Raw genomic sequence first — 217,071 nt, forward strand, 5'->3', positions numbered from 1 at the left:
ATTCAAATCTTTGATTAACAAAAAGTTTTTGAATGCTCTGTACCTTTTTTTCCCCATATCTACGTATTTAATTATTTTTTATAATCTTTTAAAACTCTTTTACGTTACCTTTGGTTGCTTTTGTTCTAATACCTTTGAATAGAATAATTAGGTTATCCAGTTGATCACCGGGAAACTAATTAAGTATTCCATTAATACATAATTGTATAACTTTCCTATTTCTTTGTGTTATATTTTTTTACCAAGTCTGCCCCAATACTCAGTTTTATTATTATAACATTTGTAATAAGTCTACAAGATACGTGGATATATATAAGTAGTTACCGCATTTAACAAAAATAAAGGGTAATAATAAATGAATAAAATTACGCAACAGGTCTTTTTTTAAGGGAGTGGTTTTTTTTATCACGCCGCACGCCGTTTTCCCGTAGGGGTAGGCAAAGAGTATAAAAAACCACACCACTCTGTCATTCCATACAGACCTTGCTTCCTACACATTCATACATATTTTTGTCAACGCATGCCGATTATTCAGGCTTTTGACACGCTATTTCATGTTTTTCTCGGTCTTCCTCGTTTTTTTTTTACAATCCAATGCAGCACACCTTTATTGTTTTGTAGACCCTTGCATAATGCACAGGTTTCGACATTTGTGCATCTACCCTAGATAGTTCCACCGCACATTCGCCAAGGAGATCGCATTTCGACAGCATTCAACCAACTTCATTCTTGTTTTTCCAATTCCACCCTTCACTTCGATGCATAAGGGTCGGCACAAAGACTCCATTGTAAACCGCTAATTTTGCCTCCTGCGCAAATATTTATTTTACGCACGCAGTGGTACATATGACACTGCATTAGCACTTCAATTAGGTCATACTTGAAACATTATTGTTACATGGGGGTTAACCTCTTGACGCGTACCGCCCGTACGTAAAAGTAAAGGAAAATGTCACAAAAATGTATGTGATTTAAAATGCTTGTATTTCTTTTCATAAAAAAAAAAATTTTGCTCCGGCTACTTTCATGTTCAATTTATTATCTTCAAATTATTCTAAAAAAATTTAGTTCAATACTTAGTCTTTATTGAGATTCCAGATACCTAAGTTTAGTCTAGATTTGAAATGGCGTAATCTGCCGCTCTAAAAGTAATTATATTTTAGTTACATAAAACTTTTAAGTATATTTTTTAACAGAAATACCTTTAAACATTATTATTTTTATCTAATTTATGTATTTTTATTATTGCGCGATTTAAAAAAAACATTCGTTTTAAAATGGCAAAATCGTATGATTTCCTCATTTTGCGTGCATTTTATCAGACTACAGCCTTTGTATGAGTGTATTTTTCAAAAAACCTACATTTTGAATAATATGTCCTAATCAATTACGTTTGCCTACCTTTTTTGCCTACCTTTTGCCTACGTTTGCCTACCTCAGGTTTGGTTCGCGCCATGGTTGACATGAAATATTGATTTAAAAAGGCGTTTTTATACAGGAATGTTTTACAGTCTTTGGACTGGCACCTAAAGCAAAATATTATCATATAACATACCTTCAAGTAACAAAAATGATTCAGATACGCTGGGGTTGGTGTAGGTACTGATGGTTTAATTTAAGCTGGCGCGTTCAGAAAACTCACACTAACCCAATTAAAATCTATAGGATGTTGATTTTAAAAACTGTTGTTTTAAATTTTAACCAAATGTGCTATTTTTTTTTTTAAATTCGGTGTTGGATTAGAGGAATATTAAATTGTAATATTGATTTACTAAAATACTTTGTTTCGTTATTTTATATTTTTCAATTTTTTTTTTAAATGTTGCATTTTACTCATTATAGACCTTCCAAGAACAAGGGGCAATTTTAATTTGAAAAAAAAATATTTTTTTTACAGTCAATTACTCTAGATTTAGAATGCGAAATTGTGTAGATTGTTTTAAGTATATAAATAACAAGATTTATTGTTTATTAATAAGTGTGTACACATATGATTTTTCCGATATCATTTGTACTATGCATTTTAATTACACTCTATTAATTATTATTATGATGAACACAAAATATTAAATAAAAAACATGCTTGTTTAAAAATAAACACTCGTAGAAATATAACATTTTTTTAAGTAATTGTTTTTTTTTCGCTCTAATCCAAAAGAGATTTTTTATAACATTAAGATTTTAAAAATCAGTATTCTGTGCATTAAAATAGTTTTTGTGTAAGTTTTGCGAAAGCACAATCACTACATAATCGACCTATTCATGATTTGATTAAAAGAAAATACCTACATATTTATAAACCAGTGTTTTTAACCCATAACTAAATACTCGTACGTCGTTATATTTAAAAAAAAAGATAAAAAAAAGCATCATGTGTATATTGTATTACCATATCATTACCAACTTATAAAGCAATAGTTATCTATGTCGCGCTCATAAGCGCGTCTGAGCGCGAGAGAGACAGAGACTATTTTCATAATGCGTATGCCGTGCGATGTCATACCATGGGCTTATTCACGGATACTACACAATGCGTATGTGTAAGTATAGCGCACGCGCCAGCTTATAAAAATCCACCAGTACCAATGCAGACTCCTATGCAGTATAAGGTACGAAAGGGGAACGATGATGACGATGATAGATTTCACTTCGGTTAATTTTAAGGTTACGTAATATTTTTTGGCTTTTAGCTATCCCAAAAAAAACCGTGATCAACAACAAATTTAAGAATGTGCTTATAATTCGAGAAACATACAAAATTATTTGAAACGCATAAATAATACCTATAAGCACATTTTTTTTTATTTACTGTCAATATTACATTCGTAAATTAACTATCTATTATTATTCTTATTCTTAGAGGTGGGGGTCATTGCTATTCAAGCTCCTGACGTCACTGCGACCTGTGAAGATCTATTGTGACGGGTCCCGTGAATAGTTCTCGCCCTCCAACCCCAGGTCTATACAGGTCTGTCTGGAAGGCGAGAGTTTACATTTTGCTAAATCTCCCCCTCCAAGCCCAGATCCGTAAAGTTTCGGACTATTAGGTCGGGGGCGAGCTCTTTAATATCCTCGGGTTTAACCAGTGGTCTCCCGAAAATGAGGATCCTTTTATGATTTCATGTTTCCTCATCTGCACTGCAGAACCTACACCTAGAAGTTTCGGAAAGGTCAATTCTAGCAAGGTGTTTGTTCAATCTGCAGTGCCTTGTAATCGATCTAGTGATAAAACCCTCACTTGATTTTGGCTGAGCTTTATTAGGTCGAAGGCGTTTGCCTTCGACCTTTGCGAGTACCCTTTTATCGTTCCTTCTTATTAACTATATATTTACACATATTTTCATACAGTAGGTATTATGCAAGTTCAAAATTTTTGACAGGTAGTTTTTTTTCCTTCGATTACCTTGAGCTGCCCCAAGGTATAATATCATTGCCTTTCAAATTCCAAAAACGTGAGATTAAAATGTCAGAATGTTTTTTTTTAAATGTAAATCATGCGGATTATCCTTCTTGTAATGTGAAGCGTGTAATGATAAAAAAGTACAACATCACACTTTGTTACAGAACATAGAACAGAACAGAACATGTAGCGTGGTTGCGTGATCACGAGTGAATTAACTGCTTGTTGCACCAAGATAATTCAGTTCAAAATAGGGGTTTAAGTGTTGTTTAATGTTAAGCCAGCCAATGACAGGTCATAAGCCCTGTAGATGCCTAGACTTCTCTACTCTAAAGTGTTCTTAATCTCTGTTGTGATATGTTGGTATTATTCAATTTGTTTTTCTTTTTATAACGTTTTAATATTGTAATAACACGAGTATTTTATTAAATAAATACTATAAATGTTATTTTAACAATGGTTTCAGCTTAGCCTTGCCTTGAATTCTTAGGTCAGCAAACAAATATCCCAGTCTTGCTTTCTTTGATAACAAGTTATCTTCTTTCATGCGATCACTGCATTAAATTCAACTGTTACCATCATACCTCTTCCAATTGTGAACAAAGCATTAGCTTTGTCTTTATTCTACTTATTGTCTTTGTAAATGTTCACTGGGCGTATATATAAATAAATCTCATATAACGTGATGGTAAATAATAGACAGGTACACACTGACAGCACATTGAACTGTCGATGTCGATAAATCAAAATATTTCAGTATTTTTTATCGGCAAACGAATGATGTAAGATTCAAATGAGTATTAGCCTAAACTAAGCCGATTTATTTAAATGAAGACGTATTGTATTTGACATAAAAAACGCCGTCTAAGAAAATTAAAGCAGGTCGCACGCTTGTAACGAAATCCACTAGTGATGCAACATATTGCGCAAACCTTAGAAAAGTTGTGTGAAAACTTAAATTTTCTGTCTTCCAACTAACCGATAGAATATTTAAATGATGTAACAATAGTAATGTAATATTTTACTCGCTAAAATATCGGTTTGCGCAATATGAAACTTGTATGTTGTACTGTGGGGCTTTTGAAATCGTATTTTTTTAATAAAAAATGTCTTGCTAATGTAAAGACGTAACCACACCAAATGTCCCGTACGTGTCCTAAGAAAAGTTTAGTTTCTTATTTTTATGTAAATTGCTGTGATAATGTTAGTTCTTTTCCTTAAAAATAGCATACGATTCTGATTTTGTAATAGTTATTTTAAACGGTGTACCTATACTAATCGAATTCATTCGCACCTGAGCAATAAAAATGGCACAAGTTCACAATTGTCGTTATTACCAGTTATAACGTTCAGTAGGTATACGGATTTCCGTAGCAAAGAACATTAATTTGTTCTTAAATTGATTTTTTATCAATACTTAACGGCTTAATTCTTACAAATATTAACCCTTTCCTGCCTGACCGTATTTGTAAGTCAGGTTAAGTTTATTAGCCTATATCTAAATACATGTAATTATTTCTTATCATTTTCTGCCAGGTGGGACTTTTTAATACCTAAGTGCTTATTGCTCATTTTTCAAAATGGCAGCATTTTATAACTTCTAAGAATACCAGTGACATTTCGAAACGTTTGGTTTTTTACTCAACAATTTTACGTTTTTTTAATACTAGGTACACTTACTTTTTTTTTCAAATATAACACAAAAATAAAATCAAACAGTCCGAATAATAAATAAGTTTTTCATATTCTATTATTTACTATAGCCTACATCGCCTGTAAACAGCCGTTTTGTGCAGGTTTACATACATAATATCGAATTGCACTAGAATCATAAATGATCTTGGAATAGATGCAAGATGCAAGATGCAAGCAATCCTTGGCCTCGAATAATAATAGCATAAACATAAACACAAAGTGCAATATTTTTGCGATTGCATACGCGATGCAAATTTATCTCAACCTGAGGTATAATGTTTCGCGAAAGAATTAAAAGTTAGCAAAACATACGTATTGGTATTATATATGTTCAAAGCATTAACTTTGTGGCCAAACATTTTAATTAATGTTAGTAAATATTAGTATTTAACCACTCACCGACTTTTTTTGTCTACCGAAGAGACGGGTAGGTACGTCTCGAAAAAACCGGAAACATAAAAAGCCGGTAAGTAGTTAAATACTAATATTTACTAGCATTAACATTTGTGTCTAAGTAATAATATAATTTATTTTTACACTTTATATACACTTACAGTTTACATACATGTGCATAAGGGCGGGCATATTGCTTAAGGCAATTTCTTCCCACCTATACTTTATAAATCTCACCCACATGATAAAGGATTCAGCTCTTTTTCATCACAAAAGTCAACAGTGAATGTTACACAGTAAGTAAAGTGGCCACTTAAACCAGCCAATGACTGGCCACAAGCCCTGTTAATGCCTAGACTTCTAAATTCCCCTCTCAAAAATGTTTTCCCTCTCTGTTGCAACCAATTTACATTTGATATTTTGCTAATAAGAATACGTAGTAAGTCTATTTTGTATCGATTTAAGTACGTTATTGAATAACCAAGTATGTTTTATGTAAAACATTAACGACATTGACCTTAAAACCGACAAATACGTAAGCTTATTTGTTTAGAATTTGTTCACAGTGTGATAATGCCAAAAGTCTAACAACAGACATTTTACAAGTCGCCATGACATCAGCACCCTGCCGTTAAAATCTAAGAGTAAAAAACTAATATAGTCGCCCATACGGAGAAAAATCACGGAACCACGAAGTTAGCTACATATTACAGCAATACAACGGGCCGTAAGTACTTGAATTGAGAATTGCAAGCGCAAACCAAAAACCGTCCATTACACGTTTGTTGTTAAACAAAAAACCAAATCAAAAATTTGGAACATTTTTGTCCTATATAATAGAGCTAAATGGCTTCTCTAGTTAATTATTATTTTGAGGGCCCGGCTATGTGCTATATGAGTATAATCTCTGGGCCCAGCCAACTGTAGTGCCTCAGCTTTACGTATGACAGTTGGCCTTTTACTTAAATGAAATTCGAAACAATAAAATTATTAATTACAATTATAACGATTTTACGACGTAGACAGCAATGCATTTATTAAAAAAAATGTATTTCGAGAAGAAATGCATAATACCCGTGGCGTGGGGTGTTTTTACTATAGGGCCATATACTGCAGATGTATCTGAGAGTTTTAACCACACTCGCTTATTTACAAGACATCCGGTTTTTTACGTCCTGGACGTCCGCTGCTGACTGCTGACTGTTGTCGGCACTTTATGTCAGAACCGTGTCAGTCCCGTAGGACGCGAACCCAACTTGGGAGGACGCACAAGAGCTGGCAGCCGACAAAGATGCGTGGAGGCTCTTTGTGAAAGATGATGATGTTGATGATGAAATAAATCAAAAGGTACTTATATTATAGTAAAGTGTGTCCTCGACACAGGACATCTCAATGAAGATTGAGGACACATCCATAATGCTTATGGCATTATGTTTATCAGCATTTTTTAAAAATGACATGAAATTTATTTATTTATATATACGCCCAATGGGCATATTTAAGGACATATTTCTACATTGAAAATTATTATAAAGAAAAGCAAAAAGACACAATGGTATATAGTAAACTTTGTGGGAGTGGAAGGGGAAGAGATGTGTTTACAATGAGGAAGTTCAGTGGTTTTTTTTGAATTTTTTATTTGTTAATAGACTGTTAAACTAAGTCAATTTTTTTTTTTTTAATTTTTATATATCGTATTATCGGCGCTACGATTTTTCAAAGTTTTGTATTTCTGAAATAACTCCGCGTGTAACGTCAGAGGTTCATTTCCGCTTATTCTAATTCAGTTCTTCCTATTGGTCCAGAAGCGACAAGCAGACCGGAAATCTTCCATAGCTCTCAGATCATAGGTTGATTCACATGAACCAGTGACGTCATTTAAAGTAGTGCGTTTTTATCAAAATATTTTTTATTATTTTTTCTGTACATTTTCAAGAAACTTTGCCGTACAATTTAATGCTCTAATTTTTACCCCGCGTAAGAAAACATTTTTTGTATCCAATTTCCCGTAGGGCTGAAGTTCCTCATTGAATATATATAAGTGATCGTTTGAAAAAAGACAATTTGTTAACAAAAAAATCAAGACTGGTATGTTTGTTGGCAGACTTAAGAATTCTGGACATAGGGGAATGAAATCATAGTTAGTTATATGGTTATCGGTATGAAAGAGTAAGTTTTGTCTGAGGTTTCTAGTTGGGATATTTAATTTTATTGAGCTCAGTAGTTCAGGCGCATCAAAGAGTGAGTTGAAAATTTCAAATAGGACTAGAAGGTCGGATTTATTTCGACGGTCTTGAAGAGAAGATATATTTAAGCTAGTTTCTAACTCATTATACGTATATTGGTCTCTGGATAAGCCCAACCTCCAGACTATCTTTCTCAAAAATCGACGATGAACTGATTCAATGTGAGCATCATAATACAGAGACCAGATAACAGAGGAGTACTCTAGGTGCAGGCGAACTAGGGAACTGAAGAGAGTTTTAAGGGTATTGATATTTTTGAAGCCAGTTGTGTTTCTGTTAAAAAATCCAAAGAGTTTTAAATAAGTAAAAATGACTAATTATTATTAACTGCATGATCATAACGCAAATTAGGAACCACTTTATTAACTACATTCAAACTAGTCACTAAAATTTCTTGGTGAAGGTTCATTGTGATGAATGAATAATAGGTCCACTTAGTTTGATGGATCAGTAACCGGCTTCATCGCTTTCACGACATCGACAGACTGGTACGGTTTTTAAAAAGTTTACACTATAATATACGCGGTTTTCAGGGCCATATCGCGAAACTTTAAAGGAATTTTTTTTTGATGTGCCATACTAAAACAATATCTTAATATTTTTTTCGGAAAATGAGTTCAGTGGATTTTTTTTATTTGTTAATGGACTATTAAACTAAGCCAAGATTTTTTTTTTCATTTCTTGTATATCGTATAATCAGCGCTACGATTTTTTAAAGTTTTGTATTTCTGAAATAACTCCGCGTGTGACGTCAGAAGTTCTCTTCCCCTTATTCTCGATCAATTCTGCCCATTGGTCCATTGACGGCAAGCAAACCGGAAATCTTCTATAACTCTCTTATCATTGGTTGATTCATATAAGCAAGTGACGTCGTTCAAAGTAGTTTTTTTTTTTTTTTTTTTTCATATATTTTCAGGAAACTTTGTCTTATAATTTAATGCTCCAATGTTTACCGTGCGCAAGAAAACATTTATTGTATTCAATTTTCCGTAGGGCTGAAATTCCTCATTGCAATTTTTTTTCAATTGAGATTAAAATCGTATTTTACAACGAAGCGATACGAACCGGGCGCGGACTAGAGAAGCGGCTGGGTAGGGGAGGGGTAGGGATTGTGAAAGGGACGCTAGTCCGAGACATTAAGGATTGACTCCATTTTCAAATTATAATCATCAATGTTTTTTATTGTCAAAAATTTATTTTTGAAAAAAATTACTAGGATTTAAAAAAAAAGTTTACCACGAGGAATGTTCTGTCTAGCCCTGAAACACCCTGTATGGGCGATGAATTTTTATTTAATTTATCTTTTTAATTGAAAGAGCCATCGTAGTTACCCAAAGAACATGTCTCTCAGCAGAGATGAAGAAGTGACATTGCATCCGCGATACTGTGAGATGATAACCGACCGAAGTTTTGGTTTCGGTCGAAAATTGGCAAAAACTTTGGCTCTACCGAAACCTGGGGCCTTGTGCTTGACTCATTCATCTTTAAAATCGTATGCGACTTCCGTAATTCGACGAGTGGCAGCATTCTTGAACCACCCATACGAATGCAGTCGATTGAAAACCAATCGACTTTATCTCGAGTGCCCAAAAGCACTCGACATTGACAATCGAATGCGACATCGTAACTTCAGCTGTCAAACTTCCTTCTTGTGAAATGCTCGGCATTCATGTTTGAATGACGATTAGGTATTTTTGTTGTATTTTAACTTAAAATTCATTTAATGTTATGATGATGGCGTATCAACAAATGTGCAACAAATATAACTGTACTTTTTCTTAATCCATTATCAAATGAAGTTTCACTAGAAACATTATTTCAACATTATATTTTATCACTCGTCGATGTCAAAATACGTATTTGAAATATGTTATAGACAATATGTTTTTAAAATCCATTAAATGAATATGAAGTATTTTTAATAACATGTAGATGTGTGTGATGTCAAAGGCAAATTATAATTATCAATGTTGGAGTGTCTCGGTAAAACATTTTCTTTTATGTTTTTCATCATATTCCATACACAAAATATTTAACGGAGAAGTTTGACAACAAACAATAAAGGTTTACGTGTGGCATGAGACCAGGAGAGCCATAGATAAATACGGATTTGTTAGTGTTGCCACTTTCTCATTCGTCTTTGTAATTAAATTGTGGGAGGGTTTTCAAGAATAGCATTATGACAAAGCAATCGAGATGCCCAATCGCCTATTGTCGAGTGGGTGACGTCACATCTTTCCAGCATAAGGCTCCTGGACGTCGGACGACGGACAGGCGTTTTTGATTCCCCCCTCCACCAATTTTCAATATTTTTTTACAAACAAGTTAAAAGTTTTTTTTTTTGCAACGACCCCGAATAAACATTACTATTCATATTTTTAAAAACAGCACAATTTAGACATTGGATTTTGTTCCATTCAAATAATTATAAATCTTAAAATATAGCATGATTAGAATGACAATTGTCAGAAAAAGTGACGACATAACTTTGTAGTAACGTCTAAGGAGTGATTTATATTGACACACGAAAAATCATTCGTATTTGGTATGTTAATTTTTTTTTTATACAATTCTTGACATATAAATCAACATAAATATATAAAATCAGCTTTAAAACTAAAAAAACCTAATTTTTAACGACATTCTTACAAGGTTACGTCATTTTGCAAAAATGTTAGAAATGTACAAATTGATCAACGTAAAGGATTTGTAGACGGTACCACCTGTTTCATGTACCAATAAATAAAACATCGTACCTATGTTAAAAATGCTGTTTTTCGTAAGACGTTTTCAGTGTACAATACAAAATTTAAAGATATAGATTACACAAACATCACTATGTCGGATTTAAAATTTACACTAAAAATGCATTATGTAACTTAGTAGACATTATAATAATAAATATGTACATCTCCCTTCCCCTCATTATCCTCTCTTCAAGCATCCTTGTTCTAATCCCGTATAATTTACAATAACTTATAACTTAATTCTTATTTATTTTTTTTTAACATTTAATGTTTATATCTTTTTAATTTATAAAAACTTAATTGGTCTTTTTATGTTAAAAAACTGTTGTTTTTAATACTTATTTTGTATGACTGTATGTTTTCTGAATAAAATAAATAAAAAAAAATAAACTTAGTGTTATTTAAAAAAATAAAATCTTTGATCATTGAAAAACATTTACGAGTACCTACATGAAAATAACATTTTTATATTTTTAAACTTATATGTATTTATTTAATAAGTAATATATTTTCTTTACTAACTTTGTATACTTTGTGGAAATCTGTTATTAGTTCTGAGTTTATACACTATATCTGTTTATTAACTATAAATATGTATGTAGAACTGTTGATTTCCCAAATAAAATAAAATTAAAATAAATCGATCGAATAAAAAATAATTCATTTGTTTATATTCACGAAAAAAAGTATTTAATGTCTTATTTTTTAGTAAATAATTGTCTTAAACACACTATAATAGATTAAACTTCTTAGATCTTTACGGCCGTTAAGATGCACAATAAGTTTTTCTGGGTTATTATGCCGTGTGTCGTTCGCCGTGTGTCGTTCGCCGTGTGTCGTTCGCCGTGTGTCGTTCGATAATCTTAGGGAGGCCAAAGAACCACCAAACTCGACTTGTAAAATAAGCAATTGAGATTTACAAACATCCCGACAACATAAACAGAGATGATGGGATGCGATTAAAAACATCCTGGTACCCAGTCATAAAGAAATCGCATAAATACTGCGATGTAACACAGATTTGTGATACGATATAGATCCTAAGTACATAATGGTAAACATTAATCTAAACGACTACGACACGGTACAAATCCGAAATACATAACGTCACACATAAACGACTACGACACGGTACAAATTCTAAGTACCTAACATAACACATATTTATACATAAATAACATCAACCCTGATGATGGACGCTGCAACGCGATCCGAAACGTCGGTAAAGAGTACGAACGACACACGGCATAATAACCCAGAAAAACTTATTGTGCACACTATAATAGGCTTGTTTTTGTGTTTTTTATAATATCAATTTTCGAAAACGAAGTCCCATGTTTGCACGAAAAAACTGATAAAATCGATTTCATCGGTACATGATCAGTGATCAATAATTTCCCATCACTAGTGACATTAGTTTGACAGCTGTCAACTTAATCAAGCTATACTTTAAGGACTATAGGTAGATTAAAAGTGGCAACCTGTCGTCTTAATATTTACAATATTTTTTTGTTGCTGCTATAATATTAAAATTAATGTACGTAAATAATCAACTTACAATATAAGTAATTAATTCACCTTTAACATTTGACTCGTCCTTTCTTGTGATAAACGTACATTTCTTCATTTAAAAATCAAGGTTTATGTTGAAGATTAGATACATTAATGTTAATATCGTCATTTAAAAAATAAAATAAAACAGGCAAACCTTGAGCGGAAGACGTTTTATTGAGTAGAACTCTAAAAAACGAAGAAAATTATTATTTTTTATATTATGATACATGCATGTATATTACGTAAGTCATAAGTTTCCTATCGTTTTCTTAATAGCTATTTTTCATCGTCTTCTCGGCATGAACATAAATCAATTTTATGTTTACTGTGATGAATGAATGAAACTGGGCTTCGGTATATTCGGCGTCGATTGCGAGACGGCCGATTTATAAATAAAACCTATATAAATATCATAATGTAATAATATTTAGTTTTCAATCATGTATGTCTTTTAAATCCAAGTTTTATATTTATTTATTTATTTTATATGCATACACCAAAATACCTTATAATTAATAATATATTATTTACCACGACTCGGCACCGGGATTTACCTAGATTTACCCAAAGTCGCTGGAATTACAACCGCAGCGTATCGTTGCCATCTGACTACCGAAATATTAACATGTTTTGTGTCACCTGGATTGGGAACTTGGAGGCTATATACCTGTTTGCCCGATCATAATAATAAAATAAAATGGACTTTGTCAGTTAATCTGTTAAAATAAATAATTGTGAATGTGCAAATCCCTGGGCTGGCCATCTGAAGCGTAAGATTATTCATCTTGCCTTCATATTAGTAAATTTAAAATAACCGCCCATACGCTAGATTAAAGTACTAAAACAGTACCATATCGACGCAGGAAAGGAAAAGTTATCGAACGACATGGAGCAACATTACAGAAGAGACAATGAAAGTTTTTTTTGTTTTTTTTATCAATAAAAAAATCTCGAACACACATATCATCTTGACGTGATTCCTGCATAATTTAAATATAAATTTTAAATACGGGATTTTATTAATTAAAAAAAAACTTTAATTAACTTTTCTGTAAAATTGTTACATATGTCGCTTGGTAACTTTTTCCTTTCCAGCGTTGATATGTACTATCGTTTGCGAATACGGTTATTATGATAATAATATAAAGTTTACTACAAATTGATTGCCAAAATATCTAGTGATATAGTAAACAAAATATTCACAAATCATTCACGTAATAAAATTTTTAAAAAAACAAATGTTATTTTTTTATTTTTTTATGGCATAATCAATCGAATTTGAAAAATAATTCACTCGACTACGTAACACGTCGAATATATTATTGTGCCACTCAAATAAAAACAATAGCAGTCACAACAAACATATATATATATATATTTAAATTCAAGGTAGAATACGTAAATTTAACATACCTCGAATTTTAGTTTCAGTGGTTCCATTTCCATTGGGATATTTAGGATCGATATCTACAATATAAGAATCTGCAGCATTATTTTTTATTTTGTTTTTATTTATTTCTACAATAAAGTCTCTGGCAATTTCACTCGCTCTTTCAGCGTGCTTTTTTTCATCTGGCTTCATTGCGTCTTTGTGATTTACTGAAGTATAGTTCAACTATTTTTTTAAAAAAGAACACCGACTTATCAAACGTTACACTTTCCAACTGTCAGAAGATTTTGGTTATCACCTCAAAATCTAGCAATCTCAAATTATTATAAACAAAATATATATATATATCTACACGAAATTTGTTCATTAATTATTTTAGCAAAAGATTTTTTACGTTCATGCAAAAGAAAAATTTTCATTCCCGCGCTTTGAAAAAACATATGAAACTCGCGCCTGCGTTGCTGTCGTGTTTGCGTTTAGAACACTCGTATCAAACTGGTACGGTTGTTGGAGGTCTTTGCTAAGGTAACTTGAGGAATATAGTATGCGCAAGTTCTTTTACGGTCGCTGACCGTTGTGCAAGAAATTTTCTGTAGACAATTTCTTCCAGTAGACTGTCTACAATTCTATAACACGCGGAAGTTGCGTCGGCTCCTTCCGATAGTATTTCTCTCTTCTATCGTCTCACGTAAGTAGGTACCTACTCCAATACGTAGGTACATTTACATAATCATAACAGAATTTCCCGTGTCTGGGCGGAACGAATAATACAATTATGTGTGAAATAGAACCAGAACCAGAACCCTGGATGAACTATTAAGACTCGGTGGCCACTCTCAGTTTAAAAACCTGGAAAAAGAATCTGAGTGAATAGTCCACCTCGTGTTGATTTGCGCGTTAACTACAATGCCAGTAGCTCAATCACAAATAACTATCGACGTGCTAATAAGCGACGTGATAACAATTTCTCACCATGGTTGTTTATCGTATTTGCGATCATGGAATGGAACATCCGTGAACACTAAATATTAAATGTCAAAATATTTACTTTTCACGACGTATAATCTTGCTGTGCAATCACATATTTGAATTTCACCGGTGTAAATATGGACAATATTCCAAAACTGCTATTTTTAATTATTTATTTATCATGCTATTCATTGCATGTAGCCGGCGGTTGGCAAGCCAAATGTCAAGAAAAGCAGTCGCCATAGTAATTGTAATTTAATTTTCACTTTTTTGCAATAGATACTCCTTACTGTTTTGCAAATGCAATAAATTGTATTATTTTTTATTGTAAATGCCGGTTTTCGCCAATGAACTGTATTCATTTACGAGGAAAAAAAAACCGACACGAGCGTTGACTTAGAGATTACACACTCCTTGACTTATGACTGCGATAACTTAAGCATGTTCATTATTGTTCATTGTGATAGCTCAAATGCTTAGCATGTTTTTAAGCACGTCGATAGTTATTTGTAATTGAGCTACTGATCTCTTTGGTTCGATTCCCGGCTAGGTCGATGTGAAATCCCTTTCAATCAAAACCCTTGATGAATGTAAGGCTGATATAAATATCGTAAATAAAATCAAGAAAGATGTGCTGCGATAGTTTGGATAAATTGAACGAATGACTGACAAAAACATGCAAGCAAACGCACCAACCACTATACAGCGGGGAACTTTCTCCACATGATTTCCCTTTCGGGATTTTTATATGATTTTTTACATGAGAGCAGACATAGAATCGAAAACACTTGTTCAAATTTCTAGTTCTATTTCACACACATAACCATATTTTTCATCCGCTTGGACGCAGAAAAACAAAATTTTTACTTAATTTAAAAAATACCTTTAATTATAATAATAAAAATACTTTATAGTTTTATTCCACTTTTATTTATAATTATTTTGTAAATTTTTTACCAGTGACCGGGTTTCGTCGTGACCGACATCGCCAGACTGGTGGGAGACTAAACAAATTTCTATGTTATATACAAGTGCAAGCAGGGGTTGTAAATCATGATTTTATATCATTATGTAAATTAAAGAATTTAAATTAAAATCATTTAAGTATACGGTAATAACAATTATAAGAATATAAGTTTTGTTTGAATGTATATAATAAAAACTGGTGTAAAATAAATAATTTTATAAAGTTTTATAATGAAAATGTATTTGAATTACATGTATTTAAATTTAATTAAAACTATAACAGGGGCCGCTGGTTGGTAGTTCCATCGAAAGCTATGTCTCCGGGCCCGAAGGGTAATTAAGTGATTCTCTGAAAGCAAAAATTCCCGGCAGTTAATTCTTATCGATTAGTTTCATTGTTTGTATTTTAATGGATACAATAATGGAGAATGCACGTGTGTTACTTGATCGTTTAATATTATTTTATCAGGGCAATTTTTTAAGAGGTTTATTTCTAAAATTACAAGTTTATCTAATTTTTGGCCTTTGCTGCATGTGTGAAGGAATTGAACATTTGTATTTTTATCAAAAACATGATTTGACTCAATAAGGTGGTTCGCAAATGTGGAGTTTTCCTTGTTATTTCTCCAACTTTGGAAGTGTTCGTTAATCCTAGTTTTGAACGACCTTCCCGTTTGGCCCACGTACTCGGCTTCGCATGAACCGCAGCGTAATAAATATGAGCCTGAGTTAGTATCCCTTTCCCTATGATCTTTATTATTAATTAACATTTTCCCCATATTTGAATTGTTATAGAATGCAATAGAACATTCATCTCTGTTAGCTATTTTACTAATTAAATTATTACAATCTCCGAGATATGATAGCGTTGCCCATTTTTTACGGGTTTTTGAATCTTTTATAATAAGTCCTTGACTGAGTTGTGATGCAACTAGTTTTTTTCTGTTTTTTTCTTATTAATCGATCAATAAGATCACATTCATATCCATTATTGCGTGCTAATGATTTTATTGTATTTAATTCAATGTTAAAGTTACCATTATTTAAGGGTACGTGTAAAAGTCTATGTATAAAACCATGAAATACAGCGAGTTTATGAGAGATGTGATGTTGAGATGTATTATGAATGAGGTTATCACTGTTTGTGGGTTTTCTATAAATTGCAAATTCTAATTTATTATTTTCGATGCTAATTTTTAAGTCAAGAAAATTAATTACTTTACCTCCCAGTTACACGGTGAATTGAATTGAATGATGTATTTTATTTATTTCTGTTGGGAAGTTATCTAATATAAAACTACATACGTATTTTTATTATTTCAACGGATTCTTTCAACTTTCTTTCGAAGTATTAATATTGTGTTATCTGTACCTATGTATAGGGACGTATTTCAAATGTTTAGTAGGTATCTATATTATTTATTATGTTGCAATGCAAATTTCAGTTGCAAATTTCTTGAAGTCGTAAAAAGTTTAATAAGTCAGTTACAAACGAACATTACAAAATGTTGTGACGAGTTTTACAACCTAGCACTATCATTTTGTTTTCTGCCAGTTAGTATGTTTGCATATTATACTTTTTTGATAATGTAGTAGGTACCTATAAAAACGTTATTTTTTGCTAACCACAGCTGTGAAGTGGGAAGCTTTTTAAATTTTTCTATACCGCTAGATAGGTGTAGGTATTGCTTTGGAAGTTCTCAGCAGGCCGCGAAATTTTAGGCAAATAAAAAAAAAGATAAAACATTAAATAACTGTTTTAAAAATACATAAGTCAAAAAAGAATGATAAAAACTTACCAAATAAATACTTACACCTTACACCGCTTTCACAATGTGTCATTTAAAAGTCTGGTAAAACGCACGCAAAATAAGAAAATCATACGATTTTGCCAATTTAAAACGAATGTTTTTTTCAATCGCACAATAATAAAAAAAAAAACATAAATTAGAAAAAACAATAATTTTTAAAGGTATTTCTGGTAAAAAATATACTTAAAAGTTTCATGTAACTAAAATATAATTACTTTTAGACCGGCAGATTACGCTATTTCAAATTTAGACTAAACTAAGGTATCTGGGATCTCAATAAAGACTAAGTAGGTATTGAACTAAAATTTGTTGTGATAATTTGAAAATAATAAATTGAACATGAAAGTGGCCGAAGCAAAAACTATTTTTGTTTTGTTTTTGAAAAGAAATACAAGCATTTTAAATCACATACATTTTTGTGACAGTTTCCTTTATTTCTACGTACAATTATCCCTTCGGTAAAACTGAAAAAAAAAACATTTATTGAAATATTTTAGTTGAGTATTCTCTTTTTTTTAAAAGAAGATAATTCTGGTTGTAATATTCAATCATTCAAATTCTAACAATATCTTATTTACGTTTGTAATACCTTCATACCTGCCTTTACCGGTACCGATAGCTTTTTCTCCACCTCACTATGTCTTCAACACCACATTCGGACCTTATCGTCTCATTTTTTATTCGACCTCTAAGAATTCTGCCTGCGATGGAGCGTAGAGGGTTCTCATTTCCGCTTAGAGAAGCGGAGAAGATTTTTTTGTCCTGCGGGTCATGATGGGTCGGGCGCATGTCTTGTATATCCTGACCTTTCTTTCGGTTAGAATATGTTTGCTTCTCCAAATCGTCGTTGCGCCTGCAAAATCCGTCAAACGTTTTTTTTGCAAATTTCGGTTTTTTCCGCCTTGCCATGTAACGAGAAGAGACGGAAAACCCTTTTTTTATTTTAAAGCTAGTTTAGAAAAATGCAAAATAAGCTATGTATTTTCACTTGAAAAATGGCTTTCAAAATACCCTATGAAGACTCCGTTCACATATCACATTTTTAACTAAAGGAGAAAACTTACTATTGCGCCCGTTAATGACACATAACGGAGTTTGCACCTACTCTTCCCTCAGAACCCTCTTTTTGCCAGTCTTATTGTGACTCGCAGCACATACAATAAAACATATTTAAGCTATTTTTTTTAATATTTTTTTTTATATGGGAGTTGCTTTATTATTTACCTTGCTTATAATATACAAGGTTTATATTTCAAAAAGTGGATTTTTCTGCTATTAAATATCTTAAAATTTATTGGGATCAGGAGGGATATATTAATGTGGGCTAATCAGGAACTTCTCAGCATTTGCTCACGTGGAGAGGAAACCACTTAAAACTCTTCAGGAGAAGCCGGCCTGTTGGCAGTAGTCAACAGGCCTTCCGTTCCACTAGAGGAGTGTTCGGCATTTTGTTCCCTACTTTGGTTTATTTTACCAATTTCCTGCGCTATATTTATCATGTATGATACTACCTCTCGTGTGAGTTCTTTATTACCTATCACCGATGGGATGTCGCATAGATCTTCACCCAGGCCTCTGCATCGCGCCTCCAGCTGTTGTCTTTGAAATATTTAAGCTATTAAGAATAGTGTAATTAATTCATTTTTATTTTAACAGCCCAGTAAGTAATGTGACAGTTTTTTTTTCGTTCAACTATCTCATATTAAAGACATTACAATAACCTTTTAGAACTTAAAAATGTCTTTTAGAATGTTTACCTTAGTATATACTTGTGTTGTTATAGTATGTGCATTTATACATGAATAAATAACTTTTGCAGACAATAATAACTTTAACTTTTGGCTTAAACGTACATTGGTGTTGATTAAACTATGGATAGGTGCATATAAAATTGTGTACTTTATTTTTTATCATATAATTAGAAAGTAATAAAAGGCTATTATGTACAATATTTACCTTAAAAAACTGTGGAAGTTTCGTTTATTGTTTGTAAATTTTGTTAAGCTATCGAATACAATTTTTCGTCTAGTTCAAACATTTTTTAAACATCAACTGAAATATTATGTATGCAATCATTAAATGTTTTTTAATAGTGTTCTTAATTATTTTACATTTTTCCTTGATTTCGTTTTAAATGATGTGCCTGATCATAAACTTCAAAGTATTTTAATACTTTTTTGCATTTGGGGCATTTATAATTGACAATTATGTATCTATTAGTTTGAAGCTTACAAATGAACTAATTAGTTTGTTGTTTTGGTTACAACAGGTAACATACCTGTCTGCACCTAAAATTAGATCCTCTAGAGCTCAGCGATTAGTGAACATGGTTCTGAACGATCGACATCATGCTGAACTCTAAGAAAATCAAGCAAACAGAATTAGTCACACCACAACTGTTGGAACAAAACAATCACTTATTGATATACCAATCCCCCTTAGCATTAATACTACCTACCGATTTTACTGATCTCCATGATGTCGAAAATATGAATCCGAACGTGTCGCATAATTAACACAATAATGAAATAGTTTTGAAGAAAGACATGGAGAATTCATCTCCAATTGTACTCTCGTCTATAAATAATGATGTCGATGGTACAAAACTTATTCTCAGCTCAATTTTTTTTTTATATATCGTATTATCGGCGCTATGATTTTTCAAAGTTTTGTATTTCTGAAATAACTCCGCGTGTAACGTCAGAGGTTCATTTCCGCTTATTCTCATTCAGTTCTTCCCATTGGTCCAGAAGCGACAAGCAGACCGGAAATCTTCCATAGCTCTCAGATCATAGGTTGATTCACATGAACCAGTGACGTCATTTGAAGTAGTGCGTTTTTATCAAAATATTTTTTATTATTTTTTCCGTACATTTTCAAGAAACTTTGCCGTACAATTTAATGCTCTAATTTTTACCCCGCGAAAGAAAACATTTTTTGTATCCAATTTCCCGTAGGGCTGAAGTTCCTCATTACTTCCCCCCCCCCTTCACCTCTGCCGTTCGCAGTTTGCTTCAGTCGCTCCACCTTGCCATGGTTCTTCACCCTCAATCACTTAAGCGTTACCTCCGTCCGGTTGTGATCGGGAGGTTTTAATAGGAGTGTATTGGTACACACTATGGCAGGTAGTGGTCTCAAGGAGGTATTGTGCACGATTTTTGCTGACAAAATGTTACTGAACATGCATTTAGCATAATTGTACAAGGACACTTGATTGTTCAGACTGTTTTAGCCCAAATTATTCTAAACAGTTTCGATGTCTCGAATAAACTCAAGGCTGAATTAAAATAAATATTAAGTAACATAAAATATAAGACATCAACCCGATACATGCTCAAAGAGAGTGCCCAACTTGCTTTACTTCAAGAAAAAACTAAAAATGAGCTGAGCTCTTTAAAAAACAATGGACCCACTGCCACCCTATGGGTGCAATACTTTCACATGGTTTCTATAATGGAACATTTTATTGCAGCAGAACGCTCAGGCGATTGGGATTCCCACCTTAGGTGTGCTCAGCAAATGATTCCTTATTTTCATGCCAGTGGGAACTTATGGTGGGTCAAGTGCGTCCATTTATATCTGCAAGATATGATGGCTCTTCATAGTAGCTATCCCTTTGAGTTTGAAACTTTTACCCTGTAGAGATACTTCACAATATCTAGATCAGAAATCACTGGGTCTATGCAATTACTATAAAAAGTGACAAAGACTTGCGGGATCTGTTGAAGTACGAATTGGCGCCTTTCCCGTTGGCACTTTTCAATTAAAATATAATGAGAATAACTAAGAATTCTGCCTTGTACGAAGTTTTTCCAGTTAAAGAAACCACATTGGATCGCAAGGTTATTGTTAATGTGATTGACGATGGCTTTCTTCTGCATCACATGAAGTGGAGTGTTAGCTCTATAAGACACATACTGATTGCATTTATAGGAAAATATCAATTTTGTATCAAAATATCAAACGTCAAAAACCACGACAGTAATAACTGCACTGTTGTTTTTTTATGGTTATAACGACACCACCAATAGCACTAAACGAGCTGAACAAATGTGAAGAAAAAGCACAAAAATATCAGGTAACATTAGTTTTGACGAAATCGTGGGGGTGACAGTTCAGCAAGAACAACTTCTTACAAACGAGAATAACAAAATAAAGTTTATCTGTATGCTGTGTAAAAAAATGGCAACCGTAGGCATTAAAACAGAAATAGCTGATGGAGATGCCGACATTGCCGACACCATCAACCAACTACTAATACTGCAGTTGTAGGAGATATAATTATTTACTTGTCTTGCTGATTGCTTTAGATCCACAATAAAAAAAAGGGTCAAACTAGTGAGGGGGAATATTGACACAAATATACTTATCCTTGGAGTTACAAAAACCTGAAAATACTTCACAAAATACTCATTTTATATAAACTTTTAGTGGGTGCGACACCACCTCATCTTTATACTGAAAAGGTAAAGCACAAATTGTTAAACTTTTGAGAAAAATAAACGTCTTAGAGCCATTGTCGATGTATTTTACAATGCTTCATCAACGCCAGAAGAGCTATCGCAAGCCGTTGAGCAAATGTTTTTGGCATGTTTTCAAGCAGATGAAGATGATTTACACAGTCATAGATACTCCGCTTTCTTGAAGCCTGTTAACAAGATTAAACCTGATCTTTCGTCACTGACACCTACAAAAAATCTGCCCAGCAGCATGCTTTTAGAGTATTTTTACAAGTGCAGCAGTGGTTGAATAACCGACTGGCACCTGAAAAGTGGGGGTCAATACCAGGTAACGATGGAGCACTGGAGCCCCTATCAATAAAGGACTATGCCCCACCTGACTATCTCGAACACCATTTTTTGTACATGTGCGTCCGGTTGTGAAGGACGAAGTGGATGTCAAGAGGCCGGGATAAAATGTATTTTAGCCTGCTGCAACTTACTGTCAGGGAACTTGTACAAACGGAATTCCACCAGAAGACGAGGAACTCGATGAGGATTTTTTACCAGCAGAAGATAAATTTTGAGCTTAAAATTATTTAGATTTTATGAAAAGGTGCTATCATTTTTATGATATTTATATCAACCTACTATTTAATGTTCAAAGTATGTTTAGTCGTGTACTAGGACGAAAAATCTCCAACATTTGATTTTTCATTAAATTTTTGTATTTTGTCTCCCTTGTATCTCCAAAAATATTACTTTTATAAAAAAATACATGTGAATTATTTTTACTGATTATTTCAATTATTTAAATTTATTAGTACAGCATTTATCGCTAGGACTGATAGTTTTGGAGATATTTGTGAACAACCGTGAAAAGGAACCTTTAAGCCCCCTCCGCCCTTAGTGTACCCCCCACCCTCAGGGAGTTTTGGTATATTATGCAGTAGATATCAACAAACAATCTTGCTAAGTTTCAAAACTCTGGGCTTTTTTCCCACAAAAAGTCTAATCTGCCTGGGCTATGTCCGCTACCTTTATTAATGTTTCTGCATATTGATTATTGTTTTTTATATATTTTTTTAATGTCTAAGAACGGGGTAAATAACCTTAGTTTATATAGTCAAAGCAACTTTGTATAAATTAAAATTTTATGTTTTTAATATGATAATAAATAAATAAAAATAAAATAAAAATTTATTACATAAAAGTAAGGTTATTAATCTTACGCTTCAGCTGCCAATCCAGGAGTTGAGAAAAATACTACCTTTTAAACATATGTATTTTTTATCTGGCTGCCATATTCTTAATATAATACCTCCAGGGCACTTTACAAAGCGATTTTATGAATGTTGATTTTAAGACAACATAAGATAATTTAAGTAATTCTTTTCAGTAAAACAATTTATTTTGTAATCACATATGTTACAGATTTATCAAAATGATTTAAAGAGCAGGTGAGTTTCAAGTTTTTCCGTAAAATTACTTCACTCTCACAAATTTGTATTTCTGCTGGGACCGCAAATGCGAGTTCACCGAATATAGTATGGTGGTTGTGAACAGGCATAATATTTTTTACCATCTCCGTAGATGTAGCTGATCTAAGCATAAGACATCTGTCAGTTAGTTCATCTAGAATGCACAGTTCTTTTACATATTCCGGAGCAAAATTGTGCAGTGGCTGACACATAACATCATCATTATCATCATCAGCATTCCCTTTCCGAACATAATGGTGCATGGGGCACTGGATTGGTACACCAATCGCAGCATATCTCGATCAATTTTGTAACATGAAGGTAAGGTGATCAGTTTTACGCTTCAGGTACCAGTCCAGGGACTATGAAATATTCTAGTGTGAAAATACTCTTTTAAATAAATATTTCATATCAACTATGCCGGGAATCGAACCCGAGACCTTTTGCATGGTAGGCAAACGCGCTGACCATTACGCCACAAGGCAGACTAAAAACAATACACATAACAGACAGTTTGAATTCCACCTTTCCGGAAAACGTAGCCAGTGTAACGTCCGAAGTAGTGGAGTGGTATGACTGAACATAGAGATTACAAAAATAAGTCTCGCTGCGGCGTTAAATACAAACTGTAGTAGTCATTTTGTTCACCTGTAGACGTGCATATATACCATAACAATCATTACAATAATAAACTCTAGAGCACTCTATGTACCATTTTACTATAATGGTACATAGAGTGCTCAAATCATAGAGTATTAATAAACTGTTGTATACATTTTTATTGTGTGTTGGCACCGTCTAGGAGAGGATAAAATAGGGGAATGGCGGTCAGAAGACAATTCCGGTCACTGTCAAATACTGTACGTTCCGGAACTCTTTAATAAAATGCAAGTGCTTCTCTCTAATACACATATGAGTAACTTATTTACGAGGCGCCACCATTTTATGTCACCTGCAGAGTGCGTGCATTTTTGGAAACTTATTTAGGTTTTAAGCAACGACCAAAGAAAACATTTTAATAGTTCTGGGATTCTTTCTGGCTGGCCAGTCTTTCTTAGCGAGTAGTAACCGACCGGCATTACCCGCATGAAAATACAGGTCGATTTTAAGTTTAGAACATTATTTTGTTGAAATAGAGGCTCATGATTGTCTTATTATTCTATGTTTCCACATAAAACCTTTTCTACGTATCTACAGAATCTGCCGCGGAACAGGCCTAGAACAACAGCAAAGGCAAAATGGAGTAAAGAGGACTTGGTGAACATCACATAAGGTGTACGTGGTAGAGATTCTATTCAAAAAGTTTCCAAGAACTTCACCATACCCTTCAGCACTGTACAAGAACGAAACGAGTATATTCCTATAACCGGATCTTCTCTAGGAAGATATTCCACTTTCTCACCAGAAGAAAAAAAAGAAATAGCCGAGCATATAAAACTTTTAGAAAAATTATTTTATGATCAGAGTCCACTGGAAGTTCGCTGTGCTTACGCGTCTCGATTTGAACTTTTTTATGTTGGGGTAATTTATTTCATTTTGTTTAGATAAACATTGGATTACTATCAAAATATTATTTGAATGATTTGTATCGTTGATTAGTTTATTTTTAAAGTAAAGCTTGTATTGTTTTCGACTGACTATTATTACCCCCATTGGTGACCGCCATTGCCCGCAAGGTGCGGATAAAGTGAACTAAATTAACTGAATGTTCAGTTACTCTTATGTAAGCCCTTTAGGTAAAGAGTTATTTCGATTCCTTCTTACGTTACCGATATTACCCCATCTTACTCTACGTCCTCAGATGTGATGTGCGGTATGTGGTGGGCAAGCAGTATACATTAAACATGAAGGTTAGATCATCAATCTTATGCATCAGGCGCAGGTCCAAGGGCTGAAATATTGGACTAAAAAAACACCTTATAAATAAATATACCACGTCGATCTTGCTAGGAATCGAACCTGGGATCTCAGGCACGAGCTAGTATAATCTCCACTCGACTTCCTGTAGAACTGTATTTGTGTAGATAGATAATTATCGACAGAAAATATTGCAACAGGGATAAAGAACTTTTGTAAGAAAGGAATATGAAAATCTAAGCATTTTAAAAGCCCATTAACTGTGATTGGCTGGTTTATGTGGCCATTTTACACACCATAATATTCACCATTTTGCTGATATTCGGACATACATTTTTCTAAAAATTTTGCACCCATGAAATGTTTGTGAACTAAAAGGGCTGAAACCTTTGAATATGGGTGAGATTCTGTAGAATTATTTCATCCGCTACACTTTAGTCAGCCACCTGTAGGTCTAAATTTTTGAATTCCCTTCTCAAAAAGTTCTCCAGTTCAAATTTTTAATTAATTACCTTGAAAAACTCTCTAGGGGACGAAACACAGTACGTGTCTTCAAATATTCAGACATATTCAAAATATTATTTGGGTCTAATATAAAAATTTATAAATGACCGATTAGTTTTCAGACATTGCTAGTATATTTTATTGGTAAATCGCATTTTAGTTTGTTTCAGTACTATTCTTTCCTTTGTCTTACAAGTATTTCATTTTCATTTTAATCCTTAATCTTAACACCTGATTGATTGCGGTTACTTACGGATATTTCTACAATTGCATTTCAATCAATAAAAACATTGCATATTTTTCAATCATACCACTTTGGCAATAAAAGGTTTTATCACAACTAAAATCATCATCATTCCCTTCCCAACCTAATGGTGCATAGGGCACTGAATTGGTACACCAATCGCAGCGTATCTTGATATATTTTTGTTAGTCTTACGCTTCAGGTGCCAGTCCAGGGACTATGAAATATTCTAGTGTAAAAACACCCTTTTAAATAGATATTTCATGTCAACCACATCGAGAATCAAACCCGTTACAATAGTAAATATATAATAATAATAATTGAAACTTTTGAATAGTAAATTTTAAAAAGTGATCAAAACACAAGTACCGTCGATTGATGCCCAATTGCGTTTAAATGATTGTTTTACCATTTTTTAACAGCACTCCAATTTATAAAGATAAATATCACGACAGGGCAGGGAATTGAACCTCAGAATTCTTACACAATCCAGACTCGTTAATGCCATTTTTTCTCCCGAATAAGTTTTTTAGAATAAAATAAACAATACTAAACAAAATCTGATTTTTTGTCTAATTGTAGGAAATATATATATAAGTTGGCGCAAAAGTTGTCATCAAATGTTCGTTGACTGTAATTTTTTTTACAAATGAAAAATGTTGGTTCTGCTTTTGGATTATTTTATTTAATGTTTTAATTTTTTTTCCATTAACCCGAAAAAATTATAACGGCGAAGTGACCAACCGCCAGAGTTGATGACCATACGGGCCCAATTTATAGCATTTTCTCTCACTCTTTCCAGAACTTCTGGCGATAGGTACTCGCATTCTTGACGGAATTTCTCTTTGAGGGTTACAAAAGTTTGAAACTTGTTGACACAGACTCGTGACTTTAAGAAACCCCACAAAAAAGTCTATAACGGTTAAATCGGGCAATCTTGCCGGCCAGTGCAAATCACCAAATGCAGCCCTCAGAATATCGGTTGTTGCGCCTATGCTCCATCCTGTTGGAATCACATGTTTTTCAATCCTAATTCATCCAATTGAGGAAGGACAAAGTCATTGAGCATGGCTCTGTAGCGCTCGCCATCCACAGTAGTGGTTTAGCCCACGGCATTTTTTTTTTAAATAAGGCGCGGTGACCCCTCCAGCGTCAACACCACCCCATGCAGTAACTTTGAGCGGGTGTAATGGCTCTTCCTGGATTACATGCGGATTTTCAGTGCCCCATAAGTGATAATTCTGCTTATTCGAGATGGAAATGGGCCTCGTCACTCATAATTTTTGATAAAAAGTTGTCTTCCTCGTGGTCAAGATTCAGAATGGCTTGAGCGTTGGTTACACGCGCTTGGCGATCAATGGCTAGCAGCTGATGCACTATCTGCACTTTGGAAGGGAACATCTTCGAGTGTTTTACCAAAATTCTCTGTAAAAACCGCCGATTTATGCCCAATTGCGTGGCATGTCGTCTGGTCCAGGGTCCTCTGCGACATCTTCAGCCACAGTCACGATTTTCTTAGCAGAACGGCTGCTGCGGGGCCGGCCAGACCTGGTAGCATTTCGCGTTGTCCCATACTGTACTAGGCAAACGGCTAAACGCTTAAGTGTTTGCTCAGTTGGTGTCAGACGACCGGAAAATCTGCACCTAAATTCACGCTGCGCCGACGAATTATTCCGCAAAAAAATTTCAACAATTTTTTCGCATTCTCGAGAAGTATAGCGATTCATGTCTTGTTGAGGTGTATTTTGTATCTGTTTACTTCACAAATGTCACAGCAGAACTGACATTTGGCGACATTCGCAGAAATTATAGCATCTTCCGATAGAGTGATGACTTTTGCGCCACCTTGTAAATATAAGCATATTATAAATAAATTTCAAGAAATTTTTTGGACCCGAGTAAAAACAGCATTCTACTTCAATTAGTATTACTGTATTATTATTTTCAGTTGTTCTTTTTATTTTGCACATTTCTTATTTTATTGACTCCCCAAGCACAAGATCTAGTCTCTTTTTTGAAAGGGATCGTAGATCGTAATAGAAAAAACACACAAAAAAACAACTATATTGATTAATAAAAAAAATATGAGGTCACCAAAAAAACAGTAAAAAAAATACTATTTCTGCAACATCATCGTTTTGGTATGTTCAGAAAGATAAATTTAAAGTAGACGTTTTTGTTCCTTTTTTCTGTGGTTGTGTATAAAAATATATTTTACATTAGTTAAAAGCATATTTTATCGAATATGAACAGAGTTGTCGGGCTCGTGGCATAATGGTCAGCGCGTTTGCCTACCATGCAAGAGGTCTCGAGTTCGATTCGTGACATGAAATATTATTTAAAAAAGGATGTTTTTACACTAGAATATTTCAGTCTATAGACTGGTACCTGAAGCGTAAGACTGATTACTTTACCTTCATGTAACAAAAACGATCAAGATACGCTGCGATTGGTGTACCAATGCACCATTAGGTGCGGAAAGGGAATGATGATGATGAACAGACTGTCGCACAAATATTTCTCCTGTAAATTTGGTTATCTGTTAATGAGCCTGCTTTCGCCATGTACCCGTCATGTTTGTTATAATAAGCGATCGGTACAAGATAGTCAAATTGCGTTCTCTTTGAAAAGATATTGGGGTAAAAATAATTTTTTAATTAGAAGAAGAGTCAATGATATAATAAGATATATTTTACATAATTACGGACATCCCCATTCATTACAAACACCAAATGGAATCCAAAAATACATTGATATACATGTTAGTAAAAGCACATCACCCTTACCACCACTATCAAAACATTTTCAACAGAAAATTGAGTCAAATAAAAAAATCTATTTTATGGATTAGAAAAATGTTCGAAGACTTCTATAATATGATATAGTCGAGAAGTCAACTTAATATTATGAACATAAATTAATTCACTTTTAGTTGCCAAACCTAATACTCGAGACAAAATTAGGTCTTACAATGGTTAATCTCAAGAAAATAAAATGGAAGCAGTATCTTAACATTCTCAGCAAATAGAGTTCAGGAAATATAGTATCAAAAATATCGGTTGGCACTAAAAGGGTGAAATGATGGGGAGTTTATACAATGAGCTTATATTAAACCAAAAGGGGATTAGTGAAGATTGCATATCATTCTATACAACGTTCACTAATAGCCTTCGATTGAAACAATGAAATGTTCGTCTTGCCTTTAAAAAACGAGTATAATATTATAATCACTATATATAAAGATATAATTTTTTGGTTTACTTATTTTCTGCATAGTATATTAATACAAAACACTGTAAAACATGGTTTCACTTAAATGATAAACTTTATAAAATGATAATTATTTCAATAGATTGTTTATTTCTCCCACACGCTATGTCTAGCCAGGTAAAGAAATCACAATGGACCGGACTGAACAAAACAGCGCAAGCGAGAAGTAAGTTTAGTACTAGCAAGCTGGTGAAATACAGAACTAGGATCGATGACAGAAATATGAAAGGTTTCTTATTGTTACCGTCTGACTGAAGTAAAGTTGTTAAGTGTTAAAGTAATACTACAGGTCACCATGGATAATATTGTAATAGTCACCAGTAAAGTTGGAAAAACAAGCCTCATCACGTATGATTCATACACTCGGGGAAAGTAAACCGCAGTCATCGCAATATTCTGGCGAGTGCTCAATCTCGCGGGCAATCTTATCTGCTATCCCGTACCGGCCAGATCACGCAGAGGCAGTTATCTAGCCGCGCTTCTCTTCATAATCGCGGGACAGAAAGTGTCGCTTTACGGCTAATCGAGAATGGCGCACATCGGAACTGATAATGGGGTCGGATAAATCTAATAACATAGCATGCGCACTATTTAATTCTAGTATCCTCCGTATTAATATTTCACGCGTATAACATATTAATTAATCAATAGACATATTTGATATTTTAATAAGAATGCCACAAATGCTGCATCAGTTTTATTTATGCATCATAACAGGCACTTAATAGAATTTAATATAAATACGGATTCACAATAGTGGAATCCGGTAATAGGAAAACAAGCCTTCCCGGTTACAATTTGTGCTCTGCGCGAGAGTTTTAACACTAGAAAAGTTAGAAACAGAAAGTAAGACACGGGTGAGGAGTGCCTCCGCCGGGCGGGTCCCGCCGCTTACAGCAGGCAACACCGGGTCTTCTTCTTCTTCTTCACTTGCAGCGCGGCGCGCGTGGCGGTCTCGAACACTTCGCGCACGCCCTCCTTGCTCTTGGCCGAGCACTCGAGGTAGGCGAAGGCGTTGATCTTCTCGGCCATTGCGCGGCCCTCCTGCGGCTTGACGGGCTCCTGCTTGATCTTGCGCAGCTCGCTGATGGTGGCGGGGTCGTTGCGCAAGTCCTTCTTGTTGCCCACCAGGATGATGGGCACGCTGGGACAGAAGTGCTTCACCTCGGGCGTCCACTTCTCGGGGATGTTCTCCAGCGAGTCGGGCGAGTCCACGGAGAAGCACATGAGGATGACGTCGGTGTCGGGGTAGGACAGCGGCCGCAGCCGGTCGTAGTCCTCCTGGCCCGCCGTGTCCCACAGCGCGAGCTCCACTTGCTTGCCGTCCACCTCGATGTCGGCGACGTAGTTCTCGAACACCGTCGGCACGTACACTTCCGGGAACTGGTCCTTGCTGAACACTATCAGCAGGCACGTCTTCCCGCACGCGCCGTCACCGACGATCACTAGTTTCTTTCGTATGGCGGCCATCGGTTCTGCGAAATAAAACAAAACGCAAAATGTAATATCGAGCGTCAACGCCTTTCGACACTTTAAAAATGGCCGCCGCCCGAGATAGTGGGTCGAGAATTGATCGTTAGACAAGCCCTGAAACGTAAATAAGCACCTGAACTAGCTGAAGAAGAAGAGCACCACCACATAGTATCGTCTCATGCGATCGCAATAACTAATTTATTGTAGATACCTGAAAATTCTGGCTAAATTCCGTTGGAAACACTTCAATCGACACTACTCTCGGGCACTGTTTTCGCCCATCATACGAGATAAATTTTTTGTTCAAACGCAACATAAATGATACCAGTATAATAAAAATTTGACTGATATTCAACCCGGTTTATTTCGTTCGCTTAGTAATATAATAAGCTAAAAGTACTATTTTCTCGTAGATTTAATTCTTTTAAATATATTGTGATTATACATCTGTGAAAAATTATTTTAGTAATCGCAAAAAAAAATAAAGAAACTCGGTGTCTACCTACAATTTCCCGAAACCGGAAAAACTGGGTAAAAATTAGACCTCGCTTCGCCAATCACCGATCACGCTTTCTTGTCAATTGTCAACGCTCGAAACTCGACGAAACCTCAAATTTCATACCAAAATGTGATAAATTAAAATGACTGTCACTCACAATTTTATAAAGAGCTTAGTTTAGGTTATTTACAGCACAATGATATCTACCGTATGAGATTTTTATGTTAGTAAAAATTGTTAATGAATCTCTGTAAACGATATAAACATGACATCATGATTACGTCAACTGGACGCCGTGGATGACGAATCTGAGAAAATAATAATATTAACGAATCTACACAATTCATCCGGTGATTGGTTCTTTATCGTACTTACTAGAATTCTAAGAATTTGTGTTTTATCTTGTTCCGAATTCAACTTGTATAAGCAGCAGATGCGACTGTCAAATTTACCTAGACACAACTGCACAAACTGCTGACGCATTTGTCTTTAGTGCCAAAATCAAAACGAGAGCGATTTTGTAAAATCAAATAAAGAACTATGACAAAAATCGAAGCCTAAAAATATGTTTCATTTACAGTAGGTAGTTACAATAACAGTTTGTATATTTTTAACAATTATATGAAGCGATGACATTGAGCGCGAAGAAAATGGCATTTCAATTTGTGGGTAATTACCTCCATTTTCTAACGAACTTTAATAGTGATGCTGCGCAAAAATATGCGGTCATGTGTGAAAAAAAAATTAATTGCATCTCAATTACAAAAAAAACAACAGATAATAATGTATCCCTTCATTTGTAAATATAATCAAATTTATAGAATAAGTAGTTATTTTTTAAGCACATTTTTCAAAATTTTGACAGCTGTTAACTAGTGTCATTTCTGTGGTAACAAGTTACACAGAAATAAATTATATGGACTAAGAAAAAATGTATATAAAAAATGTAATGTTTGCATTCTTTTGGTTTGCCCAAATATTTAATATAGAGCACAGACAAACAAAATATAAACTTATTCGGATACACATTTTGATTCATATACATACACACATATTTACACATGTACATACACACACACGTACATACACCCATATATTATTCCTTATTTTTCATATTTTATTTTCGACATCCAGTAAGAATCTCCAATCCGTGGCATGCATCAACTTTTCTGACTCCCTACGACCAATGTCATATAATACATATTTAATCAACTGCTCCACAAATGTAGAGCTTATGTTATGTTTTTGTTCTTTCACTGTGCATTTTGTAATATAAATAATATAGGTGTACATAAATTAATTATAAACATAAATACGTAGTGTTTAAAACTGTCTAAACATTTTGTTAATTATCTCTGTTTATTAAGTCTTTTTGGTTTATTCTCAAATGTAAAAATATATTTTTTAAAGTATATTGTTAAGTGTCCTCAACACAGGTAACCCCAGTAAGGTCACATTATTTTTATTATTAATCATAGTTTATAATGGAAAAAAATATGAATAAATAAATAACTAAAGCCTAAATCTATTGAACTTGGTTGTGGTCTCATAATAATGTCGTGGACTCACAGGTCTGAGATTCAAGCTACAACCCCCCCCCCCCGCTCAATTTAACAGCTCCAAAATTAAAATACTAAGGAAAATCAAGAATTACATCAAAATTATAAGTATACACAAAATAATTACATTTACACTCCAGAATGTGCCGAAGTGCCAATGGAGTGGCACAGTAAAAAGTAATAACAAAAATGTATTAATGTTTATTTTGTACCTATGTATTTTTCGTTGTTGGATTAGTAAAATGAATTCTGTACCTTCGAGGGTAAAACACCGAAGTCTGCTTTTTGCCGTTTCGAAGTTAAAAATCCAGAAATTATCGCAATGAGCCATTTTATATGTGAATAAAACACTGAAGTCCACTTTCGTCATAAAGAAGTCCACTTTGTTTTAATGCGAAAAACAGCAGTAGTCCCAGATATGCTATTATACTAGTATTATCAAAATAATTATTATTTTACAGTGAAAGTTCTTTGTAGATTGAAAATATCTCATTTGGTTCAAAAGGTTATGATGTTTTGGCAATCTTGTTTCCTAAACAATTCGTTCAATGTGACCCCCATGGTTTATACTTTAAGGTACATAATTTATCTCTTAAATTAGTAAAAAATATTGATATCAATAAAATAAATAGTGGAAACAGTTTGATTCATAAAGTGTAATCTTAATTGAGAGGAAGAAGTTTAGTGTTCTCTAGTAAAAAATTGTTTTTGTCAGTCACAATGTTTTGGCCATGACGGCTCAATTTGCTTTCTTAAGAAATTGGTAAACTAAATAATACCGATAAATGAGAATGCTTAGAACTTTGAATGAAGACAGTTATTTTTGTCGTTTGATTTTTGCCAGTTTAATCGGAAAAAATGTACGATTTTTTGACATTCACACACTAATGATGTATAAACGCAAAACTATCAGACTAGAGTCGAATCCCGTTCTCTATAGTAGTGATGGGAACATCTTCAATGCTTTTAAGCCATTGACATATGCAAGTCCTGTAAATGCCTAGACCTCCATATCCCTTCTCAGAAATCTTCTCCAGCATTTTTGTAATCACTGAGGTATAATTAAATAGAGATGATGCTTTATAGAATGATTGTTTGGAATTATGTTCTGAAAAATTAGCATTGTCGCGTTGACATTGCTGTGCATAACGGGTAGCAGAGTAAAAAAGACTAACTGTCTGTGCCACTTTACTGTGAATTCAAAGCTGTATGTCTAGGTGAATGGAACACAAGGCGGTTGCTTAGTGCTGCATCTAGAGTATACATATATGTATATCAATGGTTAAGTATAATATGTTAATCTTGATAGATCCCTAAGGTCCTTGTCTGCAAACTGGGGGATAAACTCAAAATATTGTTAACTTATCTGAATAGTTCGCTGGTCACACTCCAGCTGTTCTAATTTTCTGGTTAAATATTTAGTGATAATCATAATAGAAAATTTGAAAATATTGATTATTTGTCCATGAGTCCGTTTTTGCCGTTTGTCCTCCATATGTATATAATATTTATTTTCCATTTGATGTTTTTACTCATCGTTACTTTTCCTTTGGTCTATTAAGCATTTCTTGTATGGTTAGTTTACATTCAAATACATAAATAATGAACTACAAATTCATATGAAACATTTATTAGAATGTTAATAGTTGAACCAAAGATGAACTAAAAGAAATGAGGACTTATTATGTATTCAGCATTTTCGGTTCAAATTTTTATATAAGACAAAATAGTATTTTTATACCTAAAAATACATAAGCTTTCAAAAATGTGTATCCTTCAAATCGATTTGAGGTAATGGCTGATCTGTGAAAGGATTAAGTGTCGTATATTGTGCTGCAATATACTCAATATTTGAATTTCGATATTTTGGCATTGGTAATGTTGTTGATTTTTCTTGCATGGCTAATTCACTTTTAAAGGAATAATTCATACCTGCATAATTTCTATGAATTATCCCTATCCCATCTGAACGAATGGAAAAGCCTCCAACCATATGAATGTTACCTGATCTTCGTTTCTTGTGCACAAAACAACCAATAACTACCAATACAAATATACAGAGTATTATTCCCGAAGGAGCATAATATAGTTGAAATTTGCTATCATATACAACCCTTCTTGAAATGTCCGGAATCGTCTCATATTTTCTTTTTTTGGGCGAAGAATCTTTTTTACTCAGCTGAATTTGTGAGCATATTTTGATCAGCTCAATTTTGGTTATTGAAAAATCTGGTTCCATTACATTGATTAATTTTAAAGATGGGGTGTCGTCTAAAATCAGTATATCCTCCAGTTTTTTTATCTCTTCAGGACACCGATCGACTGTTAAACTCGTGTTGAACCTAAAGATGTGAGAAAACTAACATTAAATTATTGATGATGATTTTACATATTTCTTAATTTAACTCCATAATTATAAGCTATTCAGGTAACACCTCACTTTTCAAAATGTCTACCTAAATAAATTACTGTTTTGGAAACTGATTCTGATAATATTGCTAACAATTATATCCATATTATAAAAAGTGAATTAAGTAAAATGTATGTAAACTGCACATTAATTTCAAGATTAGATAAACATTAAAGTTTAAGATTTTTGAGCATTAAACAATGGTTAGAGATTTTCCAATATTATAATCTGGTAACATAAATATGTTGTTTTCTATGCATATTATTTATTCAATAAATCATTTAGATGAAAATATATGTAAACAAACCATGTAATTGTAGTTGGGTTGCAAGTAATATTTTTTATTAGAATCGAAGAAGTATCCGCATCCTCAAACAGTTTTTTCAACTTTTCCATGAATACAAATTTAGATAGAAAACATGAAGATTCGAAGGTCATTTTAACTTTCAATTCAAAATCATTTGGTGCAGGAAAAACCTCTACCATAAATTCCCTCAGAATTTTATTATTGGATATCTAGAAAATAAACTAAAATTATTTACAAACACAAAAAATATTTTATATATTTGCTTTATTTGAAACCACATTCTAGAATAAATATATAGTCATATAAATAATACAGTAAGAAAGAGTATAAATTTGTACATTTCGTCCTACAAAAAAACTTTTATTTCATGAATCTGTAATTAATTGCAAATTTAAACTATTCAAATCATCCACTAAAATGAATTTCGTAAATTCGAGAATGTATTAGCATATTTTTTAACTCATTCACTGCAGTGCTCTCATATGTCTGTGAGCGCCCATGAAATGCTCACAGCATATGTGAGTAATTTATTATTAAAAAGGTTCGTAGCTTAAGTATTCATCAAATACAGAGTCTAAAATAGGTCAACTAACAAAATAAGAAGTGTAAATAAAATATGTGTTGAAATTAAGAAATAAAATACGTCAATTTTCAAAGCGGGAAAAAGGTTAATTAATTATCAAATAAGTACATATTTATGTAACTTATTCATATTTTTTTAATCCATAAACAAAATATTTTTTTGAATATTGGGTTTTATGGTGTCATAATATTCAATGCATACTTACCAACTTGTAATCTTTTATTCCTATATCCTCTTCTGTTGGAATTCCATATATTTCCAAATTGGGTTTAAATTGAAGCCAGTTTTTATGTATGTTATCGCTTTTCAAATATATTGAGCTATTGAGTAATTGTTTTACTCCTTTACCATAGATATCCTAGTTTGTAAATAAATGCATTTAATTTGTGAATCATTTTATTTATATTTTAACATAGAATTAAGGACTATTCTTAAATCTATGTATTTTAACTATATAAAATAGACAACGTTCTAACTCCATAGGGCTCCATCTTGCATTAAGTTGTAATTTGATTAGTATTCTTCATCTTCGTGTAATTCTTATTGGCTTTAGAATTTACACCATAAACATCAAAGATATGGATATTTATTTTTTATATAATGCCAAAATGTTTTCTTTTAATTAGAGGTCCACAATAACAGTGACTTTAGTTTAAAATACTCAAAGTTGTAATAGTTTAGTAGGGTAGATAACTCAAAAAGCATTGCATACCTCTAGAGCTTTGATGATGAAAAGTTTTCCAACTGTAGCAGCAAAATGTTCTACTGGCTCTGTTGAAGACGAATCAAGGGCACATATTCCCATACTCAGCCAGGATACAGTGACTATCTTTATTTCAGGAGACATAATCAAAGATAAAGCAGAAGACGGGTCTCCATTTATATTGGATTGAGTTACCTGCATAAAAATGATTTATTTTAGTCAATGTAAGCAGCCATCAAATTTTATTAAAAATGATTCCTGTATATTTTTTTTTCTAAAAACTTATTTCTTGTTGAAGCTCGGTTTTGATTATGTTCGAATTTAAAGCTATGCATAATATTAATTAACATAAAACAGCGAGCTTTCTTGCTCCTTAGTATGAAGCAAACTGTAAACGTATTTTCATATTTGTTATGATAAAATAGGTTGTTTAGTTTTACTACTTTTAATTTGAGATTTTTCTAACAATGTTGGTCGTGACAAAACTTAGTCGCTGGTGAAACATCCCAAATTAAAAGAAGTAAAACTAAAGGAAACATTTAAAAATAATTCCAATGCAGTTCCACTTTCAGTTAAATCTGAAAGTGGAACTGCACCAAATTTGAATTTTGAATTTGTAGGCTTACCTTAATTAATTTCGCAATTTCACTTTTGGAACAGCTATCATTAGGCAGAGTATCATTTGACCACATGAATTTGATCAGGTCAAGTTCTGTCTCAATTGCTCGGACGGTAATGTGATCAATATTTTTATCTTGAAAGAGCTTCATGAGACCTTCGAGAATCCTGAATTTCCAGCCCACAAGAGTCGAAAATTGTTTTTCCAGTTTAAATTTCAAAAAGAATTCGTGATTTTCTGTCTCTTTCTCCTTGTTCATGTGTACCTCTATGGTAAAACTGTAACTCACATTGCTTATTTTTCTGTCTGTTGGTTCAATAAAGTATCTCCATATTGAAATATGTTCATCAAGTGCCCTTTAAAATATTGTTTTACTAATTTAATTAAACGCATTATTCTTCCATATTTCATTATCGCCACCTACATATAAAATAGGAACTACTTCATAGTGCGGAAGGAATGCAATAATGTATTTTGACGCTGGCCGTTGAGATAAAAATTGGCTGGTCAAGCCAATTTTTATCTATACTCAACCGGGCAGCTTCAAAACACATTACTCCATTCGATCTATGTGTCTTGAATGTAGACCCATCAATAGGTGTATACGGAACTACACTTGAAATAACTGTTGTTCTGTTGGCGACCACTTCAAACTTCAATTGTTAATCAAATTGAAGCAATAAATCTATGAGCACATTAAAAATACTTATTGGCTTGTTTTTTGTGAAGTGTGGAAGGGAGAAAAAGGAGAGGAAGAGAACCAACACCCTGAAAAAATCAGATTAGGATTGTGACAGAACGCTTTTTAGTAACTTAATTCATTTGCGTAACCCAGACAGGGAACAACTAGAGAATAAAACAAATATTTTATGTCAATATTGCCACTCCTAGCACCTCAAACCTGGGACTTCAAAAATGGTAGGCGAAATCTTCAATCACTGTGTGACGTCGAAAACATTAGTCTAGTATTGTGGTGCTATTTTACAAACAACTGTATTTTCATCCGACCCAGACACTAATACAATTCATTTCAACAGAAGCGTCGCAAAAGGGTACAGACCCTCTACTATAATAATTCCTTTTTTTAATTATATGCACTATGTTGGTATATCTGATCTTGAACATCTAAAGCTTCAATAAATGTGCTATAGTACTGCACTGAGACAAGAGATTCAAACAAAGTGGTTTATCACAAAACAGGTTTTGTAAAAAACCAAAATTAATTTAAAGCACTGGGAATCAAACCCACGCCTAAGTGATGGCCATGAAGACCATGAATGTATATGATCTAAAAAACGATTTAATGTTGATTTCTTTACTATTTCTTTTTTTAGCTCAACAGTTTGTGACCAACAACAAAATATAGGGAAAAAATATTTGTTATAATTTACATAAGTGTGAAACTTACAATCCATAAATCAAGTATCTGTTTTTATCCAATTGAATCCAGGATGATGCCTCAATGGCTATATGTTTGAAATCATACATCTCTATCTGAAGGTAAGTACCATCTTCAGCATCAATGTAAATCTCTGCAGGGATTGAGTATCTGAAAAGAAAAAAAATCCAAAATAGAACATAAAATTTAATTGAAAAATAATAAACTAGACATTCTTATCATTGCTCGCGGGACTATTGAAAATAAATATAAGCAGATGAAAATAAAATACATATAAATGTGTACAAACTGTTATACAAAATTATTATTTTTACCTGAAATATTTACCAGAAGTTACAATAATGTATTCATCTAAATACGAGTAATTTTGAATGGGGAATAAAGTATTCAAAGTGTCTCCAATATTTCCTGATTTATTATTATTAATCATTTCTGTAGTTTCACTTTCAACAAACGGTGTAATAGAGAAAGGCTGTATTGCCATTTCATCACCAGAGTTCGCGAACTAAAATATTTAATATACAATTATGAGAATTGTTCGACAAAGGTGCTGAAATTCATAAAAAAAGTATAAGTTATAGAAAGGACACTCAAATTAGCGAAGTATGGATTTTTTGTTTTATTAATCTATTCATTTAAAACATCCAATTTTTGTTATGATTTTATTCCCCTAGTTGTGTATTATAATTAAATGAAAATATAATTATTGTATTTACTTCATCATCAGCAAAAGATTCACTTGATTTGTTATACATGTTTCTCTGATCCCTGATAATAAAACCCCGCCTGGGTGTAAAAATGTTCCAAGTTTTGACTGGAAGTTGAACTATATTGGAAATAGTGCCATCCACAAATTGTTCTCTGGTGAGTTGAACAAATATTTCATATTTTGTCCAAAGTGTTTTGTTGCATCCGATCTGTATAAAGTATAAAATAACCAAGAATTATGTGGTTTTTTTCAATCAGTCAAAACTCGTATTAAGTAAAAATTGCCGCAAGGGCAGAATTTTGACTAAACCTAATCAAATAAATTTTTCTCCAAATCTTTCTATATTTATATTTTGTGTTTATGAATCTAAAGTACTTTATAGTGTAATTCACAATAAATATTTTATCTTTAATACATTCTGAAATAATGAATTTTAATAATATAGAATTATGATAGTCCAGAAACCGCATACGCGCATCAAACTGAAGCTGATTAAACTACTCATAAATGAGTAGTTTTAAGTTTTGGCCATTAGTTACTCTGTAGACGTCGCTTTGTATGCAACTGCCGATTTGAATTCAATGATGTCATCTTGTGTCATTTGTAAGTGTCAAAATACTGCTGATATTAAAAGGAACAAGGGTGGGATCACATTTCATGTCTTTAAGTAAGTAGGGAATTCACCATTGATTTATTATAATAAATCAATGGAATTCACAAAAAATATTATTTAAGAATTCGATTATTTTACTACCTGTCAGATTGTGAAATAAAACAAGATGGACATTTTGTTAGTATTGCCAGGGTGGTCGATTTTTTTTACCCGGCTTTCTATTAATAAGCCTCAGTATAATATTTAACGGTATTAATTAACTCAACTACTAAATTATTATTTTTGAAAAAATATATTCAATTGCCTGGTAAAAGTACCTGTTTTTAAATTTTTTAAATCCAGTCAGTAAAATATTTTTGTGGTAAAACATAACATAAAAAAACTCAAAATTATCTTATATTTGTGTTATGATAATATATTGTTCGCGGTCTGGCAACATTACGCGGCCACTTCACGCATGCGCGCAGGCGGGATGTCGAGCAGGGGGGGGGGGGGGTATTTGGCAGACATTTGGATACAGTACGATGTATGCAAACTTGATAGTACGCGCCTTCTGGTATTTTATAATTCTGTGTTAAAAAATATTTTTTCCTACAAAAATTAAAGATAAAATAATGCGTTGATAAATTTATAAAATAAGAAAACAATATGTTAATGACCCCAAAAGAATTCAATAGAAATAGTGATCAATGATAAATTCTATATTGGAATATAATTACAATAAAACAAATACGTAGTACCAATAACAATATTTTTTAATGTTATGCAGTTTGTTTTTAAAAAACATGGAGAATTTTAAATTTTGCATGATTTATGAAATGTCAAACAAAGGTGTGAGAAGTTCTAACTTACTGTTAACATAATATCTGATACTCTTGTACTTTCCGTTATTTCGTATTGCTTCTTACTCAGGTCGATATATTCGAAGTCCCCGTGAGACTGCATTGTGAACATGTTCTGAAATGTAATATTTCAAAAGAATATGATCAGTTGCTGATTCAATAAGCCCAGTGCTACAGCTCTTATCATCTCCAAATCTGTTCATATCCGATTTAGGGCCAGTAGCACTAAAAAAATCGAGTTAAAAAAGTTTAAATTTAAATACTGTTTTGTTTAAACTTTTGTTAATTCAACTTTTTATGGTGCAACATGGTCTTGTCCCTAGGCTTTCATTTAATCTTGCCATATGTTCAACTAATCTTCTATCACCCATTCGTTCCACAAGACCGAGCAAAGTTAACTTTAATCTTTTAAATTATACCAATCCTGTTGCATTCACTTTGAAGTTTATAATTCGTAATTCTATATCGTCACAGACAAATTTCAAAATTTATTATTTGTCATACAAAATATCACAATTTTGGGCCACGACTCAATAAGGAAGTTCAGTGTGGTTTCCGTTTTTTTAATTTCAAACTCAAATCAAAACTAGACAAAATATTTAAAAAAATAAAAAATATATTTTTCGTATTATTATCGTATTATTATTACAATAGATCTTCGCAGGTCGCAGTGACGTCAGGAGCTTGCATAGCACTGACCCCCCCCCCCCCTCTAAGAATGTTTTTTTAAAGTTCATTAATTTTGAAATTACTCCACCCGTGATGTCACAAGTTGTCATCGGAGATTTTTCCTTACATTTAAAAAGAGAATCCTATGGGATTCAGATATGTCTGTCAAAATAAGCTAAAAGTTGAAAAAAATGACTACCCAGAAACCAGTAATCTATCACAACTGTAACTGTAATTGATTGTTTAGTGTTGCCCCTAACCTGTGACATTTTAAAGTAGTTAATTTTGATTAAAACCATATTTATAAATTTTTTCATACATTGTGGAGAAACTTCACTGCCCAAATAGATGCTGTAATTTTTACCTCACGTAAAAAAACTTTTTTGTATTCAATTTCCCGTAGCACTGAACTTCTTCATTGTTTTTTGTTATCAGGCAAACTTTCTGAATGAACATAGTTTGAAAAAATAATTTACAATTGAATCAATTTAAAAATTTCGATCACATTTTTCACAATCAATAGATTTATCAAAATAATAAATAAAACACAAAAAACATTGTAAAATGTATGGATCTAACCTCATCCAAGTCAAAAAAGTTTGCAATGTATTTTACTGCTTTAAGTCGATTATCGGCACTAATTTCGTAAAAGGGTTTATCAATGATAATTAACAGTTTAGTCTCATCTTCGCCAATGTGACATTGATATTTTCCAAAATATTGTGTGGGATATTCATTCATATCTTTCACCTATAAAAATATAATAAAAAATGAAAAATTCATAGGATTTACTTTTAGTAATAAAATAACAAATAATTCAATCTTGCGATTTATTTTAATCTAAATAAATATTTTTTATTTATTTATTCACATCTTTTATCAAAAATACAATTTTACCTTCACTTTGCCCAACAAGGGTACATACCCCGTTCCAAGCTATGATAATAGTTAACAAATTAATTAATATAGAGCACAGACTAATAAAATATTAACTTAATATGGAAATTTTGTTTAATTAACAAAACATACTGGCTGATTTGGCAAGTGCCTATGAGGTGATTTTTCTTGAAGACAGCGCTATAGATATTACTCATATTAAATATAATGTTAATCATCCAAAATTATTATTTAAATATACCCATGGGTAGGTACTAATCATACATACATTTTTTAATGGAAATTTAGCAGTTTTCACTTGTCAAAAAATTGTATTTATAAACTGATTATGTATTTGAAAATGAGATGATGCGTAAATTATTTTTTAATGAAAACTTTGGATTGAGATTTTAAACATGCTCTCACTTCAATATTAAAGGTAGCAGTAGCAAGCTGGCAGTGGTTTGATATTCTATTTGCTGGTATTGCCGTCACCAACATTTGATGCTCTCCTTGATCATCGGAACCGGGAATTCCTCTTATTATACCTTGACGGGCCTCTATCCACAACCAAGAAGGCAGCTTATCATCTGAACCAGTGACCTATTAATTATATATAAGAGATGCCGTAAAAAACTGTTCTTAACTCGGTGCTGTTTTGTAGGTACAGATTGTTTGGCAAATATAACTTACGTTGTAACTTGAAATAGCTCCAGTAAATGTGTTTTTTGGTATGTGAAAATTAAATATGTGACCGACATACGCAGACATATCTGGAATTCCCCAAAAACTCTCCACTTCACAGTGGCTAGACTCTTTTAAAGACTTATTTTGATTAATCTGTAAATAATATTAAAAATATTAAACTTACCACTTATCACAGAACAGAGAATACCCATGGGTACAATAATACATGTATTATTGCTTCAAAAAAAATTGTTTTCCTTATTGTTAATGATTCTCCCAAACCCAAAAGTATATAATAAAACCTTTCAAGGTTTTTTTACTAAACTTGTGTTTAAAAAGGTATTTGTTTTCTTGTATAATATTAATTATTCTCATAATAAATTTTGCAGTGTTTTTTTTTTACTTTCGAATAGTTTTGTCCCAGCTTTCAATAGAAAGCGAAATAGAGAAATATCTCTAAATATTTTTTCCAATCATTAATAATAATTCTTCTTGTTCACGTGTCATGTCGGAAATTGGGAAAAAGTTCTCCATATATATCCTGGGGAATTATTGACCGAAGTGGTTTCCCGGTGCCTTCTTCGGTGGAATTTTAATAGTTAAAATAATAAAATTAGAGTTCATAAATTCTTTAATTTTACTATAAGAAATGTTAGCCAGCTATATGTAGCGATATGTCGCTGGTAATACACTGCAATACCGCCATAACCTGTACTGCAATAAATTTGTTATAGGGACTTAAGAGCCATTAGTTTGAAATTATTACTATTTCTACTCTAAATGATGATAGTTTTTCTGGTATTCCAGAAGTATTTTTGGTTGATTAAAATCGTAAGTTATCTATATATATGTTACTATTAACAGAATACGAAAAATACAATTAATAGTTACGCGGTATAGTATCACCGACATTATGTATTTATCTCCAACAGATAATATGAGTTTATTTCACTCTGAAATCCCCTACAATACTATGAAAATCATGTTCACAATAATTACCATTGACGTATTTACTACAGTAGATTCTTCATTTTGATACATTTCATTTGAGACAGTTAGGGAAATAGCAGTAAAAAGTAAAACTATTGATTTTAACACCTTCACCATCATTATTTTAAAGTATTAAATGAGATGACCCCACAGTCACAAAACTATTTTATCTTTACAATGCACAGTAATTTATTTTTTAAATGTATATAATAAACGAGAAAATTGACTGATTAACATACAACAATATGCCAGGAAATATTATTTTAATTACTGACACCTTGATTTAAACCTCTGTACTGAATACTATTTTGTGTTGAACATGATTGAAAATATTAAAATCACTAAGCTTTCAAGAGTGTTGAATAAACAATTGTAATAATGTTGATATTAATGATATAAAATATTTATGGATCTCAAAATATAACAAAAATCCGTCAATATTTTGATTGGTATAAAGTTTTGCCATTATTTTGTAAATTAAAATAAATATTTAAGTTATTTTCAGTAAACAATTATTGTGAGATATTTTATCATTATTAGTTATTAACTATCGAGTGTGAATTCAATTGATTGAGAATTTCTTGAGAAACACAATCTCACATTAATATACATGCTTCAAATAGTTGAAAGCTTTATTTTCGCATTTAAAAGTTAATATAAAAAAAAATGATTTGCCTTATTCATAAAACATTTACATCCAAGTGTGGTGGACCAAATCAGAATGTACATTTTTGAAGGAGGTCCTTTTACTTTTAAAAGGTGGTCTGACTTTTCTTCATACAAACGTATTCTCGTATTTTCTCCCTGGATTTTGGCACTAGAGCAGTGATTTTTTTGCACACTATAGATATTTACCACATTGGTATGTCTCTATTGCTTTGGTGACTTGTTTTTTATGGAAGCTATGATCATCTAAAAACCCAAAAAAGTGCCCAGTTTTTTCTACCATCTTCGGACGTACGGTATACATATATGATAAATAATTTTGAAAAATGGAAAAGGTACCGACATAGAAAACTTTATGCTGATACTCTTTCGTAAACAACCAAAGTGATTCAGTTTTGTGGTTCGGAAAATGGGAGAGCGAAACGTCGATTTTAGCTAGGAAAAAATCTCTCCAACGTGCTGCCGTTGTCTATTTTGCACATTATCGGGGAGGCGTTTGCGAGAGTGATAGAAAAAAGATGTTTAAATACATACCTACTCATCAAAATTCCCAGGCACCACCCATAAGATACCATGGCAATTAGAATTTAAAATCATAAAATTTATGAATATTATTATAATAGATAACAAATATACCATACCTACCAAATTAGGAATTGATATTTCAACAAACATTTAAATCAATTGGATAATAAATATTATTGAATTAAACAGGGTATTTTTTGTCCCCGGTTCTCTTCAGGGTAAATGTAAAAAAACAAATGGAAAAAAAACAAATATTCACTTCCAATTATTTATTGACTACAAACCTGATACATTTATACAATGGTACATACATATTCAGTTCAGGTGAAGTACTGAAAGAAATTCGTAGAAAACATTAAATGATACGAATATTTATTGGTATAAAACATTAAAAAAATGTTTTCACTATCAGAAAATAATCTACCATATATAAATCTGTATTTCTGTGAAATTACATTAAAAATATTATATTATAAAGACAAATTAAATTAAATACAGCAAAACTTCGGTATTATATAAGAGTTAAAAACTTACAGTATAAATTCCTTGGTTACGTTTATATTCTACAACTCCAATACCCAATAAGTTTAATTTTTTACATATTAAATTTAAAAAACTAATATTGATGGTTATATTTAGTAAATTTTTTCGTTTATACAATTATTTTAATACCTACTTTAAATCAATCAAGACCACTGTAACGAACGAGTATACTCTAAGTAGGCCCTAATATAAATACAATCCTAAATAACGTCACAGACAGCCAGATACACAGTTCTATGTGGATTTGAAGTGAGTAAAGGCACCTGACCTTCATATTCCATTCATTTCAAGTAGATAATACTCGTACAATTCCAGGCTAATTCCAACACTCAAAATCTGTTAAGATTACACTTCTACTCTATGCTCTATAAACGCTTGCAATGCCGTAGCATTCTCGAAGAAATACACTATTGCGTAACATATTAGAAGTTCACAGTGATTTGATCCATGGTTGTTCGTTCATAAAAATAAGCTTGTGACGCGAGATATGTGTTTTTAGTGGTCATCGATAATAACATATATACTGGTTGTACTATATAGATAAACATTTTGGGTACTCTGATTAAAACTCGGTACTTATAAGTACTGATCCGCCAATGGCTTGTAAATAATATGTTTTACAATCATTATTCAATTCTATAAAACCTAGGAATTGATGGATCGTAATTTTGCGTTAAGTTAATGGCAGTTTTGCAGTATTAGATCGACCTTATTGACTAATATTACAAATGATACCTAAGACATTGGTTTAAAGTACACCTTAAACGTTACATTCGTAAAGCATTGTATAAAAACGATTCAATGTAATGTTTTTTAGAAACAGTACATTGCATATTATTCCTTCATTTTGTACAGGATTACTTTTAAGTCTTGTATATTAAGTTAAAATGATATTCATATCTGATTATATAAATTAGTAATTCTAATTATTAACAATTTAACCGGTTACAGAAAATACAAAAACAGAAAATGATAACATTACAAGGCTACTACAGGTAAACCTTCAATACCAGCGATGTGCATATAGCAGATTTCGTACACGTTTCTAATAATATGCTTATTATACCGCACTGTCTTTTATAGAGAGGAAGACATATGTAATTTATTTCAGAAATCTCAACTTAGTTTGAGAACTAAAATCTGGTATAATTCAATTAGAAATCTCTAATTCAATCCAATATGTATTAGATGAATGTTTTATATAATAACTTGGTTGAAACAAAGTGAATTTAAATGTCAATATAACAACAAGAAAAAAGGGGGAAATCTGTACTTCTTTGTGATATTAGTTGAGTTTTCAATGCACAAACTAAGCTAAGAGGAGTACAAATGCCTATTCATACATAAAATAAAAACATAAATAAAGTGTACTTTTCCACAATAAGGAATGAGTCAAATGTAAAACTGTAAATATAAAGCAGTTGTTATGGACCAGTGAGTACGTAAATGCTGTGGACCAGTCAATATATTCTCAAAAAAAAATTAAAAATACATTTGGTAGTATGTAACTGCGAGTTAACTGTTATTGTATTAGGGCGGAACGTACGGGGGTGGCTTCCTGTAGGTTGGCGTAGGCTTAGGTCGGTTGTTTCTAGCATTATCTCTAGAAGCTGTGAAGGGAGGAGGAGGGTGGTACGGCGTGTGACTCGGGGTTGGAGAGCCGCTGTCCAAACCTTTGTATTCCGGGGGAGGCAACAATGGCGGCTTCTCTTCTTTCATAATAACGGGACTCTTATTTGAAGGGTCCGGTTTCTCATCTAATTCGTCTTGGAATATCACCGGAATCCCCTTTGACCTGAAGGCCTGCCTCTCTTCGTCATCGCCGATACTCATTTTACCAGTCCTTCTGCGCTTGTATAACACGCAAGCGATTAATGCAGCGATGAAAATCATGCAAACAATAACAATTATGGGCACGATGAACGTTATCAGATAATTGTCGTACTCCGCCGTTTTGGAGGCATCCTCATTAGGTCGCCTATTGACGGGAGTGAAGTCAGGTGTTTTTATGAATGTAGTTTCGGGAGAACATGCACCGAGTGGTTGCATCGTAACAGAAATAACTGGAAACTCTTGACCCATAATTTCGTCAGCTCTTTGAGTCAAGATTGCGTCATCTCCAACAAGGAATCTTCTAAGTTTGTTGATATCCCCCTGAGAACATCTGTCAGTAGGCAAAGAAGTGTTATACCTGAAATAACAAAAAAACAACTTAATTATTAAAGAAAAGCCTACGGCAATAATATGAAGAAATTAATTAATAAAATGAATGCGACTGTTTAAATTAAATGCTTACCAACTAACAACAACAGGGTTATTTGTAACCCCCTTAATTAAAATAGATGATGTATCAGAGTCTCCAAACAGCACTTGTAGACTCTCTACAAACGACCTCATGATGAGGGGAGACTTCAAGAAGTGTTGGTTGGGAGGATCTAGGGTCATCTGGAACTCCACTGTGGGCTTGATAGGAGGAGAGGGGTGTACTTCTAGTATAAGCCCATCATTTGCTGTTAATCCATTGCTGTCTTCAGCAATCTGGAAACAAAAATCAAATCATAAACACATATGTTTAACAAATAAAGATAATTTTGATAGAAATAATGTTTCATGTCAAAACGCGATCTCTCATGCGAATGTGTGGTAAAACAATGCATCATGCCGATATGTCGATATGCGTGCATTATGTAAGGCTGAGACTAGCATTATCAACGAAATCAAGAACGGAGTGTTGCGTTGGTTTGGACATGTAGAGCAAGTGGACAGCAAAAGAACGGTTAAAATGATTTACGATTAAAATGTTGATGGATGCAGAAAACGAGGAAGACATGACATGATCAAAGTCAACAAATACTTGAAGATGGGCACCTCAAAAGTCGGTATAATTGGTGTGGGTGCATGAGAAGATGTGTGAATGTAATTCCTAATGATGCATAGGGCACTGCATTGGTACTCCAATGAGAAACTTCAGCCCTACAGGAAATTAGATACAATAAATGTTTTCATGCGCACGGTAGTGTGCAAATTTAAAATTGAAGCATTAAATTGTAAGACAAAGTTTTTTGAAAATTTATGAAAAAAATATTTCAATAAAAATTAACTACTTTGAACGACGTTACTAGTTCATATAAATCATCCAATGATAAGAGAGTTATGGGAGATTTCCGGTTTGCTTGCTGTCCATGGACCAATGAGCGGAACTGATTGAGAATAAGCGGAAGAGAACTTCTGACATCACACGTGGAGTTATTCAGAAATACAAAACTTTAAAAAAATCATAGTGCTGATAATACAATATGTTAAAATTGAAAATTTTTTTTGACTTAGTTTAATAGTCTCCTAACAGATAAAAAAAACACTGAACTTCCTCATTGCAACGTATCTGCATCAATTTTATTAGTCAGTCCAGGGACAATGAAATATTGCAGTGAAGTACAATCTTTAAAACCAATATTTCACATCCCCATTGCCGGGAATTGAACCCAGGACCTCAAGCGTGGTAGGCGAACGTGCCAAACACTAAACTACGAGGCGGACTTATCTACGCACAATTAATTTTTTTAGGATTTTTACATGAGAGCAGTCATCAAATCAAAAATACTTCGCCAAGGATCTGTTTTATTTCACGACAGTATTTAATATATTTAAAAAATTAAGCCAATTTATAATTGTACAACTATTCAAATAAATATGTGTGTACTTACAAGTTGGTATTCCCTTCGCCCAATATCTTTCTCGGTTGGCACTCCAAAGAATTCTTGGTTCTTGGAATCAAACTGCAGCCAGAAAAAGTTGGGGACATTGGAGCGGTCTCCCCTGATGAGAGACATTTTAAGATTACGGGCACTTCCATCCTCAGGATCGTAGAAGGTGTCCTAAAATATTAATATCATTATTAGGTATATAATACTGCACATATTTATATGTATTTTGTTTGATTTTCCCATCTAAACATAATATTAATTTATCATAATATTAGAACAGGCTAAGCCAAGTCAGATGGAGACTATCCTAACCAGAGGACACTCCGTATTAATTTTCTAAATAACTAACAAGTACGTCATACTTATTATGGGAATAAATTTATAAAATAATAAAATAATATCCAGGTTCGTACCATCAGCGTAGTGTGGTGTTTGTTACTCCTGTAGTGAGGTGTTACTCAGTAAAATATGATAGTGGGCCTTACTTATATAAACCTGGTATAAAATTACACCTAGGCATAGTGATAGAATGGATGGTATAGTAAAAATTCTTACTAATAAACATCGCACAAAGTTATAACCGGTATAGAGATAGCAACCATAGAAACTTATTCCATGTTTATCCCTGCGTCCAACATGGTATAACACTGGAATAAATATACACACGCAGCTTGTTCATAAATGTATGCAGAAATGTGGCATGGTCAAAAAATAAACAATGGAATAAGCTTAATATAGTTATACTAGATCGTAAATATTGTTATAAGAAACCATTTTCTTTTCTTCTTCTTCTTCACATATCATGTCGGGTCCCCCCGACGTTGACATCCACTGGGAGAAAGCTTCCATAGGATAGCCTGAGCAGTGCGAAACAGCTCCTCCACAGTTCTAATCATGGTCCATGCACGGATGTTTCAAAGCCAGGAAAGCTGTGTTCTTCCGACCCCTCTACGTCCCTCGATCTTCCCTTTCATGACAAGCTGAAGTATGGCATATTTATCACCTCTCAATACATGGCCAAAATATGAAATCTTACGGAGCTTAACAGGGAAGAATAGTTATCTATTAGTATAAGCTCTATGTAATACCTCATTGTTGGTTATCATATCGGTCCAAGATATTCTTAACATTCTACGGTGGATCCACATTTTAAATGCTTCAAGGCGGTTTATAATATTAACTTTAAGAGTTCATGCCTCTACACCGTACAGTAAGACAGACCATATATAATATTTGACCATTCGTTGTCTCAGCTTAAGGTTTATATTATCGTCACAAAGAAGATTTTTCATTTTGTTAAATCCTTATCAGGCTGCTTCTACAACTTACAACTTCTTTTGTAGTTTATGAATGAGATACTTATTTTGGGGGTTTTGTGGGGTTGGGGGGTTAACGCTTTTCCGTTTTTTTTTTAATGTTATAAGTTCAGTGCATAATAAAAATTACGAGTAGGTGATGTCAGATAAGTTAAAAACTACTAACAAGATGAATTATTGTATCTCAATTCATGAAAAAAAGGGCAATTATTTTTGAGATAGAATGTGGCGCGAAAATCTTGAGGTGTGCTAAAAATCTTCTTATCCACATTGTAAATATAAAAATTTAGAAAGTAGTATGTTTGTAAGCATTTATTATAATTTTCCTAAATAGTTTTATTTTTTTAATTATCTGTATGAACTATACGTATATTTTTTAAAATTATTTTGTAACAATATGCAATGGCGATTGGATTGAAAAAAACCTTTCTCTGGTATAACAAGTAATGCTTATAACGAGCAGATTCAGTCAGTCCCATCTTCCTTGTAATAAGCAAATTGACTGTGTATTAAATCTCTACATTAAATACACTATTGTCACTTACCTCTGGAACCTTGAAGACGAGTAACTTCCCAGCAGTTGCGTTGATGTGGTCAATCTGATTCCTCGGCATGGGGCCAAAGTTGTCGGGGTGTTGGGGCGGGTTGACTGTGGGAGGGGAGGTACATGCGCCTGTCCCTTTCCAACCGACGCTCTTCACTCGCAGTTCGGGAGCCATGGCTTTAGTCAAGGCTACACTAGGCGAGCCATCGCTATAACTGCCCGTTACCAGAATCTGGAAGTAAATAGATAGTGTAAATATGGCAAACATTAACTTGTGTGGCTATGATGTCACCATAAGTCCATATAGAGTACAAGATTTAGACTTAATGGCCGATAAAACTACCCAGCAAGTTAATACGCAAGTATTCATTGCTTGGAAAATTTTATGCAACTCATTACTAGAAGCCCGTCATGAACTCAGGAAGGCTGGCTAAATGCATGACTTGTTCCAAAGTATGCACGGAAGTGGCTGCTTGCAGTTTAGGCAAACCTCCATGGGATAACCCTTTTGGCTGAAAATCATCTCCCAGTACCGAGACTGTTTCAAAGTGAATGGAAGCGGTCTGAGAGCTGCGGAGATGAGGTTCAGGCTTGAAAGCAACTATCTTGTACCATGACTGTTCCAAATAAGGAAGCGGTATGGGAGCTGAGATAAATAACTGTCTTCCGAGGCTGCTGCACGACCTTTTATATGTTAATATTGTAATGGCGATGATTTCTTTCCGGCCTTCGAGGGGGATGAGACACGTAAAGGTAGTCGATCATCTGCGATGTTAGAAGAGTAACGTGGAACAAGGGATACACAGGGTACATCGATTATTTTTACAAATAATAGAAAATAGTTATGTTAAACATTTGTTTTCAAATATTTGAATTATGAAATATGTTGTCTTTCGGTTAATGTAATATGATGTTACAGCACCGTCTCCAAAGAGATTGTTTATCACAGTCTTTTAAGAGTTAAAGGGAAATTCCTACGAGTGACTGCAGAGGGAAATGATTTACTCCTGCCTTAATAAGGAAACAGCGGTGTATAACTTACATCCATCAAACGCATGATATCCGCCCTCGGGCAGAACTGTTTGGGTAGAGTATCGTTGGTCCACATAAACTCCACGAGGTCAGACTCCAGGTTGACTCCCCGGACGGTGATTTGATCCATGTCTGTGTCCCTGAAGAGGTCCACCAGGCCCTTGAGAGCGCGGATCTGCCAGTCCACGACGGCAGGGTACTTCTTCTCCACCCTCAGCTTCATGGCGAACTCGTGGTTGACTGCCCTCCTGCCCTTGTGCTGCTGAACCGTGATGTCCAGGGTGTCAGTTACACTGGCGCCCTTACTGTCCGTCGCTTCCATTATATACTCCCATTTTGAGACATGCTCCTCCAGTGGCCTTGAATAGAAATTTATATTTATACTATGTTTGCAAATAAACAACAACTCATCATCATAATTTCCTTATCCATGCATATTATTTATATCGTCGGTAATACTGCAATATCACATAACCTCAATTTAAAAATAAAAAAAATTACTGGATAAATTGGTTTTAAGAACTGATAGTTTTTGATTGACAATAATTTTGCTCAAAACAATGTTCAGAGAAAGTTCAGTGGTTTTTATTTATTTTTGTATTTGTTAGTAGACTATTAAACTAGGCCGAAATAATTTTTTTTTGTATCGTATTATCATCACTATGATTCTTTGAAGTTTAATTTTTTTTTTAATTACTCCACGCGTGTTGTCACTAGTCATTTGGTGAGTAGTCCTCTTTGGTGAACTGTCCTGATTGGTGAGTTGGCTTTCCAGATACTGGAAATCTATAACAACACTCTATCATTGGTTGTCTTAGAAGAACTTGGGACGTCATTTAAAGTAGCTCATTTTTATGAAAATTAATAAAATTAATAAAATTAATTTTTCATACATTTTAGAGAACTTACTTTATGGCGTCTAAGAAATCATTTTGTGTATCCAATTTCCCATAGCACTGAACATTCTCATTGTTCTAATACTCCTACGGTATTTTTTGTTGGTAAATATAGTAAGTAATATATTAGCAGAGCAGTTTTTAGGGTACTTTGTAATAAAAAAATATTGATGGTTACGTGGTATTGCAGTATAACTGACCATTCAGAGCACTGTATCAGAATTCCAATTGCAGCGTGTCAGTGATAATTTGTAATCTAAAGGTAAGATGATTACTCATACGCTATAGGCTCCAGTTCAGAGATTACAGAAATATCACAGTAAAAAGCCACCTATTAAATAAATATTTTACATGGACTTTGCCAGGAATAGAATCCAGCGCCGCGCTTACGAATGCTGTCTTCATGTACATGTTGAGACGGTATGAACTAACATCAATATTTATGTACGAAAATGTGTATATTTGTATAAAAATTCAAAGTATATTCGTCGGTAACCTGTAGTTGAACAAGTTTAGAAAAAAAATGTAAACATATTCTATTTTTCATACAGAAAAGTTAATTTTACTTTGTAGATAAAATTGAAGATAAATTTTAACTTCCCCTACGGACCCTAGACTACAGTCATGATAAGCAAAAGCACTAATCAGTACAAACAAGGTAGACTAATCTCCACTCAGATTCAAAAACATTAGTTTCTGGAGCTATTTTAAATAAAATATATATTTCAATTACAGAATCGTATTCTTCATCTTATCCGGACACCAATAAAATAAAAACTACAACCATTATACATTTGAATATTTATTGCCAATCAAAACAAATGTTATTTGAATTCCAATAATACATTAATAAGCTGTTACCTTTTAATAAACTGTGCTACCGAGAACAATGACCAGAAAATAAAGCATAATATTATTGCAAGTAATAAAAATGCCTGCTATATAAAAAGTGATGGAGATTACTGCTATTTTTATTTTATTTCATTAGAATGTAAAATGCTAATAAATTAAAATAAATAATTAACTTACAGTCCATAGACTTCTCTGGTCCTCGGATCAAACTGTACCCAGGAGGAGGGCTTCAGAGGAACATGCTCAATGTCGTACATGACAAGCTGTAGATTAGTGCCATCTTCCGCATCTGTGAAGAGATCTTCAGGGATGATATAGCTGAAATAATAACATATTATTTTAATAAATCTGATACATTGCATATTTTGAGACAAATTTAATGAAAAATGATATCATGATCAACTATGAGTCACAATAAAATTAAAAGTCACATCTTGGTGAATAAATGAAAACTGTGCCTATATTATTTTATTTAATAATATTTCAAACAAAAAATACTCAAAAGCTGTTATTTCAGCTCATAAAATTATTACGCAGCCATCAATAATTGTGCTGTTCCCTTTTCCTATATCTAAATCATGTCTCAAACACATTCCTTTCATGTTATCTCATGTACAAAAAAGTTATCAATAATTATAAATGTGAAATATTTGTGGTTTTATTATTTATTTTCGGAAATTGACAACTTTTATGTATCTTAATTAGACACAATAAATTTGTTTTGAAAAGTAAAATTTGACAAACCTGAAGTACTTTCCGGAGGTAACGGCCACTTTCTTTGTCCTGTGCTGCTTCTCAGGCGGTGAATTGGTCGGAAAATTGAATTCAACTGTTTCCGTAGTCCTACCAAATATGGTGCTAGATCTTTCCGATGTTGAATCGACTGGAGTAGTTGCCTTTGCCATGGTAGAGTTAAAGACGTCGATTGGAGTGATCCAGGAAACATCAGTCTCAGGGGTGCTGGGTTCCGATGCTTCTGGAGAAGAGGGAGACGGTACGTTTCTTGACTCTTGAGTTGAAGAATATACTGGGATGATAGGGACTGAGGTCACTTCTTCAGTTGACTTCTATAAATAAAAACGTTATATTAATAAACATCTGCGAGAGATTCGTTAAAGTTAAGCATAACCTGCTTTACATCCAACTCCAGGAAGGACTTCTAGATCGATCGAGTCGTGAACTGTTGGAGCAGTCGTCATGAGGAAGTAATTAGTGGAATTTTGGTTAATATGTTTAAAAATTTATTAGATGACCATAAGAAATCTTTTTTAAAAATCAAGTTGAGCATTAGATAAACACGCATCAGCTTCAAGCTGCTAGCGTATTATTTATTAATAATAATGAGAAAGTTTTTTTTTATTGATTATTGACAGACAAAAATATATTTTTTGCTGTATTTTATTTAAGAACTTTTCCTATGCGCTTTATACTTACACTTATTCTTTTCACAAAAATGTTACCCAATCGCTGATGACTCAAGAGAGAAAACAATTAGAAGACCGACTACGCAACATTATGAGGTGACCTTTGAAATGATAACTACATTTTAATATTTAATATTATTGTTTGTATTTTGTGTTTGTCTGTACATTTAAAATGGTATTTTAAATGGAATTCATATTACAAAAAATAGTTAAGGAACCATTGCTAGATATCTCGGAACAGGTAATATCTAAGGCTAGCAATCGTACTTATAATTTATAAAATGTACCTTATTATTTGTATTACCTATTGTAAGAATAAAGGTGTACTCAATTCAAATAAACATGGACTTTTTCATAATCAAATTGTTATCTTCTCCCAAATCATTCTTAAAATACAATTTCGGGTAACAAAACTTTCTCATTACCAAAATTTTACATTAATGGAGTTAGTAAATTAGTCTTACACTTATTTCTTCGGTGGAAGAAATTACACCAGGGATTATCACGGGTTGATTGTTACTCAGTTTGACCGATTTAGTTGAGCTTTCCTCTTCAATGTTAAGGTCATTTTCTGTTTTGTTAGTTCCCTGTGGCACAATCTGAACATCTTTATCTGTGGTCTATAGAAAAACAAATTGATTAGAAAAATAGTTCAAATGAAAAAATATACATAAACATAAGTTAAAAGGTTATTTGATGATAATATGCAAGAAAATAATACAAAGTAAAACATACACAATTAATTGACATAGATAATAAAAGACATGTTATTTAATGTGTCTCCCGTATTACATGAATAAAATAAAATTGTTTCAGTTTATTTAAAATATTATATGTATACTCTGAAAATAACATTTTACATAAAATTAAAAATTAATTTAATTAGAATTCTATTATTAGTAGGGAAAATACGACTATGGCTTAAGTGAAACTGAAGAAATTATATGGTGTGACTATAAAAAACAGTATGTTAGTAAAAAAAAATTTACTTGAAACCATCAAATATGGTCCAATCAGAAGTGAAATATTACAAATAAGAATGTTATGATAAGTGTCCATATGAGTGGTGGATCCTATGAGAAAAAAGAGACCACGAACGATCGTGGTCTCTTTTTCTCATAGGATACTCATAGGAACACGAGTTGAAGATGATCCCAATAAATTTTCAATAAGTAGGGGAAAAATACAGTTCAGACCGAAATGATTGAAAATTGCCATATATTTATATTCACTACATAATTTATGGAATGTATATTAGATACTAAGATCTTGACTTGAGAAGATATTGACTGTCCAAAATGGCAATAAGGAACATACAAAATATTTCAATCTAACAGTTTAATTTAGTAGTCTACATAAACGCTACAGGAGCAAGCATAGTAAAGAAAAAAGAGATGCAAACAATATTTCTTGAAACCCAAATTAAATTACATTTTACTTGCAAAGGAGGGATTTTTATCACAAATTACTAACACATTTTATATGAGCTAACCACAAAATTAAAAACTTACCAATGCCAGATGCAACATAACTAATTATAGATATGATAAATACAATCATTATAGAATTCCACAGAAAACAAACAAGAGTCTAAATGATAAATAAATTTTGTTTTCACACTGACCCTCCCTTTCCGGTGATGTGTAGCTAGTACACATTGCATCTGATAGTTTTAATATCTCTAAAAATATAATGAATACTGGATTAAAATATTAAGTATTCCTCTAATATATTTTTATTTACATATAAGTTGAAATAATTTATTATAAATTAATAAATACTAATTGGGCAAAAAAAAGTTACCAATACATTCAAAAGTTTACCCATGTGTCGCGTGTCGCGGCGCATGAAGCAAAATAGTACTGAATATGCGATTGTCTCACACACTCCACATCTCACTCTTGATACTACAAGTGTATTTGCGAGCGAGAGACACAATTTCACGCATCACGCGGGCCAATAGCCAGTAGCTCACCGAGCTTAGTAAGGGGTAGTCCCTTTGCTCATGCTGCAAGCGTTAGCCAATGTTTAGATTAAAAATATTATCACCTTTGACTTCACTATAAGTAATTGAACCGATTGCCTATGAATATTCCATTTTTCCGTTGGTAAATCTCTCATTTTTGCATATATATTGACTACACGGCACCGGAACGCGAGGATGTTTTTGGCACAGTAAGGGAAAGGTTAACCTATGTTTGAAATAGATTTTTAATTATTTTAAAGGAAGTAAATGTTTCTGTGATATTCTATCGATGGAAAATAAATCAATAGTTCTACATAGGTAGGTGCATTGACCAAAACATGTTAATTCCAGATTATTTAAGAAAATTGTTCACCGATTAAAGATGATCTTTTGAAGTATTTTGTCAACAAATTCAATGCACTTGTAACAATGAAAAGAAAAACTATGAACAAAAAAATGTTTTCCTACTGGCTACAAATAAGTGCTAATTAGAAAAGTTATATGGATAAATATTGGAAAATATTATAACACACATTATTTTATTTTAGAATATAAAATAATATTATCTATTACTGGCATTGTTTTAAAAATTCGATTTCTTTGAAAAATTGCATACATAATATGTATTATTAATTTATTTACCTAGGTATTTAAATTTTAAACATTTCCAACGCTGATAATGTACATTCGTGTTATTGTTATAAAAAATATACCATTATGTATAGATAGAATGTCAGGTGAAATCTCAGAAAAATGACTAAATAATCATTATTATTTCTCATTTTTATAGATTTTTATTAAATAAGTGTAAAGTGCAGTGTTTATTTCAATATAATAAGATGATATTCTCAGATGAAAATCGACACCGATTTCCAGATTACTTACTGATCTATTCAGGTTTGGCCGAAGATAAATATCTATACTAAGAATGTGTAGTTTAAATAAGAGTTTAGAAGATTGCTCTCCTGAAAATATCAATAAACTAGATAAAATAACCTGGAAATCATCTAGACACATGAAAAATCTGGACTTAAGCATGTTCGTGCAGAACCATAAAATCGCCCTAAGTCTTTTTCGACCCCTAGCGCGTAAAACTGCGACACATTAATTAACAATATATTAACTTTAATCAGGGCTTAATAATAAGTTAAAGTTAATTTTTAAGCCTTGACAAAGGAACAGTCATGTTTTGAAACCTGTCGGCATATTAAATGAGTAAATAAATTCAAAGCAAATTTAAAGAAATTTTTTGAACCAGAGTAAAAACAGCTTTCTATTTTAATTAGTGTTACTGTATTATTATTTTGTTTTCCTTTTTATTGAGTATAATTCTAATTTTTTTCTCGTGTATATTCTTAATTTTATAACTTCAAATAACTAAATAAATATAACAGTGTAAGTTACTCTCCAAGGACAAGAGCTAGTCTCTTTTTTGGAAAGTAACAGACATAAAATTAAAAATCTATAAAAGTAGACAGTACAGAAAAAAAAAAGTATCAATTGTGTAATTATATTGATCGATAAAATAAAAAAAACAATTATTTTAGTGATTTTACACAAAGTAAACACATAGTTATGCATATTATTTAATAAATTCATCATAAAAAATTGAGAGAAAACCTGCTTGGGCAATTTTACAGATGCTTAAAGGCCTGGCGTATATTATTCTTATAGATTTCGTATGAAATTGATGGAACAAAATAATTTGAATACACAAATATACATAAAATGCGGTTAGACATGCGACATGCATCTGTAGAGCGGCACAAACACACAGAAGCTCGGGTAGGAACACTGGACGACACGAGTAACAGACAACATCCATGCAAGATAAGACGTACAACGGACGAACCTGCTCGGTAATGGCATATGTGGTATATATTGAGGTGTCTTCGCTTGGCTGGGTGGTGAGGGTGGTTGGCGACGAGGGGAGGGGGGGGCTTGGGACGTCAGCTTCCCGCGTGGTAACCTCGGCGGGGGCTGCCTCACTAGCCGGGGACGGGTCTACCGGGGGGAAAGTGGACGGAGGGGGGGGCTCGGTACTCGAGGGAGGGAGGGTCAGGATCACTATCTCTTCTTCCGTCTCTTCAGTGAACGCCCGCTGCGTGGTGGGGGCGGTCGTCTCCTGTACTGCCGTGGTTTCCTTAAGGACAGTGTGGATTGATTCACCGTGATGGTGTCTGTGGTGGTGTGAGGGGAGCGTGTTGAGCGGAGGGGGGCTGGTGGGGGCGGGGGGCTCGGGGGTAGCTGAGGCGACCTACCATCACGCATGCCATTAGATTAGTACGGTGCTTGTTCTAACTTCGCTGTTCTCATTCCGACCATTCGTGCCAGAGCTCGGAGAGGGTGAATTAAGGTTACGCAAATTAGTACACGAATGTTGTCAAACGTTAGGTGAGGTAATCAATAACGAACAAAGATGCCGATGCAAGATAGCTATGTATATATGTACACCCGTAAGGCAACAGTAGTGTACTGAAGTTGTCGGAAGCTCTGGCAAGAATAGGGACCTTCATAGTAAAATACTTTTTCTACCTAAGAGATATCCAAATAAAAGGAGATATTAAATATACTTGATATAATTCTGTTTTATTATGTAGGTACTAGAAGGGACAATATTCAAAGGTAATTACGGATATGACATAATGGATTACTCAATATATTACCAACTGCAGAAACTGAATAAATTTATTTGAATAATATTTAATAATTCTTGTTATTTTTTTATTTGCCGTATACATGAAGACATTGAACACACTTAGTATGTATGGCTGATGATATAATAGCACATGTAGACAAAAACATTATTAAAATTTATTTATGAGTTTGACCACAATAGCAAATCAAAATTATACATCTGGAATACGCAGTCCTCGATAAATATTTTTTAATAATAATATTAGCCAGCACTCGGAACACTATTAAACAATTTTTTTCACACGCACACAACAGAAATGTATTGTATGTAAAGGAGAAACGAAATAAATTTCACATGAATGAAAGAATCTTAAATGCGATATATTTTCCGTAAAGTTAGAATATTACCGCATCATTCCACTGAAGGGGTGATAGAAGTGACAATTTTATTTGAATAATAAAAACCATGATGCAAGAATGTAATATAGTAATCGATGCTTTTCGCAAAAACATCTGAAAACCATTATTTTCAAAATAGTATGATTAATACCTAATTGCATTCATTTAAAAGAAGCAAAATGAGTTTCACAGGGTAATCCCCATATTGTAAATAAAAGATCATGCCGTAGGAAGTATTTATAATAAAAATATAAATTAAAATAATGTTTTTATGGTTTACGTAATTGAAAAAAGTGTTTGAAAGAATTGTACATGTTTTTTTTTATTTAGTGAAAGGCACAAGAAAGAAAGCGACAGAAACAAAAGTGTATCAATTCTTACCTCTTCATCTATAGTATCGCCATTTTCGTAATCCATGTCGTAACCGCTATTGTAATCTTCTTCCACATCCTCATCATCATAAGTTGATCCTTCTAGAGCCTGTCTGCGATTCCTCTGCGACTGAAGTTGCTTGTACCGGATCACTTTCCAGGACTTTGCTGGAAGATGGACGATATCAGAGATGGTTCCCTCGGCAATCTGCTGCTTGATTTGATGAACTAGAATACTGTGCTTCGTCCACAGCACGCCACTACAACCCACCTAAAAATTGTAAAAATGATATTTATAATTAGGATAAAAATCAACCCAAATTGATTGTTTACCGTTAATAATAAAAATCTATATGAAAAAATCAATGTGAATAGCATAATATACCGCCTTTGATCAAAAAGTTTGATTTCGCATTCAAATGAAAACTCACGCATATTTATTAAATTGTCGGTTAATTTGTAGAATTCTATATAAATTTGAAATAAAAACAGGTTTTTTTAGGAAGTGAAAACAACATTGGATATTAACATATTAATTTTCTAATCCACTAGTTTTATATAGATTCCCTGGTATTAAATATGTTTACTTATTTATTCAATAAATTTATAAAACCAATATGTAAAATAGGACCAAAAAACACATGTTATTTATTTCATAATTAGGTTGCCTACATCCTATAAGACGCGAGATTAATATTTTGAATGTCGAATAAACAAAATGCAATTCATAAAATAAAATAAATAAAACAACTTTCTTTTTAAACACTTTTTTTTTTTCTACCGACCGGTTTCAAAGCTATACAAGCTTCTTTATCAAGGTATACTGAACTAATGAATTCTATCATATTTGATTCTTTTAGTCTTTTAAGGAGGGGAAGAGTAATTTGAGATGGATACGCTCAAAACTAGACAGTAGTGGACTAAAGGAAATATTGTTCATTGGGTTATTTATTTATTTTTTCTTATTATGAATGCCTAATTCCAAATCCAATTCATTTACAGGATACCATATGAACCAAAAAAGTTATCGGAGATGAAAAATAAAAAAGTAAAAACTTACAGTGAGAACGATTTCCGTGTAATCTTTGGTTCGCTTCTTCTTGGCGCTACCCGCTCCGGACATCAAAATCGAATCCTTATCTTCTTCCTCGTAAACTTCATGCGGCTGAATTACAAATGCATTCTAGAAATAAACAAAAAAAATGTAAGCAATGACGCAACTGAAGAACCGAATTCAATCCAATCAAGATGAGATTATATAGCTTTAGTTATTACGAGAAATCACATTTAATAAATGCTATGTTGATCGCTTTTTATTAACCCGTTAATTGAGTACGATGAAATATTCCATCATTCAAAAAAGCGTCTATAGCGGGTATAATGAAATATATGTCAAAATTCTTCGGTTAGGGGGTTAATATCAGAAAACGAAATAAAACATTTGAGTTGTGGCATAAAAATTAAAGCAAATATTTGCTTACATAACTGAGTCCCATGAAGTCTGCTAGTTTCATGATAGCATTAAGGCGCTGCTTGGGTGTGATCTGATGATAGGGTTTACCAATGACGATAATCAGTTGGGTTTCATCCTCACCCATGTGGCATTGGTGCTCCGCGTGAGAGGTTATTATGGGAGATTCTTTTTTATCTTTCACCTGTAAAAGAGAATAACTGACATCTTTAGACATTAAAATTAGTTTTCACATAAAAATAGTCTCCTAGTTTTAACCTTTATACATCCCTAACTATAACATAATTTGACGCAAGTACGCACAGGTATACATAGTCGTATTTTGACAGAATATACACTTTATCTGGAGTAAAAGGTATAATTTATGCTCAGTCTTGTGTACAACATGTTTTTAAAGTCAAATCTCAAAACACTAATTTTTTGCCTTGGTATTTTTGTTTTGTATGTTACGTTTCAATTTGTATACATTTTATGTTTTGTAAGGTATTTTGGAAAAATACAATAATTTTTTTGGGAGAATAATAGACATTTAGGCATTTACAAGACTCATCATTGGCTAGTTTAGGCGATCGCATTGGGCACTGTAAAATATTCATATTAACTTAGTTTTTTTAAATATCCGTATGGATATATTGATTGGTAAGAAAATATTCAGTTGAAAGATTCAAGCGCCATTCGTTTTTTGTAAAATTTATTTGTGTCAAAAATTAAGTATTTATCATCATAAACATATTTACTGAAATATTGTTGAAAATTAATATTTTAGGGGCAAATAAAGCTTGTCTACGGTCAGAAATGATAATGGATTAAAAGTATGTACCTCAATGGTGAAGACATCAGTTGCTGGGGGGCAGTTGTGAGATTTCTGATCCTCGGGTATAGCCGTGACCAGCACTCGGTGCTCTCCTCTCTCCTGCAGTCCTGGTACTCCACGGATCATCCCCTTGTGGCCGTCCACCCATAGCCAGGAAGGAAGGGGACCCTCCACACCGGTCGCCTAGTTACAAAACATAGATTGAATAAACATATTCATCGCCTTGTTGATCCAGAATATAAAAAGAGTTTCCCACACTCAAAACAATACATGAAAAACTGCGGGTTCCCTGGTCGTTTTCTGTTTTCGTTTTTGCTGCACAATGGCTAAGATGCTTGCATTACACATGGGAGTTACAGCAAATTTGATTTGCCATTGCAATGAAAATGTCCATTTTCTTAAACCTCGGTATCCTATGCATTTCATGATTTATCTGAATAAAGGAGCATTATGTTAAATTTTTATCAGAGAGAAAAGTACCTTACCTAGATTCAATTATTGTTTCAAGTTGACTGGTACTAATCAAAGATAAGAAAAGGATTGTAGCAGTGTAGGACAAATAATAGCTGTTTATATTATTAATATTGTCTAAGTTAGAAAGTGAATTCTAAGAAATTCTCGTTTAAACAGTAGACATGTTTAAAATTCAAGGGTTAGTTTTTAACTGATCTGACATCACCCACTTGTAATGTTTATTATGCGTTGACCATAGAACCCTGGAAACAAGGGTGTCATTCCGAGCCTGTACTTGCTCCTTCACAAAGCTTGCATTTTTTACATGCAATTTCAACCATATGTTTGATACTTTTTTAATGTGTTTTGTTGTTGGCGAAAACACCAATAAGGTATTTGTAAAATACAGTGTCAGAAACGTAATCCGATCCCAATGACCAGTGACATCAGTCCTAAGTTAGCCGCCCATTTAGATTTTATTACTTGGGTTCTTATTTCGAGAATCATGTTTTTAAATGATTTAAAAGTTTTTTTTGATTGTTGACAATTTTTTTGTTCAGTATGTCTATTAAGTATATATATATATATATATATATATATATATATATAGTATTAAGTGGATAAACATATGAAGCTAACGGTGAACTAAACCGTCACTGAATGTTTCCTAACAATTATTACTTTTTTTAAATTTATTTATTTTATACACAATTTATTTATGTAACATTTATTGAGACACAAATACCAACTCCTTGGAACCAACACAGGAAAGTCCTGTGTTGAGTTTGAACATCACATCCGAGATCTCGCTATTTCTGTGATCGTTATAACCAAGTTCGACTGTATTTGCATTTGATTTACATTATAAAAATGATAGAAAGAGAAATAACGTACCTTATAACCGATAACTTTTCCTGAAAAAGCCTCTTTGGGAATGCGTAGGTGGAACATATGACCTATGTAAGCAGGCATATCCGGAACTCCCCAAAGCCTTCGTACAAGGCATTCATTACTTGCTTCCAGTTTGTTTTTCGAGTCGACCTGAAAATAATGTAATCCGAAGATGAATTATTTATTTGACCTTGTAATAATTATGAACATCGAACAAGATATTATTTTAAATGACAGATTCAATGGTAAAATAGTGAAGTTTTATTAGAATCATATTTATATTTTTTCTTAATGCAATTTAAATACAGATTCTAAAAAGGAAATATGTATTGGTTTGTCAGAGATAAGAGTAAGTAGTCACATAAATTAGTAACATTGGGATAGGTTGCATTGGTTGTGGTTTTGTTTATGTCCGGATGTAATTCAGAGAACTGTAACAGACTACACAGAAGTGTGTGAAATAGAAGCAGGACCCTAGACGACTGTTTTCGGCTCCATGATTATTCTCAGGTAAAAGTCTTGAAAAAAAAATGATTAGGGATAAGTCCGCTTCGTAGTGTGGTAGTTGGCATATTTGCCTACCATGTTTGAGGTCCCGGGTTTGATTGAAGGATTCAAGTTTGCTATGAAATATTCTTTTTAATGTGTGGTTTTATCTGCAATAGTTCATGGTACCTGGATCGGAGATAAGGCCCGAGAAACTGATCGTCTTGCTTCCATGTATCAAATGAGCCCATTGCGGGTGAAGCGAACTAACTGATATTTTGTCACAATCGTAGAACAAGAACGCATGTGATTTTCTTCAACTTTTCATGAGAGTGGTTTGACGTATTTTTTGACACTTGTCTAGTTATGTATATTTAATTTTTTCAAACCTGGAATATAAAGCCTTTATATAATCTTTCCAATATCAAATATAAAAGAAAGTCAATGTACCATTTTCTCAGTTTTTCTTCTGTGATCACCACGATTTTATAGGTGAAATAAACTCATTGCTTATATTACATTTCTGTTATCAGTAAAATACAAAAACCCTTTTTTTGTGATTATTTATACAATAAAACATTCACATTAATAAAACATATCAAAACAGTTTATTTTAAAAAAATAAACAAAAGGCTCAGAGCTGAAACTTTGAATAAAAAGGTTTGACCATTTTGTCAATTAGTTCAATTCATCTGCAATGGGCCCAAATGGGATATGCTGCAATTGAAGTACCGACGCAGTGTCATATGAACCACAGGTGCATATAAGAATGAGGAAGTTCGGTGCTACAGGAAATTGGATATGAAAAATGTTTTCTCATTTGCAGTTAAAATTACAGCATTTAATAAGGACATACCACATACTAAGAATACCGGTAAAAATATGTGAAATGGATTTAGATATTTTTTTTTTTTTTCATGAAAATGTTTTAATAAACCATTTTAAAAATAAAATTATTAAAAAATACGCCTCTACAAAACCGCGACAAGATTGTCGTCGACAATTGTGACTTTAAGATTCGTGAAATATACGACTGTCTATTTAAACGGTCACAAACGACGGTAAATTTTTTACCCAACTGTGACGTATTAGGGGCGTGGCCAATGTAAAGAAGCGTTTTCGTGGGAATTAAAAAAAAAATACAGTATTTCATAGACCCTTATTAATTCATGATTGTAAAAAAGTAATATTTCCCTATTGTACGGCGAAGTTTCTCGAAAATGCAAGAAAAATTAATAAAAATGAGCAACTTTGAACATAATTTGACATGTTTGAGTATGTCCAAATCCCGGCTAGTCTGCAAGCATTTGGACATACTCAAACATTGTTTGTTGAAGAAGTATAATAATTGGAAAATTGATTTTCAAAGGTTTCAGCTCCTTTACTTCACAAAAGTCAACAGATGGAAGAGTTGAGGAAATGTGGATGTTCAAACATGGGCAGAATGGTGAATGTTACACAGTGTGTAAAGTGGGCACTTAAACCAGCCAATGACAGGTCATAAGCCCTGTAAATGCCTAGACTTCCATATTCCTTTCTCAAAAATGTTTTCCCTCTCTGTTGAAATAAATTGAAATAATTTGACATATTCACGGGAACACGTGTTAACAATAAATAACCAATTAAAGCGTTGTGATAGATTTTCGATGTCCGGGTAGCGATGTTTTTCGTGTTTTGACGAGTACGGGGTACTACTTTTAGATGCCAGGAAAACTCACCGACTTGAACTCGTAATTTCAAAATTACATAACTTTAAAAAATCATAGCGATGATAATACATACGATACGTGAAAAAGGAATATTTTTTGACTTAGTTTGATAGCCTAAAAAACCATCGAACATTCTCATTAGGTTTGGGTAGGTACGGTTATGTCGATGTTTAAAAAGATTACCTGTAAAGCATCTATATCGATGGCATCAAACGCGAAGTCTCCTTCCTGGCTAGGCGTGTGCGGGGTGGTGGGCGGCGCCGCGGCGAGCAGCAGTGCCAGCAGTACTAGGGGGCGGGTGGAGGCCATGGCGGCCGTGGGGCGGGGCGGCGGAGCAGCACTGATCACCGTCGCCTGTGTCCGGACGACGTGGGGCCGCTCTCATAAATACATGCTTGGAATCTGAAAAAACAACATTTTTATTCATTTAACTCTAGACACCATGCTAAAAAAATCACTTGCAAACGGTGCTGTAACGTCATGTTACAGTAAACAAAAGACGAGATGTATTGAAATACAGATATTTAAAAACAAGAAAAAACACAAAGATAATAATTATATAATCGATAGAGGCGAGGTTGTCAATCTTTTTTAAGTTCTAGACTATTGAAAATTTACTAATTTGCTTTCCATCCATACTTTTATTTGCTAATTATATATCTCGATATTTTGATGTTTTTAAAAAAATATATATTTGTATTATTTAATTTTGTACTCGCAGTTATTTGGAAAATTATTTATTACTTTATTTTTTTACTTAACAAACCATATCTCAATTATCATTTCATATATTTAATTATGTATGTAACTAAATATGTTTAATTTACATTTATATATTTTTATCTGATTATTTTTAATGGAATATTATGATTTACAGTTTTATTCTTCATTATTTTTACTTTATTTTTCTGGAATGCGTGGAATGCTCTCCCAGCAGAGGTCCGAAACTGTGAGAGTGAAGTGATGTTGCGGAAGAAACTTAAAACCCACTTGTCCTCTAAATCATTTGAATAAATTCTTAGCATGTGGTGACAAAGTACATTATTCTTCTTAAATTAAAAAGTTACAAATTAAATTTATATCTTTATATAATCTCTTTTTAAAGCGCCCGTGAGGTATTATATTACGAAAATGGCGCTATATAAGTTATCCATAATAATAATAATAATAATAATAATAACAAATCTCCTCCTATAGGTTCTCAAAGTAGGGGGCGAGCGCTCTCACATCCCCAGATTTAACCAAAGGTTCCCTGAAGATGCGGCGGCTTCTTTTGTGATATAAAGCATTACATTTACATAAAATGTGTATAGGTGTTATCCATAATTATTATTATTAACAAATATGATCACGATACGTTGCTATTTCTATACTAATTCAGTGCTTTATGCACCATCAGGTGCGGAAAGGGAATGATGATGATGATGTCAATTTAATTTTAAGAGTGAACATGAATGTTTAACAAAAAAAAAATAGTGTCGTGTAGTTATTTTAGTTCATAAAAAAAGTAATCAAATTCAGCGGAACATCTCGCGGAAATCCGTGTAAGTTTTGACAGGAATTCGAGGGATTTAATTTTTTTAGCGAAAATGTAAATGACAAGGTGGCAACACTGTCCATCAGTCTTCTCTCTTCTCCGGCCATCCGGAGAGTGAGGACAGGCGTTTCTGCGGAAGTTGTTTTGGGACCTTGTACAAAAGTTAAAATGCAGCGCTCGGTAGAGCAAAGGATAGCGATAAAGCTTTCGATTCAAATGATCAAGACAGCCTTTAAAGAAGATGCTCTGTCGGGTCGGCAAAAGGTCGGCGTCCTTTCGCTCTAAGCAGGCCAGGATAATCAGATCTAAAATCAAGACGATGCTCATTGCGTTTATTCCCGGATATTTAATGTAGTCAACTGTTTTTTAAATTTGGCACGAACAATTAATATCAAAGGACTGGCCTATCACGAGTTTGTACGACCTGGTACAACTGTGAAAGGTAAATTTTACGCCGAAGTGCTAAAAATACTGAAACACACGCACAACGCGTCCGGCCGGACATCGAAGACTACTGGAAGTTGCATCACGACAACGCGCCGGCCCACAGCGCCTTCCTCGTCACCAACTACCTGCCCAAAGCAGGGGTTCCAATGATTCCCCAGCCCCTCTACAGTCCGGACCTGACTCCCCCCAACTTCTTCTTGTTTCAACGTCTGAAAGGACCCATGAAAAGAAAGCACTTCGAGACTATCGAGGGGATCCAAGCAGCTTGTACCGCGGCCTTAAGGAGCATTCCGGAGGTGGCCTACCGTGGCGCATTTGATGCCTGGAAAAATCGCCGGAGCCGATGCATCAACGCTAGAGGAGCCTATTTTATAGAATGTTGATGTGTTGTAACTAAAAGTTCGATAACTTATTTGTAATCAACTCACTGACATTGCTTTCCGGACCCACCATGTACATCAGAAAAAAATAAACGAAATAAAAAGAAAAAAAAAAAAAAAGTATTACTAATTAAAATAGAATGCTGTTTTTACTCAGGTTTGAAAAATATTTAAATTTACGTGGAATTTATTTAGCGATATATTAATTTTCTAATACATAAAATGTGTTTTTTTTTCAAGCCTAGATGGTTTTAAAAAAATAATTTTGAAACCAACACAGTCATAGTTATAAACAATACATACAGAATAACAAGACCATTTACGGGTTTCATATAGAAACAAAAATTATAAAAAAACGAAACGTGCAGTTCGCTAGGGGTGAAAGGAAGTGGGATGGGAAAAAAGGGAAGGAAGAGAAGAAGGAAAAAAAAGAGCGAGTAAATATAAAACAATGCAAAAAGAAATTTAAATAATTTTAAATGTATGGATACAACATAATAATAAGTAATTTATTATTTATCACATAAATTACACGGCTAAGGGTCAAAACATTTTTATTAATGTGTGATTGACTAACTCTTTAATAAATCGGTCGCAAAAAACATGTAGTCATAATATAATTTAGAAGATATTTTACTTTTGAAAATTATATTAAACTGAAAGATACTGAAAATCATCATCAACATCATTTCCTTTCCGCACCTAATGGTGCATAGGGCACTGCATCGGTACAACAATCGCAGCGTATCTTGATATTTTTTGTTACATAAAGATAAGGTGATCAGTCTTACGCTTCAGGTAATGAAATATTCTAGTGTAGAAACACCCTTTTGAATAATATTTCATATCAACCATGTCGGAAATCGAACCCGGGACCTCTTGCATGGTAAGCAAACGCGCTGACCATTACACCGCGAGGACATACTGAAAAGGGGCACTAAAAAATAACGGAAGGCGACAAAATAATTTTTTTTCAGGTAACGAAGAAAATAAAGAAGCGAAAGATGCGGATTACGGTCCCCTAATGAGGTCGTTATAAAAAGATCTTCAATAAATTGATTGGTGCTCACTGAATCGGGTCAGTCGCGCGTGCATACTTCGAAGGCGGGAGGACTGAGGATGTTAGTACACGGGACCCCAATACAAAAAGTTCAGCGAAGGTTTTTCATTCATAGCATTGAATAAAAACATACACCAAAGGAACTGGTCGAAAAAATACTCTTGTTATTAAGATAACTTCAAAAAACATTTTGTTTTTCAAACCGATATCAAGAATGAAACCGAAACTTCTGTTCAATGTACTTCATAGTCCTAACGCTCCTATATACCTGCGTAAAAAATTCCAACGCTTATCAGTTCATGGTTTACTTCTTCGTTCTAATTCTCAAGGCACTCTCTTAATACCCATCCACAATTAATCTTTCTTCTCTAACTCATATAGTGTCCATGCGGCTCAACTGTGGAATCATCTCCCATCCACCATCAAATACGTTACTACATTATCTCTGTTTAAATCACGTCCGAAGAAATTTCTCCTTTCTCTTCCTTAATCTTTTCTCCATTCCTTTTTCCTCTTTTTTCCTTTTTCCCATAGGGTAATTGTTTTTTATTTAAGGTAATTTTTAAACAAATACGTTTATTTCCATTTTTATACATCTTTAGCTTTTTAATCTTTATTTTCTATTGAATATGTTCTGTAACTTGAATTATAAAATTAAAACTATTTTTTTATTGGTTGGTTGGAAGAAATTGCCATTGCCAATGTACAAATAACATTACGTACAAAAAATTGAATAAATTAATAAATAAGAATGAGCAGAAAGAATGGAGATTGTTTAGATTTGAGAAATGTAAACAGGATGGGTTTTTATACAAATAGAATAATTTTATTATAATCACTGACATTTTAAAAATGATAAATAAAAAATGTGTACTGTTTTTTTAAATACTATTTTCTATTATTTGTTAACGTAATCGGGTTGTGGTCCCGTGGCTAGTGTTGCGGACTCACAGGCCAGAGGTCCGAGGTTCAAACCCCACTATATCCCAACTTGATATCCATTTTCTAATAGTGAGTTTTTTACAACTCGTTGAAAATGGCCACCAAAATTGAAATATTTGAGTAAATTATAAGAACGCTAATATTTATTTTTTACTTAAAAATAAATATATTTAAAAAAAAACAATTGGGTATATGACTTTATCAACCACAACTAAAAATAGGCCAGTCACGACCAGAAGTTGATATAAAAAATATATATATTAAAAGTAATATTAGCGTTCTTATAATTTACAACGAATTTTCAAAGAGGCATTTTCAACGAATTGTAAATAACGCCTTATTAGAAAATGAAAATCAAGATGGGGTAGAGTAGGGTTCGAACCTCGGACCCCTGATCCGTGAGTCCGCAACCTAGCCACGGGACTACAGCCCGATTAGAATATAGATACCACCTTGAAAAATAATTATGTGATCAATTAGAAATGACTGCAAAATAAACTCGTACTCTCAAACAACTGAAATAAAATACAACTCACGAACAAAGCAAAATTAGTGTATTTTTTAAAAAGAATAACAAAGAAAAAACAAATTGTTTAAAAAATTTTTTTGGTAATTTTATATGCCATAATATATTGTAAATATAAAAATTTATAAATTCATTTCCATAAAATTCAACTAAAATACACTTTTGATACCTTTAGTCAACTTATAACGTTGATATTTACGAAATACACAATGACAAATAATACAAGTGTATTTAACGTGTTTTTATTCAATGATTCCCAGTGATGGCCCCCTAAAATCGCAATGAAATCATTAAGTGTTCCGTGGCGGGGCTTATTTGCTAAGGGTAATGAAAAGCAACACAATAAAAATCATAATTATTACATCGTTAACAAAAGGAGTGTGGCGGAAGGAAAAATGTTTTAAGGGCAGTACAATATAATGTTTTATTACTATTGAATTATAATTGACACGAAACTTTTCAAAAAACATGTTTGATTTTAATTTCATTATGTAATTTATCATTATAGTATATGATATTTTTACATTATATTTGAAGTCGGCAAAATAATATTTTTCTTAATTAATACAAAACCAAGTGCCGCGCCGCGCGCCGGTTGTTTTGTTCAAAAATTACATTTTTTTAAAAATGCGTTCTTATGATTTACCCAAATATTTTGGCATTTTGAAGGGCTTTTTCAACAAGTTAAATAACTTAAATGAAAAAAATGGGAATCAAGCTGTGGTAGAGTGGGATTCAAACCTCGAACCATTGATTCGTGAATCCGCGTCACTAACTACGGGACTACAACTCTGTTCAAAATATAATATGTTTTGTATGAAAAAAGAAACACAATTTTAATTAATGATTATGATAAAATTATAAATAAACTTTTCAATAAAACTTCTTGGTTTAGTTTTACTTTTTATTATTCTAAAATATTTATATCCAAAATGTGTTAATAATAGTATAAAGGTGTAAACGTTGTAAACAATTAAACATTCTTGAAGATGCCTACTTAGGCGAAAGCGCTCGTTGGTCAAAATAATAAAAAGTAAAACTAAACCAAGAAGTTTCATTGATAAGTTTATTTGTTATTTTATCATAGTCATTAACTATGGAGTTTTATCAAGAAATATCAACGAAAAACATCAATATTACAATTTTAATTAACCTACCCCAGGGATTATGATCTCTTAAAACAGACCACGATTCAAAATATTTTTTCAGAATTAAAACATTTCACAAGAATTGATAGCCGATTTAATCACCAAAATAAAATATTGTTTTATCAACTGGAGGGTCGTGGTTTTTAAAAACCTAACTAGCAGAATGCATTTATTTGGTGTTATCCTTCAAGACGTAGAGAGTTTTCTTTTATTTTGAGATTCCCCTCGCTGTCGTCGGTAAGGAAGATGTTTTTTAAATCCGTAATTTCATTTTAAGTTCAACAGTGTTTCGTTTTGTACAGAACATAATACGTGACCTACTAATTTTATGGCTTTTCAGTTTATTAATAACTGGGCGAAACAATAAAACGCGTAACTGGCGTCTATGTAGAAGTTACTAAAATGTTTCATACGCATTATGAACCGTGTAGTACACTCCACGTATCAGTGATTGATGAGATCAGGGGAAGGAAAAAACGAAAAAAAGAGATACTAAAATTTAATTGGTAGAAGACGGGGACATATAAAAGTTGAGAAGGGTGCAGATGCGGAAAATAGTGAAAAAATATAGCCCATAACAAATTTAAATTTCGTTCAATAAGTACATGTAGAACGAATGCAAATCGAAAGTTGATGGGTGCAGAAAACGAGAAAGACCGAGAATAACATGACATGACCGAATTCAACAAATATTTGAAAGTGGACATGTCAAAAGTCGGAATAATTGAGGTAGGTTTTTTTTAAAAAGAAAAGCAATATTACACTTACAGCCAATCTGCTAAACAAAATGGATTTTTTACCCTTGAAAATAGACGCACTATATCTGAAGAATGCTATTTATATAAATCTTTAAATAATAAAGGAGACTCTTTTAACCTACTCTCCAAAATTAATCTTAATGTCCCCTTTCGCGAGACAGGAAATAAGTTTTTATTCCATCTGCCAGTTTGTAGCACTAACTATGCACAACACTCTTTCCTCTACCGTTCTTGCTCTAACTAAAATTGCTTTTTTTTTCATCTATTGATATATTTAACACGCCCTTTAATTTAATTAAAAATAAATTAAGACTCATTGTTTCTGGCTGCGATACGATTCCACTTGCTATTTAATGATGCTCACACTTACACACACATGAACACTTACTCCCACACAAATACACACAAACACATATCTACACTTATACCCGTATGCAGAGACAAACCTTAAGGTGAGGAAAGTACATTCAAAAGTACAGTCTTCATCTTCGGGTTATTCTCTGCATTTGAAATTAGAATGTACTTTCCTCACCTTAAGTTTTGTCTCTGCATACGGGTATTACTCTCATACAAATACACAAAAACACACCCTTTGGCTGTACCACAATTTAATATGTGTGATTTTTATTTAGAAACTTCGCTGGGCTGTCTTTAAGCCGTATATTTCTTATGTTATTATATCATTGTCGACTGTTTGTCGACACGGGACCACAACACAGATGAATGAAATAGAGGTCTATGCATATATGGAGTTCTATGATGTTCTATCTTCTCAGTCTGACCTCTTTGATAAAGCGGCGTGATGGCTTGTTGTTGTTAAAGTATATATACGTTTTTATGATAAACTATAATAAGGAAAACCGCAAAATGTTTTATTGTAAACGTTCATTGTGAAAATAGTTTTCTATGAGAAATCGAAATAAGACCTGGAAAAAATCTATCAATAAGTACAAAAGGATCTGGCGACCATTGACTAATTGGATACGTTAGGAAATGAAATAGTGTAGGTAAATCAAAGACAAGTTAACATTACTAACAAGGACTTATCTTTCGTGAGTCAACAAGTTACAATAAAACAATATTATAAGTGAATAACATTGGCAGATAAAATTTTCCTTTAACAAATTTTCTCAATCGAGATTTTCCATTTCACATTTGAGCAGGATATTTATTTACGACACGACAGAACAGACACCTGACACTTACGATTTGGATGCTTGGAATTATTTAAGTACCTATTCCATGTTTCCGTGAAACTCGAGAAAATATTTCAGTATTCAATATTTCGGTCTGGAATTTTCAGTAGTTAAGGTTCCATCCATTTTCAGTTATATAATACGCTTGTTAAAAAGCGTTTACTGTCTGAGTTAGTTATCTAGTTGTTAACCCTTTACTTCGCGTAACTACTACCTACATATCGTGCTGAGATAACAATTTTCAGCGCTTTAAATTAACCCTATAAAATAGAAAATAAATAAACAAAAAAGAAACGCGGGTAAGTGTGTTATTTGTCATTTTATGCACACTTTAAAAATTCACAGTGAATATGGAATAATCAGAATAACGTGATTAAAATATAAAATTTTAAATATGAATAATTTTACGATAGTTCCATTGAGATGATTTCCGCAGCAAAATTCTATTGATTCTTTAAACATTGAAAAATATCTACATATTTTTTTAAACTTTTTCTATCAAGAATATAACTAAATTAAAGGGTAATTAAAATATATTTGATTCTTTGCTGGTGTCATTTTTAATACATGATAATTATCCAAGTGGTTGTTTAATTGATTGGCCCCAAAGATGTGGACCTGCGTTTGGAAAATTTGAAGCCACTTTGCTGGGGTGGAAATTTTTTGTGGGGTTGAGATAGACACGATATAGTTTCCAGTGATGGCCCACGCAAATAAAGCAAAAATTTAACCAATTTTAATGTAGGCACGTGATTCCTTAGTCACAAATTTGGATGATTTCAAAAAGTTTATCGATAAAGTCAACTAAACGTTTCTACTAGAATTTGTATAACATTTCTATGGGCGGAGGGAACAACCACATAAGTCAAAATGCCTTACTTTTCAGAAGACAGCTTTTTGTGTCTCAGGACATTGCAGGAATCAAATCTTACATTGAAAGAATATCATTTTTTCTCCATACTTATAGGAATTGGATTATTGCTAATAATCAGGAATATATAGTCATGTGATAACTCTTCAATGTAACGTCGTTTAAGGCATACAGTTAGAAAAGGATCTTCTCCGAGAAAACTTCTTTATTAGTCGATAACAACTAATAAATTTATTTTGTGTGATAAATTACATTGATAATACTATCTCCTTAATAACGTTATTTGACTTCCGTGTTTTGGAACACCTGTGAACATGTGTACATACTGTGTACATACTGCAAGATGAGCAAATTTTTTTTTTTGAAAAGTTGACTTATGTGGTTGTTCCCCCCGCCAATAGATTTAATAGGCAATATATTACTAACGAAAGACTAATTTATAAATATATTGAAATTTGTACCGGAAATACGAGTTATGTATAAGCAAATAGATTTAACTAATAAAATTTATATAAATGAACTAACTTAGTGCCAGCAGCACAAAAAAGTTGAGAACAAAGTTTTAAATGAAAAAAAAGGAAGGTAGAGCAACTCATTTTGACAAAAACGCCAACATTATTTGCTCAACTTTTTTAGGTGCAACTGGCTCTCAGTAATCAGTAATTTCCAATTAGATTTAAGAGAGTTTGATAATCGCGGATACAGGGGTACAATATAACATTGGCACATATTACTATACTCATGCGTTAAGGGGTTAGCAATCAAATTAAAACTTTGTTGTCAGGTAAGAAACGTTATAACATAAGTCGAGTAATGAGTTACGGTACCATGAAAATTAAGTTACACGAAATTGAATAATCTTTGGAAAAGTGGGTAGACACGCTTTAAATAAACTGTACAGGGCGGTAATGTAATTTTAGTCATCATTATATAAACCAAACTCCAGTAAACAAACACTTCCAATTGTTTATCTGACTGATATAGCGCTTTCATAATCAATTACAACGAGCTAAAAATAAAATTGTTACATCTAAACGATCTGGGGTTATTTAAAGATTTAACTTTCAACGCCATTTATATTAAAGAAAAAAAAAACGAGCAACGCCAGCGTATAAATATATTTTGTGTACTAAAATCTTATTGTACCGTACTTCGTTATAACTTATTTATCATCTTGCCTTTGAAACGACTGACTGAGATACGGTTAGTTTTTTTTCTTGAATTATGCGGTGAAGCAATGCACGGTATTTGCGGATGATTTTACTATCCTTATACTACATACAGCTGCCCTAGTTCTTGTATGTTCAATATACAGTTATGCGAATTTTACAAGAGACATTTTTTTAGTTTTTAAAGTCAAATAAGTAAAATAGTAAGTGGAGATTGGCACTAAAAATGCTGAAAATACTATTTAATAACGGAAAAAAATCTTTGGCTACATGGACGCGTAATAAGATAATGAACGTGTTGTCATTCTTAACTCAATTTTGCTAAAAATGGTATATTGAACATACAAGAACTAGAGCGGCGATACATAGTATACATATCTACACCCACAAAACGCGATTTTGCAGAAGGATTTAAAAATGTTTTTCGCCCACGTGAATCTAAATATTGATTGATTTTTGTAAAGATTGGTATGCAGATTCATTTTTTTATTATTTTTCATACAACCTTACAAAAAAACGTAAAATCTTTTTGTTACTGCACATACGATATTACACTTCGTAAAATACGTGAAGTAAAATATAGTACGAAAGACATACATTTGACATCGGGGTTAATTTTAAAAAAAATGTGTGTGTAAAATACGATAATTATTTGATGCTTACAAACGACGTTTTTAATCGTAAGAAGCACTTATGATAATTTACATTGTTATTCTGTACACTATAGAAATTAATAAGTGTTAGCTATTATACGATGAATCTGTTGTTTGAGTTTCTATTGCACGTAGTGGAGATTTAGTTTCTAAGGCAAAATCACATTGTTTGTGCTCTAATTTGCTTAGTTCTTTTATTTTACGCACAAGCGGGATTCATTTTGGAAAAAATATATAAAAACGATATTAAAAAAAATATATATTAACGTGGCGGACGTCCGTCTAGTCCGGAGAACACAATCGTAACTGATACTTACGCCGCTTCCGGTCATCTCTTTCGTCCCGCAAAAATTATTACAAGGGTTCATACAAAAGCATACATTAAAAAAATATATGAGATACGACGACAACATGCATAAAAAAAAGTAACTAATTGCAAAATATTTATTTATCTTCATTGGAACTAAATACATCTTCATCATCATCATTCACTTTCCGCACCTAATGGTGCATAGGACACTGCGTTGTTATACCAATCTTAGCGTATCTTGATCATTTTTGCTACACGAAAGTAGTATCTTGTATCTTGATCATTTTTGCTACAGTCCAGGGACTATGAAATATTCTAATGTAAAAACACTCTTTTAAATAAATATTTCATATCAACCATGTCGGGAATCGAACCCGAGACCTCTTGCGTGGTAGGCAAACGCGATGACCATTACCACTGGGCCGACGAAAGATATAAAAAAACTGACCATTTGTGGGTTACGATATTATACGTAGGAGGGGTCGATATACAGAAACCACGACATTGATTTTAACATATTTGAGCTGTTAAAATATGATTTTTTAGGACGAGTAGAAATATTAAAAATGAACGGTTGCATAATTTATTTAAAGTTATCGGATTCTCCGCCGTATGGAGACTGTCATACAGCAGCTGGTCACAGTTGAATGTACTGAACACTAAACCTAATGAACCCATCGATTCGTCGCCCTTAAATGTTTGCACGGCTGGCGAGTCTACTGTGGCCAAACGGGGTGCGGTGCGGCGGCGGCTGTGCGGCGTTTCGCGTCTGGTGCCGAGATTTTAAAAGGACGAACAGGATAAAAATATCCACCCTTGTGAAGCCGCGTCAACGCCCAATTTTTAGGATTAAAAAATAAAATATATTAAGCGGGCGTTCGTTGCGACACGATGCGACGCGCACAGTAAAAGAGCGTAATATGTCATGAATTCCGAGAAAATTAAAGTCTACGTTCAAGGCACACTTAAGGAATCCGGTAGTGTATTGTGACGTCATCCGGTTAAGTTTTGATAAAAATTAGCTGGTCGATATTTACTAATATATTGTTGTATTCTTGAATACTGAGGCGCCAATTTTTATCGAAACTCGACCGGGCAGCGTTAAAACACTTTGTGCCTTGAACGTAGACCCCGTATATGCCAAATGTTTAGTTGCGGATTATGTCTGATGACAATAATTATAAAATAATTACGGGTTTTGGTACCATTACACTTATGATTATTTCAGGGCGTAAAGGGCACAACGCACTTAGTCGTATTTCGATTATTAAAGGTATTCGGAACGGACACAGCAGCCTCCTATAACGTTCTCGATTGGCCCACATTAGTATATCCTTCCTGATCCTAACAGTTAAGATAAATTTAAAGAAATTTGATTGCAGAAAAATCCACCTTTTGAAATATAAACCTTGTATATAATAAGCGAGGTAAATAAAGCAACCCTATTTAAAAAATAAAATTTGAAAAAAAAGCCTCCTATAACGAGCGTTTTGTGGGTGCGGCGGCGGACCTGGCTTGAACACGTGCGGCGGATGCATCAGGAAAGTCTTAACCCAAGTTGCCTCTTCTTCACACCTGCGAGCTCCCACCAAATTTGAAGGTGGACGATGACTATCTGTCGGCTTTATTCGGCGGAACTAAGGGACGCGGGATGTAAGTGGGAGGAGGCGAGAGTGCTGGCTAACGATAGTCTTCTGGAGGCGTCCGGCTATGTCCACACGCTCCACTCAGGAGCGGATGTAGAAAAAGAAGAAAAGAAAAGAAACGTACCCAAAACCAATTTTTCTTTTGCTTTAATGTATGTTTTAGAATAACCCAGAAAAAGTTTATATTTTTTTGGATAATAAATAGTTGAAGCAGGTAGTCGTTAGTTCTATAATATTTTTATTAGAAATCAGAAATTTGACCCGAAGTCGTAAGCTTTTTACAATAAAGACATTTTTTAAATAGTGACCAACGTAAAAACAACGGAGTTAAGGCTGTAGTCTGGGAAAACGAACGCAAAATTAGGAAATCATACGATTTTGCCATTTTAAAACGAATGCTTTTTTTAAATCGCGCAATAGTAAAAAAATAAAACATAAATTAGATAAAAACAATATATAAGGTATTTCTGTTAAAAAATATACTTAAAAGTTTTATGTAACTAAAATATAATTACTTTTAGACCGGCAGATTACGCCATTTCAAATGTTCCTAATTTTGCGTTCGTTTTACCCGACTACAGCCTTAATCATAACTATGAAAAGTAATACTATATCGTGTTGAATAATGCTTCATATGCTTGGAAACGTTATCACGGGGATTACAAGACCTTCGACGTTAAATAGATTCAATAGTTAGAAGCGTGGACAATGTTATTTAAGCGGGGCTTATCCCACAAACATGTACGTGGTGTGTGCGAGCGTCTCTTCGTAATCCACTTTAAACTTTCTTTATGCTCGACACCTGCGGAGTACGAGAAACACCGTACCTACGTTACCCTTAACCTAACCTAACACAGAACGACGACTAGAGCTTAGCCCGCTTACCGAGGAGTTAGGAGTTAAGGCGGATAGGATGGAAATTAATTCCTACTTTTAATTTACCCATAACAAGGCAACGTCGTGTTTCGCGCCATACTTATCAACATGTAATTAGTTGAAAATGTAATCATTTAGTGAATTATTGAAAGGAAAAAAACGGATTTTGTTTATTACAGTAATTGAGGACTGTTTTTTCAAAACACGACATTCGTTTGAAACGTAGTTTTTCAAGAGGGCGTTTTTTTGTGATTCGCGTCAAAACGCACGAACAATCTTAAAAAAAAAAAAAATTACACCTTACAACTAAACTTGAAGGTAATCTAATTATGAGTTAGTAATTTCCTTTCATATTTCATTAGCACCCAATATAAATTATTGAAATTAGGGAGACATGCATTATCTACAGAATCGAGAAAGGGGTGCTGCGCTGGTTTGGACATGTAGAGTGGATGGACAGCGAAAGAACGGCTAAAATGATCTACGATGCGAATGTTGATGGATGCAGAAAACGAGGAAGACTGAGAAAGACATGGCACGATCAAGTCCATCAAATATTTGAAGAAAGACATGTCAAGAGTATGAATGTAGAGGAAGCGAGGTCTGTATGCAAAGACAAAGAAAGAGTGGTATGGCGTTCTATCATCTCTGCCTACCCCTACGGGGAAACGGCGTGATGATTTGTTTGTTTTGTGTACACGAAAAAATATCTTTTTTCCAAAACAAGATATTTTATCGTGTAAAACTTTGATATTTTTTCAAGCCGATTTTAAGCGTGTTTTGGTGTTTTTTTTAAGGTAATCGATGCGGCTTTAAATTTAAAAAAAAACAAAACGCCATTTGGGGCGAATACCATGTTTTGAAAAAACGATCCTCAATTTCAAAAGGATAGGTACATATTTTTTTACGATAATATGTATTATCCAGTGCATAAAATATTAGAATTGCGCAGCAATTTTCCTAAAGATTTTTTCATATGTTAGTTTGGTAGGAAAAAAGGTTATAATTAGAATAAAGGTTGAATTTTATTATAAAAAAGGAACATTTTTTCTAGGAAAAACAACATAAATTATATAAAAAAATAAGTATAAAAAATAGTACAAATATTATCGTTAAAGTTTTTCAGAAATATAATAGAGAACCATATTACGCAATAAGGAGAAAATTTTAAATAATACAAACAAAAGAAAAGCACTGTAAGAAGGTTGAGGATGAAGAAATAATGTATAGGAGAGGAAAGGGGACTTTTATAATTGACCAATTCAGAATTCCCTTATGATAAATAACAGATACAGATACAAGTAGTTGAATGAATTATACACAGATAAACATTTCACTTTAAAGTGTTCCAAAAAGTTATTTTTTTGAAGTCATAAAATTTCGTGATGTACAAATATGTAAATGGGAACAGAGTAAATCATATTTGCAGAAGTTATTCGGTAAACATTAGGCAAATTAATCTTACCGTTTGGCGAACACAAGGATCATAAAGCGCCAGTGACTTATTATCGATAGCATAAGACGAAGGAATCAGAAAACCGTGAAGCAGAATGATTTAACAGAGGAAATAATTGAATTCAGTATAACGTGTGCATTGAATTTACTCGCTGAATATTCGCTACACAAACACTGACTTGAAACGCTTTATAATTGAATTTTCAATTGAGCAACTCACTATCACAATAATATAACAATTTTACACTTGTATGGATAATCTCTAGGGGTAGATATATAAGTACATTTATTTATTTGTTTTATTCATTCAAATATAACTGATTTACTTACATTAATTGAGACACAAGTCCCTATTCCGGAGACTAAAGTTCTGTGCTGAGTTGGAACAAAAATTATGCTACAATAATATTAAAGTATAAGGAAAACATGAAACAGCCAACTAAAATAATCAGGGAGGAAAATCCAGCGCTGAACCCCTCGCTTGAAATTTGATTTAGTCGCTGAGAGTTTAATGCGTTTTTACAAAATATTTAACACTCGATGCGATAAAGGGATAGGCGATTATTTAAAAAAAAAAAAAATATTAAACTTTTTGTACATAATGTTATTTGTACATTGGCGGGCTTATTGCCAAATTGCAATTTCTTCCAACCAACCAATAAAATAAAAGTTTTATTTTTATAATTCAAGTTACAGAACATATTCTATAGAAAAAAAAAGATTAAAAAGTTAAAAATATATAAAAATAGAAATAAACGTATTTGTTTATAAATTACCTTAAATCAAAACTATTACTCAATGGGAAAAAGGAAAAAAGCGGAAAGAGGAAAAAGGTAAGAAGCAATATTTTACCAGCAACCGAGAGTTCGGATACAGGAATAAACTTTAGGTATAGTAACGTTGCCAGCCTCGTGGTGTAGGGGTCAGCGCCTTGGCCTGCCATCCGAGAGGTCTCGGGTTCGATTCCCGTCATGGTTGACATGACATATTTAGGAAGAGCTACCGCTATGCTGAACAACATCGCTCTGGATATTGATCTGTTCCATGTATCCGAAGAGGTTTTCCGGAGCAGGATTTTCCTACTACTTTGACATGAATCTCTTTCATGTATATTTTTATTTTTTATAATATATACGTATTAAATGTATGTTTGTAATGTATATATTATATTTAAATAAATGAATTGAATTGAATTGAACATTTATTGAAAAGGGTGTTTCCACAGTAGAATATTTCATAGTCCCTGGACTGGTACTTGAAGCGTATAACTGATCATCTTACCTTCATGTAACAAAAATAATCAAGATACGTTGAGATTAGTGTACCAATGCAATGCCCTATGCACCATTAGGTGCGGAAAGGGAATGAAGAATACTAACGTAAGCCACTATACTTACACTTGTACAATACGGAGGAAAACTGCGAAATTGCCATGTTCTAGGCGAGCAGGTAGTACCATAAATAAAACCTTCACAAGCAAGTATACTTGTAAATAAAATTAAAAGAGATCGATTCACTTTTCTTTGATTTTCCTTTTTTCGTTTGCTTTCAATCTCACCTTTTGCAGAAAGATCCAACAATGAGGGGTTATTTCTAAAGGTCGCGCGCGCCATGTCCTGCGCGCCCCTCGTGTGCGTTCTGCGCGAACTTCGCTTGCGTCAGCTCAGTAAGCAAATCCAATATGAAACGTGAGCGGTGGGCAGTAAGGAAGCCGTCGGGGTGAGCGTCTAATCCGTCGGAAAAGTCACTAACGGGGGCGAAGGGGTGCGGAAAATTCATCAGGCAAATAGGTAAGAGAACCAGACTATGTATTTTCATTACCATTTGTTGTAAAGGGTTATAGGCGACCTTTTCGGGGCTGTACGTTGTGAATCGTGAATCATGGAGTACTTTTATAAATGCGATAACACCAACGATAAACGGTGAGCCATACAATAGTGGTAAAAAACAAAGGTACGGCAAAAGCAATGTTTACAAAGTAATCAATATTATCGTAAACAATTCTCTTTTGTTGTTTAATAATTAAAACCAAATGATAAAAACTGTTTTATTATAAGTCAGACTTACTGGCTCGTCAGTGCATAAATACAAATTGATTCGACATATTGTCACTGAAAAATATTAAATAAATAATCATTTTTTTAACAAATAACAACAGGGATGGAGAATACCTTAAATACGCGAATATGGAAGTCTAGGCATGTACAGGGCTTATGACCTGTCATTGGCTGGTTTAAGTGGCCACTTTACACACTGTGTAACATTCACCATTTCGCCTATGTTTGAACATCCATATTTCTTCAATTCTTCCATTAACCAACAAGGTCATAAGCCCTGTACATGCCTAGACTTCCATATTCCCTTATTTAAGGTATTCTCCATCCCTGTTGTTATTTGTTAATCTTAATGACTCCCGAGGGGGTGAAATCCAGTCTTTTGTCTACGAACATTTGGACAAACTCAAATATTGTAATAATTTTTTTATTCAGATCGATGGCTATGAGGTTAACCATTTGCTATAAATATTGCAAAAAGGGAGGTCACATTTCAGTTCCATCTTCTGAATGTTCGGTAGCAATAAATACTTCGGATGGAATCTAGCCCAATAAGCGTTGGGACAGTAGAAGCAATAAGTGCTGATTAGTACGTAGCATGTATTACCAATACTGTCCTTCCAAGCAAGAAGGCAGTAACAAACATTATCGAAGTTTTAAGGAAAGTGAGGTTTTATTGATCTAGTTTTTTTTCCGTATATTTCTATGTCAAATCTAAAATATGTTATATGCAACATCTATGGGGAACAGGAAACCAAAATGACATAAACAGACTAGAACGACAGCAAAATTGAATATTGAAACTAGTGTATGACAGTGGCGAATGGTGATTTTATTTACAGGTAAGCTATAAAAAAATATCATATATTTGTACCTACATAGAGGGTTCATAATATAATATAAGTAATATATATACTATAAATTGATATTTTTCTGTGATTCTGTGTGATACAACAACTCTCATCCATGAAATCAACTCAAACGACGTAACTTGGTGATCTATTATATCATGTAGATTTATTATCCATTACTTTAATACATAACTCATTAAAAAATATATAAAAATAGTACTACGAATTCAGTCGATATTAAATATTAAATTGAAATGTCAACTGGCCGAATTGTTCTAGAAGTTAATAGTGCTAAAAACGGCCGCGTCGAGCGCCATATGTCCTGCAATATGACGCATGAAAGTAATTATGGTCTTATGTCAAAAGTACTATCTCAAAGAAAAATAGTCCTTAAGAAACAATGTTTGAAACACTGTTTACCAAATCAAGAATCTTTAAATAATTTGTGTAATCTGCAAGTTTAATCAAGGAGAAAAAACCCACACTGGGGAAAAACCCACAACCCACCTTCAAAATATAGTATACTTATTTGTATGAAAAAATAAGCTGGAATAATCGGCTAGTTTCTTGGCTCACCGCAGGCGCTGGGCGCGCTTTATTAATATTCATATTTATATAAGGATAAAAATACAAACGGTGGAAATGATTTAAAATAAATAGTTATTATTTATTTGTTTTTCTGTAAATAAAATTACAATAAAACATTATGGTTAGTCAAATATAATGGTAAGCTGTGCATAATCGCTTATATACACAGTTCGCCGCTGGTATATGACCTCCCTTATCTAACACCAACTAAAGAACTCTTTAAAAAAAAAACGAAACAATTAAATGTTAATGAACTTTTTCAAATAAAATCGTTCAAATTTATTTATAAGTTAGCCACTGATATCATTGTAGACAAATAACTAAAACTTGAAAAAAATTGCAATAAACATGGACATAATACAAGAATATCAGAACAGTATCACATACATCATTCCAAAACAAGACAAGGACAATCGAGACTAATAAATCAGGGACTGAAATTATACAATAAACTTACAGACAAAACCAAACAAAAGACTCACACAAACTTTTCAAAAGGCGTAAAAAATATGATTATCAACAACAGAGTATAAATAAGAAAATGATATATTATTTTTGTCAAATGAATGTAATAATCCGTAAGGGTTAATAAATAAATTTGCGTTGTGTTTTGAAATTTGAGATGTATTTATTAGAGTAAGCTGTTCATAAAGATAGCAAAATTATTTATCAGATGGCATTAAATAGCGATTTTTTTTGCTAGATACCGCCCTTTTGCTTGGAAATGCAATATTTGTGTGAAACATTTATCTATATGTTATTTTACGTTACGCTAAATTGCAATGGATTTTTATACCAAATGAAAATGATACGCCATTCAATTATGCACAAAACGCTGTTTAAAATGTCTTACTACACGAATCTCCGAAGACTATTTTCCTTTGACGGTTTTTGTACGCTACGCAGTAATATAAACAGAATTTAAAATATCGAGTAGTATTTTTCCGTAAAAAGTTGACAGTTGAAAAATGGTTTGATCGTAGAAGCAGTAAACGCTTTGTGTCGTAAAACAGTAGATAAACTGTAAACAAATTCGGCAGTAGCAAGTGTCTGAAAACTGAAAGGTATTATGATCGCGTTGTATAGGACAGCGGTGGCCAACCCGTCGATCGATCGTGACAAGTCAGAGTAAAAAAATTAGGTTGCAAAAAGACAAAGATTTTTTTAGCTATCTAGTCATAATTGTAGTGAAAGTCATAGTGCAACCGAGATCTGAGAATCAGCACAAGATAGAGAGCAATAAAAGCTTATGCATTACCAGTGTAGCTCTATGGAGTGGAGGGTTGGACTCTTAAAGTTTCAACGATGAACAAAATTGAGGCCTTCGAACTTTGGTTTTGCAGAAGAATGCTTCGAATCTCATGAACTGATCGCGTCTCGAATGAAGCTGTTTAAATCATATTTTTTAAATATATATTTAATTTGTTTATTTTTCAAAAATACACTTTAGAAAAATACATCTTAAAATTAAGCTACTCGTATAACGTGAATTGAAAAAAATGCCCACAAAGACTACAGCGTCTGAGCGTGGGCCATTCCTTGTTTAATTATTAAAAAGTTTATGGCACATATATATGGTATGATATGACCATGAAAAGAAAGAAAAGAAAAATAAAAGAAAAACCAAATAAACATATGCTGATATAACGAATTTATGATTTATTTGCAGTATGCATTTATGATTATTTTTATTTTTTTAAAGAATGTGTATATCTGCTCCTGAACCAGGGGAGAAGTTACTGACCACTGTCAAAAGAAGAAAAGCTTCAAACTTTGGTCACATATTCCGCATTAAGAAGTATGCCCTTGAACTTATTATGGAAGGAAAGAAAGAGGGCAGGGGGGGTATGGGACGGAAAAGAGCATCATGGCTTAGAAGCCTCAGACAGAGGTTCGGCGTGCCGGATGCAGCAGCGCTGATTAGGCTGGCCCAGGATCGTAATGAATTAAGAATGATGGTCGCCAACCAGCGGCAGAAGGGGCAAAAAAGAAGAAGAAGAAGTCATAATTGCATGCGTAACACAATTGTTTTTTAATTAAATGTATGATAAAGCAGAAATATACAGTATTGAGAGTGAAATACAACCACAACCTTAGACGAGAATTCTCGATTCCATGAGGTTCAAGGTTCGAATCCTGACAGGGACGACGTGAAATATTTTTTATACGCTTCAACACTTTATAGTTTCTGGACTGGATCCTGAAGATCCTGACTGATTACTGATCACATTAATTTCACGTAACATATGATCGATATGTGTTGCATTTGGTGCTACAATGCAGTGCTCTGTGCGCCATTGAGCGCGAGTAGAGGTATGATTGGTAGATCGCATGGACACTGGACAGTAACATGTAGACCTCGGTTGTCTAGTTGGCCACCCCTGACACAAAGTCTCTCCATAAACATCGTATAGCCGCAGGAAAATATTCATGATACAGCAAAATTTACCACTCTTGAAAATAACCAAAAATGTTCGCAGAACATTCTTCAATGTCACACAGAAAATGAAAATTCGTCGAAAAATAAAATAACACTTATACAGTAACGTTGGAAGCGACCAGGATGAAACATGTTCACACTTTACCTACATACAACCCTCGTCTGCGTAAGGGGTATTTCGAGAAAATGTTTATTACAAGTCCATATAATATATTTTATTTTGATACCCAATTTTGCGACCGATATGTGTGTATTTTTTAATATTTATTTTTTCCTTATTCGGATAACCAACAGCTACATTTATCATGTATAAAAAACGAAACAAATAAGCCAATTACAGGTTTCATATGTAGCATCACACTAAGTTAAAATATATAGGTATGTATTCGCAAAAATAAAATAAACAGTAAACTAAATTTAAAAGAGAGGGGAAAAAAACGCTACAAATTATTTCGAAAGCAAACGCTGCACTTCATTATGTTTAATGATTTTGTTATTACATTTAAATTATTGAAAGTTCGCCATAAATACGACTTTTCACTATAATTATATGGAACAAGAGGAGTATCTTTTTCATTTTGATTCTCCGATAAAACGACGCGTTGTCTTCGATATAAAATTTCTGAATAAAATATTTAACTATAAAGTAGATACTAACCTCCTAAATAAAATACAAATAAATGTGGGATTGAGATCACTCAGACGTCGGGAAATATTAAAACTGCCTTTGTTTTCAAGTAATGCTACATACCACACACCTATGGCCAGCATGTGTCAGGAATATAATACATACTGCCGAAATAATAAAATTGTCATTTTTCATGTTCATTTTGCGAATAATCTCTTAGGAATAAATCTTATTTAATAAGTACACGCGTAAAACTTATTTTTTATTGCATTGTATCCGGTATATATAAATCTATTTAGTGTAATTCAATAATTGAAGATATATGCATGTAAAATTGTGTCGACGAATGCTTTCAAATTGTATGTTTTCTAGTATGTATCTTTGTTGAATTACCTAATAAAATAAAGAAGAAGGTTATTCCTACGAACTTTTGAAGGAACATTAATAAAGTTTGAATAGTAACTCAGGACAGTCAATTGAACCAGAGGTAATTTTCAATAGATAAATTATATCAGCTATTTCGCGACGTTTTAGCAGAGGTGATTTTTTTTATACATATTTTAATATATTGATCGGATAGTCAAGTTTCAACCGGATACACGAGTACGTGACAAATTTCTTTTGTATATTTTCAATGCGTGATATCTGCACATTGTACATAGGATTCCATATTTGCGATGCATATTCCAAGTTGCTTCGCACAAATGTACAGCTAAGGGTTTTGAGTGTCTTTGCTATGATGAACGACATAGAGCTACGCATCACAAAGCCTAGCGCACGCGTATTACAATACTTTGTCGATAAGAGTAGTGTTTTTTAACCTACTCTTACCAATAAAAGGGAGACTCCCGTGTTTTGTCCTCTGGTACAGCTAGTTGCATGAAAGTATTTTACAACACGGCCCTGCGGAGAAACTGTAGATCAAATGAGTATTTTGAGTTTGTTCAAATACTTGTGTACATCAACTAAATTTACTCCTTTAAGTAGTTTTTCAAGATTGATTGATATTGATGGATTGGGAAGTATGAAAATCCCGGAATTTAAAAGGCTAATTAGCTGTCATTAGCTGATAGCATAATTATAATTTTATAACTTAATTCTTCGAAACTTAATAGTGATTTTTCTAGTCTTACACTACTCGTATTTAAACACTTAGTATAAGTAAAACAATTCAGAGAAAATAAAAAAGATAAAATGAATATTAATTTATCGTAATATTCAATTAATTTGTCAAAGCAACGATGTAAGGAAGTCGCTACTCGCATTAATCAGAGGCCTGGAAATTGTTCCCATTTTCCAATAAAGTGATTTACAACCAATTTATAAATCTTACGTACGTAAATAAATCATCAACATTTTAAATAGTACGTATTTAAAACAAAAAGTATACTGTCCGCTTACAGTAGGCTGTTTTTAGCAAGTTATTCTACCGTGCATTCATCATCGTTCCCTATCCGCATGTAATGGTGCATCGGGCACTGTGGACACCAATCGCAGGGTATCTTGTTTTTTTTTTTTTAACATGAAGGTAAGATGATCAGTGTTACACTACGGGTGCCTATCCCGGGACTATGCAATATTCTAGTCGAAAAACACATGTTTAAATAAATATTTCATATCAACAATGTCGGGAATCGAGAAAGATATCTCTTACATGGTAGGCAAACGAGCTGACAATTATACTACGAGGCGGACAAGAGTTGTATTTTTTTCTAAAATAAAAATCCCAAACTGTTTTTTAAAAATTAATGAACTCTGATAGTGAACAATGTTTTGAATACGTCCAAATGTTTAGATAAGTTATTTATATCTAAGTTTGTTGCAACAGAGAGGGAAACCATTTTTCAGAAGGGTATATGGAAGTCTAGGCATTTACGTTTTCTCTTATCTGTTGCAACAAATTAAGAACTCTGATAAATTTGCTTTCACGAACTGCGTACTTTAATAACAATTATTATTTATTTATTTATTTATCAATCTAAAACGAAGCTTCGCGCACTAAAATACGTGGAAACAAATATACGTGTCGCGTGAATTTTATAACGCAATTCTTAACTTTAAAAACAAAGTAATTTGGGTTCTGATTTCGTGAATTTTTGGTCTGTGATTCGCCCCTTTTTAGGAAGTGTCGTAAGTGCACAATTGAGTAATAAAACAAAAGTTGTTATTACGGCAAAGGCTTTCTTCGCTTACATAAACAAAGTAACCTGGCTATTAGTTTTGGGGAGCTTAAATCGAAACATGCGACGCTTTTCTAAGAAACCGCCTATCTTAGTTATAATTTTGTCTTGGTTTTTAACGAGTCGTTGACTTGTATATTTTTATTTATTTTACAAAAATATCACCCCTAGAATCAAAAATATATCTATATCGAATATACAGTCCTATTTTTTTTTTAACTTTGGATAGAAAAAAACGAGTTGCTTATGCTGTTAAGAGAAAACGCGATCTGAATTTTTTTCATACAAACATATTCCCGTATTTTCCCCCTGGATTATGGCACCAGAGAATTTTTTTTACACACTATTGGCGTGCCGCATATAAATATATTTGTTTTTTGATGAATTTTTTATAATGGTAACTAGGACCATCCAAAAACCCTTAAAAGCGCACAGTTTTACCTGCAGTCTTCGGTCGCACGGTTTTCATTTATGATTATTGCGAATTTCACTGCGATACTTTTTCTTTTAAAAAAAATCAGAATCTGTTTAGTTTTGGGGTGCGGAAAACAAGACTAGTAAGGCAAAATCAGTCCGACGCGACGTGCAGCTGTTTTTTTCGCACAGTATCAGAGAGGCATTTGCGAGAGAGTGAAAGAAAAACAATGTGAAGTTTTAATTTTTTTTATTTAAATTGATTTATGGACGAAGTCTATTTTAAACATATATTATAACAAAACATAAAACTAAAACCACAACAATAAACAAAAAAACAGACAAATAACAAATAAGTATATTGAAGAAACATTATGGGATCTAGGTTGATTATGATATAAAGAATTTATTGAGTATTATTAATATTTTTTTAGTTTATTAGTTAATAAAATTGTTTCATTAAAAATCAAAATAATTCGGATCCTGATTTTCGTTAACAAATTTGATCATTCTGGATAGAGGTGCTTGGAATTTATAGTAATTAGTCTCATGATGACCGAGGAACAGAATTTCATTATTTCTGAATCTACGTATTTGTTGTAGAATAGTTGGTACATCATATAAACCATCGAGTATTTTAAAGATGCAAATTAAATATGCATTAAATCAAAGTTTTGAAAGACTCGATAGATTTAGAAAAAGTTCCATGTCAGTATAGGTATAGTCGTCTTTTGTGATTCCTAGTTTGCAAGCGAATTTTCTTATAAATTTAAGGTGAACTGAGTCGACACGATTTATAAGAGCAGCATATGAAAGAGGCCATAAACAAGAGCGTATTCAGGAATTAAAATACGAATCCACTAAGTCAGCCACCGCGTTTTTTCTCATGCGCGCACGCCGAATATTCCGACTTTTGACACGTCCATCTTCAAGTATTTGTTGAATTTAGTCATGTCATGTCTTTCTCGGTCTTCCTCGATTTCTGCATCCATCAACATTCGCACCGTAAATCCCTTTAGCCGTTCTTTCGCTGTCCATTCGCTCTACATGTTCAAACCAGCGCAGCACTCCTTTCTTAATTTTGTCGATAATGCTTGCCTCGGGGCCTTACATAATGCACGTATCTCGACATACATAGTTGAAAATATACAAATATGAAAAGCATAGATGCACTTATTCAAAGGCTTTAACCGAGAATATTATAGTTTTAACATAATCCAAAACGAACGATTTTATTGATACGTTTTCTGTTTAGTAAACAAACTAGGTATTAATTATTTATTTAAACATAAGACGAATTAAGTTGTTGAAATTATATTCTTTAGTCATGCGAACGTAATATATTATCTTCCGTCTGGCGGATCGATTAAGATCCAATATACGTATAATTAATTAATAACTGCTAGTCTCATTGGTGACAGAATAGTACTATGGTGTTTAAAACTAAATTTTAATTAAAACATCCATTTGAAATACCTTAATGAAAAATTCAATCTAAATTATGGAAAAAGCTAAAACAATTACTCCACATAAACCCAAAATCGATATTAATCGTGATAGTATGTAAGTATTTTTTTCATTATAAAATTGCCCGATTAATGAAATAATTTGCTTGAAAATAAAATTCAAGGCCATTTTTTTTTATTTCTCTATTATCCAAGTATGGTATTATGGAAATAAAAACAACGTTTATGTATCATATTTTTTTTTAATGCTTATGAACAGACAAAGTCCAACAATATTACTTCTCGGCGGCCTCCGTGGTGTAATGACTAAGGCGTTCGACTCACACACGGAAGGTTCCTGGTTCGATTCCTGGTGAGAGAACAAAAATTGAAATGTGATTTTTCTTAAGCCTTGGTGTTCTGTGCTGTAATTCTTTACAGTACTTGGGTCTTTTATGTATATATATATATGTATATAATGTTAATATTCTAAAATATATATAAGCTTTTATATTATGTCAATAAACAAACTAAATATATTTAAACATAAGCTTCCACTTTAAATGGGTCAATTTTTTTCAATCGTCTGGGAGGGAAAAATGCGCTTTTGTTCTCTTCACTGCAAAATATATTTTACTCAAATATGTAAAGGGGGTTTATTTTTTTTCTTCTTATTTTTTAAAAATATTTTAGTTTTGTTTTATTTTTGCTTTAAGTTAAAACATTCAATTTTGGGTGATTCCACTTTTGGGTGACTTTACTTATCATTTGATAGATATCATGCTATTGCATCTACTGACAAAATTAGTAAATTTTAAAAATAATATTTTAAGCCAATCGACCGGGTCAAGAAAGCCCCAATAGATTAGCATTAATGATATATAATACAAGTTTTGCTTTAACGTAGGTAATTTAAATCCAATTAAATATTATATAAAACTAAATAACTTTCGTAGAGCACCCTACAAAACTACCTACCTGCTCGTTCTACAAAAATGGCGCTATGAAGTTATAGATAAACACATTTCTAAAGAAAAATAAGCATGTTCATTAGTAACTGATGAAAGGCTTATGAATTGCAAAAAAGAAAATTTCCCCCATCCCTTTCGCTCCGTTTTTTTACCCTTCACTCTACAAGAGAAATAAAAGTGCAAGTGATAAAACGGTCCATAGAGTGGAGCCAGACAGCAGACAGTCAAACACAGACACCTCCTCTAGAGGTCCTTGTACGGCGCGGGCTGCGGAAGTTGTAGACTGTAGGCAGCGTAGTGTAGGGGAAGGAGTACGTGGCACGTAGCACTAGGGAGAAGGAACAAAGGATATTGGGCAGGGGTGCATAAGGCTTACAGGGCTGAATATTTCCAAAAAACAACAGAATTTAAAATACCAAATATTATTCATTTTCAAAGCTGGTCCTGGGATGGTATTTTAAACGCGTATTTACGTACTAAATACACGCTAACAGAGCGATCCCTTCGCGCGCAATTACGTTCAGAATACCAGCCCTGATTTTGGAATTATATACATATATCAGCGTCCCTATTATCTATCAGATGATGGTTTTCATAGTAAAAAAAAGCTTTTTTGTATATAAAAAGAAAGATGAGCGTTTGTATAAATTACCCAAATATTTCAATTTCGGTGACCATTTTTAACAAGTTAAAAATAACGGACTATTAGAAAATGGAAATCAAGTTGGGATAGAGTGGGGTTCGAACCTCGGACCTCTGATCCGTGAGTTCGCAACACTAGCCACGGGACCACAACCCGATTCCAATTTAAATTCATCTGAACAGGCCATCAGCCCCAGCAGCGAACATGAATAGAAATAAAAAAAGGAATCAATTCATTAGTTACGTGAACCTTGAAGAAGAAGCTTGTTTGCTTTGAAACCGGTCGGTGAAAAATAAAAATTAGTGGTTAAAAACAAAGTTGTCTTATTTATTTTATTATAATGAATAAACACAAAGTTAGTGCTTTAAATATAAATTTTATAAATAAGTGGAAGTTTACCAAGTATTTTAAAATTAATAACTTATATCTAAATATAAGTTATTACATCATTAAAATACATTATTTTACAATGATTCTGCAAACAAATAACCGAAGCAAAAGGCTGATTCATATACGAGTAGATAGACTGATAAACTTTATATAATTTACGATAAAAATAATTTATCGTTAACGCAGTTTATATATCATTGCACTTTGCTTTTTTTTTATAAGGCAGGGGATAAAAAAATTGTGTTTTTTGAAAGTCGTAAAAAACTATTCATAAATATTTATACTAAACCAAATACCAAGAATGCAAGAATAAACGAGTGAGTATTTTCGTGATGAAATAATCTATACCTAAGTAAATAACTGAATCATCAAAAATGTAAATACACTTTGTACAAGAAAATACCCGTGACGCAGACTAGAAGAACATAAAATTCTCACCGAGATAACAACCGCAAAATGATAAATAAAAATATATTAATAGCAACCGATAAACAAACGAAAGTTTATCATAAAGTTCGAAAGATATTCGATAATTCGGACATTCCGTATTTGCTTTCGAATATTACTATTTCTGTACACAAAAACAGTTTCGTTTAACCTTACCGCCCGAATCACGTAAAACTTGTTATTATTAAAATAACAATGAGAGGGGTTTATTTGGGGTAATATATTCAAGGACCAGCCCCTTTATATCGCGGTGGCAATGGCTCGATTCTTTGGTCCCGGGAAAAAACAAAAAGGGAGTACATTATCAGAACGCCAGGACGACTGTGTGTACCCTTTCACGAGCATGTCTGCACCATTTACCATTCAATTTACCGCACACCCGAGAATAGTTCCGTGACATTTCTGCACAGTAATAAATACTAAGGGTCCAATAATTATAAATGGATTTCTGATAATTAAAATAAAAACATAAATTAATTTGTTTTGGATCGTGTTAGAACAACGATTTAGAATAATATATATTTTTTTTAAAATGTGAATAAATGTGTTTCCATTACTGAATAAATGATTATGCATTATTGACAGAATCAAGAAAGGGGTGCTGCGTTGGTTTGGACATGTAGAGCGAATGGACAGCGAAAGAACGGCTAAAAGGATCTACGATGCAAATGTTGATGGATGCAGAAAACGAGGAAGACCGAGAAAGACATGGCACGATCAAGTCCATCAAATACTTGAAGATGGACATGTCAAAAGTAGGAATAATCGGCGTGCGTGCATGAGAAGATGTATGAATGTAGAGGAAGCGAGGTCTGTATGCCAAGATAGAGTATTATGGCGTTCTATCCTCTCTGCCTATCCCTACGGGAAAAAGGCGTGATGGTTTGTTGTTGTTGTTGTTGTTATTTTTTACAATTATATCAAATTGCATTGCAGTATTGGCAAATACGCATTTCATAGATACATATTTTTATTTCTTATTTTTTCGTGATAATAATATATGCTTCCTTGTTTATTAATTTAACTTAAAAATGTCTTTCTTGCTTACCGTAACACTTTATTTATTGTTTGCTTTACATAATTTATTTCATAAGCTTATATCTTTGCATTTTTTGTTTATATGCTTACTGTTTTATCTTGCATACCTTTGTTATTATTGTTTTTTTTTACTTTGTAAAACTTTTTATTATATCCTTTTTTACATTTTTTTTTGTAAATGCCTTTTGGGCGTTAATGAACAAAATAAATAAATAAATGTATGCCGGTTTCGGTTTAATACATCGTCGGGACTTTAAGAACAAATGCTAAATGTCACCTTTGGCACCCGGCGGTAGATAGGGCAATGCATTGGTAAGCCAAATGCAGAGAAGTTTGATTATCTTTTACGTAAAGGTCAGGTGATCAGTTTTACGCTTCAGGTTCCAGTCAAAGAATAATAAAACAATGCATTTGAAAAAAACCTTTAAATCAATAGTTAATGTTCACCACAGGCGCGTGCTGTGAATATTATCAGAAGGGTAGGGATGCTGACAAAAAATCACTTTGAGCAGACATAATAGTACAAATAGATAAATATCTAATTAAAATCAATCACTTTTCTAAAGTGCGCTTGCGTATACATACATAATACGAAAATGATGCTTTATAACATCATTTTCGTATTATGGTACCTCAAACTCGAGATGTTTTTGAATTTTAGCCAAATTTCAATAATATGCTATTTATGCTATATCTTATAAGAGTATTTTTTTCTTCGCATTACGTTGGATGCTATTATCTCCGTGAGTCTTGTAGAACAATATGACAACGCAATGAATCTTAATGCGCGTGCGCGGAAATTCGATCACTAGTAATAGGACTGGACTCAAAATGAAGATTAGTATCCAAATTTCGGCGTGTCTAACGAATACTATCAACTATCAAGGCCAAGGTACCTTGATATTCTGTAACTCGACTGGAAATATGGAATAAGGTAATTTGAGGAATATTTTAAGATTTTCTTTTCATATTTTTTATAATAAACTAGTCAAATAGTCAAGGGATGCGCTGCATCCACAGTATGTATGGGCGGAACGCACCTGGTCCACCATGCCAAGAATCTAATCCAGGAGTTCAAGAATGGTAGGTAAACGCGTCAACTACTAGAAAACGTGAATTTATCTACACCCAATTTCATTATCCAGAACATTTACTCGAGAGCAGCTACCATAGCGAAATGTGGGAGATATGATTTAATATAGTTAAGTAACCTTCACAATCTAATATAGCTAGCCCTAAAATAACAATTATTTCATGTTTTTTAAAAAGATAATAATTTTCTTATATATAAAAAAAACCAAAGCATTTTTAAAGGAAATACATGGAAAGTCGTAGATCTTCACTTTGAAATATGTAATAATTTTTAATGTATTAAACAATGTTTTCAGTATGTCCAAATGTTTGTAGACATGCTGGATTTCCTCCCTAGGGAGTTATTTAGATCAAAATTAGTTGCAACAGACAGGGAAACATATTTGAGAAGGGAATATGGAAGCCTAGGCATGTACAAGGCTTATGACCGGTCATTGGCTGGTTTATGTGGCCACTTTACTCTTAAATCAAGATATTAATTGGAAAAAAGGAGTCTAAAGGTTATGATTTTAGCGGTACGTTCTCGTTTATTTTCCATACAATTAAGAATTTAAATTCTTGAACACGGTAAAAATAATAATATCCGTTATGAGAGTTTAAAAAGGGATATAAATAAATGATATTTCAAACGAAAACACAAGGAAAATTACAAAACTTCGCCAATTTTACTGGGAGGTAAAAAAAAAGCTTTTTGGAGGTAATTTAATTTGAACGAATAATTAATACGTTGCCACAGCGGAATGTTACAGGGCGAAAAAAGTCATTTAGAAAAAGGTTGGCAAATAAATTAATTTTAAAGCAAGCGTAATTATTAAACACGAATTTCGCCACTTTTGGTCGTTATTTATTTAGCTTTCGCAGTTCCGAAATAAGATCAGCATTATAACGCTATTTTAAATAACCGTTCGCAACCCCATTTTGCCCTTTATTTAGTTTGGTGGATCATGGGACCTTTGAGTTTTCTACCCCTGTCTAGACGTTACGACAGTTTGCCCTTTCATACATTAGGTATATAGACAAAGTATTTTACAAATAAGTAACAGACAGGAAGGTCGCAAATATTGCTATACACAAATTAAAAGGTAAGGGACCCTTTAGATAGAAAACGGATTCCATCAAAAATTACATTAACCATGTTTAGTACGACTACCATTAGCCGTAATATTTCATCAGAAGGATTCCTCTTCAATTAAATTATGCTGAATAAAACAATAATTTATCGCTTCATGGCAGTTCACAATAGTTTAACTATTGTCTAAGTATTAGTACACTTACAAATTGATGTGTCAATTTTTATATATTGAGTGAAAAACATTGCTTTTGTGAAAAAAACAATATTTTAATATAAATGATAAATTAAAATACAATTTTTGACATTCAATTCAAAAGAAAGCGGTCAGGTCGTTAGTGAATCGAGTATTCTTAAGGAAGACATTTTTTTCTTTGTTATTAAATTGAACAGACTAGTGATAAAAATTATAAATCTACTGCAAAAAGTTTCTGATTTTTTTTTTTTAATTCTGAAACTTCTTGAAAATAATAAAACTATGAGTAAACTGTGTTTTTAGTACTCGCGAGCTCTCGATTCAAGATTCAGTTGAATAAATAAATAAATAATAAAACGCCGGAAATATGACAGTTACAAGCCAGAATGACAGTGATGCGACATCTCTAGAGAGACCATGAGAACATATACGTTGGATGACTTCCAGATTGCCCTATCTAACTTTTTGTAAACTGTTCGCAAGAGACATTTGAAAGTAGACATGAGATTTTATTTGTCGACGACCAACAACATACGTAATTCAATTTCTAGTTATAAATTGTAATACAACGACAGAGATTTAAGAAATAAAGTATGATATTAGAGTAATCCTCAAAAGCTGTGCTGAAAAATTCCTCTCCAAACGGTAACGTTGTGTTACATCAAGTAATAAAATCATACGATTTAGTGATATTAAAATAGTTTTTTTTCAAAACGGCGCAATTAAAAAATATACTTAAAAGCTTTCTTTTACAAAAAGTTTTATATAATTAACTTTCGACTGGCTAATTCTGCCTTCTTAAATAAGGAACCAGCATTGGTACATTGAGAGCCTTACTCATAAACTGGGCGAAAAGTTACGCCTAAGTATAGTGGTATCATTCGCATGGGAATACCATCCTTATTCTACCACTATAATAAGGATGGTATTCCCATCCTAATTATACCACTATACTTAATTGTAACTTTAAGCCAAGTTTATGAGTAAGGCCCTGATTCTCATATAAAGACTAAATATAAAAGTAAAATTTGTTTAAATGATTTAAAGATAATAACTCGATAAAAGGACTGAGGTGGCAAAATCTTATTTTATTGTTTTTAAAAAGAAATACAAGCATTTTAAAATGTTTTTATCTAAAACATGATAATTTTTTTTTGATTGCGCGATTTCGAAAAAAACCAGCGATTTAAAATTGCTAAATCATATGATTTCCTTTCTTTTTATGAGACTGCAACCTTAAACAAAAGACGAGATATTTTGTAATAGAGGTATTTTAAAACAAAAAATTATCATGTATATACGGTTTATTGATAAATTTTACATAATCGACAAAAACAATCACAAAATTTAGGCCCGTTATACCAAAATAATACTTTATTATTCTTTAAAAAAGAGACATATCGAGTCTTTTATTCTATGTAGACTCATGTGACTTTTTTTTTCTTTTCTTCTTCTTGAGGTGCCTTGTCAGGTCCCTCCGACGTTGGCGATCACTACAGCGAGAGCATCTCGGTCCTGCGCTACTCCGCAGCTAGGACAACTGCTTATTGGATGTATTCGCCATAGTGATTTCTGGGAAAAGATGACCAGGGTGGTTTCCCGTTGCCTTCTCTGGTGGATTTTTCTGTCGGGGTTACCTTCCCCTAGCTGGTTGGTTCTGGTTTGGAGGCGCCAGATCGATTGTGATCCCATTGCCCGGGGTTCGTGACGTGGACGCTAACGAGTAGGACTAGTCAGTAGTGTTGCCGGTGGAATACAACTGGGCGTTCGCAGCATTTTATAAAATCACACCCTCCAGCAAGATGTGACTCACTGTGATCTTACTGACAAATTGAACCTTTTCTTTTATAATGAACAACATTTACATTTGATTGATTATATAAAGAGTGACACTAAACAAATTGTCATTTTTCGGAATGACAAAATAAAGAGAAGATTCCTTAAAAACAATACTACTCATGATAAACTAATCACTTTTTAAAAATAAGTATGTTTGTTTATGCATAAAATATAATAAAAGTGACACTTCAATAAATGGACAAATTCGATATAATTGTCACATTTCTTAAAAAGGCGCAATATGTACAAGGTGCGTTCAGAAAATAACGGGATTTTTTTTAATCTCGCAGGTTTGGAGAGTCCGATAGTCAATTTGTTTTATTATGTTGGTATACATGCCGCTTAGTATGCTAAAATTTTCAGCTGTATTCATTGTTTACTTTGTCTGTGGCAGCCGCTAAGGTAAGGCGATTTTCGTTTGTTAAAAAAAAATAATCGAAGAATTTGTATCAAATTTTGTGTAAAAAAGTAGATAAAGCGTAGCAAAGTGTGTGAAATGTTAACAAAGACCTATAATGAGTCTGCTATGAGTAAAACAAGATTTTACTAATGATATAACCGTTTTTAAGATGGCCGTGAAGACGTTGAAGATGTCGAACAGCCGGGACGCCCCAGCACATCATCAACCGATGAAAACGTGGAAAAAGTTAATGAAACGGTTATGAATGACCGCCAAATCACAATCAGAGAAGTCGCTGATGACGTTGGCATATCGATTGGTTCATGCCAATAATTTTTTTAGAATGTCTTGGGTACGAAACGCGTGGTAGCAAAATTTGTTCCAAAACAGCGGCGAATTGCGAAGTTGCTAAGGTGTCACTAAATGAAGCCAACGACAATGCAGAATTACTGAAACGTATTATAACAGGTGACGAAACATGGGTTTACGGATATGATGTCGAAACTAAGGTCCGATTGTCAAAAATAATTGACAATCAGACTCTCCAAACCCGCGAAATTAAAAAATTCCCATTATTTTCTGAACACAACTCGTACAAAATATCAAAATTATAATACTGTTTTCTTCTAGTGTTTGAGTTACAATATTATTATAGCGAATTAAAAAAAATATTTGTGCACCATATTTACATTTAACTGATTGTATTTTTTATTCTCCTCCGTGTCGGCAACACAACTAACAATATTCGACCAGTGACGGGCAACTTGCACCTGGTGCTTGCTGCCCATCATAATCTGGTGCAGAGTGCAGTTTGCCGGGCACGAGGAGCAATATAGAATAAGAAGTGTTATATTAAAGTGTATTTTTAATATAATTTGGTTGTATCATTGAAAAAAAAGTTATTCGAAACACAGCCAGTGATAACATGTATCAAATTAGTTCTCAAAACACCTGTCAAATAACATCAGAAGAACATATTACAAAGTTAGAGTGTTGGTGTAACAATTCACAATGGACCGGAAACATACCACCATAAAGACGCAGGCGTGCACTACCCCTGTCAGCTTGATTACCAGACAACAATAGGCGCCGATAACAATCGTATGCAAATAGTCCAAATATCAGAGAACCATTCGAGACGACAAATTCTACACGGATTACAGTGTAAACAATTGAAACAAGGCGGAGCAGAGAAAAGGACGACCCGAGCATTTGCATTGCAATTGCGTATTAAAAAATCACGCAAAAATAAAAAAGATTTATTTTTGCTTATTTGCGCAGGACACTAAATCGGCACACAAATTATAAACCAGAGAAATTCGATCATTTGTTAGAGAAGGTAAGATGTCTTACGCTGCACATCTGGGTAATCTATGATATATTTCAATATTTAAGTTTGTCCAAATGTTTGTAGACAAAGACCGGATTTCACCCCCTCGGAAGTCGTTAAGATTAACAAATTGCAACAGGGATGGAGAATACTTTAATGAAGGGGATATGGAAGTCTAGGCATTTACAGGGCTTATGACCTGTAAATGGCTGGTTTAAGTGGCCACTTTAAACACGGTGTAACATTCACCATTTTGCCTATGTTTTAACATCCATATTTCTTCAACCTTCATTAAGGTATTCTCCATCCCTGATGTAATTTGTTAATCTTAATGACTCCCGAGGGAGTAAATCCAGTATTTTGTCTACAAACATTTGGACAAACTCGAATATTGAAATAAAACCAACTGGTCCAAGAAGAAATTAAAATATGTTTTGTTTAATTTAAAAATGCTTTCAGGCGTTGCCTTGTATGTGAAATAATTCTGTCAAATGAATCTCTTCACAACAATAAATGTTTCAGCTCTTTAACTTCACTAAAATCAACAAATGGAAGAATAGAAGAAATATGGATGCTCAAACATAGGCAAAATGGTGAATGTTACACAGTGGGTAAAGTGGTCACTTAAACCAGCCATTGTCAGGTCATAAGCCCTAGACTTCCATATTCCCTTCATAGTGGTATTCTCCATCCCTGTTGTAATTTGTTTTGATATATTTATTTTTGAATAAAATATTCTTGATCCAGGATTCGAATAATCAGTATTTATCGACATAAAAAAAACAAGAACTTTTCATATACTAAAAACACTCATTAGTAGGAACAAAAAGTATACAAATGTCTTGTATGTTCAACTGTTTGATGTACAGAAACAAAGTAAAATATATTCACATGTACAAGAAACATCAAGTATCTAGTATCTACAATGTCTACATAGAAGAAATAGATATAAGTAAAAACAAATAATACTGGCAGAGGTTGAGGATGAAGGGAATAGATGCGATTAGGATAGTGATAGGAAGATAGAGAGATCTGTTTGGCTAAAAAGGGTTTTTAGGCATGAATTGGTTCCATGAAAAATCGCCATAACTGGAAGTGTGAAGGAAAGATTAGACAGGAATTAGCTAAGTGATACGGATAGCAATCTTGTTCATTCAAACAGGAATATGTGCGTGAGCGTATGAGAGGTTTAAATATGCACGCGTGATTCAATTTGAGATTATAGTAGAACTCCGTTTATCCGAATTCCAGTCCTCCAGATTGACAAATATCCGGATCATTTTCAGGAAACAAAAAATATAGGAGATGTTTTAATGCTAAATCAAAAAGGCTCGCTGCTCGTATACGAGTTTCTTCGTCAAAGCAATCAACTTTGCTGGAAATCTTTAGATAAGTTTTTAATGTGATTCGAATTGGCTGTATTATTTCAAATCAATAAAAAAGTGATCTTAAAGTAACCTTTGCATTAATTTAATGGCTAAAACAATAGGTAAATATCACTTTCTTAACATTTTACAGTAATAAAGGTCTATGAAATACTGCCCAGTAAAAAAAATACTTTTCAATTTGTAATTTTGAATTCCTGCAAAAACGGTGGTACACCCCTAATACGTCACGATTCATGTTTATTTTTTCCTGCAGTTGAAATTTGTGTAAAACAATTTCATGAATCTTGACGTCACAACAACCAAGGCCAAACACGTCGCGTTTTTCTACTAGCATATTTTTGATGAATTTCTTTTTAAGATTTATGTATAAAAATATTTCTCTACAATATCCATATTGATTTTGAAAATACAATTAATTATCCTAAATCCATGTAATATATTTTTATTGGTAATCGTAGTATGTGATATTTCCCTATTATTCGGATTATTAATCCGTATAACGTCTGGCACTCATCAATTCGGATAATTTGAGTTTAACTGCATTATATTCGAAATTACGTAGGTAAGATTTTTGTTATTAAGGAATGCCCTTTTTCTTATGTTCCTCTTACTGTTGACTTTTTGTGCCGAGCATACCTACTTAAAATCATCAAACTTATTACCTTGCTAAATTTCATCCGTCCATGCGCTCTCCAATATTTTGATGAAAAAATAAAATGCACACACCATCCAAGTATCTAATAACATTGATTATTTAAATCGATATTTAACAAAATATTATATCGAAATGAAAACGGAATTTGAAACACGTTAATATTCTTACGATAAATTTAGAAAACATGAGTTTTGTTGATAAACATATATTATTACCACGGTGGGACAACCTAAACAAAACGTTCAATTGAAAATATGGTCTGAAATACTTGGATTAGTACACCATATAAAATATTTGGGAATAATAATTGATAAATATTTTAAATAGACAGAACACATAAAATACATAACACAAAAAATTAGAAAACTTTCCCATATCTTCAAAGTCGATACGTAACATATTATCCCTAATTAAACTCAAACAACTATATTTTATTATTTGTAACTCAATTATAACTTATAACATAATAGGATGGGGAGGCACTAGAAATCAATATTGAAACCTCTCGAATCCGCTCAAAAATCAATAATTAAAATAATTTTTAAAAAGCACTTCAGGTACCCCAGCCTCAAGTTATTTGAGGAATTTGAGATCTTAGATATAAGGCAATTATACATTTTTAGAATAATAATGTCTGTGAAAGCAAATTATTCTACCAAATCCCAAAAGGAACGCTCCCACGCTACCAGAAGTCAAACTAGAATATGGGTCATGGGGTCTATCTCTGTATTCGGGTAAAGAAATTTCAGGTTTCTGGGCCCCAAAATATTCAATGTTACCCAAACATTGCAAAACTATGACCCGGATTCAATTTAATACGAGTACATTTGAAAAAAATGGTAACTGGGTTTAGGTCAAGAAAAATCGGAAAATTTACTCAAAATACATTATTTAATTATAAATTAATATTGTATAACTGTATAGTAAATTAACTAGTAGGTTATGTTAACGTTTATTTTTGCATATAAATGTCTGCCTTAAAACAGGTTGTACCTAGCTAGGAAGATTAGATATGATACAGATAAATCTATAACCTAAGTGTATATATAGTAACAAACAAACAAACCATCACGCCGTTTCCCCGTAGGGGTAGGCAGAGGATAAAACTCCATAACACTCTATCTTGGCATACAGACCTCGCTTCCTCTACATTCATACATCTTCTCATGCTGGCACGCCGATTATTCCCACTTTTGACATGTCCATCTTCAAGTATTTGATGGACTTTATCGTGCCATTTCTTTCTCGGTCTTCCTCGTTTTCTGCATCCATCAACATTTGCATCGTGGATCCTTTCAGCCGTTCTTTCGCTGTCCATTCGCTCTGCATGTCCAAACCTACGCAGCACCCCCTTCTTGGTATATATAGTAGATAGAGTAATTGTTATTTTTGTTAATAAAATATTATTATTATTACCGAGTAAAAATGTTTCATGAAAAATAAAATATATACAAACGAAACGTTGTTGGGAAAATGATTCGTTAGACTGCTGATTACTGTTAACGACAATAATTGACCAGAAACCAATTATTTTTGAAAAGCAGTGTCTTTTGTAAATGAAACGATATTTATTGTTAGGGTAGTTTTGTAATATTGTCATTCAGAGTCAAACAGAAAGGTCTCATTGTACTTTTGTATGTGTTTTCGTACAAAAGATACACATGGGAGCGGCGTTAATTACTCGCCAGAGTAATTAGCAATAGTCGTTTGCATTGAAACATACTCTGCATTGTAAATAAATCATATTTGACGAGAGACTGAACTGTCAATATAATCTGCTCTGAACGAAACACATTAAAATGAAACGCAAATTTGGAAACACAAAAAACGATATTCAATGAGTGACCAATTTGATAGCAAATGGCTTCAGTGTTTGAGCAGAAGAAAACACAGTTTATCAAGAGATAGAACTGTGATTTTATTCGTAATGTCTTAATTGATATTAAGAGATGTTAAACAAAAGACATCAGTTGATAAAGGTGTTGTGTGACGAAAACAAAAAGCAGAAATATCCGGGGTTATGAACACCAATACAATTCTAAATTTGTTGCAACAGAGAGGAAAATCATTTTTTGAAAATGCAATATGGATGCCTCAGCGTTTACAAGACTTACGACCTGTCATTGGCTGATTTAAGGGGCCACTTTACACACTGGTAGCATTCATAATTTCGCCTATGTTTAAACATCCATATGTAACCAATTCTTCCATCTGTAAATTTTACTGAAGTTTAAGAGCCAAAACCTCGTGTTGTTGTTGCCCGGTATTATATTTGTGTGTGTCAGCATTTAAAATAAATATTGTATGTTTACTATGCCAGGAATCGAACCCGAGACAGCTAGCATGGTAGGCAGACGCGCTGATTATTAGACTACAAGGCGGACAATTTTATGAATGTTTACTGTTTGTGTGTCAATTTATGTAAGAGGCGAGAGTCCTTGAAGGTAAGTGAAAATAAATAAAAATTGAACTAAACAAATATCTAAAAAAAGTGATAGATAAGTTTTAAAATAAGAAATATGAAAGTCTGGACATTTACACGACTGTGATTGGCTAGTATAATCACTTCATTGATCACGTGTGTAAAAGTTACAATGATAATCAAACTCAGATTTGATTTATATTATTGAAACTTCACTGGTCCATTAGAGTTGAAGCTTACCGTGTAAAATATAAAACTATGTAACTGTACTGTATGTTTCTTGAATAAAAGAAAATTAAAAAATTAAAATTTTTATTTAGTAAACAGATAGAAAAATTGAGTAAAAAATTGGGATTAACTTGAGAGTAATAATTCTCTAGAAAAGCCCTAATGCTCTATTGCAAAGAACAAAAGCGTTCCAAATTTATGGTTTGGTTTAATTTAGATTTTAGTTTAACAACAAACGTGTAATGGATGGTTTCGATTAGCGCTTGCAATTCTTAACACAAGTACCTACGGCCCGTTGTATTACTGTAGTATGTAGCTAACTTCGTGGTCAACAATCATACAATATTTTTTCTCCGTACGGGTGACTGTATTAGGTTTACTGTATTACTTAAGGGATTAACGATAATACAAATAAAAACAACTTGTTGCGTTGATTAACGAAACTTGTTAAGGCGCGATTGAAATCTGAAACCGAAGGAAAAGAACTAGACATTCGATACTTCAATACCTATATAAATACACACAGGTATCCTTTAACTTCACCTGTTCACGCTTTGACGATCACTACCAGTTTTATTGATTGATTTTTTTGCACCACAACAGGCCAGGAGGCCCAATCACACTAATTACAGCGCAGAAAACCCAGGCTTGAGAAAAATCACATTTAATTTTTTGTGTTCTTACCGGGAATAAACCCGGAATCGAGTCAAGCGTCTTAACCACTGCGCTACAGAGCCCGCTGATGATTTGTAAAATTTTATATAACAACATTTTAATAACCATCATCATTATTTTCATATCCCTATTGGTACATAGGGCACAGCAATTGCACTCCAATTTCAGTGTATCTAGATCATTTTCGTAACATGGAAGGTAAAGTGATTAGTTTTGCGCTTCAGCTGCCAGTTCAGAATCATTGAAATATTGCAGTCAGAACCACATTTAAAACAAATATTGCATGTTCACCCTGAAACGAATCGAACTCACAATTTTCAAGAATAGTAGGCGAATGCGCCAACCACTACACAACGAGGTGGAGTTCAGTTTCTTTTTTTATCTGAGAGTAGACATCGATTCAAAAACGCTCGTCCAGGGTCCTTTTTTTCACTCACAACTGAACTATTTATCAGTGAGGACACATTTTAATAATTATAAACATCGTCGGCGGAAATTTTAATTGCATAAAAATTGGTTATTACATTTGGATTTTCACTAGAGACGAAACATATATCCGGTAAGTATCCAATCCGGCCTCATTTTATTATCCGGCCGGATACCGGAAATATGCTCAATATCCGGCCGAATACCGGATAGTAGCTTCCGGCGGATACCTAATATTCATTAAACTGCGAAAATTTTACGAAATCAACACCGATAAATTGATTTATTGATATCGAACGTATTTGGGAAAGAGAAGTAATCCTCATTATTTGAAAAAAACACACACTTTTTTGCATAAAAACAGACATCAGCGTTCAGTATACACGTTAGAAAAATAATTTAACGAGGAAATAAATAAATATTTATCAAAAAAGATTTTTATAATTAAAAATATACTTGCGTGAAAACAGGAGACAATGGGCCAGTAATCCGGCTATCCGGATTAGGTTTTTGGCGAATATCCGGTATCCGGGCAAACAACAATCCGTTTCATTAATAATTTTCGTACCTAGGCAAGTTGTGTATGATCAACTAAAACGGCAAATGACAGATCATAAGCCATGTTCATGCATAGACTTGAATTTTCCCTTTTTAAAAATTATCTATCTTCGCTAAAATATCTATAAAATACAATAATTTAACGAAATATATGTCGGGAAATGATTCGACTGAAAGAGCCGCAGAAGTCTCTCGTGGAACATTAGCACATCTTCCAAAACATGTTGCGGTATGATTTGAATATGGAATGCCGCTGTATGGTACGTGTCCAGCAAAATAGATGCATTTGGATTGTTGGAAGCAAAATCACGTCACGCCGGGCCGAGTGAACGTCCACCCGGCTTTCTCAAGTCGTAGCTAAAAATACCATTAGTGGAGAATTTACATTCATTGCGGTGTTTTACACACCCCGAAAATTGTAGAGAAATACCTTTCTTCGGAAAAATTGGCCATTGAATTTGAGTATTAAGGCTGTGTCTTGTGAATTTTTTGGTGTGGATAAGGAAATGACGATGATACTCTAAATTAATGTACCTAAGTAAATGTCAAACAAAGACAGAATGGTGAAAGTTGTTAGGTGTATCAAGTGATCAAATGTCGGCCTTTGTGGTGTAATGGTTAAGACGCTTGATTCCCATATGGAAGGTTCCAGGTTCAATTCTCGATGAGAACGCAAAACAAAGTTATTTTTCTATGGGCAAGGTGTTCTGTACTGTAATTCATCACTGTTGAGCCACCCGGGGTGAATTTCCGAACGCTCTCGCGAGCGTAGAAAAAGCTTTTAAGTCGCGTATTTACATGCAAAATACGCGAGATAAAAGCGTTTTCTACGGCCGCGAGATCAGTTCAGAATAGCACCGCAGGGATGGCAATTACAATCAGAAGTTAACAAAGTTGTCTTTGATTGTCAATAAAGTAAAATCGTTATTTATGTACGAAAATGTGTATATTTGTATGAAAATTTAAAATGTCTACGTAGGTAACCAGTAATTTTTTAACACGTTTAGAAAAAAACAACATATTCTATTTTTTATAAAGAAAACATAATTTTATTTTGCTGATAAAATTGAAGACAAATGTTAACTTTCTATTTTAAAACAAAAATACATATTTTCGTAAATAAATAACGATTTTAATTTATACCGTCTCGATATGTACCGATGGAGATAGCGTTCGTAATCACGGCCTTGGCTTGTTGTGGTGCTAAAAAAAATAATAAAACTGGCCAAATGATAAGTCAAATGAAGGTTTAGAAAAAAAATGAATAAACATATTCTCCAGTCGTATGTTTGATTTTTTGGGTTTTGAGTTTTGACAGTACAACGCAACGCGTAGAGTGGGGCAGAAGACCATAGAAAAAACGCCGAAATGTGATTTATTCCATAGAAAAAAGATTTTTTAGTGTTGAAACGCGTGTAACCATAGTAGATTTTAACTTGAGTATAAACCGATGTCAAAAAACCCGATTTGCAGTTATTTATATTTTAACTTTTACCTATGGTTATTTTCAACTAAAGTAAAACGTAACTTATACTTCTGATAAAACAACCGTAGCTTATATGAATATGCAACTTTGGTTTGGGAAGAGATTTTTATTTTTATTTATTTTATTTTATTTAGAAAACATACAGTCATACAAAATCAGTATTAAAAACAACAATTTTTTAACATAAAAAGACCAATTAAGTTTTCATAAATTAAAAAGATATAAACATTAAATGTGACAAAAAATAAAAAATAAATAAGAATTTTAAGTGAAAAAAAGATAATTGTTGACATTTGCGTTTTCCATGGAGGTAATAAATTAAAATAAATAAAAATACCGAATGTACACTCCGAGCCATCCACGCACACACATGAACGCACATATAAAACATATACAAACATATACATTACATGCGGCACATATGCATAGCATAAACCACTCAAGATGTACATTCAGCAACTATCCCAAATAATCGACCCCATGAAGAAATTTTCTGTACAAATGCAACGTGCAGTTAAAAATGTCTACATCAATACTGAGTTCGTTATAATTTCTACAGGTGCGTCTAATGAATGAATTCGAGGTATAATTGTTTTTACAAGTTGGTACATAAAAAAGGGAATTTAATCTAGTATAGCGAAGAGGACAACGGAAACCAATATTTTGTAAAAGATACGGCGAATCGACTATGTTATTGAGAATTTTGAAAAGAAAAATTAAATCATATCTAAGGCGCCTTTTTTGTAGTGATTCTATATTAAAATTGATCAAAGATGCGCTGTAATCATTTTCAATGTTACCAAAACGATATTCCAGGCTCCTTATAAATTTCTTTTGAATGTTTTCAATTTGATTAATATATACATTATATTGAGGGGACCATACTAATGAAGCGAATTCGAGTTGACTTCGCACATAAGTATAGTAAAGAAGTTTTAATGTATTTGGTGATGAGAATGGCTTGGAGATTCGTAAGATAAACCCTAGAAGTCTGTACGCCTTATCTACTATTGTATTTATGTGATCTCTAAATAAAAGCTTATCATCCATCAGTACACCCAAATCTCTCGCTTTCATTGAACGATTGACAATTTTCCCAGATAGTTTGTAGTCAAATAGTATACTTTTTTTCTTTCGAGTAAATGACATGACAAGACATTTATCAGAATTCAATAATAACTGATTGTCCTTGCAATAGCAACAGATTCTATCTAAGTCAGCTTGAAGAACTTTGCAATCATTTATTGAAGACACAATTTTAAATACTTTATTGTCATCAGCGTATAGCAAAAAATTTGAGTTTTGAATGCATAAACTTATATCATTGATATAAATAATAAAAAATAAGGGTCCAAGATGCGAACCTTGAGGGACACCTGATGGGATTGAGATGAAAAATTGGTCTTTTAATGATTGCATATGGTACGACATGCTTATTGAACACATTTGGCGTTAAAATGTCAAACATAAATGTTTTTATGCTCAGCTCATTTGTCTTCTAGTCCATCGAAATAAAAATTGGAATAATTAGCGCGCGTGCTTAAGATGTATTAATGTAGAGGAAGCGACTTCTGTATGCAAAAATAGACTTAAGTGAATATCTATCCCCTCTGTCTATAACTGAAACGGCGCGAGGGTTTGTTTGTGTAAATGAGGTAAAATAAAACCATTTTTCCCTTTACAACACACATCACATTTTGATCGGGTTGTGGTCCCGTGGCTAGTGTCTCGGACTCAAGGCTCAAAGGTCCGTGGTTCGAATCCCACTCTACCCGACTTGATCCCATTTTCTAAAAGTAAGTTATTTACAACGGGAGTTTTATATCACCCGTCGATGGGAGGAGTGCTCTTCCGAAACTGTAGCATTTTTCTTGTAAAATAATAAAATTGTGTAACACTAATAACAAAGTTTTATTTTCATAATAATTTATTTACAACTCGTTAAAAATGGCAATCAAAATTCAATATTTGGGTAAATCATAAGCACGGAAATATTTATTTTTCCTTAAAAAACAAAAATCAAGGTACCACCAGATAAGCTCTTAAAATACTGTGGTAAATAATTATTTTGCGCGCGGTGATGTAACATCGTGTTACCACAAGCAAAAGTAAAGGTCAGACATTAAAAAAAACATGGAGACATACTGTTAAATAATTCCTTTTCCATAGTTTATAAAAAAATATATATTATTTTGGATTGTTGTGGCAAAATAAATTTTAAGTCATATATACACCGGTCCTCTTACGTGCGTGCGTGCATCCCCCATCACTGTCAATAACCGACTGAATCTCTTCTTACAAACACCGGCCACATAAAAGCGTCTCTTTTTTTATTATGAGCTCTATCTTCGTGCTCCTCTCATATACATATTTATTGCTGTATTAGCGTCACATTCATTCTTCGCGTAGCAAGGATAAATATTTTTAAAAATTGAAATCCAGCAGAGATATACAAATTTTACTTTCCAAATCGGTGTGAAAATGTTTATTCGAATATTGCAAAAAATAAAACTTCATTATTTAAAAAAATAAGACAGATATATCAAGTTTTGTATCGTATGTAGACTAGTGTGATATTACAGCCACACTAGAGTTAGTAATACGAAACATCCAGATATATTGTAACATTTCCGTTCGAAAAATCCTGAAATGTAATTCCCAAGACTGAAGGGAATAGAAAACGTGGACAGAGTACTAGCATTGATCACAAAAACTTTCTGTTCTAGAGATAGGCGAGAAAGAAAATTGATATAACGCATACACACGTAACGAGTGTTAGACGGCCGCGGTTGCTTTCGATAGATCCTTGAACATTATTTCTCGTACATCCTTCCGCAGTATTCGACGGTTTGTGGCGTTGTAAATTAAATCAAGCGTGATGTAGAGAATAAACAAAACGCTCAAGATTTTCGCGAAATTCAAATCAACGTCAAACGCTTTTCACAAATTAATCAATCATAATTTTATTTAAAAATAAACAGACGAATTTATTTTAATGTGAAACGGATAAAAAATAAATCTTTATATATTTAATTATTCTGTACGTGTGATGTCACTGAATCGGCTTAACCGATTTACGTGCGGTTTTAAGCAAATCTGTGAAAAAAAAAGTTAGAAGCATAATTCTTTTTTTCATCACCTACCAGGGTTGCATTCGACAGAATACATATACAAAAAAATGGAAGGATGTTGTTTTTTGTATTTAAAAAAGTTTGTTTTTTATTTGTTACAAACAGCATTCGCTATTTATGGATCCCGATCAGATTATTTCCTTAAATTTCTTATAATTTTTTCCCATTTATTTATTTTAACTGGATTTTTGGTAATTCTAAAATGATATTAACTGACATTCAATACATTTTTGAGAGTCGCATTCATGAATAAAGTACACCCCTGTTGGTGAGAAGAGCAAAGTTTGACATTTACAAAAAGAATTCTATATTTGAATATTAATTATTTTAGGTTTTATAATTCAAACATAAACAAGTACCTAGGTATCTACTTAATTCAATATTTGAATATTGATAATTTTTAGTTTTGGTATTCAATGATAAACTAGTACCTAGGCAAGCCAACGTTCAGGCAGGACAACGTCTGTCGGGTCCGCTAGTTAAATATATAATTTTGCGAGAGGTAAACTGTAGTTTCAGTAAATAGCAGGTTTAAAAAAGAACTGAGAGTGCGGCTAGGAATAGCAGGCGCCACATTCAACAGTAAGAAGGCTGTCTGGAGACCGGATATTTACTTAGTGAAAACCAAATGCCGCCTGCATAACACCTATTCTCCTCTACGGATGCGAATCGAGGCACCTCACTACGGCTCAAAATAGCAAAATTCTAAATTTTAGAATGGGTGTCTCGGAAGAATTTTGGGTGTGCGATGGTTTGAATTTGTACGGAATGAAGTAATAATAGAACAGACGCAGCAAACCCCGGTGACAACTGTCATCAAGCGGGGGCGATACGTTTGGCTTAGCCATGAGCTGCGGATGCCTCCTGAGAGCCTTAAACACGCTTCCCTACTTTAAAAGGCATCAGGTTCTCGACGTCCTGGACGTCCACTGCTGACTGTTCGTCGGCAGTTTGTGTCAGAACTACGGGACGCAAACCTGATTTGGGAGGAAGCACAGGAGCTGGCAGCCGACAAGCTTGGAGGATCTTCGTGTACACCATATGCTCGCACGTAACGTATATTTGTAAACAATAACTTTTTTTTATGTGTTTTTAACGCTGTAATATTTTCTTCATAGTTTTTAGATTATTTAATGCTCAAAATGAAATAAACAAATTTACTGAAAAGCTTTATGGTACAACATCAAAATTTGATTTTATGTTTTATGTTAGATGGGAAAACAACAGTAAATCTAAAGGATTTTTCTCCGCTATAGAAAAAAACACTATTTTGTAATTAGTAAAAAATAAGTGTTATTTATTAATCATACAAATATTTTTTGTAACGATAATACAGGTTGATGTACTTTAAATAGGATGTGGTTCCGTGGCTAGTGTTGCGGACTCACGGATCAAAGCTCCGCGGTTCGAAGTCCACTTTACTCCAAGATGATTTCCATTTTCTAATACTGAGTTATTTACAATTCATTGAAAGTGGGCACGTAAATTGAAATATTTGGGTAAATTATAAGAACGCTAGTATTTTTTTTTACTAAAAAAAAAATGTTAAAAGGGTGCCTATACATCAAAAACAGGTTTTGATTTTCATGAGTTAATTGTCATACGCATTTTTTCAAACCAATAGAAAAGTTTTTTTCAAGAAATAAAAAATTATATTTTATGACGTGTAGTAAAATATATTAATGTATTTTTAATTATTTTTTTTTCTGTTAAAACAAATTATTTTTCAACAATGTTTGAGTATGTCCAAATGCTTGCAGACTGGCTGGATTTCCTCCCTAGGGAGTTATTAATATTTACATGTATTTCAACTAAATTTGAATATGAATAACTTCCTAGGGAGGAAATTCAGCCAGTCTGCAAGCATTTGGACATACCCAAACATTGTTGAATTAACTACCTGGTAAAAGAAAAGTATAAAAATTGGAAAATTGTTTTCAAGCGTTGCCTAGTAGGTGATTTGGTTCAGCCGGATGAATCTCACCCACGTGATAAAGGTTTCAGCTCTTTTACTTTCAAAATTGTTGTTGAAATAAATTCAAATTATTTTTTTCAATTTAGTTGAACATTTGTACAATGGATTTACTTCTTACCTCAAATGTGGTGTAGAGTTACAATAAAAATTATCTCGTGTTATCAAATAAATTAGGAATTACTGCTGTAACTGCCTCGTGATAGATGACGAAAAATATGGTTTCAACATACGTAGTAATAACTCAATTTCATCATATTTGGAGATAGGTCTAGTAGTTTACCTCTCGCATACAGATATAGAATTTAATTGGGTTTTAAAGAGCACACTAAAAAGAAGAGACATTTAAAAAAAGTTTTCTTTGACTCTTAAAAGACTGTGGTAAATAATCCGTTTGCGCGCGGTGATGTAACATCGTGTTACCACTAGCAAAAGACGGAATATTTTGAAGTACAGACATTTGAAAAAAAAAACATGGAGTCATATTGTTTAATAATTATTTTTTCATAATTTATGCGAATAAACATAAAATGTTGCCCTGTTATAGCAAAATAAATTAAAAATCACAAATACGCCGCCCATGTTACGCGCGAGCATCCCTCATCACTGTCATCAACCGATTGAAGACTGAATCTGTTTTAGACAACACCCGCCGCAGAACAGCGTCTCTGTCTTCCTTGTTATGACTTCTATCTTCGCGCTCTTTCTTGTATAAGGTATCTGTATATATGTGTTGCTGAATTAGTGGACATTCATTCTTCTCGTAGCAAGGATAAATATTTTTTGTATGAACATTCGGCATAGTTATAGAAATTTTGCTTTCTTTTTTGAAAATGTCCATTTGAAGATTCCAAAAAATACGAATTTATCATAAAAAAATAAGAGAGATATATCAAGTCTAGTGTCCTATGTCGACTAGTGTGACATCACAGCTACACAAGAGTTAAAACTGTACAAAAATATGGCTATTTTTATAAATTTAGTAAAAAATCAAATTCATTAGTATTTATAAAATAAATTATTTGAATCAAACCTAAAACTAGGCTAGCTCCTTTCCAAGACCTATACATGAAGTGTCTTATTGTACGGCTGCGAGAAATTGTACAGATCCAAAGGGGACTAAAAGAGACTAGAGGCTTTCGAGATGTGGTCCTAGAGAATAATTTTAGAAATATTATGTGAGGAACCGCATCATGAATGACGATGATCTTAGTAGAATGGAGGAAGCTACATGCTTAAGACCATCTCCGAAGACGTGCTAGATGGATTGGACACATAGTGCGTCACGAGGGTATCCCCACATGAGATAATAGGGGGAGAAACTACAGGGGGAGCCCTCATCTATGGGAGAATGTGACCTGCAGGTCATAATATGAAAAGCTAAAAATTGGCGCACAGGACAGACCGGAGTAGCCGAGCAGATGCAGAGCTTTGCTGCAAAACAGCCCCTTTTAGAGGATTGAAACCGGCGAACATTGCTTATCGCGGAATACGTATTATAAGCTTCCGTACACATTTTTTTGTTTTTTAAAAATGTATGTTCATGTGGTAATTTAAATTTAGATAAAATTGATTTTAGAATTTCAGATGAAAAGTTATTTCATTAAATTAATATTGTTTTCGATATAATTAACAATCTAAAAATAATAAGCAGGTAATTTTGGGTTGGCTATTTTTTCATTGTTGGGTGATTATACGTTTCAGAAATATAGTACCTACCCTTATTTAAAGTGACATGGGTAAACCAATACAATACATACATATCGGTGTATGTAAGATTTAACGACTGGTAAGTCAAGAGTTAAACGTTATTCGCGCACAGCACGTTATAGACATATATTACATTATATTATTCTAGTCTCGTGACAGACATTAACGTGGCGGGTCAGTTGTCTCCGGCATCTCATTTCTCATTACGATGAGGAAAGGCCGGAAATTAAAGTAGAAAAGTCGTACGAGATATCCGATGGAGGTTATCCAGGTACCTAATCGAATATCCATCGCTCACAAATCGCATTTGATCTAAGCTAGAACGAACGGCTATAAACTTTATTTATTTTATTCATTTTTAAATTTTACAAAACATAAAAAATAATGGGTCCTCACGGGGATAACACGTGCAGAGAAAGAGGTACTACTTAATAGAAAACAGTTTATACAGATTTAAATACGCGGTAAAGAGCGAGATCTATGGTCACCAGGTTGCCAAACAGAAATGGAGCTGGGTTGGTCATATAGCCAGAACCTAGATAGACTCAATAAGTCCTGAAATGGAGACCCAGAACAGACAGAAGAAGTGTCGGCAGGCCTCAGGCAAGGCGGTCTGATGATGTAAGACGGGTTGCAGGTTGGATGCTGTTCGCTTAGGATAGGGAGACGTTGAGGCCTACGTGGGATGCCATTGTTCACCATTGTTCACCATTGGACATGATAGGATTGATGATGATATATGGACAGAAAATTTACATCAAAACAATATAACCCACTGTTTAAAAATATTATAAATTATCTTTAATTTTTCTTTGTGATTTAATGTAACTCTCTAATGACTTAATTTATAAAACATAAAAAAATAAACTAATTTATTATAATGGAGAAGATATTTCATAATTAGTTTAGCCAAATTCTTTTATTGAGTTATTTACACGTTGAAAATGGCATATTTAAATATGCCATTTTCAACGTGTAAATATATATTATATATTAATACATATATTAATACATACATATATTAATACACCAAAATTTAAATATTTGGGTTAATTATAAGAACGCTAATATTATTTTTTTCTATAAAAATAATTATTTTTTTAAATGACACAAAACATCTTACACTATCCATTTTCTCGTTATTTATTGTATTGATGGACAGTGGAAGTAGGTTATAGATTTCTCCGAGTCTCTTTGTCCGAAAGCGATATATGTTTGTATTCGTTTGAGTTGCCTTTGTGACGAGGATCTTGTGATCATAGTTAGACGTGTTGAGTAAGAGTATTTTGTATAAGCAAATCAATTTAACTTAAAAATAATAAAATACGAAAATTCAATTATGGGCAGAATAGTAAATGTTAAACTTTCTCCAAGGCTAAGGTGATGATTATATGAAGGAGTCAACGCCCAAAAGGTCAACGCCCGCGAAATTCGCAGTCGCTTTGTAAGATGCATATACATATATTGACCTTTTCCGTTATGTGCACTGATTTAACGGTCACATAAAAGATTTTAAAAAAATTGGAGCCGTAAATTTAGTGTCCCCATATTACGTATTGATTTCTAAATCTGGTGGATTTCACAGGAGATAATAACAAAACGTTCAATACCCTAAAAATTAGTCAGGATTTAATAATCCCTTTAATTTAACACTGCGGCAGTCAAAGTTAAATAATTTAATGATAATTTCGTTTACCGATTTCAAAGAACAAAAAAGGGCTATTAGGTGAAACCTCAGAGTAATAATACGTAACCTAGAGAGAAGCCCTATCGCTATGTTTCATAGAACGCAAGCGATGTTCGTTTGTTGGTAAGCAACCCATTGGTGGCCATTTTGTTTTATTTGACAGCATAAACATAACGGTTTGATCGGATGCTTTTGTAGCTGTGCTTGGCTTTGTTTGAAAATAACTTGGATATTTACGTTATAATAAATAAAAATCGACTATGGTGAATAGCAGTATGTTTGGCTGCAGCAGTAGGAGCGTTAAAGGTGTTAAATGAGTCAGTTTTCCCAGGTAATTGATTCCGAATATTTTCCCATGATTTACATTGATTTTTTGGCATTTATGGTCCCGACACGTGTATTATGTTGCTAAAAACTTTCCTTATATCAACATATTTACTTCAAATACTATTTTTACTTAATTTGGGGGATAAATTTGTGAATTAAAGTACGTTTACTGTTGATAATGACAGTTGACTATGGGCAATGTGTCGAGGCCGCACTAAGCATCCATATAAAGTTTGAGTTTTTATCGAGTATAGGTCGATTAAAATTTTACTCGAAAATAGCAACGTTAACCTTGAAATCGCATCTAAAATGGCGTGTCCAAATTTCAGGCCGCTACGACTAGCCATTTCGGAGATGTGACGGACAAACAAACAAACCCAACACAAGACTTTTGTTCAATGGAGTTGCGATTTATGTAAAATTAAAAAATAAATAAATAAATAAACACACACATGTATCTTTAGTTTTATAAAATAAATATAGGCGAATTATAGAAAAATAGATTAGAATAACCCTGCAGTGATAAATATACAGGTACATATTTAAAAGTAATTACAATGAAAATCAATATCCATTTGGCAATTCTCGACCTGATTACGGCCCATTGTTTTGCTGCGAACTGTAACTAACTTAATAGTCAATAGTCATAAAATGGCTTTCCTACGTTTGGGCTCCTCTCTAGGTTACGCATTATTACTCTTAGGGTGAAATGCTGAATTAAGACGTTGAACATTGTAAATTGCTTTAAAGTAACTCGGAGAACACTAAGGAATAATACAATACGAAGTTAATACGAAAATGTTGTCATCACATTGTTTTAATCCAACTCAGATGAGAAAAAAAAAACTATTGTGTGGTGGCGCGCACACGCCAAGGTATTTTCCATTTGTCTTATCTGTTTTCGGTAAAGGCAAATGGCGACCTAAATGTAATCTAGGGCAGAGAAATAAGGGCGCAAGTGTGAAAAAAATAAATCCACAATTAAATAAGGAAAATATAAAAGTTCCATATTTTTTTTTATTTTTATTTAAATCTTAAAATAGGGCACACATATCATACATATTGTTATGTGTGTTCTAATAATAACATTGCAAATATATTTAATTTATAAATTGTTTATCACATATGTCTTGACCATTATTTTAAATTTTGATATGTTTTTTTCTTCATAAATATTTTTTTTCCATTTCGTAATACTTTTTAATTGCTTTAAATAAAATTGAATTTTGTGACTTTGCCTTTTTTCTAAATGGAAGTCTAATTTTGTTCTTTTCTCTAGTATTGTGATTGTGTTCATGCTGGTTCCGATCAATTTTTTTCCAAAATTCTGAATGATTCTTTCAAAGTTAACCGTCATTTCTCTCAGCAACGCTGGGGTAAATACAAAAAAACATTATTATTATTATATTAAAAAACAAATACTTAACTTCATAAATATTAAAATCATACCCAAGCATTTTTATTGCTCTTTAAATTATTATATGGGTAGGTACCCAGTATGGCACTAGGTTCATCATCATCCCATGTCCGCTCCCTAGTTGGAGCATATGGTATCCACAAAGAGTCGAAGAACTCACACGAGAGGTAGTATCATACATGGTCAATATAGTGCAGGCAATTGGTAAAATGAACCAAAGTAGGGAACAAAATGCCAAACACTCCTCTAGTGGAACGAAAGGTCTGTTGACTACTGCCAACAGGCCGACTTCTCCCGAAGAGTTTTAAGTGGTTTCCTCTCCACATGAGCAAATTTTGAGAAGTTCCCGGTAGGCCCACATTAGTATATCCTTCCTGATCCCAACAGTTTAAATAAATTTAAAAAAAAATAATTGCAGAAAAATCCACTTTTGAAATATAAGCCTTGTACGCAAAATATCAAAGCAACTCCCATATAAAAAAATAAAAACCACAAAGAGCCTCCATGCATCTCTATCGGCTGCCAACTCCTTTGCGTGCCACCAAATCAGGTTCTCGTCCCGAAGTTCTGACATATACTGCCGACGTCCAGGACGTCGAGAACCCGATGCCTTAAGTGCATCAGGCTCTCAGGAGGCAACCGCAGTATATGGCCTAGCCAACCGTATCGCCTCCGCTTGACGACAGTTGTCACCGGAGTTTGCTGCATCCGTTCTCTTATTACTTAATTCCTCACAAAGTCAAACTTAGGTACAACTGTATAACATAAATAATATATACATAAACAATTCTTTTTTAAAAATAAATAGTCAACTAATTAGTTAGAATGAAACATTACGAAAAACACTAACTTTATAATTTACAATAAAAAATACATTTAACAATCTTAAATTTTCTTCTTCATGGCTTCGTTGAATGCCACTAATATTATACTATTTGATTATCAGGATTTACTCGTCTGGACGTAATGGTGTAAAGGGCACTCTATTGCACACCGATAGTAGCGTATGTAGACAATTTATTACAAGATCGCACTAAAACCGTTGTTTGTTTTTGCTGAATAGTTTTATATGATTTTTGTTCAGTTTCTTGTACATATGTTTCTTCATATAACTATTGTAATTGGCTAAGGCCGTACAAATAACAAATAAATAAATAATCAGTCTATTTCAGACGCTAGATCCAGGTACTGTGAAATATTGCAGTAAAAAAACAACCTTTGAAATAAATATTTGTCGGGAGTCAAATCCGAGACACAAGGCAGGAAAACGCGCTAACAACTAGAAAATGAGGCAGGTATATTCGATATAGCACAAAAATCTATTCAACAATATTTTAAGTATGTCCAAATATTTGTAGACAAGGCTGGATTTTACTCCCTAAGGAGTTATGAGGATCGAAATTTATTGCAAAAGATAGGGAAAACCAGCAAATGACAGGTCATAAGTTCTGTAAATGCCTAGACTTCCATATTCCCTTCTCAAAAATGTTTTTTCTCTCTGCTGCAATAAATTTCAACAAAAATATATTATTAACGTATCGCTGTTTTTTCTCAAATTTGTTGAATATTTTTCCCATCCCTTATCTATGGCCTAGGGTATAGGTACGTAGGGAAACTCAGCGTCCTTAGCGATAGTCACGTACAAAGGCCGGTCTTATCCAAGTACTTCAATCGTTTTCGTATGGATTAACGAATTAATATCAGATTGAATATCATGTTTCAGCACTAAGGCACCTTCGGGATATTTTTACATAGCTGCTTGGTGCTTTCACTTGTGGTGAATCGTATTTGTAGGTACTAGTATATTAAATTGATTGTAAGACGCACGAAACTGAATTTAAGCTGTAACAGCGCATCTGGGATTTGAAGGCGGAGTTTTTTCAAACCCATAGTATCAACAGGGGATACAAAAAAAGCTCGGAAAAGTAGCAAAGTTACGTCTGCTTAAGTTACTTTTCCGGGGGCGGCAAGGAATAATCTGTAAACATATTACAATCGGAAGTTAACAGAGTTATCTTTGACTGTCTATAAAATAAAATCGATATTTTCACGAAAATGTAAGTATCTTCTTCGGTAACCCGTAATCGAATACGTTTAGAAAAAAAATGTATGCCTCTTCTATTTTTCATACAGAAAACTTAATTTGTAGACAAAATTGAAGATAGATGTTAACTTTCCATTGGAATACGGGCCCAGAGGTATGCTTTTGTAATCATTATCACAATTTCCCTTATCGCACCTAGTGGTGCATAGGGCACTGCACTGGAAAACCAAATGCGCAGTGTTTGATGACAAGGTAAGGTGATCCGTTTTACGCTTCATGTGTCAGTCCAGAAACAATAAAATATTTAACTTCAAACATCCTTTATAATTAATGTTCTACGTCCTCCCTGCAAAGAATCGAGCCCGGGAATGAATGGTAGGCGATCGTGCCAAACACTTCACGACGAGGCGGACTCATCTTTACTCTATTTCCATACTCAGGATTTTTACCCGAGAGCAGCCGCCGAGTCGTCTCCACGGTTCTGATTCTATTTCACACACAGAACTGTATTCTTCATACGCCCAAACAAAAAAATACTTGCTCAAGATAAACATGAAATATTTTTTTTAAAGAAAAATATACATTTGCGTTCTTATAATTTACCCAAATATTTCAATTTTGGGGCCATTTTCAAATAGTTGTAAATAACTTGCGTAGAGTGGGGTTCGAACTTTGGAACTCTGATCCGTGAGTCCGCAACACTAGTCACGGGACCACAGCCAGATTATAGCTACTTTATAGAGAAAATCTAACTAATGAGTACATAAAACATTGTCAAAAACGGCTAGTACTCGTACTACTTTCTGACGAATTGATTCGAAGTTGTAAAGTTTGATATTAATTTGAAGTTTATTACATTAAATATTTTATTTGAACGAAATATTCCCTATCAGCAAAAGTGCTGGTATGAGGGGATATTATAAATAATAACACAATAGTTTAAATAAAAAGTCGATAAAATAACAACACAATCACTCGTCACATGGGCTGAAAGAACTGTTTTATTTATGAGTTTTTTTAGGTACGTATATGTTTTGTATATTTTTAGGTCATTAGAAAGAGAATTGTAAAAATATATTGCTGGACAAAAAAAACTGTTTCTTTTTCTGTTGGTCCTAGGTTGTTCGCAAGTTAAATTGTTTGATGCTCTTGTATTTATTTTATGTATGTTGTAGTTAAATATTTGTCTTTATTTTATTCTTCATCTTAAATATCATTTATATTTTTTCTGTGTAGGTTAATTCCTCTAGATTGAGCATTTTTGTTATTCTGTATAAATCTGTGATTCTAGTATATTTATCAAAATTAAATGTTACTTTAAGTGCTTTATTCATTGTTTTTTGTATTGATTCTTGCATTTGTTTACTACATTGCGACCATATTATCAATCCATATACAAAATGTGGAAATATAAAAGCATGTTGTATATCATTAATAAAGACTTCTGTTCTTCTTATTTTTCCAATAATTGGATCTAGTTTTTTTTTAACTGCTTTGATATGTTTTGTCCACGCTAATTTTTCATCCATTTCCAAACCCAAGTACTTTACATTTTTTGTTTGTTTAATTTGCTCATCTTTAATTAATAGGTTAAGTTTTATGGGGCGTTTCTTTTATAAAATAGAACAATACAATTCGCAATGAAACATAATAAATACTGAATGACGATGTAAATAGAGCCCTGAAAAGTTCATGAAAAGTTCATGAAAAGTTGTGGAGTGGTAATAAGGCGGAGAATTCTATGAGACGTCACTTGATTTTCTTATTAAAACACATCGTTTCCCCGAAACGTGATTCACAGATTTTTACTCCGGAAACGCGGTTCCAGAATCATCTAAGTGTAAACAGCGATGTCAGAATTTAAACGAAATTAAGTTTTAACGGCGTCTAGGTAAGCACAGGTAAAACGTTCGGGACAAGATGGCAGTATATAGTTATAAGGTGAGACCTTCCTTACGGTGATTTGCAAAATGGTAAGACTTTAAGCTCGTCAAGAAAAGACAGAAAGATAATACGATCAAACTTTTTACCAAAAACTCATAAAATATTTGGGTATTTAGAATACTCGAGATAAGGCCTAAGAGGGCATAAAAAAGGCATAGGGGATGGGAAGGAGTTGAGACTACAGACTTTCGTATCGATCAAAAAAGCCTCAAACGAGTGAAGGGTTACAAAATTAGAATCAGCTTTAAAACATGGTTAAAGAAAATATATTTTATAGTGAATTAACATTCACTAAAACCTTGTAAACTTTAGATACACGTTTTTTCCCCCATTCTGCGTAATATGGAATTCGAGATATGAAATAAAACATGTTAACTTACTTTTATTGCAAAAAAAAAGGATTTGAATTACTAATATTAGGGGACAGATATTTATAACACAAGCGATTAATAAATACCGATTGAGTAAATTAACATATGATTTTCCCATTTTTTTAAATAATGCATGATTTCATTTAGATTGAAAAATTAAGATTTTACTAAAGGTTAGAACATTTTTAATAAGTTTAAGTACTTTTTGCCGGATGGTTGTTTCATAAATCAGCAATGTAAGAATTCATCTATTCAACCAATTTATTATATTACGAAGGATTTTTTTTTTGGAATACAACGAATATGAGAAAAATAACAGTACGATTGGCTGAAATGAATGCCACAAGAAAACGTATTTGAAGAACAGCATATTTTCGAGGAAAAAATCTCTCTCGGGTAATATCAATCATCAGTAGTAATGTGCGCAAAACAAAAAAAAACTATTTTGGTATTCGACGTTGTAATTACGAAGCAAATTAATGGTGAAATAATGACTAAAATCGTATAAAAAACGAAAATGCAGCAATTAAAAATATTACTAAAATCTTTTTGGTAGTGATAGTTATTAATGTAATTTCTATAAATAGTATATACAACTGTGTTTTATGTTCCAAATATGTTTTCTTACTTTATTAGATTGTATTGACTGATATTGTGTATAGTTGCAAAAATGATTTATTTTTATACACCGTTCAGATGAGTTTTTTTTATAACTACTGAGAGTATAGCATGGTATTAATGTATTATAATACGTTTCATTGATAGTAAAACCTATTATTAAATCATTATTTGTGATTAAGTGATCAAGTGATCAGTCTTACGATTCAGGTGCCGGTGCAGGAGCAATAAAATATGTCAGTGTAGAACCACCTTTAAAACCAATATTTCACGACAATCCTGTCAGGAATCGAACCTAGGACCTCGAGCATAGTAGGCGAATGAGCCAACCATTATACTACGAGGCGGACTTACGGAGGCGGATTTCCTTTTTCACGATTTATATCCGATAGTAGCCATCGATTTGAAAACACCCTTGCGGAGTTCTGGTTCTATTTTACAGACAAAACTGTATTTTTCATCCGACCGGACACAATCAACATGTAAATGAAAGGTCAAATGCATAATATACGTACACTCTAAAATTCCGTAAGTGGAACAGATCAAATAAATTTATTTATGGTGAACACAAGCTTTCGAAAAAATATTGTAAAAAGGGTTTAGAAAATACGCGAAATATTATCTATTTCACTATATTCAGCTATATATATATATACAAGTCACTATTATTGAGAAAGTGAGTGAAGTCTCCAGTTCCACTCCAAAAGTTCTAAAGAAGGTTGAGGAAGAGATAAAAATTAAGAAAAATGAATTTATTTTAATATTTTAATAATAAAATTGGTTAACGTAGTATTTATTTTATTGATTTATTTATTCATATTTTTTGCTTACAAACTATAATTAATAATAAAAATAATGTGACCTCACTGGGGTTTCCCGTGCCGAGAACACTTAACAATATATTTTTAAAAAAATACATTTTAGAATAAACAAAGAAGACTAACCTAAAAAAACGAAGATAATTAACAAATATTTAGACAGTTTTAAAAACAAGGTATTTATGTACATCTATATTATTTATATTACACAAAACACAATAAAAATAACAAAAACCTAACATAAGCTGTACACTTGTGGAGCAGTTGATTCAATATTGGTATAGGCGAATGAGACAATCCATTTTACTTCTACCTAGCTCCACTATCCATTTTTTTAAAGCCGATTTAATAATTCGAAGATATAAAGAACATGTAACTTGTATTAAAATGCCTTTGATAGTATAGAAAAACCAAATGTGAGAAGAAATACAATATGACTTGAACCGCTCTACGTATTTCAGTCTTAGGTTTACGCATTTAAAGTTAATTCTAAGATAATACCCTAATTTGCATGTAAAAGAAAAAAACCAATAAAAAACATTAAATGGTTCCCCTGCACAGTTAGCTAATAGTGACATGTGGCACTTTACCTAAACGCCCCAGATTTTTCATCTTAGTACTGAATTTTAGGTCATTAATTATTTATTTAATAACTAGGTTATTATTCGTATTTTAAATTGGAATTATCTCTAAATCTGTCTTCATTGGAAAAACGTAGATCGGAGATGTACCTTACATGCATTTTCACAATACTTAATGCTATAAGTGTGTCTTATCTCCGTTGCAATCAATTTCTTCCCAACCGTGTCACCAGAAGTCAAAATCTGCCATTAATCAAATCTTCTAAGAGCAATTTTTGTTTTTATACCCCAAAGTCCAGGATGTATAGATTAGTCACTTCGTCACACCACTTGGAATTCTTCGGGGTAGATCTTCCGGCTTTTCGGAGATCTCTTTGCTACTAGAAAAGTATGGGATGAATATGGATTGGCGTGGGTTATCTCGAAGTCTTATATGTTGATCGTGTTTCTGAATATATTTATGTAATACTTCACAAGAATACGCATGGCGGCCTCCGTGGTGTAGTAATTAAGACACTTGACTCGCACACGGAAGGTTCCGGGTTCGATTCCCGGAGAGAACACAAAAATTAATGCGATTTGTCACAAGCCTGAGTGTACTATGGTATAATTCACCACTATAATTGAGCTCCCCAGCCTGTTGTGGTGATTTTTTAAAAAAAATATATTTATATATATATATAATATATGTACATAAAAACAACAATTATATAATTGAATTAACGATGTATTCGTCAGTGGTAAAACAAGTGCCGAGGAAGACATTTTACAATTTTAGTTTGGATAAATTGTTTTTTAATAGACTTGTTATACATAATTTTATATAATTATTAATTGAATCGGCATTCACTTCGTAAAACTTAATTAATAAAATTGTGCAACAGGACTTTATGATATATTTTTATAATATAATTGTATCTTATAAATTTATAAATATCTGTTGACTTTCCAATGAAATAAAATAAAATAATTATATACCATTATTTTATTGTCCTCGTTTGTCTTTGCTATGTAGTGCTACTTGTACATAGTACGTTTCTTCACATTACTGTTATAATTGGCTTAAGTAGTATATAGGAATAAGATAAAAAATAAATATACATAATAAATAAATGTAGAAAGTCTTTTAAAAATGGACAATCTTCAGAATAATAATAAAACGACAAATTAATAAAACGTGTATTTTCCGCCTAGCCATGGCGATCTTTCAGCGGTTTGTTATTTTCGTCCGCAGATGTGGTTACCGGAGGGGAAGAGAGGGGAGAGAAGGGGGCGCAGGATGTACACTGGGAAAAATGTGGTTGAAACAAACATTTGGCAATTTATAGAGAAGCGAAACACACGGCGAGTCAGGCACGAAATAAATTAAAGGTGGAAGCCATTTTATCGCGAAAAGCAAAACTATTTATCATAGAAGAGAGGGAAGAAACTATTGCCGGGAAATTATTATCAGGGTTGTAAATTTGAATCAGAATTACACTTCAGATCCCGAACTTAATAAAAAAACTAACATTTTTATCCTTAGTATTATTATTCCGTGTCCGCTCCCTAGTTCGAGCATATGGTGTCCACAAAGATCCTCCAAGCATCTCTGTCGGCTGCCAGCTCCTGGGCATCCTCACAAGTCAGGTTCGCGTCCCGTAGTTCTGACACGAACTGCCGACGAACAGTCAGCAGTGGACGTCCAGGAAGTCAAGAACCTGATACCTTGTAAAGTAGGCAAGCGTGGTTAAGGCTCTCAGGAGGCATCCGCAGCACATGCCCAAGCCAACCGTATCGCCTCAGCTTGATGATAGTTGTCACCGAAGTTTGCTGCGTCCGTTTTCTTATTACTTTAATCCTCAAATCAAACCACCGCACACCCAATATTCTTCCAAGACACGTTTTCTCAAAATTAAGAATTTTGCTGCTTTGGGCCCTAGTGAGTTTTAACAAAATATTTTCACTTTTAAAATTCACATTCTAATGTTAATAATAATATTTTTAACACCTTTTGTAAAGGTTGTCTGAGTCTTTTGTTTAGTTTTGTCTGGTAGTTTATTGTATAATTTCAGTCCATGGTTTATTAGTCTCGATTGTCCTTTTCTCGTTTTAAAATATTGTTTATGATATTTTTCTGATATTCTCGTATTGTGTTCAGGTTGACTACAGTTTTTTTCAAGTTTTAATTCTTCGTCTACAATTACATCAGTGGCTAATTTATGAATAAATTTTAAGAATTTTTCATAGTCCCTGGACTGGTACCTGAAGCGTAAGACCGATCATCTTACCTTCATGTAACAATAATGATTAAGATACGCTGCGATTGGTGTACCAATGCAGTGCCGTATGCACCGTTAGGTGCGGGAAGGAATGATGATGATGATGTAAATAACTCACAATTATGAAATGGGAAACAAGTTGGGGTAGGGCGGGGCGCGAACCTAAGTTTTTTTTTAATCTGAGTCCGTGACATTTGCCACGGGACCATAACACAGTTGTTTTGCTGAAAAGTTTTACACACATTTTAAGTAAAATTAAATTTAGTACAGCATTGAATCACTTTTGTAAAGCGCTTTTAAGGTTTTATCTTACGAAAATTGCGCTATGTAAGTTATCCATAATAATAATAAATAAAAAAAACAGTAATGAATCGGGTTGTGGTCCCGTGGCTAGTATCTCGGACTCACGGCTCAAAGGTCCGTGGTTCGTATCCCACTCTGCCCCAACCTGATTCCCATTTCCTAATAATGAGTTATTTACACCACGTTGAAAATGTCCCTAAAAATGAAATATTTGGGTAAATCATAAGAACGCAAATAGTTATTTTCACTTAAAATAAAAAAAATGGGGCTTTGATCTTAAACCAAAAGGATACATATCAAAAATCAAGATAAAAAAGTGGAAAATATTTCCACCTACATAGGCCTACCCGGAATAACAGCTACACGGTTTCTGTAGACAGGAATACCTCGAAGCTAAGCGCTAACAGCTACTAGTTGCGGAAGGTGCCGGTGCCGGTAAACCGGAAAAATCTTAAGATTTACGACCCGTTTCTGGGGCAAGGAAATTGTTTGTTGCATGCGTGGGCAATTCCGATACACGCTCCATCCGACTTAATGATGGCGCCGGGAAAGTTCGCGTGGGTCACGTGACATGAGGAAAATCGATACAATATTAGCGAATGATCTATACCCATTCCATACACTTCCCGGTAACAATAAACGAACTAGCGTTAAAGTTGATTCTTAATTCCGAACATTAATTCAGCGGGCGAACCGATAGAAAGAGCCATCAAGATTCCTGGCACGGATTCTACATTAGTACTCCTAATGGCCAGAAGCATTACGTTACCCTCAGTATATGCTGAAAGAAACAAGAATGTATTTGTTATGACGTCATATAATTTAAGTATTAACAAAACTGGGGACAGAAAAGTGTTCATTATCGCACAAAAAGCTATTTTAAGACAAAAAAATATTATTTTATTTATCTAGCTGGCTGTATTTTTCTAACAAATTTGTCTTTCAAATCACCCCAAAATTACCGAGCTAAGTGTTATCAAAACTGAAAAATCACTCAATTTCTATTTTGGGTTCCTCGCGTTTTTTCCCTCGTTTTTCACCAACTCGGCTTAAAAAACCCAGGATTTAAGGAATTATTCAGTACCTACTTATCTTCGGCGTGAAATCACGGGAAGTAAACAAAATATGAGAATTCAGAGAAAAAAATAAATGTAAAAAAACTCACTGTAGCGTGCTATTTACAAGATTAAAAAAACTATAAATTGTTTACCTGTTTAAAGTAAATAAGACTAATTTTTAGTTCCAAATTAAAAACGGAAGACAACAAAACAAATTAGTACACTTCCGAAACCCTTTGCAAATTAGTATTCCTGGGATTAACAGAAAGTATTTATTCTCACGATGGCTCGTGGACGACGTATGTTATGTATGTACGGAATGGTAGAGTACATTAGTCTGGTCGGTAGAGGAGTTGCCGGTAATTAGTTTTGTGCCTAGTTAACATTGGAAAGTTTTTCTCACATCTTCGTGCAGGGTCAAGAGATTCGTTGGGTAGTTTCACCCTTAAATCTTACATAAAATGGGAAGGGAATATGGACGTAACTTACTAGGAGTAGTAAATTTCCACTGGGAATATCGGTTCGCTTCAACTTCTATAACACTCTAAAAGAAGTTATAAAAAGTTATGTAGGTAAATTCTTTACAGCAAGTTTGGGATTAACATGATACTAATTTAATGAAGCTTTATGAAAATATGTTACCATATGTACATATTTCGTCTATGTACAAACGAGAAAAATAGAAGTATTATAAGCGTAAAAATATGCCAATTTGGTTTGTTGCTCCAGTATTGCATATTAGGCCCGGTAGACGCTAAATGCCTACCATATGCATGAGGTCCGGATTTAATTTCTGGAAAAATCAACCCTTGTGTATGAAATTTGAAAATGGTGATAAAAGTAGGCTGAATGTTATCGAAATGCGATCTTCCAGGCGAATATGTGGTAAAACTATTTACGAAAGATGCACAAATACTCAAGGCTGAGACAAGCATTATCGACAAAATAAAGAGAGAAGTGCGGCGTCGGTTGGACATGTAGAGCGAATGGACGGTACAAGAACGGCTAAAAATATTTACTATGCGTATGTTGATGGATCCAAAAAACAAAGAAAATGTTAGAAGAACATGGCATTACTAATGCAACGAATACTTGAAGATGTATGTTCGTGTAAGAGAAGATATATGAATCTAAAAAATATATAAAATAATTCAGAGTATACACAAACAAACAAAACATCACGCCGTTTCCCGTAAGGGTAGGCACAGAGGATAGATCGCCATATCACTCTGTATTTGCACACAGATTTCGCTTCCTCTACATTCATACGTCTTCTAAAGCGCGCGGGCCGATTATTCCGGCATCTGACATGTCCATCTTGAAATATTTGCTGGATTTGGTATTGCCATGTCTTTCTCGGTCTTCCCCTATTTCTAAATCTATCAACATTCGCATCGTACATCTTTTTGGCCGTCCTTTTGCCGACCATTCGTTTTACATGTCTAAATCAACGCAGAGCTCCTTTCTTGATTTTGTCCATAGTGTTTTATCTCAGCTTTACATAATATACGGATCTCGACATTTGTGCATTTATCGAACATAGTTTTACCACACATTCGCCAGAGAAATCGCATTTCGACAACATTCAGTCTACTTTCATCCCTGTTTTTCGTGGTCCATACTTCGCTCTCATACATCAGGGTCGGCACAAGTAAGTTTGCTTCTAGGGACAAACATTTATTTGCCAAGGAGTACATATTTTTTTACCTTGCAAGCTACCTTTGGAAAACTTTATGGTACCCCGCCACTTGAAACCATCAAGAATAGAGCCTCTTATAAAACAAAGCCAAGAGTTCATATTTTACCGCATACAATAGATATTTGTGGCGATGTGGCTTTCGGGGTGTTATATATTACAGGAAATATGTTTTTATTAATAAAGGAAGGAAATTCAAGTCACTAAAAATAATTTTATGAGACGTCAAGTTGATAATTGGTCGCGGTCATGGTGTAGTGGTCAGCGCTTTACCTAGCATGCAAGAGGTCTCGGGTTCGATTCCCGGCATGATTGACATGAACTAATCATTTAAAATGTGGTTTTACACTAGAATATTTCGTAGTCCATAGACTGGCACCTAAGACTGATTATCTAACCGTCATGCAATAAAAATGGTCCAGATGAGCTGCGATTGGTGTACCAATGCACTACCAGGGCGAATCGTCAAAATAACCGATTATGCACATCTTACTATTATATTCGACTTTCGATAATAATACTTCATGGTAAATATGTTTATGAGAATATAAATAAAATAATTGTTATCTATTATAAATCACCACCACCGTTTATATCTTCCTACAAAAAAGTATACGTATAGAAAATGGCCCTCAAAATAAAATATTTGGGTAAATCATAAGAACGCAAAAATTTCATTAAAAAAAAATTTCAAAAATAAAAATGTTCAATAGGGAAAAATCACGTTTTCTCTTTTACATATTTAAATTAAAAAGAGTCTACGCAAAACTGTCAATTTTTTTTTTTTTTTTAAAACTGCTTTTATTTAAAAAAAATGTAGTCCTCCATTCGTTTGTGAGCGATTTTGGCTCTTAAAAACAAGAAAAAAAATTAAAGATTGTTTAAGAATAAATGAAAAAGTTCAAGAATAAAAAAAAGTTTCAGTGAAACGACAAAAAAAACCTACCCGGAAAAAATATACAATGAGATGTTTAGAATCAGTATTAAATAGCTTTGTGACAATAAAATATTATTACTGTCTAAATAAAACGTAAACATCACATGAAATTGTGGGCCAAAAGTAAAGAGGGACATTCAATTAGTCTTATTATAAAATTTGGCAAAAAAAATAAAATAAATTCAAATATTTTTATTATTTGCCTATAAAAATTTAGTCACAAGTAAACAAGTATCCAAATCATTCTGGGCGAGTAAAAATTTTACGTTAAGAGGGAACGTATTGTATTCTTCACAAATATTTTGATTCGCTTCTGTCGTACAGGGAACAGTCAAAGAACTGATGATCTAATGTCTCATCGTGATTTTCACAAAGACATATTGCCGAAGTTAAGACATTTATTTACTGGATATTAAAGAGATTTGATTGCTTTTCGATTAAAAAAAATAGTCTAATGGGGATGGAGCATTGGATATTTCTGTAAAACAACCCAGTTGAAGAATTCTGCCAGAACATTGTCCACACAGATCTGATTTTAGTAATTATGGTTGGTAAAAAAATAAAAAACTACTTTATTAGTAGCACAAAAAAATATGTTGCATTGCCGCGCCCCTTATACGTCACGATTCGGTTTTTGGACTTTGTGGCCGTTTAAATTTAAATAAAACATCGTCACGAATTTTGAAGTCTTATTTGTCAAGGACAAACATGTCTCGTTTTTGCAGATACATATTTAAAAATGATTTTATTTTAAAAATTATGCACGAAAACATTTCTCCACAAATTCCATATTGATTGAATTCATTTCACATATTTTTATCGGTATTCGTAGTAAGTGATATTTTCCTATTATGACGGTAGTACCGTGACAGAATAATCCGTCGTTTTTATTTGACTTCAAAGAAACTAAACCTTGTACGATACCTACATATTATCACAAGTGTGTCGATGGAAAACACACATTTTGACAACTTGCGTAAACTAGTCAAAATAAACTACAAGAGAAATAAGCGACGCGGTTATGAGTACAAAAACGCTACGAATTTGTGTGTCATATCGGAATCTCGAAGAGAAATCAGTACGCCATATTTCTAATGTTGTTACAATCGCCCACGATCTTCATAAAATAAAATTGAATTTGACAGTACACGAAATTGAATTATGTTTGGGCGGGTAAACAAACAATGTAGTAAAAGCAAAATCACTTTAAGTATAAATGTCTAATTGAATTATCACACGTTTAAATAATTTTGAGGTTATAAAAAAGATACACGTTTTCAAGACGAATATAAAAGTTCATTCCTAAAATCCCACATTTTTATCAATCTAACATTTCTTTTATATTATTTTTTTTTATTAAAATTTTTCATAAATAAACCCTTACATACATTTAACAAAATATTTTAAACATCTTTTGTAAAGGTTGTCTGAGTCTTTTGTTTAGTTTTGTCTGGTGGTAGTTTATTGTATAATTTCAGTCCATGGTTTATTAGTCTCGATTGTCCTTTTCTCGTTTTAAAATGTTGTATATGATATTTTTCTGATATTCTCGTATTGTGTTCATGTTTACTACAGTTTTTTTTAAGTTTTAATTCTTCGTCTACAATTACATAAGTGGCTAATTTATGAATAAATTTTAAGGATCCTAGTTTAAATTAAATATCTATTATAGAATTAGTATCTTTTACAGAATATCTTATTTTTTCTTTCTCATGTTACACAAAAAAATTAAAACTGTCCATTATTTATTATAGGAGCAAAAATTCATTGAAAATTTCTTGTGCACCCACGAACACGTCATGCCTTTGTGAGATTTTTTGTTTACTATTTTTACTATTAATTTGTATTTCATTGCTATGTAATTATGCTTTATTTTTTTAATACTCTATTTTATCACTTATGTTTATTGTAAAAAACAAAAAAAAAAAAAGAGTTCAGTTACATTTACTTGTTTATATTTACATGCGGAATTATTTGTAGATATATATTTTAACTTTATTATTATGTTTTTAAAATTACATATTCTACCATATATGTTGATATGTTACTATTATTACTTTATTGTATTGTTTTTATTTATTTTTAATAACATTTAATTACCGAATTGAATTATAAAATTACTATAAATTATTCATAACATATTTCCATTTATTACTTTTCTGCATTCCATTTTTCGACATGTATAAATTTTTACTATTTATATTTTTCTATTATTATTTTGTATATTGTTTTGATTATTTTGTATATTGTTTAATATGTAAATAAGTGTTTTTGTTTTATATATAGAAGAGTCCCGACTTAACACAGATTTTTTTATGAAGTCGGGACATAAAAATAATAATAATTGTGCTCTATGATAAAATTGCGTAAAAATACTACTGTAAAAAATTAGTTGCTTATTTATCTTGTTATTCGCGTTAATAAAGAATAATGCATTTTCATTGATTTGATGCACATTCCGGATTCAGGTGTTCTCGGTAACACATTCAATAATAATGATTTCGATAAGAATACCATAAAATTATTTTTGTTTTATTTGACCAACAAGATCTTTCGCAGTAGGTATTTTCAAGGACTAGTAGATCGTTAAAAATATTTTTAACGTAAATACTATTTTTTACGAGGTTTTGAGAGATAAGAACATAAAAATGGAAAACTAGTTGTAATTATATGTTGTATGCACTTAAATAAAATACTTACCTGATGCTCGATCGCAGATGTTTATCACGTCGATTGAAAGTCCTTAACCAACACGTATCCATAAAAAATATATATCGCGTATGTAATTACCGAGAAGTGCGCCCATTGTGATTGAGCTGCTGGTGTACTTATCTCCTAAACCCTTGTTAAACATAGAAAAAATAGAACAAAAAATGAGCCCGATGGTCAAACAAAACTAAACCAAGAAATTGTATTTGTATTTTTATCAAAATCATTAACTACGTAGTTTTATTTAGAAATATCAACAAAAATACATAGATATGTTCAAAATAATTCATCGAAACATGTATTTGTACGAAACAAAATAGGAAATTTGAAATATATACATTGATACAAAGGTCCTGTAATATGATTATGTATTATATTATTACTATCATACACCGTAGGGGGAATGTGAATAAACCTGTTGGAATTCTAATAAAATGTCGAAAAGAGAAACGTGACATTTGTTATAATGAGTTTTCCCCGAACAAGCGAGTGTAGGGGGTGATAATTACATATTTACGGTAGAAAGTAGAAATTACAAAGCGTATTAAATCGAAGAAATAATAATATCTCAACCGTAGTTAATTCGAAGAACTAAAAGAAATTTCGAGAGCACCAATAAATGTACACAAATGTAAAGATTCATTTACAGTTCAGTATTACTAATTATATGTTATATTATTAGTTATCAAGAACACGTAGCATTGTGATTTTATTAATCACATTTATTGTTCGTTTTGTTATAATAACCACTAAAATAATAAAGCGAGGGTTTAAAATTGACAATGAAGTTTAGTGTGTTAATGAAAATAAAAAAATACATTTATGTATATACAGGTGTTCATTAAACCCTGTCACATCCGAAACCACGATGATAAGTATGAGCAAGAAGACATATTTGCAAATTAAAATATTTTTTTAGAACAAATAAAATGTAAAAAAATAAAATATAAAAAAAAACAAACGTTTGCTTACTTTTGCAGGAGAGAAACGAGGAGGAGGAGGGGGGAACACGTCTTGTTGCGTTGTTCATCACTCAGCGCATGGACGGTTGGAATTCTCGACGGTTGGCGGCCTCCGTGGTGTAGTGGTCAAGACGCTTGACTCACGCACGGAAGGTTCCGGGTTCGATTCCCGGTGAGAACACACACAATTAAAATGTGATTTTTCTCAAGCCTGGGTGCTCTGTGATGTAATTCACCACTGTAATTAGGCCTCCTGGCCTGTTGTGGTGCAAAAAAAAAAAGAACGTAAAAAAAAAATCTAGACACCATTCACAAAATATAGGTATTTTATAATTGATAACATTTACATATGGACGTTAGATTATTAATCGTCGTGCGGCTACAAAGCGCATGGACGAGTGGAATTCTAGCAAACTATTATTGTTCGATGTTATATATAAAATGCAAAACAATGTATGTATAGATATTATGAAATAATGTACGTACCCCTTTCTACATCGACGCTTTGAATTGAAAAATTTAATTTGAAAACGAGTGGTTTGTAACAAAGACGAGTAGATACTTACTTGCATCTCGAGAATGTTAGCTCTGCAGTTTTGAGAAGACGTACTAACTACCGACCCTCACTGCTTGTGGGGAATCTCCCCCGCGCCTGCGGAATTATGGGTTGACCGAGCGTAAAAAATACGAACTAGGCCCGAAAATAAAGGTGAGTGGTAAATCTAATAACACGAGTGCGTCCTTTTAGGGTATATGCGGTAAAGGTACATTGATCTATTTGCGAGCATCGCTATTGGGAAATAGATTTCGGATATAAAATCTATGTTTAAGATTATTCAACATGAGTAAATTTTTTTGACTAATTATTTTTTTAAATTAATGTAAACTCTCAATTTCTTAAATGATAGAACGTCCAGAATCCGACCAGCAGGACTTTGCGATTTACCGGTGAGCCCCGAATTTTTGGTTACATGAGGATTTCTAGACAGAACGCAGTTTTTTTATACTATCGTGTATAGAGGTCATAGTTCATTGATCGATGACACACATACGTGCAATGATTTCACTCGGAATATAGAGCAACGACTACAAGAAGAAATTCAGCGTTTTCCATTGGATACAATACATTTTATTATTTGAGACTAACAGTATTGGACATAAAGCCTCCATCTACATAAGACCGACGTCCTGCAATACATTAATTTCATTACACACTTCATTCCTGCCACGGAGACATGAAGAACAAAGGTCTATAAAGAGACCACAGGTCGTGGTAATGCCCAGTAGGTCCATCAAGTTAGCCCAAAAAGTCAGCACAATCAAGTCAGCTCAACGCAGTCACTCAGTTGCAGGATGTAGTCCATGTGTAGCAAGTTCAACTCATCATCTCCGTTACTCTCGTGCTTCACAACAAAGTACAGTGTATTAATTCACCATGTAATAAATATGCATCAAACATCGGTCTCGCTTCTTTCGTCAATCTCATACTGGGGTAGGAGTTCAAACCCCCAAAAACCTAAATCCTATACATGTTTCTGCGATCAGTCAAGCCGTAATGGCTAGCTAAATCTAAATCTTCAGGAAGGACACAGGTTTAGGCGTCCTGTCATAGAAATCATCATTAATACTGTCAATCGACATATTTTATTTTAATATATGTACCAACAGAAAAATAAATTTTTGTTCTATAAAATAATTGATATCAAAGTAAATAATTTATTGTATTAAATGACTATTTATTTTATTCATTTATTTTTTGAAGAAAAATATTTAATATTGGTACAAATCATCGTGATCGCAGAACAGCGACGGATGAGCGAAAAATGCGACTATGACTTTAATTTATATTTGATCTTGAAAAGGTTACATGAAGGCGTTATATTACAGTTTTAAAATACAAATATATATATTTATATATATATATATTAAATATATAGATTATAATATATATATATATATATATACCAACAAAAGTCTCAAATTTCATACTTTTGCACTTATTAAGTGGTGGCATAAAGTATCTACCAACAATTTAAACCGCTCTCGTGTAAAGTTTAAGAAAATCACACGCGTCGTTGTTCTACGATCATGACGAAATAATAATTTAACAACGTATTTTGTGTAAAATTACTAAAATAAACAAGTCTCAGAAGTAGATTTATTGTATGAAAGCAAAAAATATATCATTGGTTATTTGTGCCGATTGATGCTAGTGCAAGAGACGAGATATAAATTATGGCGGACAAGAGATAAGTTTGATTTGCAATTTTCCTTTGGGAATGCTCAAGACCCTAAGTTATAACTGAACCTAAATGGGGCTAGGAGGGTTTAGGACTATCTCGACAGGATTCTACCAAAGTGGTTCATCTCTATTACTAAACGCGAAACCCGAATAAATCCAAGAAACCGTCGTTAATCCGATCAATTCATTCCGAAATGTTTAACATTTCTGAGTCCTACTGAAATCAATACACCGATACTACTGTAGGTATATTATAGGCTAGAGTAAAAATAACAGTAAGTATAATGAATGTTTGTCATAAATAATAAAACCCTTTCGTATTCACAAATCTTGATTGATATCTAATATGATATCAAAATCAGAATATTTATGCGAATATTTATTTCAAAACCCTAAAGCCAACGACAGCTTTGAACGAAACATAATAGTAGAATCGTGTGAGAATATATTGTAAGCTAAGGAATTTATGGAAGAATAAAAAAATACTTGACGAGCGACAATCGAGTTGAAAACCATAGTGATTTGAAGGAAAAAAAAAATCACATTCATCTACATAGAATACAATACTTGATAAACCTACATCTCTTTCTTGATAATAAAGTCGTATTTAGGTATAACAGACCTGAATTATATGGTCATTTTTAAAATTATTGAAAATAGATTATTAAAAAGTATAATTACATGTAATATAATATATATGAACGTAGTTGTGCAGAAAGCAGCCACCCATAGAAAAGCGAAACGGAGATAATAGCACCTTTGCGAAAAGAGTGAATAATCAAATTTACACAAAAGTTAGAATGTTTTTTACTTTGACAAATGATAAATAATGCATAGATTCGTTTTTTTATAATACAAAAAAAAAACAGTTATGTACTTGACCAGTTTTTATGGTTTTTAAAGTCTGGCTTACCACACAACCTAAGATGTGCATTTTGCAGAAAATCGCCAGCCCTAGTAAAACTCTTGATATATGTAACTTGTATTGTAACTGAAAATTATTGTAAATTCAAAGACACGGAATAAGACATATTTATAACTGAAGCAAAAGGGTATAATATGTAACAACGATTTTCCAAATGCTTGAGTTAACTGTTTAATGTTTATTTTAAAAATATTTTTAATAATTATTTTTTATGTTTCTAATCCTATATTTGTGGTAATATACTCATGTGTCTGTGTCATATAATTGCTCGTCCCATCTCAACACATGACTTATAGTCCCATGGAGTTGGGAATTATTGTCTCAAATAATGTACAATAAACTTACGAATGTAAATAAATAAATAAAATAAGCTTTAGCTTAGTATAAAATTGTTAAGCGCCCTTGAAGTGATTTTTCACAAAAATGGCGCTATATAAATCAACCGAATATTATTATTATAATATTATTCAGATAAGGACTAAATATATTTGTCAAAAATCTACAAATAATAGATAAAAACACAATTTCAATCGAATCCGAGAAAAATCCATGTTAGCCATAAACTTAATTTTAAGGGAAGATAAAAGCTGGTTCTGAACTTAATAAAAACAACTACATACATTAAGAGATACTAGTTAAAGATGACTGGCAATAGAATAATAATTGAAGTTAGGTAAAATAAAAAGGGGAACAGTAATAACCTTTAGGGACAGAAATGTCGAGTATGATTGTCATATCACTCTGTGAGTAATTTAGTAGGTACGGCAAAATTAAAAATACATATCATAATATGACTACACGACGAGGGGAAATATTCGGTACGAGTGCAGAAACCTCTAAACTCTTCACTTCACTATTTGGGCACGAGTCCTGTAGGTCATATCCGTAGCATCGTTATTATGGTGAGCGAAGGGGCCATTGATTGGTGGCAATAGTTCACGCCAGGGAGTAACAAAAGAGAATGATATATTACAGGAAACAATTAAGATATTTGCATATTCAAAGGACAATAATTTACGTGCTGTGAATTTACGTGATTAGTGATAGAGAATATAAATTATAATTATAAACGCAAGAAAATATGGAGAGACTATATGAATTTCAATTTATCAATAAAGGGGGACATATGCGATTTTTTTAAACCGCTTAAGAACTACGCCAGCGGCTATTATGTGCGAAAATTCCCACACCCGAGATAACTCGGGCAAACTTTAGCTGCAGAAAAAACCACTCCCGAATATGCTAGGACGAAAATAAAGAATGCTACTAGCCACGAGGTTTTTTTCTAGTTCTGTAAAACATGTATTTTTAATGTACATCTAATAATGGTGCATAGGGAACTATATTAATGTATCGACAGCAGCGATTCTTTTTGTTGTAGATGAAAAGCCGATCAGTTTAACGCTTAAGGTGTCAGTCTTGGGATCATAAAATACGCGATAAACCTTCATTTCGGTGGAACAATACAAAACATACAAACTATCACGCGGTTTCCCCGTAGAGGTAAGTAGATAGAATAGAACGCCATATCACTCAGTCTTTGCATACAGACCTCGCTTTCTCTACGTTCATACATCATCTAATGCACGCGTGCCGATTATTGCGACTTTTGACATGTCCATCTTCAAGTAATTGTTGGATTTGGGGATGTGATTTCTTCCTAGGTCTTACTAATTTTCTGCATCCATCGACATTTGCATCGTAAATCTTTTAATCCGTTATTTCGCCGTCTATTTGCTCTACATGTCCGATCCAATGCAAAAATCCTTTCTTGATTTTGCAGATAATGTTTATCTAAGTCTTACATAATTGCACGGATCTCGACATTTGAGAACCTATAGTACAAAATTGTTTTAATACATTTTCTGAGATATCGCGTTTCGACAGTATTCAGCCTACTTTCATCCATATTTTTCAAACTCTATCAATTCCATACATAAGGGTATTCGTTATACATATAAATTATATAGTTGGTATTGTAATACAAAGTTTAAAATTTATAATTAAGTAAAAATTACCGTTTTATTATGTTATGAAAAAACATAATATGAAAAATTTTAGGCACGAGCTTTTGTTAAATTTAAAAAAAATTGCCAACTGCTTAATTAAGGTATTTTTTTTTTATTGCGTTGTTTTGGAATGGAGGGGGTTTGATAAAATATGAAATTGCGGTAGGTATATTTACACCCAGTACTAAGAATACCGAACGAGCGATTAACGGCTAAGGAAATATGGAAAGTGTAAGGATATTAATGCGTCGGCGCCGGTGGCCCCAGGTTGAGCTTGCCCTCCCGATCCGAAGATTGTCACGGGCCATTAATTGAAAGTCCAATATAATTTATGGCCCAATATTACAATCGGTGGGTGTGGCGCTCAAATCAATGGTTTAATTTAAGGACGGACGTGTGGCGATTACCAAACAATATTCTCACTGCGTACTACACGAAACTATTTGTATAAGGTGCATAGCTCTGGGGATACCTACACACTGACCGGTGGAGCGGTGAAAATGGCATACGGCGATTATTAACTAAGTTGGCATTTATCCTCTACAGTTCTTGGCGAAATTTGTACAGTCCATTAAAATCTTTAATAATCTCTGCTTTATGTGTGCCTAAGTTTTCATACAGCCCGCATGTGTCGGGAATATAATATATACTGCCGAAACAATAAAATTGTCATTTTTCATGATACTCTCCCAACTTTTGCGAATAATCTCTTGGGAATAAATCATATTTTTTATTGCATTGTATCCTGTATTAAAAAAAATATTAAAAAATATGTAGTACAACTTAATGTGTAAATCTATTTTGTGTAATGCTATAATTGAAGATATATATGCATGTAAAATTGTATCGACGAAAGCTTTTAAATTGTATGTTTTCTAGTATGTATCTTTGTTGAACTACCTAATAAAATAAAATGAATAAATATTTATAATGTGCCTACTAACACAAATAACATTAGTATATTAACTTGACAAAAAAACGGTGGTTAATATATTATAAAAGTCGTTATTAATCCAAAAGAACGACAAACCACATTAAAAATACATAAAATTTGAGTTACTAATAGGTACATAGGAATTACTTACATAAAAAATCCCTTTTAAAATCTTGCGTTTCTAGAATAGTTCAATATATCTATAAATCAACTTCCTCTGCGTCCATGAGGATGAAGAATGCTGAAATGAAAATGAAATACAACCAGAACCTTGGACGCGTGTTTTTAACTTGATGGTAACTCTCAAATAAAAATCATGCAAATAATAATTGAGTGAAGATAAGTCCGCCTCGTAATGTAATGGATTCACGTTGGCCTTCCATGCTTTAGGTCCTGGGTTCGATTCTTGGCAGAGTGGACGTGAAATAGTTATACACTGCAATATTTCACTGTTTCTGGACTGGCACCTGATGCGTAATTGGAGCGCTAATTCATGTCCTATGCACTACTAGGTATGTTATACGAAAACTGCGATGAGCTTTGATTAAATGAAGTTTTTTTAGCAAGTTTATAAATACCTACTTATTTCACGAAAAAAAATTTCGCTACCAAATTCGATATAAATGTTGCAAATGAGCACACTTCTGCAAAGGAACTCTGCGCGCTCGAGTTTACAAATTATATCAATTTTCGTATGTAACCACAGGGCGTGGAACTAAGGAATGTTCGTGGGCCGTGCATAAAAGCTTTAATGGAAGCTTAAACAAACGTATTCTTAGAACACAGTAAATATACCCAATATCAATGAAAATTTACGTTAAAAGAGATATTATTGTTTATTCTCTTTGTTCCCTTTGAAACAAAACATAGTTTGTTGTTTTGGGTATCGTAATGAGATCGTTTTCAATAGTTTTGTACTCATTTAGAAAATAGAGTTGGTATTGTAGGATTTTCAACAGAACGAACAATGGAATTAAAAATAAGGGTATCCGTTTAGTGCCTACATTATGGCTACTTTGCATATACACAATGGCGTAAGACAGTATAAAAAGAAACTTATAAACGATTAAAAATAAATATTATATCTATGGGCGGAAGGAACAATCACAAAAGTAAACTTTTTCAATTTTTTTAAATATGCTCATCTTGTAGAATGTACCTATGTTCACAGGTGTTCCAAAACACTTAAGTCAAATAACATTATTTGTGATAATATTATCAATGTACCTACTTTGTCACCAAAAACTAATTTATTAGTTATCGGCTACAAAAAAAGTTTTCTCGAAGAAGAACCTTTTTAAACTTTATGCCTTAAACAAAGTTATATTGAAGAGTTATCACCTGACTATTCCTAAATATTGACAATAACCCAATTCATATAAGTATGGATTAAAATTAAAATTATATTATTCCATTATAAAATTAAATATATAATTATTATATTATAAATAAAAAATGTGTTGCTTACCGTTTCTAAGGGTTTAGCTGAGTATCCAAAGAAGTCTGAAACAAATAAAATAAATAATGATCTTATTAAAGGGCGTATTTGCTATATTTTGTATGTTCAAATAACATAAAACCTGTTCATGTATACCTATAAATCGTTAGCGTACAAAGAAAACTAGCACAGTCAATTTTTTGCAATTTTGGGATTGTTTCACTAAATTTTAGTGTTGGATGATGTGAAAAAAAAACCAAGTCCACTATAGCGCCATTTTTGTAATATAAAACCTGAAAGGGCGATTAAGCATTCGAAGGTTTATAACTCCGAAGTCTTTCCTTTTATAAGACGAAGAGGTTAAACCTTACCACAGGCAACTATTCAGTACGGGGTTGAAGGATTCAAAATTTTCGAGCTTCAAGATGTCTGGTTATAGAAAAGCTCGAAAGAGATACAAATTAGAAGCTTTAGATCGTGTTGCACTTGTCGGTGAATGCAGACTAATGCGAAATGGGATCACCACCTAACGAGTCTCATAGATACAAGAGGTGCTGAACAAGTAGAAAAGACTCACTGAATGACATGTTAAGGTGCCGTATTCGAAATTTATGAAAACTTAAGTCGTGTATTATGCTTTTGAAAGCTCGTACTTAAAAAATAAACAATAAACGTAGATAGTTGTGAAATTACTAATTACTACGTATGAAATATGTAAAGAAATGGTGAGAATCAAAAAGAATATCGCCTTATCTTTATGACACGGTTTATCCCTTAAATATTAAAATACTCACTGCCACGCAGATGATACTCAGATTTATTTTTATTGCAAACCAGGCGAGAGAAGTGTGCTTGTCAATTTAATTGATGGATGCATCGAGAAAATAGGAAACTGGATGGCTGAAAACAGACTAACATTAAACCCATCAAAAAACTGAACAACTATGGGTCGCTTCAGCCAGACGACAGAATTTGATCCAGGATACGGCCCTACCCAATGTAGGGAGTACCGCTTTACCCACCGTTAAACTACTGGGAGTTTTACTCAATTCTGACCTTTCTCTTGACGCTAAAATTAGTAGAACGATAAGTTCATGCTTCTACCAGCTGAGACAAATTAAATGCATACGCAAAAATTTGCCGGTTGATGCCGCCCGTCAATTAATAAATGCGTTTGTAGTGTCTAGAGTCGATTATTGTAATGGTATCTATGCAGGTCTACCAATGAACAAAATGACTCGCCTACAATCTGTATTGAATGCCGCAGCGAGACTTATTTTCGGAATCTCCAAGTTCAGTCATATCACTCCACTACTTCGGGAACTACACTGGCTACGTTTTCCACAGAGGGTCGAATACAAACTCTGTTGACTTATGTATAAGTCACTGCACAACTCTGCTCTTGAGTATCTAAGGGAACTATGCATTCCAGATGAACTAGCTGACAGGCGTCTCACGCTTAGATCAGCTACGGCGAGAGGAAAAGTTATTTTACCTCTACGCAAACAGCGCACTAAATTTAGTGAACGCGCATTTGCGGTCGCAGGCCCTATGGCATGGAATGCTCTCCCAGCAGAGGTGCGAGGCTGTGAAAGTTAAGTGACGTTTCGGAAAAATCTTAAAACCCACTTGTTCTCTAAATCATTTGAATAAATCCGTAGCATGTGACAACAAAATAAATTATTTTAATTAAATTACAAATTTAAAAGAATCACTATGTAAAGCGCCCTTGAACTATTTTGTTACGAAAATGGCGCTATGTAAGTTATCCATAATAATAATAATAACTGTATTAAAAAATCCCTTTGAAGACGGCGCTGTAACATCGTGTTCCATCAAGCAAAAGACGAGATATTTTGAAAAACAGGCATTTAAAGACAAACGGTTAGTTAACCTATTTTCCATAATTAAATTCCAATAATAAAAATACGTATTTAGTTTTATTCCACTTTTATTTATAAATCTTTACCAGTGACCGGGTTTCGTCGTGACTGACATCGTCAGACTGGTGGGAGACTAAACAAATTTATATGTTATATACAAGTGCAAACAGGGGTTGTAAATCATGATTTCATATAATTATTTGAAATAAAAGGGTTTAAATTCAAATAATTTAAGTTTTGTTTGAATGCATATAATAAAAACCGGTGAAAATTATATAATTTTATGAAGGTTATGAAACTATATACGTATTTTTATTATTCTGATAAAAATACAGTTCGGCCAAGAAATGATAGTAGAAAAACGGAATATTTTCTATAATTCATATATTTTTTAATTATTTTAAAATACGATAGATATATGAAGTTTTGTTTTATATGTAAACTTATGACCCACCACGATACAATGTATTTTTAACATTATTTGTAGAGTTAAGAAGTGTACAAATATGTAACTAAACGAATATAAAGAGATTTTTTATACCCACGATTTACACAGTATCCACTTACAGGGATTCGCTGTTTTAAAATTTGATCAAAAAAATAAGCCAACACTTGCTTATGAATCGTAACCCGCCTAAAACACGGTCTTCATCAACACTATTAATATTTTGCGAAAACCTTTCTATAACGCGTCTTCTCACAACACGGTTGAAACAAAGTTGTAGAGAAAACTTATTCCACTTGATGTAAAAATATAAATTTTAGATCGTATTGTGAAAAAAAGTGACATTCATAGTAAAACTCTTAACCGAAACAAACGCATCAAACCATCAAGTTAAATAAAAAGAAAATTAAAAGTGCTGTAAGTGTAGAATTTTCTACATCTCCAAAATATGCATCTCGTTCCCGTGTACCGATAATTGAGAAAATGGAAAAGGCACTTAGTATTTGGATAGACAATTGCTGTGAAAAAAGAAGCCATTGGATAGGAACATTACAAAGCAGAAAGCTTTGAAAATTTACAAACACATTTGAAAAAAAGGAGAATCTTTTGTAAGCCCAAATTGGCAAGCAAAGGATGGTTTGAAAAATTCAAAAAACGTTTTGCGATCAAAGGTACAAGGCGAATCTGCATCAACTGAGCTGGCCTGTCCCGAAAAAAATATTGAAGAACACAAATATTTGCATACACTGATACCAAGTTTCTAATAGGGACGAAACTATTATTGGTGGAAAATAATGCCTACCATATGATAAAAATGTCTAATAAACCCCCCTCATTGTATTGGGTATGAGTCTCATAAAACACGGTTTCACATATCACGGCATTTTATAGGAACCTGTCTACCGTGCTGTAGGAAGGCTATCGGTGTATCAGACAAAAAGTATAAAGGAAAAATACAGGATATTAATGCAAGGAAAACAGGTTCGACAAAGGTAAACAGTTCTACAACTTCACCATACGGTCTCAAGTTTAAAAGCTTCATCTGAATAACAAATACGCAAAAAAGTGAAGAGAAAAAACGAGAAGAGAACTTTGAAGCAGGGTGAGTATCTCACATTAAGACTTCACAACGCCTACAGCACAAGAATCGTAAAAATAATGTCAGTCTTCTTCAAGACTTGGGCTGTGTTTTCGGTTGCTAGAACAGGTGTCAAAGGGCGTCGTAACTTTAGGTCGCGGGTGGAATTAAATAAAGACGGTAGCCCCATAGTCGCCGAGAGTAGGGGTGGGAGTTACGTGGGTGACGATACCTCGGGCGGGATGATGGTCTCGAACTTTGGTCGATGTTAGAAGCAGTTTGAGCACGCTTTAAGTAAGTAATATTAAGTTTACATTCGACCGCTTTCGTAAGGGGAAAGATGTATCAAGAATGTACCCTTTATTTTTATAAGAAAATAAAGAGCGTGAATGAAGAAGGGTAAAGGGCGTTTGCAGCATTAATACATGCAAATTGAAAAGTCATATTACTTTTCAACTTCAGAGATCTAACATGACATTGTGTATAATCTAGTGTGAACGAGTAAATTTTGAAAGTAGAATAAAGCCATGATTTTTAACTAGTTTTGAACCAAATATTTTTTTTTTTAATTTTGGAAGAACTCAAACTATTGTTTATTAAACCGAATACGATTGATGAAAAAAGAAGAAGTATGAAAATCGACGTTGAAAATTATGTTTAAAACTGTGTTGAAAAATGTAGATTATTAAAATTATTTTCAGGCGTTCTGTTATGGAGGTGAAATAATTAAATCAAATGAATCTCAGCCGCACCAATAAAGGTTTTAGCTCTAAAGCAGCAAAAAAATCAACAGAAGAAAAATTTGAAGAAATATGGATGCAAATAGGCAGATAATGGTGAATGTTACACAGAGTGTAAAAAGTCAGTTTAACCCAATGACAGGTTATAAGCCCTGTACATACCTAGACTTCCATATTTCCTTCTATGAAATATTCTTTATCTGTGCTACACGTTAATAAATTAATAAGATAGGTGCGCAAAGTACATTACAGATATATTTTGCCTTACGTATAAACCTGGTATAAAGTTACTCCTGGGCATACTGGTAAAATAAGGATAGGAATACCATCCTTATTCTACCACTGTAATGAGGATAGTATTACCATCCGTATTCTACCAGTATGCCTAGAGGTAACTTTATGCCAAGTTTGTGAATAAGGCAACAGTTACAAGATTTTCTAAGCCAATTTATAAGACTTGCCTGCTGAGATCTTTTCCAAAAAACACATATTTACACGATTAATCTAATACTAAACCAAGGCAAAAGCTAGGAATGTATGTATAATGAATAACTGTATTAAGTAGATTCACTGTCTGGGTAAAAATAGCTTAAAATTATATACATTGATATAGATTGCTTATTTAATGTGATAAAAATATTGATTGAACTACCTAATTGATTTACGAATATTTGGTTAACGAGTTGCAGGAATATTAAATAATAAGGTGGCTAGCAAAGTCAAACTCACGATTCTTAGTTTTGTTAACTTGGAGGTTAGTTAGACTTTGAAAAGAAAGGAGTTTCTAAACCAAATAAAATAAGAGTGCAGCAAAGGTAGAAATATAGATGAGGTTTACTTTGATGTGACTTCCGAGTTCGTTCTAAAGTTTTCGCTGGAGGTAATGGCTTTGTTTTTATCAGTGTGATGTGCCAGTTTGCAGACAGCGAATGCGGCTAATGAAACTAACTTGATAATAGTGCACTGAAGTTTAACAGACACGGTGGAAAATATGGAGGAAATATGATAGGAAAGTTGATACGACACCACGAATTAGAAAAGAAGTATACCAAAAATCTTTTTAGAACACATATTTTGTGTTGATTTACGACTTATAAACCTAAATATATATATTTTTTGTAAAGATATAAATCAACTGCATTTGGAAAAGCTGTGTGGAAGACTGATCTACAAGTGTACGTTATTACATAGGAAGTAAGTACTACTGACTTTGCAACAATAACCGATGAACCGGAGATTCAGTCTGTATAATGTACTCATATAAATGTCAATTTATTTTTATTTTTGCTGAATTTGTGTGCCTAATAATGTGTGCCTATGTAAGATTTACAAACCTAAAATGCATCTCTTTTTTACTACTTTTCTTCTATACTTCACTCTTTTACTATAAATCTTTTATTTTATTTTTTACTATACATTACTTGTTCGGAGTTTAACTATAACTATTAACTATGTTTTCTTTATATTATAAAACTTTGTATTTAACTTTAATTTTGTACAAATTGGCTACGGCCGTTAGTTATAATAATAAATAAATTACGAAACTCTTGTGACATAAGACTTATTAATAAAACATACTAGAAAATAAATACCTCAATCCTGGTGGTATATTCATGTACCACTTTGTTCTAGGTGTCCTATAAAGGGTAAATGAAAAAAGACATAGAAAAGCCAAGAGAATTCAAGGATGATTTAATGCAAAAGATTTTTATTTAAAAATTCTCGGTCTTTTAACAGTATTTGATAAAATAGTTATAACATCAAATTCATTTAAAAATATCAAACTTTTAAATTAGCCAATGTTGTTAACTCGAAGGTGTTAAACACTTTTAAAAAGATAGAATCGTCTTATTATCGCCTATCGTTTATTAGCCCTACTCACACACACGTTGAGCCCATTGCAGATGAAGTGAACTAACTGACATTTTAAAGGTTAAGTAAACACATTGCTTATTTTACATTTATGTTATAAGAAATTGGCTCAGTTAAAATACAATTTTGCACTATCAGCACAAATTGCCGTGCTATAAAAAAATAAAAACGTACCGATGAGGAAAAAACGATCACAGTCGGCGAATACTAAGCATGGTTTGTAATGCATTTTCAATACGAGATCAAACATCATCATCATCAACAGTAGCGCTACAACCCGCTGTTGGCCCTGGCCTCCTTCAGAGTCTGTCTCTACTCCTCCCTGCACCCTGCGGCTCTTTTCCTGTTCGCCAGGCCAATTGCTCCAATGTCACTTTCCACAATATCCAGCCATCTTAATTTTGGCCTGCCTCTGCTCTATGGTACGGTTATCATTAATTCTGTGCACACGGACCAACCATTGTAATCTTCTTCTTTTTACGAATTGTGCAATCTTGGGTTCGCCATACAGGGCCTCTAATTCATGATTAAACCGTCTTCTCCACACTCCGTTTTGGTTGACAGTACCAAATATCTTGCTTAATATTTTTCTTTCTAATACCATGTTTTCATCTCTTTTGGTCATAAACCAGCATTCGGCACCATATGCAATGACCGGTATGAGAAGAGTTTTGTAAATAATGGTCTTAGATTTTCTAGTGAGCAATTTGGATCCCAGCGAGATCAAACAGCGCACATAAATAATAATATTGTACAATAAAAAAAGACCGCTTAAAAGCGATTATTCTAAGCTCATTATAATGATTGCGGTTTTTAAATTCTACAATAAAAATGGAAGTGAGGGAAGATATGCTTATATAATTAAGTGTAGTTACTAATTGTCTATAATTCCAGACATTAAAGAGATATCGCAGTGCCGATGATACGTCTCGATTGAACCAATAAATCTTTTTACAATTTCCTGTACTATCTACACCCTTCTTCCTACTTCCTATTCCTATATCATCACCTTTATATTCTATCCACACTCGCGTCTCTCTGAGTCGGTCCCTCTCACCCGCACGAGTCACCGGAATCTCCATTTCTTGCATCCATATAAGAAGGATTTTATTAGGTAAGATATAAAACCCGAAAAATATCTCATATCAGATTTTATTATCATCCACAAAAAAGAATCAACGCTACAAGAAAGTTTGTGAAGATACTCGGTACGTTTTTATTGAATTTATTAGAGAAAGGGATTACAAAAATGTGAGTAAAATTTGTAACGAACGTCTAATACTTCACATTTTTGGTACGTCAAATATATTTTTATACATGTTATATCAGTGAAAGTAATTTGTGATTGCCAACACTAGGTGCAAATTAACTATGTTTAAGAACCCAAAAAATAACACGTATTTTATTTGGGTTTCCGGATTACAAATACTATTTGTTTTAATTATTTTTTATTATTTAAGTACTAGGCAACACAGATCATTGGTTATTCCACGCAGGACAAATTTACCGTTGATGATGCCTGTGGGGAGAATGATTGGTCTGTTGAACAGCCTACAAAAAAAAGGTGATCTTTTCCATGCTAAGATTACCAGTTTTAGACTCTTCCTCTCTAACTATGTATCATAATGTGTATTACTGACTTATTTGTCTTTGTTTACTATTGTTTTTATGGACTATATGTTAGACCTGAATAATATAGTTTATGAACATTGTAATTGGCAGTAGTGCTGTATTGTACATTTAAATAAATAAATAATTAATCCAAATCCGTAAGAAATACACTGTAAAGTGTCCTCGGTGGGGTTTCTCCAGTGAGCACTCATGATTTTTTATGTTATATATATTACAAAAATAAATAAAAAAATACATTTAACTCATTAAAAGAACTCGAAAAGAAAAATATTTAAAAATCAACGTCTACTGGTAACCGACCGAAGTTTCGGTTTCAGCCAATAAAACGAATTTCGCAGGCGGTTTCAGTTTCAGACAAAAATGGACCGAAACTTCGGCTCAGCCGGAACCTGCGGTCGGGATGAGTCGGATTCCGTTTGGTTGTACTCTGGTGGATCTTATGGCGCATGACTCGTCCGCGTGACCCGTAACCGGATTGTTTCAGCTTTTTACTTTTTACGGAAGTATCCCAAATATACATTAAAATAAGAAATAGCACAATTAGGGGTATTAAATTGATGCCAATTCAAATAATTAGTTATTGTGATTTTTTACTATGGTTAGTAGTTCTAAGATCTTTCATATTTATATTATTTTAATTGCATTAAAGTTCTTAAGTAAAAGTTCATATAGCGTACATTTAAGAACTGTTAGATATAAGTTATATGTATAACATAACAACGAACCAAAAACACACGTATTAATTAAATTTATGCCTCTTATTTCATTGTGTATTTTATTTAACGCTTATTTTTTATCAACTCGCAGGTTTGACAATAAAAACGCCTAATTTTGGGCGACTTTAGGAGACTTTTAACTTTTAAAATCTTGTTAAAAATCTACATTGCGCCACTTTCTTTTTCTTGCTGGTTTTGGTATGTTGTATGAAAAAAGGTCAAACAAATATTAGAGTTTATCGAGAAATCAAAGTTAGAAAGATTTAAAACATTTAAGTTTGTAAGTGAAAATTCTTGATGGAAGTTCATTGTAATTTATTATACAAATAAAACACGAGTGATACTTTAATCCACAAATTTGGAATATCCAGTGACCGGTTTCATCGCTTTCGCGACATCTTCGAGACTGGTATCTTTATTAAAAAGTTAAATGTATTTATACAGAACAGAGGTGAGGATATTCCAAATTTGTGGATTAAAGTATCACTCGTGTTTTATTTATATAATAAATTAGAAAGATTTACCTAGTTTTTCGTACATATTGAGGCATAGGCAAATGGGCCTGGCATGACTAGATCAATTCTTAGTGTAAATAATAATGTCAGATGATAAAATATATCTGGTACAGACAAAATAAGCGGCATTTTACTAATTTAGAAGTAAATGATAATAGATGCCGATACATACGCGGTAGGTCGACGAGGTTAATACGACAAAAAGCAAAAAATGTACTCACCATCTAAATTTAAAAATAATATAAGTAGTAAGTATTACGAGTTTCACAAAGCGTATATCTACGAGAAGCTATTGTATTTAATTTTTTTCATAGCGCATATATTACTTTTATCAATTTGTATTCGCCCATAAAAAGTACGCGGTGGGCTTACCTTCATAAATATATTAACGCCGATGCACAATAGTTCCATAAAACGATCAATGCTTCTATTATGACACTATAACGGAAACCATTAACTGTACAGTTAGTAGGATTATATCGATATAAACCTACATAAGTTGAATCGTCAATATTTTTAGTGAGAACCGCATTATAAAATGATAATCAAGGAGGAAATTTATTTAAAAAAAAGATACATCAATAATAAGCACATCTGTAATTTGGAGGGGTACAGTAAACATATTTTGACTTGAAATAAGTTGAGAACGGTAGGCAAATACATATTTTTGTTTTTTAGAACACTAACAAATTACTAGACACTCTCACAGACGCGTACAAAACATGCGAGTTACACGAATGAAAAAAAAAGCAAAACATTCAATAAAACACAAATATTGAGAAAGAAACTTTAAAACACGAACAAAAGGTAATGCCACTGCCATGACATAACCAATACTATTTTAAATATCATAAACTTTTCTGCTCACTCAAATTTAAAATACACATTTGGTCATAATATTCATAATTACAATACGCGTTATTCAGGGAATCTTCACGTGTCTAATTTTCGCTCAACAAAGTTTAGTAGTAGGTCCTTGGAGAATATTGGCCATTCCGAATACAATAAACTGCCCGATGAGCTAAGACACGAAAAATTTAATAAAAAATCAAGAAGTGTCGCAATTAAAAAACATTTCTTAAATCTTTTTGATATTGATAATTATTGATGTAGTTTATATAAGACGGTGTTACATGTTTCTTATACCATAATGTTTTCTTTTTATTTCGGATGTATTAATTTGTATGATATTATGTATTGTCAAAAAAATGTTTTTTCTATGTACGGTCCCAAATGAGTTTCTTAAATAACTCCTGGGAGTATAATATGTACTTTTTGTATTATATATTTTCATTAATAATAAAAATATAAAAAAAGCAAAAGATACATATTACATAAAAAATATGATATAGGGTAAAAATAATGGCAAAACCCTCTACTTAAAGACGCTTAACGAGTCTCTAAAGAATGTAATCATATAAATCAATAACCACAAAAGCTAAAGATGTAAATGAATTTGTTGCCTTTCAAAACCTTTTTTTATTTATTTGTGAAGAAAACATATAGGTACATCATTTTGTTGAATACTCCCAAGGAGTTTTGAATGATTTACAACTCTACGCAGCAAGTAGTAAATACAAAGTACCCGTGGTGCTTGTGGCGCTAAGGTTGATGACACGACGCGTAATTGGAGGCAATAAACAATTATTACTAAATGACTCCGATACAGTAATAGGCCAGTCACTGTTGTCTATTGTTGGCGCACGCCTCCAGTCTACCGCTTCCGAATCCGAACGTGTCTTTATTTTCTTTCATATTTTTGAAAACGTGACGAAAACCAAAAGAAGAATAATCTCCAAGTATGAGAGGGATTTCAGCAATTTAATGACAATTTATTTCGGTGAACCGACAAAATAGGTGGAATGGTATCCGATGATTGTAGATTGCAGAGAGTGTGAATCGGAGGGGTAAGGTATAAACCTTTTGTAGAATATCCTTTCTTTACTAAATATTAAGTAAGTAACAAAGCTATATCTCACATTTTTCAGGTGAAATTTTCAATTCATGGGAGAAATAAATCGTTTGCGTAGAAGTAAAATTATGTTTCGTTATTGAATTTGTCAAAAGTTGCAACTGAAGTAGGTTTTAGAATGTTTGAAAGGAAAGTTTTCAGTTTCTAGTAATATGCCATGTCAGAAAGCGGGGGAAACTAAGGGAGCACTCGTGTTTTCCCAGTCGCCCCGCAGACAGCTGCTAAAGTCTAGCAAAGCACTACCAACTCATCTGAAGTGCTAGCGCATTCAATCTGCACACGCTATTTACACAAAGGACTATAGAAAAGCCGGAGTGCCTATTGAAAATAAAACAGGTAATAAACGCGAGAAAATCAACGTAATGCGAAATAATTAAGTAAAAATGAACGTATTATATATATCGTAATTTTAAACAAGTATAATAATCTCAATGGAAACATTAATTTTGTTGTTGAATACTAAATTAGAATTTGACAGAAAATAAATGCCTCGGGTTGTCTTAGTAATTAACTAATCAAATATTGGCAGATCTAGGCACGAGTTCAAAGCATTCCTCAAATAACGGAGATGTTATCGATATAATATTGTCGCTAGGGGAATGGGGCACGCGGTTTGCCGGCATTAATATTACTGCGGATTATAGATTTCGCCGCCTTTTGTTTCCTGGATGAAGACGAGCTACACAAAGGGAAGCTTGCCACCTAATGAGAAAGTCGACGAATGCGGGTGCGGGTGTATAGAAACGAACGAACAGCTGCTATTTAAATAATGCACCGAGGTGGCAACACAGAAGGAAACCGGAGGTACGTTAGTTAATAGATACATTTATTCTTATCCAGCAAAGTAGGCATACTAAGATAGCAAGAAAGATAATGTAATAAAGATGCCATGATTAGAAATGCTCCTTGTGGTTCAAATTATTTTACAATCTGTTAATTTCTTGTTAATTTAAATGTTATTTATTATGGACGAAAGCAAGAGTCCAAATTATTTTCAGTTCCAATTCAATATTTTTTTAGTAAAAAATAAATATTGAAAAAGAACAGCATGTCACAGAAATGCACCGAATGGGTATATTTATTTATTTAATATGAAATACAGGGATCGGCAGTTTAACACGATAATACAATTTTATTTGAATTTTAAATCGATCAGTTTAAAAATAAAACAATATGTGAACAATAAATTCGCATGTATGTAAATATGAATTGAGATTGCGAGGTGAACCTTCTACAAAATGCAAAAACTCCTATGCAACCGAGAGCTGAGGTTGAACACGAGATGTAGAGATATAAAAGCATACATTTTATCTATGCAGTTGTATGGAGTGGAAGGACAGGCTCTCGATATTTAAATAATAAATAAAATTGTGGCATTTGAAATGTGGTTGTTTATGAGAATGCTGCGTATATCATGGGGTGATCGAATGCCCAACAAAAGGATACAAAATTGAATGAAAACGAAAGGAAAGGTTAAAAGACGAAAGGCTCCATACTTTGGCCGCATATTCCGTAGAGAAAAATATGCCCTTCTACAGCTCATAGAGGAAGGGAAGAAAGAATTTATGGGGTATGGGACGTAAAAGAACAGCATGGCTCAGGAATCTCCGGCAGAGGTTTGGAATACCAGATGCCGCAATTCTTATCAGAACGGCCTAGGATCGAGAGGACGTTCGAGGCCAACCTCCGATAGGAGCGGCACGAGAAGAAGAAGAAGAAAATAATCAGTCGTAGTAAAAATAATAGTGTAAATTTATGGATAATGGTTGAACCTTTTGATTTTATTTGTTTGGTTGAATTAATGCACGCGCATACGGAAATATAGGTATAAGAGGATTTTGATTTTGGTGATTTAATTCAAAACAAAAGCGTATGAAGTATCGTAAAAAGGGCATAATCACAATAAAAATTGACAAAGTGAATAAAAAAATAATTAAATAAATAAAAAGATTTGATGCCGGTGACATGTATGGTGATCAGAGTGGTTTAAGAGTACTTTATGAAATGGCGGAGCCAAAGGGGTGCGCCATAATGCCAGAGCAATTTGGTACAAACAACAATAGCAATAGAGGGTCACTTTGGCAGGGTGTCAGTGGATCTTGATTGGTTGATTTACTCCGCTATTCAGAGTTGACCGACTTCCAGTATATTGGCAGCGAATTATAGTCAGAATGACGTGAGAAGACAGCAGTTCTTAAAAATATAATGTATATTTGTGAATGAATACACAATTGTACAAAATATAAAAAAGGGTACAATTAATTTAGCCATGTTTAATTAGAGCGTCATTAAATGACTTGATATAATGATGTCGTATTTTGTTATAACAGGCCCAAATTATTCCAATTATTTACACAAATTGTGGAAAACGTTATTAAACTGGTGTTATTAAACTGGTAAATTTTGCATAAGGTGGCACGACGTTACAGCACCGTTTCAATAGGGATTTTTAAGCACAATTTTAAAGATTGAAGTCAAATTTATTCCTTTAACGTTTAAAGAACTAACTTTGTAAAAGACAACGTTATTTTAATTTTAATAAATTGATAACTGATTTCCGTTTTTAGAAGTTATTTCTTTAGAAGTTAGACCCTATACTCCTTTAATACTTCGAAAAAATATATAGCAAAAAAGATGAAGAAAATCAAGATACAGGTACAATTATCGTGTAAGAAAGAGATATATTCATTTTTTTAGTTCATATCGTCCTTATCGTAGAACAACCACACTTTTATATTTGACCTTGTAAAGGTTATATAAAGGCTTTATATGCCAAGTTTGGAAACATATATACATACAACTAACTCAAGTATCAATTAATATTTATTTTGGTACTTTAAAAAAAAAATGATGTTTGATATGTTTGATATTTGATCATGACGATTATTATTTTAGTATAACACGTGAATTTATTTTTAAAATAACTTATATTATACACTTATTCTATCTATAAATCGAGTTGTATTTTCGAATGAAACAATATATTTTAATCTGTCTTTCCTCTTCAAAATTTTAAACAATTTTATCGATAGTTCATATCTCTTGGAGCGTATTTCAATCAATTGTCCCGGAAAGTTAACACGACAAGTTCATTTTTTTATAATTTATTGCCCAAAAAAAAATATGTTCAAAACTCGTTTATTTATCGTAGCTGCTCCAACCTTAATTTACTTTGTCCCCATTTAGATATTTTCTTGACTTCAAAAAAAACTTTTTGAAACACGGTAAAATGAAACATTTTTCAGTGTGTAATAAGTTTATGTTCCTTTAATTATGTTTATTTTATTGTAATATCGAAAATTTTGAATTGGTCAACTATATTATGACAATCCCCCTCCTCCACTCCTCCACTCTATTTCCTCATCCCTTAACCTTCTTACGAGCTCTTTTTTTTCTCATGTCTTATATAATATATTATTTTTCTCTTTACTGTGTAACATGTTCTCTCATTATATTTGTGAAAAACTGTATCTGGATGTATGTACTTTTTTTTATATTTTGTATTTTTATATAACAACTGTTGTTTTTCCTTAATAAATAAAAATAAAAAAAATGTTTTATTTGTCACAGTTGCACTGCATTTTTTCATCACACTCGTCTGGATATTTCTGCGTAGCATTCACGTTTGATAATTATGAAAGTTCGTTAAAGAATGAACGCACGAAGACTATTTATTACCCACGAATTGAAATGCCATTTTCTTGGTGCTGAAAACCAGTCTTTTCAATTATAAGTCATCGTTGATTGCCCAATTTATTGTGGCTGGTATTTTGACGCGGTCAGGGGATGACTGATAGCGTTAAGATTGAGATTATGAATACAGAGGGTGATGGCCAAATGGCGCCGAACTCCCGCATCCGTCTGCTAGTGATGCGATCCAATCAAATAACCGCTGACGTATTTGTGGACGCACTATTGGGAATTCACATAAGGGGGCACAAACTGTGACAGGAGGACTTAGATGAATCAGAACGAGTGTATTTTTAGACGCGCAAGTATCAATCTAGGCAAAAGGGGACCTCATATATAACGAGATAAATAGTAAATAGTGCGAGAATAATCAAAATATTTTTCAACTATTCGGGCGGGAGCAAATGTAAAATTAGGTAACATATAACGTTTTCATAGAAAATTTATTTCAACAGAGAGGGAAAACATTTTTGAGAAGGAAATATGGAAGTCTAGGCATTTACAGGGCTTATGACCTGTCATTGGCTGGTTTAAGTGGCCACTTTACACACTGTGTAACATTCACCATTCTGCCCATGTTTGAACATCCACATTTCCTCAACTCTTCCATCTGTTGACTTTTGTGAAGTAAAAGAGCTGAAACCTTTATCACGCGGGTGAGATTCATCCGGCTGAACCAAATAACGCCTGAAAACAATTTTCCAATTTTTATACTTCTTCATTTACCAGGTAGTAATTCAACAATGTTTGATTATGTCCAAATGCTTCCAGACTGGCTGGATTTCCTCCCTAGGGAGTTGTTTTACCTCTCTGTTGAAATAAATTTAAATATGAACAACTCCCTAGGGAGGAAATCCAGCCAGTCTGCAAGCATTTGGACATAATCGAACATTGTTTTCATAGAAGTTCTTCTCTTTATAAAGAAACGTTCGATGGATATTTTTTATTCGTTTACAAAATAAAATCAACGTCAACTGCATTTACATGAACAATGCGTACAGGTTATGGAGAAAGAAGCATTTAAAAAAGAAGCTCGAGGAGCAGGTAATATAAAAAATACATTAAAATTTAAAATACCAGGTAATCGTCCACTTATTTTTTGGTTTAAAATAAGATAAGCTAAATATTTATATCCGATTGAAAAAAATGAGTAACAATTTCTACCCGTACAAACCGTGATTCCCATTATTTTTTTAAATTTTATTATTGTTTTTTTTTTTTAGTTTATACATAAGAGGTAAAACAGAGTATCAAAAGAAAAGGATTAATAAGTATTCGTATATTGTATTTGCTTTGGAGTGTAGACGTCTTTACATAGGCTTTACGTACTTATTTTAAAGATGTGATGTGTAAACAAACTCCTTGGTTTGGTTTAACATCATATGTGTAGTTATCAAAGAGCGTTTTCGTCAAAGTGAGTATTGTCAAGACATGTATTTTTTTTCTACATTTTTGGCTTAAACACGTTTTACAAGTTTAAGAAGATAATTTAAAATTAAAACATAATTAATGATTTAAAGTTTGCATCAAAATTATAGTAAACTATGAAGTTTTATCAAGAAATGTCCTTGAAATATTTAAACAAACTTTGGATACTACCTATAAATTATATTATTTTTTCAGTCTATAATTTTTAAACGTTCAGCGATAGAATAAATTATATTATTTAATGAAGCCTTAATGAGCAGTCATAATTTTGAATACTACAGATTGGTATAATTTTCTTTTAAAAAATAGATGTAATGAGTAGTTTCGTATTTGTTTGAAATAACGAAACGCTAAACAATTGAAAAACCGCAAAAACATGTTTGTGATCCATGAAGATCTCGATCATTTACTATCCCAGATGCACTGATGCGAATATCAAATGAACAAATCAATATTATCCTATTAATTTAAAATATGTTTGTATTTTATTTGTTTATGTATTTTGAATATCTCATATATTTTTTTCTCTTTTTTACAGCTTCTTTTCTTATTTTTCAACAATTTTTAGATACCTACTATAATTTTAAATCCTGTTCTATCGTTTTTTTTCTTGCAATTGTATTTTTTAAGTTTATATTGTTTAAATACTCATCTTCTTTTTTTATGCCAACTTTACTTCTAAACACTGTTCTATCTTTTATTGCTTTATATTATATTTTGTAAATTTTATGTTTATTACATACTTATGTTTTATATAACTTCCATGCATGTAAAAGCCTTAAGGGCGTGAAAAATTAATAAAACAAAAAAAATATTTACATAGAATTTATCTAGTAAAAAGACATTTTTTACTAGAGTACATTATGTACAAAGTTAGATTGTTAATAAAAAGAAAGTGCCTTTGGTTCATGGAACTTTCTAATTGAAGAATTAGTATTAATTAAATGTCACAATAAATTAGTGAGACTAATTTACCCAGGACCCCGGTTATAATGGAAAGTTTACAGTCTTCGATTGACAATTTTCAATTATTTTTAATTTTTTTATTTATGACAAAATACATCGTTTTACTTTTACATATCACATTAAATTACATGTTTTATTTGTACAAAACTCAATCAGCAAAAGTGATCGTATGAGGGGTATTGTATATATTATGACACTATTTGAAGTCGATAAAATAACATTACATATCACATGGGGTGTAAGAACAGTTTTTTAAGGTGTTTAAATAAAATACTATAAATTGAAATCGTATTTTCTATACGAAAATGTAAACATTTTTTAATTTAAAACATGTTCAATGAGGTAGTTTAGTGGTACGAGAAATTTCATTTAAAAAATGTTTTCTTACACGCGGTAAAAATTACAGCATTTAATTTTATGACAAAGTTTCTCGAAAATGCATGAAAAATAGAATAAAAATGAACCGCATGATCAACCAATGATAGTGTCGTGATAGATTTCCGGTTTCTGGGAACCCAATTCACCATTCAGTAGAACTCACAGACTAGAACTAGTGACGTCACTAGCGGAGTAATTTCAAAACAATAAAACTTTAGCATTATCGACAAAATTAAGAAAGGTCTTTTGCGATGGTTCGGTCATGTGGAGCGAATGAATGATGAAAGAACGGCTAAAAAGATTTATGATGCGAATGTGTCTGGTTGTAGAAGTCGAGGAAGGCCGAGAAAGACATGGCATGATCAATTACAACAAATCCTTGAAAGTGGTCACGTGAAAAGTCGGAATAATCGACGTGCGTGCATGAGAAGATGTATGAATGTGAAGGAAGCAAAGGAAGTGTGCCAGGACAGAGTGGTGTGGCGTTCTATCCTCTCTGCCTACCCCTCCGGGGAAATGGCGTGATGGTTAGTTAGTTAGTTATAAAACTTTAAAAAATCATAGCGCTGACAATACGAAACCTTTTATTTTTATTGGCTTGGTGATATATGTTAACAAAAAAAACCACCGAACCTCATGACACGGTATTGTCGAAGATACTTCAATTTTTAATATAAAGAAAACCGATTTTATTTTATAGACAGTCGAAGATAAGTGATAAGTAAATGTCGATTCAATTAATAAAATTTCTAAAAAGCACATTAATTTATGCAATGTTTCGTATATAAAAAGGAACACCCCGTGTTCCTTATCTTATAGTACCTATAACATGTTATTGTGTCGATTACTTTCAATAATATTCGGTGGTCGGGTGGTCCCTCAAACGCCTATTAGTAAAAGAATCACATTCAGCCCACAAGATAAAGGTGCCCGATGAAGTTAAAAACAACGCACGAAAGGGTAAGAAACACTTAACGTTCGAGATTACAGAACGAGATTAGGATTTGTTTCTTTCTACAAGAGGTGGGATGGGGTTATTGCGACGTGTGGTTAGTAAGAAAACATAGGTGGAGTCGTGTAAGTACTTTATCTGAAGAAGAGCAGAGGGAATAGTGATTGGAACAAATGAGGTTCTTACTCCCGGGCCGTCATAAACAGAACTGGGATGATGACTAAATTAATTCATTAGCATTGATACGCTCTGTTTGCGGAGAGTTTAATTATGTTATTTTGAGGTGTGCTACAATGAACTCTGATTCGATCAGAATGAAAAAGATACGATCAATATCGACAATAGTTGAAATATTACACAACATTATGCATATTTTAATTCCACACGATTAAACGGTCGAAACTAAGAATTATATCCACGCATTTGCTTTATATTTTACGGAAGATTTTGATCAAGAGATTACTTTAAATGTCTAAATAAGTTGCATGGGTACTCATTACTAATTTAAAATGAGTAAAATAAGCAAGAAGTTATTAATTTAAATCTTCAATTACAAAAATGTATGCTCTTTGGTGGACTTACTGCTAAAACAAATATCTTCCAGCCAACTAAAAAAACAGACGGGTGAAAATAAGTTTAGGATTAATAGTCCATTGATCGATGGCACACAAACGTGCAATAATTTCACCTGAAATATAAATAATAATAATAATAGTTTTTAGCTCAGTTTCTGTGAATAGTCTATATATTGTGTTTTAGGTTTAAATGTTTTTCTTTTCTTTTTTTAATATTAAGTTCACAGAATGTTTAAATGTTTTTATTTTCTTTTTTAATATTAATTTCACAGAATGTTTAATGTTTTTCTTTTCTTTTTTAATATTAAGTTCACAGATTGTTTGAATGTTTTTATTTTCTTCTTTAATATTAAGTGCACAGATTGTTTAAATGTTTTCTTTCCTTTTTTAATATTAAGTTCATAGATTGTTAAAATTTGTTAAAATTTTTATTGTTTAAATGTATACTATGTATTGTTACAAGAAATGTACTATTTTTTTTATGTACCGTCCCAAATGAGTTTTCTCGTACAACTCCTGGGAATATAATATCATGATATTCATGTCTTATATGTTTTATTAATAAATAAAAAAAAAAAAAAAAAAAAACAACGGCCGATGAAGCAAGTCATCATTTTACATTGAATTCCATACATTACATTCTACAAGACAAACACTATTGCACAGAAAACGACCACCTAGATAAGAGCGACGTCCTGCAGTGCATTTAAACTATGGGAACATTTAGAACAAAGGAACGTGGCCTATAAAGAGACCACAGTGGTGATAATACCCAGTCAGCCCAAACAGTCAGCCCAAATAGTCAGCCCAACAAGTCAGCTCAACGCAGTCACTCAGTTCCAGCATGTAGTTCAAGTGCAGCCAATAACTCTGCATCTCCGTAACACTCGCGCGGTATAATTCATTACTTATTTGCCATGTCATAAATACGCATTAAACAGCAACTTCGTATATTCTGTCAATCTCCAACTGGGGTAGGAGCTCCAACAACCCTCAATAACCTAATTCCTAAAGAAGAATTGGTAAAAAATGTATTTTTTTTCGATAGATACTTGCAGATAACAGCTGTTATTTAGTGGGCAGATAAAGCTGGCACAAATAAATTTGAATAATAAATATACTAATATTATATTCATTTTATTCAAACTTTACAAAATTCAATGATCAAATTGCTACTACATAAAGATGTATACCACCAGACACTATATTTCAATACCGTTAATGTAAAACTCTGTAAATAAATTATCAGTTAGGGCTCTACTTTGGTACAACTTAATTTGTCAGCACGCGTCGCACTCCGAGTATAAACACAAATTGGTGCATGATTACAACACCAGGTTTACCAGTATGAAAGGGCTTGCTGTTTCTAGATGTAGTATAGTAATACAGTATACCTAAAATATGCAAAACATTACCAAACAATATAACAATAGTAAAAAAAAATTACGGCTAGTGGAAAAAAGTTTTTTTATATTAGTAATATTAATGAACAGTCGAAATTTTTAACAAAATATGTTGAGTCAAAAACATTAAAAAAAACATTAAGAACATAATATAACAGGCATGTTCAATGTTTGTTTTTAAATAAATAAATACCTGTACTTCAAAATACCTCGTATTGTGCTTACTGTCACACGACATTACAGCACTGTTTGCAGAGGGATTTTTTAGCTCTGTCACTTTAGAGTTAAAATTAAAGAAATATTTATTACAAGTAATCATAATACGGAAATGAGCAAAAAAGAGATAGATAATCTAAATACTATAAAAAATGTCGAAACGTGGTAAGCCATTTGCTTGAGTAAATATTTACAAATGCAGCGTTTGGAAACGGTAATCAATTTCTTAAAAATCTTGCCATAGACCTTTTGATACATAGTACGCAATATTGACATTTAATCACACTCGGGGAATACAATGCCTAGCTGACAGGTTCCCAAACCGTTTTGACCAGCTGCCTCTTTTTCAGAAGAAAAATTATGGACTCAATACCCTCCAATAAACTAACATGCGAGAGAAAAATGCGGTGATTTTTTATATTTAAAAAACTTGGTATACTAATTTGACAGATGAATCTGATATACTGCCACCAATCTCCGCGTTCAACTATCAATGCACGCTCATCTCAGACACAAAAAAAAAATTTTTTTGTTAACATTACAATATATACTTTATAAGATTAAAATATTATTATATGATTGCCCCCGTTTTGCTTCCAATGCCCCTTAGGCCAGCATTGTCCCCTTGGTCCCCTTCTGCGCCTCCAGGGTGGCGGATACGCCCATTTTAGGAACCTGTGGTCGATCCGATTACGTCATGTTGAATTTATGGACTTGTTTATATTCGACGTATATAGATATTATAAGGCTTTAAATCAGTGTTGATATTATGACAAAAAGCTGAAAGATTAGGGGTTTTTAGAAAAATATTATTATAATTGCGGTTATGTTGTCACTTCCTAATGTATGATGACTAATAAGGCAAAATGATGCGATCCTAGACAACTTGTGTAGGTACTGTTACAGAAGGTAAAGTCTCTAGCCAAGGTCTGCTAACAGCACACCGGTTTGTCAAGGCAATGAGCATAATATTGTAAACTAAACACGAGAAGTATTATGGGACATATTTTATGCTACAGATGGTATTGCTGTACTCGCCAGAGCTGTAACTCGATACAATATAATAATTTGATTTAAATTGTTTTTTGAAAATTATTTATGTAATTCCATTGTAATGATGTAATAACTAAAATTTACATATAAGTTACTAGTTGAAAATACTTGGTACACTTCCACTTATTTGAAATTTTAGAAATAAACAGGATAAAAAATAGTAGCGATAGAATTTTAATAAATTAGCAGATATAATTCAAATCTCACCCCTATTAGTCCCCTTAGTTGGACCCTGTACATTGTAATAAAACAATAAATATTTTATGATTAATTTTGTGGTCAAACATTTTGCTAAATGTTATTGTATTTACAATTAGTAACTTACGTGTAAATATAAGTTATGACATCAATTTAATAATTATTAATTATATCAGCAAATGATGACAAAATGATTAAATATCACATACTACGAATACCGATAAAAATATATGAAATGGATGAAGAATAATTAATTAATTAATTAATTATGGATAACTTATACAGCGCCATTTTCGTAATAAAATACCTCAAGGGCGCTTTACATGGTAATTCTATTGTTAAGTTAATTTAATTGAAGCTTTTAAATTTGTAATTTAATTAAAATAATTTATTTTGTTGTCACGTGCTACGGATTTATTCAAATGATTTAGAGAACAAGTGGGTTTTAAGTTTTTTCCGAAACATCACTTCACTTTCACAGCCTCGCACCTCTGCTGGGAGAGCATTCCATGCCATAGGGCCTGCGATCACAAATGCGCGTTCACCAAATTTAGTGCGCTGTTTGCGTAGAGGTATAATAACTTTTCCTCTCGCCGTAGACGTAGCTGATCTAAGCGTGAGACGCCTGTCAGCTAGTTCATCTGGAATGCATAGTTCCCTTAGATATTCCGGAGCCGAGTTGTGCAGTGACTTAATTGTATTTTCGAAATCAATATGGATATTGTGGAGAAATGTTTTCATACATAAATGTATAAAAGAAATGTAATTAAAATACGTTGATAGAATAACGCAACATGTTTGGCCTTGCTAGTTGTGACTACAAGATTCGTGACAGTGTTCTAAACAAATTTGAATGGGCAGGAACAAATAAACATGAATCGTGACGTATTAGGGACGTGGCCAACGGAATGACCGTTTTTGCGGGAATTTGACAAATTTTAAATATTTTTTATGCTACTAATAATTAGCATTTTTTTTTTTTTACTGGACAGTATTTCATAGACCTTAATTACTTTAAAAATGTTAAAATTATCGATTATCAAAAGAAGCAAAATATTTTAACCTCGAACACACTATAATATAACGTCTGGAGAAACATCTCCTTTCTCTTCCTTAATCTCTCCTCCTTTCCTCTTTCCCCTTTTTTACTTTTTCCAATTGAGTAAAAGTTTTGATTTAAGGTAATTTATAAACAAATACGTTTATTTTTATTTTTAAACATCTTCATATTTTCTATAAAATATGTAACTTGAATTATAAAAATAAAACTATTATTTTATTGGTTGGAAGAAATTGCCATTTGACAATAAGCCAGTAAATGTACAAATAACATTATGTACAAAAAGTTAAATAAAATAAAAATAATCCCTGATAGGGAAATAATGAGCTGTTACCTGTAAAATGAGGATACAAAAAGGATCTTTACATCAATTAATGTACTAAAATTGATGCTCATCTCGTTTACAACTTAGTGAATCCATAGAAAAAGTAAAGTTATTTAATATTCAATGTTGTGAGACGATGCCGTTACAATAGATGTGTGTATGTTTTATGTTTATTAATAGGGAATATAAAAACACAATGCATCACTAGTGCCTTCTACGCGTCAATGTTCTCACTGACAGACTATGAATTATGTAACAAAATATTGTGGCAGTGTGGCAAACAGTCGATGCACTTCATTATTTACCGGGGTGCATCTGCCGCAAAATGCATTTGGGCGCTGTTATACAAAACTGAGTGGGACATGTAATAACAGTGGCCTTATTCTGTAACTAATTCGTTTCTCATTCGTATTGTATGATAGGGAACGCGAGCGAAATACGATTTTGATTGTATAAGAGTGAGATAGATATATCGTGGGTATGCTGCGAAAAAGCACTAAGTCAAAATTACTACTTCTGAGATAATTGAAATTCAAAGTTTGTAACAAAATAACTTTTTTTTATACTAAAACTTACTAAGCCAACTTGAAAAAATGGTAAATTGATCTATTTACATTTTATTCAATGGTTTAATTTAAATAATAACTGAACATTCTTTTTTTTTTCATATAATAGTGGATTGACATGACTTAGTGCATTTTTGCTGTTACATAATACCACAGTAAATAATTTAAATTAAAGTCACATTGTAGTTCTCTTTAATTAAAAAAGTTATGGAATCATTTTATCTAATGAACAGTACCTATTACATTAGGTAAAATAATTATTAATTAGTAAAAAGAAAAAAAAAAAAAAAAAAAAAATGCCACGTTTGCCCCCGAGTAAAGCATGTAGACATTACTTACTAGACATCTCCAGGATATCATGTTGCCGACCAGCAATCTAACCTTTTTTCAAGTCAGTACTACTCCATAAGCTCCGCAGAATACATCCGAAATATTGTTATTGATGGCCCACCAATACGGCGCGGCGTCCCTTGTCCCTTGGTGCTTTTTCCCTGAACGGATTTATGTTATATTAACTTATTACAGAAAATATCTCGACTTGTAGTGTAGATAGGACTTATTGTGTTTTTGCAGATTGTAGAGTATTTTTTCAACAGTATAACCTCATCAGTATGTCAAAACAGCAAAATTTTGACATAGTGCTTTTTTGCAGAAAGGGCACAATATCGTCGCTTCGTTCGTTTTTATCCCACAGACAAAAACACAAATAGAGCTTTAAGTTTTTTTACGAAATAGGCATAAATAATGAACACAACTTAAGACAAAATAAATTAGAAAATCCCTTAAACAATTTATTTTTTAAATGTTTCATCTGAATTTTATAAATAAAGGCTTTCTCATAACTCCTGAACACTAGACTAAATTTCGTTAAAAACAGTATGTTGGACAAAAACGAACTAAAGCGACGATATCGACGAACGAACGGACTTACGAAACGAAATTGTGACAGAAAAGGTCAGTAGATTTATTTCTTTATATTTATTTTCAGAAGCGTAAGATTGATCACCTTACTTTCTATGTAAAATAAATAATCTAGATACGCTGCAATCGGAGTAAGAATGCAGTACCCAACGCAACACGCAAGTGCGGATAGGTAAATGATGCTAATTTATATTTATTGTTGTGCACACAGTGATGTTAGTACAATACGTATACGTAAAAAAATATTTTAAATTTAAATTACCTACAAATTTCCATTTACCAGAGATTTTTAAGGATTTTAGAATTAACACGCTATTTTGAAATCATCTTGTTACGTTATGTTTAAAGGCGGTCTCTTAGTATGTGTATAAGCGTAAAGCAATACCATGTTAAAATGTTTGTAAATATAAAACTGATAGTAAAAACATGTGCAAATTCGTCACCATGAACATTTTGATTTGCATTATATATTTTTTTTTTTGTGAATAATACCAGATCTGGTAAAACTATGGCTTGAGTGAGATGGACTATGCTCCATAACGCTAAATTATGCGTTAGAGGGAGAAGACAATATAGGTACGTAAATCGTGAAGTGCCGGCATATGCGTAGATATGTAGTACGCCTGTAACGTCACTTTACGTGTTCATTATCAGAAAATGGCAAGAACTTTTGTGATTTAGTTACGTACAATGAGCGAACGGTGGTGGTAGTGCGTATAACACAGTTTGTAAACATAATCAATGGCGGATTTAGCGTTCCGCGGTGCGATGCGCGGACTGTCTGCACATATTATCGCTCGTTTACAACACCATGTCAGAATTATAAAATATCATATTATAATATAATTCAACTTATTTTTATAGAACAAAATGTAAGACGTTTCTAGCTTCCCTAAGACTAATCTAAACAGTCACATTTATTTATAAATAAATATGAATAATAACAAGTAGCAATTATTACTAACGCCCGTACACAATAGTTAATTACTGGCGTAAAAGGAGATAGATATTCCTTATCGATCTCAGCATATTGCATCTAAGAAAAAAGCAGTTTTCCTCAAGCCAGTTCCAACTGTATTTTCCAAGCAATTGATTTATCACTTCGTTGTCAATCAATTAAATAAGGCGAGAACAGAAAACAGGCATTTTGAAATAATGTACCAATCGCGTTTTGTATTATTTTCATTAAAAAGAGTCATATTAAAGTGCATTTTTTTGTCATTAGTAAAGTTATTAATTAATACAGAATTCGATGCAGGTATTTTAATAAAACACATTCGGTACGCATCTACAAATCCGCTAATTTATTTACAAACACATGCTCGTACACATTGTTAACTGATATTGTTTAGATTGAGGTATGGAAAAAAATAAATACACAATAAAAACATTATATGCAAAGACTTCATAATTTATTTTAAATATACTAGAATGTTGGATAGATAAATCATTGTTTACATAGGGAAGAAACAATTCATTAAATTCATATTTTATTGATTGAAAGGGCATTTACTTTATAAAACGTCATGATACATTATTCAAAAAAATAATAAACTTTACTGTCAGCGCTAATTAGTTACGTTAGAAAATATAATTAAGCAAGGAATAAAAAATTACAATAATCCCCCCAACGAACTAAAAACTATTAAAACTAATATAACTATCACTAAACAAATTCAAAGTAGGATTTAAGAAATTTTTTGAAACCGAGTGAAAACTGCTTTCTATTTTAATTCGTATAACTGTATTATTATTTTCTGTTTTTCTTTTTATTTCGTATAATTCAAATTATTTTCTCTTGTGTATTCGAAATTATATAACTTCAAATTTCTAAATAAATATAACAGCATAAGTCACTTTACAAGCACAAGAGCTGGTCTCTGTTTTAGAAAGTAACAGCTATAACATTAAAAAAATATAAAAGGAGATTTTATAGAAAAAAACACGTGTCAATTATGTAATTAATCAATAAAAAAATATAAAAAAACATTTGAATTTCATTCAAACTGGATAACAATAGATCATAAAACGTGTCAGTGTTTGGGCGGATGAAGAATACAGTTCTGTGTGTGAAATGGAACCGGAACCCTTGACGAGTGCTTTCGGGTCCATGGCTACTCTCAGGTAAAACTCCTGAATAAGAAATTCAAGTTGATATTAATCCGCCAAGTAGTCCTCTCTTCTCTTATTAATCTGCAAACAGATTTTTTCCTTAGGAATAATTAAGTAAGCATTCTTCTATGCGCAGCTGACAGAATCCCCCAGGACTCAATAACAGCTGCAAGGATGCTTTGGATCTCCCGAATTAAAAAAAAAAATCAAATTAAAAATAGTACTACAAATGTTATGAATTGTTACAAATATAAATATACGTATATATACATACATATGTACACACATACATGCATACATACGTAGGGTTTTGGTTGCTAAAGGATTAGTAGAGCTCCTACCCCAGTTAGTCATTGACAGAAGAAACGAGGTATCTGTTTAATGCGTATTTATTACATGGCTTATAAATAGTGAATGTATGGCGCGAGTGTTACGGCGATGAGGAGTTGAATTGGCTGCACTTGAACTACATGCTGGAGCTGAGTAATTGCGTTGAGCTGAGTCTTCGGACTGGCTGAGCTGACTGATGCTGACTGACTGACTGGGCGCCACGCCATGTGCTCTGTTTATAGGCCAAGTGCCTTTGTTCTTCATATGTCCATGAAATGAAAAATGTTAATGTACGAAAGGATAAAGCTCTCGTCGTTATGTGCAATACTGTTAGATTTGCATAGTATGCTGTATTGGATTCAATAGAAAACGCTAACTTGCTTCATCGGTCGTTGCACCATATTTCGAGTGAAATTATTTAGCACGTGTGTGTGTCATCGATAAATGTACTATGAACCCTAAATATATATATATAAATACATACATACATACATACATACATACATACATATATACATACATTCATACATACATACATACATACATACATACATACATACATACATACATACATGCATACATACATACATACATACATACATACATACATACATACATACATACATACATACATATATACGTAGAACCGTGAAAATGGCTTTTTGAACCCTACTTTTTTATATTACCCACTTTGCTCATTTTGCCGAAACCGCATTTATTTCATTATTTAACTTTAAACTAGCCCTAAGACAACAATTTTTATCCGTAAGCTTTTGTCGTGCAAACATAGTGGCACAGTAAAGTGAATATTTAAACGATGGCATCATTATATCTGACCTTTCCTTCGCCTGAGTCACATCCTTTTTTCTATTTATCCTTTTTAATTGTTTGTTCAATCAGAATACCACACATTGTGAATGCATCCCGCGTGTGTTGCCTTTAAAGAAAGATTTGTTTGGATATCTGATGATTGGCGGAGCGAGGGCATTATTCATTCGAGGAGGGGCTTTAGCCATTATGATATAAAGAAGAGATGTATAATTTATACGGACTAGGTGCAAAGAAGATGAGTACATTTTATTAAACACAAAAGTATGTACGAGAATCTTTGCTACTGGTCGGATTTATAATATAAAGGTGAATAATAAACAAATTAATAATATAAACAGAGGGTAAATCTCATATTACATAGGTCGGAAAATGGTACAAATTCTTGCGCGAGATATTGTGCAGTTTCTGGTACATCAATTATTGTTGGGTTATTTTATTTGCCGTTTTACACGGGACAGCTTCCGGGATTGAAAATTGCACGTAAGCATGACAAGTACGTAGATGTTTTCAGCGCCATGACAGATAACAGGAAGTTTTACCGTCGACAAAAAGGGTATCTTGTGATGATGCGACTAATGACAACTAATAAAATATTATTATGAGATCAACAATCAAATTTAGATTTCTAAAATAATATAGATCGTTAACCTCATTAAAAGTAAGTATTTGCATTTCTGCAAAGAAAGGCAAGTGTGAAGTGGAAAAGTGCAGTGAAACGAATAAGGCTGAGGATAAACAAAGTGACACAAGTGACAATAAATACGCGTTGACAGTTAAAAATGACACTTAACAGTATCACGGGCGTGGGATGAGCATGTTTGCGAGGTAACGCCCAGTGGTCTTTTTATAGGCCACGTTCCTTTGTTCTTCATGTCTCCGTGGCGTGAATGCACTGCAAGACGTTGTCTTTAATTTATTGTATTCAAGATAAAATGATGACTTGCTTCATCGGTCGTCGTTCTATTTCATGTGAAATTATTGCACAAGTGTGTGTCATCGAACGATGGACTATGATCCACACATATATACCATTTTACGTTTGAAAATAACTGTTTTTTGGTTTTTTCGTTTGTACGGTATATACTCTTTTATGTGGGCCCAATAAAATTATTGGGAAATCTTGCGCAAGATTTCTTACCATTTTCTGATCCATGTAATACGAGATTCAGTTTTGTATTATGGAGTGCGAAGCACATACACAGCCGAAACGAGTAGAAAAAACTATAGAATTCACAAAAATACGCAAGATGGAAGACTTAAGATACACACATATTTGAAAATGGACAGAATGTTGAATGTTACACAATGCGTCAAGTGATAATTAAAACAAGCTAATTATTGGTCATAAGTTATGCAAATGCCTACACTTCCATATTCCTTTCTTAAATATATTATATCCCTATAAACATCCGCGTAAGTTATTCATAATTTGATATAAAAACATTTGAATAATGCCCATAAAAGCCCATATCAAACCGCAGAGAATACAAAAAAAACATTATGGGATGATGGAAAAAGCTTTTAGCAAAAAATGATTAACGTGAAATGATAAAAGTGATATTGAACTTAATGTTCCCTAGAGGTAACGTCGGCTGTGGGAAAATATCAGGCAAGACGTGAATATTAAACCACTACTACATGTGGGATCAAATGGCTACACAGGTTGAGAGCCACTTGTTTAATATAAAATAAAATTCAACCATCAGATTACGTCAAGTTCTAAATCTTACATTTATCCCCCAGATAAGATTTAAACGCCGGAAGGATAAACATTATAAAATAATGGTACAATGTCTATAAATATTATTTTCTAATAGAAAGATGACATTGACATGTTTTTAGATTTAGTTATAAAGAAAACAAGAGGTAATCGTATAAATATTTTTGTTTTGTGCGATCTGTGCTCATTTTTTGTTAGATTCAAATAATTTCACAGTATTTTCTAAACGTATTTGTACGTATCTTAAAGCATCTACTGATAGACGAATCGAATAAGGTAAGTTGTACCAAAAATAAATCCCTCGCAAATGAGTAGACAGAAAAATAAATGCGTTTTGTTGAATATGGACAATATAGATCATGGAAAAGATAAGCTAAAACCACAGCTCGCGCTTGGTAGGTAGGAACATAAAATAATAAAATTACTTATCAGTAAAAAAGGTCAACAAATCTGGTCAGAAGAATTTTCAACAACTTTCGAACTTTTCGACTTCGTAGTTATATTACTATCCCTGATATTAATATTAAATCCCGGGACAGTAATAGACCGCGGCAAAAACAAAACGATAGCTAAAACTAGAAGAAATCGTACAAAAAATGGACCTTTAAAATACGTGTCATTGTGGACAACGACAGGGTGTGCATTGAATAGAATAATAATTATATAGATTTTGAGTTTGTCCAAATGCTTGTAGAGGATTGGATTTCACCCCCCGGGGAGTTATCAAAATCAAAATATTACAACTGAGATGGAGAATATTTTAGAGAAGGGAATATGTAAGTCTAGGCATTTACAGAGCTTACGATCTCTATTTATATGGTTTATAAGGCAACTAAAAAATATTGTACAAAGGGAACAAACACTTATTAAAAAGAAAGAAATATCAAAATTCAAACAGAAGGTTAAGAAATATGTGATAAATAATAAAATAAATATATTTATGTACATTGTTATTATTAGCGCACACATTAGAATATGTTAATATGTGCCCTTTTTCAAGATTCAAAATAAAATATAAAATAATAAGTGGCCACTTAACACACTATAACATTTAACATTCTGCCTGTTTGAACATCCGTATTTCTTGCATTATCCATCTGTTGATTTTCAAGTGCCTAGACTTCCATCTACCCTTCTCTAAAATGTTCTCTATCTCTGTTGTAATAAATATGTTAACCATTATCTTAGCAGATTGAAAAATATTTCTTTACACATTTGATGGTTGAAAAGGTCTCAGAATCCCAAACGAAAATACATATATTTATGTTTTAAATAAAGTTTATCATGAACTGTGATAATGCAAGAATTTAAAATATGGTAAAGCAGTTTTAGCCGAATGATTTAACCATAGAATTAAGAGTCCAGAAACCGCATACGCACATCAAACAGAAGCCGACTTAACTACTCCTAAATGAGTAGGTTTACGTTTTAACCCATTAGTTTATTTGTAGACGTCGCTCAGTACGCAACTCCTGATTCGAATTTAACCATGCCATGTTGTGTCCTTTTAAAGTGTAGAAATACTGCTAGGATCTTAAAGAAACAGGATGAAATCACATTTCATGTGTAATTATCAAATGAATGTGTTTGTCACAAATGCATTACTTAAAAATTGTATTATTTTTCCATCTGTCAGATTGTCGAAGAAACAAAATGGAAATTTCATTAGTGTTGCCAGGGTAGTAAATTTTTTTACCCTACTTTGCTCATATAATAAGAGAAATAATTAAACTTTAACCTCAGATTAAACAACGCCGTGGTGGACATTTGGCCAACATTATCTTTAAAATATAAAATATTATTTAAAATGATATAAAAATATCCGTTTTATGTAAAATAAGATTTGTTTTATATTTTAAGTTCAAAGTTCATCAATTCCATTACTCTTATTAAATGACCCTTTACTTATCTACTCTGTTGTGTCAATTAATGTTTCCGAGTGCACAATAAAATTTTAGAATAATCAACAAATTGTTTTTTTTTTTTTTACCTTACATTTGTGTTATGGTTATATTCTTCGCGATCTGGCAATATTACTCGGTGACTTCAAGTATGCGCGCGGCGAAAGTGTGTCTAAGCAGGGGAATTATTGGACACAGTCCGATGTATTCAAATATGATTCAACGCTCCTTCTGGACTATTCTTAATTCTATGCATATAATATATCAAAAACTCTAATAAAATTGACTTAAGGCAGGATTACATTGTGATGTATGAGGATTTATCTGGCGCATATAATTTCTAGGTATTTTACATGGTCAGAATTACACCGCTCACGCGTGAAATCTCGTGGCGCGATGCAGTCCCGATCCAACGATTTTTAGTCTGGGCTAGAGTGATGGGGTGGGTTATTATCATACGACAGAACAGCTCTCAACACACCTTACCACTCCACAACACGACACAACAATGTAATACTACCTGTAATTGCCATCACGACAGACCAGACATTCACACAACATACGAGAACAGTGTTACTCGTAAACATCAGTAATTGGGCGGGAATTCATAGATAAAAAATACTCACGTTGCGTTGTGTTATTCGCTTTTCAAAACTTTATCTTCTTTAAATTTCTTGAGAGGAACTCTTATGAAAAACCTTAAAATCTCATCTCAATACAGCAAGCAAGTCTGCTTCATTACCTATGGAGAAAAAGAAAAAACAATTTATTAATTATTACTCTTAATTCGTCAGATTGTTTAAGAAGAGGAAGTAGGCTAGCAAGCACGCGTGAGTGAGGTATTTTATAAGATGCACAAAAACATGATTTTTGTAGGTAGATGTATCAACAATACCTCAAGCAACATTTATCTCAGACTAAAATTTTAAAGTCAAGATTATGAACAACAGAAAAGAAAATTATTTACTCGGTTCACCTATATAAAATTACATCATATTCGCGAACGGCAAAACCAATGAAAATTAATCATGTTTAAGTAAATGACAGAACAAATAAGACACATATTTATTTATGGGCATTGTGTTCTTCAAATTAGTAATTTTAGTCATCATCATTCCCTTTCCGCACCTAATGGTGCGTAGGGCACTGCATTGATACACCAATCGCAGCATATCTTGATCATTTTTGTTACATGAAGGTAAGGTGTTCAGTCTAACGCTTCAGGTACCAGTTTAGGGACAATGAAATATTGTAGTGTAAAAACACCGTTTTAAATAATATTTCATGTCAACCATGTTGTGAGTCGAATCCGAGACCTCTTACATGGTAGGCCAACGCGCTGACCATTACACCACGAGGCCGACTAATAGTAATAAGATTTTTTTTTTGAAGTAAACGTGTATGTAAGACTTAATTGTGCGTACAACTAAGGATTTTTCAGCAATTTCGTCCATACTTCGGTATGATTATCTGCGCTCTCGTAAGAGATATGAATTTAATAGTTTGGTTTTAGTAAACTTTACTTCTTTTTCTGAGCGTACACATTTAAAAAATATTTTAATACTTAACTATATGCCAGTAGTTACGCCCACAATATACCTTGTAAGGCGCACCATTCATGAAACTGAAGTCAGTTAAAGAAAAAAAAATGTTTACATGTATTTTCATACACAGAGAAAAAGTGAGAGTGGTGTGTTTATTGAAAGACGGTACGAAATATCGGAAATATATTGGATCTGTGCCAAAACACAAATAGCGCCGGATATGCCTTCAATAAGACACATTGTATATTATAACTGGCAAACGCATTGATCGAATGCATATTTTGTAGGTATTTTTGTCGTTCAAACAAAAATTCAATTTCATACATGAGGGAACATTATTCTGTATAAAAAAATAATACAAACATTGTTAAAGTATAAATAAATAAATCTATTAAAATAATGGATGAAATTATGAAAAAGAAAATTAAATACTTGGGTAATCAAGAATCAGAATCAGATCTGAGACCTAAGATTCGATGCAACAAAACTTTTCGTGTTTTTCAATCAGCTATTAAAATTATATTTTTTTAAATAACCACCAAATCAATGCAATTTTGTATATCATTGAAATGCTAACATAATGTGTAAAATGTAGGTTAAGTATGTTATATTGCACTACTACAACCACTGCCATCACACCATTTCCCCGTAGGGGAAAGTAGAGAGAATGGAATCCCACACACGTCTATCCTGGTATATGTTCCTAGCTTCTTCCACATTCATACATCTTGTCTTCCATGCCCTTCGGTTTTGTCTGCTTTTGACATGACCAGACTTAAGATTTTGATTTTGATTATGCCACGTTTTCCTTGGTCATCCTCGTCTCACGTTACCGTTCATTTTCGCCATGTATACTTGTTTTACCATTCTTTCGTCGTCCATTCATAAAACATAATTTACTCACCTATTAAGGGTTTACGTTGAGGTTGATTATTAATAATAAACAAAATTCAAATAAAAACAAATCACTACAGTTAAAAACGTTGCTTGCATTATGTAAAATGTAAAACCTAAAACAAAAGAATGTTTGGGAGACTTAGAAACTGAATTTAGGCAGATTTTATGATAAAGTAAAAATTAAGAGAAACACACTAATTCATAGACATCAGACACAGACAGAAAGACGCCAGTTTGTAAATGCATAAGAAAATATATTTAGAGCAGAAAATTTGCCACGGGTACTTATTACACAAGCATGATGTCGTACAACTTACAACCATTTTTTGTAAAGTGAAAAAAACTTTTAATATATATTAAAAAGTAAAGATTTGGCCTAAATTACGAATTACTTAAGGCAAGTTACTAAAAAAAGTCAAAGTTAAATAATCATTGCGTTTTCATCAAAATTAAAAAAAACAGGTTGCATGAAAACGTAATATAAAATATCTTCTTTTGCCCATTTCCAAGAAAACGCTAAAACGAATTATAATTTAAAACTTTTTGTGGTACAACTGGCCCTCTTAGAGTGCGAACCATAAAGAAAAGATTTCGCAATTATAAAATAGTAAAAATAATACAATACCTTAAATTAATTCCCGTTTAGTAAGAAGAAGCTTGTGAACACTTAAATAAGCCATTTGAAATCAAGTGCAATCCTAATAACGAATGATGAAATTTCCGAGCCCCTCAAAATTTCATTGGGAGTACCACAAGGATCGGTTCTCGGACCGGTTTTGTTTATTATATACATAAATGATATTGTCGAAACATTAAAATATTCAAAAATAAGACTCTTTGCAGACGATGCCTTAATATATATATCGGGAGAAAATTATAAAACAATTATGGACAGACTAAATCATGATCTTAATAGTGTATCACTGTGGCTAAAAATTAATAAATTAAAATTAAATGTTAACAAAACTAAATATATGAATATAGGAAACAAAAGAATAGAAATTACACCATCAATTGTAATAGAAAATGAAAAACTTAATGAAGTCACTGAAATTAAATATTTAGGTGGAATGTTGGATTCAAAACTTACATTTCACCAAAACGCTAAGATGGTAATAAATAAGATTGCAAAAAAAATATCAATTTTGGGAAGGATCAGAAGATTTATTGATAAGGACTCCTGCAAAACTATTTACAAAGCAATTATTGAACCACACGTTAACTACTGTAGTAGCATTTTATTTTTATCAAACAAAGAAAACATAGATAAACTAACTGTATTACAAAATAAAGCCTTTAGAATCATTTTGAAAAAAAACAGATATACGAGGGTAAAGTCGATGGTAAATGAAATGAAATTATTAACATATAAACAAAGAATATTTTACAATACAATGATATTTGTTCATAAAATTATAAACTCTAAGAAAAAAACAGAATTTTGGAAAAAAAATGATCGGAACCAGCATGAACACGATCACAATACTAGAGAAAAGAACAAAATAAGACTTCCATTTAGGAAAAAGGCAAAGTCACAAAATTCAATTTTATTTAAAGCAATTAAAAAGTATTACGAAATGGAAAAAAATATTTATGAAGAAAAAAACATATCAAAATTTAAAATAATGGTCAAGACATATGTGATAAACAATTTATAAATTAAATATATTTTCAATGTTATTATTAGAACACACATAACAATATGTATGATATGTGTGCCCTACTTTAAGATTTAAATAAAATAAAATAAATAAATAACTTTACTAAGTAATATTTTACGAGTAAAATTGATTGTGATGTTTTAAAGTGATTTTTTATTTTTTCTACCGACCGGTTTCAAAGCTACATAAGCTTTTTTATCGAGGTATACTTAGCTAAAGAATTTTATCATATTTCATTTTAACAGTGATTACTAAATATTGACAAATAAATATACATTGAAACACGTGGAGCTAATAAATCAAGTATTTTCGTCATGTTGCTCTTGTAAGGATGGGAATTGTAAAGTGAGATGGATACGATCTTTAAAACATCGATGTAGATGTTTAGTAATCATCGTTAAAATAAAATATGATAAGATTCATTGGTGAAGTATACCTTGAAAAAGAAGCTTGTGTAGCTTTGAAACCGGTCGGTAGAAAAAATAAAAATAAGTGGTTAAAAACAAAGCTGTTTTATATTTATTTTACTACAATATACAACCACAATGTTAGTGCTAAAGATATAAATTTTAAACAATAATAGTATTGAGGCAACCTGTTGGCGTTACTCGTATTATTGCAGCCTGAATAATTCATACTGAGTTTACCACGTGGATGGCGGTGGCTGGCGCTTGGGAGAGAACGTATAATTAGCCGGGTAACTAGAAGCCAGTCGCAGCTACATAGCTGACTCAGCTGACTTATTCTGACGCGGGCATAGCAAACAAACATTTTCACATTTCAAATAAACACAAATAATTTAGCACGGGCTCAGAATAAGCCGGCTCTCGGCCGTCTAAAAAGAGCAGCTAATAAATCACACATCAGCGAGTTCATCTCAAAGCGGAATAGGTTTGAATAAAAAAATGCTCTAATTTTCCATTAACTCCTTAAAAGACTGTGCTGAAAAAATCCTTGAGAGACGGTGCGGTAACATTTTGTTACATCAAGTAAAAGACGGATATTTTGCAACATCATCTTTATGTTTTAAAAAATCTTGATGTCAGGCAATCCGGATGGCTGGAGTTCTACTGTATTTACATATTTATTGTAAAATAATTAATTGACCATAATTTATGACAATTTAAAAAAAAAACAAGAGTTATATCAAGTATTACATTTCATGTAGACTTGTGTGACATCAGGGGTTAAAGATAACTTTCCACGAGCACCACCTTTTTATGAAAGTTAAAATCGTGTTGTATTGTGGTCCCGTGACAAGTGGCTAGTCTCGCGGACTCACACATAAAAGTCCGAGGTTCGCACACACTCTACCACAAATTGATTAGAATTTTCTAAAAATGAGTTATTTAAAACTCGTTGAAAATGGTCCCGAAAATTAAAATATTTGTGTTATTTATAAGAACGCACATGTTTATTATATTACAAAAAAAAATTACAATACTCGTATTTAAAAATGTTGCTAAAAGATTATTTATTTGACCCTAAATCTTTTCATCGTTTATGTTCAATTAATTGGTTTTCATAATTATAAATATTTTCTAAAATTACATGAAAAATAAGTTAATTTGAACAAAAACATACGTCGGACATATTATGAAGAAAACAAATTAAAATAACAGTCATCAACAAAACATTTGAACAGCATAAAAAAAATAAAAAATAAACGCCTTCTTAAAAATAACATGTTTTTATTCATACTAGTAACGATTTTTCAAAGTAATTAGATGTATGATAGTCATTTTCTAGTTGAGGCATATGGTGTCTACAAAGAGCCCCCATGCATTTCTATCGGTTGGCAGTGCCTGTGCGTCCTCCCACGTCAGGTTTGCGTCCCGTAGTTCTGACATAAACTGTCGACGAACAATCAGCAGTGAGCGTCCAGGACGTCGAGAACCTGATGCCTTGTAAAATAAGCAAGCGCGGTTAAGGATCTCAGGAGGCATACGCAGTATATGGCCCAGCCAACCGTATAGACAGAGTCAAAGCACCAGTAAATGACCATTGGTTAATAAAACACAATATAATAAGAATTGCTACATGTGTCCAGTCAAAAAACTTTTAACACTAGAAACTATGACAAAAGCAGTAGGCGGACACATCTTTTGGTAAGAAACAAATCAATTAGTTTTGAACTGTAAATTGTCAAAAGGTAATAGTGCGTCTTCCCGTTATTGTTCCGAGATTGATAGTGTTTTTATAAGGAAAGGTGTGGTAAGTGTTTTATTTGATGCTATTTCTTATGCAATTCTTTGAATATATCCCGTGTTTTATAATGTTATGATGTAACTAAATCTGAGTATTATTTTTACTGGGGTAGTAGCGGTCATTCACTGGTGATTATGCTATTTTTTTAAGAGTAATATTAATTATAATTGTAATACTCGTATTTTAATAAAAAAGTAAAAGTACTTGAAAAAATTAATGTGTTTTTTATTGTTTTTTTTTATTTTGTACGCTCAAATAATAAAATTTATACCTTCATGTGGATTTCACTACAAGCTGAACCTTAAACGGTCATTCATTGGTTATTATTACTCTTTATTGTAAATCCCAATAAAAAACTTTTTTTTGTGTCGATAATTTTCGAAATTCTCATTAAAAGTGACGGTAAAAAAATACTAAAAACAACAAAGCAACGCGAACAGTGAAAATAAGTCATAAAACGTCATTCACAAGCCGAAACGAAAATCTACGTGTTCGGAGCTTTGGTATTTTAATTCAATTTGAAAAGTTTACGAGCAAACATGTCGGTTATCCTTTACACACAGGCGTCGGGTCCGAATGAGAGGAAAGAGAACGGACGAGCATAGAAAGGAAATGGAATATCCATCCAAGTGCGCCATCTCCTTAAATTTGCTTGACAAAGACTGGAAGTCGTAAATAATTTTGGATGGTCGGCACCAAATGTGAGCCTAAATTGAACGTAGTTATGTGTGAGATATGCATTTTGCAGAAAACAGCCAGCCCCAGAAAAACTACGATGTGTTATTATTTATTGAAAATGTAACTTTATATTTATATCAGGGTACTTAGTTGTAAAAAATCACTCGAACAAAAATAATTTAATTACGCGTTAAAGGAATTTTGGTGATTTTTCAGTCTGACTGACAACACAACCTAAAATATGCATTTTACAGAAAACAGCCAGATCTAATATTGAACGATACCTCATTCAAACTTTGAATGTATGAGGTGACATTCTGTATTAAACCTTTTTCTTTATTTTAGAGGTATTTAAAAAAAAAAAAAATATATTTATTCATATTTTTCGCTTACACACTATAATTAATAATAAAAATAATGTGACCTCACTGGGGTTTCCCGTGCCGAGGACAATTAACAATACACTTTTTTGAAATTACATTTGAGAATAAACAAAGAAGACTAACTTAAAAAACAAAGATAATTAACAAATATTCAGAAAGTTTTAAAAGCAATGTATTTTATTTATTTTTTTAAATTTTTTTTTGCACTACAACAGGCCAGGAGGCCTAATTACAGTGGTGAATTACATCACAGAGCACCCAGGCTTGAGAAAAATCACATTTTAATTTTTGTGTTCTCACCGGGAATCGAACCCGGAACCTCCCGTGCGTGAGTCAAGCGTGTACATCTATTTATATTTATGTACATCTATATTATTTATTTTACAAAACACACAATGAAAATAACAAAAACCTAACATAAGCTATACAGTTGTGAAGCAGTTGATTCAATATTGGTATGGGCGAATGAGACAATCTATTTTACTTCTACCTAGCTCCACTATCCATTTTCTTATAGCCTTTTTAAACATTTTCTCGTTACTTATTGTTTTAATAGATAGTGGAATTATGTTATAGATTTTAATTCAATAATACTCAAAATCCCTTTGTCCGAAAGTGGTATTAGTTTGTATTTGTTTAAGTTGTCTATGTGTTGAGGATCTAGTGATTATATTATTTGTATGTGATGTATTGTATTATTTAATTGATAAGATTATAAAATTTAAATACATATGTATTTATCCGCTTTAATTTATTCAAGAGAACTAGATTCCTGGAGGCAACTTTCAACTAAAACAACTTTTGCAACCTTCTTATCAACATCTACACTGTAAGATTTTTCTAGTGCTGTGAGTGTTTTCTGCAAATTGAAAAATGCCGTTTTTGTGATCAACACTATTTTCATATGGTGATTATTACAGTCTGGCTGTTTTTATCAGAACATAGAATTGACCTTACTGCAGCAAATAACACCAATATCTTCTTTTTTTTTATTGTAGACTGGTTGCTTTCCGCATAACTACCAGCTGGAATTTGAATGGCGCTGTTAAACATTAGCTTTATCGCTTTAAACGATCGGCGACAAAAAAGAGCACGTTCCAATACAATATTTGCATCTTGAATGCGAAATTGACGGTGCCGGTCGTAAAAGGAACGGCATTGATGCAGCTCTTAATTATATAGATTCGCATACATCCATTTTGATTCATAACATTGCTGAAATTAATAAGGATAGATAATTTAATTTGATCGTGAATATCAATTACAGCTTTGGTACGTCACAGAAACATGTCTATTGATAATTTATTTAAATTTTTGGTTGAAAATTATGTGAAAATGGAACGGCTAGTTAGTGAGTTGCCCATTAGTTCAAAAAACAAGTGAATTTTCTTCACTGTTTTTAAAAATGCAGCAATAGGAGAATACCACATACTACGAATACCGATAAAAATGCGTAAAATGGATTTCGATAAATATTTGTGATTTTCAAAGTGGAGAAATGGTTTCTTACATAACTTTGAAAAACAATAAAAATAAAAATAAATATTGTAAAATATGTCCCGACAAAAAGTGACATGTTTGTCTTGATAATAGGGAAATATCACCTTTTTTTTAGTTTGGCATTTTTAAAGTAGGTAATATAGGTCTATGAAATACTGTCCAGTAAAAAAATATTTTTTTGCTAATTATAAGTACCTAGCATAAAAAATACTTTTAAATTTGTAATTTTGAATTCCCGCTAAAACGGAGATTCCATTGGCCACGACCCTAATACGTCACGATTCATGTTTATTTGTTCCTGCCATTGAAATTTGTGTAGAACAATTTCATGAATCTGGACGTCACAACAAACAAGGCCAAACACGTCGCGTTTTTCTACTAACATATTTTTATTAAATTTCTTTATTACATTTATGTATGAAAACATTTCTCTACAATATCCATATTGTGAAAATACAATTAATTATTCTAAATCCATTTCAAATTAATCGTAGTATGTGATATTTCCCTATTGTGACGTCAAGATTCATGACGATGTTCTATTTAAATTTAAACGGTCACAAACAAAGTTCAAAATTTCACCAAATCGTGACGTATTAGCGGCGTGGCCAATGCAATGGACCGTTTTCCTCCTCGATATAGTCTAAGATATCACACAAAAAACTTAAAAAATATATTTGTAAATAAGCATAGCGGCGAAGTACGTATTTCATTTTTAAATACGCCACCATGAAGAATAGTGAGGTCATAATGGGTCAGTTAGTTTTAATAGACCGCCAGTCGAACTTCAGCAAAACAAAGAAAATAGGATTTCAAAAACCAGTAAAAGGCTATGGATGACATTCAGTGGGTAAAATATGTGAACTCATTTTTTACGTCGTTCTTTGTTCGCGTGTTCTAAAAATGGCATACACAAATTAAAACCGCAGAAAAATTAGGTTTTGACAGTCCCAATGATTTGACTTACCAACAAAACACATTCCTTCAAAACATTGAGTCAGAGTGAAAAAGATATTCAGTGATAGTTGGCCTATTTGTTGAAAAAAGAAACTAATAATATATACATATTGTTAATCAATTGAAAGGATACTCGTATTTCCATCAATGAGCCGGTTATAAGGTCGACAATTTACACGCTAGTTCTTGGAGGAATAATCGCAGTGCAATATCGTTTAAAGATCAAACGATAGTTGTAAGGTTAGTCGCCTGTATGAGTATGTGCCTAACTTAGAGAATTGCATTTAGTTCAATGACTCACTGGAATATGGAATGCGATACAAATACAAGATGCGACGCATGGGCGGCTCGCTGATAAACGAATGAAACAAGAAACTAACCGAATGTCGTGAGAAAAGGAGATAGCGGCCTAATCAGCTTGTTGTTTACTGCTTCCCTGGTACATTAGGTACTGTGATGATGTTCTATTGTTTCTTACTCCGTCGTTTATTTTAAGGTTAAATGTCCTTAAGCTCGTAAGGAATTATCACAATGCAGCGTAGCTAAAGGAGAAGCGTGAATTATTTATTTAATGGTGCCATTGTATTTTTCCCAGGAGTACACAGTAGCTGACGTCCTACTTTCTGTTTATTGTAATTAAAATATATCTTTATGATAATAAGTAGTATTTGTTGTAATCTAAATTTTTACAAATTTGTTTTTTATTTGGTTTTTTAAAATATCACTTAAACTCTAAGCTTCATTGTCAAATAAAAAAAATGTAAATAAGGGTTAGATTTCTTACTATCCATGCGCTTTGTAGCTGCAAGACGTGCTGTTATCTAGCTCCTATATATCATAATTGGAGACGAGGAACTAGAATCCCAATCGTCCATGCGCTCTGTAGCTGCAAGGCGTGCTGGGATATTTATTTATTGTACAGCGCCCTTGAGGTGGTTTTCACAAAAATGGCGCTGTATAAATTATCCAAACATAATAATAATAATAATAATAAAATCTGTGGCTAAAACGTCTTCAGATCTTAACATATTATTACAACAGAGATGAAGAACATTTTAGATAAGGTAATATAGAAGTCTAGGCATCTACGGGGCTTATGACCTGTCATGGGCTGGTTTAAATGGCCACTTTATACACTGTGTAACATTCACAATTCTGCCCATATTTGAACATCTACATTCCTTCAATTCTTTCATCTGTTGATGTTGGTGAAGTTAAAGAGCTGAAACCTATATTTATGCGGGTGAGATTCATCTAATTGAATTATTTCATCTGCATACTGGCAACTCCTAAAAAAATAAATTTTTATCAATTTGTATACTTCTTCATGAACCGGTGGATTCATCAACCATATTTTGAGTTAGTCCAAATTTTTGTAGACAAGAGCTGAATTTAACTCCCCGGGGATCGTATGAAAAGAATAATAAAAATAGTGTTGATACAAATGAACAACATACTTTGATACGTCACAGGTTCATATAAACACTTGCTTTTAATAACCAATAAATTAACGCGTTGCGATAGGTTTCCGGGTAGCCATGTTTTTAAAAATTTAGCGTGTTTTGACGATACGGTGTTCTACTTTTAAATGTCAGGAAAACTCACCGACTTGAACTCGTGACGTCACTGGCGGAGTAATTAAAAAATAACAAAACTTCAATAAATCTGATAATACGTACCTAAAAATAAAAATTAATTAGATAATTTTTTTCAAAACCACTGAATTTCCTTTTTAGGAGGAAATGCGTCGTGTCACGGGTTTATTGCGTTTAAAGGCTTCTGTTGAATGCATTCTCGTGTATACTGCGCATTTCAGTGGGTAATAAAAATTATTGACGCACTAAAATACATTAGTAGAACATTTGACGAAAGGCAAATACTTTAATTGAATATATTACTTATGAATTGAGACTGTGATGAATATGTTGTTTCCATGGATTATCTATACTTATTTGTTTCCCTCACTATGTATAAGTTTAATCATGAAATTTAAACCAAAGTTGAATTGGGTTTTAGCCTAGTGCTAGACAGTTTGATAAGAATATGTAAAAAAAAATGAGTATAAAAATAATTACTAGATAATAGGTCAATTGCTCATAAAACGGTAAAAAATCTAATCGAAAAATAATATTTAAAATGTAATGGCGGATAAAAGAGATACGATATACAAATACGGAGCAATGGACCAGTAAAAGACGTTAGAACTTGAGGAGCGAGAAATCGGTTGAGGAAAAAATCTGAACACGTAACAAGACCAAGTGAAGGATGAAGATATTGAGAGTGCGTGAAAAGTGGGTAAAGAAAGATTGAGATGATCGCGGGGGTAGAATGATCAACTCGGGACTTTACTTGCCACAGGCGAGATCAGGAAAGATAAAATAAATGAAAAACGGCACGCTTCATAGGAAAATATACGAAAGACATTTGAAACTTTCAAAAATACAATTACAATATGCGTGGATATAGAAATGACATTAAGACGTTATAAAAACATTAAGATTGAATCATGTTAAATAAACTATGTTTATTTTTTAAAAAACCTATATATATTTTTTTAAACTCAAAATTTGAACGTACTTACAAAAATCTTTACAAATATTATAAATGCGAAAGTGTGTTTGTTTGTGTGCTCTTTACGTCTCAACCGACCAATCGACTTGTTTTTTTGTAAAGGGATAGAGCCGGAGATATGGAAAGTATCGTAAAATACGCTACTTACTTTTCACCCCGAGAAGTAAAAAATACGCTCAAAAAAATTATGAAACATAGTAACAATGAGCACATTATTTTAATATAAGCTGGCTGTAATTTTTATAGTTGACTTACTTTATCTGTGGTTTGTTTTGTTTGCTTTTCGTTTTGGTTTTGAAGGTATTACAATGTTAGATATGTGAACACAATAACAATGCTACGTCACCATAGACTAACGAAGCATGGTATTTCTTTCATAGCAATAGTTGGAAGACCAAGCTCCTTATAATCCCGATAAAATTTATCTATCCATCGAGAAAATTCTTATTGATAAACGACACAACTAATTAATTTCTCGTGAGCGAAACCGCGGGGAAAAGCTAGGATTACATTTTTTTTAAAAGGGGAGATTGATAAGCAACTTGCGACCATTATTTTTTGCTGACACAAATTTACAAAGATTTTAATAAATATGGCCTTTCAGGAAAATCGACAACGAAGATATTTTTAAAGCTCTAAGATGAAACACAATTTATGAACCGAGAATCGATACTGAGAACAGAAAAAAAGGAATTTTAATTTAACATTAGACGTGAAAAACATATATTCCATTATTTAATACCATGTTTCTCTGTGAAGGATTTAAAATATATAATTCAGAACAAACAAGATATGCTTGAAAATTGTACGGTATTATTCTCTACATAAACAAGAAACAAAGATTTATAAAAATAATTAGGGTTCGTATTAAAAGAGAACTCGCGTTTTAGAGAACACAAATTCTAAAAAATACTTTTTATTTAAATTTATTGCAAGGTTTCTCATTCGAAAGTTTGATGTTGGAAGTTAAACGAGCAGCTAGCGTGATGCTGGTCAGTAGCTGTGCTTCAGAAAAGCTAGAAAACCTATTTTGGCAGGAAGCTTTATTTATTTCAAACGGCACGCGAACACTCGCGCCTGGTTCACTGATTCCTTCAATAATAAAGATAGCATCTGATGAGTTTCTTCACCAGCTTTAACTTTAAATCCAGCGAAAAAAGAATATTGGCGATAGTATTGCAGTACACCTTGATAATAAAATGCGTCGTATAACATACATATTCTGTTTTATTATCTAATTAATAGAACCATTATCACTTACAAAATTATGCATATTTAGTGTGATGGTATTAATCAGTTCGATATCTCTTACAATTATTCGCCTCCAATGGCACGTGGCAAATATTTTAACCGCGGTATGCTCGAACTATTTCATCAATACGATTAGTAATTCAAGATGCTTTGATAGTTGGGTGGCATAAATAGGCAGGCGTGTTAATGAAATGACTTAACACATTAACTAATTTTTGAACAGCGCAAGTTTGAAGTTTAAACGGTGCAAATTAGTTCAGATAAGAGTATACCTTTCTGCGGTCGCGAGTCGCAGTTCCTATGGCATGGAATGCTCTCCCAGCAGATGTGTGAAGACTGCGAAGCTGTGAGACAGAAAAAGCTTAGAACCTACCCGTTTTCTTAATTATTTGAATGAATGCGTAGCATGTGATAACAAAAGAAATTGTATTACTTAAATTATAATTTATAAGATAAAATAAAATTAATATTCGTAGAATCATTTTGTAAGCCGCCCTTGAGGTACTTGCGTAAGTGGTGCTATATAAGTAACCTACAATACATTTTATTTATTTAATTAACTTATTATACATAATTCATATTGTTCATTAGCGGGCTTATCGCCAAATGGCACTTTCATTTATCCAATACTTAACGAGTAAAAGAACTGTCATTAGAAATGTAATATCGTATCAGGTTGCAGTTAACAATGCTTTGAGTATGTTTAAATGTTTGCAGACAGGCTTGATTTCCTCCTAAGATTTAGATCTTTGTTGGATATTTGTTAAATTTGTTGCAACAGAGAAGGAAAACATTTTTGAGAGGGGAATATGTAAGTCTAGGCATTTACTGGGCTTATGTCCGGTCATTGGCTGGTTTTCTCTATCTGTTGCGATAAATTTAAATCTTTACAACTGCCTAGGGAGTGAAATCCTAAACTAGGATAAGAAGTATAAACATTTAAAAATTGTTTTCAGGCGTTGCTTAGAAGGTGAAATGGACAATCCATTTTACTTTTACCTAGCTCCACTATCCATTTTTTTATAGCCCTTTTAAACATTTTCTCGTTACTAATTGTTGTAATAGATAGTGGAAGTAGGTTATAGATTTTCATTTAATAATACTCAAAATCCCTTTGTCCGAAAGTGGTATTAGTTTGTATTTGTTTAAGTTGTCTATGTGTTGAGGATCTAGTGATTATATTATTTATGTTCGTATTTCTAATATAAAGATAATGAAAAAATAAATATTATCAAAGACAACTTCACCATAAAAAGATTCCATTTGTACTGAAATATCAAAAGGAAAACTATCATGTGAGTGTATGTATCTGGGGCAGAGGGTGTATTGGTGTGCATCTGCTGACACCACCCGGGAAGTTTTATTGGCAAAATAAAGGTAAATACCAAGTTTTACTACTAGAAGTAAAAAGAAATGGCAAAATAAACGAACCGTAAGCCCCACGTATTTGTCGAACCCGTTTTTATACCTGTTTAAGGAAATAGCTTTTCTTTGTAGGTTTGAAAACAAACGTATTGGAAACCACCCGAGTATCCACATATCTGGCGATAAAATTAATATTTGGTTTGAATGTATTTTTTTATATTTTTTATTTGTTTATTTTTCCATACACATATTGTTTACATAAAAATATAATTACAAAAATACACTTGAGAAAAATACATCTTAAATTAAACTATTGGGTACTTAATGATGAATAGCACGCATTCTTCGATGAAAAGTTGAAAAACTGACGCGAGTTTTGAGAGTTTTTTAACATCATTTTTAAACATTTTTGTACATCTTAATGGATTCTCTTCGTTTAATCAAATTTATTGTTTACATGTAATGTTAAAATAAAAAGTCATGCGAAATCTGAATTATGAAATAAAATAAGATCCCTAAAATTTAATGTATTTAAATTTCTTAACTAAGAAGAATTAAAATAAAAATTTAGGACAAAATCTTAGAAATATGGAAATGAATTTTTTTAAGCTTACAAATATTGTTCCTATAATAATCATTCGTTCGTAAATCACATATTTGTTACGCCAAAAGTTTTCTACAATAATCATCACTATAGACATTCAATCGAAATGATCGTTTATGCTTCTATCATACATCGATTTTCCACACATTAGGCTTTCTAAAAGTAAATAATGGTAAACCGTCACGCTTACATCAAGATATTATTCTGAAAGCTCGGAGTAGTTTATTGACATCGGTCGTGATTCAAGCTTTATTCCGTGGTCCGAAAGATGTAGTACATTGTACCCTTTAAAATAAATTAGAATAATCATCAATAAAAGTGATGGGTTTGAGAAGTGGAAAACAATGTTTGTTTATTATAAAGATAATTCAACTCCCAGGCCTAAATTACAACGGGAAGTAAACATTTATCTTCAATTTTATCTACAAAGTAAAATTCAGTTTTCTGTATGAAAAGCAGAATATGCTTACATTTTTTTCATCTAAACGTGATCAATTATAAGTTCCGACGAAGATACTTTTATATGTTCATGCAAAAATACTCATTTTCGTACACAAATATCGGTTTTTCTTAATATACAGTCGAAGATAACCCTGTCAACTTCCCATTGTAATCGGGGCCCTGGCAGGGTCGTAACGTAAGACCGTAAAACTGATGGTTTTAAAGGTGGTTCTACACTGCAATATTTAATTTTCTGGATACCTACGTATTCTGATGGGAAGTAAAAAATTATCTTAAATTTTATCTACAGGTAAAATTAAGTTTTCTGTATGAAAAATAGACAATGTTTACAATTTTGTTTTCTAAACATGTTCAATTACCGGTTACCGTTGAAGACGCATTGAATTTTTATACAGATATACACACTTTCGTACATAAATATCGTATTAGTTTATACCGTCTCAGTATATACCGATGAAGATAGCCGTTCATAATCGCGGCCCTGGACTGGCACATGCAGCTTAAGACCGATCACCTCGCCCTTCAAATTGCAAAAATGATCAAGATTTGGTGCAATGGGAGTAATGATGCGATGCCCTTTCCTCTACTGGATGCGGATAGGGAAATTATGATGCTGATAAATGTGTATAATAAAAAAATATTTACACATTTTTAATAACCGGATTTAATTTGGTTGACGTTAAATATACATAGCACAATAGCCTGCGCGTTGGTATACTGATTTGTTCAACTAGTACGAACATATACGTACCTACAAATTTATAATTAGAAATCAAACACTGATTTAAGTCAACTGAACACTTTATTTTATTTTTACAAATATAAACATATAAAAATAAAAACTTCGTGACAATTGTTTCGTTTGAAAATTGTTTCGTTTGAAAATGCCCTAATAAGGCGAAACAATTGTCACGAAGTTTTTATTTTTATATGTTTATATTTGTAAAAATAAAATAAAGTGTTCAGTAGACTCAAATCAGTATTTGATTTCTAATTATAAGTTTAAATATGGAGGTTCTACAAAATAAACACCAAATCAATCAATACCTACAAATTGACATGAACATACATAAATATTATACACATGGTACACATTTAAAAAAAAATCAAATAACAAATATGAGTATACAATATTACTACTAAATACAATTTTTATATTAATTAAATACATATATTTACATTAACGTTTTCCATTACGTAAAAGAAAAAACAATTCTTCTGTACATAATGACGAGTGACGTATTACAAAAGTTTGTTTATTTTATTCTTAAGGATCATTAACAAAGTGTTTCAGGTTAACTAATGAGTTGATATAATGATATTTCTAACGAATAAATATACCAGTCTCGAAGATGTCATGAAAGCAATGAAACCGGTTACTGGATATTCCAAATTAGTAGATTAAGTATTACTCGGCTTTTTATTTACATAAGTTATCAGTGGTTGGAAACGCCCACCTTTTCCCGAAACTTTTAGTCAGAGCTTCTTTCCTCAGTTTAGCACATTAACTGTATTTAAAAAAAAAATACTGATTTAACGAAACTTGAATATTTAATTTACTCTCATATAATTTTGAATTCTCTATCCTTACCTCTGTTTTGTATAAATAATAATAATAATAATCATGGTTTATTAACAAAAATAACAATAACTTTATCTACTACAAACACAGTTGGGTTATAGATTTCTCTGGATCATGTCTAGTCTGCCTAAATAGGTACAACCTGAAGGCAGACCTTTTTATGCAAAATAAACAATAATATTACTACCTACTAGTTTATTAACGATACAGTTGTACAATATTAATTTATACCATTTATTATGTAAGAATGTTTTTGAGTAAATTTTCCATTTTTTCTCGACATAAACCCAGTGACCAATTTTTTACAAATTTATTAAATTTAATCCGAATCATTGTTTTGCAATGTTTAGGTCACGTATTGAATATTTTAGGGCCCAGAAACCTGAAATTTCTTTGCCCGAATTCAGAGTTTGTGGTAGACCCCATGACCCATCATATCGTTTGACTTCTGGTAGTCTGGGAGTGTTCCTTTTGGGATTTGATAGAAAAATTTGCTTTCACAAACATTATTATTCTAAAAATATATAATTGCCTTATATCTAAGATCTCAAATAACTTGACGCTGGGTACCTGAAGGGCTTTAAAAAATATATTTTAATTATTGATTTTTGATCTGATTCGAGAGGTTTTAATATTGATCAATTAGTGCCTCACCACCCTATTAGGCCATACGTTATAATTGAGTTACTTAACATAAAATATTGTTGTAAATTACATTGAATTTCTTAATAAACATATCAGTCTTAAAGATGCCGCAAAAGCGATGAAAACGGTCACTGGATATTCCAAATTTGTGGATTAAAGTATCACTCGTCTTTTATTTCTATAATAAATCAAAATAAACTTCCATCAAGAATTTTCACTTAAAAACTTAAATGTTTTAAATAAAAAGCTATAAAAAAATAATAAGGTAAACAAATATCGTATTTCATTTCACATGTATTTATTTTTTAAATACAATGGTGGGAATAATCTGAATCTGTCTTACTGAAAGAAAATAAAATGATAGGCCTTTTATTGAATTTGCTTTTAAATGAGCTTACTTGAAGGTACCATCCGCTAAGGACAAAGGCCATTCTTTATGTTAGTTCGAAATAAGAGAGGTCACCTATACACAGTAATACGGGCACGAGGGATGGGGACAACAATAGACCCTTGTTTGTTTGACCTTAAGGAAGGTTGTCTATAATTTTAATACGAAATACGAATGAGAACCCCTACTTATATCTGATGGTAGTAATAATAATAATATGCATGTTCATGTGTGTATATGTATGTATGTATGTATGTATGTATGTATGTATGTATGTATATATGTATGTGTGTGTATGTATGTGTATGGATGTATATATATGTATGTATATATATATGGGTGTGTGCGTGTGTATAAATTTGAATGAATGTGTACATTTATATACATTTTTAAATTTCTTTTTTCATTGTTTTATATTTACTTACTGTTTCTTCTTCATCTATTCCTTCCCTATTTTTATCTTACTTTCCCCTAGCGAACTGTACGTTTTGTTTTTTTATATTTTTGTTCCTATATAAAACCTATGATTGGTCTTGTAATTTGTTGTTATTCTTTATGTATTGTTTATTAATATGACTGTGTTGGTTTCAGAAATAAATAAATAATAATAATAAGAAAAATAATTACATGATAAAAATGACTAATTCAAAGAGCGCCGTTTTTATAATACCTATCTTTTAGTTTTAACTTTTTTAATTTTAATTTTAACTTTTAATATTAATTTCAACTTTTGATTTTAACTTTTAATTCTAATTTTAACTTTCAATTCTAATTTTAAATTTTAACTTTTTATTTCAACTCTTCATTTTTACTTATTTTATGTACATCTACTACCTGCATCTAATTAATCAATGTTGGTTGTGAATTTTTACTAAGATATATAAATGGAAGCAGAGAGAGAGGGAAGGAAAGTATAGTTGGAGCTATACAATGTCTTCTCCCTTTTATGCACTTTTTACTTAATATTTATATTTATACATACATACATATATTAAAAAAAAAAACAAATCCCCTCTCCTCCTGCATTCATAATAAATTAATGTGAAATCTTAAATTGGTCTTACCTTTTTAAATTGTTCTTTTGTAATTGTGTAATTCAATTTCAAACGTTATTATTTTCTAATCGTCCGTCTCATAGTGTGAGTTGGCACGATTGACCAAACAAATTTAATTCCAGGAAAACAGCAGTTCGTCTGTCCCGATAAAGTTGATATTTTTGAGTTACTATACTTAACCTCTCGCATTCAGACGGTGCAGTAACATTCTATAATGCATCAGCCGTGACGCGTGCCGGCTATTACTCTATTACCGATGCGGTATTGGAATCACTCGATTACAAGTGGACACGTGGTGGGCGCTGTTCTATCTATTAAGAGTGTAATCATACCAGAGCACATACTCGTAAAATATATTTTAAGAGAGATGTGTTACAATAGAGGAGAGGAATTTGTACATGTATTATTTACATGCGCGTAAACGGGTTGAAAAATAAAAAATATTTTCAGAGAGATATTAACAGTAGATGAAAATAATTTGTACAGGTATTATTTACATGTGCATATTGTGCATACACTTCCTAAATTTACTACGACTTTGCGCAATGCACCTACTGGTATTATTTTCTATTGTAAACCTTTAAAATATTTTTTAAGCTGCTAGAACTCCTGACGAAGAGACGGGACCGTCTGAAAACCGGTAGACGTAGAAACGTCGGTAACTGGTTATACAGGGTGTTCTATAAACCCTGTCACATCCGAAACCACGATGATCAGTATGGGCAAGAAGACATATTAGCATATTTTTAAAAACATTTAGAACAAAGAAAATTTAAAAAAATGAAATGTTTAAAAAAACAAATGGCTGCTTACTTCTGCAGCGGAGAAGTGAGGGGAGCGCGGCGCAGTATCAGGTTCCCCCCTTTCCCCCCTCGTTTCACCCCTGCAGAAGTAAGCAACCATTTGCTTTTTTTGATATTTTATTTTTTTTAAATTTTATTCCTTTTAAAAAAATATTTTTATGTGCCAATATGTCTTCTTGCTCATGCTGATCATCGTGGTTTCGGATGTGACAGGGTTTAAAGAACACCCTGTGTGCAAATATGTAATAACATTTAGTAAAATATTTGACCACAAAGTTAGTTCTCAGTTTGAAATTTGTTGCTAACATTTTTGAGAAGGAAATATGAAAGTCTAAGCATTTACAGGGCTTATGACCTGCCATTAGATGGTTTAAGTGGCCACTTTACACAATGTGTAACATTCACCATTTAAACCAGCCAATGACAGGTTATAATCCCTGTTCCATCCTAGACTCCCATATTCCATTCTCAAAAATGTTTTCCCTCTCTATTGCAACAAATTGGTATCTGAATAGCTCTCTAAGGAGGGAATCCAGCCGGTTCGCAAGGATTCGGACATACTCAAGACATTGTTGAATTAACGAACTGGTAAAAGAAGAAGTATAAAAATTGGAAAATTGTTTTCAGGTGTTGCCTAGTAGGTGAATTTGTTCATCCGCGTGAATCTCACCCACACGATAAAGGTCTCAGCTCTTTTAATTCACAACGGTCAACAAATAGAAGAGTTGAGGAAATGTGAATGTTAAAAGATAGGCAGAATGGTGAATGTTACACATAGTGTAAAATGGCAACTTAAACCAGTCATAAGCCCTGTGAATGTCTAAACTTCCATTATTCCTTCTCAACAAATAAGGAACTAAATAGCTTCCTAGGGAGGAAATCCAGTCGGTCTGCAAGCATTTGGACATACTCAAGACACATAGATAGTGCTTTAAATATTAATAATTAAATATTTTACTGTGTTCTGTTGTTACTTTAGCCTTTAGTCGTTATTTTCATAATGTTTATTTGTGTAAATTTTGTATAAACTTTAATTTTGAATGAAAAAACAAGGCATAGAGGCGATCCTGAGGGGAGTGGACGCCGTGTTGGCCCCTGTCCATACATTCTCCTCTCCCTCATTAATCTGCGAAGAGTTTGTATTCTTTGGGAATTTTTGAGTCCCCCAGGACTCTATAATAGCTGCGGATGGATTGCGGCTTTAGGGTCCCCTCAATGAAATATTTCATTGTCTTTGAACTGGCAAAACAAGCGTTAGACTGATTACCTTACTTTCCTGCAACACATCATGAAATTTTTCAATGCAGTGCCCTATGCACTATCAGGAACGCATTAGGGTTTCATGATAGTGATAAAAGAAATTGCCAGTCACCAATAAGTTGTAAATTATTGCATGAAAAGTCAAATAAATAAAAACTTGACTTTAGTATTTTGGACTCATCCGACTGAACTGGATAACCGAATGATCGTAAAGCGTCGTTTTTTTCACAAAAAAGTATGAGTATTAATTTATTTCACATGACAAGGAAACTCAGTATATTTTTTGTTTTATTATTCGTGAACCACATAATAAAATATAAAGAGACTACACATACTTGTTCCGGACTTGAAACACCTATACCATGCACTGGCAAATTCTGTGTTGACTGACGGTCTAATTAGTTGGTGAGCTTGCACAGAAACCGCCCTTGAACCGGTAGCAATTGCACAGAAATTAAAGAAAAAAAAAACATTTCGTTATCCAAGTGACTTGCTCTTCAAAAAATTCAGAGTACTGAATATTATTTAACAGTATATATTGGGAACGGTAGTGGTTACACACATAAATAGAGACATTTATCCAAGCGTCAACCACAACCATAATACAAGATACTCTAATAGAGATCTGATAGTGAAGGGGTCAACACTGTTCTGGCATCGAGACAACACTATTACGTGGTCAAAAAGGTCCATAACCTTTTGCCAGAATCGTAGAAAGACGGGAGTGTTGTCAAGTTGCGAAAGGTGTTGACCTCGCTCTTTCATGATATTGGTCGTAGGGAGTCAGAAAGGTTGATGCATGCCGCGGATTGAAGATTCTTACTGGATGTCGAAAATAAAATATGAAAATAAAGAATAATTTAAAAATATATATATACAGATGGCAATCATGAAGTTTCGGATTATAAATAATTTGTCTATGTTTTATGAATGTATGTATGTGGATGCGCATGGGTGTATGTACGTGTGTATGTTTGTGGGTATATATATATATATACATATATAAACATATACACATGTGTATGTGTGTATGTGTGTATATACGGGGTATGTACCCTTGTTAGCTGGGCAAAGTGAACGGAAAATTGTATTTTTGATAAAAGGTGTAAATAAATAAATAAATACAATATTTTGTTACATTTCGGTGTCGCCGGAGGGTCCTTAATATCTCTTCGAACAATAATATATAATTATTATATTTTTCGTATCACCAGTCATCGATTTATTTATATTAATATTCGACCATTTAATCGTTCCCAAGTTCTTCAACGCACTATCTCAGTAAGATGTAACGCACTCGGTCATTGCTACATATTTCTTTAACTTTAAAAATCATCCCATTTATCTTACTTACTCCGTGACACTTTTCTTTCTAGTTACGAAACGTCCAAAGGTGTTGACAGATAGTCTTCAATCTAACTTAAGAATCAGTACTGGATAGTTCACTTAATTTCTGTATGCCAGAGGAAGACTAAAGTATCTCCAAAAACCCAACTTTTCAGGAGAGACAAATTACTGATTTTTCGTGCTTTTTAAAAATCTTTAGGAGTACTGCATGTTTACTTACTGTCCTTCCTCTAATTTGGTGTGTAGTTACAACAAATATTTCGTATAATAAAAAGCATACAGGTTTGTTACGACACAATAATACAAAAAAAGAAAATGTACGAAATGTATAATATACAGGTGTTCTTAAAAACCCTGTCACATCCGAAACCACGATGATCAGTATGGGCAAGAAGACATATTAGCATTAAAATAAAAAAAATAAAACTATTTAGAACAAAGAATTCTTTTTAAAATAAAATAGTTAAAAAAACAAATGATTGCTTACTTCTGCAGGGGAGAAGTGGGTTCAGATTCCCTCTTCTCTCTCCTCGCTTCTCCCCTGCAGAAGTAAGCAACCATTTGCTTTTTTGATATTTTATTTTTAAAAAATTTGATCCATGCGCTCTGTAGCTGCAAGACGTGCTGGGATATTTATTTATTGTACAGCGCCCTTGAGGTGATTTTCACAAAAATGGCGCTATATAAATTATCCAAACATTATTATTATTATTATCATACATAGTTTAATACATTCTACATTAAGAAAACAAAATATAAGAAACATAAAACACAGTACTTTACACATATTATTTAAGTTACACACATTATTTAAATTACATTAATAACAATCACTATCAAAAAGATTTAAGTAATATATTTAATTGTGACACTTTAAATTTGCTATTCGACTTTTCGTGTTTTGGCTCATGGGACAGTTTTATTAAATTCGGAATGGCCAATATTTTCCAGAGACCTTCTGACGAACTTCGTTGAGCGAAACTTGGACACACGAAGATTCCTAGAGTAACGCGTATTGTGATAATAATAATTATGGATAACTTATATAGCGCCATTTTCGTAATATAATACCTCAAGGGCGTTTTCCAAAGTGATTATATAAAGATATAAATTTAATTTTAACTTTTTAATTTAAGAAAAATAATGTACTTTGTCACCACATGCTAAGAATTTATTCAAATGATTTAGAGAACAAGTGGGTTTGAAGTTTCTTCCGAAACATCACTTCACCTCACAGTTTCGGACTTCTGCTGGGAGAGCATTCCATGCCGTAGGGCCTGCGACCGCAAATGCACGTTCGGCGAATTTAGTGCGCTGTTTACGTAGAGGTATAATAACTTTGTTGTGAATATCATGACTAAATGTGTATTTTAAATTTGTATTTTTTTATTTGTTTCTTCATGTAACTGTTGGTAATTGGCTTAGGTCGTACGTATAATAAATAAAAACATCTAAGCATATATGCGTGTTTAAATTTCAGAGTTTTAAATAGATTTAAAAGAAAAACAAAGTTGCAAACTTCCCGGAAGTTTAAAGTAGGGGAGAGTGATAAATTAAAAGAGATTTGAACAAAACCATAAAACTGCAACGATAGAAAGTTACAACGGAACGATTCAGATGTCAAACTTTGTAGACATTCCTTCAATCCGCACAAGTTCCAACCAACTTCTCTGACTGTAAGGGTTTAGAGTAAAATGGATTCGTTCACGTTACTCATGCAACACACATAAAAGAAAACAAAGTATTTCTTTTTTGTAAATGGGTCATTGTGATGGAAATTCTGGTACAAATTCGGCGCGGTACGAAACGGGAGCCGCGTTGAAATGCCAATAAAAATTCAAATGAATCCAGCCAAGGAGCTCAGCCGGTAGGATTACTTTGGACAAAGCAGAGAAAAGCTATTTGTTCGAGAAGAACTTTGATCTCGGAGAATGGGAAAGATTTGAGGAGATTTTTGTATTTGTAGAACACATTTGCATTCGATTGTTTGTGGCTTTAAAATAAATAGTTTGAAAGGAAACTTTTCATCGGTACATTCGATTGCATTTTTATGGTGATCATGGACTACATTTACTATCAAAGGCAATAGTATTTTACGTAAAGGCTACTAAAAAGTTCGATGGTTTTTTTTGTATATTTTTATTTGTTGATAGACTATGTAACGGTTACATTTGCTAGCCGTCACAGATAATATAAAAATACAACCAATCTTCTGATGTTTTATATACCGAATACGCATCTACGAATGCGGCTTATCTAAGCATTCTTTTCGTGTCAAAATGTGAACGTAGCGACAGCGCTCGCGTAGAACGAGGGTTGCCTTGGGTGTAATTTGATTACCTTTATTTAGTGATTTTAATTACCTTTATTTATGCAGATCCCATGTCTCTATACATCGCATTGATCTTTGGTTTAAATTTACAGAGCCCTTTTTATTCTTTGACTTTTATATTTTTAACTCATATTCTCATATTATCGTACAGCTATTTTGTGACCGTATTCTAATGTGAAAGTGTTACACGAACACCACGTTTTATTTGGTAATTTAATTTATTCAGTTCGAATAGTTCAGGATTGGAAATTTCTATCAAACTTTTAAATTACATTGCACATTATTGAAAAAAGGCACAAATGGATTATATCAATGAAAAAATAGCTGATCAAGAAGCTATCATGATGATTGTTTAAAGATTTGTGTGTCTGAAATTAATACTTTCGTTCATCACCAATCCGCTCTCCTAGCATACATCATACAGTCTAGAGACTATTTGTTACAAATCCTCCTTACTGCTTAATAAAGAACTACAGCTAATAAATTAATATAAAAATCAGGAGATAATCAATACTATTCTTATTGAAATCTGTAGAGAAATAAGGGAGACATAAGCATTGAACTCAAGTCATTTAAATAAAGTGAAAAAACAAGCAATTCGTGACGTCATCGGTTGTTTTATTCGAAATATCTGTGGTTTATAGAGTAGCGACCAGCTACCTATTTCTATGGGTTGTTTGATTACACCGTGCCGTACTTGACCTGTCACTTGTCAAACACTAATTCGACCTGTGATTTATCATTTCAAAAAATTTTATCGATGCATTGTACCCAAGTGCAGAAATACTCCAATAAATAGGCTAAAAAACCTATCTTTTTATTAGCCTAAGAACCCGATAATGACAAAGAAGTGGTGTCGAGCGGTCTGTTTTTATAATCACCTGTCATCTGTCGATGCCTGGAATGCGGAACGTAAAGAAAAGGGACACAAATTTTACGCACGGGGGAAAGAAGTATAGACAATAATATCATACGAGTATTATATCGTGCACGCGTTCTTTTAATTTATAAATAGATAAATATGGCATTACCAACATTACGAAACGGCCGTTCTTGAGATAGCGAATTTTGTAAAAGACATTTATGAATGAAAATAATATTAGGGCTTTAATACACACGAAGAGTCTTAAAAATCCTTTAATGTGCAATATGTGAAATCCGTGATCAGTGAAAAAATACGATATTAGTCATTCAGTGCTACTCGCTTACGCTCAAGGCTTAAGCTGTGCAGAACTCAGTAATAACAAATAAAATGTCTCCATTATAATTTTAAAAATAAAATATTATAAGATAATTTTATTTAAGGCCTACGGGATCTTCAGCAGATTAAGTACGTTGTAAAAGTATGCGCTTATAAAATGATATAAATGAAATTGAAACATGAATATTGAATGCCAAGAAATGTTTTTTCCTAAGAGCGTTGAAATGTATTTTAATATGAAGTAAAAAGACGAGCGGAGGAAAACGTTGTATAAAATGAAATGGTCTGAGAAAGTTTTCAGAAGAGATTTACTCACGTTTCCCGCATTTATTTCTTTCGGCTACTTCTTATGTTCAATATGAGTTACCTGGAATAAAAAGAAAACATAAAATAAGAAAAATATACCTTGTTTAAAAAAATCCGTTTTATTTAAATAGCAATATTAATTCTTTTTTTTCTTTTTTTTATTTATACAATGTATCAACGTTGCATTATTTTTTAAAGACAAAACATACACAGCACAGTGAAAATAAACTATATAGGTATTAGCAATATTATTTTTTCATTCATCAAAACAAAAAAATATACAGGGTATTGTTTAAACCCTGTCACATCCGAAACCACGATGATCAGTATGAGCAAGAAGACATATTGGCACATTAAAATATTTTTTTAGAACGAATATTTAAAAAAAAAAAAAAATATTTAAAAAAAACAAATGGTTGCTTACTTCTGCAGGGGTGAAACGAGGGGGAAGGGGGAGTCTGATACTGCGCCGCGCTCCCCTCACTTCTCCCCTGCAGAAGTAACCAACCATTTGTTTTTTTTAATATTTTATTTTTAACATTTTTCATGGTTCTAAATATTTTTTAAAATATGCTAATATGTCTTTTTGACCATACTGATCATCGTGGTTTCGGATGTGACAGGGTTTAAAGAACAATGGTATAATAAATAGAACAGTTACTGAAATACTGACATTTACAGCTACAGTGAGGGAAAAAAATTTTCATGAGGAAGATAGGAAGGAAGTCTATGCTACTGACCTGTCATTGGTTGGTTAAGGTGGCCACTTTACGCACTGTGTAAAATTTACCATTCTGTCAATGTTTTTTAAATATATTTTATTAAATTAAATTAATTAAATATTATAAGAAATAATCCGCTCAGGTTTGTCAGCGGTTGGGAAAGAGGGAATTTGAAAGGAAGTTATAAAAAATAACACCTAGACAATATGAGAAAAAAATCTTTCCTGGTTTTTTCGCTTGCAACTGACGGGAATCAAACTCGCAACGCCAGTTCTACGGTCGTCTCTGTTTAATCATCCATATTTCCTCAACTCTTCCATATGTTGACGTTTGTGGAGTAAAATAGCTGAAACCCTTATTTATGCATGTAAGATTCATCTGACTGAATTATTTCACCTACTAGACAACGCCTGATAGAAAAAATATTTACAAATATTGAAATTTGTGTTGTAAAATATTGAAACTTATATTCACTGTTACTCCTACATCAAACAAATATCATAACATAAAAAAAATACAATTTAATAATTTCAAAGAAGAAAACTCTATACGTTTTTATGCCAATATGCACTTTCATAAAAATATAAATCTTAAGTTGATTCGTGATATTAAAAAAGGACCTCCGCAAACTATTAAGGCTCAATGCAAAAATTTGCCGGCCTTTAATGTTCTTATTAGACATTTAATATTCTTACATTCTCGCATCCTAAATCAAATTTTTCAAAAAAAAATAATTGAAACCGACGCGGCGTAAGTATAGCTCAACGTTTGTCCCAGAACTGACTAATAAATTAATGTATTGTGAAATTTATTTTTAAACCCCACGGCGCGCCGTGAGTCAAAAACTTGCAATATTCGCATGGAGACAGCCGACTCCAGCGTTTCGAAATATTCCTAAAGTTTGAATAACAATAAACATTGAATTACTTTAAAGTGGTTTCAAGAGTATTTTTAAAATGATTTTATCAGTAGTTGCACCGAGCAGAACAGAAAGGGCATTTTCGCGAGTCTTACGCGAGTCGCGAGAACATTAGTTCCTGCATTTATTTCTCAAGGGATTTAAAAAAAAACATTTCAATCACTACTCGTATTATAGATATTTACCTAACTACCCGTATAGAATTAACAGTTTATTCATCAGAAATATTACTTCCGATGGAATGATGCGAAATTGCAATGTGATGTTTCAAGAAAATCAAAAAAACTCTTGATTTGTGAACACAAATACTATCATTAAATAATTTACAAAAAACAGGGTGTTGTATATTTGTTCCTTGTTTTCATTTTAGAAATTTCCAAAGTTAACGCTAACATAACGATTAATATAATTTGTGACGATGAAAACACTGACACGGTAGAGACGGGGTTCAAATTTAATGAAGATAAATAATATGGATTATTATTGAATCGTAAAATGAATACCGTTACTAAATACATTCTATTCAGCAAGCGGTGGCTCATGAAAGATCCAAAAAAAATTCATGATTGATGAAGAAAAATAATTGAAAAGAAAAACAATAAAACACAGGGTGTTTTATTGTTTTTATGTGTTTTATTGGCACAAGACAGAAAAAACAGATAAACCTTAAACATTTTGAAACTAGGTACACCAAACATAATAGATCTTAAAATTAAAATTACAACAATTGGAAATAAAAAATAAATCGCAATAATAATATGCATTATTAAGAACCCAAAACCTTGATAATACATATTTTACAACAAAAATATATAATGAAAACATATTTGACATAGGTTAACTATTCTAGATATAAAAATAATTTATAAGAACTTATTTATATTTACATAATAAGAGCTTAATAGGGGTAGAAATACTTATAATTACTTTGTGATAACGATAACGATGATAACTATTGGTGACGGAATTCTATTTTCAAATATTAAAAAGAATATATATTTGTGGAAATCCACAGTAATAAACACATATAGTATAATATAATACAGGTATAGTATATTATTTATTATTTTATTTATTTAATTGTAAAAGCACACATGACTAAAAATTAAGATATGTCAAAAAAGAAGTAAACCTAATAAATACAAAAACCTCACAAAGCCACTTTTTGTGGCGTCTTGGTGAAATTTACCTTTATAAATATTTATTCTTCTTTAAAATAAATATCTTTACATAAACACTTACAGCTAAAATAAGGAGCAGTAGTTAGACTGTATCCGCTCAATAAAAAAAAATAAGAAAAGTAATTTATCATGAAAAAATAAATACATATAAATATATATATATATATATTTGTATGTATATATTTAAAGTAAATCTAAATAAATTTTTGGAAAACGTGTAAAAACTACATTTAATTTTAATTAGTATGAATGTATTATTGTTTAATGTTTTTTTATTTATATATCCTATGTTTTTTTATTTTTTTCTCGTGTACTAGTATATTAAAAATTATATAAACTCTTATAAATAAACAACTACAACAGTGTAAGTCACTCTCCAAGCACAAGAGTGAGTCTCTTTTTTTGGAGAGTTACAGTGATAACATTTACTAGATGTATAAAAGTAGATCTGTATAATTTTTTTTAAAAACATGTACGTTTTATGAAATTTATTAATAAAAAAAATAAAAAACAAATTTTAACAATTTAATTTATAGAACATTAATATAAAAACTTTTGATTAAGAAGCCAATTTCTATTTTTTAATCTTATTACATATAAATCTAAAGAAAAAAGGAATTAAATTAAAAATGTAAGGTACAATATAATTCAATGTTTTACTGCCATATTTATTACTGATTTTAGGGATCACTAAACCAGTATTATAAGTAATGCATGTTTACTTAATACTAGACAAAAATCATTTCCAACTTATAATTTACAATATACGAAATGTGTCATAAATAATGTTATATTATACATGAATAGAATTTAGAAAAAATTAAATGTTTGTACGTATTTACCATTTAAATTAAAAATATAAATAAAGATGAAAAAATAATATGCTATTTATCCATCACGACGATAATGCCTGCATGCTGTCGCTGATTTCCCTTTTGAATTTATTCTCATTTAAGTTGAATTATATCACTCGCATTGGCTCCAATAATGTTATTATACAAGTTGCAAATTGTTTGTATACATGTTCATTGAATTGTAACCAAATGGTCAGCGCGTTTGCTTACCACGTAACGGGTATCGGGTTCGATTCCCGATATGGCTGAGATGAAATATTTATATAAAAATGAGTTTTTACCACTACAATATTTCAGTCCCTGGACTGGCACCTGAAGCGCAAGTATGTACACTGGCGGCCTTATTGTTTTTTTCCAACGTCCAGCAATTTCAACATCGTCTAACCGACCTCAACCTCTTTATTTACAGCTGACAGATAGTGCTTGTACATAAAAAACGTATAACTTAGAAATACTTATTTAACATTTACACGATTAAGGTAAGGAATACATAGGTTATTAGATTAGTTAAGGAGTTTGGAAGGAGACCAGAAGATGATCAAAGACTACAAAATATGTTACTTTGTATTGGAGATGGCTTTATAAAAAAAAATGTAATCATATTTATAAGTTTGAAATATATAAATGAATTTAAATGAAGTCGATTGACTTCGCGAGTGTGTCATTCACGGCCAGAAAAAAATATTGGGAGAAAGGAAATAGCACTTGTAGTGAATCTGTTTTCGCGTAAAAAATAATTGTATGGAATTTCAACTCACCGAAATTTCGTTACAAGGTTGCGGTGAATTGAATAAAAAGTTTTGAACTTACATATTTATCTGGAGTTTTATTTTCAACTTAATGGACTATAAACTAAATAAAATGAATACCGAACAATACTGGCTTGAACTTAACCGTGACGATTGAAATTAATTTACGTTAAATGTTATAAGCAATTAATAACGTTGTTTCGAAGACAACCGGAATCGATGTTGGGCGGAGAGGGTTTGAATTTAGTGTTTTAGTCGTTGGTGACGTGTTGCGCTTCTGTAATTGTAGGCCTGGCACCTGGAGTTGAAAGTGTCAAAGGTTGCAAGTGTCTATACACTTAATATTTTATGATCATCATAATTTCCCTTTCCGCACTCAGTGGTCAATAGGGCACTGCATTCGTACAATAATGAAGCGTATTTCTATCATATGTTACGTAAGTATTTTTCAATCTTTTTTGGATATGCGACTCCCTGACGAAAAGAAAAAATTGCTGGCGTCTAACCTCCTCATGACCAACTTTTACCTCCCTCGGGGGATCACAGGTTGTACAGGTTGAAAAACACCATGATACACGAAGGTAAGTTGATCAGTCTTACTCTTCAGGCACCAGTTCCAGGAAAATACAGAAGTGAATCACCTTTAAAGTAAATATATCAGTTGACCCTGCCAGGAATCGAACCTGGTACTTCGAATCAATACACTACTCGAAAACGCTAGTCTAGGGTTCTGGTACTATTTCACACACAAAACTGTATTCTTCGTCCACCTGGACGTTTTAAATGTTTAAAATATAGCTAAAAACTAATGGAAGGGTAAGTTAGTTCCTAGAATTTACAAATAATAAATTAAATCTAAAACAAAATTTTAGATTTATGATATTCCATAAAATAAAATAACTGTATAATACGAAAAGAGTTGCAATATTGTTCGAGATTGTGTTATTCTCATGAAAGTAGTAAAATAAACAGCGCCTTTATGAACGGGGAGGTTTCTGGGAGGGGTGTTGTTGCAAAGGTGGCAAGGAGCAGGCAAGGGGGTAGAGGGAAATGTCGAGAGGAAATGCCAGCCGCCGATAAAAGCGACGCTAGACGCCATTTTCCGGCGGTGCTAATCGCCAGCGGCTTACAGCACTGTGACACAATACTCGGCCAGTTTTAATAGAGGAAATAGTCACATGTCAAAATGGATGATAACATTACTGAACAAGGTGGGATACCTTTACCTGAACAGAGGTGAAAATGGCCGGTTGTTGGGTTTCAAATGGTCAAATTAAGGTCCGTGGAGTTAATTAATTTGAAGTGAGAATTTCATTATAATATTATAAAGAACCTTTTTTATAATAAGGGTTTTTAATTTTTAAACAGTAAGTCGCTAAAAAAATTTTGTCTACGTTCTTCTTATTTTTCCATATACGCTTTGAGTGAAGCATGTGGACATCACAAGACTCCTTCAGGGCAATCCGCGTTCCTGCGGTCTTCAAATGCCTTATACTTTCCTCAAGCCCTTAATCTCAAAACACATAGGTTTGGTGTTTTGAGTCTTGGTAAGGGGCCAGGATTTGCACCCATGTAGGAGTACCACCTGGCATTACACAAGAGTTGAATAATGGACACTTTGTTTTCTTTGCTTTAATTCCAGGCAAACAAAAATGCGCCTAATCTTATTTATTTAACAGAAACAAACAGTCGACAGTGATATAATAACATAAAAAAGATACGGTTTAAAGACGGACCAGCGAAGTTTCTAAATAAAAATTATAGATATTAAAGTGTGGAACAACAAAAGGGTGTGTTTATGTGTATTTGTATGAGAGTAAGTGTGGAGGTGTGTTTGTGTGTATTTGTGTGGGATTAAGTGTTTAGGTGTGTGTAAGTGTGAGTATTATTACATAGCAAGTGGGATCGTATCGCTGCCAGAAAGAATGTTAAATATATCAATAGATAAATTAATTTAATTAAATTTCTTAGTAATATTTAAAAATATTTTACATTATTACTTACATTTTATGCATCTTTAAATCAATGAGGAAGTTCAGACTTACGGGAAATCGGATATGAAAAATGTTTTTTTAAGGCGCGGTAAAAATAAAAGCATCAAATTGTACGGCAAAGTTTCTTAAAAATGTATGAAACTATTTAAAAATAAAAACTAACTACTTTTAGCGACGACACTAGTTTATATGAATCAAGCAAAGATAAGAGAGTTGTGAAAGATTTCCGGTAAGTAAACGGACTAATCATCAGAACTGACCGAGAAAAGCGGAAGAGAATTTGAGACGTCACATGTGGAGTAAGTTTAGAAGCACAGAACTTTCAAAAATAATAGCGCTGATAATACGGTTCATATATATATGTATATTTTATTGTCTTAGTTTAATAAGTACATTAATAAATAATAAAAAAGAAAACCACTGAACTTATTCATTTCATTCGAGTTCGTCATTTGGCACAAAGAATTTGAAGGTCCCAAAATGTTTGGGACCTTCAAATTGATAACCCAAAAAATGTTTGGGACCTTCAAATTTATAACAAAATGGGACCCATAAATATTATATTGCCAGAATTTTTTAAATTTTGTAATCTTATAAAACTTTGTAAAGATAGTGCTCTTAGAATTGGGAAGGGAACGTTGCGAAAAATTTCTTAAACATATTTATAACTAAGAAAGTGTATTAATATATCTTTGGATGGGAGGAATAATCATAAAAGTCAAAATGCTTTACTTTTTAGGAGAGTTTTTTATGTTTCAAAGATTGCGGGAATCAAATCTAACATTGATAGAATATCATATTTTCTATATAATTTTAGGAATTGGATTATTGGGATTAGATAATTGTAGGTATTGGATTATTAAAAATCAGGAATACATAATTGGGTGATAACTCTTCAATGTTACGTCATTTAAGGCATAAAGTAAGAAAAGGTTCTTCTTCGAGAAAACTCTTTTAGTAGCCGATAAGTAATAAATTTATTCTGTGTGATAAAGTACATCGATAATATTATCCTTAATAAGGTTATTCGTTTTATGTGTTTTGGAACACGTGTGAATATAGTTGCATAATACAAGATGAGCAAATAAAAAAACAATTGAAAATATTGCCATATGTGATTGATCCCCCGTCCATATATATTATTCACAAGTCGTCTGTTTTACCTATTGCTCTTGTTTGGTCAATAATTTATTTCTGCATAAAAAAATGTCTGCCTAAAAACTGGTTTTACCTAAAGGCAGACAGTATGACTGTATTCTAGAGAAATCTATAACATTGAAATAATATCATTATAAGAAAAGTGTTGTACCCTATAAAGAAAAGTAGTAGATTGTAATCGAAAGCAAATAAATATTATTATTTGGAATAATGTTTTTTGGTAATTATATATCAAAAGAACTGGGTGCCATAAAATACGTTGATTAGAAATAGAATTTTTACCGTTCGATAAATAAATAAATTATATACCTATGATTTGTACATACTTGAATTTAGAATGGATAACTGTTTTTTATGGATCTAGTATAACGGTCAACGAAGTTACTAAATACTTTAAAATACAATATTACTTTATACGTAACTGCAAAAAACATCGATAAATCATATTGTATAATCGTGCTAAGTGAAACGAAGACGGAATTATTTAGGAATTTTCAAACAATGAGAAACAGGAAAATGGGATGTATTAATCATCCCTCGGCTACTTTACATGGGTGGCGGGTCCAAACGGAAATTGTGTTACCTTGTCCCTTCACTCTGCAGGGGCGAGAATTTGGTGACATCACGCGATTTTTTGGGAACAGGAAGGAAAGAAACCATCGACCACTGTGCAAAAATTTCAATAAAGAACATTGACGATTTGTGATTTTTTTAAACCACCTTTGATTTCAATTTCTCATTATTCGGGAAATAAGATAAATTTAAGGTAACGTTGAAAAAATATACACCTTAAAGTTACGTAATATGTACGTTTATGATTCATGTCGTTGTGAGGTGTATTTGCACTTTTAGGTTACACAGACAGGGCAAGCTAAACCGAGTTGCACAGTTTATTCAGACATTGGACTCCACCAAGACTATTATCATTTCATATTACTATGTGATTTACATTATCATTTGATTTTATCCCAATCTCGACAAAATCACATTAATAATTGATATTCTCCACTGACATTTCTTGATGGAAGTGCATATTAATATTAATATAAATACTTTATTATTAAGTTCTTTCCACTTTATTCATGATTTTAACCGGTGACCGCGTGTTGGGTCGGCATGAGAAACAGTGTAAAGACTGGTAAGATCCCAAACAAATTCTTATGTTATTATATACATATACCCGTGAAAGCAGATATTGTCAATCATGATTTTATTCCCATTCCTTCTTTGCAACAACTGTGTCCTGACCCAAGTGTTCCGCAAGGATCACACTTGGGTCCAATACTGTTCATTAAATTTGTAAATGATATATTAGATAAAGTCGATGATGTTGAGGTATTGATGTTTGCTGACATCAAGATTGTTTGAGTAATTAACATTGCCAATTATTGTACAACTCTAAAGAAAAATTTAGATAAATGTTCCATTTGGTCAGCTGCAATTAAACATTAAAAAATGTCGGGTCATGCGATTTTTTAGAATAAATAATCGTATCATATATGATTATCGGATTAGGAACAACAAATAAGTTTCTGTTTCTGAAATGCGAGATCTAGGTCTCGTTTTTGATTGAAAGTTGTCTTTCATAAGTCAAATAAACTGCATAGCCAATAAATCCTTAAAAATATTAGGATTTATTTTGCGAGAGACAAAACTGACAAAGAACTTAAAAAATATGAAAACTTAGAAATTGATGTACAAAGCTTTAGTTAGGAGCCAGTTGGAATACAATCATATGGACTTCGTATTATAGTTTACACCAACATACTCTTGAAATAGTTAAAAATATTTTAGGATACATTAACTTTAAACTCGGAATCAGATATGAATTTACTTACTATGAATTCCCGTTAAATACTTTAGATTTGTTGAAACTAATGCAGATAGGGAAAATTATAGATTTATTGAATTTATATAAGATTATTAACTTTATATGAAACTGCCCAAAACTATTAGCACTCATTCACAAGGTACCTGGACGAATGACTCAGACAATTGCAAACACCATCATTATCATCATCATTCCATGTCCGCTCCCTAGTTGGAGCATATAGTATCCACAAAGAGCCTCCATGCATCTCTATCGGCTGCCAACTTTTTTGCGTCCTCCCAAGTCAGGTTTTCGTCCCGAAGTTCTAACATAAACTGCCGACGGACTGTCAGCTGAGGTGCCACGATTCGCATCCATAGAGAAGAAAAGCTGTTATGCAAGCGTTACATAGGCGCCATTTGGTTTCACTGAGTAAATATCCGATCTACAGCCAGCCTTCATGATTTTGAATGTGGCGCCTGCTACTCCTAACCACACTTCCAGCTATTTTTGAAAGCTGCCATTTTCTGTAACATATACTTCCAACTTCCAAATCTCGACTTTTTCGATGATTTGCTTTGACAGAGTCAGGGGAGCATCAAGGCACGAAGTACATGGTACATGGGTACACAGTACATGGGTTTAAGCATTTGCGAACAGTATACTCTTATGGCAATAACTATTTATTTATTTATTTATTTATATACGGCATTTCTGCCATTTACATATATGTGATATAAAGAGTGCTTAAAAAAAAAAAAAATCGAGTATGAAATATTAATATACTCGTACTGTACACATTATTAATTCTCACATTGCCGATATTTTTAATATCAAGTATACTTTATATAAATCAACTCTATTAACGGTAACTAACATTTGTTATGTTATTTTAAAATACCTTAAATATCAAGAATAATTTGAGTTTGTCTAAATTTTTGTAGACAAGCACTGGATTCAACTCCCCGGGGAGCTGTTAATATTTGCGTTCTTATTATGTACCTAAATATTTCGATTTTGGGGCCATTTTCGACGAGTTGTAAATAACTCACTATTAGAAAATGGTAATCAAGTAGGGGTAGAGTGGGGTTCGAACATCGGACCTCTGATCCTTGAGTGCGCAACCTAGCCACGGGACCACAACCCGATTCATATTAATACGAATACTTGTTTTGTATCATGAGTGGGTAATTGAATCACAAATGACTTCGTTGACATATTTAAATTAGGAAATTATTTATAGAAGCAACCTAGCGTGTTTAAATTTGACATAATGTGATCACGGGAGTTATTAAACATTTTATATTCGTATGTCTACAATATGTATATAGTAAAAACGTACACACAATGACTTTTCCACGTTGTGCTTAAGTTCAAAAGGTTAGTTTACGGTCAATCGCTTTTACATTAATAATAAAGTGTAAATAACCCCTCGCCACATTACTCATTTTTGCGACATTTAATTTTTTATTTTATTTTTATTTATTTGTTTATTTTTCCATACATATTTTTACATTGAATTTTAATTACAAAAATACAATTTAAAAAATACGTCTTAAAATTAAGCTATAACATAAATTGTAAAAAATGTTCAAAAAGACCTTAGCGTCTGAGCGTGGGCAATTCCTTTTTAATTATTAAAAGTTTATAGCATATAAATATGGTATGACATGACCATGAAAACAGGATTTATTTTGAGTATGCATTTTATTTTTCATTTTCATTTTTTTATTTTTTATGTGTCTTATCTGTTCCTTCCATGCTAATCCAAGACCTCAAAAACCTACTTTAAACTGTACCAGTGATTTAATGTACTTACTTAGATGTGCATACTTAGATAACATACATGATAACGTACATATTTAGATATTGGAAATGAATACATTTTGGTATCTTCAACAATGTTTTGAGTTTGTCTAAATTTTTGTAGACAAGGACTGGATTCAGCCCCCTAGGTATAAATCATATGTAGATGCCTAGACTTCTATATTCCCTTCTGTAAAATGTTCTTCATGTCTGTTGTAATATGTTAATATAAGTTACATATAAAATTTACTGTTAATACAAATAATTAGTTAAATAAGTGTTAAAGCTACATCAATAAAATAAATATTTTTTCAAAAACAATATCATGGGCCTCGATTATGATGAGAATATAAGGACGTCATACATTTACCATGACGGTATAGTTGAAGATAAATTCTCTCGAGCGATTACGAAGATACACTACCGACCCCCCCCTTCAAGTTTTAAGTAGGTACATCGATATGAAACAAGGGGAAGCATACGTCACGGTACACATATCTACCCATTAAAAAGACTACCGATCCCCTAACCATCAAATTTTGATGTAAGTACATCGGTTTGTATCGACGCCGACGCTACGGGTATAGAATCCCTCGATACGTTTATCTACGCATTAAAAGTGTCAAAATATTTGTTTCACCGAGCAATTTTTTCTTCGATTACGATTTATTTAAATTTGTTATCGTTCTGAGGCTGGTAATTTTTTTTTAAAGCCTATTAATAATATGAGAGAGAAATGAGTAAATTTTAAAGTCGAATTCAATTGCGACATAACGGTCAGTTTTGAAAACGAGCGGCTAGATGTGGCTAGACTGGCTTGATGCTGCCCTATTAACACGCAAGAGCCGTAAAATGTTACCACTGTAAAAAATAAATTTACTCTTTTTATTTTATATATCTATTTTTCTATCTTTCTGAGTGTACGTATCGAGAGCGGCCTCGTAATCGCTCAGTAGATAAATACAGACGATCGTTAAATATACCGTCTTGGTAATTGTCGAAAGTCAAATAAAAATCATACTCAAGCGAGCATTTTTTTGCTTGAATTAGGATTTATTGGAGTTTATAATCGCTTTGAAGTGGACACCTTTTACCACAGAAGCCTATTTAAAATATAAATAAAAACTATTTTAAATGTTCAATTTTCGGGGTCATTCATTGGTTCTATTCGATCATATGATTTCGAGATGACAAGTAAGCAGAAAATACCGAGGTAAATACAAATAGTACAGAAGTTTAGTATACCGTCTCGATTTGTTCAGAGGAAGATAGCGTTATTAATTGAGGCCCTGATTTGAGTAAAATTAAAACGAAGTTAAAGACAATTCAAATAAAATATATTATTCATTTATATTCGGGTTGTCGACAAAGACAAGTTGATAAAAAAATGTATGTATATTGGAAAACAGATGCGCTCGGGGCTATATGTATTTTCTTTTGACAAAATAGTCATTTAGAAATAGGGCTTAAAAATATTATATTTATATAAATACAAAATATCCGATGTACCTATATCAATAAAATGATATTTATTTTGTATGAATTACTAAAGGCAAATAGACGCAATATTTATTTAATAGATGTCTTATTCATTGAACAAGGAAAATTATAAAGGATAAAATATAAATCAACCCTTTATCAAGTAAACTATTAGAATATCATCAGACGACGAAGAATCTTTAAAAGCATCTGTGATCAATGCCCCCAAACGCAATTCAAGTTCAGAGCTACGGTAAATTGTTGAAGAATCTCGAAAATGCATTAAAAAAAATATTTTGATTTTTTTTACTTTGAATTACGTCACAAGTTCTTCGAAATCAACCAATGATAGTGCCATGATGGATTTCCGGATTCCGGAAAGCCGACTCATCAATCAGCAGAACTCACTAACACCTGTGACGTCACTGATTCATTACCCAACCTGAGTCAATGTTTGGACTGAACCAAATCTGAGGATGAAAATTATGCTCTAGAGCTGATGTTGCTGCATATTCCCTTGCTCCGGGTGGATCCTTATTGCGGTCCGCAACAGGCAAGAAACAAGATTTCATTTCAATCTCGGTTAAGTTAATTACGGAGAAACATGGGAATGTCTCGTGAAAACAAGGACACCTACTGAATTATAAATATCATTAATACATATCGGCAATATAATCATGATGTATATAGTGATATTGTGGTATCGTTATATATATCCTTCGAACCCTGCTTAGTAAAGAAAATAGGAGAAGAATCTTTAGTAATAATGAACTAACATTTACTCTACCGTCATTCTTATGTTAACATTATTAAATATAATAGGATGATTTAGTTTAATGTACCATTCGCATTTTATAAATGATATGAAAACCGCAAGACATATTCTATTAGGCGCAGAAATTACCCACGAAAAGGAGTTATAAGACTTAAAACCTTTTCAGAAATGTCTTCGTTTTATCTTCAGAAGCGGCACTTAAATCTATAAAAGCCTTTCGTTGAGGGGCTTGAATAAATTATATTTAAATTCTTCGGAAACAAATGAAAGTATTCGCGAATTTAGCATCCGCTGGTGATTAACGATAATATATTTCCTTCATTATCGTCCGCGGGCATATTTACAGCCAGGAAGTCCTTGGAGGAACAAAAACATAGTAAAAACAAGCAGAACGAAGATGGAAACCCAGAACCTACCGGGATTTAAATGGCGTTGCTCTGTAAGTATTCTTATAAAACACGGCGCAATTTACACGAAAAATGTTTGTAATCAAGAAAGAATGGGATAAAAAGAGCGATAAAACAAGACTTAATGGAATGTCACTACTCGAATTTCAATTGCAACAAAAAAATGCCGGTTAGTGGCACATATCACTATATAAATAAATTACTAACATTTAAAATAATTCGTCGTGATCGTGAACAACGGATGAGCGAAAAATGCGACGTTGACTTTCTTTCATATTTGATGTTAAAAAGGTTTTATAAAGTGTCAAAAAAAAATTAAACCGCTCTAATGTAAAGTTGAAGATCATCATCATCATCACATGAATCGTTGTCTAATGATCATGAGGAATTAAAATCAAAACAATAGATGTTCTAGAATGATAAGAAACAGAAGTTTTTATTATTATTTGTAAATGGCCACCTATAAAGTTCACAGGAGAGCAAAGAATGCGTAGTAAAAAATCGCCTAAGAGGATACGCGGCCTGACTTTTTCCGAATAAACGTATTCACGAATTTTTTCCCGGGATTATGGCGTTAAAGCAATGATTTTTTTCACACACTATAGATATTCACCGTTAGTAAGCCCCTATATTTTATAAAAATTAATTATCTTTTATAGGAGCTAAGACAATCCAAAAATTCTTAAAAGCGCCTGGCTGCCGACATCCGACAAACAGTATAAAAACACAATAGCTACATATTTTTGAAAAAAAAAAAGCGAAATCGCATCAGTTTCGGGGTGCGAGAAACGTAAATACGAGACCTCGATTTTGTTGATTTTAGTTTTGCATAATCAGTTCGACAGGGAGTTGTATTTTTCGCACAGTACTTGGAGATGCATCTGCGAGAGAGTGACAGAAAAACTATATTCAAATACCCACTCATCAAAACGCTCTTTCCAACCGCATATCCTAAGTGCGCCTACTACCTAACCTTCGACATGTACATGTGTGTTACGCACTGACGCGCGACGCTTTATTCACTTCAGAGCACGAGATGAAAAACGCTACGCAGACATAGGTACCAAAGTGTTTCCCATTTGCTCTGTAACTGGAGTTCCACGCATAGAAGAGGAATCATTATAAGTAATGTTGCCGACGTAAAAGTACATGCACCAACTTGGCGGCCCTTCCTGGGGTTTTAATGTAGCATAGGAGGCTTCAGTATGTGTAAGC

General features: G+C 32.7%; 3 protein-coding genes and 1 long non-coding RNA gene across 16 annotated transcripts; 1 reads left to right on the forward strand and 3 right to left on the reverse strand.

The window, feature by feature from the left end:
- Positions 1-29,648: 29,648 nt before the first annotated feature.
- On the reverse strand, positions 29,649-31,436 carry Rho1 (ras-like GTP-binding protein Rho1). Of its 3 annotated transcripts, none has more exons than XM_088230927.1 (2): positions 31,314-31,436; positions 29,649-30,441 (listed from the first exon to the last, which is right to left on the reverse strand). In XM_088230927.1, the coding sequence occupies exon 2, from the start codon at positions 30,434-30,436 to the stop codon at positions 29,858-29,860; it is 579 nt and encodes a 192-aa protein (XP_088087053.1). In that variant the 5' UTR covers positions 30,437-30,441; positions 31,314-31,436; the 3' UTR covers positions 29,649-29,857. The 3 variants fall into 3 exon arrangements, with proteins under 3 accessions (XP_088087053.1, XP_088087051.1, XP_088087052.1); XM_088230925.1 differs by lacking the exon at positions 31,314-31,436 and adding an exon at positions 30,573-30,938; XM_088230926.1 differs by lacking the exon at positions 31,314-31,436 and adding an exon at positions 30,651-30,907.
- Positions 31,437-31,463: 27 nt separating this feature from the next.
- On the forward strand, positions 31,464-54,331 carry LOC148278757 (uncharacterized). 5 transcript variants are annotated; one of them, XR_015823090.1, is made up of 4 exons: positions 31,464-31,521; positions 36,638-36,724; positions 38,454-38,619; positions 42,667-42,929. It is a non-coding gene; the product is annotated as an uncharacterized LOC148278757 (long non-coding RNA). The 5 variants fall into 5 exon arrangements; XR_015823089.1 differs by having other exon boundaries at positions 31,483-31,607; XR_015823088.1 differs by lacking the exons at positions 31,464-31,521; positions 42,667-42,929 and adding exons at positions 53,704-53,788; positions 53,866-54,166 and having other exon boundaries at positions 36,587-36,724.
- Positions 33,927-37,620, reverse strand: LOC148278758 (dystroglycan 1-like). 5 transcript variants are annotated; one of them, XM_088230923.1, is made up of 5 exons: positions 37,127-37,620; positions 36,510-36,695; positions 36,003-36,155; positions 35,215-35,423; positions 33,927-34,839 (listed from the first exon to the last, which is right to left on the reverse strand). In XM_088230923.1, exons 1-5 carry the CDS (start codon positions 37,376-37,378, stop codon positions 34,257-34,259), a joined length of 1,383 nt encoding a protein of 460 aa, XP_088087049.1. In that variant the 5' UTR covers positions 37,379-37,620; the 3' UTR covers positions 33,927-34,256. The 5 variants fall into 5 exon arrangements, 1 of the variants encoding a protein (XP_088087049.1); XR_015823083.1 differs by lacking the exons at positions 36,003-36,155; positions 36,510-36,695; positions 37,127-37,620 and adding an exon at positions 35,675-35,885 and having other exon boundaries at positions 34,358-34,839; XR_015823085.1 differs by lacking the exons at positions 36,003-36,155; positions 36,510-36,695; positions 37,127-37,620 and adding an exon at positions 35,858-35,884 and having other exon boundaries at positions 34,358-34,839.
- Dg (Dystroglycan) lies at positions 45,350-202,065 on the reverse strand. Of its 3 annotated transcripts, XM_088230920.1 has the most exons (18): positions 202,013-202,065; positions 175,629-175,744; positions 143,555-143,589; positions 66,787-67,005; positions 64,412-64,558; positions 63,071-63,247; positions 62,261-62,434; positions 61,840-61,962; positions 60,790-61,050; positions 59,225-59,629; positions 55,871-56,026; positions 54,727-55,049; positions 54,160-54,300; positions 52,245-52,593; positions 51,204-51,434; positions 49,343-49,513; positions 47,935-48,176; positions 45,350-47,829 (listed from the first exon to the last, which is right to left on the reverse strand). In XM_088230920.1, the coding sequence occupies exons 4-18, from the start codon at positions 66,910-66,912 to the stop codon at positions 47,169-47,171; spliced, it is 3,687 nt and encodes a 1,228-aa protein (XP_088087046.1). In that variant the 5' UTR covers positions 66,913-67,005; positions 143,555-143,589; positions 175,629-175,744; positions 202,013-202,065; the 3' UTR covers positions 45,350-47,168. The 3 variants fall into 3 exon arrangements, with proteins under 3 accessions (XP_088087046.1, XP_088087047.1, XP_088087048.1); XM_088230921.1 differs by lacking the exon at positions 59,225-59,629; XM_088230922.1 differs by lacking the exons at positions 55,871-56,026; positions 59,225-59,629.
- Positions 202,066-217,071: the final 15,006 nt, after the last annotated feature.

This window comes from Micrasema longulum, unplaced genomic scaffold, assembly GCF_059751315.1.
Source record: "Micrasema longulum isolate JH-2025_06_02 unplaced genomic scaffold, ASM5975131v1 h1tg000831l, whole genome shotgun sequence".
Taxonomy (NCBI): domain Eukaryota; kingdom Metazoa; phylum Arthropoda; class Insecta; order Trichoptera; family Brachycentridae; genus Micrasema; species Micrasema longulum.

Excerpts from the sequence above, each read along its gene's own strand:
- Rho1 (XM_088230925.1), bottom strand. The coding sequence starts at position 30,606 with ATGTGGTGGTGCTCTTCTTCTTCAGCTAGTTCAG. Across the intron at positions 30,442-30,572 it reads TTCTTCTTCAGCTAGTTCAG|AACCGATGGCCGCCATACGA; the intron begins GTGCTTATTTAC and ends TTTATTTCGCAG.
- LOC148278758 (XM_088230923.1), bottom strand. The coding sequence starts at position 37,378 with ATGAACAAGGAGAAAGAGACAGAAAATCACGAATTCTTTTTGAAATTT. Across the intron at positions 36,156-36,509 it reads TCATCATCAAAGCTCTAGAG|GATATCTATGGTAAAGGAGT; the intron begins GTATGCAATGCT and ends TTTACAAACTAG. Across the intron at positions 34,840-35,214 it reads AACCCAACTACAATTACATG|GTTCAACACGAGTTTAACAG; the intron begins GTTTGTTTACAT and ends TCACATCTTTAG.
- Dg (XM_088230920.1), bottom strand. The coding sequence starts at position 66,912 with ATGGCCTCCACCCGCCCCCTAGTACTGCTGGCACTGCTGCTCGCCGCG. Across the intron at positions 63,248-64,411 it reads GAAAAGTTATCGGTTATAAG|GCGACCGGTGTGGAGGGTCC; the intron begins GTACGTTATTTC and ends TTTTGTAACTAG. Across the intron at positions 55,050-55,870 it reads CTTCCACCGAAGAAATAAGT|AAGTCAACTGAAGAAGTGAC; the intron begins GTAAGACTAATT and ends TTTTATTTATAG.